A 240,865-nucleotide genomic window follows, 5' to 3' on the forward strand; every position below is an offset into this window, starting at 1 on the left:
GGGGGCGCCGGGTGTGCGGCTACCCCGCATCCCCAACGACCCGTGGGAGCCCAAGTCCCGCTCCTCTCCGCTCTGCGCCGCAGGACGCCCGCCACGCCCCACGCTGCCCTGCAGGCGAACGCAGGAGGCTGCGAGTCCCCGCCGGGCCGCCGTAGAGTTGCGGCTCCGGCCGCTCCTCCCGCGCCGCCCTCCGCCCCTTGCCTCCCGGCGCCGCGGCAGCTCTGGGCTGGCACGGCCGCCGCCGCCGCCGCCGCTTCCTCTCTGCAGCCGTTCGGCCGCTGCGTGACGCGTCGTTTCCTCTCAACATGGCGTCCGGGGCAGGTCGGCGGTGATGGAGGCCAGTCCGCGGCTGCGGCGGGTGCTCGTCCCCACGGTAGCTAGGGCAGCCTCGCGCTCGCCGGCTGTGTGAGGCGCCGCCGCCTAGGCCCTCGGCCCCGGGAAGACGGCCGCCCGGGCCGGGCTCCGCCGCTGCCGCCGCCGCCGGGCCGGAGGGACCCCCGGGCCGACAGGCGCCGAGGCCCGACGGGCGCGGCCCCCGAACGGCGGCCCCTCGAGCGCGGCGATCCTTTCGACGCCCTTGCCGGCCCCGCGGCCGCTCCGTGTCGCCTGCCGCTTCCTGGTGGCACCGCTGCCCTCCACGCCTCCTCACCCCCGCCGCCACCTCCTCGCCTTTCTCTGTCCCCGTCCCCCTCCTCCGCCTCCCCTCCAGCCCTCCGGACCGCCGCCGCCTCCTCCTCCTCCTCCTCCTCCGCGTCCATGTATGAGGGCAAGAAGACGAAGAACATGTTCCTGACCCGGGCCCTGGAGAAGATTTTGGCCGACAAGGAAGTGAAGAAGGCGCATCACTCCCAGCTGCGCAAAGCGTGCGAGGTGGCCCTAGGTGAGCGGGGAGGAGGCCGCGGCGCGGGCAGGCGACCGCTGGAGGGGGGCTGGCGGCCGGCCGGGCGGGCGGCTAGTCCTGGGAGCCCTGGCCGAGCTCCTTGACGCCCGCTTGGAGTTGACAGCAACTCGGCTGGACGCGGGGCACCGGCAGGGTGGAGGAGGAAGGGCGGCCAAGCGGGGCCCCGGGAACTCGAGCTGGTTCAGGATCGCGGGGCACCCGGGTTCGAGCGTTCCACGGGACGGAGTCGGGGGCGATTTTGTTGGTGGACCCTGGCGGTACAGACAGAATGTCATCCTTTGTGATGGAGCAGAGGATGAGCTGTTGTTTATTAGCTTAGAAATTGAGGTGGGGCCGATGTGACAAGATTGGGCGTGGGGGAGGGTTCCGTACCGTAATTACAATAAACTTTATCGTTTGGCGTGGTACTTTGGGAAAGAAAGGCTGAAGTTGTTCCCTTGTTGACAGTCTCGAGAAAGGGGGTTGCAAGAGGTAGCTCGAGTTCTGCCATCTCTCTGCCCCAGCTACAGGGAAAAGAGTAGTACTGTAGCCTACTGGGCTGACCTGGAAGAACAAGACCGGAGGTTAAGGGGTGGGTGAAAATGGGGAAGGAAAGAACCTTTAGATAGACTGGCTTTAGGTAACGCGGAAAGGGGTGTGTGTGGAATGAGAAATAAAAAAAGACAATAACACCCACCGGCCACATGTCTGGACAGTGGCAGCTGCTCTCAAGCTTCAATTGTGATTTATAGTTCAGACAGAAGAGATCTAGGGTAATGAAGCCACAGCAGGGAAAAATCCAAACAATACCTGTAGCCGCGGTAGGCAGATAACGAGTTGTTTGAGGCGGGCCATTGGTAGGTCTAGTCTAGTAGTGCACCCATCAATGAGGAAATTGTTGAGGGAGAAACCGGGCCATTTAACGTACAGATGAATTCCTAACGCTTACGCGTTTGTTTTATAGCCCTGGATGACAGCATCTTAGATTGGCAAGAAATTAAGCTGGTTTAAAGTGGGTTTTGAGAAATATTTTTGAAGGGGGACAAACCATAACTTTATGCTAAAGTAAGGGATCAAGACAGATTACAAACAACTTTGCATTTAAGTCTTGGAATCCGTGCAAAAGTATCATTTACTTGTAATGTTGTACCTTCCTCCTCTTTTCCCTGAATTCTTAAAATTGGTAATTTGAAAAGCAAGTGGATTCCAGTTTAAATGGTGTTTTTTATTGTTTTGTTTTTAATTTTAAGGTAGTAGTTCTTTTGCCCCTTTATCAGTCATAAGTTCCCATTTTGTTGTTCTTATAACAAACAATATGTTTCCAGGTGAGTGAGAATTCTGTTGTGTAGTTGCAAAACTGAATTTATGTTTGGTTTCTGAAAGGAATCATTATTAATTGGGGTGATATGAGTGGGTTTAGGATTTTTAAAAGAATTGTTCTCTATGGGGTTATCAAATGGCAGGGTAAAGAACAGAAATTCAAATTAAAAGCTTTACTATTTAAGAACTGAGACTTTTCATATTGTATTGTGGTGTGTGTGTGTGTGTGCGCGCGCGCGAGCGTGCGCAATTCTTTTCCTTTTAATTTTTTTTTTTTGGAGGGGGCTGTGAATATGCAGACAGGTCCCAAGTAGTTCAGCTGGCCTAACATCTCTTTGTAGCTGAGGACAACTTGAACTTTACTGAGCCACATGTCTCTGCCTCTTGGATTCTGGGATTACAGACAAACACCATCCTGCCATGTTTTAGAGGTGCAATACAGGGGATGGAACTCAGGGTATCACACACTTGATAGATAAGCACTCTACCAATTGAACTATATCCCAGCCCAGAATATATTTTCAGTATGCTAAAGCATAAACATTTAAAGGTTTTAAGTGTGTTGCTTATGTAATTTTCCCCTTTCCAAATATTGATATAAATAAACGTAATTAAAAGTTCATTGGAATGAGAGTCTGGGGTCCTCAGTTTAAATCCTAGTTTTGTTACATTGCAGTATTACTGTGCTCAGACTTCCTCTGTAAAATTACAGTTCTGAATTTAGTGAATGGGCCATGAACATGAATGCACTCTTCTGCTAACATGTGCATCTAGTATTCTTGCCACTCTTATTTGCCATCTTTAGGAGGTCTGTAACTCCCTTAACTGAGTCCCTGGTGTTTCTAGGCATAGGAATTCTTGGTGCTGTGTGCACCAACCGTGCCATGTCCTTTAAATTAGGTTTTTCCAGCCAACTAGCACCAGAGTACTTTCTTTATAAGAGGCATTTTCCATGTTTCATAAAAGTTACATTTAGTCTTCTATAAAGTATGGTTTCCGTGTGTAATCTCATGGTACATAGTCCCTGACTATTTTTTTTCCTTCTAGTCATCCTTGGGATAACTGCTATATATCCCTGGCTGATGTGGAACTCATTATATAGACCAGCTACCCTTGAACTGTAGAATTTGTGGCAATTCCCCTGCCTCTGCCTCCCAGGTACTGGGTTTACTGGTGTGTGCTACCATTGCAGGCGTTTGTGGCTATTGTTAAAACCCTTGCTAGATAGTAGTGGCACACACCATTAATCCCAGCAGAGACAGACAGATCTCTGTGAGTTCAAGGTGAACCTGATTTACAGAGTGAGTTCCAGGACAGCTAGGGCTGTACAGAGAAACCTGGTCTTGAACCTCCCACCCCCCAAAAGAAAACCTTGAAAGGATGCCTGTATATATTCATCCCCTGTCAGATATTATTGAACACTTAACGTAGAGCTGAAAGGAGATAGACAGTGTAAGCAAGAAAATAAGATATACCAAACTGATCCCTTTTTTTGGGTTTTGTTTGAAAATAATTTCATTAGCATTTAGGTAGAATTCAGATCATTGATATTTGCAATAAATTCATCCCCCTTTTATTATAATGACCAATTAAAATAAGTTTTCTGTAAATAATAATCAAAGTTATAACATCATGAATTCTTAAGAACACTGTATTTTGACTGAAAGTAAAACCTTATGTAAGCTATGTAAGCCAGGCCTGGTGACTGATGCATATAACTCCAACAGACAGATTGCCATGAGTGAGTTCCAGGCCTACCTGTTTCGGTTTCAAAGCAAAACCCTTTTCCATTCTCAGATGCTACACAGAGGAACTTTTACTTTTACAAACAGCATAAATCTTTCAAGTGTATACCGTTATTTAAAACTTATTTCAAATTCTCTGACATGTTAGATTTTGTTTTAAAGAATGGCTAAAAAGAACTTTTCCTTGTTAAATTGGTAGAAGCCCACAGGCTTAGGAACAGCTCCAGGTTGCCCTCTCTTGGTACCTGCCTGACTACATTCTGTGCAGTGAACATTGAGGGATTCTAGGCTGCCCTAGCTTAGTGTGATCCATGCCTGCTCTTGAGAATCCTGCATTAAAAATAGTCTGGCCATCTGCTGGCAGATGAGACAACAGCTGAGCTATTTTTAGTTTCAAAGAATTTAGGATTGTTTCAGGATTGAGCTTGAAGGTGGCATTGTTTATCTTTGGAGAGGTGCACTTGGGACATACCTCAGTCAGGCTTCTAGGTTCAGGAGTTTCTTTGATGTTAGACTGTACTAAAGTAGTTTAACTTGTGCTGTTGGATAGCTGTGAAAATAACTACAAATGGCAGAGTGGGGGTTCCTGGTTGGAAACTGGGACTAGTAAAATAAGAGAGAAGGCTTAAGGAAGGAAGACATTTGAGTCAGTGATAGGACAGGGAAACCTACAGGGATGCAAGAGAATGATAGAAGAATCCTTTAGAGTAGTAAGTTTTGCTCAGACACCATATGAATTTATATTGTTCATCGTATTGTGAAGTGATTCTATTGACTTAGCTTTCTTATGAATCTGTTACCCATAAACATAATTTACCCCCAAATATGTATTTTATTAATCTTTTTATTTATTTGTTTTATTTTTTAGACAAGACTTTGCTGGGTAGATCTGATTGGCCTGGTAACCCAAATTGTAGCAGTCATCCCACCTTGGCTCCTTAGGGTTGGAATAAGTGAGCCACCTTGGCTAGCCAGAAATAGGAATTCAATATCATGATGCAAATCTTAGAGACCTCGCTTGCTTCTGCCTCAGTAACCTCTTACTTCAGGTGGTAGCATTATAAAGGGTATGAGTGTTGACTAAATTACTGTGTGCCTTTGGCCCTGGGTTTGTGGTACTTTGATTTATCACCATTTAGAAGCACGTGACGTCTCTGAAACTTCCGAATATTTATTTAGACCAGTTTGTGTGTACATGTTTAGGTGTGGGAGTATTTGCCCATGTGCATGTGTGGATGCTACAGGCCAGTGTCCTCTTCCTCTGTCTCTTTCTACCTTACATTTTGATATGACCTTCCTATTCAACCTGGAAATTATCATCTCTGTAAGTCTAGCAGGGCAGTGAGCCCCTTCAGTTTCCCTGTCTCCACACCTCCTAGCACTGGGATAACAAACACATGTCACTGTGTGTACCTGGCTTTATATGGGTGCCAGGGATCCAAATTGAGGGCTTCGTGTTTGTGCAGTGAGCACATCGGAACCCGAGCCTGAAATTTTGAGTTGGTTGGGAAAGAAGACTAAAGGAAGATTCAATTTATTGGTCTGTCTTTCACATTTCAGGTTGGATTAAAGGACCCTTGATTCAGAATAGCCTCGCATACAATGTCATGCAGCCAAAGCTTAGAGAAACCCTTACCTGCAGATTTGGGTTGCCAGAGTAAGTTCAGGTCACAGTCAGGGTATGACCTTACTCCCATTTAGAAATTTAAAATGGCATATAAGCAGTATTAAGGTTCTGAAAAATTCTCCAAAGAAACTTGCTGAACTTTGATTAGCTTTTCCTAAATTTATTTTACCGTTTCTCAGTCTCTTAATGTAGTTAATGCCTCAAGGGTACTTTTCCTTGGGTATTACTTTGAAACACTACTGAAGAGACAAGACAAAGTAGAGAATACAATGACCAGAACTCCTGCTGAGACAGTTCTGAGCAGTCCTGTGTTTTGGGGAAACAATAGTCTTGTTCAGAATCCAGCAGCTGGAAACCTGGTTTAGAAGTGCATGCCTGTAATTCCAGCACTTCGGAGGTGGAGACAGAATGATCTAGGAGTTTAAGGCTGGCCCTGGTAGCCTCCTGTCTCAACAATAAAAAAAAAAAAACTAACAAAAACAGAAACAAACCAAAACCCAACAAGGATGGGGATTGAAGCTCTAGAATGCTTTCCTAGCATGCTGGACTCCCTGTGTTCAGTCTCCACCAGTGAATAAATCAGATGTCATACTATAGACCGGTAATCTCGGGACTCAGGAAGTGGAGATAGAAAGATCAGAAGTTCAAGGTCAGCCTGGCTACCTGAGACTTTTTGATGCAAAGGTACATGGGATGATCAAGGTTTACTTTAGTATCAACTTGGTTTCCTCCCTCCCTCTCTTCCTCCCTCCCTCCTTCCATTTTTCCCTCCCATCTGGTGGCAGATACTAGATTGACTCTCCTGATAACCTTAATTTTTTTTTTTTTTTGGTTTTTCGAGACAGGGTTTCTCTGTGGCTTTGGAGGCTGTCCTGGAACTAGCTCTTGTAGACCAGGCTGGCCTCGAACTCACAGAGATCTGCCTGCCTCTGCCTCCCGAGTGCTGGGATTAAAGGCGTGCGCCACCAACGCCCGGCTGATAACCTTAATTTTATAGATAAAATTGAAAACAGTTTGAAGAAGTGTTTGTCGTGATATTCTTCACATAATTGAGGAAAAATATCTGACAAGGAAAAATACACAAGTAAATTATCGCAATTTCAAAAAATTTTAGAATTTGTTTATTTTTATTTTATGTGTATGAGTGTTTTGCCTACATGTGTGTATGTGCACCACACAACTGCCTGGTACCCAAGGAAGTCAGATAAAATCATCAAATTGCCTCTAGTTGGAATTATAGTCGGTTATGAGGGGGCATGTGGGTGATGAGAACCAACCATACCCAGATTCTCTGAAAGAGTAACCAGTGCTCTTAACTGCGGAGCCATCCTTCTCTCCAGCCCAAAACATATATATTCCTTTTGACTATATGCTTACAGTCTCACCTCTGGAGGTTGAGGGAGTAGGATGAATTGAGCCCTGGGGTTTGAGACTGTCTGGACAATATATAGCAAGACCCGATCTCAAAAGTGAAAAAAAGCTAGGCGTTCACTTAATTATTTGTGGAATTCTTCCTGTTTCAGGCCATGGACCGGCACTGGGCACACACTGAATCAAGCATGCCTTGGTGGAAGTTAACATTTTAGTAGGGTGAGGATCCTGGGAACTACTAATTAATAAGTATTGTCAGTTATCTGAAGAAACATCTCAGAAGGGTAAAGACACAACAGGAATTAACTGTCAAGAGAGGCTTCTGTGGGAAATGATATTTAAGAGGAAAAGTGACAGAGATTCAGTCTTTCAGAGGGAAAAACAAGAGGTGTGCTTAATGTTTCAGGTTGCAGGTTGGGGGAAAGAGGGAAGTGAGAAGAGCAGGTTTGAGGTTTTATCTGTGGGAAAGCCAGAGAGGAGTTTTTAGTTTTTGAGAAAGGTCTCAGATAAGACAAAGATGACCTTGATCTGCTCTTCCCAAATCAACCTCCCAAGTGCTAGGATTACAGGTGTTCTATGGTGTATGGTCTCTGGAGAGTATGTAGTGGGGGTGGGGTGGGGAGAAAGAATAAGCTAGGGAGACAAGTTGTCCCCCACTCTCATTGTTTTGTGGGTTTTGTCTGCTTTTTTGGAGACAGTCTCTCAGTGTCTGATTTGGTGATCCTCCTACCTTAACCTCCCAAGTGCCAGGATGGCATGTATGTGTCACCAGACTTGGCAGAAAAAGTTGTTGTTGTGTGTGTGTGTGTTAGTTTTTGTTGTTGTAACAAACACCATTGTCTTGCCTTTACACATATTTTATAATTTTTTAAAGCAGTTTTGACATCTCGATTCATAGCCTGTGCTATCCTTGGACTCAGGTCCTACCCTCTGCCCCATATTATGCATCCTCCAGCCAAGTGCTAAGATTACATGACCCTCCCCCCTTTTTTCTAGAGGTTGAGTCCAGGGCCTTGTGTATACTAGGAAAGCTCTCTACCTTTGAGCTACATTGCTGGCCCTGGAATTAAAAATAAAACATTATTATTTCCTTGATGTTAGTGTGTTTTGATCATTTTCACCACCTATCCTATGTACCCCTAGATTCACTCCCCTCCCTAATAACCCATCTTTGTGTACCAAGTCCTATTGTGTTGCCTGTGTTTTCTTAGATGTGTGGCCATCCACTAGAGCATAGTCAGCTTACCAGGTGCTACACACTTAGAGAAAGCTGGTTCTCCTCCCAGCAGCCACCAGTTGTCAGTAGCTCCTCTGCTAGAAATGGGACTTCATGCCCACCTCCAATTTCTGTGCTGGGATTGGTCTGGCATGCAGTCACAATCACTGTGAGCTCGTATCTGTTGTATCCACAAGACACCTATTACTTACTGTCAGTGCCTCTTACAGTCCTTTCACCCCTTCGGGTCAGGAGGCATATGCAGTACACACCTTTTTCTGCCGAGCTCCCTCCACCGACTTTAGAGTTTTTTAATCATAGAATTTCCCAATGAGATAATAGGAAATTTTATACTAAGAAAAAGGACACAATTCAGAATAGAGGGCTGCCATCTCGTGCCCTTCTAATTTTAAACTTAACAGAACAACAGTGATGATCCGTTTTCACTGTTAACTTGACTGACAAAATCTAGAATCACCTGGAAAGAGGGTTTCTCAGAGCAATTGTTTAGATTAGGTTGGCCTGCGGGCATGTCTGTGGGTTATTATACTGTTATATTAATGAAAGAACCAATGTAAAAGTGGGTTGCGCTAGTCCTTGGGTTTGGATCCTAGACTGCATAAAAAGAGAAGTGAGCTGAGACACAACATGGGTTTATTTGTTCTCTTTGTGGAATTTTCTCTGGATTGCTTTTGTCATGATATTTTATTTCAGAACAGACAGAATTAAGACAGTGGTTTATACCTGGAATCGTTATGAGTTTGCTGTGACTTCAGCCTAGACTACATGCTAAGTTCTGACCAGCCTGGACTACATACAGAGTGAGACCCAGTTTCAAGACAAAACAAAAAAATACCACCAAAACAAAACAAAAAACCATTCCTTCCCTTACCTGGAATTTTTTTTCTAATGAGAATGATATAAAATAAATTCAATTATGAATTGTCAGAATTTTTTCAGTGAATTCTTTTTCTAAACAGAAGGAGCTTTTTCCTCTTGTCTGGATCCTTCTGGAATTTTGCATGTGTGATTCATTAAAGATCTCAGTATTAATTTCTGTGGACTTAAAGTGGGCACTGTAACCCAGTAACTGTCCCCCTTACAAGAAGGTAGGATATAGAGGCATACAAGAAGGCATTGTGAAAATAGAGGTGGAGTTTAGAGTTAAGCTGCCACAATCAAGGGACCCCAGAAGCCACCAAAGGAAGGAAACTTTTCCTAGAGCCGTGATTCTGCTGACCCCCAACACTAAGAGAATAAAAATAGACTTTTGTTGCTTTAAGTCACTAAGTTTATGATAATTCTTAGGCAATCCTAGAAACTAGAGAAAGTTTTTCCTAACCTCTCAGGCCAAGTTGATTTTTTAATTTGAATTTTTTATTTTTAAAATACAGCTAATATGTCAAATTATATGTTGTCTCGTTGCCTCAGAATCTAGGAAGCAGTCTGGTTTGGTGTGTATTAAGCAGTAAATTAAATGGAAAAGAGTCTTGAGCACAATTGTTTATATTTATGTTCTTTGTGTAGCAAATCTATATGGATGGATGGGTTGGGGGGTGGGGGTGTAGATGGATGGATGATGCTAAATTGGTCCATATAGCCTACATTATCTTTTCATCCAGAAAAAGTTATAAACATTTTAGAAATGCTTTTGATCATGATATTAACTGTAGGAAACTATGAAGTCATAATTTTTTCTTTCAATTTTGAGTTCAAATGTCACTTAATGAGTTGTTCACAGTCAGTGCCTATCCAGAATTTTTCTAAGAAATGAGATAATAAAAACATAAGTAGCCAAGGTATAAATGCCAAACACTTTTAATTTTTATGCATGAGATTTTTAGACAGAAGAATCTATACGGCATTTGCTGAAGTCTGTTTATATTTATAATTTCAATAAAATTGTCGATTTAGTTTTCACCTTTTCTGAAAGAAGATGGCAGACAAATCTTTCATGCTTTTTTCTTTCTTTTTTGACACAGGGTTTCTCTGTGTAGTTTTGTAGACCAGGCTGACCTTGAACTTACAGAGATCCACCTAGCTCTGCCTCCTGAGTGCTGGAATTAAAGGTTCGTGCCACCACAGCCTGGCTTCAAGCTTTTTAAAAAGGTAAAACTGAAGAGACATCACCAGAATGTTCTTAATGTGGGAATACCCTGTTAATGTTTTCTTTCTCCTGTTTAACTTCCTTCTCTCCTTTCCTTTCTTTGGTTTATGATGCTGGGATCCAAACCAGGGGCCTCATGCTTGCTAGGCAAGAGACTAAGCTGCACTCCAGTCACTGTTAATTTAGTAAATAAATAAAAAAAATTAGGCTGAGAAGATGATTCGCTTGGTAATGTGTTTGCCTTGCAAGCATGAAGACCTGAGTTTAATCCCCACAATTCAGGGAACAGTCCCAGTGTGGCAGTGCACTCTAGAAATGCCAGCACCGGGGAAGAGGAGGAGGCTCACTAGCTTGCCAGCCTAGCTTAATCTGTAAGGATAACTGTTGGTCTTCACACACATGCTTGTATACCTGTGTGTGTAAACACAACTTTATTGACGTATAATTTACATAATTGTGCAGTCACTACCAGAATTCGGTTTCATGATGTTTGCAACAGCTCAGTAAGACCCTAGTGCCCATTTACAGTTAATCTTTGTTTCTTCTCTCAGGTCTATACATCTCTAGTATGTTTTCTGTGTCTAGAAATGCATTTTCTGAACATTGTGTACAAATAGTCTACATTGATGAGGTTTTGTGTTTTCCATTCAGTTTGCTTTTGAAGTTCACTCTTGTAGTGTGTACTGCTGCTTCCTTCCTTCTGCTGAGTGTCGTGGTGCACACCTGTAGTCTGAAATTTCGGAAAGTTGAGGCAGGAGAACACCGAACCCCCACAATCTCAGTTTTGTAGTAATGAATTGGAAAATACAGGTCCTTCATTTGAAATACTTGGGTTCCAAAGTGCTCCAGACTTTCAGAGATTTTCGAATTTTGAAATATTTGCATAGACTTTACTGGCCCAGGTACTCAAACCATGATATTTGAAATGCTCTAAGATCTGAAACCTTTTGAGCACTGACAAAATGCCCCAAAGTTTCCAGTTTTGGAGCATCCCAGATTAGGTATGCTCATCCTGTACCACATTTTGTTATCTATTCATCATCTGATGCACATTTGGGTTAAATGAATAATGCTTCTGTGATTATTTGGCTATACATCTTTGTAGACATTAGATTATATTTTTCTTAAATAGATAATCTAGGAGTAGAATTGATGGACTGTATAGATTATATTTGAAGGGTTATCTCATTGAAGTACTTGAAGTATTTTTTCCAGACCTTATTCTACACATACAGACACTGGAATGTGAGCACGTACACAATGTGTTTTTTTTTTAAATAAATGATTTGTCTTTGTGAGTTCCTGCATATATCTGTGCACCATCTTGTGCCATGGCCTCAGAGACCAGGATAGGGCATCAGATCTCCTGGAACTATAGTTATAGGTGGTTGTAAGCCAAAGTGTAGATGCTAGGAAGTGAACAAGAGCAGCAAATGTTCTTAACCATTGACACATCCCTCCAGCCGCCAGAAATACATTCTTTAAAAAAAAATTACACTGATTTCCAAGGTAATCATAGAAATAACAGCTAATTTTGTTTAGTGTATCCTGGGTTATATACCAATTAAATACTTATTGTCTTTATCTTCTTGGTCTTCAGAACTCTCTTGAGTGCTTAAGAAATTGAACTATTTTTGTTTTGTAGGCAAGAAACCTAGTTTGTATTTAGCTGAGTTGGAATGTGGCCCTGCACTGTCTTGGGGTTGGGTAGTCCTTACTTTCTGACTTACTGCAGTGAATGTGGGTAAGAGACAAGTTGCAAATGGGAAAAGGAAACCGAGAAAGAAAGGAACTGTCAAGAAAAGAAAAAGGTTGGGCATTTTGCATGTCTATACAAATGGCATGTCTGCAGCTTCTGCATTTGATGAATGGAGGCAGGAGGATCTGGTATTCAAGGTCATCCTTAACTGCATAATGAATTTGAGGCCCCAGCCTGGGCTACTTGATAACCTTTCTCAACAAACAAACAAAACTTCACCAACCAAATAAATGAATAAAAAAGCTTGGGGCTTTTGTTCAGAGGTAGAACACATACCTAGTATTTGTGACATCCTGGGTTCAATCTCTAGTACTAGGAAAGGAAATTTTAAAAAGGGAAAAAGGATGCAACATATGTAACAGCTAACAGACAAAGAAGCAAATAGCATCAATAGTTATATACATTTATGTATAACAATACTGCCCTATATATTTTCAGTAAATCTCTGTGGTATTTATGGGCGCTATGAAGTGTTATAAATCCATCAAGAGACAGAATTTTAATTCTGTGTTTTACTTAAGACAGCAGACACAGTCTGCATTTACAAAAAGTTTTGATAATGCATTTGAAAATTTGAAGAGTTGTTTAAGTTCTCAAGGATTCTGCATAGACTGGCTGTTATACCTGTAGTCCTGCTGCCAACGTGTGTGTGTGTGTGTGTGTGTGTGTGTGTGTGTGTGTGTGTGTGTGTGTGTGTTCCCAAATATATAATTTTCTCAGTTCATATAATGTTACTTGTATATATCATTTCAGAGCTGGCTATTTGGTATTGGATAACCAGTTGGTGTGCTCTTTCCTGAGGAAGAATATTTGTCCCATTCTCAGCTTTCCTTAGTGTCTGTAGTTCTTTGTGTAGGGCTGAGGCCTCTTCAGCTGGTAGACATATTAGCATGTCTATTGATATCGTTCTTGTGCAGGTCATGTTTTGGCAGCCATGCTGGTGAGATTTTATAGATTCAGTTCCTCTGACATTTGTAGGAGACATAGTCTCACAGCAAACTCTTTCTGTTCCTCTGGCTCTTCCAATCTTTTAGCCCCTATTCCACAATGCTGTGCTCTATAACTCCACATTTTGTTCAGTTGTGGTTTTCTGTAATGGTCTCCATCTGCTGCAAAGAGACGTTTCTCTGATGAGGAGTGAGGACTATACTTACCTGTGGTTGTATAAGGACAAATATTTAGGATGTATTTAGAGAGTATGCTGATTTACTAAAATGGTGGTTCCAAGTTCTCCTCCAAGATCCATGACTTCCTTGGCCCTGGGTAGTTGGTTGGGTTTCCAGTGTCATGAATGATTTTCTTGTCTAGTAGGTTTTACGTCCAGTTAGAGAGCTGTTGATTACTGCCAAGGTTATGGGAGCCACTACTGCACCCTTAAGGTTACTGATGCTATGCTGGCCATTGTTGTGGTTCATGGGCACCATAGCTGGGTAGGACTATTGGTTGCTTCCCTTCTTTGGAAGCTTGCATAGTCCCCCAAGCTTTCAGGTCAGATACAACTCAGGTCCTCTGGATCTTGTGTCCAGAGTGTAAGGTGTCTTCAACACTACTTACCTTCCACTCCTGGGGGAGAAGGGCAACAGCAATTAGCCTATAATATTTTGGGATCCCCTTGGACATCCTTGACCAACAACTCAAAACAGGGTTTCTCATTCCTAGTGTAGGAATTTTTGTTAGTTTGTGGCTCTTGAGGGGAGCATTGTCAGCCTGATGGTGATTTTTCTTCAGTCATCTTCAATTTTGCAAGGTCTTAATTTTTTAAATAAACTTAAAAAATAACAGTATTTATTCCTGGCATACAGAAGGACTCTGGGAACCCATACCACGTGGAGGGATGCTCTCTCAGCATGGACACATGGGGAAGAACCTGGGCTCTTCCTGGGATGATGTGACAGACTCTGAAAGTCCCTCATGGAGGTCTTTGCCCTCCCTGGGGAGTGGAGGAGGGATGGAGTGGTGGTGAGGGGTTGGAAGGATTAGGAGGTGGGGAAGGAGGGGAGGGAGAGGGAACTGAAATTGACATGCATAAAAAGTTAAATAAAAAATGTAATAAAAAGAAATGAATAAATACATATTTGAGAAAATGAATAAATAAATAATGGAATTTTCTGTCAAAAACAAAACAAAAATAATTTACTTATTTTTACTTTTTTATATACATTTGCATTTTGCCTGCATGCATGCATGTCTGTAGGAGGGTATTGGATCTCCTGGAGCTAGAATTACAGACAGTTGTAAGCTGCCATATGTGTGCTGGGAATTGAACCTAGGTCCTTTGAGAGAACAGCCAGTGCTCTTAATCACTGAGCTGTCTCTCCAGCCCACAAGCTCTTAATTCTTCATTCTTCCACTGAAAATAATGTATAGATCTGAAAATGTAACATTGACCAAATGTTAGTTAGCCCTTGTGATGTGAATTTTGCTGCCATTCAAATTATTCATTTGTACACAATGAGTCATTTTTTTTTTGTACCTTGCTTTTTCACTATTTTTTTCTCTCTTTGCCTCTCTGAAACTTTATTATACTATATTTTGGCATGTATTTCCTTGGATATCTTATTCTTGTTTTCTCAGCTTTAAAATACATAGTTTTGTATATAGTACTACATTTTGTGTTTGTAGTTACAAAGCTTTGTTAGTTATGAAGTAGCTTTGTAGTTAATAGCTAGTGTTGCAGCTTGTAAAAGAATACAACATGAGAACATACTCCTTTAATAAAAGGAGTAGCTAACTTTTTTTTTTTTCATAGGAGGTATGTTCTGAGATCCAAAGTGGAACATTTCTTCCTGTGGTTTTCTGCAAAATAATTTTGAGAACTGTTGATTAAAATCACATTTTATTTTGTTTGAATTTGAGACTAATGATAATAAGCAAACAGGTGGAATTTTTTTCTACCTCCAAATTATCTAGTTTTCATAGCTTGTTTTTCTAACCAATTAAATTGATCACAAACTGATGTTTCTGAACAGTTAAGATCTGAATAAATGAAAGGCAGCTGATAGAAACCCTCAGTGTCAGTGTCCTGATGTCAGATAGAAGGCATGTATCAGAAAAGTGTATTCCTCTTATATAACTAAATTTTAAACTTTTTTCTTTATCAAATTCTGCCTCTCCCTCATTCTGTTACCACTATTCTCCCCTTTTTGCCCTTTTTGGACCTCATGTACAAATGATCACCTGGTATTTGTCTTTTTATGCCTGTCTTATTTCTCTTAGGCATTGCAAATCTTTATTAAGTTGTCTTTAAATATCCAAGTAATATTTTTACCCCAGCCCTCCTTTACTCCTACCACTGGTAAAATGGAAAGGCTTTGGTCCTCAGAGAGCTAGACTGAAATCCTGAATATCAAATATCTGGCACACAGTAGCCAATGAGTAAATCATATATATTTTATGAATCAGTGCTATAGCAAAGTAATTTAAGGAAGTTACTTTATACTTAATATAGTGCTTGGCAATAGGAGGTAGTCAATAAGTAATATTATTAAACTTAAAAGTGTTGCATTAATTTTTCCTGAAGAAAGACTTCAACATCTCTTTACCCTGTGACAGACCAAGGGAATGGTTCCACTGAAGTCCAGTTTGCTGAAGCAATTAGTTTAATTGGAGTTTTAAGCGAATGGATGAGGAGTTACCTACAGAGAGCAGGACAGGCATGCGTGCGTGCGTGCATGAATGTGTGTGTGTGTGTGTGTGTGCGTGCGTGCGTGCGTGCGTGCGTGTGTGTGTGTGTGTGATGAACTAGAAGGAGCACCATGACAATGAGGGAAAGGATCTTAGAGGGGAGAAATAATGGAATACATGAGGCATAAAAACAGAAAGGACACTTTTCTATGGGAGAAAAGGAACCAGCTAGGTGGAGCAGGGGGAGGAAGGGTGGTGAGGGAGGGAGGAAAGAAACTAGTATGCAAATACCATAATACTACTTTGTATGCTAAGTTAAAAGACTAATTTTAAAAATTGGGCATGTATTATCTTAAATAATAGTTCTAACTAGGAAAGTTAGTTACTGTCAACACATGTAAGCATTTTCAAGAAGTTATATTTCTGTTCATAATCTTCCTAAGAGGCACAGAGTGGTCCATGCCACTTCCCACCCCACCCCCGCACAGAGACAGACAGACAGGATGGGGGGGATAGCACACATGTACCTGACATATTGTGGTTACAATATTTTGTTCCTAATACTTCCAGTTATTGTAGTTATTGGTAGGAGGGGGAATGATTTGGTCATTCAAATTCTGTGGTTGTTGATGTACATTCCTCATGATCTGTTGTTTTTATATTTAGGTGAAACAATTTTAGAACCTGATTTTCTTTTAAATTTATATTTTTTGCTCTTTTGTTTTTAATGTTCCAAATGAGCTTCTGAAGAATGTAATAAAACTACTTGGTGAACTTTCTGCTCTCTTTTGCTAATGTTTGCTTTTCTTTCTTTTTACCCTTACCAGAGGAAATAAAAGTTGAAACTGAGAAACAAAGGTTTGTATGATTTCTTTTATAAAATTAATTTGTATACTTGTCAGTCTTGGCCAAAGTAGTAATGTAATCATCTATATTTTTACCAATACAGATTTTCTTTATATAATCTTTGTAATAAAATAAAAAATACTTCTTAAGAAACAACTTCATATAAATTAGACATTTCTGAAATACCATGAGCTATATTTTAACTTCTTTTCTTGAAGAGTTTAATGTATATTTAGAAAAATTACTAGGTTTCCTTGACCATGCTAGCTTTCTTAAGAACAGAATGGAGTGATTTAGAAGTCTATTTCAGCATAAAGGCATGTGGAAAGTCCATGGCTGCTTAACGTTCCATGTGTCGGGTCCTTTGAGATGTTTTTAGTGAACCTTGTGACCTTTGGGAAGATAGAACTCCTGTTTGTGTTTGGAAGCTGTGGTGACTGCTGTACATTCTGTGGCCTAGAGGCCAACAATCTGCCACAGAGGCCTAAGTCCTACATAAAAGTGGTTCCTAAGGTTCCTTCTATAACTGACTTCTTTCTTAATGAATTTGTCAAATTAAGGTAAATGTGGTATTCTAGTTAATCTCTCTTTTTTTATTTAGTCCTCCTCATGGAGAAGCAAAAGCTGGATCAAGTACCCTTCCACCAGTGAAATCAAAGACAAATTTTATTGAAGCAGACAAGTACTTCTTGCCTTTTGAGTTGGCGTGCCAGTCCAAGTGTCCTCGCATAGTTAGTACATCTCTAGACTGCTTGCAGGTGTGTATAAAATGGTATCTAAAGGCTGTCTATTTTCAATGTATTTCTAATAGTACTCATAGATGGTGATTTAGACATGGCCATAAAAGCCTGGAATATTGTTTTTTGAGGTAAGAAACAAAATAGTCATTTATATTTGAGATAGACAGTAGCTTCAAAAAGATGTTTGTGGTTAGTATTAATAAAAACTATTAGCAAACAAAATCTAAGGTTGTTAATAAAAGTGTTGATTTGCTCTTTCCATCAGTGATATAATACTGTTGTATGTTTAGTTCTTGAGATAGGCATTTAATATGTTCCCTGTGTGGTCTTGAACTCTTTGAAGCAGTCATTCTGTCTGAGCCTCCTAAAGTAGCTAGGCCCATGGACATGCACCACTGAACTTAAGTCATCATTTGGAGATGATTTCACTAAAGCCCTGTTTTATAGAATGCAGCATTTTGATGTGACACTGTTTGCCTTCTTACTATTTTCCTTACCTGTGGCATTCATTAATCTCAGGAATATTTATGAGTGCTTCCCCATTTTATTCTCATATTACAAATACACAGTGTTTAGATACTCTGTGAGACAAACTTCAAGATTTAGAGTTAATACTCTAAATCTTGTTTTCAGGTATTGTCACTGTTTAGAGATTGTACTTTCTCAGCTATTAACTTAGTAGCCAAGAAAAGATGACTTGTTCTTAAGATAGGTTCAAGATAAATTCATCTGATTTCTGATCTTGCTTTTGCTGGAAAACTAGCATTATTAACATCTAATTTCTTCCTTCCCAGTTAAAATGGTAATAGTGAATGGATCTAGCCAGTATTTGGAAACTAGATTTCATGAAAATTGATGACACAAGTTAGAAAGAGGTTTGACATCATTTGAAAGTATTAAGTTAGTCATTCTCTCCCCTCTCCCCCAGGAAACTACTAGTAAAACCTTGTTTACATAGAAAGCAGCAAGCAGTTCTAATATATCACAGACATGTTATTAATACACATGACTTTCTGGAACTATTGCATAGTAGTTTTGTTGTTGTCAGTCTGTGTTTGTGATTATTCCAGCCACAAATAGTTTTCTAATTTTAGTTAGTACACTATACAGAAAAAAGGTATAGTCTTTGGCTGTGATTATACCTTGATATTTTTATTTAAGAATTAATGTATATACATTCACATGTATTTTAATTCATAGTCAGTGTATTTATTGACTAGCTTCTTTATTGTGTCTGTTTCAGAAACTTATTGCTTATGGACACCTGACTGGCAATGCCCCAGATAGCACGACACCAGGCAAAAAATTAATTGATAGGATTATTGAAACAATATGTGGCTGCTTCCAGGGTCCTCAAACAGATGAAGGAGTTCAGTTACAGATCATAAAGGTAATTCATTATCTAAAATGAGTGTGTTATTTATTTTGTATACTTTTACAGAAGCTTTTTGCTTTGGAAATGTTAGGAAAGGGTTTTCTTTTTTTCATTCTGGCTGTGATAGAGATCATTGAGATAATATTTAGAATCCATATGAGATTTGCTGTTTTATGCTAAGAGTTCACTAGAAGAAAACTACGTTCTGTATCTCTTCTTTTGGCCATTCCAGTTAGGATTCAATCCCTGGGGTCTTCACGAGTTTTTCTGTGCCTGCCCTGCTTATTGTACATATTCCATCTTTTAAGTTTTAAGATGATTCATATGGTTGTGACCTTAGTAATCGTTTCTGTGTTGTTAGATCCCACATTGTCTTTCTTCTCAGCCTATGTATCACTAAGTGTACTGTTTTTCTGCCAGCTTTCATTTATTCTCTTGTGCCCATTCACCTATTGAATTTGCTCAAAAAAATCCCAAGTTTGTGCTCTAATCACCTAAATGGTTGAATTCTTTTGGAGAAAAACTAGTTATGTTATAGTTGTTAACATTACAACTATGATAGTGGTAGTATGTTTATATATTGATCTGATATTGTATGACGCATATCTGTGCTCAGTTGTGATGAAATGTAAATACTCTGCATTTTAATAAACAAAGAATACTATTTCTAATGAAATTTAGCTAAAGGATGTCCTGGAATTCAGACGCCTATGGGGAAACTGCTTTCAGAGTGGCGAAAGCCTCAGATTTTTTAGTAGTAACATGTTCCAAGTAGGTAGAAATATATACACAGTACTACCTGAAGTGATAATTGTTTTTGAAAGTTTTAATTTTGAAATGAAAATAGATACTTTTATGCTTAAACTCTGGATGCAGAAAATTGCTTTGTGTTTATTTTCTCTCAAAGGCTTTACTTACTGCAGTGACATCACAACACATAGAAATCCACGAAGGAACTGTCTTGCAAGCTGTGAGAACATGTTACAATATCTATCTAGCCAGCAAAAATCTCATCAATCAGACAACAGCCAAAGCTACTCTTACTCAGATGCTAAATGTTATCTTTGCACGCATGGAAAACCAAGCAGTGAGTATTGAAAGAACATCACAGGCGTTTGGAGTAGTTGCAGTGAAATCCAAGTTTCTGTACACAATGTCTTTTGTGTGCAGTAAGGACTGGTGACTCCTGTGTATTTTAGTCTTAGTTTTATTGACTTGTTTGACTTCAGACAGATGTACTGTTAATTTCACAAACAGAATATGTAAAGTTGAGTACCTCATGGAAGTATTTGTATATTGATATTTTTATCAAACTTAAGCTTAATGAAGTATAAAGTAGGTATAAAACTACCTTATTTGACCTTTTCAAGTATAAAATGATTCATTAAGTCTTAAAATGAAAGTGTATTTTATATTGATGAAGTATATTTTATTTCTTTCATACATTAAAAGGCTTATCCCTTTATGATAGTCCTTATCCTTAAAATTACTTCAGGTAGGTTGGAAAGAGATTAAGAATTACAGACTTAACTTGATTTTTATTTGTTTTGTTTTGCATCTTATTGCAAAGTCTTCATAATTAAAGACTACAAAAATAATTGAGAGGTATTTCACCTCTACCCTTGACTTTCTGCTTTTTCTTTTATTTTTAAATTTTGTGTATATGTATGTGTGGTATGTGCTGATTTGCTCCCCAATATGTGACATCATGAGTCTTTTATTTTTTTGAGATAGGGTCAGCCTCAGGATCTGTGTGTCTTTGTCCTCCCAGCACTAGAATTACAGACACATGGCACTGCCACTGACCTGGCTGTTACGCTAGTCCTCATGCTTTCACACCAAACACCGTACCCACTGTGCCACCTCCAGTCTGACTCTGTTTCCCTTACTGGCAGTGTAAGCATAGCATACCCTTTAAAAGCAGAACTAACTAGTGTAGATCCCTACTGGGATTCCATCAGTCCCGCCACCAATATCTGGTTCTGTTTCGGTAGCTGACCTAGGTTTCCTGAATTGTATACATTGTTAGGTTTTGTCTTTTCCATTCTGTTACAGTGCCTCAGTCTTGCCTTCTTTTTCATGATCTTGCTTTGTTTCCTGTTTTCTCATGATTAGAATAAGGTTATGTTTATTTTTTTTCTAGAAATGTGTCCTTTTTCATGCATTATATCAAGAAGCTAATTCCACACTTGTTGAAACTTCATAAATATACAGTATGTCATAATACCACCGACCTCTTCCCCCTTTAACAAATCCTCTCAAGTCCCCTTCCACATCATATCTTCTTCCCAACTTTATGTCCTTTTATAATTATTTAACACACTGAGTTCAATTAGTGCTGTCAGTGGGCATGCTTGTACCCTGGGGTATGGGGACTGACTAGTCCACATTCCTGAAGAAATGGGACTCTTGCTCCCCTAGTAGCCACCAACTGCCAGTAGGTCAACTGAGAGTAATGCCTTAGAAGTCCTTACCCATTCCATTCTGAAATTTGTAACTGACTTGGTCTTGTGTAACTAACCACAGCTGTTGTGAGTTCATTTGTGTAACAGCCATGTCATTCATTTTATAGCACTCCTCACCATTGCAATGGCTCTTTTTGCTCCATTTCTATGATGCTCCCAGTGTCCCAGGATGGACAGATATGGGTGTCCCATCTATGTTGAACACACAGTCACTTGCTCTCATTGTACTCCTTTTTAATTTTGCCTTTTTAAGCTTTGAAGTCAATCATTTCAATAAGGAGCTTGACTCCTTTAGTTGGGAAGGACATTTATTTAGAAACCAAAATCTGGAACTTAACCAAGTTAACTAATGTGTTCATTGTCTTTGAGTTCCTGCTTCTGGCTCTCTGAGAAAATACAGCTAGAAAATATGCCTATATTCTAGTCTCTCCTCCACCCATCTGTACGCCCATATGTGACCTTTTATCTGTGTATATTTAAAGCTATATGTTTATACTGACATTTCTGATTCCAGTTCAGCATCATAGAGTTCATTTTAGCCTTCTCTCTTGATTTACTTATAACTTCTTTCTCTAAACAGCAGGAAATCTGGCTGTTACTTCATTTTGATGTTGCTGTTTGTTCTCTAATTTCATGCATGTATACAGTGAATGCATATATCCACACTCCCATTCCTTCCCCCACTTAACACATTCCCCTCTCATTTCATGATGCCACTGCTTGGTTCTTCTCCTCTACTTCCTCCTTCTTAGAAAAAAGGTACTGACATCCACTGGAGCATGGGCAACCTCTCAGCAGCCACACCCTGAAGAAAATGTATTCTCTCTTTCCTCTCAGCCAATAGTTCCTCAGCTCAGTCCAGAGCTCTGGAGCCCCTCCTTCACCCATGTTAGAATGCTGGCTGGTTTGGTCTTAATTTGTGTTGCAGGAAACTGAAGCTGATGTGAGTTCATGAGGGCAATGGCCACATCATGTCTAAAAGATGCATTTCATAGCACTCTTCTCCATCCTCTGACTCTTGCACTCTTACTTCTTCCATTTCTTTGAGCCCTAGGAGGGAGAGGTTGGCATAGCTGTTCCTTTTGGGGCTGGGCATTCACCAGTCTCTTACTCTCAGCTCCTGGGTGAGTTCTGAGTCTATGTTAACCATTGCCCACTGCAAAAGGAAGCTTTCCGCTTAGAGCTGAGAGCAGCACTGCTTTTTTATGATTATTATTATTATCACACTGGTGGCACAGCTGCACTGAGTTGAAAGTTGATGTTCTCAGATCCCTCTGACACTAGAAAGCTGCATATGCTGAAGTATTGATCTCAGAGTTGTTTTCATTCTAATTGTGTGTCTAGTCATGCCTTTATTTGTGAAATAATAATTTTGAACTATTAATTATAAGGTTCTTTTTATTTTTTAGGCATTAGGATCACTTATTTTTATTTATATAAATTTATAAAATTCTGTATAATTTGAAATATTGCTGAAGATTATGAAATGTTATTATTTGATACTATAAAATATTTATACTTGTGGAAATTAGTCCTGTGATAATCCTTCATATCAGCTCATTAGACTGAAAGAGATGTGTGAGGAACAATAAAGTTCTAAACAATGAAACCCTAGGACCCTGCTTGATAATGTTTTTAGTATCTTGTTAAGTAAGCCAGTTTACGAGGTGGTATTACATACACAACAGTGACAGGTCTGCTAAAGTAAAATGCAAATTGATTGGCACAATTATTTTTATGCTTTCTAGATGACTAGGCAAAGTGATATAAGCCCTCATGACAACTTACAAATACAGTTTTAACACACTGTTTAAATTAAAAGGTTCTTGATATGATGATGTCAGAACATGTTGAGAAAGGGTATGTACTGAAAAGTTCCTACCCTTTGTTTCCCGTTTGATCATTTCCTAATCTCTACCCACTCCATATAGATGCTTCTTGTATATGGTTCTAGACTTTATTTCCAGGTACATAGTCAAAAGGGAAGGAGAGAAGGAGAGAAGAAGCAAGAGAGGGAAAGAGAATGAATGAATGTGAAAAAGTATGTGTCTATTGTACTTTGTTTTTATTTGTGGGATTTTTTTTTTTTTTTTTGGTTTTAAGAGACAGGGTTTCTCTGTATGGCCTCGAACTCACAGAGATCCGCCTGCCTCTGCCTCCCGAGTGCTGGGGTTAAAGGCGTGTGCCACCACCGCCCGGCTATTTGTGGGATTTTTATCTTGTTTTAGGTAAATATATTATTGGCAACAACCTAGTTACTCGGTGGCATTAAAATTGTGTTCATTTTATTTAGATAGTACATTTCTCAGCATCAGACATGAAATACAAGGTTTAGAGAGATGACTCAGTAGCTAAGAGTACTTGCTTCGGTTGCAGAGCACACCACAGTTGGGTTCCCAGCACTCAAATCAGATGGCTCATAGTCCAACACCCTCTTCTGGCCTCCATGAGCACTAGCCTAGCATACATGTGGCATTCTCTCATATGGACACACACACACACACACACACACAGAGTAAAAATTAACATCAAATCAAAGGGCTGTGTCACTGAAAACTTCATCTCTGTTCTTATGCACCAGTCTCCAGACTTCTATTGAGCAACATTGTTTCTTTTAGTATATTTTATGTTGGTTCTGATGAGATGTAATTCCCAAGCACAGAGAAAAAGGATGAAAAAAGATACTTTATATAAAAGATTTATAGTTAGGTGAATTTCAAGTTACTTATCTTACTAATACTGGAAATTATTTTGTTCTTTCCAGTTACAGGAAGCCAAACAAATGGAAAAAGAAAGGCACCGGCAGCATCATCATCTGTTACAGTCTCCAGTAAGCCATCATGAGCCTGAATCACCTCATCTTAGATATTTGCCTCCTCAGACTGTTGATCATCTATCCCAAGAACATGAAGGAGATCTTGATCCCCATACACATGATATGGATAAAAGTCTCCAAGATGACACAGAGCCTGAAAATGGATCTGATATTTCCAGTGCAGAAAATGAGCAGACAGAAGCTGATCAGGCAACTGCAGCTGAAAGTAATCTTGAGATGGGGCTGTGGGGTGCTCGAATGTGAAGGGCAGTAGGTGGGATGCGTTTTTGTGAATGACTTCATGATTATCAGATACTTTGTGATAGTTGTGATCTTTCCTATCAGTGGTAAAGCTAATTATTTCAACTTGCAAATACCTCTAAATGATACTGCACATTCATTAGCATCTCTCAAGCAATATGGTTTATTATAGACTTCTTTGGAAGTTACCTTCCTAAAAAGAATCATAAATATTTGTTTCAAAATTACATAGGTACTTTAATTTTTTTCCACATTAGTTGTATAGCTAAAGATCTACTTAGTAAGAGCTTTTAGATATGGTTGAAAATTTAACGTCGTCATTGGTTTAGGGAGTTCCTCCCTATAATCCCAGGGTTTAGGAGGCTGAGGCAGGAAGATCAAGACTTTGAGACTGACCTGGACTACACAGCAAGAACCTTTCAGAAAAAAAATTTTAAATATAAAAACAATTTTTGATTAACCAAGTGACATACAAAAAGTTCATTTAAAAGTATTTTTGTATCTTGTATAGTAAGTAGTCAGCAAGGTTGAGGTGTCCTTGTTCAGTGTTTTTCTTTGTTTTAGTATGTGTGTGAGTACAAGTGTGCTATAGGGCATGATGGAAGGCAGAAAACAATTCTGCGTGTCAGTCTTTTCCTTTTCAGATTACTTAAGGCGACTAGCCGTACCGCAGAGCTTCAAGGGGTCTGTCTCCACCTCCCTCCCTGACTGTAGGGGAGCTGAGATTACAGACAAGCAACATTGTGTGCAATCTAAGGATTTGAACTCAGGGCCTCATGCTTGTATAGCAAGTACTTGACCCACTGCACCCTAGTCCTAGTCCAACTTCCGTGTGTGAGAAGTTAAATTGTCATTAAGACTAATTTTTAATATAAAAATAAACACATGGAGTCAGCCTGGCAGGGAATTTGAGTTGTTCCCTTTGTTTCTCCCTTAACCTGATTTTAAAAAATGATAAAAATTGGGTTGCTGTGTGTTGTGAATAGATAGGGCTTAGTCAGACTTAATCTGGAATCTGCTTTTACTTTGCTTTGAGGAAAGACTGCAGCTGTTGATTTTTTAACCACACTTTCTGGAGCTCAGTAGTGGCTTGGTGTGTGTGTACATACCTATTGGGAGGCAAGAAGGCAACCCACCTAAAGCACTCTTTGGGTGCTATTTTTCAAATAGGGACTCTGACTGGCTTGGGGACTCACCAGCTAGGCCAGGCTGACTGACCAGCCACCCCAGGGATCTGCCTGTCTTTGCTTCCCCAGAACTGGCATTATAAGTATAAACCACCATACTCAGTTTACATGTATACAAGTAATTCAGATTACTCCAACTGCTCTTCCCTATAGACGTCCCTTTTCCATACCCATGTTTTTGTTTTATTTGTGACCCAGTGTGTTTAACCAGGGCTATCTGGGTGACTGAGTGTGTGACCGACCCTCCACTGGAGTCCAGCAGGCTCACTGGAGAGTACTCAGCTGATGGCAGTGACTCCCAAGTTAGTCCTTTCCCCATCCCGTTGGCTGGTTGTGTGTAGGGAAGTACAGTTGCTTTGAGTCCATGATTGGAATAGCTATATCATGGCTAGAAGAAAGATTCATTCTATAGCTCTTCTTTCTATGTTCTAGCTCTTACAGAAGTTTTGATCCTTACAGGAGGTGATATAAATGTCTTGTTTATGATTCAGCACTTAACCTCCATTTATTCTCAGCACCTAGTATAGTCATGTGTTCCTGCAAAGAGGGTCTTCTCTAGTTAAGGCAGGAGTAGCATTTACCTTTGACACCTGGCTAGTGGTTTATTTTGAGGCAATCTTACTGTGTAGCCCGGACTGACCTGGAATGTTCTGGCTTTGAACACATGGAGATCTTCCTGCCTCTCTGCCTTTGCCTCTGCCTCTGGGGTGCTGATACCCACCTTTTTTATGCATTCTGAATATGAAACTCAGGTCCTCATGCTTCCATGACAAGTGCTTTACTGACAGAGCTATCAACCCAGTCTTCCTTTTGAAACAGTATTTGGAAAGGCTACCTTAGGCACACCAACCATTCACATTAGGTATGCTACCAACCAGTGAAACTACATGCTTTGTCTAAACTGCTTTTGCCAAAATTGCTCCTACTTTTCACTGCATGTTTGAAGGAGTTGATTCAAAGGGCTGATGTCTGACACAGGTGGGCTTTTATTTGTTTATTCACTATCCAATCAGCAAAGATGAATATTCTGTGCTTTATGTTCTGAGTGCTAGAATTTGGGGTTAAGATGATAGTTATAACTATTGCTTGCCAGTGTGCTTGCTGCTTTCAGCCACCTAGCTGGAAGATGAGCATGAGCAGGTAGTGTATAATAGGTTTCCTAAAAGAGGCAGGCCTAGGTGGTTAGGCTGAGGAGAATTAGGAAATACCTTCATAGAGATGGCAACGATGCTTTAGTTGAGTTGTAGTGGCAAAATAGTTAGAAAAAATTTACTATAGGAATAACATAGGCTATGACAAAGGAACACGTGCTGTGTGTAAGGCACCACAGCAGATGTCTTACAGAATGCAGAATTATCAGTAAGGTAGTATTGTTTTAATCATGAAGGCATTGTTCTAGCAACTGTTAATAAATAAACCTTCAGTGTAGAGTACATATTCTAGAGTACAACTTTATTAATAGCTAACTTCTCTAGGCAGTTCTTGTATTATAAATATTAATCTCTTAATATATTTCTGTCTGTTTACATGAAAATTTTAATTTACTCTTTTGTAGATACTTTTAGATAGTGGCTTTGTATATCTACTCACATTGAAATTATAATTTTCTTTCTTTGCTTGTTTTATTTTCAAGACAGGGTTTCTCTGTGTAGCCCTGGGTGTCCTGGAATTCTGTCTGTAGACCAGGTTGGCTCACAGAGATCCACCTACCTCTGCCTCCCAAATGCTGGGATTAAAGGCATGCAAGCTACTTTAGCCAACTACAGCACAGAAATGAAAGCTTAGAAACGGTAGAAAAAATACCTACCACAGAAGAGGAATCTAAAGGCTATTTTTTTTCTGGTTTATGATACAAACATACTGATTGTACTTATTTAATAGGTTTCTCATTGTGACACTTGTTTTGTAGAATATGGCAGATAGGTTTTGAGAAAACAGTATTGTTAAGTCATAATCCTTTGTGTAATAAATAGTCTGCATGGGAACCAGTGGAGCATTACTGTAGCCAACAGATAAGTACCCTGCCATTTGTTGTAGGAAGGTGTTTGCTAGGTGCCTGGAGCATCCTTCAGTGCTAATTGAACCACCTTGAGATACTTTCAGCATTTCAAAGCCCCAGGTGTGATCCTGTTTTTGTCTGTAGTCATCTACACAAGTTTCAGATTCCATCAAGTTTTCTTTAGCTGCTCAGAAGTTCTGCAACCTGTTATCATTTTTATTAAATTGAAAAATAAAATTTTTAATCACATATTCTTTTATGTTGGAAATGTAGATTCTTTTGGGAAGAAACCATGAGCAGAACATAGTGATGTTCCAAATGGCTCAATCTCTGTCTCTTTAGGTATTTTTCTGTAGTAAAATGCAATGTTAATATTTATATCAAAGTAAGCTCCTTACTTTGATGTTGGATAAGGCTTAGTACAGACATATTTGTACCAAGTACACATTAAGGTGCACAAGACATTAAAAGTGCTCCATTCAGCATACTGTTAAAAGTTTGGTTCTTTATAGGAATAATGTACGAACTCTCATTAAGTTGAATAGTAGATTAGTAGTTTATCAAATAGAACCTTGGAAAAATGGATTTGAATTTGAAAAATGCTTGAGTATTGCCTTGATTATGAATTCTGAAAACCTAACATGACATTGTTCCAAATTTTTACATTCATTTGAATTTTTTCCAAAAAATGTTTTTCATTATACATATTTGGTAAAGGTTTCTTAGAAAGTTAAAATAATGTTGTCTTGAATTTTTCTCTTTCAAAGCCTTATCTAAAAACGATATATTGTATGATGGAGACTGTGAGGAAAAGCCACATGATATTGTCCAGAGCATTGTAGAAGAAATGGTGAACATCATTGTTGGAGGTAGTGTATTCACTTGAAATAGTTTATTATTTTTTAAAGGGTTTCATCTGACCATGGAAAACCTTTCATGAGAAACCAAATGGGTGAAATTACCAATTTTGTTTTTTGGTTTTTTTTTTTTTTTTTTTGGTTTTTCGAGACAAGGTTTCTCTGTATTGTTTTGGAGGCTGTCCTGGAACTTGCTATGTAGACCAGGCTGGCCTCCAACTCACAGAGATCTGCAGAGATCTGCCTGCCTCTACCTCCCGAGTGCTGGGATTAAAGGCGTGCACCATCACCAACACCCGGTGAAATTACCAATTTTAAAATTAGTTTTTGTATGTATGTGTATGTCTGCCAAATGCTGTATGTCCCCTCCCCCATCCATACAGAATGCCCTCTAATGTCGATAGTGGATGCCTCCAGTCACCAGATAGCATCAAACCCTGTATCTACCCTTCTTTTCTTTTTTTTTTCTTTTTTTCTTTTTTTTTTTTAGTTTTTCGAGACAGGGTTTCTCTGTGGCTTTGGAGGCTGTCCTGGAACTCGCTTGGTAGTCCAGGCTGGTCTCAAACTCACAGAGATCCGCCTGCCTCTGCCTCCCGAGTGCTGGGATTAAAGGCATGCGTCACCAACGCCCGGCCTACCCTTCTTTTCTGTGCACATCTGCACAGGTGTTTTGCCCTGCCCATGCTCTGTGGTCAGAACATCAGTGTTGTAAGTGTATCAGCAAACTGGCAAAAACATCTTTCTCCACAGTTTAAGAATATTCATGTTGCTATAATAATCTCAGCATAAGATGTTTTCTAGTCTAGACATTTTACATTTTTACTTAAAGTACTCTGCTACTTCTTAGCTTTTCCTTAGCACATTTGGACTTCACTTACTCCTTGGGGTCAATGCTGACTAAAAGAAGGCTTATTTCAGAGCAGTGGATCTGATAACTGGGGCAGCAGTGAATGGCTAAATGGCATATACACTGTGGATACCGAACAAAGACATTTTATCCCATGTGGGTTTGCAAACAATTTCATATTGCTAATTAACACACAGTGTAAAATTTATGGATTGCATATTTCTGCAGTTTTCCAGTTAATATTTTTAGATTTCATTTGTAATTAGGTAATTAGGTGAAAGATGGTTCCACAGATAAAAATAAACTACTACATTTAAACATTTTTGACATAGAAGAGGACTTTATCTCTAGCTTCAGTTGGAATCAGTCATAAAAAAAAAACCCTACCACACTGAAAGTTGATTGGTTCCATTTCTGGGTTTTGTTGTTCTAGGTAGCAAAGGAACAAGGGTGTATTTTCCCATTACGCCAAAAAATGCCAAGCTTTATTAAAATACTTGTTTTGATTTTCATTGATTTGTACCTTTTGTTTTTGTGCTGAGATGGTGTTTTTTTTTTTTTTTAAAGCCAGGCTAGCTTTAAATTCATGATCTTCCTGCTTCAGCCTTTGAAATGTTGGCATTATAGCTGTGCGTCCAGTCTCCTGAATGTTGAGGTGATAGGTATTCACTGCCACATTTGAGTGAAAAGTCGCAGTTTTGCTTTTGTTTTCTTCATAAATAGCTAGAGTTGACATAGGATCAGTGTTTTACCAAGAAATTACACTATAAAATACCCTATATGTCAAGTTTGTTAGGTGTTTCACTCTTATCTTTCGTAACTAGTATTATTATAATACAGGTCAGATATGAGGTAAATCCATTGAAACTTCAATTCATGATGACATGCCCAGAGTAAGCATAGGACCTGTTATAGAATCTGGGAAATAGTATTAGATGCATAGGATAGATTTGCATTTACCCTGATTTATACTGACTTCCCATTATGCACTCTCAGAATATATTAAAGCTCCAGGGAGCAGCCTTCATGTGATCTCCTTCTGTCTTTTGCATTCATCATTTTGTCTAGCATGTTCTTACACTGGGTGCACAGTTGTATGTCTGTAAGGGACTACAGACATTGACTCCATAGATTGTGAAATGTCTATAGATAAGAAAGGATTTCATTCCATTATCAATGAACAGTTAAAATTCAGTGAAAAATTAATAACCTCTACTTAAAATGAGCTAGTAGGACTTCATATATTAGGTAACACAGGGATGACATGTATCATGCAGGTATGGAAGAATGGCACTTAATGCACTGGAAGAGATGATTAAAGAGTGGTGATAATGGTGTAATAGATGTAATGTCATAAAATAGGAAAAAAAATCACAGTTTAACAGGATTTTAAATTCCAGGGTTAGGATTTTGGATTTCATTCTAGGACAAAATGAGTCCAAATTGGAGTTTTTAGAACTGAGAATTTTGATAAGATCTCTACTTTAAGAAACCAAGTCTGGGGGCTGGAGAGATAGCTCAGTGGTTAAAAGCACTGGCTGCTGTTTCAGAAGACCTGGGTTCAATTCCCAGCACCTACATGGCAGCTCACAACTGTCTTGTAACTCCAGTTCCAGGGGATCTGATACCTTCATACCAATGCATATAAAATCAATTATTTTTTTTTAAAGAAAGACAAGAAACCACATCTGAAAAAAGGAAGGCTGTAACAAACTAGTATCACAGGAGTCTGGTCTAATTATAGTAAGAGTGGAAATGAGAGAAAGCAGGAATGGTAAGTAAGGTAACAGACTTTGTAATCAATTAAGTAGTTAAAACAAAATCATATATGTCACAGGTTCTAGGGTTACTTCAGTATACCGGATTCACTTAGAAGATTCAGAAAGACTCAATATAAGAGTTGTCATTGATAAGTTTTATTACACCCTAAAGGTACAGATAATGCCATTAAAGGACAAGATAATGCCAAGCCATGGTGGTGCACGCCTTTAATCCCAACACTGGGGAGGCAGAGGCAGGTGGATCTCTGTGAGTTCGAGGCCAGCCTGGTCTACAGAAAAACACTGTCTCAAAAAAAAAAAAAAAAAAGAAAAGAAATTGTAGATGAGCTATATGATGGAAGTTAAATCTAGAGGAAACCAGGTGTCTATTTTCAGGAGTCCTCATTCAATGAAGCCATCAGGATATTCTTAGTTCTTCCAGTATCAAATTGTGGAACGTTAACAAAGTATTTAACATGTATTTGAGTTTTCAGGACCAGGGTTTTTTTGTTTGTTTGGTTTTGGTTTTTTGAGACAGGGTTTCTCTGTGACTTTGGAGGCTGTCCTAGAACTCACTCTGTAGATCACACTGGACTTGAGCTCACAGAGATCCTCCTGCCTCTGCTTCCCCAGTGCTGGGATTAAAAGCATGTGTCACCACCGCCCAGCCAAGACCAGGTTTTAACATCATACTTTTTATCTAGCATGCACTAAAATTCCAGGCTCCCTAAAGAAAACTTGGTTCACCATAGTGTAAACTGTAAACCCCACTTTGATCAGCTCTGGATGGAAACACTCCTAAAATGTAATATACCAAAAAAGAACAGTTTAAAGTATGCGTTTCTAAGCTTAGTCATAGACCTATTGCTCTTTCTCATCAGTAGCCTCCCAGATTTAAAGCTTGATACGTAGATGTTGAGTGGTATTCTCTTGGCAGAATTAAGTGGTAATAGAGAAATTACTTGGGGAGAAGCACTAATGCTTTCATTTGACATACTGAATTTGACCTTCAGGTTATCTGTATAGTCAAGTGTAGACACAGTAGAAATTAGTACTTTGTCATAAACAGAAAGCTTGTGCTACTGGTGCATTGTGTTAGTAAACTTTGGTAGGTATTTGGGAAAGTAACTTAAAGGGAGAAAAGGTTCCTTTTGGTTCACACTTTGATAGATTTGAGTTCAGGGTCCCTCAGTTCTATTGCTCCTGGACTGCAGTGAGGCAGACACTCCTGGCATATAGGAAACAAACAGGAGGAATGAAGGATGCATCTCCCAGTAACTGCTTCCTCCAACCAGTCCTCAGTGACAAATGCACCTCCAAAAATAGTACCACAAGTTCAGGACCTTGCCTCAACACATGAGCCTGTGAGGGACGTCTCATATTCAGATATAACATTCTGCTCATGCCCCCAAAGGTCCATGGGTATTTATGATGTAGAATACATTTAGTCTAATTCTGTGAGTCCCCAACATAGTAACAGTTTTGTTTGTGTCTTCACCAAAGCAAATCCTTAACCATGAGTCCCTTAAAATTGGAACAGCAAGCTATATAACTTCCCCATCCCAAAGGGAAGATGGAGACCAAGAAAAGCTGCAGCCCATCAGGACAGACAGTAAATCTTGTGGCCACACATTAGGCATCCAGTTCTAGCCACTGCCCTACGTGGCTTTGCCCATACTCATTTTTCTGGCCAAACTGCAAGTTTTCAAACCCGTATGTCTTTTTCTCTCGGTTCTCACTGCAGCCTGACCAAAGGCAGCCAGTTATTCCTATGCTGCAACTTGAGTTTGTTCCACCGTCCTGTAAATTTTACATCCTACAAAGTTGCAGGACACAGACAAAATGTAGGCAAGTGTTTTTGTATCTTTGGTTTTTTGGTGGTTGTTTTTGTTTTGTTTTGTTTTTTTCTACAATGCAGCATGACTGGCTTCTAGGCCAATTCTTGATATTTTCTTCATGCTATACAAATTCAGTCTTCACTTGTTACTCTTTTTTTTTTTTATCAGAATTCTGGTTTTTTAATTCCACCCCCAACCAGAATTAGGGTGTATAGCCTGCTTGCAACACTCTAGACCAGTAGTTCTCAACCTGTGGGTACTGACCCTGTTGAGGGACAAATGACCCTTTTATAGGGGCCACCTAAGACTTAGCAAACACAGATATTATTATTCGTAGCAGTAGCAAAATTACAGTTATGAAGTAGGAACAGAATAATTTTATGGTTGGGGGGTCACAACATGAGGTACTGTATTAAAGGGTTACAGCATTAGGAAGGTTGAGAACCATTGCTCCAGACCTTAGATAGAAAACAGTTTGTGAAAGCAGAACACTCCTAAATAATTGCACCTGTAGCTCTGAATGCAAAACAACAGCTGTCACTTCATTTTTTGTCTTAGACTGTTTGTCACAATAACAAATATCTGAAAGAAGTAATTTAACAGGAAGAAAGAATTATTTTGGCTCACTGTTTGGGGTTTCCAGATATGTTTACTTTTCTCTGTTGCTTCTTTCTGGGCCATGGTGAGACAGAACATGGTGGTGGGACAGAAGAGCTCACCTTGTAAGGGACAGAGAACAAGACATGGGCATGGCAAGACATACCACAAAGTAAAGGAGCATCACAAGCCAGAGGCTAAGCCCTGAACACATAACTTTGGTAGATCTGAGTCACACCACATGTTAGTCTATTTAAACTGGTAGTTGAAGGTTATCCAGTAGGAAAATGTAGGGACTTAAAAAAAAAAACAAAAAGACACTGTAGTGTTAAAAGTTTAAAACCTTATAGAAAAAAGAAAAGTATTCTGTGCCCATATATTCTTTTAAAATAGTGCATTATAGGTAGGGGTTGGCAAATTATAAGCTATGTGCCAATATTAGTGTTTGGAGAGTGCTGGGGATAGAATTAGGTCCTGGAGTGTTGTAGGCCAGTATACATCTCCAGCCCTACCTGTTTTTATAAATAAAGTATTACTGTAACACAGCCATGTTGCTTTTGTATTGCCTCTCGTAGTTACAAGAGATTGACTTACAAACCCTAAGATGTGTACTGTCTGATGTTTTACCAGAAAACATTATCAGTACCTAACAGAGGTGTAGACTAGGAAGTAAAAGTTCTTTCATTGTTCTGTAAAGTTTTACTTAGAAAAATCTGAAACCTAGAGACAATTTCAGAGAACAGGGTTATGCTTTATCTGGTTCACTAACTAATACTTGTGCTGCTGCCTTTGCTTTATGTTTCTACACCTTCTTCATACATACACAGGTCTTTGTTGAACCATTACAAAATTGGAAAATGTGTACATTATGACATTTCACCACTAGAGAATGCCCATGTTTATTTTCTCAAATAAAGGACATTAGTCTATTTAACCTCAATTTTATTTTTACACCTAGGAAAATTGCCACCTTTTTTAGAATAATAGAGTTAAGAATTATACACTTATCCCAAAATTTGCATCTGATATTCTTTTCTTCCTTTTTTTAAGTCCAAGACCTAATTTTAGTACACTCTTCATATACTATACTGACATGTATTTGATCTCTTTAGTTATAGTCCTTTGGCTGTTACTAAAAAGAATTGAGTATTTGTTTGAGAAGAAATAGATAACTGAAGTTCAGCAAAACTTCTCACTGTGTAGCACTCATTAGAGCCCAGTCTAGTGAGTTAGTGTAAATTTAAAAGTAGGCCTCTGCTTATGTACATCTACAGTACGCTTCTGTCATTAAGTATGTTTATGCCAGTGCAACTTATAGACCATGTTGTGAAGCATGCCAAGTAGTGTCTGCACCTTAGTAAATGTGCTACCTTTAATAACAGTGTCAATATGTATTTCACTTTGCTTTTCTGGCCACTGTTTCATTTTAGATACTTTTTGTTTTTAAGTACACTCTGGTTTAGGCAGCTATGCTTGAGTGTCTTTTCTTATCATTTAGATATGGGAGAAGGGACTGCTCTAAGTGCACGTACAGATGGCAACATTGGAACTATAGAGGATGGTAGTGACAGTGAAAACATTCAAGCAAATGGAATCCCCGGAACACCAATTTCTGTTGCATATACACCATCGTTACCTGATGACAGATTGTCTGTCTCTTCCAATGATACTCAGGTATATATGGGGGAGGTGGAGAGAAAAAAAATGGATGGTCTGCTGGTATCTTGAGCAAATCTTCCCAGTGATGCTTTTGGTGGATTTCTGCTTGTGAAAATAAAAGGCTGGGCTTTGAGTGGATTTCTTTCTTTCTCATTGCTCTAACTTAGAGCAGTTTGTTCTTTTAAGATGTATTGATAGCTACATTCCAACTATGTTCACAACCCCTCACCCCTACTGAAGTTACATTTAAGAGGGACATTCTTTTCACATATTCATGGGGAAATTAGAGGATCATTGGACAAGGAAAAACTTAGGAATGTAGGGCCTTTTTTTTTTAATCTGACAAAGAGGTCAGCATGGGTGGGAGTGACAGGTCATCCTCATACTTCTCTGTTTTATGTGTTTCTGGTCTTTGTGTGTGAAAACAAGGGATTCTAGAGGTTTTCTTGGTTGGGGTGACCTTCACCGGTAAATGATTTTGAAGATTACTCCACTGTCTTATGTCTCCTAGAGTCAATTAAAAAGTAAGAGCCAGTTACATTTTAGGAGTATGCTTGATGTCAAAGAAGGAATTTTGGGTTTTTATCTGTTTGCTCTTTGATACAGTGCTTGCCTGTGCAGCCCTGGCTGTCTTGGAACTTTCTCTGTAGACCAGATTGACCTCAAACTCACAGAGATCCGCCTGCTTCTGCCTCCCAAGTGCTGGGATTAAAAGCGTGTACCACTGCCACCCAGCCAAAGAAGAGATATTTTAAAGAAAATATTTTTGAAAGTATTAATTTAGTGTTGAGTATGAGAATAGCGTATTACAGATCAGTATGACAGATTCCATTTCAGGTTCTTCTTGTACCAGGTGGGGAGAGTCCCACAGCAGAGTCAACTGATTAATGTGCTAGAAGGTTAAAATGACTTACACTGAGCTACGTCTTAATTTCATGGTATATTAACTTGTTTAGGAATCTGGAAATTCTTCAGGACCTTCACCTGGTGCTAAGTTTTCCCACATTTTACAAAAGGATGCCTTTCTAGTATTCAGGTCATTGTGCAAGCTGTCAATGAAACCACTGTCAGATGGACCACCAGATCCAAAGTAAGTCATTCACCATTGTGCTTAAGTTGTTAAGCTTAAAATGCACTGTTAATATAGTGCTTGGGTTTTAATTTGTTCTTAATGTCCTGTGGAATCTTAAAATTTTTCTGGAGCGGATATTTTACTGTAAAAAATACATATCAAAAATAATAGGTTCTGAAACTGTTAAAATATATATCTTACATTATTTGAGAAAAGATGGGCAGCAATAAAGAATAGTGAATACATGGTACACAGTAGGTGTCAATATATGTTACTGAGTGAATAAGCCAAAGATTTCTTATTTCCACATTCTGAAGAACTTTAGAACTATTAAGGTCTGATGAATTACCTTAAGATGATTTCTGTCTTCACTTGTGCTAAATACTTTGAGAAAGTTAGCTATCCCCATCAAATATAGTATGTTTTTTGTTGGGTTTGCTTGTTTGTTTGTTTGTTTGTATGACTCAAGCTGGAGCCATCTAGGAAGAGGGAGTCTCAGTTGAGGAATTGCCTCCTTTAGGCTGGCCTGTGGGCAAGACTCTGGGACATTTTCTTAATTGATGGTAGATATGGGAAGGCCCAGACTGCTGTGAGTGGTTCCAACTCTGGGTCCTGGGTTCTGTAATAAAGTAGGCTGAGCAAGCCATGAGGAAGAGACCAGTAACAACACTCCTCCATGGCCTCTGCATCAGCCCTGCATCTAGGTTGCTCCCTGAGTTTGTGCTCTGGATTGATTCCCTTGATGATGGACTGAGACATGGAAATGTAAGCCAAATAAACTCTTTCCTCCCCAAGTTGCTTTTTTGTTTTTGTTTTTTTTCAGGGGGGGGGGTTCGAGACAGGGTTTCTCTGTGGAGGTTGTCCAGGAACTAGCTCTTGTAGACCAGGCTAGTCTCGAACTCACAGAGATCCGCTTGCCTCTGCCTCCTGAGTGCTAGGATTAAAGGCATGCGCCACCACTGCCCAACTCCAAGTTGCTTTTGATTAGTATTTTATCACAGCAATTGAAAGCAAGCATCACTACCTAGAAAAATGACGTATTTTGTGGGTCATAATGTTCACTGTATTTATATGATTTCAGTGAAACGTACTTCTGCTTGGAGTTAACAGGATGGCTATTTTTTTTAATTATAATTGTAACTGAATATATTGCACTTGACAGTTTTAGAAGACTTTCTAGGAAAAAGGATATTTGGAGAAGGAATAACTTGAAGAAAAAGATGCTTCAATTAAAAAAATCTTTGGAGTGTTTTGAGTTTCTAATACAGCTAGATCTAGAGAGTTGCTAAAAACTTGAGAGCTAGGGAAATTGCTGAGTAAAACCCTTGCTGCACGACTCTGTTCGGATCCTAGAACCCATGTAAATACTCAGAAGTTTTCAGGTCGGCTAGCCTGCAGTAAAGAGTCCCTGCCACAGACAAGGTGGAAGAAGAGCACCAGCATCTGAGCTGCCCTCTGGCCTTTCTTCACAGACATAGTTTGTCCACATACATACATGAATGTGTGGGCACACACACTGCTCATATATATACACACTCAGATACGTAGAAAAAGCCTTTAAAACTTTGTGAGGTTCTGCAAAACACATTCTGTTCTATAGTTTTATTTTGTCACATTGTTTTCTTTTAAGGAGAAGCTTCTTTTAGGTTCCGAAATAAAATTTTAAAGTATTTTTAGTCCCAAATCTCAAGAATCAGAAAAACAAGTTCTTGATTCTTAAATATTTTGAAAATGGGAATTTTACAGAAGTAGAACTAAAGTTATTAATTTATACTAAAGAATTTTTTAAAAACATTTCTTTATTATGGAAAGTCAGCTTTCTCATTAAAATTTGACAACTTTGGCGTTTCCTTCTGAATTCATGAGGAACTACTTTAAGAAGAAAACTTGACAATTTGGAGTTGGATTCCCAGCACCCACATCAGGCAACTCACAGCCAACTGTGAGTTGAGGGGATATGATGCTCTCTTCTTGAGGACACCTGCATGCATGTCATGCACATAAAACTACACACACACACACACACACACACACACACACACATACACACACACACACACACACACACACTAAATAAATCCTTAAAAAATATATTTTTTGAAGTATTAGGTCCTGGGAGAAAGCTCAGTTGGTAAAATGCTTACCTTGCCAGCTTGAGGACCTGAGTTTGATCCTTTTCTAAAAAGTCCAGGATGTTGATCGGTGGTGGTACACATCTATCATCCAATCACTTGGGAGTCAGATGCAGATGGACCTCTGTGAATTTGAATTCAGCCTGGTCTACAGAGCAAGTTCCAGGACAGCCAGAGATACACAGAGAAACCCTGTCTTAAAAAACCAAAAAGTCAGCCATATAGTGGCAATGTCGTGTACTCATTGGTGGGGTTGCAGGACTAGACACATCCCTGGGGCTCACTGGCTAATCAGCTTGGACTACTTGGCAAGTTCCAGGCTAGTGAGAGACAGTGTTTCAAATTTTTAAGAGATGTGTAGATCTTGCCAGAGAATGGCATTCATTCCAAGTGGTCCTTTGGTCTCCACATGTGCAAATACTCACAGAAAGGAAATAGGTTTATTGCTGAAGATTATTTTCGCTGTGATTTACCTCTAGATGCTTAGTTTTCACAAGTCAAATGCTAAAATTTCTGAGGTTACATAATTTTGTCTTTCTATTTATTTTCTTGGCTCTGCTATGCAATGACCTGTGGAGCATTATCCAGCTTCAATTATAATTTGAAACTACCTCATAAAAAATTGCAGACATGAAGTTTCTGGTTTGGTATAATTTAGCCTGGTGTAATGGTAGACTCTTGTCATTCCATCTGTGGCAGCTGAGGCAAGAGGATGCCATATGTTCAAGGCCAACCTGGACTATATAGTGAGAAACATGTCTTAGAAAATGTTCATCATTTATCAAATAAGACAATCATTTGGTCCTTCTTTGTCCGTACATAATAGGTACCTAAATGTCTAAAAGGCATTTTTTGATGATAAGAGTAGAAATTAAAGCATATGTATAACAAAACTTATTAGAAAATGGCACCCAGCAGGATGGAGTTAATATAGGCACTGAGCAAAATGACAACCTGAGATGACTTGGAAGTAGTTGTATGTAGGTCTCAGAATACCCTACATGAGGACTCTCCAGTAGTTACTTTCAGTCTTTCCTCTCATTGTTTGCAATTTAAAACAAGCATTTGGGGGTACTAATACTTTTTTATTAGTAATAGTTACTAGAATAGAGTAATAGTTGTCTTAGAAACAAAAATATAAAGCTCTGATACTATTGGCTCCAGCTTTATTTCAAAGAAGATAGTAGTTTTGTGATGAGCTATTGATATAAAATTAAGTATTCCTTGTGTTGATCTGTGAGTTACTGATACATCTATAAACATTTTAAGGAAGAAATTGAGCAAAGGTTTCATATAATGTGTGAATGTAACTGAATACAGTATTAGGAATAGGTTTTTAAAATAATTTCTATAACATTTAATGCTCTGCCTTTGAAATACTGCCTCCAGTGAATATCATTGGTCTTTTGGACCTGAGGGGTAGTTTTCAGTGGGAGAAAAAAAGTATATATGTGAAAATAATTAAAGTGTAATAAACAGAAGCATGACACATAACTTTGATTAGAAAAAATAATAAAAATTCAGCCAATTTTTTTCAAGTTTTCATTACAGACATGTTTAGAACAAGTGTTTACATATTAAGAAATGATTTTAAAAGTTCTAATGGTCTTTTTATTTTAGAACAGTAACAAAAATTACAAATACTTGGAAGGTATGGTTGAAATAGTGCAACAAAAACATTTTTATTGGTGTTTAGGAATTCTGACTAACATAACTAGAAAAACATTACATTAGAGTCACTTCATACTAAACATAGCAAATATTTTCACTACATTCATGATCATCTATAAGAATTATAGTTGTGATCTTAGTACATGCTTTAGAAAAAAATAGTATAGTTTTGAAAAAAAGAATGAGGCATAAATCTGAAAGTTATTATCTTTTCTAGGGGAAGAGTAGGCTTATGTTTAAAACATTTGTAATTTTTACCCATGGATATGTGCATATATGTGCATGTATATTGTCAATAATTAATTACAAAGGAAAAAGAGGCTATGGTTCTTAAAGAGGGCAAGGAGGGACATATGGGAAGGTTTGGAGTGAGGAAAGAGTAATGAGAAATATTATGATTATAATCTCAAAAAATGAAAGTTAATGATAAAACATGAAATTCTGTGGCAGCAGAGAAGCACTTGGTGCTAGTGACTAAGCTTACGGATTTGTGGTGTGCAGCGTGTCTTTGGGTCAGTCTGCTCTTACCAAATGATGACCTTCTTCATACACTGTGCTTTGTGTTTCACCTCTCAGGTCTCATGAGTTACGGTCCAAGATTCTTTCATTGCAGTTACTTCTGTCCATTCTGCAGAATGCAGGACCTGTTTTCAGAACAAATGAGATGTTTATTAATGCTATTAAGCAGTATCTGTGTGTTGCACTCTCAAAAAATGGAGTCTCATCTGTTCCAGAGGTTTTTGAGCTTTCTCTTTCCATATTTCTTACTTTGTTGTCAAACTTCAAGACACATCTAAAGATGCAAATTGAGGTATGTTCTACATTTAGACATTAAAATTTAAGGTTATTGCTATTTTGTTTCATGTTACATTGGCAACACATGAAAGTGTCCCAAACTGTGCAATAATATGTGTGTCATTGTGTGCTTCATTTTATTTGTTCATTTAGCTAACGTGTCTCTGAAGTACTAAGTATTGGTTAAGCATTAAGAGTACAAAATGTGTTCAGAAAATTTGTACTAGTTGAAAAAACAATAGGTTTACTACTTTATATATGCTACGTAATAATTTGGCATGCGCTCTCTCTCTCTCATGTGGTGTGTGTATGCATTTGTGTTTTGAAAGTATGCAAGTGTTGGTGTTCATACCCATGTGAAGGCCATAAGCAGAACGTCAAGTGTCTTTATCTATGACATTCAGCGTATTTCCTTGAGACACCCTATCTCTGAACAAGAAATCTTACATTCTTAGCTAGGCCAACTGGTCAACCTGCTTCTAGGATCCACCTGTCTTCACGCCCAAATGCTGGAGTTATAGATATGCACAATGAAGCCCAAATGTCTATGTGGTGTTAGGATTTGACTTTAGATCTGCAAGCAAGCAGATACTCTTAACCACTGAGCCATCTTTCCTGCCTGAATTTGACTGTCTTAAAAGAAAGGTGCAATACTGAGCCTTCAGAACTTTAAAGGACCTTTAAAAGCGGCCATTGAAAGATGCATTTTTTTTAAGTTATTTGGTAACGTTTGGAAAAGGTATATTATTTTGGAAATTTTTTCCCCAAAACAATTTTGAATGTATCTTATTCCTAAGGCCTTCTCCCAAGATGCTGAAAGAACAACATTTTTGGTTCTCAAATATTTTTAGAGACTTAAAGCTAAATTAAAGAATATTCCAACTATGTCTGCATACATTATGCTGTCAGATCAGTTCCTCAGTTAGATCTTTTGTCTTCATCTTGGGATAATTCAGTGTTTAAAAGGAATGTTTTATGCTTTTACGATTTGGTAGATGCTTTTTCTGACTTCTTAAAATACTGTTTTGATTGAGACATTATATATTTTAGAAATATCTAATTTTGTGTTGGTCTCTTTTTCACCTTCATATTATGTTTGATATGATACACAGTCTTAGATATTCATTTTTGCGTGCATGGAAGATGGAGGTTAATGTTGGTTGTCTTCTTCAGCTGCTCCCTCCCTCCCTTTGTCCCTCTCTCTCTCCCTCTTTCTCCCTCCCTCCCTCCCTCCCTCCCTCCCTCCCTCCCTCCCTCCCTCCCTCCCTCCCTCCCTCCCTCCCTCCCTCCCTCCCTCTCTCTCTCTCTCTCTCTCTCTCTCTCTCTCTCTCTCTCTCCCTTCCTTTCTTTCTTTCATTCTTTCTTCTTTTTTGAGACAAGGTCTCTCACTGAACCTAGAGCTTTCTTGTTCAGCTAGATGAGCTGGCCGGTAAGCCTCAGGAGCCCCGTCTACATGTCTTTAACACCTAAGTCACCAAGCCTGAGTGTACATGGTGCTAGGAACCTGAATGTGGGCTTTACCAACTAAGCCATCTTCCAAAGCTGCTGCATGTTATATTTTATTTTCTTGTTTGTTTTTCAAGACAGGGCTTCTCTCTGTATAACAGCTCTGGCTGTCTTGGAATGCACTTTGAGTTCAGGTTGGCCTTGAACTCACCGAGATTCGTCTCTGCCTCCCAGTTGCTGGGAATAAAAGCATGTGCCTCCATTGGCCAGTTCTCTATATTTTCTATCAACTTCATTTAAATATTGTTATGGGAATGAAACAATAAGGACTTTAAATTTTAAGTCAAAAGTGCAAAAATTTGTACAAATTGTCCAATACTTGTTTGTCATATATCTGTGAAGTAATCTCAGACATTTAGATTACTAGTTAATTTATATAGTTTTCCCCATTATCTTTAGAAACCATAAAATAGAGTTTCAAGCAAAATATTGGGATTTTTAAAATTCAGTATCAACAGAAACCTTCCATTTGATGATGAGTCACTCCTCGAGACTAGATAATTTGGGGCAAGTTTGAATACTGAGAGCTTGTAGGGACTCTAAATGAGCCATGTGACATATAAATTCTTACAGAACTAAGATTGTAAAATTAAGTTTTGGTTATCATTTTTCTATAAGATTAATTTGAAAAGAAACACTTTAGAAATTAACTGTTGCCTCATAAATTATAGGTTTGGGTTATAAAATTGTTACTGTGTTCTAATTATATTTTCATTTTTATTTTTTATTTTTGTTGTTTTGAGATAGAGTCTCACTGTGTTGCTTTGGCTGGCCTGGCTATCTCTATGCAGACCAGGCTAACTTAAAACTCACAGACATCTGCCTTCTTCACCACTTGAGTGCTGAGATTAAAGGTGTGCACCAGCTTCTTCTAATTTTTTAAAGATTTTTTTAAATTTCCTATTATCTCTTAAAAGGAGATAATGAAGATAAATGATATGTATGTTTATAGTTGGAATTTTCTTTGGGCCACCAACCAGCTCCCAAATAAAACCACAGAGACTTACTATTAATTATGAATGCTTGTCCTTATCTTAGACTTGTCCCACTAACTCTTTTAACTAACTTGTTCCTACTCATCCCATTTTGCCTTGGTGCTTTTTACCTTTATTCTGTATGTCCTACTTTCCTGCTTTCTCCATATCTGGCTAGCTGGCCCCTGACATCTCCCTGGCGTCTCCCTTTTTTCCCTTAGAGTCTAACTTCCTCCTCCTACTTACTCTCCCTGCCCAGTAGTTCTGCTTATACCCCCACCTCGCTGTTGGCCATTCAGCTTTTTATTATGCCCTAGGCAGGCAAGGTAAATCAGCAACACATCTTTACATAATTAAACAAACACAGCACATCTTTACATAGTTAAACAGATATTCCACAACATATGTTTTTGAAAATATTAAACATACTCCAATTCAGGATAAGTTGTATTCCACTTTGAAAATACCAAATATATGAAAACTCAAATTTGCAAAACAAAATTGGGATCATTATTATATGACAATTCAATTTATCAGTCTTTTCAAAGTTTCTGTGATGTGATTTCTTTTCTTTGGGCATTATGTATTTTAAGAAGGTTTCTGTGTAACTTTCAGAGAACATCTATATGAAGACAGTTTGCTTATGATAGAGCTGTTATACATATTGTGCCCTAGATGTTCAAAAATTTTTAATTTTTGATTTTCTTAAAACCCCATTTTTAGTCATAGACTATTACAGTAATAGTAATTGTCTATTAGTTCAATTATGTAAAGTATAGGTAGTGAACATTGTTTTTACTACCTCTACAAATCTGTATTTCTTATTTTATAAATCAGAATATTTCAGATTTCTTGATTTGTAGTGCCATGAAAGTTTCTGATTTTCATGGCACACCTAGAAAGGAGTTTTGTCCATTAAGCAATGTGAGCAGACAATTTATATGTAAATGTTTATCATATGTTCATTCAAAAAATAGTACTCAGAAACTGAAGGAAGAATGTTTGCTTTTCATTCATAGCTTACTATAACTCTACTTTGGTACCTGTGCCTTCTGAATCCTGCAGAACTTCTTAGATCCCTTAAGTCATATTTCTTGATTTGTATATCTCCTGGAAAGATACGATACAGTGTTTGGGAACTCTGGCCATAGTGATAGATATTTATTGAAGGTTTGCATATAAGTCATATATTTTGTACACAATGCTTATTGAGAAAGTGCTGGTCCATATCTTTGTAGTGCTTACTGTCCATAGAAAATGCATGATTAAGCAATAAGTTGAGTTCTTTTTAAGAAGAATACATTATAGGGCTTGCTGACTAACCCTTGGGAGAAAGATGTCACTTTTAAAAATGTGATAATTCATAGATTCATAAAACATGTTTGTAACACAAATACTATAAACTCAGACAGATACTGGGGTTCAAGCTGAAGACCAGTAAAGCAAAGCAGCCAAGTTACAGAGAATTCTTCCCTCTACCAGGGCTGGGGCAATCATGTCCTCAACTTGGCTGAAGACTAATAGCCAGAATACATTGTGAGACACTGAACTCCTGTCTTACATACCTTCCTAGTGCTGAGATTAAAGACTTGAGCTCTGTCTGTCTTTTAGGCTGATTCACTTTCATGTAGCCTTGGGTGGCCTTGAGCTCACAGAGTTCTATCTGCTTCTGTCTCCTGAGTCCTGGAATTAAAGGTGTGTGGCACCACTGCCTGGCCTCTATGGCTATGCCTGTCTTTGCATCTGATCCTTCAGGCAAGCTTTATTAAATCATAAATAATATATCACCACACACATTATACATGCTGATGTGTTTTGATTTTAGCTGGCCTTTCTTAGGTCAGTCATGTCCCCAAATGATTTTAATTTAAACATTGTTAGCTTTCAGTTTGAAATTTTCATTAGATAACTGTGCTTGACAATATTCATTATAAAGAGTTGTGAGAAATGGTGTTTTGAGTTAAGATTTTCACTTTCAGGAATAATTAAAAAACTGTAACAGCATATAAAAACTAGATCTTTTTTAGAGTAACACTTACATTGAAATCTAGGTACACTTAGGATTGCTCTGAACATAAGTGTCCAAAATGAAACAGTTACATTAGTGTACAACAAGACCACCCGGAAGAGCTCCCATCTCCTTGCACATTTCCTTTGTCAAGGTTCTGCAATGGCAAACAAAGCTCTGTCAAGCTTCTCACTGGTCCTCTGTAGTGCTAAGTGTTCAGAAACAAAACTCAAAGTTGAATTCCTGTTCTAGACCTTTGGGATATTTGAAAGACAACCATGTATCTGAATGTTAAATAGTACTTTAAACTGATGATTCCTTCTGGTCACAGGTATTCTTTAAAGAAATTTTCCTATACATTTTGGAAACTTCTACAAGTTCTTTTGATCATAAATGGATGGTTATTCAGACACTGACAAGGATCTGTGCAGGTATTCAGAATTAATCTTCATTATTTCCTGTAATGAAATGTGCTCATATTCTAGATGTTCATATTCTAAGGTTATTGTATCATCACAGATGCTCAGAGTGTGGTGGATATATATGTAAATTATGACTGTGACTTAAATGCAGCAAATATATTTGAAAGACTAGTAAATGACCTGTCAAAAATTGCCCAAGGAAGGGGCAGTCAAGAACTTGGTATGAGTAATGTTCAGGTAAGAGCTTGGGTTTTTTTTTTTAATTAAAGTTTTCTGAAATGAGATGTGCATTTTCTTAAAAGGTCATTATGTCTTTATCCTGTGTCTGAATTATTACAGGAATTGAGCCTTCGGAAGAAAGGGCTAGAATGTTTAGTTTCAATTTTGAAGTGTATGGTTGAATGGAGTAAGGATCAGTATGTAAACCCCAACTCTCAGACTACCCTTGGTAAGAGAACATTTTGAGTTTAATTCTCCACTATTTTAAGTCAGTGAAACATTGAAAAATATTTAAAGATACTATTAAAGTAATCTTGTATTTATTTACGTACATACACTGACAATTCTTTTTTAAGCATTAAAACTATTTTTAACTTACACTTAAATTTTCTAGGTTAGTTACCCTAGCAATATAAAGAGGGACCTACTATAATCTTCTCTATTGACATTTCTTCTTACAGGTCAGGAAAAACCCTCAGAGCAAGAGATAAGTGAAATCAAACACCCTGAGACTATAAACAGATATGGAAGTTTAAATTCCTTAGAATCCACATCATCATCAGGAATTGGCAGCTACAGTACACAGATGTCTGGCACTGATAATCCAGAACAATTTGAGGTCCTAAAGCAGCAAAAAGAAATAATAGAACAAGGGATTGATTTGTAAGTGTCGGATTCACAAAAGAAATGTTACAGAATGTCTTTCAGCCACAGATGTGCCACCCTGCCCCCAGTTTCCCTGCGTCTCTCTTTGTTTTTTATTTATTCCTTATTGTTCTCTTGGATCTAAAATTGAACAGTCCCATGTTTAGTTGTTCATCATTGAAGTCTAGCCCAAGGAGATTGGGAAGGTGCCCAGCCTGTGATTTCCTCTGAATTAACCTAGTACCGTATGTCTATCACAGGCTGTTGATGAGCAGAGGATGTGCAGGTTTTCACTGTTTCAGTTCATGTAACTCATAATCACTCGATGAAAATGTAAAATTTGAAAATGCCAGTGATAGCATTGTTCCCTTTAGGTTTCTGTTTCCTCAAGTTTAGTTACATGTTTCATTCTTGCTAGGAATTTTATTTTTATTTGTGAATATTAAGCAATCATTTCCTGTGCCAACCTGGCTACTCTCCCAGACTCTGAACTTGTAAAATCAATTTTCCTGCTAAATTTTGTGAAGCAGCCTACAAAAGATCTACAAGAACATTCCCTTTAAGTTTTTCTTGTTTAACCTACAAAATAATGAGTTTCTTCCTTCTTTAGATTAAAATCTAAGTATATCACTTCCCACCATCCCTTACTCCCCCAGCCTCTTTCATGTACCCATCCCCATGCACCTTCTCAAATTCATGACCACTTTCTCTTTAATTATTTCTGATATATGCATATCATATATACATATACGTACATACATAATACATATGTATACCTAAATGTAAGCTGCTCAGTTCATTTAGTGTTGGTTGTATATATATGATTTCAAGGCTGACCACTTAGGTTCATCCTTGGGGAAGAATATTTCTCCCACTTTTAGCATTTTTAGTTGTATGTTGTTCTTTGTCTATGGGTGGGGCCCATGATATTCCCCCCTTACATGTTGGTATTGCTATTTAGGGTTTCATTAGGTCATTTCACATACACATGTACACACACTCATCCACACACACAATCGTAATTTGCTCATATTTGTGGCCTTACTTCCTACCTTGTTCCCCTTTCATTGATCCCTTTCCATCTTGCAAATAACCCTGCTCTTCCTCTCTCTGTTTCTCTCTGTCCTACACACACACACACACACACACACACACACACACACACACACACACACACACACACTCACTCACTCACATATGAGAGAAATGTGATTTTTGTTTTTCTTCCTCCTATGTTTTCTAGTTCCCTGTTGTAGTGTTGTTTTCTTAGACCTCTTATGTAACTGTACTGGGATCGTTTGTTGCCTGGGTGTGTTTAATCTTCTTTTCAAACTAAACTATTCCTTTCAGTATCCTCTGTAGAGCTGCCTTAATGAACATACATTCTTTAAATCTGTTTTTATCATGATTTTCCTCCTGTTGATTGTGTCTCAAGTACAGTTAGATAGCTCTTGGTTACTGTCAAAATATGAGTGTCACTATTATACCCATAGGGTTATTGCACCATGCTGGTTGTTGTAGTTCATTGGAGCTACAGCTGGGTAGGACTGTTGTTAATTCACTATCTTAGAAGGCATAGTGCCTTCTGATACCTTGACAGCTAGTCCTCAGAGAGGAGGCTTTCAGGTCAGGTCCAGCTTAGCTCCTCTAATTTCTGTTCCACAAAGCATGATGTCTTCAGCAATGATTTACCTTCAACCTCTAGGAGGCAACAAAGGGCAACTATAATAACCTGTCATATTTAGAGTCTATTGGACTCCTGACCAACAATTTGAAAGGGGGCATCTCATACTTGGCACTAGGGTTTGGTTAGTCTATAGTTCTTAAGGGAGCAAGTGGGAAAAAATTTTAATTATATATGTATACATACAAGACATATATATTATATGTAATTTTAGGTAAATAAATAATAATGTGATTCCTTGAGGCTTTTTCAGACATTGTTAGATATTTTACTTTCCCCCATTCATCTCCACATTGCTTTCTTTGACTCTTTTGTTGATAGTCTGCTTGACTGCCATAAATAGTGCTTAAGCAAATATGGATATTCTTTCTGTGGTGTGCTTATTTCAATGCCTTCAGAATGCTATTATAGGATCATGTGCTACTTCTGTTTTTAATTCATTTCCTCCATACTGATTTTTGTAGTGGTTTGACTAACTTGCACTCCTTCAACTGTGTGTAAGTACTCTTTCCCATTTGCTTCCTCTTGAATATTTGTTGTTCTTTCATGTCTTGGTGATCACCATTCTTCTAAGTTGGAAGTAGAAGTAGCCATTCTTATAAGTAGTTTTACTTTGTTTCCATGATGGCTAACTATGTTGAACATGTATTTATTAGTCATTTGTATTTTTAATTTTATTTATTTTTCTGTGTGTATGATATATGTCTATGTGTGTGGGCATGTAACTTCTCCATAGAGATCAAGGGATCAAACTTGGGTGGTTAGGTTTATGCAACAAGCATTTTTGCCTGCTAAGCCATCTCACTGGTCCTGTATTTCTTCTTTTGAGAACTAACCGTTCAATTTCTTTGTGTTTGTTGATTGGGAGGAGAAAGAGAGAGAGAGTTTAATTTTTTGAGTTTTTAAAATATATATTCTAGATATCACATGTGTAGTTGACAAAGATTTGTTCCCATTATGTAGGTTATTTGTTCCCTTGGCTTATTGTTTCTTTCAACATCCATGCAGAAGCCTTTTAAATTTATGCAGTATAATTTGTCATTTCTTAGAATTCATTCCTGTATTATTGTAGTTCTTTTCAGAAAGTCCATGCCTGTGTCTTGAAGTATTTTCCTCTAACAGTTTCAGACTTCAAAGTGCTACTTTAGCTCTTTGATGTAGAGCTAGAAGTTGGTAAAGTGCTTGCTCTGAGAATACACTAGAAAATAGGATTGATTAATTGGTAAGCTCCAGGCCCATGAGAGACCCTGTCTCAAAAACAAGGTGGACAGAGCCTAGGAAACAACTGAGATTGACTTCTGGCCTCATACTCAGTATACACAGAAGCCTTGATTGAGTTAATTTTTGTATAGGGTGAAGAGGGATCTAATTTGTTTGTTTGTTTTTTATTCCACAAGTGGATATCTAGTTTTATCAGAATCACTTGTTGAAGAAGCTGTCTTTTCCCCAATTTTTCTTGTTGTTTGTTTGTATTTTGGTATTTTTTAGTCAAAAACCAGGTGGCTGAGCTGGGATGGAGTGTTGCATGCTTGTATTCCAGCTCTTGGAAGCTAGAATCAGAAATACCAGGAGTTACAGACCATGTAATCTGTGTGATACCTCTTGCTGTGTGGACTTCTTTAAGGGGGGATAGAAATAAAGATCTACTGATGTGGCACAGTGCACCAACCGGAGACCAAAGAAACTGTTCCTTCTAAGTCTAACTTGGGGAACCAATGAGTTTAATGTGGGTTTCTTAGAGGAAGAAGGGCAATTTATAGTGGCTATTCAACAACAAGAACAACAAATATCTCTTCCAGGCTATCTTTTTTAAATGTAATTAGTCAATTAATTGAAGATGGCTTTTTATTAGGGGTGAGGAAGCACTCACATGCAGCAAACACACAGAGAGAAAGACTGCCTGAAGAGCAGAGAGGGGACTCTGGAAACAAAAGCTCAATTCTCCTTGAGGGTTGAAAGGTTTTAAAGTCTTTCAAGGGACTTCCTCCCCTAATTTAGAGTCCGTCATTTTTGGACAAAGACAAGATGGCCGATTGGCTCATTGTGTAAATATGTCATAATCGGGTTTGAACTTCTGTTGAGTCCATCCATCGGCAGGGACCCCTACTTTTAGGAGAAAAAAAACCCACAAAGTTTTGGTTTTAAGATAGAAGCCAGTCAGCCATGTTGGAAATTTACCATCTTTATTTTCTAGTCATGGTATCTCTCCTCATCTGTCTGCCTACCAAGGAATCTGTGTAATTTCTAGTCCCTCATTTCCTCCTCTCAGAGGTCACCCTAACTGCTGTCAGGGTTTGGGTGCACAGACTACCTAGAGCTAACAAAAGGAGCAATAAGGAATGGCCAGCAGTCCAAGTGCCTTAGAGGAGGGTTGATCTCTCTAAAAAACTATAGTAAAACTTAATAGATGACAAAGACCTACAATGTAACATAGTCCTATAATGACAGCATGCATCCTTGGAGCATGCAGTACTTGTTAGCTAGCATCTGTAACATGGAAAAGGTGACTGTTAATACTATACAATTCCTACTGAGAGCATAGTTATGAAAACAGTTGGGGCAGTGTTGCCCTTCTTAAAGGAAGAGGACAGATAGGCAACTACCCAAAGAATCTTCAACAGGCTTTGTCATAGGCATTAGCAAGACTGACAGTTTTCCTGTCACCATTGTCTACTACAAGATGGTACATTCTGGAAAAGTTTGTTGGTTTGATTTTTTTATTGGCCAGTGTAAGTTCAGAAGTTGATCACTGGGTCTTGTCCATTACAACCTCATGGGGGACATTAACAAAGTCAATGTGCAAAATTCTTCAATATTATGATTAATGTTAAATCCTGTTTAGTAAGGTGAAGCATAATTATTTAGCTGGCTAGACTGTTTATCAGAACCTTCATACCAGAAGAACCTGATAGAATAATAAAGAGAAATGGTCTTCACTATATTTAGATTGACGTTAAGTTATTTTTGGCAAATGAAAGTGTAACTGCAATCAGTTGTTCATTTTATAAGGACTGAACACCTAGAAGCTTTGTAAGAGAAGTAAATTGTTAAAGTGACTGTCTTATTGACAGTGCCTTAGCAGCAACAAATGCCTCTGCCCATGAACCAGCTGCAATACCCAGTGGAGGTGGACAGTATGGGCCAAACCTGCATGAAATCCAGGTTCCATTTGTTGAAGTCACAACCAGACATCAGCACCTAATTGGTAACTTAAGAAAGATATAAAATACCAATGGATTTTTTTTTAATAGAATTGGCCAAATTGACCAGCAATAACCCAGAGATACCACTTGGTTATCCCGAATAATTTACAAAACCTGTGAGTTTGACAGCAGGTTTTTTTGGAAGCCTCCTTCAATCATGTAACATGGGTTGTTAAGGTACAGAAGGATACGTTACTGCTGTGAGAAGTATGTTTCCAGAAAAAGTTAGTGTTTCATAGTTGGTAAATCGAGTTTTATTTTACTGTATTTAGGATTTGGTTTCAGTATTTAAGAAGTTTTAGATAGACACTGAAGTGCTGAAATAAAACAGGGTCTTGTCCTATACCTAATTATTTACATACCTTTAATAACTTAGTAAGACCCTCAAAATTATAGAAACCATTAAAGCCTTTTTTTCCCATTTTGGAAAATACTCTAGCTATTTTAATCTTTATGTACAAGTCTTTTATTACTATTATTTTTATACCTTAGCATCTTACTATTTTTTGATACCTTGTAACATAGTAATTCCAACAAGTAAACATACCATTTTTGTTAGAATGTGGGCTTGGAGGTGGTTAAGCAGTGTCTATCCCTTCTTCTTAAAGTTCCAACAACAAACCAAAGTTCTGGTTTTACTAAAGCTCAATCTGGGGGACCAGCAAGTTATTCTTATACCCAATTCACTGGCACCCCCCCACACACACACATCCTTGTCCCTTCACTCCCCTCATCCCTCTCCCCCTCACTCCCTCACCCTATATAGGGAGCCCACAATAGATCAAACAAAGTTCGAATACCACCAAAGTCCAATTTGGGAAACCATGCATTTTATTGGGGTTACTTTCAGGAGCAGAAATGACTGAAAGACAGCTACATCACCAAAGCCCGCCCCAGCATGTATAACAGCCCACAAAAGCTAAGGAACCTAGATCTCACTATGCATCCTGTAGGCAGCTCAACAGATTGGAAAGTGCGCCTTCTGCGTGACTGTGATCTAAACCTCTTTCAGGCAGCTAGTCTGGTCTCACAGTCTTCTTTGCAGCTTGTCTCGATTGAGAGTCCTCTCTGCAGTTGACTCATGCACTCCTGCAGGGCAGGGCCTAGTGAATCTGGTCAGTTTCAGGACTTCCTGAGTTGTTTGCCTTTCTGTTTATGGTGTTTCCCTGCAGGATTAAATTGTTTCAGTCTCAAAGGAAACTTGCACAAAGGGGTGGGGGGGGGGCATGTCTTTTGACTTTTCTAATTTTTGTTACATTTATTTATTCCTAAGTGTTTGTGTGTGCTTTTGCTGTTTTAATATTTCATGTGGTTGTTGGGAACTGAACCTGGGCCCTCTATAAGAGTAGCAAAGTATTTACAAATTGTAAGTCAATCACTTTTTGTAAATAACAGCTCTGTTGTTTGTTTATGCAGTTTAACAAAAAAAATAATTTTCATTTGAACGGTTTGTTAAAATGTTGGCTTGAAGATTTGCTTTCCTATAACTTTTTATAGTTGATATTTTAATGTGTTTCCTTAATATAAAGAAGTGTACATTAATTCAATAAAACACAGAGGCAGGGGGCCGGTGAGTGGGGAAGCAAGTGCTTTTAACCACTGAGCCATCTCTTCAACTCCTGAGTTTCTGTGTTTTCATTGTTGTTTTGTTTAAGTTTCTCCTCTTCAGTCAGTAAAGAATGTCATTGTAGCTTTGGTGGGGATTGTGTTGCCATTCCATGAGGAAGATTTTCTTAACTTCTGATATCATCTTCAGGTTTTTTCCTCACTGTTTGAGGTTTCATTGTAGAGGTCTTTCACCTTGGTTAGGCTTATTCACAATTATCTTTTTTAAGCCATTGTGAATAGGGTGTTTGCCCTTGTATGTGGGTACATATACATATGAGTGAAAGTCAAATGACTAGGGGGCAGTCAGTTCTCCTTCCACCATAGGGGTTGTAGGAATCAAATTTAGATCATCAGGCTTGGTGCCTTTACCCACTGAATCATTTCTCCAGCTCTGTTTATATCCCTTTAATTTAAATTGCTAAGTCCATAGGTGCTAAGAATTTGTCTATGTCTTCTAGCTTCCTCATTATTTTAAAATTTAAATTTCTTGAGTCTTCACTAATGATCTTTTGGACCTCGTTTGGTACTGGCAACATTGCCTATTCTCTCTCATATCCTCTTTTATTAATTTAAATGTTCTCTTTTGTTTTGGCTAATTGTACAGCTTGTTCATCTTTTCAGTGAACCAACTGTTTGGTTTCTTTTCTCCATTTTTTTAAACAGGGTCTTACTATATAATCCTAGCTGGCCTAGAACGCGTTATACACACTTGGCTGCCTGGCTGGGCTCACTTACACAGTACATGTGCCTCCTAAGTGCTGGGATTAAAAGTCGAGCACCCTTAGGTCTATGGCTTGTCCAATATGGGTTTTTGACAAGGTTTATAGTACCAGGTGTGGATTTCTTCCGGGTCCTCCTGGCAGGTAGAGCGGGGAAAGGGTAGTCTAGCTGGTCTCTTCCCAGGACTGAACAGGATGGTGAGTGTTGACGACTCAGACCCTCCCCACTACTAGTTCCTGGGAAAAATACACACTGAGTCTGGAGTATGTTGAAGCAGGATCTCAATTTATTCTAGCAGGCAGGAACATATATAGGGCTGAGGGTAGGGGATGGGAATCATATGATAGGGTAAGGTGACTTGAGGAGTAAGGGCCAATAATATTCCACCAAGCAGTCAGGTAGCTAGGCAGGGGGCAATCTTACATCAGGTCTGGCTGAGTCACCCCTACATGGAGGTTACAGGTCAGAAACAAGTCACCAAACTCTAGCCAGGCTCAGGAGCTTTACACTGGGCATCACATCCAAGCCTTAAACTCAAGTCAGGCTCAGGAGCTTACACTGGGCCTTTCTTAGGCCCAACAGATTTTCTCTTGTGAAACAGGTTTTAAATCCAGTCTCTCTAATTTAATTGTTTGGGTTTTTTATTTGTTTCTTTTGTATATGTGTGCGGGGTCATGTATGCCAAAATGTGTGTGGAAGTCAGGACATTTTGCAGATGTCTGTTCTTTCCCTGGACCATGTGGGCCCCAGATATCAAGTCAGTTCAACAGGCTTGGCTGCAAATACTTTTACCTGCTAAGCATCTTGCAGGCCCAGGTATTGACCATATACTCTCAGTTCATTGGCTGTGGTGTTTTTTGTTCTGTGCTTTGTTTGTTTGCATTTGTTTTGTTTTTCCTGATACTAGGAATTGTACCAAGAACCTCAAGTTGGTCAAGTACTCTACCACTAAGCTATGTCCCCCAGTATTCATATTTTTAAGTATAAGAATTCATACCTTAAATTGCCTTTCAGAATTGCTTTTGTTTTACCTTAAAAATCATGGTTAGTCATGCTTTCAATTTCATTTAATTCTAGGAATATATTCATTTCCTCTCTGATTTCTTCATGACTATATTGATCAGTCATTGAAAATGTTTAGTTTTAGTTAACGCTTGTGGCTATAATTGAATTATAGTTTAACAGGAATCATTAGGGCATAACAGAGAAGAACATTACAGATAAAAAGAATGGTATGGCAGTATATTAGATGAGAATACAGAGTTGGGTCTACAAAAAGCTGCTTGCTCCATGCAAGTATTTGTCTTGTTTCATGGCACTCTCATGCCATGGGGTGTTTTAAGCAGAGATTCAGCTTTGTCATATATCTAGAAAGATTGCTTTGCTAGCATCCTGAAAGATGGGTTAGAATATGGGCAAAATGAGATATGGAGACCATTTAAGAACTGTCTCAATAGTCCAGGTCACTGGTGATGTCACCAAAATAAAAGGGGGAAGTAGATGGTTTTTAAAGCTAACATTTGTGTTGTTGCTTAAAGAATGAGGGAGAGGTCCCCTATGAGAAGAGGCTGCAAAAGGCATTCAGAATAGTCTCTGAACACATTTGGTTTGGGGAGTTTGGTAAGATTTATATGAATAGATACATTAGTAAATTTGGAGCTCTACTGAGAAAAGCTTTGTGTGCTAGTCTAATTTGTTGCGGTAACTGTGCCAAAAGTACTATTTAGTGCTCACATCCTTTCTTAAACTATCCACTCTGCAGCATTGTCACTAATCCTCATTGGCCACTGTTAATAGGGATCAGAAATAACAGCATATGCAGCAAAATTCCCATGAAGTGATCCATATCTGTGTTAATGATACACTTCATTTAAAACTCTTTCCTAAGAAGAAAAAAAGTAAACCTTGTGCGTGTAATGATTCTGTATATGTGTGTGTTAGTTCCTGTTTTCTATATGCAATTAAGAAAATAATTTACTGTATTTCAAAATCTTCTCAGGGAGTATAAGTAGTTTTCTCTTTAATCTTTCTATTAACTTCATCTAGATTTAATAAGAAACCAAAGAGAGGAATACAGTACCTTCAAGAACAAGGGATGCTTGGCACCACACCTGAAGACATAGCTCAGTTCTTACATCAAGAAGAAAGACTAGACTCTGTAAGAATACCATTTCATTTCATTCCAACCCTGTCTATGATTTAAATGCATATTAATACAGTTAACTTGTGGCTTCAGTCTAGAACTTGTATAACCAGCTAGTCAAAACTTTTAGTTCTTAGGATTTTCTGCTTTGGAAATGGTTATGTGGAAAATGGAAATGCCATTGAATATATTTCTATCCTTTGTTTTTACATTAGACTCAGGTGGGTGAATTCCTGGGAGATAATGATAAATTCAATAAAGAAGTTATGTATGCATATGTGGACCAACATGACTTTTCAGGAAAGGACTTCGTTTCAGCCCTTCGTCTTTTTCTGGAAGGATTCCGTCTTCCAGGGGAAGCTCAAAAAATTGATCGATTAATGGAAAAATTTGCTGCAAGATACCTAGAATGCAACCAAGGGTAAATAAGATTTGTGTACTTTTTGATAGTCAATTACATCCATGTAGCCAAACCCCTTCCTTAAAGCAGTTTATATTGTCTGCTGTTTGTCAGTGTTAAGACAAATTCATCTATAATTGTAATGCATGATAGAGCGTTAGCCCTGAGGGAGAACATTAAAACTAGTGTTTGAAATGACTTGTTTATATGAAACGAAGCTGATAATGTGATACATTTATTTTTTCTAGACAAACCCTTTTTGCAAGTGCAGATACTGCTTATGTTTTGGCCTACTCAATTATCATGTTGACCACAGACCTTCACAGTCCACAGGTATGTTTTCTTCTACATCAGTTTTTACAGTAAACATATTTTAACCTAAAGGATGTTTTAGGTCTTTTGAATATTCATTACATAGAAACTATTATATGTAGTCTGTCATTTTAAAAAGATATTTAAAGTTTTAACAGCAATGGAATTAGTATTAAGAGATTATGTAGTATAGCATAGAATATATAGTACTAGTAGAATTGCATCGTTTCCCACAGTTACCAAGTTACCAGTGGTCAGTCTTGGTATATAAACACACACACACACACACACACACACACACACACACACACACACACACACACACACGAGATGATACTGTCACATCTCAGTTATATATAATTTCCTTTGGCTTTCAGTATGTGTCTCTGAGAGAGGCACACTTTAAGCATAATCACAACCATCTCACCTAAAGCGTTCAACAAACATCTTAACAATAGGTGTGCAGGATCATGCTGAAAGTCATAGTTTCTTAGGGTTGTTAAAGGACTGTCTCTAGATTTCTGACACCTACTTTAAAATGTTGCTTTTGAAGTCTGCAGTACTTTTTAAAGCTTGACTTCTAAAAACCACATTTAGTATTACTTAGTAAAAATGCTTCTATACGTTGTTTCTAAGAATCTCTTAGTTATTAGCTGGGTGTATACATCTTCAGTCCCAGCACTCAGGAGGCAGAGGCAGATGGATCTCATGAGTTCAAAGCCAGCCTCGTCTATGGAACCCAGACAAAGCTACAAAGTGAGACCTTAATTTAAGCATAGGGGAATAAAATTCAAGAGTAATGTGTTTCATACAGGATTTAAGAGAAGAAAAGTAGAATTGGTTTTATATTGCTTCCAGAATCCCACCATGGTAGCAGTGTGCAGTTTTGAATGACTAAAAGCAATGTTTTCTCTGATTCCAAGGGAACCCTTACCTAAATGACACTTAAACAGTTACTTCATATTTTCCACAAGCCATCATCTTACTTCTGATTGGCACAACACCAAAATATTTTCCATATTAACTATTATGTGATTTTAATCTTTCTTTACTTCAAATTGGAATCATTCTGACTTTTTTTTCTGTTTCTTTTTCTTTTTTTGGAGGGGTACAGTGAACTTTATTGATGGTATTCAAGAGAGTAGGGTTCCCTGGGATGGACACTGTGAGGGAGATGCTCAGCAGCTGAGGCCTCTCTCTTGCTCTAATTTTAGATAGTCCAGGGTAGGCTTCTTACTCCGTGGAGGCCATATAGGCCATGAGATTCACCACCCTGTTGTTGTAGCCAAATTCATTGCCATACCAGGAAATGAGCTTTACGAAGTTGTCATTGAGAGCAGTGCCAGCCCCAGCATCAAAAGTGGAAGAGTGGGGGTTACCATTGAAGTCGCAGGAGACAGCCTGGTCCTCGGTGTAGCCCAGGATGCCCTTTAGTGGGCTCTCGGATGCCTGTTTCACCACCTTCCTATGTCTTCATACTTAGCAGCTTTCTCCAGGCAGCATGTCAGATCCATGATAGACACATTGGGGGTAGGAATATGGAAGGGATGCCCATGAGCTTCCCATTCAACTCTGGGATGACCTTGCCCACAGCCTTGGCAGCACCAGTGGATGCAGGGATGATGTTCTGGGCAAGCCCCATGGCCATCACGCCACAGCTTCCTGGAGGAGCCATCCATAGTCTTCTAGGTGGCAGTGATGACATGGACTGTGGTCATGAATCCTTGTACAATGCCAAAGTTGTCATGTATGACCTTGGCCAGGGGCGATAAGCAGTTGGTAGTACAGGGAACATTGCTGACAGTCTTGAGTGAGTTGTCATACTTCTCATGGTTCACACCCATCACAGACATGGGGGCTTCAGAAAGGGTGGACATGATGACCCTCTTGGCCCCACCCTTCAAATGGGCCCCAGCCTTCTCCATGGTGGTGAAGATACCAATAGACTCCAGGACATACTCGACATCACTATCACCCCATTTGATGTTGGCAGGATCTCGCTCCTGGAAGATGGGGATGGCCTTCCCGTTGATGACAAGCTTCCCATTCTCAGCCTTAACTGTGCCTTTGAACTTGCCATGGGTAGAGTCATACTGGAACATGTAGACCATGTAGTTGAGGTCAGTGAAGGGGTCATTGATGCAACAGTGTCCACTTTGCCAGAATGGAGGGCAGCCCTGGCAACCAGGTGTCCAATACAACTAAATCCATTCACTCTGACTTTCATCATCACATTTCAGAAACAAGGCTGGCACTGCCCAAAAAGATGTGGCTGTCTTTGCAACAGGGAAGAGCAGAGAGACTTTTTTTTTCCTAAGTAGGCATCTATCTGTCAGAACTTTAGGTAAAGTGACTTGCTTTTTGTTTTTTAAAACCATGACCTGAGATAAAACTTTAGAGTCATGATATTGTTCAGTATTACTGTCTTAAATTAAACTTAGAAATTCATATTTTTGCAATTTTACAGGAACACCATTCCTGTTCAGCTTTCAGCATATTAGATTCTACTTGCAGAGTAATGTAAACTTAAGTCAATATATTTGCCCTGATTCGATCCTTTATTATGTTATAATATTTTATATTATACTACATAAGATCTGTAAGTCTGTGAAGAACTGCTGCATTATTGTTCTATGTGCTTTAATGTGTGCCTGTAAGAGCCTCCTTACCTTTAGAATTCTTATAATTTTTGATGGCAGGTGGTAGAAATGTGTTTAATTAAATATTTCTTAAGAAATACCTTAAGACAACTGAGTTTTATCTGTCTGATTTACTAGGGATAGAGTGTAACATATTTTGCTATGTTAATTCCATGTTTGACAATATTGTTACTGTCTTTCAAATTATCAACTTGTATTCCATTGCTTTATTAAGTTAAACATCCCCATTGAGGACGTTTAAACAAGACAAAACATTCTAAAAATGCTTCTTCTAATCACCTAATATAATGTGGTTGTTGTGATAACTCAAAAAATGTTAGGTAGTTTTAAATAATACTCAACTATTGTTATTTGTGCATCCACTTTTTTTTTAGATAATGAAATTCTATTTACAAATTGTTCTTGTCATTCTGAACTACAGTTTGAATTCTTTGGTGTTTCTAATAGTTCTATTGGGCCATTCTAAGACCAACTAGAAGTTGGGCGGAATCAAGTCACTCGTTTATTCTCCCTCCTCCTCCTCCTTCCCTTCTTTGGATTTTTCCTTTCCACAGTATTGTCAGAGTGCATATGTCAGAGTGCGCCTTTTCTACATGCCCTTGTTTTCCACGGCTTTCATTTTTATATACATTTTGTTGAATTTTTTTCATTTCTAGACTTCAGATTACTTGAAAAGTCTCTTAAACAACTATTCTAATTCTTAAAAATGAGTAAAATTTTTATGTTAATTTTTAGAAGTGACAATGGTTTTTCATATCTAGGTTAAAAACAAAATGACAAAGGAACAGTACATTAAAATGAATCGAGGTATCAATGATAGTAAAGACCTCCCTGAAGAGTATCTATCAGCCATTTATAATGAAATAGCTGGGAAGAAAATATCAATGAAAGAAACAAAAGAGCTAACAATTCCTACAAAATCAACTAAGCAGAGTAAGTACAGAGTAATCAAATCTGACTATTCACAGGGAGGTGTGTTGTGTGGTTGGGTTTGTTCTGTTTCTAGGATGGTTGTTTTAAGACTGGCTCCCCTATGTTTCTAAGCTGACCTGGAACTTTCCTGAAAGGGAACATGGGGGAGGTATGTACTTAAGAGTATTTTGTTTTGTTTGCTTTTTTTTCTATTTAAGAACACATGTGTAAGTGTGATTTGGGTATTTTGCTGAGAACTGTTTTTTTTTAACATCTTGAAGAAAACACTGACTAGTGATTAATTTTTAAAAAACTAAGTAATTTACATGTGTTAGGAGTGTTTAAATATTAACTTGTCCTTTTAGCAGTTCATCTCAGCAGGGATTTGGTAATTAAAGAAATTGGTTAGAGGATACTGGAGAGATGTCTCAGAAGTTAAAAGCATTTTGCTGCTCTTCAATAATACCTGGGCTTGGTTCCTAGCACCCATATAAGTGCTCACAACCTTTTTTTTGTGTTTTGTTTTGTTTTGGTTTTTCGAGACAGGGTTTCTTTGTGTAACAGCCCTAGCTGTCCTGAAACTAGCTCTTGTAGACAAGGCTGGCCTCAAACTCACAGAGATCCACCTGCCTCTGCCTCTCAAGTGCTGGGATTAAAGTCGGGCAGCACCACTACCTAGAAACTCACAGCCGCCAGGCGGTGGTGGTGCACGCCTTTAATCCCAGCACTCGGGAGGCAGAGGTAGGTGGATCTCTGTGAGTTCGAGGCTGGGCTGGACCGATAGCCTCCAAAACAATACAGAGAAACCCTATCTCGTAAAAACCAAAAAAAAAAAAAAAAAAAAAAAAAGAAACTCATAGCCATCTGTAACTCCAGTTCCAGGGGATCTGACTGTCTCTTCTGGTTCCCTCTGGTACTAGGCATGCATGTGGTACACAGACATAAAAAGACTCTGCTTTCTCATCATCTATAAGCAACATTATTCTGTCTGTCTTTTTTTAACCGTTACACATAAATGGAAGCTGGGTGTAGATGTGAGTAGAAGAGGTGGGGAAAGTGTTAATGTTGAGGATGAGTATGTCAGACTACATATTATGTGCTATTGACTCTGCTCTACTAGGAGCCAACCATGGACCCAGCACTATTCTAGATATTATATATACATTTAGGGCCGGGCGTAATCCCAGCACTCGGGAGGCAGAGGCAGGCGGATCTCTGTGAGCTTGAGGCCAGCCTGGTCTACAGAGTGAGTTCCAGGACAGCCTCCAAAACAATACAGAGAAACCCTGACTCAAAAAAACCAAAACAAATGTATATATGGACATTCCTGAGCCTACGAGTATAATGGCTCTAGAATAGAACTCATTTGGAAAAAATATTCTTGCCTTTCTAAGCACTTATACTTAGAGTGAAATCTGAATTTGAACATACTATTGGTAGTAAACCCTTTTTTCTTTTTTTGGCTTTGAGACAGGGTTTCTCTGTGTAATAGTCCTGGCTGTCCTGGAACTCACTTTGTGGACTAGGCTGTTCTTGAACTCACTGAGATCTACCTGCCTCTGCCTCCCAGGCTCCCAAGTGCTGGGATTAAAGGTGTGTGCCAACACTGCCTGACAGTAGCAAAATATGTTTAACGAGAGGCAAGTAATAAGGTTTATAAGATAAATCTGTTCGGAAAGTTTAGAATTATAGGAGCCTAGGGCATTAGGCAGATAATGTCAGTGGAGTATAACTGGCCTTATCCTTTATCCCTTTTAATATTCAGAAAGAATTTTACTAAGATCTTGCTACTTTATAGACAAGGAAACTCAAGCCCAGACAGATTAAGAAAAATAATTAGAATTAGTCTTTCTTTAGTAGTCATATCTAATTTAAGTAATCTCAACCACCTCTACCTTCTCTCATCATGTCTACTTTTAACATTTATGTGTGAAAATAGAAAAGAATTATGTTGTTTGTGGACAGAAAAAATTTGAAGTCTGACTATATAATGCAAAAACTTTTTTCAAGTACAACTACCTGTAAAACCTAAGAGATCAAATGGAAAAGACAGATACTGAGCTAGATATGGTTGGGTCTTAGTCTACTCCAGTATCAAATAAAAGTTAGCGATGTATCCATCCCGTGGTGCTACTTCAGCTTTCCTCCTGGCATTGCCTCCAACTTCACACTTAAGCAAATAAATGCCTGTTTTCTGTATGGTTTCATTTTGCCCAAATCGTAACACCCCCACACAGTATATTTTACTTTTCTCATTTGATAAACGATGGTTGACATCAGTGGGAACCCTGGTGTGGGAATGCTGAAATTACATAGGAGGGGCAGGGCAGTGCTTTTTTGTATTACTGACAGGGGACAATGCCAACGAGTTTACCTCTGTCTGCTTCCTGACCACATTTGGTTCCTTTCCTTGATACTTGAATTTTGAGTGTTGTATTCTGAGATTTTCACAGGTTTTACTTACTCCTATTCATCCAGTATTCCACCATCCCCAAGGTGAATTTTACCCTTTAAAGTGAAAATACAAAGGGAGATGTATCTCAGTGTGATAACACTTGGCTAGCATGCACAGGACCCTTAGCATGGCTGTCAATCAATAAGTAGGTAAATTGAGTAGTTCTGTTGGCATTTAGTATGTTTACAGTGTTATGCAGCCATCACCTCTGGCTAAGACTAACATTTAGTTACTCCAAAATAAAACCCTGCACCCATCAATTGTTACTAGAGTTCCCTCTGCTTTTGCCCTGGCAAATGCCAGTTTTCTCTGTCTTTCTGAATTTACCTGTTTCACATGTTTCATGTACTTAGAACCAAACAATATGTGATCATTTCTGTCTGACTTCTTAGGAATATTATTAATTAGTGTTGATTACTGGTATTTACCTTAAAAGTGTCATCTTAAGTGCTTTCTATTTTTTAAATGGTAATATTTCTTATTTCAGATGTAGCCAGTGAAAAACAAAGACGACTTCTGTATAACTTAGAAATGGAACAGATGGCCAAGACAGCTAAAGCACTCATGGAAGCTGTGAGCCATGTTCAGGCACCTTTTACAAGTGCAACACATTTGGAGCATGTGAGGCCTATGTTTAAGGTTAGAATTACTAATAATTTTGCTATGATATATATCTATATATAATTTGCTTAGCATATTTTTTAAATATAGTAATAGAGCCTATTTGACCTAGAAGATATCCCCTGGCTGTTTAGAATGTAATGAATACAAATTATCTCTTTATTAAAGAAAGTGAAAGATGGTGTGCAGTATAAGTAATTGGTGGGAATATAATTTCAGAAATTAGAAATAGAAAGCTTTGGAGAATGGTCATTAATCCTTGGTTTTTTTTTTCAGTTATAAATGATTTATTCCTAAATCTTTGGTATTCATTCCAATTCCTGAGGCTCAGATTCTCGTCAGCACTTCTATATTAACCAGGAGTTAATATAAGGGTTCTGAGTAGAACTAGAACCATAGTGTGTACATTAAGAAACAAATGGGAATGTCTTCCTTGTCACTTTATTGAAGAAAAGTAACTTTTCCCTCTCCCAGAAGCTATCAATTGTAAATAGCTTCATGAGGGGTAGGACTTCATGGTCATTATTCTTCCACTGTGCTGTGATTTTGTCTGGCTTGAGTTTGTGCAGGTTTTGCACATGTGGTCACAGTCTGTAAATTCATACGTGCATCTGCGCTGTTGTGTCTAGAAAACACTGTTTCCTTGAGGTCATCTACCACTTCTGACCTTTGTGCCCCCTCTTCCACATAGATCCCTGATGTTGTCAAGAGGGAACTGTCATACCGACATTCCATTTAGAACTGAGTATTTCAAAGTCTCTTACACTCTGAATGTTGTCCAGTTGTGGATAATTATACTGCAAAGAGAAGCTTCTCTGTTGAAGGTTGAGTGATGAACTTATGTGTGGATATAGCAATATGTCATCAGGAGTCACTTTGTTGCTATGTTCATTTAGCAGAGTAAATGGTAGGAGTAAATGATCTATGTATGCTCTCAGATTCTTTGCTTTATTAATAGTGTCAGTTATGTATTCTATCTCATGGGGTTGGCCTAAAATCAATCTTCAAAAAGTGGTTTATTACTCCTGTAACATCTATGCCACTAATACACTAGTGAGCATATCTTGCTAGGCAGGTCTCTGTTGAAGGTGAGTAAAAGGATTACTTTTCTGGGAGCAAATCTAGCACATTCCAACACTAAACACTAACCATTAAGAGCTGAAGCTTCCAACAAGGTGCAGCAGAAGTAAGTAGAAGGAAAACTTACCTCAGAAGATGTAGGCCTGCAGACAGCTGCTCAGAACAAGTAGGAGACATCAAAACTGGATTAGAACTTTATCTGTAGCCTCACACTATCATTTTAAGTAAGTGAGAACATTAGGAAAATACAAAATCAATCAGAGCTTCAGTTGTTCCATATAGAAAGCATAGGAATTTAAATACATGCTTCCATGATTCCGTGAGTTAAGGCATCCAGAGCAGGGTGGATGGGGCACAAAACACAGGCCCAACAAAATTTCCAGCTTTCCACTTACTGCCCTATTCTGATATTATGCTAATACACATTAACAACCATGCTGGTTACACAATGCATATACAGCTAACATTCCTTTAAATGATTTCACTGTCAATAAGTTTATAAAAAAACAAAAACTTTCAGTCAACTTTTTCATCTTTTCTGGGACATTTGCATTTTTACTATCATATGGCCTTTGGGCCCAAGACACCCATTTGCAGTGTCAGTATCCAAATAGTACTTCTCCCTTTCCATAAAAGTATGTATAGAGTAGTCAAGGGTCTTTGGGTACATTTAGCATATGCAGATAACTTGCATGTCCTTAGTTTTTCAGGATGATCACTGAACTGTTGGCAGAATTTACTTTTCTTTGTCATACGTTCAGGAAGAAAAAAAAAGAGTTGAAGCTTCCAGTTAAGCAGCAGCTAGATTTCTCCTTTCGGTGACATACGCATATGGTGTCTTCAGTGATAGGGTTTTATTAACATCAAGTTGTGGAGAGTAAGCAATAGTATTGTCAATAGTCTGTAATATTTGGGCTGGGAGGGATAGGGGAGTCACATGGCCAACAACTGAAATAGATTAAACCTGTTCCTGGTACTGGGTGTTTTATTTCATGTAGTATATGATGTCTAATTGAGGTATTATCCCCATTATATAGAAGCTCCATTTAAACTCCTTTTATATCTGTATATATTTAGGAAAGCACTTCAGTAGTAGGTTTCCAAATAGCTTTCAAAGGGCCTTCAGTACTTGTTATCCCCCTCCATGTTTCCCCGTCTACCCCCACTTAATCCTCCTATTCCGATTTTCTCTTGATAGCACTGTACTCTATTGCCCATTCCTTGGAAAAGTAGCCTCCTCCCCATTGGTTCTCACTAGCTACCTGACCTCTGTGAGTTAGCTTTTCTAAGTGAAACACACATATCTAAAGTATAAAGCTAACATCCTGTATCAGATGAAACATGTAACATTTGTCTTTCTGGGTCTCGGTTACCTCACTCAGAATGATTGTTTTTAATCCTAGCTATTTTTCTGTAAAGTTCATGATTTTATTTTTCTTAACAGCTGAATAATATTCCGTTGTGTAAATGTACTACATTTTTTTTTAGCCAATCATCTGTGGCAGACATATGTTTCCAATTTTTCTTTTTTCTTTTCTTACTTTTTATTCTTCTTTTTTGTTTGTTTGTTTGGTTGGTTGGTTTGGTTTGGTTTTCAAGACAGGGTTTCTCTGTGTAGCTCTGGCTGTCCTGGAATCACTCTGTAGACCAGGCTGGCTTCTGACACAGAGATCCACCTGCCTCTGCCTCTCAGGTGCTGTGATTAATGGCATGTTCCACCACCACGTGGCTCACATTCTTTAATGTAAGCATTAGTGTTTTAGGAGGGAAGAAACTAATGTTCATTCCTAATATCTAGTACAGTTCTTGGCTTATAATTCTCAGTAGATATAAGTATTGGTTAGAGAAAAGGATTAGATAATAAATTTCTAATCTTCTAGAATATGGTTTATGATATTAAGGGGTATAAACATAAATAAGAACATTTTTATATCTTGCCAAATATACAATTATTGCACACAATAGTTTCACTATCGACTGAGTATTATTTAGGTGTAATATGATACATAAATCGTTGCCTTGGATTAAACATACTCCTAATAAAGGTAAATGTTTCTCCCCAATGACTTAAGAACTATATGTATTTCTTTTTAAGATATAACACAAATTTTTAATGTGAAGTACGCTTTTTCTGTAGCAGAATATGTAACTTATTACTTCCATGGGTTACTTTGTAATCCATAAATACTTTTCTTGTTGCTTGCATATCATCTTTGAAGCAGTCTTCAGGTGTTATAGATGTAGAATAAGGCCTAGGAAGACCTAGGTGCTGTACAGATGTGTACAGAATTTAAACTTTTGCTTTCAACTTTGTGAACTTAGAAGAAAAGCTCCAAATAATTCTGTTTTCCTTAGAAATGCTACGAGTTTCATGAACCTATAAAAATTAATCTCATCATTTCTATAATACACTGGTAAAATAACATTTTTTAATTAGCTTGTTTTACATGTCAATCCCAGTTCCCTCTCCCTCCCCTCCTCCCACACCCCCAACATCCCCCCCATCCTCCCACCCTATTGCCAATTCCTTCCACATAGGGGATATCTAGAGTCTATCATTTCATTCAGGGTAGGGTCCAGGCACTTCCCTAAGAGTCCAGGCAGAGAGAGCAACCCTCTTTGTGTTATGGACACACGATGTCTGTTAGTATTCGAGGGATAAACACTGATCCACTGCTCAGGACCCCATAGGTAGCCCAGGCCTCCTCATTGACTCTCACATTCAGGGAGTCTGGATCGGTCCCATGCTGGCCTCCCAGCTGTCGGTCTGGGGTCCAAGAGCTCTCCCCTGTTCGGATCAACTGTCTCTGCTGGTTTTGCCAGCCCATTCTTTGCCAATTTGCTCTTCGCTCCTCTCTCTCTGTCGCTGGGTTCCTTGGGTTCTGTTCGGTATTTAACTGTGGGTGTTTGCCTCTGCTTCCATCAGTCACTGGATGAAGGTTCCAGGATGGATATAGACATCAAGTTTATTATCAGGAATAGGCATTCGAGGTGGTCTCTACACTATTGCTTAGCTTGTGTCAATTGGTGTCATCCGTTTAGATCACTAGAGGTCACAATGGTGCCTGATCTGTCTTCTAACCTATGATTCCCTCTTCCCCCTATCCTACCCCCCCCAGTCGACCTTCCTGTTCCTCCACGTCCGACTCTGTCTTCCACTTCTCCCCCTCTCTATTTCACAGGTCCCCCTCCCTCTCACCCCTCGCCGTGTTCCCCATCTGTTCAGAGGATCTTGCCTCATTTCTCTTCTCTTGGGTACCATGTATGTCTTTTAGGTTCTTTCCTGTTTCCGAGACTCTCTATCAGTGGAAGTGCAGACTGGCACTCTCCTGATCCATGCTTAAAATCCACATATGAGTGAGTACATACCATGTTTGTCTTTTTGTGACTGGGTTACCTCACTCAGGATGGTTTCTTCCAGTGCTATCCATTTACCTGCGAATTTCAAGATTCCATTGTTTTTTTCTGCTGAGTAATACTCCATTGTGTAAATGTACCACATTTTCTCTATCCACTCTTCGGTTGAGGGGCATCTAGGTTGCTTCCAGGTTCTGGCTATTACAAATAATGCTGCTATGAACATAGTGGAGCAGATGCCCTTGTTGTATGAATTTGCCTCATTTGGATATATGCCTAAGAGTGGAATTGCTGGGTCTTGTGGTAGATTGATTCCCATTTTCCTGAGGAATCTTCATACTGCTTTCCAAAGTGGCTGTACGAGTTGGCACTCCCACCAGCAGTGGAGGAGTGTTCCCCTCTCTCCACATCCTCTCCAGCATAAATTGTCTTCGGTGCTTTTGATTTTAGCCATTCTGACAGGAGTAAGATGGTATCTCAGAGTTGTTTTGATTTGCATTTCCCTCATGGCTAAGGATGTTGAGCACTTTCTTAAGTGTCTCTTGGCCATTTTAGCCTCCTCTATTGAGAATTCTCTATTTAGTTCTGTACCCCACCTTTTGATTGGATCCTTTGGTGTTTTGGAGACTTGCTTCTTGAGTTCTTTGTAAATTTTGGAGATTAGCCCTCTGTCAGATGTGGGATCAGTGAATATCTTTTCCCATTCTGTGGACTGCCTTTCTGTCTTGTTGACTGTGTCCTTTGCCTTACAATGAAATTCATCACTAGATCTAGTGGCTTCTACAATCTATTCTTTTTTTTTGGTTTTTACGAGACAGGATTTCTCTGTATTGTTTTCGAGGCTGTCCGTCCAGCCCAGCCTCAAACTCACAGCGATCCGCCTGCCTCTGCCTCCCGAGTGCTGGGAAACATTTTTCATCGTTATAACTTATGTCCTTATAGCTCTGCTGCTCATTGAACTACTAAAAGCAATATAATTCATATCAGAAATTTCAGTTATGTGGATTTCTGTTGTTTGCTATCTGTGCTAAGTAAGTGCTCTACCAATGAGCTACCTTTCCAGGTCCTTTACTTTTTGAGATCTTGTCTCACCAATTATCTCAGATCAGCCTGAACTCACAGTCCTGACCCCACCTCTGAAGTGCTCAGTTTATAGATGTGGACCGTGGCCTGCTGAGTATAAATTCAAACAACATTCCCTTCCAAAATGTAATGAATAGTTTATTAAATATTTTAAAATATTGTCCAAATCAAATATTGTTTCTTAATGTAAATACTTAATAGTAAAAGTAAGGCTGAATGGTGTTTGCAGAACAGGCTTTGAGAAAAGTAGGGTCACTTATTACAAGTAGTAAAACCATTCAAAGGATTGTATTGGAACTAACAAATCTGGCTTATTGTAAAAGTCAGTGCTTGCAAAGAGAAATGAATTTAAGTCAGTGCTAAGACTATATGAATGTTGACTGTTCCTGTGTTTTCATCGTTGTGAATAATTTATAGATACTGTTCTTAATAGAAGCCTAAGGTTATTGCTGAGTTTATGATCTTTTCCATTTATTTAAGCCCAAGAAACAAGATTTTCTCCTTTCTTTAAGAAAGCTTTCTCACTATGCCAAGAGCCTCAATTATCACTTGATATGCATTGTATATTTTAAATCTTTAATTTTTCTAGTTGGCTTGGACACCTTTTCTGGCTGCGTTCAGTGTGGGTCTACAAGACTGTGATGATACTGAGGTGGCCTCTCTTTGCCTAGAAGGGATAAGATGTGCAATCAGGATTGCATGCATTTTCAGCATCCAGGTAACAGAATTTCACCTTTATACCCAGCCTGGAAAACACATGCTATCAGTATAGTCAAAGCGTAGTGTATTTTCTAACTTCCTTGAAAACCACCTCCAAAGTTGTGATATAATTTAAATGAATGATTTGCGCAATTTTGTTTGGTGTTTCTAAGTATCATAGGTATTTATTTTAGATACCTTTTAACTTAAGCCTCAGAACTAGTTATCTTTAAAAGAACCAAGTGCCTAACATACTTTCCATGAAGACATCTTTTCTAGGAGTTTATGGGCTTTATGGGTTACTTTTAGCTAGATTCTTTTTTCTCTTAACCCATTTAGTATTTCATTGTGAATGATATGACTTGGTATATTACAAAATACAGCCTAGATGTAGAGGGAAAAATGAACAAATTTATAAATCAGGTTTTTGCTAATATAGTTGAAAAAATTTTAGAAAATTTATTTTAACTGTATGAATACATTTGTTGACTACTAAATGTCTGATATTAAATTGGTACTTCATTCAGATTGTGTCTATGTTTAAGAACTCTATAAACTTCCTGCCTTTTTTTAAGATTGTAATTTTTTAGATTTGTATGTAATCCATGACATATCTGTTAGAATTTACTAAACACACAGACAGTTTGTTCAACATGAATTAGAGGCTAGTTAGTATGCTGTATTTTCAACCACTGTCTCTTTTTTTGTAGCTGGAAAGAGATGCCTATGTGCAAGCACTAGCCAGATTTACCTTACTTACAGTGAGCTCTGGTATCACTGAGATGAAACAGAAGAATATTGACACGATAAAAACACTCATCACAGTGGCTCACACGGATGGAAATTATTTAGGAAACTCATGGCATGAGGTAGAAATACTTTTAACTTTACAATTCGATTTATAAAATGAGTTGATACTAAATATTCTACCATTAACATGCTTAATTATGGAAAATAATTTAGTATATTTTAAATGAGCAGCTTTTAATGATAATTTATAATGCAATCTGTTTTTAAACCCTAACTTCATGCATTTTAAGATATATATATATATATATACTTTTTTTTCCTTTTGTACTGAAGATCCTGAAGTGCATCAGTCAGTTGGAGCTGGCACAACTTATAGGAACTGGAGTGAAGCCTCGGTACATTTCTGGGACAGTGAGAGGCAGAGAAGGCTCTCTCACTGGGACAAAAGACCAGGCTCCTGATGAATTTGTCGGTCTGGGGCTAGGTGAGAGGTTTTTAAAGTACTTTTAGAAAATATCACAATTTTTTTAACATCCAGATCATGTAATTTTTATTGTGACAGTGAAATATAATTAGAGAAATGAGGTAAGTTGCCCATTACCTAATGTAATAGAAAAAAGGAAGATGACTATGTAGGAAATTAGTCTTTTTTTACTTGTTCTGGTTTACAATATTAAATGTCACTTAGTTTCTTTCTAGTGACTGTGAGAACGACACACTCAACTCACTTTTTATTTTACATTCCAATTCCCATTCCCTCCTCTCTTCCCGCTCCCCCCCCTACCCGGCCCCCCTCCACCTCCTATCTGTTCCTCAGAGAGGGTAAGGCCTCCCCTAGGAAGTCTACTAAGTCTGTCCTATCATCTCATTGAGGCAGGACCAAGGCACCTCTCCACTCCCCACACCCCTGTGTCTAGGCTGGGCAAGTATCTCTCCATATAGAATGGGCTCCACAGTTTGTGCATTAGAGTTATATCTAAAATGGTTTCATGTTTTAAAATGTGTCCACAGGGAAAGACAAAAGACTAGGACTATTGTTTGATTTCAGGTTGGATTGAGAAAAATTAGTCCCTGGTGATAGTTCAACAGTGCAGTCTGGCAGTCAGTCTCACGGGGATACCATAGCAGAGTGTCAAGTATGAATAAAGTCTTGCTGCCTCAAATTTGTGGTTCTCTTGCCTCTACCTCCCAAGATTACAGGGGTGTGCCATCATATCTGCTTTTATGTGAACTTTGTCTGTGTCATAGTTTTTTTTTTTTTTTTGGATTTCCTCTATTCTTCACTCATTTTTAGTTTGTCATACTTTCATTTCTGACTGTGCTTGTGAGAAAACTGTTATTGACTTGGCTGTTTTAGCAGAGGCCTCCCTTTGAGCTCGTTGGTTTCCATCCAGCCTCTGTAACAGGTGCTCACCTCGGTCCTCAGTGCTCACATACACAGCAGGTGCTTCATTGAGCAGGATGCTCTACTTAAAATTTAAGTTGGAAAGGGCTGTATCCATAAGCAGCCACACCACTTTAGCTAGTATTTTTCTATATTACCAAACATTCTGTGACACCTTAATCATGTGTCACCACTGTAGAGGCGGTAGGACCTAGGAGAATGGAACCTCTTGTTTTACCTTTAGCACAGTGACTGCACCTTAATCTGCTGCCTTTTCAGCCAGAGATTGCAACTCCACAGTTACAGGTCTGCTTCTCTAGCAGTGGCCTGGCTGCTCAGTTCGAAGCCTGGTAGGAATTCTGTCCCCACAGGCTCTGTCACCGCCTCTAAAGGTAGCTTTAACTAAATCTCTATCATTCTATTTGTAAATAAGACTAAAGATTCAAAGGCTAGATGAAAATCTGCTAACTCAGAGAGGCTGGATTGTAATTAGCTAATCTTCCTCCTTGCTAGTGTCTCTGAAGTCAGCTTTGCCAAACCAGAAAAAGCTGCACCATTCCAAACCCCTCCCTATTACTTCCTGCGTCTCTCTATCTCTCCCAGATGCCCTCTGAGGCTGTATGATTACTTTCTGTCACCTAATTGCTAATGCAGCCTCTTGATCCAAGTTTAATTTTATTTAATTAACTCAAATGCAAACTCGGAGTTCACAGTGTGTGTGAATATTCCCCAACAGGAGCCGGTAAGTGAGGTGGACTTAAGTTTCCTGCAATTTCCAACTTTATTTAGAGTCCCAGACTATATATACCAGAATGTTAACAAAGGTCACCTGAGTAAAGTTCAAATAAGTTCAAGCTGTATACAATTACAAGGACACACCTCATGTAATTCATACATTTAATTGAATAACAGCAGCAAGCAATACTGATTAATCTGAAGTAAACTCAGTCCAATCAGCAACACGTGGGAGGAGCACCAAAACACATTCCCAGAACAGTTCCATGTTTTGAAGAAACTGAGGTCACAAGAGTCTTGTGTTCTTGGAGCTTTCTCACAAGCACTCAGAATCCTCCCACACACATGACTCCATTCCTGGACCGTGTTCTAACAGTCCTGCATACTCAAGTTACTCACATAAAGAGTGCATTACGTCCATATATCTAACATATATCCTACTGCATCCTTTAAATCATCTCTACACTGATTATACCAAACAGCAACTTGTATGCAAATAGTTGTACAACATGGGTAGAAATTTAAAATATATTTGTGTAAGTATAGAATAGGTAAATTTTTTTTGCCCAAATATTTTTCTCAGTTTTTTATTTACTTATTTTATATTTGTTTTTTTTTCTTTTCTTTTGTTTTGTTTTTTCTTTTCTTTTCTTTTTTTTTTTTTTTTTGGTTTGTTTGGTTTTTTTCTAACACAGGATTTCTCTGTTGTAGCCCTGGTTGTCCTGGAACTCACTCTGTAGATCAGGCTAACCTTGAACTCAGAGATCTACTTGCTTCTGCCTCCCAGGTACTGGGATTATAAGCGTGAACTACCACTGCCTGACTTCAGTCTATTTTTTAAATTAAAATATAATTACATCATTTTGCCCTTTCCCTTTTCTCCAATTCCCTCCACAGAAAGTCCCCTTAATATTTTTGATAGATGTAAAGTTCACATGTGGAGGACAGATTGTACATGAAAGAAGTCTGTAGCTTTATGCTTTAGAAATAGAAACTATAGCAAGGAGGTGGTGGTACACCCTTCCTTTAATCCCTGCACTCAGGAGGCAGAGACAGGTGGATCTCTGTGAGTTCTAGGCCCGCCTGTCTACCAAGCGAGTTTCAGGACAGCCAGGGCTACACAGAGAAACCCTGTCTCAAAGAACCAAAACAAACAAACAAACAAATAAATATATAGAAACTTTAAAATCATCCAGATCAGGCCACAGGCAGGGCTTGCTGCCAAGTCTCAGGATCTGAGAATTGAACCCTTTTTCTCCAGCACTGCAAAAACAACAAACAAAAAAACCTTCCCAAATACAAACATGTTTAGCTGGCCGTTCAAATGCACAGCATAACCCCAGCATTTGGAAGATTGAAGCAGCAAGATGATAGGTTTGCGATCATAAAAAATCAAAAGGTTCAGAGTATATAAATTTGAATTTGGGGCCTTCTGGCTTATATTAGTATTTGAAAATTCAGTGGCTTTGGCAACATACATCTTTAAGAATAAATGCAACACATAGCTTTCTTATCCTAAATATGAGTAATTTGGTAAAATGAGAATTGTTTGTCTGTTAGTATTATACTATCCTACACTCTGAAAACTGTTACATGTTTGTGAAATAGGTTCTTTGAGTTCCTAGACATTTCACTTTCTTTGATTCCTTTGTTTTTATGATTGTAAATCACATTAAACATAAACGTTTAAAACACTCTTGAGGACATATATTCTAATTGATACACAAAACACAATGTTTCCTTCATTCAGTCCAGCTTGCTGTACCTGTTACATGTTCCTTGGCACTGCTTCCCACCACCTCAGTCACTCTTGGCATGTACTTCACATTTTCATCCTTGGCTTCTTAAAGACATAGACTCAGTTTGTCTTCCATGTCTTTCCTATTTCAATGTTACCTAAGTATTTGTGGGGACGTGTGGAACATGTCCTTCTTCTAAAAGAACAAGTGATTCTGTTTGCTAAATTACTGCATTGCTCAGTGTGGTGGTACATCCCTATAGTCCTAGCACTTGGGAAGTCATTGTGTGCTACTTAGTGAGACTCTGTCTCAAGAGAAAGAAAAAAAAGTAGCACATTAAATGAAACAGCCATTCTAGAGATGTAACTCACTTGGTGGAGTGCTTGCCTGGCATTTATCAGGCATGGGTTTGATCCCCAGCACCAAAACAAAACTGTGTGACAACCTTAACACCTAAAACTCCATTTCTAGTTTCTTTAGAGCTCTTGTTTGGAGGTTTTGTTGGGGAATGCAGCTATTCACATATCCTTAACAAAAACAAAGAAAACACCAGTCTTTCTCAATATGGGAAGTTGTCCTCTTGATCTGAGCACAGGACTTTTGGGAGGGATATGCTTTGAACTATGAGGAGAGAAGGAAACACCCAACTAAGCAGCCATATCAACGTAATAATCAACCCTAGTGATCAGTGGGGTAACAGGTGTCACTGCTGGATCATCCTCATAGTCTCTGTGTCATGACAGCGCAATCTGCTGCTTTTCTCTCCCTTCTCTGCCTCCTGCTCAGTTTTTCATTATGACCATATAGAAATGGGATAAAACATGACATGGACTCACATGCTTCTGTTACTTTAAATAACTAGCCTGTCTTTCCGGTCACTTTCCCTTCAGCTTCCTTATTCATACAGTTAGCCTCCTGAGTGTGTAATGTCAATTAATATTTCATCATACAGATACAGTCACTATGAGCCAGCACCACTGTTCTCCTCTTTATCAACATTAGTCTTAGTTAACACACTAGATGTAATGAGTCTACTTCAGCCATGGAGTAACCATTACATTGTATTAAAATTTTGTGTGTGTGTATGCGCGCGCGTGTGTGTGTGCACGCGCGCATCTTTTTCTGAGTGCAGTTGTGTCTTTTTTATGTTGTTCAGTTCCTAGCATAGTATTTGAAATCATTGGCTTAAGTGACATCTGCTGTGTTTGCATTCAAAGGAGAATTTATTATTTGGTCAGTAGGATCAACAGATCCTTGTTAAGTACCTACTTTGGGTTTAGTATTGAGTGGGGTAGAAATGTGGGGTAATGTATATAACCTGATTCTTAACTTTCAGGAAATTTTTAGCCTGGGTGAGAAGGCACTATTAACATATCTAAAGTAATTGGTTGTGGACTGTGGATAATTCTAATCTGATGAGTAAAATGGGTAAGATAAATGAGAGTAATTGAGTGAAATCCTTCATTGGACACTTACATTGTAACTGTATGATGCCTGACACATATTGGTTAAAATGTTAAAAAAAAAAAGAGTACTTAAATAGCAGACTGAAGAATAAGATAGTGAGGAGTATTGGTCTTGTGAGAAAAATGAAGAGATTGTTTAGAGCTAAGTAAGTCTGGGAACTTTCAGCAATCTAGGCCTAAGAGTGTGAGAGCCCAAACTATGTAGGAAGAGAAATACATAGATGTGAAAAACAGGGATTTACTCAGGGTCTTCTGAGTTCCAAAGGGCTTGGACAGTCTCTATAATTCCCAGCACCTGCATCTTGCTGTAGGCACAGGCTGGCTTCACTCCACAGCTGCTGCTGTCCTTGGTGGCCAGGTCTCTGCTGCAGTGGTTCTGCATATACCACTCCTGGGCTCTTTTCAGTGGCTCTAATCCTGCCACATAACACCATTGTCTCTCCATGACACCTTCAGTCTTAGAGCTCCATTACCATTTTGTCTCCCTGACTGCTCAGTGCCAGGCCTCAGCTGCTCTCCATGTCCCTTCATGCCTTTAAAACTGATAACCACCTGAGAGACTCTTACACCAAGGTCAGTTGCCAGCGTGAGATGCAACTTTAACTCCCTCTGGAAGACATCTGTATGCTGACCCTAAGGACACACTCCCAGAAGATTGTACCGCAGTGATGCTGGTTTATTCCTAATGGTCACTGCTTTTCTCAGCTTGGCTGACTGATATGGTTTGTGGCCATCTCCAGCTCCAGATAACACAGATTCTTAATACAAAGTATCACACATAGCCCAGGAGGAAAGGAACTTTCAAACTTCCCTCTGAAACTTCACAAGCCAGGCCTCCATCATCTGTACTGCTTGCTTTCATTGTTATTCTTAGTTACCACTGCAACGCGCTAAAGCTTTGAAAACTCAGGGCTTTTCCTCCCCTGAAACAACATGGTCAGGTCTGTTAACTGAGTTTTCCAATTCTAGTAGCAATTTCTGTCTTGGTTAGAGTTTCTCTTGCTATTATAAAATACCATGACCAAAAACAACTTGGGGAGTAAAGGGTTTATTTCATATTACCAGTTTCAGGAAAGTCAGGGCAGGAACTCATCGAGCCTGAAAGCCCAAACATCACAATATAGAAACTTGCTGCTTGCTACTGACTTGATCCCCATAGATTGTTCAGCCTGCTTTCTTACAGCACCGAGGCCTACCAACCTGGAGGTGGCACCACCCACAGGGAGTTGGGCCCACATTGATCACCAATTGAGAAGATGCACCACAGGCAAATCTGGTCTGGGCGTTTTCTCAGTTGAGGTTCCTCTTCGCAATGATGAGTTTGTGTCAAGCTAGCCAGCACATATACGAAAGATAATCCCAAAGTACAATTTAAAACTATGACTGTTGTCTTACTGTCTAATATGGAATAGTTTTGGAAGGAAAGGGAAATGATTCCTGTAAGTAAAAGAATGTTAAAATAAACACAAAAAGTTTTGAATAAACCCTTGTAAAAAGGAGGTTGGAGATTAATTGACAGCATTGTAATGTGGTTCACTGGAATCATCTACCAAAGACAGAACCAATGCATTTCTTAAAGATTGAGGAAAAAGTTTTCCCAGTACCACCAGTTGTGATCTAAATTCATAGTGTGACCCTTGCAAATATGCCTTACATATTATGTAGTATATCTCGCTGAGCACCTGTGTCCCTGCTTTGTAACTGTCGCTGGCTTCTTTATTAGGAGAATAACTGACTTTAGGGCACTGAGGACTCTAAGTGCATTCTTTGCTTGAATTGTTTTCTAACTCAATGGTGTGAACTCTCTTATGTGTGGCAGTTGGAGGGAATGTGGACTGGAAGCAGATAGCAAGCATTCAGGAGTCTATTGGAGAAACCAGCTCTCAAAGTGTTGTGGTTGCTGTAGATAGGTAAGATGTTCGTTTTCTCTCTTCTCTCTCGAATACTATTTCAGCTCTATTTTGCTCCTTGTTTAAAAAGAGCAAAAATATTGTCAAAATTACTTTTAGAAAGTAATATAAGACTATTTTGTGTTATAATGTGATTTAAATGATGAAGTATCTTTGATTTTGGTTTTACAAGTGTAAATAAAACACAGGAAGGGTTTTAATAGCATAAAACTGTTACATTTGGTACTGGAAATATTAAAGAAATATTATTCTTGGTAAAAAAATCTCTCTATAGAAAAGTATTCTTTTTTTCAACCCTTGGAAATGAAGCTTAATTTATCTTTCTAGGTAAGTGGTGTAAAACAGCATTCTGGGTAAAGTGAATGGGTTTTGCTGGAAATTTTCGTTATATGCTTCTTTGGAAAGATCCTTAAAATTTTTTCATTCTACACATTTCTAAGTATTCCCTTTTTAGCTTGTTCTCTAAAAGAAACTACATACTATGTCACTATAAAATATTACTTTAAAATGCACAGCAAACAGAACCATATTTTTTAGCATTCTTTTGATGGTTGCTGTTTTCCAGGTAAATGTTCTCAAAATTGGAACCACATTTTACAACACTGGCATTCAGATTTTAAAAATCTCCATATGTTTGAAACTTTCAGAAATGTATCAGTCTTTACTTGATGGTCTTGAGACTCAGACTTATTCTTTATTTCACTTCAGATAAAACTGCTGTGGCGAGGGGGTGGGGGGCATACCTCCACATACTTACTATTTAAAACCGAGTCTCTCATTGGTTGACCTGGTGCTCACCACTTTGGCTACTCTAGCTAACAGAGAGTGTTCTTTTTAACACCTCCACTGCTGACATAAATAGGTTGCAACTACACCTGGTTTTTGTTTACGTGGGTGCTGGGGGTCTAAACTCAAATCCTCAAGACCTCACAGTGAACACTCCATCTATAGTGGCATTTCCCCATTCTCCCAGACAAAATATTTGCACCACGTACAAACAACTAGAGTTAGCAGTGGCTCCTAAGAACTTCTTTCTTAAAAAGAATTCTAGTGTTTGGTATTTTGTTTGTTTCGTTGATTTTTTTTTTAAAAGATTTATTTATTTATCGCATCTATACAGTAATCTGCCTACATATATGCCTGCAGGCCAGAAGAGGGCACCAGATCACATTATAGACAGTTATGAGCACCATGTGGGTGCTGGAGATTGAACTCAGAACATCTAGAAGAGCAGCCAGTGCTTTTAACCACTCAGCCATCTCTCCAACCCCCCCCCATGGAGATTCTGAAAATCCTGCCTATCAGCTTGTATCTACCATGTATTTATCATAAAGGCTATGACATACATACAGGATCTGTGACGTGTATGATTTTATGTCATCCTTTTGTCAGCAAGAGCTGAGTGTTATTAGTGTCCTCAGTTTACAAATGAGAAAACAAAACAGAGGGGTTTAAATAAGTTACTCGTCCTCAAAACCGGTTCCAGTGTCTGTTTTATTCTTTCATTCATACAGAAATGTGGGAAGTAGAACAAGCCTGTGGGTCTGTCCAGAGTCCTTCTTCCTCTGTACAGCCCCAGAGCCTGGTAGTAGCTGCCGTTTTCTTGCTCCTGGGCTGTTTGCCATGGAATGATGTTCCTGTCTTGTAGAAAGTCTTTATTGACTATGAGGATCTGTTTGGGTATTATAACAATTTTGAAGGTGTTAATGCATGACTGTAAATACCTCTACAGGCTGCTGTGCTCCACAGCATGGCTTAGCTTTAGTGGAACATGGCTGGAAATAAAATGGCCCCTCAGAGCCTGCCAAATTGCGTAGGAATTTGAACACCCTTTCCCAGGTCTCACGTCCCCGTCTTCTCCCATCACCCTGGTGGCAGGGTCTCCAGACCTCTGGTTGCTACGGTAGCTCCCTGTCCTCACCTTAGTTCTCCGCTCTGCCATTATCACAGCCTTTCCCTGTGGTTGCCATCTCCATTTTACTGCCATACACTTTGCCATTTGCTTTTGTTTTCCTCTAGTTAAATCCGTTCTTATTTATTTGGATAAATAAATAACTGTTTTCTGTTGTTCTCTTATATTGTTTAATTTTTTTACTCTTGTATGTTTTGCCTTTCGTGAGAATACCTCTCTAGTTTGAAAGAATCAGCTGATCACATTGCAGAGTCTAGCAATTTTTACTTTGGTTGATATGAGAACTTTGTAGTTTTTATGTTCTGATTTCAGTCTAATCATTGGGCAAAATGGTGTGTAGTTCTCTTGATGTTCCCCCATGATGTTTTTTTTTTTTTTTTGCCAAGTTTTTAATCACTTATTTCGTTTTACGCAAAAGCACAATACAGGAAATCTTAAGCCATTCCTTAGCAGGAACTGAAAATTTATATTTCCCAGCCTGTTTTGTTTCTTATTGTTACATTGAAGATTAAAATTAGTTGTGAGATGTTGAGATTGTGTAAACAGAGAAAAACGGGAATACATCGGAAATGGTTTCTTGAGCTTAGTTCATGTGAATATGATGCTGTGTAGTGAGTATGTAAGGAGGCTTTGGAGTCGGCCTGCTGCAGTTTGATCCTGGCTTTGCCACTTAACTGGTTCTGTGACTGTCTTTGCATGAGTGTCTCTGTTCACAAAGTTCTGTTACCCATAGTTAAGATACAAGGATAGTACCATCTGGTGATTGATTGATAGCTACTACTCTTAGTACAGTATTTGTAAGCTTAATATTTGAGCTATCCCTGCCTTTGAGGTTTCCCCTTTATCATGTACATCTACTTGTGAAGTTTTAAGTTGAGGAATACCATAAAACCTGAGAAGATTTAGTCTCCTCATACTCATGCATAAAATTCGCTTCTGGTAAAGAGAACAAGTTGTACCTGAGTGTACTGAAGTCTCTCATGACAGAAAGGGAGGCTGCATTTGTTCAGCCAAGTCTTGGTTAAAGTAAGGGCGTTTGTAAATTTGTTTGTCATTCTTAAGTTCTAAATGAATTTTCTAATCCAATGAATGCTGCTTACAAAAATAAAATATAACTGTATCTAAATGTGCTTAGTGTTTGAGATGTATATATAACTCAGTGGTAGAGTACTTGCTTAAGGCCAGTAGAATATCAGTAAAACTTGAAAATCCCATAATTTCCTGGTAAAGCACTTCATTGTTTTCAGATTAATATCTTCATAACCATAGAATCCCATAAAATGCTTGCCTCATATTTGCAAATATGTAACTAAAGTTAATACTGTACACTCTGATTACAGAATGTGCGTGGGAAGGAGAAACAGTTCAAACAATTCTTGTCAGTAAGCTGTATGGTGAATATATGTTCACTGGGCCATTTGGCCCTCTTAAAACACATAAGAACTGTTAATACTCCAGGCCATTTCTTATGTGTTGGTGTAACAGAAGTAAGATTTTAAACTTTTAAATTTATGATTAGTAAATTGTGTTGTTTTTCCCCAGGATATTCACAGGATCTACAAGGCTAGATGGAAATGCTATTGGTGAGTATGAATATTTATTCTACTCCTAAGCTGCCCTTTTGGCTAAAAGCTTTAAAGTTGAGATTAAAATGTAAATGTATTTATGTTTTTAGTTGATTTTGTTCGTTGGCTCTGTGCCGTGTCTATGGATGAATTGCTTTCCACTACACACCCAAGGATGTTTAGTCTACAAAAAATCGTAGAAATATCATACTATAACATGGGAAGAATACGACTGCAGTGGTCTCGGATTTGGGAAGTTATTGGAGATCATTTTAATAAGGTATTTGAATAATTATAGTATTTGTTTACATTTGCAATATTTTTCTTAGTTTACATTTTGCTAATCATAACTTGATAGAGTTTTTTCCTTCTAAGCAATTGTTTGTTACAGTTTTTTTGTTGTTTTTGTTTTGTTTGGTTTGGGTGTTATTTGGGGGGGAGGTTGGGAGGTTGTTTATTTTGTTTTGTTTTGTTTTGTTTTTTTGAGACAGGGTTTGTCTGTAGTTTTGGAGCCTGTACTGGAACTTGCTCTGTAGACCAGTCTGGCCAGTAACTCACAGACATCCACCTGTCTCTGCCTCCTGAGTGCTGGGATTAAATGCGTGCACCACCACCGCTCGGCTTGTTATAGTTTTGTAATTAAATTTAGAAGATCTTCCAGGGATCATGCTAAACTTTTATTATCAACACTTTTGGGTAGGTTGAGGCAGAATGTTCATGAGTTCAAGGCCAGCTTGACCTACATGTATAGCAAGAGCCTGTCTCCAAAGGAAAAAGAAGGGCTGGAGAAATGGCTCTTACAGAGAACCAAGTCCAGTTCCCAGTATCACCATCTGGCAGCTCACGCTAGAGGTACAACTAGAGTTAACTACAGTTGAAACTCAAGTTTCAAAGGACCTAATGCCCTCTTCTCCCCTACCTCCTTGGACATGCACACATATACACAAGTATATACACACACAGACAAACTAACATTCACATATAATTTGTTTGTTTGTTTTAGGAAAAGCGAAAACTTTTTGAGTTGAATATTTTTTTGAAATGATTGCTGAAACTTTTGCAAGTTTCATTAAAATGTTTGTTTGTGGTTATATGATCTAACAAATAAAGCTTGCCTGAAGATCAGAGTGCAAAGCAGCTACACTAGTTAGCCGTAGAGGCCAGGCAGTGGTGGCACACACCTTTAATCCCAGAATTTAGGAGGCAGAGGTAGATGGATCTCTGTTACTTCAAGGCTACCCTGTCCTACATGAAGTTGATGTAGTCTAAAAAGGAAACAGAACTCATACAAAGGTGATCGCAGCACTTGGAGTGACTGACATGCCATTAATCTCAGCACTAGGGAGGTGGAGACGGGAAGGCATATGGCTGGGCAGAGAGAGGAATATAAGGCGGGAGGAAACAGGAGTTCAGGCAGTCTAAGCAATCTGAGTACAGGATGGCCCCTTTGGTCTGAGAATTAGTAGAGGTGAGAACTTTCTAGTAGCTGCCCGTTTTACTTCTCTGATCTTTCAACCCCCACCCCAATATCTGATTCTGAATTCTTATTATTGAGAAAAATTAGAATTCATGCTATATCTGTTTTCCATTTTTTCACATACTGGTGCTTTTGTGAAGAACATTGGATTCATCTTCTTATGGTGATTATTTTGTAGTTTTTCAAAAGCAAAAATGAGCACTTCTGTTTTATCTCTAACATTAGCAACTTGGTCTTGTTGCTGCCTTTACAGGTTGGTTGCAATCCTAATGAAGACGTAGCCATATTTGCAGTAGACTCCCTGAGACAGTTGTCAATGAAGTTTTTAGAGAAAGGAGAACTTGCAAATTTTAGATTCCAAAAGGATTTCTTACGGCCGTTTGAACATATAATGAAACGAAACAGGTAAAAAAAAAATTAGTTGAATAATATCAGTAATATCTTCTTATGTTCTATGCCAGGGAGAAAAATAGATAAAAGAAAAAGCAATGGGTTGAATTTCACTGGATGAATATTTAAGCAGTTACATTACTATTTTAGGTCTCCAACAATTCGAGATATGGTTGTACGATGTATAGCACAGATGGTTAATTCTCAGGCTGCAAACATTCGCTCAGGTTGGAAGAACATCTTCTCAGTATTCCATCTGGCTGCATCAGACCAAGATGAAAGCATAGTAGAACTTGCATTTCAGACAACAGGGCATATTGTCAGTAAGTATCCCCTAACTGTGACAGTGCAGATAGAAAAACTGACTGTGTTCATTTAGTTTGTGGTGCTGAGGGTTGAAATCAAGGCCTGGGGCTTGCTAGGCCAATGAACTATACTTCCAGAAGCTAGGGTCTTGGGGAAAGTATTTTGTTTGATTTTTTTGTTTTGTTTTCTCTGTATTGTTTTGGAGGCTGTCCTGGGACTCAGTCTGTAGACCAGGCTGGTCTCAAACTCACAGAGATCCGCCTGCCTCTGCCTCCTGAGTGTGGGATTAAAGGCGTGCGCCACCAATGCCCAGCTTGTTTGATTCTCTTAGTGTTAATTCTGTGTAAAAGATAATGATTAAATGCTGTGCAAGCATGATGACCTCAGTTTGGGTCACCAACCAAAACAATCTGGGCATGGCCAGGCACATCTGTCAACCCAGTTTGTGTTTATGTGAGGTGACTATCTTGCTTATCATTAGTGAGCATTTGCATAAGTATTAAACATTTTATTTAAATATTTCAAATAATAAAATGTCCCTGTAGGCATTGTTAAATACGGGTATCCAGAGGGTAGTTAATTCTGCATATCTAGTCAACAAAAATTAAAGTGCACCCATCACTTTATTGTGTGGTGTTGCCTCACTGCTCAGGACAGACTCAGACCCATTTTTGTTAGATGTCAAAGCCCTTGGCAACCTGTAAGAAGAATGTACTACATTAGAGGATAATATATTTTGGATACAATTAAAATAATTTAAAATGTGTAGTTATTTCTATTTATTTTTCTCTGTTTTAGCTCTTGTATTTGAAAAACACTTTCCAGCCACTATTGATTCTTTCCAGGATGCAGTGAAGTGTTTATCTGAATTCGCATGTAATGCAGCTTTCCCAGATACAAGTATGGAAGCAATTCGACTTATTCGCCACTGTGCAAAATATGTGTCTGATAGACCTCAGGTACAACATCATTTAATAAACAGAATCTTGCTGAGTAATGAGTACAATCAGAAATCTATATTTGTTTGGAAACTTAGGGTATAGGAAGTAGTCTGAACTTGATTCTGAGCTAAGAAGGCCAGTGACTGTACTAGCCATTACTGTATCTACCAGGTATTCCAAGTAAAATATACTCATTTGTTTAATTTTTGTAACACAAAATAGGGCAGGTAGTGTTATAGCTTTATATAGATAAGGTTACAGGTACAAGGAGTTTAAGTTCTGTCCATAGTTGTAAAGCAAATATAGGCGAGTCTTTGAAGCCAGCCAGTTCCTAAGCATCATGCCCTATCACCTGTCTGCCTGTGCTTTGCAGCACTGAAGTCAATTGGCCATGGATGAGAGTATACTTAAGTACCTGACAGTCTTGCTAATTTGACCTTGCATAGCTGAACCTATAGTTTGTATGTGTGGGGAAGGACATATGTGAACATGTGTACAGGCAGGTTTCTGTGGAGGCCGGAAACATCTAATATCCTCAGAACTGGAGTTAACAGGCTGTGTGGACCACCTTACAGGGGTGCTGGGAACCAAACCCAGTTTCCTTACCAGAGTAGGATGTGCTCTTAATTGATAAGCCATCTCTAGCCCTATAAAGCCAACTTAAAAAAAGTATAGTTGAAGGTTCTTTACAGACAGTTCTAAGTATCCAGCTTTTTGTAAGTTATTATGTATTGAGTTTCTTACTTTTGATTGGTAAAGCACTGAGTATTTTTCCTGAGAAATATTAAACTGAGCGTATTTATCTTTGTCTTACTGATTCCACCTTTCCTCTTCAGGCTTTCAAGGAATACACAAGTGACGACATGAATGTGGCACCTGAAGACAGGGTGTGGGTGAGAGGATGGTTCCCGATTCTCTTTGAGTTATCATGCATCATCAATAGATGCAAATTAGATGTAAGAACCAGGTAACAATCCGTATTTGAAACTTAAGTTTTGAAGGATATATTTTTATTGTTATTAACTTACTATGGATACACACAGTTTACAATTAGAGGCCACAAAGTTGGTTTTTATCAATCATACTAAGAATTAGACATCAATGAATGGATGGATGGATCCGTCTTTTACGATGTTTAATACTATAAACATTTTTTTTACACTTTTTTTTACTCAGACACTACAATTAGTGACAAAATTTCTTCCTGGTAAATGGTAGAAGCATTTTTTAATTATGTGTGTTTTGGGGTTTTTTTTGAGCCAGTGTCATGAAGCTCAGGCTGGCCCTGAGCTCCTGACCCATCTGCCCCTCCCTCCCAAGTACTTATGCTTATAGAAACAATACTGGCTAAAAGAATAGTCTTGAATTTTAACAAATTGCTAAGAGGTCCTCTTCCAAACAGTTTGTCATGTGAAAGTATAAAGTCAGATGTTTGATAATGTTACAAATATTGCTAAGTTTTAGGAGAAACCTCTGTGGTCTGAGCCCTACTTTGGATTACAGCCTATTTCCTCAGAATTTGTTATAACAAATACAGCTATAAAAGTGAAAAGTTTCTCAGACAGTTTTGAATTTCAGTTTTAGGTCTTAAAAGCTTATCAGTATGATCTGTGGTTTATTTGTTCATCACACATTGACTGCTTACCGAGTTATTAGCACTGCCTAGGACACAGCAAGAACCAAGAGACATACAGACTACTTTCCTCGTGGAGACTAGGCAATGGTGGATTGGTTAGTAGGTCCTTTGTATGGGGACGTGAGCAGAGTTCATAGTGGTAGCTGAAAGTCCCCATGACCCTTTGAAAAGAGTTTTTTTCAGACATCATTTTTCTTTGTTCTTAGACTGCTGTAAAGCTTGCTCCCATTGTTGTGAAAAATTGATATTGACTCAAATGATGACTTCAGTCTACATTTCTGTCTTAGTCAGTGTCCTAAACTCTAGTAAAAGAAAACATTTAAATTGGTGCTGGCTTACAATTCAGAAGTTTGATCCCTTATGGTCATGGTGGGAAGCATGACAGCATGCAGGCACACTTGGTGCTGGAGAGGTAGCTGAGAGTTCTACATTTGTGGCAGACTGCAGGAAGAAAGAGACACTGGGACTTGCTTGAGCATTTGAAACCCCAAAGCCCACCCCCTAGTGACACACTTCTTCCAACAAAGCTACATCTAATCCCTATCAAGTAGCTCCACTCCCTACTGACCAAGCATTCAATTTTATGAGCCTATGAAGCCATTCCTATTCAAACCACTACAAATTCCATTCACAGTTTTTAACCGCTGAGTGGTATGAGTGGGGCACAGAAAAACAAGCAAACTTATGGTCAGCACCTTTGGAGTTTTTATTTTCTGAATGATGTATCCTAAAGGAACCTCTTCTTTTACAACTTACTTTGCTTTATGTTAAGTATGCGTCAACAACCAGCATGAACTTTCCTTGTTTAGTAGCTTGGTAAACTTTTAAAGCTTTCTTAGAACATTTCACTTCCATGCATTCCAGCTTTCCTAAGTGTGCTCTGTTATTTAGGGGCCTAACTGTCATGTTTGAAATAATGAAGACCTATGGCCACACTTATGAGAAGCACTGGTGGCAGGACTTGTTTAGAATTGTTTTCAGAATCTTTGACAATATGAAATTGCCAGAGCAGCAAACAGAGGTAAGAGAATACATTTTCTTTAGCATAAAGTTATCACTCGGTATACTTTAGTGTTTGCAATTAAACACATTAGACATAGAAGAATTCCTAGAATGTGTTTCTTCAGGACATGAGAAATAATATTTTCTTTCATTAGCAAGGACACTATTTGAATATAGGACTGAATTAATGATTTAATGTGTATTTTCATTGCTTTTGTTAAACTCTCAGTTTCTTTGTTTTAGTCATAACTAAGAAACACCAGTAACTTTCATTAGTATTAGATGCTGGATTCTTATTTAGTAAAGAACACAAGGTAAAATTTGTTTTATTTATTTTGATTTATTTTACTATAAATTTCAGACTCTGTGGCTAGAGAGCCTCATTTCCCCTCTCTGTCCTGTATCTCAATAGTAAATGGAGCTTTGTAATTATTTTTAATGTCATTAGGAAAAGAGATTTGAGACAGGGTCTAGTGGTTGATGGACAGTGTGACTTTCATTTCATGATCCCCTTTCCTCCCCCTCCCCCAGAAAGCCGAATGGATGACAACAACTTGCAACCATGCCCTTTATGCAATATGTGATGTATTCACCCAGTATTTAGAAGTTCTTAGTGATGTACTTTTGGATGATATTTTTGCCCAGCTATACTGGTGTGTGCAACAAGGTAGGTCTGTACCAACTATATTAATACCAATGTGACGTGGGACACTGGAAACATGTAAATGAATTGCTCTTTTCTTTTCTTTTCTTTAGACAATGAGCAGTTAGCGCGATCTGGTACGAACTGCTTAGAAAATGTGGTTATTCTGAATGGTGAAAAGTTTACTCTGGAAATCTGGGATAAAACGTGTAACTGCACCCTGGATATCTTCAAAACCACAATTCCACATGCGTAAGATTTTATACAGGTCTACTTTATATTTGTATATTGACAGGTTTTAAAAGTGAGCAATGAGTAAACTGTGAAAACTACATGAAGTAAGTTATTTCTAAATCAAAATCTTCAGTGTGGTTTTCCGATGTTTGGGTCATAATGTGATAACTAATGGTTTTATAAGGTTTTATTTGGATATATCACATCAAGTGATAGTTGTGTCCGAGAAAGAGAGCCTCCCTTACGATGACAATAGATTCATTCAGTGACAATAGATTTATTAATCTAGAGAAAATCTGTTTGTATACTACACTGTACACTAAATTGTTGTCATTCTGCACCTGGACTGTTCATAGGCTAGACTGGAATGCATGCCCAGAACAGCCTTGGGGCTCCCTTAATTGTATAGCTTGACTTGCTGTCTGAAGTGTGTAAGTCTGCAGATAGACTCTTCCTAGAAACATTAAGCCATATGAAAATTGCCAGCTTTTCACATTTTAATTTTATATTCTGAATTAAATCTGGTTTATGTTCTTATAAGTCTTATAAATAGTAAAATTATAATTAGGAAATAAAACACACATACACTAGAAAAGTGATTCATAGTGAAAGATGCACAGTGATTTCTTTGACCCACTTCCAGTTACTCAATACATTTTCAAACTTTCCTGGAGCAGGGTGAGCAGCTGCCAGCTGAGACATGTCTGTTGGTGTATCTGTGACTGTGTCAAAGATAGTATGAATTCTTACCTTGCAGCTCTCATGATCTCCCCACACCCCCATGAGCTCTTTATATAAATCTACGAGCTACATGTTATTTTTAATTGGACCTGCATGTGTTTTAAGTTACAAGCTCATGGCAAAATATATAACCTTAGATGTCATTTAATACGCATTTCTTAATAGAAAGAATCTATTTCCAACTTCTCTTTATTGAAGTGAAACTGTTGGCATCTTTCTGCCTAGATTCCAGAGCTTGCGCTTTTCAGAAAAGAGAATTTGATCTTAGTCATATTTCTTCTACAAGCTTCTAATTCAGAGGTGGCAAGTTAATTTCTGTTTGGGACCTTGTTCACCTAATTTTATGAATCTTGATTTTGTTTGGTTTTGTTTTTCGAGACAGGGTTTCTCTGTGGCTTTGGATCCTGTGCTGGAACTAGCTCTTGTAGAACAGGCTTGGCCTCAAACTCACAGAGATCCACCTGCCTCTGCCTCCCGAGTGCTGGGATTAAAGGCATGCGCCACTAACACCTGGTTCTTGATTTTTTTTTTTTAATGAGGTTTTTTGAAAAGTGTCAAACTTTTAGCCGAGCGGTGTGAGTTCGAGACCAGGCTGGATCGACAGCCTCCAAAACAATCAGAGAAACCCTGTCTCGTAAAAAAAAAAAAAAAAAAAAGAAAAAGAAAAAGAAAAAGAAAAAGAAAAAAGAAAAAAAAAAAGGAAAAGTGTCAAACTTTTAAAATGAGCTTGTTTTGGGGTGATTTTTAATACATTAATGTTTAGAAGAAGTGAGTTTTAAATCCATGAGACTTCAGAAAGTATGTTTTACCATAAAACTATTATCCTTGTAACCATATTAAGTGCTGCTAAACTATTTTCTGGAAGTACCTCTTTTAAAATTTTTACTGAATGGATCTCAGAAATTGCTTTTCATCAGTAGTCAAACTGTAATTTTTTCCACTTTTTTAAATGCCCATTTAAAATATGTTGCATGTGGCATGACTCTTTGCTGTGACCCCCAATGACTAGTTTTTGTTTTGGTGTCTTAAAGGCTCCTGACATGGCGTCCTACTTCAGGAGAGACTGCTCCCCCATCTCCATCACCTGTGAGTGAAAAGCAATTGGTAAGTAAAGCCTATTTGAAGTTACCTATGGCAAGTGAGTTAACTGTGGGCCATGCTCCGTGTGTCAGTGTCCTAATGTGTTCCTGTTGCTGTTACAAACTACCTGGTCCTAGGTAGTCTAGAAATAACCAAGGGTGTCTTCTCAGCGTGGATGGCAGCTGCAGAGTGAGTGTTAGGATTTAAGGGAGGCTGCCCTCGGCTTCCACACTGACACCTTACTGTCACATCCTTGCATAGCAGAAGGCAGAGGACAGGCAGAGCCTCGTAATGCTCTCCATCCCTTTCATGATAAGGTACCATCCTGTCCATAGGACTGCTCGTGTATCAAGTGGCCTCTCACTACTGTTCACAGAAGGTTAAGTTTGAGCATGAATTTTGTTTCTGAGTTTCACACATACACTAAAGGTTGACACATAAGAATGTTTGGATACAAACATTTGAACTCTAGCACTGCAACCAACTTTTTTTTTAAACATTGTGTTTCTTGTGTGAAATTCTCAGATTGAAATTCCTGATGATAAATTTTACATATAACAGTTTTATACTCTGTAAGTAACATGAAGAAGATACTTAAAATTACTGTTTTATATAGTACACAGAGCAAAATGATTTCAAGGATAATGAATGCAGATACCAGATTATAGAGGTTTTCTATATAATTTCTGATTTAAAGATGTCATTAAATCTTGTTTTCTTTTAGCTTTTTACTTTATATAATCTCACTATGTAGAAAATAGTTAAGGGATTCCAGTATGCCCTTCAGCTCATATATTGGCTTCTGATACACATTGTAAGGAAACACTTGCCCAGTATATAGGACATGGGAACTGTGTCTTCACCAAGCTCTGATATAAGCTCCCCTTGTACTGTGTGACTGCTCTACTGCTTCTGCTCTGCCACCCTCCCCCGCAACATTTACTCACCTTCTGGCAAACTCTCCCTGCATGGTTTTCAGAACTCAGAAATGAAAGAAATTTGCAAATATGATGCCTTTACCACTACAAAATTCACATTTTATTTCCTTGAAGATACCAAAAGGATAATTCAAATCACCACAAGCAAAAAATTCTTGTTGGAACTATTTTTATGTAGGCTTCGTTCTGATTCTGCTTTTTCCATTTTACCATACATAGCAAGAAAAAAAAAACTAGGTCACACTGTTCACGTTGGTTCTTTAGCCCTTGAAAACTTTAAAAAGATTTGTTCATGTGTATGTGTTTTATGCATTTGCCTACCTGAGTTTTTGTGCTCCACAAGTATGCAGGAGCCTGTGGAAGCCAGAAGAGTTGCCAGGTCCCCTAGAACTTGAGTTACACATGGTTGGTTGTGAGCCACTGTGTAGATATTGGGAATGAAACCCAGTTCCTCTGAAAGAACAGTCAACAGCCCTGCCCTTGAATTTTAAACCTAGGAGACCATAGCAGCAAGATAATGCCTACTGACCAGTTTGCGTCTCACAGCTTTTAAATTTCTCAACTAATTGTTAATAGTATTCTATTTCTTGAGAACTATTATATCTGCCACAGAGACTCATTACTTGCTCCATAATTGATCTATTGGTTTAATCCATTAGACACCCAATTATTTGTAGGACATTCTGTGCATGCCAGGAATGAGCTTACTCTCCTCTGGGGGTAATCCTCTACTGCACAGGGTAACATATACAATGTGGGGATTGTTTTCTGTCCCAAGGAAATCCTGGGTCTGTGCTATGTAGTTCTGTCCTGTTCTGCATGTCACTTTCTCTTCTGTATAGAGTGACACTTGTGTTGAGGATTAAGTCACATGCATCTCACCATATGCCTCAGGCTTCTGGGTACCAAAGATGAGTCCTGTCATGTCTGGGCACTACACCCCTGGTGCACGCTCTGATTCCGCTGCTGCCATTTCTGCTCCCCATCAGCTCTGTTCTCGTCTGTCTTCTCCTCTAACTACTTAAACCTTGCCAGTGTTGTGGGAATTTCTGTCATTTCTGGCTGAAGTGTTTCTTGCAATGCACTTAAGATATATACTTTAAAAGTAACCTGTCACTATAAAAATAGATGTAATAAAAGTATTTATATGTACAAGAAAGAATTCAGACCTTTAAATAAATTAGTTTTATCCTACTTCCCTACTTCAACCCTACCTAACTGGTAGGCATCCTTCCATTTGTTTCCTACACATTTATACATTTACAAATAGTTACTATTATATATAATTAAAATATTTTTAAATGTAAATACTATATAACATATCCAGGTAGTATTTTCACAGTTACGAAGAATTTCTCTTTACCTAGCATTCAAAAACTTCTAAAATATAAATCATTTTTCAACCCTCACTGTTGTAACCTTAGTATAAGTATTGCTGTAAGTATTCCTATGTGTTAATTTTTATTTTAAAAAATTTTAAGTCATCATGGTCAAATAAATAATCTGCTAAACTAAAACAGGTTTTTTACTTAAAGCTACTTATGTATTTAAAATTTTACTTAAATCATTAAAACCCATAACAATAATAATATGTGTAGCTGGAAGTTCTTGTCTTACCAGGTCCTGCTGCTTTAGCCCCAAATGAACACACAGAGACAATTATAACCTCTTTGCCGGTGGCTTGGGCTTCTTAGCTCTGTCTTAATTACTAACCCATAACTACTAATCTGTGTATTTCTACATGGCCTTATCTTATCAGAGAATGCCTGGCATGTCCTATCCTCCCAGTCTCCAGACTTTTTCCAGGGCTTCTCTGCCTACCTTTCCCAGAATTCTCCTCGTCTCCTAGCCCATCTATCTTCCTGCCTCTATCGACCAAACAGTGTTTTATTCATCAACCAATAAGAGAAACATATATACAGCAGGCCATCCCCCATCAAATATGACTCTATAATGTAGAGGGCTTTATTGTTTAAAAATGTTTTCATGGGAGTAGAGAGAGGCTTGGTGTTTGAGAACAGGAACTGCTGCTGCACGGGCCCTGAGTTTGTTCCCCAGCATCCACATGTAACTCACATCCATCTGTAGCTCCAGCTCCAGGGGATCCAACACCCCTTTCTGGCCTCTGGACATTGCACTCATGAACACATAGTTACACACATACACATAATTAAAAATAAATCTTTAAAAATTGTTTTCATACTTAATCTCCCTGTCCTAATTGTATGCATTGTTCTCCTGTTTTATCCAGAACTGGAAATAACAGACCATAAACTATGTTTTCATTTGACATGAAGCCAGTTAAAATCTAATTGCTTAGCACTGTTTCTAGGAACACAAGCCTTCCACAGCCCAGGGGAGGCCATACTCTAGAGAAACAGCACAGCCCTCATCCTAACTGTACACTGTTGTCACCAAGTAAAGCAAAGGAGAGAGAAGTCTCAGCTACCCTTTAGCTGTGTGACCCCACGCTAGAGTTTCATACCTCCCCCCTCTAATTCTTCACCTTCGAGGAAACTATGTCCACAGAAGAAGAGCTCTGCTCAGGGTCATTAAGTTTTCCCTCCATCCTGCTATCACAGCTCAAGTCAGACCATGTAGGTCTGTTGAACTTGTGCCCAGCTTCTCTTGATGACCCTGCACTCCTATTTAGTCACTCTCATACAGACCTTCGTAGTCCTTGGTTCCTTGGGCAGCAGAAGATGGTTGCCTAGCTACTCCCACAAAGGGAATTTACCTCCATTTTAACTCAAGTGAGCTGGGTTAGATCCGGAGAATACATGTGGATGGTGTTGACTAGTTTTGTATGAAAAGTAGAATTCTTATCATAGCACATGGGTAGGGCCCTTTCAGTTCTTTTGTTTTGTTTGGGGGCGGGTATTTTGTTTTTGAGGCAGGGTTTCTTTATGTAGCCTCTGCTGTCCTGGAACTAGTTCTATAAACCAGGCTGGCCTCTCTTCCTGAGTACTGGGATCAAAGGCATGCACCACCACCACCTGACCAGGGTTTAGGTTTTTTTGAGATGTCTCGCCTTCTGCAGTCCATGCTGGCTTCAGATTTGCAGTATTCGTCCTGTATAATCCCCCAGCCATTGTCCTATACATATAGCATTTGATGTCTTTTTCATAGATAAAATCTAAATTTTGCGATTTTTAAAAACTATTATGTGTGTTCCTCCTTGTAATATGCTTAACAATGAATTTGTCTTACTAGGATACAATATCACAAAAATCTGTAGATATACATGATTCTGTTCAACCAAGATCTTCAGATAACAGACAGCAGGCACCACTGGTTTCTGTTTCTACTATGAATGAAGAAGTTAGCAAAGTGAAATCTACAGCAAGTGAGTAATTGTCTAAATAAAAATAAACTGTATGTAAGTAAGAGATTTTTTGATACACTTTTGGGGGGGGAAGTGCGATTAAGGCAGGGTTTCTCTGTGAAGTAGTTCTGGCTACCCTGTAACTCGCTCTGTAAACCAGGATCTTGAACTCACAGATATCCATCTGCCTCTGCCTCCCGAGTGCTGGAATTAAAGGTGTGCAGCACTGCCTGTTTGTTACTCTTAGTAATAATAAGCATATGCCATAATTGGTTTGGGGATAACTTTTACTCTGTACCCCAGTGAGAGCATCTCTGGCAGACGTTCTCTTTCAAAGCTTCACTAACATCTAGAGAGTTAGTTGATCACAGAGCCTTTGCTTTGGGTGCATGTGTCTTCCTTCTCTGGCCCTCTATATTCAAGCCCCACTTTCTGTCTGCTGTAACAGGTGGGAAGCTGCATGTCTTCCTCTACCTATTTCCTGGGAATTTAGTAAAGGCCCCAGTGCAGGAGCTCCCAGCTTAGAGGGTCAGTCTTTCTGCCCACCTAGTGTCTCCATAGACCACCTTCAGATTCTCCATCACCTTTGCCCAAGAATGGGCAAATAACACATAGGAAAGACTACATCTCTTTAGAAAAAGGTGGCTATAACACTTTATAAAACTTGAGTCTGTGACCAACAAGAAGGCTCAGCAGGTGAAAGGCACTTGCTACCATGCCTGATGTCTTTGAGTTGAATCCATGGGAACTCTATGGTAGGAGGAGAGAATTATGTCTTAAAAGTTGCCCTCTGAAAATTGGGGGTGAGGTAATAAAAGAGAAAAACAAAATAGGACCAAAGTTTATGTGCCTTCTTCTGTAGTCTTAATTGACCTTTTCTTCCTATTTGAGCCTAAGGTACATTGGTATTTTGATTTTCAGGAAATATGTACTATACGGTTTAAAAAAACTGTTTTCCCACAAACTAGTCATACAAGCAAATAGTTATAACTGAATAAACAAAATCTCAGTTACACTTGCCTTCAGTACTGGTGGAAGAGCAGAGTGGCCCTCGGTCTTTACAGCAGTCACCTTAGCTCTAGCAGGCTGAGGCACATGCTCCAGAGAACAGGGACCTTGGTGACGATGACAGTCATGCCTGAAAACTGCTGATGGCAAACTTCACTTAACACTGTCACCAGAGTTTTGTTATGTTTGTTATATTTGTAGTAGCTGTAAGAACAGGCATTTTAAGTAGTTGTTTTGGTGTCATTAAGAATATCATACTTCAGTCTTTTTTTTTTTTCTTACCACTTATGGTTACCCAGACTTTAAAAACTACATCCCATATCCAGGAAGTACTAATTACAAAGATTGCTGACCACACCAAGTTATGCATTGAAATGTCACCTCGTTGCTCTGACCAAAGACTGCCTGTTCTGGTTTTAACTCATCTGTGAAGCCTTTTCCCTGAGCTCTTTTTTGTTCCTAACTTGTCTTCAACCATAAGAACCACACACTACATAGAACAACATTTCTAAAAAAAAAAAAAAAAAAAAAAACTATATCCAGACAGGAAACTTTCAAACGTCTAGTAAGTAAAGTTAACTTGCAAAAGTTGGTACCAGGGAAAGAATTTTATAGTAAATGCTTTTTATTTTTGAAAGAAACTAAGGGATTGTAAATTGGCAACTACTGAAATCATTACCCCAAGATTGATTAATAAGCAATTCCTCTTGGGCATGTATTGCCCATTAGAACGGGACCCAGATGTGTCCCTGCTGGCTGACCATTCGCTTCCCTGCATGGCCCTCATCTGTGCTGCCCAGTGCTTACAGCAGCTGGCAGCTGAGTCCTCTCTCTCAGCTTCTGCGTCTGCACCCGTCTGACTGCATGGTCATTGAAAAGGAGTGTTCTCCTGTGATGCTGTCCTAGCAGGCTGGCACACTGAGCAGTGAAGTTTATCTTAGCTGTGCAGTGGAAGGCTGCATGGGAACACTTCTGAAACTGGTGTTTAGTGACAGTGTTCTTGACCTACATGTTTATAACTTACTTACTGGTAGATCAATTAGAAATAAGCATTAATTTAATCTACAAACACACACATGAACCAAGATAAATCTGTCATATAGGTAAACACAATATCACATGGTTTGATTTGAATCCCGGCTCTCCCACTTTCTGTTTGGTGTTGATGAGGTTCCTGTTGTTTCCTTGTACAGGTTTTCATACTATTTCATACAGGTTCTTGACCTACATGTTTATAACTTACTTACTGGTAGATCAATTAGAAATAAGCATTAATTTAATCTACAAACACACACATGAACCAAGATAAATCTGTCATATAGGTAAACACAATATCACATGGTTTGATTTGAATCCCGGCTCTCCCACTTTCTGTTTGGTGTTGATGAGGTTCCTGTTGTTTCCTTGTACAGGTTTTCATACTATTTCAAAGTAAAAGCTACTTATTTCAATCGAAAGTAGCCAATCTAAACATGTACACTGTTCAAATCATGTAAGATATTTCCATTTATTTAAACAATTACTTTCCTAAACATTTCATGGGTACAAAGTTAACTTTAGCAAGTGGCATTTATGAACAAAGGCGGGATGTCTTCTTGAGTGTGAGATGTGTAGATAACCTTCAGACACAGTAATGTTTCCTTAGTATTATAATGTCATAGAAATTATAAAGAATTCAAAATAATGTTTTGTTTGCATGTGCATTGGGGGTTTCCTCACAGAATTCCCAGAACAAAAACTGTTTGCTGCCCTGTTGATTAAATGTGTTGTGCAGCTGGAACTCATCCAGACCATCGACAACATTGTGTTCTTCCCAGCCACAAGTAAGAAGGAGGATGCAGAGAACTTAGCTGCAGCCCAGGTAAGGAGCTGTGAGGGCAGCAGCTTCCCTGTGAGAGAAGAGGGAGGCAGCTGCAGGCTCTAGCCTCAGACGATAGTCAGGTTAGAGATGTCACCTTCTTCATGTAGCTGCCATTCCGAACCTTGAGCCTAGATGATGCCGTGAGATATAAGAATGGCCATGGCAGAGAGGGGGGGTCGGAGTGAGCTGTGGGGCACCACAGTTCCTGGTAACAAAGGCAGTTGGTAGGGACTCCATAGAACTCAGTGAGACCCGAAGAGAAGCAAGGTCAGGTCCAAGTGGAAGTCAAATGGAATGTTTTTTAAGAACTGACCAAGTACTCTAGGTGGGTCACAAAGCATTGATAGTTCACAGGACTTCATAAGGTTGACACTGACTTCAGTCTACCACTTAAGGACAAAGGCTACTTATAGTGGGTGTAAGAGGAGTTGGAGACTGTATATAGTTAACTCTTAAGTTTTTCTGTCAAGAGGTCTAAGAAATGAGTAATAGCTGCAGGAGGAGCATGAGGGGTCATGAAAGGGTTTGCTCTGTTCTGTTTCCCAGGTTGGCGATATGTCAACATTCTTATTGACAAGAGCTTCCCAGCAGAGAGAAAAACCAGAGTGGAAGGGGGAATAGGTACATACAGTACTTGTGAGGCTGGGTGTCCACAGACTGAAGCCGACGGGTTACATTAAATAGTCCACTTGTGATAGAAGGGTGGGCGAAGGAGGCACACAGTTCAGAAAGGTTTGTGCATTTGGGGAAGAGACTTTGCTGGGAAGAATGCTTTTAAACACAGGGTATGTGAGCACTTTAGCTGGCACTGAGAAGCATGGAGAAATGCTGGAGACTCCAAGCCCATTGCCCTCAATCCAGCCCTACCACCTTCATGGGTACAAGCATACAGGAGGTAGTTTGCCATTATATTACTAGAAAAAGGACAGATCCTGAAAGAGAGTAGTTAAAACCATCATTCAGAGGAGCAAAACTACTTGAGAAGAGAAGGCTTGTGAGCCACACAGGTGGCAATGGCCACAGACCCTTGAGAGCCAAAGCCTGGTGTCGGTGGTGGGGGTCTCCAGGAAGGCTCTGAGATAGTAGGTGCTGGTACCAGATGCTTAAAAGGAGGCAGATGTTTTCTGCCTTGTTAAGATAGTGATTTGCTCATGTCTTGAATAGGAGGTGGAAGCTGAAAAGATGGCTCACAGGCAAAGAGCACTTGCTGCTCTTGCCAGAAGACTCGGTTTGATTATCAGCATTCCCCTGACAGTTCACAGCTTCCTATATCTCTGGTTTCAGGGGATCCCATACGCTCCTATGGCCTATGTGGGCACCTGCATACACATATATACATAAATATTCAAAAGAACAGGGTTGGGGGGAGTGTTGAGTTTTAAGTTTACTAAAACTGGTCTGTGTATTGTGTTTTGCTTTCCAAAGAGAGACGCAATAGACTTTGATGTTCGAGTTGATACTCAAGACCAAGGAATGTACCGCTTTTTAACATCACAACAGCTTTTTAAGCTACTGGACTGCTTATTAGAGTCACATAGATTTGCAAAAGCATTTAATTCCAACAATGAACAGAGGACTGCTCTGTGGAAAGCAGGTAAGCTATCCCAAGTCTCATAGTGCCACTGAGAACACTCTGACATTATGCTTGTCAGAACTTCCTGAGTTAGCGCCTAAAAGCCAGTTGTAATGAGAATATATAATTTAGCACCCAGGCCTCCTGTCAGCTGAAGCCAAATAACCACCTGAGTGCTTCATCCCCACTCAGTCCCCCTCTGGTAACTGGCTGATTTGTGCTTTCCTCGGATCGGGCTGACTGCCTTTGTGTTGCTAGTTGGCATACTACAAACCCCTTGTTTGAGAGAAACCGTCAGTGCAGGCTCCACATGGGTCTGCTGAGGAGTAGCCATACCTCGGAACCAAAAGGAGCGATTGTGGGTGAGGACATTAGATTTGAATAAAAAATAAACTTTGTATAAATTACACTGACATTTCTATATTTAAGAAATGGCTGTCAGTACCTATTCATAGGTGAGGGTCCTCAGAATATAGCCAGAAAAAGAAGGGGGCTGTTGGCTAGTTTGCATCAACCTCTACATCCAATAGAATGCTGGCTGCTATAACATAGCTTTGTTTATCCTCCTCCCTTTATAGCCCAGAGAGAACAGAAGTGTCCTGCCACTGTCCCACCCCAAAGGCACTGGCTTCTCTGCCCTTTCATGTCTGGCTCACAAACAGCCCCTCCCTGCCTTCCCCTGTGATTATGGAGCCCTGCCCAGCAGAGCTCTGCACCTGCTGTTTTGCCTGCAGGGCTCCAGGTGTGATTCTTTAGTAGTGTTTGCTTTCCCAAGCTGTTTTTCTATCTGTAGGCTCGAGAGCAGTGCTTCCCAACCTTCCTAATGCTGTGACCCTTTAATACAGTTTATATTGTGGTTACCCCAACCATAAAACTACTGTCATTGCTCCTTCTTAACTGCTATGAATTGTGAGGTAAATATGTGACCCCCAGATGACCTATGGGTTGAGAACTGCTGATCTATAGGGTCTGCCTTGTAAGCAACCAGTGCTAACCACAGGCAGAATCTGCTTCCCCACAAGCTGTTTGACCTTTATAAGATGCCTTCCCAGTCTAACTCTAGAAACTTCCCCTTCTACAGGCTTCAAAGGCAAGTCCAAGCCCAACCTTCTAAAACAGGAGACAAGCAGCCTGGCCTGCGGGCTGCGCATTCTCTTCAGGATGTACATGGACGAGAGCAGAGTCAGTGCCTGGGAAGAAGTCCAGCAGAGACTTCTGAAGTAAGGGCATTGTGTGGACTGTGGAAGGGACAGTAGCAGCAGCACGTGGGGTACCTGCAGAACCTTCACAGAGTAGTGTGAAAACTAAGTCACCTTCCAGGCCACTCAGTGCCTCTTCCCCTGCATACGTGGCATTCCCCGTTACACAGGCTGCCCGTGAACTCCTGTTTGCTTCCGGAGCCCGCTGAGGAAATGCTGTTCTGTGCCCACCTGGCAGCCTCTGAGCAGGTCACGTGTGACATACAGGACAAGGGGCATCTTTGTGATTCAGAAACATGATGATAGGTCTTGAGTCCTTCCAGGGCCATAAGATAGGTCTTTCTTAGAAAGCAGTTGTGAAAATGACAGGCTGCCTTATCTGCCTGAACTGTTTTTATCAAAAAAGTATTTGGAGATTTTTTATTATTACTTCTAGGTTTGAGACAGTGTTTCTTTGTTTAGCTCTAACTGTCCTGGAACTCACTCTAGACCATGCTGACCTGGAACTCACAGAGATCCAACTGCTTCCGCTTCCTGAGTGCTAGGATTATTAGTGTCACCATCACCACCCTGCTGGAGTCTTGATTAGTTTCTTTCTGTTTCACTTTGTGATGAGTAAATTTAGCTTCTGCTCAAACTCAAAGTTATTTAGTTCTGGCGCATTGCTCATTCCTGTCCCAAGAGCAGTGACTCAGCACATCTCAGACGTCACTGTCCCAGTCTCCTGTTCTGTGGGCAGAACTAGTCAGATGCAGGAAAAGCGAGCTTCATAGCCAGTGAGGGGAGAGTCAGCCGCACACCTGCTGTCCATCCCACGGGGACTCCAAGTGAGAGAGAAAATGCAAAAGGGGAGGTTTCCTAAACATTTCTCAGGGGAACTGAGAAATGCTTTCTTTTCTTTCTAATCTGAAAGACATGTCTTGGTGCTCCAGTTAATAAAAACGAATAGAATCTGGCCAGCTCAGCAACAGTTAACATTCACTGCCCTCTCTTGTCTTCAGAGTTGTCTGTGAATGCACACAGTAGGTCTCAGTCTGTAAAAGCTAGCCTTCTCTTTTGCAGCGTCTGCAGTGAAGCGCTGAGTTACTTCCTCACTCTCACATCTGAAAGTCACCGTGAAGCCTGGACTAACTTACTTTTATTGTTCCTAACTAAAGTTCTGAAGATCAGTGATAACAGGGTAAGTCTGAGCTTCCTGTCCATCCCTGTCCCTGCAGTTGAGTCACTCAGGGCCTAGGCGACAGGTGCAGACCCTCACTCAGCTTTGTTTTCTAATGAGTTCACTTAGAGGAGGAAATAGAATCCCATCAGACACTTAACTGGTAAGCTCCTCAACATTGAAATGCTCAGTATGACCATTGGAGGTACAAAAACTCCCCCAACTGAAAACAGGTTTCCAGCCTACAGTGTAGCCCTGCCCTGAGCCTGGGCTCCAGGCTGCATCCAGCCTTTTGTGTATTTAGTAGCTCCAGGTGACCAGAGTTAACAATTTAGGCCAGTAAAAATAAAGATAAAAATTATCAAATGTAAATGTATAGATGCATATATTTACATATAAATCATACAAACAAATGTTTTGTTGCAATGTCTTCAAAATTGTACATTTCAGTTTCTTTAAAGCAACTTACAGATTAGGAAATTCGCTTCTATGAGCCATAAATTTCAAATGCTGTTAATTCACCTGATACTTGAAACTTTAAACTAGCATATGAGAGCCTCTGTGTTGTCAGGTGTCTATCTATCCCGAGTCGTGGTCCCTGGGTCCAGACACATCTGCATCTGACCCTGAGCCCGATGAGGCCTGGAGTGGGTGTCCTTCCTCATGGTCTGCTCTCTGGCCACAGTGTCTGGTAGTACTGATTCCCTGTGCCTGGTGCAGTGTGGAAGAGCATGGAGAAGCTATAAGCAAACCTGAATTCAGAGATGAAGAAACTAAAGCAAAAATTAGTCCAAATGTATGACTGGAACTGTAAAAGTGGAATGCCTTGTTGCAGTTGGTATTCTAGAGAAGCGGGGGGGGTGTTAGAATGGGTTATAGGCTGTGGTCGGATGGTCTGATAGTGGCGCTCTATCCACAGAAAGGCATGTGGGCTGTTACCAGAAGGTGTGGCCCAGATTTAGGATGGGTCATCCACCTCAAATGATCCGGCCATTTTGGAATGCCTCATGGGCATGCACAGTTGATTGAGTTTTAGTTGATTCCAGGCGTGGTAAGGCTGGCAGCCAAGATTCACAGTGCTAGGCAGAATCTTCCCTTAAAAACTTGTATTTAAAGATGCAGCTTAATAACTTATATATTATAAAAACTTAGTTTTCCTCCCTATCCTGCTTCTTACTGTTCTATATGCAGGAAAAGCATGTTAATTTATAACTTCTGTCAGATATATAATAGAAAATGTTTTTAAAAACAGTGAAGAATCAAGTTGCCTGGGTTTGTGCCGGTTTTTTGTTTGAATTCCTTTTGGGCTTTCAGTTCTATCATCCATGTTCTTACCACTTGGGCAGACTCACTTCTCTGTGATCACGTTTATATCCAGCTGCTCCAGCTTTTAAAGGCAGTTTAGTTTCTGTGGTTTGTAATATATGAAGTACTAACACATTTATCTCCTCCCTGCAGTTTAAAGCTCATGCATCATTCTACTACCCTCTCTTATGTGAAATTATGCAATTTGACTTGATTCCTGAACTTCGAGCTGTTCTTAGAAGATTTTTCCTACGAATTGGAATCGTTTTTCAGATATCACAACCACCCGAACAGGAACTTGGAATAAACAAGCAGTGATGAGAACTGAATATTTTTCTGTTGGTGTTTACATTCCTCTGCTCTATAACAGGACCCAAGAGCAGAGGTTTCCTACCTGGAAAGTTGTTTCTCTGAATTGCAGTATCTGAGAATTACTGGTAACCATGCTTAAAGCTCTAACTCAGTCCAACACTCCATGTGGTCCCTATAGTAAATAGTCTGGTGGCTTCTCTGTCATGTTGGGCTCATGTTGAGCAGAAAGCCTGTTCAAACAGTGTCAGCTTACCCTCATGGGTCCTTCCTGTCCTCTGAGCAGGGTGAGCCCCACACACTTTTGGCAGGTACGGAAATGAAACTTACCCAAAGAAGTAGAGTTATAAAGATGGAACTTCTGCAAGAAGTACAACTCAGGAGAGCTGTATTTTGAAGGATAAAATGTTTATAATTGGGGGGAAGGGAGAAAATTATTGCTCATGATAAAAGATATTTAGCAACTATGGTATTCTTACTCTGAAGATTTTGCACACTCAGGCTGTCTGAGATACTGGGAATCATCATCTTTCTGTGAAAATGTACAGATGGAGGGCTGTAATATAAAACCTTAAACATACTGTTCCTCCTGCACTGTCTTATTTCTTTATTTTCTTATCTACTTGCTAAATATCCATAATATTTTGTCAAATGCACTAAAACATTTGGGGTGAACTTTTGTCTTTTGGGGGGATGGTCATTGTTGAGGGCTTAATATGAATCTGTTGTGACCAGTGCTTGTCAAGATCACAGCAGGGGGGAACCACCACGGTAGAACACATCCACGCTGACAAGAACTACCTGTGACATACTCCTAGGGCTTTAAAGATGGGCCATAAAGTAGATGATCTTCACAGAGTGAAACTTGAATCACTGCAGAATGAATCTAGGTTGCTGTCACTTTTTCTTTTGGGTGGCGGGGCTTGATGTAGATTTTATTCTATGTACAGAATTTAATGTTGAATATATTAAAATAACAAATCTGGCATGGTTTGAGAGGTTAGATTTACTGGAAATGTATTCATACTGTGAATTGTGCTCTGATGGTTAAAATGCAAAGCTTGTCAAGCATTCCATATTAACAGTGGATGTAGAAAATTTTTTCAGATGGATAAAATGTATATGGTACAGATGTAAAGTTTTCTATGTAAAAATTCTGTACAACTTTCTGTACAATATTGATTCTCATCTGGCATATCTAATCAGGTTATAGGTCAATAAAGTTTTTGAATTATTTCATCAGTGCAGTTAAAACTGTATAACCTACAGCCCTGTTTTCATTTATTTTTTAATTACTTTTTTTAGCTACACACACTTCTTTGAAGTCTATTCATTGGGTCCTTCAGCTTCTTTTCTTAATCCTAGGATATCCAAAAGTATATTTCCTATTCAGCAATAAAGCTACATATTATGAGACTGGAAAAATGCTCCCCTGCCTTTTAGGGTAGTTTGTAATGTAGCATTTTGTAAATGAGTCAGTTCCAGTTATATGATATATTTCAAGAGAGGAAATGTGTTAGTCTTTGCTTCCATATCTCTTTAGACCAGCTAAAATCAAACCAAGCTGAACGTTGTAACTAAAAGTCACTTTGATGTCTCCTGACCTAAGCCATTTCCTACCATTATTGGCACTTGGTTGTTCAATGCTGTAGTATCCACTCCCCAAAGAGGACACAGTCCCCCTTACTGTCACATACTGACAAAAGAAAATTAGTAGAGCAAAATTGAACATAAAAATTACATGTAGCCCAAAACAAGAAAACCAGAAATTTCTTATTTTGGGTAAACTCTTCTGTCTTTATGTGTCATTGATTGATTTTGTCCCTGGAAATTCAAAGCTGGGTTGTCTTCATTGTCATCATGGTGTCACGGTATGAACTGAAGACCCTAAGTTGAATGAGTCTTTTTCTGAAGGATCATTTACTGATCAGCCAAGAGTCTGAGGCAGTGCAGTCGGACAGACCACCACTGCCTCTGTCCTTACTGGGTGGGAACTCTTAGCCTCTAGGAACCTCAATCCTACTTCAAGTAAAGACATTGGCATTGGTAGCTAATAAAAATAAAACTTTATTTGTATCAAGAAATAGTGAAATCAGATAAATTAGTAACTGCGTGAGTCTGTGCTTTTATCAACACAAAATTAAATGGAGGCAGAAAGATGTAACATTTAGTCATGGCTCATAGAGGTAAGATGGTCACAACTCCCTTCACTCCTATGGAATCTATAGATACAACGTCATGAAAATGAGTAGCTTGTTTGAGTCGCTTATTTACATAGCAGCTGGAATAGTCATAGCCACAGCAGGTGTATTCACTATGAACTGTTTCAACACAAAGCTAACAGTGGCAAGGGTGCTAGTAAAAATGTATTCTGTTTCACAGTATTGTCAACACTTTCATTTACCATCTCTTAATGGCAAGCAGAATTTAATGCACATGTGGCATTTGAATCTAGAGTTCATCACCACCCATAGCAAAGTTGCAAAAACAATTCTATACACAATTATGTTATAAATCAATAATCAGGGATTTTTATGTACATTATATATATATAACATCTATCATCATAGGAAAAATATGCTTTATATAGAGATAGAACATAAATAACTAATATTTAGGGGCCATAAGCAAGGCATTCAAGATACCAATTGAACATTCCTTCCACTGTAAAAGGCACTGCTGGGTCCAGAGGGTTTATTTTAAGTTAAGCATGTGCAGCAGACAGGCCCTGCCAAGTGAAAGCACCTGGTTTTCCAGTAACCTGCTGCTGCTCATTCAGCTGCTCTGCCATGAACTGTTTCAGAGTTTCAGAGGTGCCTGGGCGGAGCCAGGGCTCAGTTGCCACAGAGTTGGATCCATCCTCACCCAAGTGTTTCATGATGTCATCAGGGTCAACCAGAGAACTCTCGTCATCTATAGGAGGCAAAAGAGACAAGTTGGGTGGCAGGTGACATACACAGGGTACCTACAGTCCGGATTACAGCTCTGTATCTCTTTACAGAATCATAACCCTTCCTCCATCTTTGGGAGTAGGACCATGCCAAGAAAGGGGATATGTTGGGTATGGGAGAGAAATAAATTGACTCCATGGTACTGGTACCTACAAGAACTCTAAATATGCCAAAGAAGAGTCTACCAGACATTAGAGATTGACTGCAGAAATATAGACTATTAAGAAAAACAGTGGCCATGACACGAGACTTTAATTTAGAGAGTTTGGGGATACTTGTCTAGCCTATGGCACCTACAGGCATGTCGAAAGTCATTCTGAGGAAATTAGTTACATCTGCACTAATCTAAGATGGCCCATAAAGAGGGGACTTGTTCATTAACCACTGTTGATGTTACTAAAATTCTATATATTTGCCTTAATAAATATAAAATAGGAAAAATCTGTCTTCCTACCCTGTGATGTCAATTTCTTTTTCTAAAGAAAAAATGACATCTCCTGGTCTGGGTTAGCTCAGCAAAGGGGTGTGCAATCAGTTAATGAGCAATCAGTCCACATCGTACCAAAAAGCTCCTGTTTGAAAGGACAGTGTTAAAACAAAGTTTAGACATTGAAAAGGTATTAATTCCAAGTCTACTAGTTCTAAAACAAAAGGCAATTCTAGGTACACATTAATGGGAAATGCCTGTGAAGACATCTTCACTACTCCATATTTTACAGGTATGACATGAGAAGTACTAGTCCCTTAATTTACCATGTTTGCTTATTTGGTGGAAAGGTATTTACTATTGGAACACATCACTCCTGAGACTAGAGTGGTTTAAGAATAAGAAAGTTTCAACAACAAAAATACTGCAATGTAACTTAACAGACCAAAGAATTATGTAAACAGGGCACTATACTAAAACAACGCTGGCCTAAACAGCCTGATTTTTTTTTTTAAAGGATGCATTGTGGCACAGGCTACTCTGTTTGAAGCTGCCCTGTGCTTCAGGAAAAGTTTCACCCAACACCACTCATCATAAGAAAATGGGTTTGTTGGCTTAGAATATTAACTGAGAGCTACTTTCTTTCTTCATGGTGCAGGAAGCCAAGTAAAGGTAAAATGTTCTTTGTAATACTACAAACCTAAATCTCCTGGAACTGCTTAAGATCTGCTCTTAAATGGCTCCTTCTAGTGTGAAATCTGCTTTAGAGCTAGCCCCAGGCCCTGAGTTTGCAAGCTACCTATGTTCTTGACCATAAAACTCAAAGAACTTCAGAATTCTCATTCCTTCCAGATGTGCACCAGCCAATAAACATCTGCATGGTACCTGTGTTGGGGGGTTTCTTGTGATGCTCATTCAGTCTCCTCAGTCTGTCTTCATTTCTTGTTCTAAGCTGATGTACATTTACACTGGAGACAGATTTTAAAGAGAGACCATCTGGTGGCATGTGGAGCCGACTATTATCCTATAGTTGAGAGAGAATTTAGAAACACTAACAGTCAGTCAACATAGCTTTACCCTGGACCAATACACAACTGTGAAGAACAAAACTGGAGCCTGTGGATTCTGTCTCCTGTTTTTCAAGTACCAGTGACTGAAGACAAATGCTGGCAGGCGGGATGAGGTTCAGGAAGAAAACTGAACGGAGGCTTAGTGCTCATGTCACTGGCAGGACAGATACACAAAGCAATGGGAGAAATTAATCCTGAAAAGTAAGCCTGCTGGGTTTTTTTTTGTTGTTTTTTTTTTTTTTTATGAAGACCAAAGTGCAGTAGGGAGAGAAAACAGTCTTTTCAATGACTGGTGCTAGACAAATAATGTCCACATGCTAAAGAAGGAATTCAGATTGTATATATATGCAAAACTAGTATATCACATGTAAATCTTTTTTTTTTTTTTTTGGTTTTTTCGAGACAGGGTTTCTCTGTATTGTTTTGGAGGCTATCGGTCCAGCCCAGCCTCGAACTCACAGAGATCCGCCTGCCTCTGCCTCCCGAGTGCTGGGATTAAAGGCGTGCACCACCAACGCCCGACTCACATGTAAATCTTAATGGTTTTATGTTAAACTGGTTTCTTATGTAGTTAAGAACCTCAAAACCCCAAACGATAAAAGGAAACTAGTAATTCTGATCTTATTAAAAGTTAAAGCATCCGTGCTTCAACACCTATCAAGAAGATAAAAAGGGACAATCTTTTTAATAGAAAACATTTGCAAATCTAACATCTGATACTGTATAAAGAAGTCTTATGTTTCACTAATGAAAAAAGTACACACAATTGAAAAATAGACAAAGGGTTTGAATTGATGTACCCACAACTAGCTAGGAAGCACAGGAGATATTCTATGACATGATGAACATTTTAGCTATAAGCAAAATGATGGGTGATAACCACTACTGGGCATGGAGAAGTGGGAAATTCATATGCTGCTATAAATGAAAAATGTTTGGAAATGGTATAAAATGGTGAACTTGTTTCTGGAAAACAGCCAAAAATCCTTCAGAATGTTAAATTCATGCAATGACCAAATAATCCAGTAATTCAGTTAGTTACACACTCAAGAGAAACAGGTAAAACAAAACAAAAATCCACATGAAACCTGTACATGGGTGCTAACATTAATCTTAAGTCATGACAGCAAAAATGTGACACTAACAAGCAAACTGTAGTATCTACATATAATAAAAAGGAATCCAGTATTGTCATCTATAGGATAGATGGCCATTGACAAAGAACAAGAAAGCAGTCACATATGAAATATGCAGAAAGACAACAGACCAAAGCAGATGAGTAGTTACGTGGGGCAGTAGAATTTTGCAGCCCGATAAGGCTAGCCATGTGATTTGTACTAGTTAGCAGACTATTTAGCTCCTGAATATTTGTACATGTCACATAAATGGGAATAATGGGCTTAAGAAGCTGTCCTACCCAAAAGAGGAAGAGCACCATCAAAAAACGGTGTGCTGAAGGCTCCAAAGCCTTTTTATTGACTACACTGTAAAGCTATGGAAAAGAACATGGGTTTGAATCTCAGTCCTCTTACCTATTGACCTTGGGAAACTCACTTGACCTAAATGGAGTTGCAACTATATTATGTTATTTCGAAGCCAACAGGCTTTTGATAAATACTATCATTTGCTTTGTATGGCTTCACTGAAGCCCATAAGTTATATAGGGAATAAGAAAGATAAGGCAGTAAGTTTAACATTTATAGGAACGGATATCTATGACATTTCCAGAGCTACGCATTGCCATCATAAGAGCTACAAGGTCACCATAATAATTGGCAGGACACAGATTCAGACCACATCCGCTTGATTTTCAAAGCAAGTCTCCCCTCCCTGTTTTGTTTTGTAAACTGGACCACATAAGTTGAGACCACATTTAAACTACCTAAGCTGAGAAGATGTGGGAGAGAGCTCATACATACAAAATCGAGTTCTTTCAATTTGTTCCTCCTGCGCTCCCTTGCAGAGGGCAGCTGTGACGGTGGAGGAAAGGCATCCTCTTCAACGGCAGGGTATGTCTCGCCATAAGCGCCTAAACAAAGAAATCGTGAGTTTACTCAGAGTCTGATATCCTTTTCTTTAGTTGCTTTATGGAGATATCTTATGGAGATCACTATACAAATTCAGTGAATTCTTTAGTGAATTTACAGTTGTACAATCATTACTATCTAGAATTTTCATCAAATAGTTCCTTTATGCTGTTCACTGGCAACCACTCCCCAAGCCCTAATGTTCCACATGAATGGAATTCTACAACACAGTCTGTTGTGTCTGTCACTTGGCATGTGTCTGAGGTTTCGTGTATCATTTCATTGCTGAGTCACATGTCATATGGATCCACCACACTTAGCCCGTGTGCTTGTCAGCTGGTGAACACTGCTACCTCGTGGCACTTGAATGACACCACTTGATGAATATCCATGAACATCTCTGTGTGGACATGACTCCTTTGGAACAGAAACTAGGAATTACTGCCAGCTGCTACAGTGACTGCTCAGCATTTTGTGTGGCTGCCAAACTACTTTCAAAAATGGTTGTAACAGCCTGTCACTGCAGGGCAAGCCTATGACCTCAATATTCAAGAGGCAGGAGGATCAAAGTCTGAGGTCTAGTTCAGCTTGGGCTACAAAGTTAAATCCTGTCTTAAAGATCTAAAATAGACATATATTGGACTATATAACACTGATAAATACACTCACCAATAAAAGCACTATCAGATTCCAGTAATGAATTTTTCAAAAAGTCATCATTGTCATCTCTGGGCTAAATTAAAAAAAAATCATGTTAATACCTATATTTTTAGTCTGGAGCAGGAAACTAAGTCACACCAAAAGACAGCGTAGGTTTCCACTCTAATTCCCAACAAAACCACAGAAGACATGACAGGGAGGGTGGCTTCCCTCCTAGCCACCTCATTCCAGTATGCAGACAGCCCCACCAAGAGAAGTCCTGACTCCATCCTACTTGAGACTGACAGTTACTAACTCCTTACTGCCTTCTTGTGCTTGTTGATGAGAACAAGCAAGCCAAGAGTCCAACACTAAGCATGACAAGACTTTAAAGCTTTCCTCCTGTCTTTTGAGTAAATCTGAGAAGTCTGCTTCCTAATTCTTCTGTGCTAGGAACTGGGGCTAAGTTAGTAAGTCTGGAAAGGAGGTAGATGATAGTCCCATGGGAAGCAGGGAAGAGAGGCTACCATATATACAATACCCTCAGCACAGCAACCTCCACAGTAACTCTAACAGACACATGACACACTGTAGGGAATACCACAACTATAGTGGGCTCCCAAATGGGAAGTAATTTAAACTGACATCTCTACAACAACCACTTTGTGTGTTAGGAGCCTACGACTTGCACGTGATTTCTGCACTTTGCTCCAACACTCCAGCAATGAATTCTCTTGTTGCTGATTGACAGTTTTTGTATATTCAACTCTTCATATACTGAACGTGTATCTCCTCTTTGACTGCCACACACTGTTCTATACAATTTAGTTTTGAGGCAGGACAGTCATGAAAACTAAAGCTTCTCATCCAAACCTGCTGTAAGTAATCCAGATTTTTAACCAGAGCCCCAGATAGTAACCCTCATCATCTTTTGCATGGAGTAATGGAGCCATCACACGTGGTAAGATCTACCAATCTGCAGTTTTCCCAAAGAGGCCAAGTGCCTCAGGCCATTCTGTAGGACAGGTAGGTCTGGAGCCCACCTGGGCTCAGAGCTGGGCCTTGCTGGTTGGATGTATGGCCATAGGCAAGATAATGAGCTAAAAAGTGTAATTTAGTGTAAACTTTAGCAACACACAGGAGATGAGTGACGCTCATCAGGTGAAACCAGAGCAGCAGCACTAGACAGAACCTTGGGTGCGCACAGGCCCAGCCAAGCATCATCGTCTGAACTGGGGAAAGGCTAGCAGTATCCTAAGAATCTCTAGCCCAGCGTGTCCCCTGGACCCTTAACCATGTGCTCACCAGCTCAGCTAATATGCCATTCATACTTGCTGTGTCAAACAGCCCGCAATTTTTTCCTTCTTCACCACCTACCAACCCCAAACCTGTCAGCTTACCAAAGAACAGCTATTTTCAGAGCACTTCTCCTGCCACGCCTCAGCCTCCCACAACACATCTGCCTGGACTCTGAAAGGAATCCCTCCTGTCGTGTCCGCTGCTCTCAACACAGTAGTGACAGATGCAAACTATGGAGCCAGGACGGCACTCCAGGCTGCACGCGTCTCCTCACCGGATGTGCGACGGCCCACTCACGCTTGCTCAAGCACCCTTCCTGCAGTTCTGTCCAGTGTGCACGTTCGCTCCCCCAAAGCTGCTGTGTCATACTCAAAGTCCTCCTGTCAACCCTCCCCGGCCTCCTCTGCCTGCTCTCCTTCCCTGCTGCAGCATAGTAATGTGTCCCTCCTCTCAGACAGGATGTGAGCCTTCCAGAGAAAGGGTTTCTGGTATTACTATGCCCTGAGTACAGTTTCTGGTCCACAGAGCACAAACATTTGTTAAAGCTGCCTCATACAATGTCATTTCAGGATAAAGATAAGGGACCAGTCTTGTTTGTCATCTACACCATTAAGTACATGTCTACTACTCTAATTTTAGTGACAGCTAACAACTCAGCAATCAGTATGGGCCAGGCCCCACTGGAAAGAATTTTCACTTCATGTGTCCTCTCACTTAACCCTCACAGTGACATTTATACACACTTTTCCTAGTAGAATGCATACAGAATATGGATGCCCAAAGTATCTCTGTCTTGCAAATATTCTTTATAGTGATCCTCATCAGTAAGTACTGGAAAACTGAGACATAAAAATTAATAATCTGCCCACCTCCCCTAACTTACACAGCTGAAGACACCAGCAAAGCCACAAGGATGTTATTCCTACCCATTACAGTCCATTTTCTCTATATCTTAGCTATATATTTCTAGACATTGCATTTACAATACAAACTGTGTTTTAAAAACAAGTATTACTATTATGGACATGTTCAAAATCTAAATTTGCATTTAACATAGGCCCCAAAATATAACTTAAAAATCTGCATTGGTTTCTTACCATTCGGTGCCTTTTTCCTTTACCATTGGAGATGGTGTCTAAGTCAACTGTAGTCAACAGAAGAACAAGGTAAATGTTTAGAGAAGGTTACAAATAAAAATAAATTTCAGATCTTCTACTACTAGCTCTTACTGACAAATACTTTTCACCTATCACACACCAGAACCATCTTAGAAATGATGCTATTTGTTCATTAAATCTTGTACCCATTCTGGGTAAATGACTCATTAATAAAATCTTTATGAACTTTGATATCTAAGAAAAAATTAACACAGGATCCCCCCCTTTTTTTTTCTTTTTAAACCATCTGTCTTGCTCCCATAGTCTCTGCACAAAGCCACTGAGCTTACTAGGGGGTTGGAGTAAGTTAAACTGGTAGCCAGCGCCAGGTCAGGTAGCACAGGTCATCCGCGGTAAGGCAACCTTCCCATGTTTCTCCAAGCACGGTACACTTGGACCCTCGAGATGCTGTCTTTGGGAGTAAAGGAGTTGCAGTGGTGGCCCACATCCTTTTATCTTTGTGACTTTCCATGGTTAGGCCATATCTTATGGTCATTTCATCAGTGTTTGCTGAGGCAGATGGATATTCACAGTAAGAAGTATCTGTGCCCATCTGGGGCCTATGTTAGTCTTACTGTGCCTAAACTGGTAAGATCCCACAAGAACAGATCATTTGATACTTAAAATTCTGTACCATGAGGAGGGATAATCACTCCCATACAAGTGTTTGTCCAAGTCTTGATCTATGAGCTCACCCTAAAGTGTTAAATCGCATACTCCGGTCACGCCTCCTGAGGTTAGGGGCCTTCCTCAGATTCTGTAAGCCATTATCAGCCTGCCAAGAGGGTCTCAGGTTTCAAAAAACTAACAAGTAAGATCATCTTTCCTGGCCTTGCTTTTGTAAGTCCTTTGCTTTGGCTACTCTCAATAGTGTACAGGCTGGCAAAGCAAATGGGACAATGCTCACTTGGTGTTCAGTAAGGCCCATGGATGCTGTAAGACAACTCGACCCTACCTTTAGGCCCACTTACCGTGTCATTGCTAGTTATACATTCCAGTAGGCTCAGACCCCTTTGCAGTGCTCACACTGTGTTCCAGTAGGCTCAGACCCCTTTGCAGTGCTCACACTGTGTTCCAGTAGGCTCAGGCCCCTTTGCAGTGCTCACCCCATATTCCAGTAGGCTCAGGCCCCTTTGCAGTGCTCACACTGTATTCCAGTAGGCTCAGGCCCCTTTGCAGTGCTCACACTGTATCCCTGTAGGCTCAGACCCCTTTGCAGTGCTCACACTGTATTCCAGTAGGCTCAGGCCCCTTTGCAGTGCTCACACTGTATCCCTGTAGGCTCAGACCCCTTTGCAGTGCTCACATTGTATTCCTATAGTCTCAGACCCCTTTGCAGTGCTCACACTGTATTCCTGTAGGCTCAGACCCCTTTGCAGTGCTCACACTGTATTCCAGTAGGCTCAGACCCCTTTGCAGTGCTCACACTGTATTCCAGTAGGCTCAGGCCCCTTTGCAGTGCTCACACTGTATTTAACTGGCCTCTATTTCTACAGTGTCCTTAGCCACTTGAGAGCAGCAGCCTATCTTGCTGCCCACCACATCATGTTAGTGTAGGTCAGTCTCTGCTCTTCATGGGCATCTTAATACCATTAGACTAGATGTAGATAATATTTAGATAACTGGATAATTACACAAAAACATACAGCCAAATCTGATACTCCCCAGATTTTTGTCTGTTTTGGTTTTCAAGACAGGGTTTCTCTGTGTAGCTTTGGCTTTCCTAGCTAGAACTCACTCTGTAGACCAGGCTGGCCTCAAAATCACAGAGATCCACCTGTCTCTGGCTCCAGAGTGCTGGGACTAAAGGTGTGCGCCACACTGTGAACAAAAGAGCTCCCAACCAGGGGCACATGACCCTTATGAACTAATCAATATATCAAAAGGCTCCCATGGAGCTGCCAGTGCAAGGCCCTGCCGGGGATTAAAATCAATTCGGTAAAAAGCTGAAAAGGCTGGACAGAGTAGCACATGCCCATACTACAGGAAGCAGAGGCAGGATGACTGCTCCAAGTTCAAAGCCAGTCTAGTCTACACAGTGAATTCCAGGCCAGTCAAGAAGGTAGAAACAAGACTGTCTTTTAAAAAAGGCTGATGAGAAGGCTCACCAATTTTACAGGACAAGAGTTGGTTCCTGGCACCTACCTAGAGGCTCCCAACTACCTGTAACTTCAGTTTAAGGGATTGCACACTCCCTTCTGATCTCCGAGGGTACCTTTGCTCATGCGCACATGCCCCCCAAATTACATACATACATACATACATACATACATTCACACATACACACACATGCATATATACACATACATATACATACATACACACACATACATATATACACATACATATACATACATACACACATACATATATACACATACATATACATACATACACACACATACACACATACATACACACACACACACACACACACACACACACACACACACACACACACCCCAGCACCTTGAACGCTACAGAAAGAAGGGCCGTAGCCACCATGAGAAGCGGCAGGGTTTGCACTGTACCTCCCGCACTCTCCTGCATTTTCATTCTATTCAGCCTCTTCTGCTGTTCTCGTAGCAGGGCCTGCTGCTGAATCTCTAAGGTGTGATGATCTCGCGGAGGATCTGGGTACATTAACTTCAGGTCCACTCGTGTTTCTGAATCTGGTGCGAAAATTACATAACTAAGTTAAACCTTGTTTTCAACTGAGATCTAGACACAAAAATCTGTACACAAATTAACTATAAAATACAGAAGTAAGCAAGATGTTCTTAAGAAAATGAACAGATTAACTGTGGTTTTTAATTAAACAAGGAATGCAATTAAGTCAAACTTCTGCCTGTAGTCACAGCAGGAAGACTGCTACCAGTTCAAGGTCACTTGGGCTACACAGAGAGTTCTAGGCCAGCGTGGAAAAAAAAAGGGGGGGGGGGGGCTAAAATAAACTATCAAGTCATGAAAAGGTACTGAGGAGATCTGAGTGTGTTACTGAGTGACAGGCACCAATCTGAGAAAGTAGACTCCAACTGTATTGATTATGACACTCTGCGTAAAATAAACTGGAAACTTAAAGGAACACAGGGAAGGGTTTAGCCAAGGACTCTTAGGGCTGTGAAAGTACTCCACATGATCCTACAATGTGAGTATAGCTTATCATACAGCTACCCAAGGTGAGGGCATACACATCAAACATAAGCCCTAGTGCAAAACAAACCATGAACTTTGAGAGATAATGGTATGTCCATCCAGGCTGAGCAGTCCTAACACTGTGCGCCTCGGGGGCGCAGGCGCTTGTAATGCGGAAGGCTGTACATGGGCAGAGGCGGGGCATATGGAAACTCTGGACCTTGCTGGGGTAAAGCTCACTGGCACAGCACTTTACGGTCATCAGCATTAAAAAAACAATTAGTAACAACCTTCACTGTAAATCAGAACCTCAGTCAAAGGATATTACAACAGACATAAAATTAAAGAATACAAAATTGATGTTCTTTAATGAAAAGCTTTACATAAACTTGAAAGTATCACAAGGGGGCCAGAAGAACAAGCTTGTGTGATGGGATTCTACCAGCCGTACCCCAAGATGTCACCTAGAGCCTAGCAAATATGACACCCCACTCTCACCTCTCTCTTTGAGTTCATTGAAGTCATGAATATTCTGAAAAGTAGTAGCATCCAAGCCTTTTGGTGACGGTCTTCGGACAGGAGCTTGTACCCGATGTCTAGCCATGTCAAATATGTCCATGGGATTCCTTTCTCTCTTCCTGTACATGACAAATTGTGATCAATGATTTTATGGGTAGGAAACAAACACACATTCAATTCACTGTAAAAGCAACTTGGCTTCTTTTACACGGTTACCACATAAATTGTAACAGCTCTGCTCTATTGATCACCTATGCTAAAACCTGAAGACTTGATAAGAGCACGGTGTCACCTGCCTGCAATCCTAGCATTCTGGAGTTCAAGGCCAACCACATAATTTCAAATCACCTTGAGCTACATGAGACCCTGTCTCAAAAAAAAAACAAAAATCAGACATGTACTTTTTAGCAATTTGATTTTAATGCCATTATTTATAAAAAATCTGTCCGTTTTAATAATGTTGTGAGGAAGAAAAGAAAAAGAAATGTGAAGTAACACACACAGCAAGTCTGTGACATGACTTGGGTGTCAGTAAAGCTTACCTCCCTCTCAGTCTAAAGTAGAAACTGCACACAGAGCAGGAAGGCTCTGCTCCATCCCTAGGAACTGTCCCGGGACTCTACAGACACCTCCCGACACCCTGATAGTTACAGTAGTTAAGTAGTTCTGCTAAGGCTTGACTGTTGTCATTCACCCAAAGGAAATGGTAGAGAATGGAAACTCTAATTCTGAAAATAAAACCAGACACCAGCCAGTGCTTCCTTCAACACCGTGTACGCACTTCCTTCTCCTGTATCTCCCTCTCCCTCCACCTTTGTGATCCAGGGCCCTCTCGTGTATCCCTGGCTGGCCCAAAACCCACCATCCATAAAAGACCTGCCTGCCCTCCCTCCCAGCGCTGGGATTAAAGGTGTGTGCCACCAAAGTCAGCATCCATCCTCTTTATAAAAAGAACCTAAGATGCAGTCATAAGCAATTTAACAGGACAACCTTGAGTTCTCTCGTGGGTTTCCTTTCCTCTCAGGGAACTTTTAGAAGGGTCACAGCATGGCCCTGTCAAAGCTGGCTCTGATCTCTACCACACAGCTAGGATAGTAGGATAAAGGAGTCCTGTCTGCAGAGACTGACCGCTGACTGGCATTTCAAGACTGTGCAAGAAGGCTGGGAATGTTGCAGGTCCAGAGGCTAACCACTTTCTCTTGGGCTAAGTCTGGCCCCATGGAACAGTCACTGCTTGCCTCCCTCCATGCTGGAACATCTTGCAACAATAGATAAAAACTTTTTGCAACCTATTAACTTAGCAGAACACTAGCTTCTGTCAACCCAAGAATCCCATCAGATAGCATCTTAGGTCTGTAAAACAGCTCCCCCATCCTGCTGTGCTCACCTCCCTGATGTAGTCATGAATGCTTTGTAAATTTACTTTGATGCATGACGTTCTTTGTTCTGTAAAAGTATAAATATGTCATGAAGCTGCTTCCGCATAGGAACAAGGAGTTTAGGATAACTAAATCTGTGCTCCAAGGTCATAACTGCTCCAGAATAAACAATCTCTTAGTCCCTTTAAGATGAGAGCTGGGGTTTTTCATGGATGACATCAAATCCATAAACACTTATTAAAACAATTAAAAGAAACTGCTAGGAGGCTTTTACATTGGGTCCCTATCAGTTTCCTAATACTAGTAAGTAAATAAGATGATTTATTTACAATTAGGTTATTAGATTTCATTTGCATGTGATCTGTATCATATCTGTTCTATGCCTGCCACATGGGGAGCTTGATAATGCAGTAAAATAAGAAATTCTTTTTATGAAACTGTTCTATGAAATTAAAATGAAGAACCAAACATTACATGTCTCTATGATACATATTAAAAATTCTATCAGTAAGTTTTAACAAATTCTTGTTGAATTTCTCATAATTCCAATTTCTAAGTTAGAATTCAGAGTTCACAAAGACTTAACCCATATCTGCCTGTCTTTGCTATGCAAGGAAGTATACTAGATTTAGTGAATTACGAGTAAACCACAGCCACTTTCTGGTGGAGCTACCGTACAATGCTGGAATCATGTGGTGAAGGTTAGTATCACCAACAATATCAGGTGCTTTGTACAGTCTTGATGGTATGTCCCGGGAGAACAGCACCCCACCCAGCTCTTCACAAATGTTCTTCACCCAGTCTAGTCACAGGGAACTCATGCACACTCAAACTGAGGAGCACAAACAGTCATGAAAACAGGCTGAAAAAAGTCCCAGACAGAGAAGACTGAGAGTCATGACAACTAAACACAGTGCTGAAACTTGTATGAGACACCCAAACAGAAGCAGGACATTAAGAAAGAAATCCAGAAAGTGTGGATTTAAATAACAGTAACATTTCAATGTCGTTGTGTAATAATTTCCTCCAAAAAGGGAGGCTCCTTAAGTAGGAAGGTAAACAACTCAAAATATCTCCAGGAAGTTCCTGAGACTGACCAGATTCACTAGGGCCCTCCCTGCCAGAGTAAACAATGAAAACCAAGAGTCTTCAGATGAGGGAATCCAGGTACAAAGAAGACACTCCACATAAACTGAGGGACAAAAAAAGACTGCCTAGAAGGAGCCGAGCTGCCTGGAAGAGGTTTAGATTAACTGAGGCACCTGGAAAGGACACACTCCAACATGCTGAGCTGCCTGCAGGCAGCTGCAATGTGCTCCAGGTTCCCAGCTTTCTGATGCCGGTTCCCATGCTGGGCTAAGCTTTGGTGATGCAGCTGTCTTTGAGGCAGTTCTGCTCCTATAAGTAATCCCAATAAAAATCACTGGTTCACCAAGTTTGATTTTCGTGGCATCTGTACTTTGGTCTGTCGTGGGCTCCCTATCTGGGGTGAATAGACATGCGTGTTGTGTCTCCTCAGGAAACATTTTGTCACACAACAAATGTCAGCCTCAAACATATGCTTGTAGTGTTAAGGTATTAATGATGCAGAAAGCAAGGTGGGTGAATACCTAGCTGCATGTTTGATGTTCCCAGATTTCCTATCAGATTAGCCCCAAAAAGAAAGCTTATCTCTAAAGGAAAGTGTGTGCTGTACAATAGCCCAGAAATAATCTTCAAGCTTCCAGAAGACTAACCTACAATGCAGGAGCTTCCTTCAGGGAAGCCGAGTCCTCTACCAGTAACAACAGCTATGTTTTGCTAGGAAATAAGTATCCAACAAAAAAAGAAAAGTTGAAGGAAAATATAAAAATAATCACAAACTACTATCATATGCATAATCATCCTGACCTTAGAATTTTCCATTCCCATGCCATTATTTCCCCCAGGAAACTAGCTCTAGCTTTCAGAAGGGGGGGTAGGGCGCCACTCTAAGATTCACCCTTCACATTCCAGAAAGATGCAGATAGCAGCACCTGAGCGGGATCTCCTCATCACTGTCCAGGTGCAGCAGCCGTCCCTGCAAACGCCTCTCTTCACTGCGCAGCTGCTTCCTCATTTCTGATAACTCCATAATTACATTTTTTTTCTCCTCTGCAAATTCCCATTGAGACGTTAAAAGAAATTGAAGAACAAAAGATTAATTACGAAAACACAATGTCACTTATCATAAAGGTAAAATGCTCAGAGAAATTTTATGAAAGATATTTGTGTGTTTTAAATATATAGACATATATACATCATAATGAACATCATTAAGACCCACCATCAAAATATTGATAAAAACAGAAAGATACAAAGGCCATAACAAGTTTGCACTCTGGCCGGGCGGTGGTGGCGCATGCCTTTAATCCCAGCACTCGGGAGGCAGAGGCAGGCGGATCTCTGTGAGTTCGAGGCCAGGCTGGACCGTTAGCCTCCAAAACAATACAGAGAAACCCTGTCTCATAAAAAAAAGTTTGCACTCTGAGGGCTGACTGTTGGGGTGGACTGTACAAATTACACATGATAAAAACAACTAAAGCCACAAACATAAAACCCAAAAATGCCGGTGAAAAGCTACTGAAAGTCTCGTGTGTGCAGTGTACAGTGTGTACATGCAATTTGTGCAGGATGCCATGGGAACGGGTACACATAGCACTTTTCCCCACCATTTTTGCAGTTGTCCACAGCTCTGTAATTATTCTGAGATGACTGAAAAGCACACAGCCTCGAGATTCTAGGCGTACTATCTACCTTCTGCACGAAGTTGGTTCTTCCTTGCAGGTACTGGGGGAGACTGTGCCCTGGACACGGAGCTTTCCTATGAACAACAATGACAGACATGGTCAGCGTTCCTTCTTTGTGTGTAACCCTCCCTGCTGTTCAAACACTGAATTTCCTCAAATTTGTGTCCTCAACCCTTTTGACTTCCCCCCTATATACTTACCCTGCACAATCACATTAATTTAGTAATCACCAATATGTTAATTGCTTCCCAAACTACAAATTTAGTCCAAAATGCCTTCCTCAGCCATAACTCAACTTTCAATCTCCAACTTGTATTATCATCACCAGGGCCCAGAAAATTAGCCTCGCCCCTCCCACACCAAAATATTTCCTGAAGTTGTTAACCCTGCTCAGTTCCCTGTGTCACTTTTGTGTCACCGCCCTTGTTTTAAGTCCTCAGTCTCACATCAGGACTTGCATAAAAGCATCCTGTCTGTCTTCACTGCCCATGAGAACATTACACAAGGACAAGTACCCACGCCATTCTACTTAGACGTTACAAGGATCCCAATGCAATTCCTATCACAGAACGTATGAATCACTCTCAGAAGTAGAATCCAAGAATATGTTTTTCTCACACGTGTATGCTTGCTCTAGTAGTTCACACTGCTGCAACCCACTTGCCCATGGAGAAGTCAAAGCCTGTAACTCCTCCATCCCTTCCCCAACACCCTGCACAGGGTCTCCACTCCCTGCTGCCTTTGCACAAAGGCCACATCAGACCAGGCCAAGGCAAACTACAGAACATTCTCCACATGGTTTGCCCTACCTTCTACAGCTTGCAGACACACTGTGTTTTATAGCTAATTCCTGCTGGTTGCTCAAGCATCAACTTAAAGGCCAACTTTCCCGACTTGCTTTTGACTGTAGATCAGTCTAAAACATAAGGGACTCCACAAATATAACCACAGTTAGTTAGAAACTCCGCAAGTATAACCACAGCTAGTTAGAAACTCCACAAGTATAACCACAGCTAGTTAGAGACTCCACAAGTATAACCACAGCTAGTTAGAGACTCCACAAGTATAACCACAGCTAGTTAGAAACTCCACAAGTATAACCACAGTTAGTTAGAAACTCCGCAAGTATAACCACAGCTAGTTAGAAACTCCACAAGTATAACCACAGCTAGTTAGAGACTCCACAAGTATAACCACAGCTAGTTAGATAGACTCCACAAGTATAACCACAGCTAGTTAGAAACTCCACAAGTATAACCACAGTTAGTTAGAAACTCCGCAAGTATAACCACAGCTAGTTAGAAACTCCACAAGTATAACCACAGCTAGTTAGAGACTCCACAAGTATAACCACAGCTAGTTAGACTCCACAAGTATAACCACAGCTAGTTACAGACTCCACAAGTATAACCACAGCTAGTTACAGACTCCACAAGTATAACCACAGCTAGTTAGATAGACTCCACAAGTATAACCACAGCTAGTTACAGACTCCACAAGTATAACCACAGCTAGTTACAGACTCCACAAGTATAACCACAGCTAGTTAGAGACTCCACAAGTATAACCACAGCTAGTTAGAGACTCCACAAGTATAACCACAGCTAGTTAGAGACTCCACAAGTATAACCACAGCTAGTTAGAAACTCCGCAAGTATAACCACAGCTAGTTAGAAACTCCACAAGTATAACCACAGCTAGTTAGAGACTCCCCAAATATAACCACAGCTAGAGACTCCACAAGTATAACCACAGCTAGTTAGAGACTCCCCAAGTATAACCACAGCTAGTTAGAGACTCCGCAAGTATAACCACAGCTAGTTAGAGACTCCACAAGTATAACCACAGCTAGTTAGAAACTCCACAAGTATAACCACAGCTAGTTAGAGACTCTACAAGTATAACCACAGCTAGAGACTCCACAGTATAACCACAGCTAGTTAGATAGACTCCACAAGTATAACCACAGCTAGTTAGATAGACTCCACAAGTATAACCACAGCTAGTTAGAGACTCCACAAGTATAACCACAGCTAGTTAGAGACTCCACAAGTATAACCACAGCTAGTTAGAAACTCCGCAAGTATAACCACAGCTAGTTAGAAACTCCACAAGTATAACCACAGCTAGTTAGAGACTCCACAAATATAACCACAGCTAGAGACTCCACAAGTATAACCACAGCTAGTTAGAGACTCTACAAGTATAACCACAGCTAGTTAGAGACTCCACAAGTATAACCACAGCTAGTTAGAGACTCTCCAAGTATAACCACAGCTAGTTAGAGACTCCACAAGTATAACCACAGCTAGTTAGATAGACTCCACAAGTACAACCACAGCCAGTTAGAGACTCCACCAGTATCGCTACAGCCGGTTAGAGACTCCACCAGTATTGCTACAGCTGGTTAGAGACTCCACCAGTACAGCTACAGCTAGCTAGAACATATTTTTTTCCACGACTTTCTTAGTGGGGTACAGTAGCAAACAACTTTAATCCCAGCACTCAGGAGCAGAGGCAAGCCTCTGTGAGTTGGGGGCCAGCTTAGTCTATATAGCAAATTCCAGGACAGCCAGGGCTATAGAATGCAACCCTGTGTCAAAACAAACAAATGAAAACAACAACAAAATAAGCAAAAGGACTTTCTTAAGGAGCTGAGACAATACCATTTGCTTTAACTGACTATGGCTCATTAATTATGACTTAATTCTGACTATAAGACTAAAGCTCCAGGGCACCAAGTGCTATCAACTACAACTCTAGCAACAGGTAAACTAATGCACACAGTAGGAAATTTGATAAAGTGCTCCATCCCTAAGAAAAAGTATATACATGAATGAAGGAACTTATGATGGTGTCGACTGAAGGAGGTCTTTGGAGTTTGCTTGCAATTTTGTTCTGAAGAGCAGGGACTACAGGAGAAGGCTGTCTTAAATGCTGCAAAAAAAAAAAACTTTCTGTACATACATATGCACATACAAACTACATATTCAATAGTGGAGACCACTTAAGAAGTTCAGAACATTATTGCTTTTAATAAAACATTCTTTATAAAAGTCAGGTTATTTTAGTTGTGTAGGCTCCAATTAGGTGTCTGGAGAGAGCCTTGTCTAATAATTGTGACTCATGATTCCTGTTCCCACTCTTAATATCAGCCCTGTGCATCACAAATAGGGACTCCAAAAGCAGGCTCTGGTGAATTACATTTAATTTCCAATATAATCCATAAAACAAAGAATGCAAGCCCAATGTTTTTGTTAGGATATTTATTGGCCAGTCACCTGTCGAGGTGCTGAGTAACCAGAGCCCACGGCCCATGTGGTTCTGGTCTACAGACTGCATTTTAAGCAGCACAGTTAAACACAGGGCCACAACAAGACTGAAAATGGCTAAAATTAGGCCCAGAATTCCAGCTGTGACAGCACCTCACAAACGAAGGTCAATACAGTGTCGGCACTGGGTGGAAAGGCCAGGGAAGGCAGCAGCCCTCCTCTCTCTCCCTTCCCAGCACGAGCTCTGGGCCTGGCACGTCTCCCTCTGACACATACCTTCGTTTCATCTCCAATCATATTTTCTCTCTCATAATAGTGCTGAAGTTGCAAGTTATGTTTTTCTTCCTCTTCTTTCTTCTTCCTTTCTGCTTCTTTTCGCCTCTCTTCAGCTAACCGAATGAGTTCTTCATTCTTTAGCCTTTGCTTTAAAAATTTGAAAAGACATACTTCTTGCATAAATTTGAAGTACAGTTAAAAATGTATTACTTTATTTGTCTAAAAGTAAAAATTGAATATATAAAAGATAACGGTGTCCTACAAAATGAAGATACCATCTACTTAATAAAGTAGCAGACATCTTTTACTAGTTGAATGTTAAACAATTTGTCTCTTTCTTAAATTAGTAATCAATCCCAATAAAATAACGCACAATGATTTTAACAATGGGGCACTTTAAAGATGGATTTCAGGGTAGCAGCCCTCTCATGCAATAATGAAAACTTCTCAAGTCAACGTAATGTAAACGCTTCCCTTGCACGCACCTCCTCCTCCTTCTCCCTCCTCCTCTCCTGCTCCTCCTCGTACTCCTGCTGAATCCTTGCCCTCTGCTCCGCAAGCCGCTTTTCTTCCTTCTCTTCTGCAACTCTCAGTCTCTCACGCTCTGCCTCTTCTCTTTGCTTCTTCTCCTCGATCTGAAGAATGAGGATGAGTCAGTATTCTGCCAAACTACTGACAAGCTAGAGTTTCACTTTTTCTGGATTCTTACAGACTCAAAAATGTGGGTGTCCTGTATTTTACTAGGAAGGACACGATACTTCTAAAATCTGCTAGTCAATTGGCATGTCTGCTTAATATGGACTGTGTGAGCCTAAGGAGTGGACTTCTCCTTAACTTTCTCATCCAACATTTAAGTTCACTTCTCACCAAGAAATAAAATGAAGCAATGTGAAGAGCAGATTGGCTCTTTCTGTATGAAAGGTGCTGAGCAAACCTCTATGGCTACATTATTCTATGGTCACCACTGTATTTCAGTGAGCTTGAACTTGGAGACAATTCCCACACAAGAGCTGAGTGTCATAGACTTTTTTATGAAAGAACATTCCCTCACAATGCTCTCTTCTCTCCTGTAAGGTTAAGAACCGAAATCTCAGTGTTGGGAGCAGCTCAGGAGTAAAGCCTGTGCCCAGCACGCACAGGGCCTGGCTCTGCCCAGGTATTTGCAGAGGATGTAGACAGACACAGGAGCCAGCATGACATTTACCCTGGCCACTCCCCCGAGAACACAGGGAGAACAGGCTACAGAAGAACATCAGACCTGGATGGAAGGAAGCCCTAGGAAACGGTCCATATCCTCTATGGATGAGGCAGCAAGGATGGTAGAATGAGTTTAAAACAAACAAACAACAAAACAGCTAAATTTTCTGGAGTTGAAAGAAAAGGTCTCATTCTGAGGTTGGCCTTGAGGTCCCTAAGTAAGCCCAGGATGGCCTCAAACTTAGGATGATCCTCCTGCCTTAGCCTTTCAAGAGCTAAGATTACAATATGTACACCAAGACCAGCTGGTGCTGAACATTCACGATTACCAGAAGGCTATCAACAAATATATAATCTTACAGACTATTAACATTGTCTATAGACCTTTGATTAAATACTTTTTAATTTTTTGAAAGCAAAATACAATTACACCATTTTCCCTTTCTCCATCCCCCCTTGTTCTCCCTGGAGAAGACTATTTCTCCTGCTCTCAACACTCCTTAGTTTGCTGTACCATTCTTTGTCTGGGGCTGAGGCCCCTTGAGACTCCGCCCTTCTGTTAGCAGATCATGCTCAGGCAACCATATTGACTCAGGGGTAATCTCAGAAAGATTGTAAGACCAAGAGGAACACAAAGTTTACTGTGGGACTGTGTCTCCTAAAGGTGTCACTCTGGATTTTACATTTTTAAAACACAAAGTATTTTTATGCAATCTGAATCTCCCATAGCTTTAAGGTTGCACATTGTCTGTATTTTACATAATGGGAACTTGAATCTTTCTGTATGAACTATGAGTGACCAACTATAGCCTTTCTTGATACTTACTATGACACATGGAAAATATGCAGCCTAACACTCAGTACCAAGCAATATGCAGACACTCACAAGGACAACAAATCCAGAGAAAGCACTGACAATGCAACAGGACCTTACTTCTCCATCTTCCATGAAAAAAAAATTATGGAGGACAACTGCTACATTAAAATCAAATACTTCCAACATGTAAGGCATTAACAGACCTACACCTAATGCCAACAGACAGGCTAAGTATTGTTGCCAAGGAGAAAACTTATCTTCTAGGTCAGTTTTCAAAGTATGTAACACAAAAGCACTGATAAAATGTTAATTTTAAATTAATTTTTGATAGAATTATTAAAACTTAAATTTTTTTAAAGCTGTACTTAAAAATCACTCACAAATGTTATTTACTCAGTTTTAACAGCACCAAGGCGTCTAGAGCATTAACTATTTCTTGTTTGTGCAAATCCCTGGCTAAAGCTCCTTTTCTCCCCTCTGTGAACAAATTTGTATACTTTAAAACAAACACTTCAATCCTTAAGTTTTACATTTTTTGTCTTGTAAGATATTGTTGATAGTAAAAATAAACACCATTTAGCTATTTTGCATTTTCTTAGAATTCTGTGTTAATCTTGACTGAAGACACAATAGATTTTGTGACCACTAAGAATAACAATTGAAAAATCACCATTCAAGAGTAATCTATTCATAAGCGAACTGAGGATTTACAAGGAGGGGCGCTGAGGATCACACTAACAGACAACGCCTCCTCTCTTATTGGTGGCTTTCCAGAGGGAAAGACTTCCTAGAGGTCCCATGCATGTTAGTGTGCCACCAGACTGGCTTTGCAGGTCCCCTCTGCTACTGGGGACAAACCACCTCTGATTAGTTGCATTTATTCCTAAAATAGAGACTTTCTCTAGACAGTCTGAAATTTAAAAAGATACTACATCTAAAAGTAATTTATGAATAAAATGTTTAAGCATCTGTAACATTTGATAATTATGTCTTACTCCATGCTAGATGTACTAAATAAAATAAACTTACATTCTGACTTTGTTGTTGTCATGGTAACAGAAGCACAAGCTCCTTCAAGTTCAGCAGCTGTTAGGGTACCACCCTCAACCTGCTGCCCTGAGTGCCTGGTATCTGTAGGGCTTCTGATATCTGTCATATTCTCTGCCAATCACTTCCACACATTCACTGTCACTGTGCTAAGAAAATAGCCATGCTTCTGGTCTACCCCATCCTCCACTGATACATTCTTCTTTTCCTTATGCCACTGCCCCATGTAGAGTCCATAACACCTAAGAGCAGAAAGTGTCCAAGTGTGATTCTACGAGGATCTGACTGGCAGACTGGGATCAGGGTAGAAACCTTAAATGTCAAGCTAAGGGGTAAGCAAAGAGAGGCAACTGTACCAGATTTTTGAGTAAAAAAAAAATCATCATGTAAAAAGACGTATACCAAAGGAAATTTTATCAGGTTCCCTGAGATATAACTGTGTAGGTGTGGAGGAAAGGGAGGGAGAGAAAGAAACCCTGTGTCCCTTACAAGCAAAGATCTCAGTCACTGGGACTCTATTCTCCCACTCAGCTCTAAACCAATGCTGTGGATTCCCTGAGCTCATTGGTCAATAAACACTAGATGCTTCAGTACCTTCTTTGGGAATAGTCTGAACATTTCACTACTTTAAAGGCTACCTGCGTATGTTCAAGAAGAGGAATATAATTGCAAAATGTCATTATATTACGTGTAAATCTGTTTTGTTTTGTTTCCTGAGACAGAATCTTTTCATATAACCCTGGCAGGTTTCTCAATCCTCCTGCTTATTAGTCTCAGTACTGAAATTAATGCAGGTCCCACACACTCAGCTGAAATGTAGCTATTTACAGTCCAGACTGAGCCAGGGATAGCACATCCCTTGGGGTGGGGGTGGAGAGGAAGGGTGGGGAGGTAACAGGGCCTCATTTCCTACTTGAATAACCATATAGAAAAATTCACTCTATATTGGTAAGTGAATTTTACAAATCTCAACTTTCACTGATTCAAAAACTACTGATCTTCTAATGAAGTTTAGAAAGGATTCCGATGAGTGGAACAATGTGATTTTAGCAATAGCTGTACCTGATATAAACTAGACATTTGGGATAACTGCATGGCATTTTAGAATTTAGTGTATAGTAGATAAAATACCTGCAAGTTTAGTTTAGTGTTATATTTAGTATTAAGAGTTGGAGCTATATAATCAAACATGCCTTTCACCTGAAAACGAAGAAAATCCTTGTATAATTCTTGCTGTTTAATCTGAAGCTCAGTGGGTGGCTCACCGAATGCGTTTCCCCGGGCAAAAGGAGAGCACTGTGTTTGTACAGGACCTTCAAAAGACAGTTGACAAAAACATACTGTTAGGAAGGAACAGTGTACTAATAAGCCCACGTTATAAAAACAGTGTGACACACACAAGTCCTGGGGTCAAGGTCAGGGAGGGAGGCAGAGAAGAATGAGAGGAGTGCATGAAGGCAGCAAGGAAAAGTGAGCATGAGATGAGAGTGAGCAGCTGGACTCCGTCTACGGCAGGGAAGACACCGAGGGCATGTGCACGCTAACAGCCAGCGGAAATGGAGCACAGTGAGGCCTGCAAGGTAAACTTCATGATGGAAAATGTACGTGCCTAGCCTTACTTAAAAACAGTTCTTAGGAGCTGGAGAAATAGCTCAGGGGCAAGGCATTCGCTTAGCATGTGTAAGGCCCTGGATTCAATCCCCCGGGTTTGGGGGGGAAAAAAGAGGGGATAGATATTACTCTATATGCATATCAAAAATTTCCAGAAATTATTTTTGAAAACTGCTAAGTCCAAAATTCTTACAGGCTATAAAGTCAGCTATGAAATAATTAACAACTTTCCATAACTGTGTACTACTGAGTACAATGCTTTACTGGCATGCACAGGTCTTATTATCTGTAGCATAAGCAGAACACTTTTTAAAGGGATATAAATGTAACAATAGTTTATTGTCATATATATTCCTTATAAATAGCATTATATATTTTCAAAGGGAACTTATTTCAGAAAAGTTATTTGAAAAATAATCATTCCCTAGGAATCTCTTTGAATACAAAAGGAAAAAATATTACATTTAAATTGAAGTCTCACAACTTTTTATATTATTCTTAAATTACTGATTTATTTTTTGTTTCATTGGTTTGTTTATTGAAACAGGGACTTACTATGCATCCATGACTGATCTGAAATTCACTATATAGACAAGGCTAGCCTCAAATCTGCAGCAATCCTCCTGCCTCTGCCTCCTAAGGGCTGGGATTACAGATGTGTGTCACCATGCTCAATTATTGATTCATTTTTACTACTATAAATTCCATGTATACCTCCCTTATTTGTGTTACTTTATGGAAAGTATTTGGCAGCTAGCATTTCAGTTCTCCTTATCCTTTGAGTTTAAATTCACTGTTTATTAGATGACTGGATTAACAGAAAGTCAAATCAAGCCCTGAACATCATGAGAACTTTTCACACACACACAAAAAAAGAACCTGTTCTACTGAAAACAAACTGAGACTACGAATGTTCTTTTAAATCTTGGGCACTACAGAAAGCTGATAGTAAAATAAATGTGTGCTATCTTCTATCTTAATTTCCCTCAAAATTTAAATTTTGTGACAATTAAAAATACATATGTTAGATGAAATCTGTTGCAAAAAAAAACTTTTTCAAAGAATAGGGAGCTAGTACTATGAGAAAACAGACGTGTAACTGGCTACCATAGCAACCAAAAAAACAACTGAGACTACATTAGTACTGGAGTTCACGGCAGCTCACTTAAGAATGATAAAGTAAATGAATATTAACAGCATGAGCCAGGTAGGGTAGTCCACACCTGTAATCCCAGCATGGGAGAGGCTATGGCCTCATAGTGAGATCCGTCTCAACTTTTCACCGAAAAAGATCACTAGGAAGGACTTGAAAGCAGGCCTTGTGAGGCTGGGAGCAGTGGCACACCTTTGATCCTAGCACTAGGAAGGCAGAGGCTGGCAGATGTCTGAGTTTAAGTCTAGCCTGGTGGCACAGGGTGCTCCAGGCCAAGCAGGACTACATACTGAGGCACTGTCTAAAAATAACAAAAGAACAACAAAAAAAGCCCAATTAAGACAAAACATCAGAGGACAATGAAGCCTAAAAGCATAAATTAGGGAAATTTTCAGATATAACCAATTTTCCCAAAGCCTTTTAAAAATATTAAACAGCACATATATATGTAAGCTATGTGCGTGTGTGTATACATGCATACAAAACACATAAGTACTCATGTTCATATATATGGCATAGCACAAATTAGGTAGCAGGGGATACTTTCTTATATTTACAAAGTTTTGTTCAGGTTAGTTCTTAGGGAAAGAAAGTCTAGGAAATTTCAATTCAAATAAAATGAGAAAACTACACATTTTATGATAGTTTGAAAGTCTTGACGATAAAGTATCACTAGCACCCCTAGAGGAAAACTTGAGATATTACAGAAAGATTACACAGGAGAGCATGTTCGATCAGGCTTATTAACTCTTGGGAAGAAGGTCACGGAGATTGATTATTTCCCAGTGTCTGTCCTAGAAAGCTCATGCCTAAAAAGGTGTGAGTCCTGAGCTTCAGCAGAGCGCAAGCACTATTGTGCATGAGAAGACCCAGAGCAAAAGATTCCCAGAAGTGGCAGCCAAAAAGAGCAGCAATACACAGAGGAGCCACAACTCTCTCCTAGCAACAAGATGACAAAGTATTTGCTGCTCCTACTCTACACTGAACTACTGCAGAATAAGAAAAGAAAAAAACGCTTTTATCAAAATCAAAGGTTCCAATTCTAGAGGTCTAAAAATTGAAGCTAGATGGAAACAGTAAAAATCTACTGTGAGTCAGGTGGTGCGGCAACACACGCCATCAATCCCAGCACTCAGGAGGCAGAGGCAGGCGGATCTCTGTGAGTTAGAGGCCAGCCTGCTACAAAGCAAGTTCCGAAACAGCCAGGGCTACACAGAGAAACCCTATCTGGGAAAAAACAAAACAAAACAAAAACCACACCCCAAAAAAAATGTTCTTCCACATAATGGCAGTGCAAACAATGAATGCAGCTGTCTACAAAAGTTGCAATCAACCCTTAACCCTCTTCAAATTGCTGGCCACAGACAGGCCCAGTAACATGACCACCATCACAGCCCCCACGGTCCTGCATGGGTTGCCAGTAAGTAGTATGAGTGCTAAAACTTGACTGCTTGATTAGTCAGGAATATTTCAGAAGAACTTCCTACTGTAAAATTTTTTCCTATAATGAAAACTTCTAGTAAAGTGTAAAAGCAGAATCAAAACCCCAATAAAAAACTATAAAAGGGCAAAAGCACAATGTTATCAGCATCAGTACATGGTGTGAGATGTATACTCTTTACATATTTTGATTTTTAAATGTATGGTATATACCCATACATATATGGCAAAGAAGGATGGTGCCAACTTTTCCCAGCAAGCCATTAAAAAAGACACTGACCAGTTTCAGCTTACAGAAACTTGGGTAAGATGCTGCTTAACGGGACATCAGCTTTACCCATCAACAGAGATGCATCTGACACTAAACTTCCAGTAGCTTCACTTCTTGTACAATGTGGAAGTTAAGTGATCACTTAAAACAAAACACTAATTTCTTGTATAATTTACCATAACACACCAAATACTTTCTCACTGGTGTAGTCATGGGAAGAGAAGCTGTGTACATGTGCAAAGAAAGACCCCTCAGGTTCAGAAAGGAAAATGTTAGCAACAGCTACATACACACAGCAAGTTACAGAGCTGGGAAGACACACCCTCTGATAAGCACAACCTTTCCTTACTCACTTTTTGAAAGAATCTACACTAAAGAAAGGAAATACACTAGGCATCCTAATTCATAGTACCAAATTCTCAAAATTACAGTAAGAATTTTACCAAAGAACACAAGTGACATGTTACTGAACAGCATTAGAAATGTTTTTTAATATAGAATGTGATTAAAAACCTGAGTTTTTATTTGCAGAATCTTCTAGGTTTTCAGCATTTGAAGTGGCTAAATTTGGGGCTATAGATACAACAGCCCTTTTATCTTCATATGTTCTTGCATCTGGGTTATGGTAGGCATCTATATTCTGTCTGTGCATCCTATTCAAATCAGCTGAGAGGGAAAAATAATCCATTTATTTCAATAATCACATTTCTATAATTACTCTTAAACTTAATACACTTAAAAATAAGAAATCAGAGGTTAAAACAGGACAACACTGGGAGCGGCCACATGGTGGCTACAGCTCTGAAACACTTCACTAAAAACTCTAAAGAGCCTGTGAAATCCACTCAAAACTAGTACTGAAATTAAGGATATATCATAAATCTTTGACATGCTATTAAAGCCATATTAACATACCCACTGTCAGTTCAGAAATCAGAATTCCTTTAGTATAAAACAAACATAGCAAAACTCAAAATAAGTCAGAGTGCAATTTCCCCCAAACCACCAGCTCTCCTAAAAACAAACAACAAAACAGCATGTTCGAGTGGAGTGTTAAAATGCATCCACAAATTCTTTAGCAACTCCTCTTCCAAATGTGGACTCCAAGTCTCTTCCTTCCTGTGGTCTGTGGATTATCTCATGGGAGACTAGGACACTTCCAGGACACGACACGTGACTTTAGGGCTGCTTCACAAAAGACATGAGTTCCATCTTCTTTGATCATTGACTGTCTCGCTGCAGGGAAGAACAACTCCCATATCACAATGGCCCTGACGGGGACTATGGAGAGACCTAGAGACAAGAAACTGCAGCTCCCTGAGCTGAGCTGCACATGGAAGCCATGGTGGATACATATTACACTACAACCTCAGGCTAAACCATCCAACAGAAACAACCAGGAAAAAAAAAACACTATCTGAAGAAGCACAAAGTAGTACACACTTCTTATTATAAAACGTTACCTTTGAATATAATGTTCTTCCTAGTAGATAATTCTTAAATCTGTGTTTCGGTTCACTTTTACTGTTATTATCCCAGTGTTTGGGGAGGAGTGGGTGGACAGGTTTCTATGAATGTACTTTTAAAACTTGAATTCTATAAACATGCAAGTCTGTTTCTGAGACAGGAGGTTTGGCCCAGTTTGCACATGTCAGACCCTCTGCCAATTGAACCAGGTATTAGCATCCTAAAAGTCAATGCTATTAAGATGATGCCTATGCCAAAATTACCTATATTTGGATAAAAATAACCAACTAATAGTAAAATTGTCAAAGCAATCTTGAAAAGAGCACACCGTTGGAGGGTTCAAAGAGGAGTCGTGACATACACCCATAATCCCAGCACTTGGGAGTCTGGCACAGAGGGCTGCAGTTCAAGAACATACAGACTATACAGGGAGACCCTGTCTCAAAACACAAAAGAAAATAAGACTCCAACATCTAAATTTCAAAACTTACTACAGAATTAGACAAGTGTATGATGTAAGCATAAAGTCAGACATGCAGAGTTTACCACAGTACCAACACAATTCAGTGTGGAAAATGTTCTAAAACTGATTGCCTTTTGGTATAACTGAATAATAAAAACCATTAAGTGATGCAGTCTATTGGATGGATGAACTGAGAGGTACAACAGGGCCTACACAGACACGGTGGTCTACACAGACACAGTGGTCTACACAGACACGGTGGTCTACACAGACACAGTGGCCTACACAGACACAGTGGTCTACACAGACACGGTGGTCTACACAGACACGGTGACCTACACAGACACAGTGGTCTACACAGAGACAGTGGCCTACACAGACACGGTGGTCTACACAGACACAGTGGCCTACACAGACACGGTGGTCTATACAGAGACAGTGGTCTACACAGACACGGTGGCCTACACAGACACAGTGACCTACACAGAGACAGTGGCCTACACAGACACAGTAGTCTACACAGACACAGTGGTCTACACAGACACAGTAGTCTACACAGACATGGTGGTCTACATAGACACAGTAGGTCTACACAGACACAGTGGCCTACACAGAGACAGTGACCTTCACAGAGACAGTGGCCTACACAGACACAGTAGTCTACACAGACACAGTAGGTCTACACAGACACAGTGACCTATACAGAGACAGTGACCTTCACAGAGACAGTGGCCTACACAGACACAGTAGTCTACACAGACACGGTGGTCTACACAGACAAAGTAGTCTACACAGACATGGTGGTCTACACAGACACAGTAGGTCTACACAGACACAGTGACCTATACAGAGACAGTGGCCTACACAGACACAGTGGTCTACACAGAGACAGTGGTCTACACAGAGACAGTGGTCTACAGAGACAGTGACCTATACAGAGACAGTGGTCTACACAGACACCGTGCCCTACAAAGACACAGTGGCACCGCACAAACCTCCACCTGAGCTCGACTCCCTATCACATACAGGAAGGAAGGACAGGACTGACTCCCAAAGTTGGCCTCTAATCTCCACACACCATGCAACATGCCAGGGGCAGCACTTACACATCAAGCACACATGTACAGCAACAATCAATCAATCAACCAATAAATCCAGTAACCAAGACAAACAACTAAATGTATTACAGCATTTGGAATAGGAGACAGTGGGGAAGAGGAGGAGGAGGAACTGGGAAAATTTAGACACTATAATTTCATTGGCAGTACAGTACTCAAGTTATTTCTAGCTTCTGTAATTGTGCCATGACTACATCAATGCCAACTACAAATGAAATACACTGAAAGGTATTCTCACTGTGCCTTCGCTACTCTATTTTTAAAGAATATCTATACATTCCAGAGAATGGCTAAACTGTCAGCCACAAACTCAAGTGCTGACAAGAATTCAGAGCACTGGAATGTTTGTGCTTTTCTGGGGTTAATGAAAAAGACACACTTTGGAAAACAGTCCAGCAAGTTTCTAATGAAGATAAAAAACAAACAAACAAAACACTATGCAACCAACTAAGCCTATTCCTAACTATTTACCCAAGAGAAATGAAAGCGCGCATCCCTACAGTGCTTTTTCAACTTTCCTAATGCTGCAAGCCTTAATACCATCCCTCATATTGTGGTGACCCTTAACCATAAGGTTATTCTGCTCTATATCATAACTGTACTTTTTCTGTTATGGATCGCAATGTAGTACCTGTGTGTTCCAAAGGGTCTTTTGATCCCCAAAAGGGCTGCAACCAATAGGTTAACCAGTGGCTTACAACAATTCTATTTATAATGACCTTAAACTGGAGGCAACTCAAGTCTGTCTCAACATAAGCAGATATGCAATGATGGTACTTCAAAAATAATGCAACGCCATTCAATAACAGAAAGAAAGAAATCTCACAAAATTACCAAAATTAAAGGTACCCCAGGAAGCAGACCACAGGATTTACAGGGGCAAAGGGCTGTAAGAGGACTGCCTATAAAAGGACAGAGGAGACTGTCCTTTTAGCAGTTCTACATCTTCAATGTGGCAGAAATGGTTTTAAGACAGCTGTCAAACCTCACTAAATTTTAAAAGAATAATTTTATTATACACAAACTTTACCTCAATAGGCATAAGGTAAAGACAGACATTCCTTGGTCAAACGTATGACAGAATGGTCATCAATCCTCTCCCAGGACTGAGAGATACCAGCATCTTTCAACAGCTCAAACTTTTCAGTTTGGGGTTTAATTTTCCTGCTATCCATGCATTTCTTTTGATATATAGTACCAGTTCTCAGCCTTTGGATCTCAACCCCTTTGGGAGTCACACATCAGGTATCCTGTGTATTGCATATTTACATTATAATTCATAACAGTAGCAAAACTACAGTTATGAAGTAGCAAAGGAGTAATTTCCGGCTGGGGTCACCATGTGAGTAACTATACGAAAGGGTCGCAGCGTTAGGAAGGTTGAGAAGCATTGCTGTAGAGTTGTTAAAAACTGTAACACATGTAGTTTCAAGTCACATCACTATAACCAACTAACTCTTCAAAACTCCGCCACCAAAACATACCCATCTTACTATCTGTGATTATTTGTATGCCCAGCCTACAGCCACTGGGCAGGTTCCTTGTGACTTGTTATTTTGAGTGTCATGTAATGGAAACATACAAAAGTCACTTTCAGAATGGATCTTTTCCTTATCCAAACTTGAGTCTCATGAACTATGTGCACCAACCAGTCATTCCTTTGTATTGCTGAGTAGCGCCCCCAACACACACACACTGGATAAATAAGCTTATCATCCACCTACTCAAACATTTTATAATCTTAGCTTTTATAGGACTTTTGTTTTGTTTTGTTTTGTTTTGAGACAGAGTTTCTCTGTATTGTTTTGGAGGCTGTCCTGGAACTCGTTCTGTAGACCAGGCTGACCTCGAACTCACAGAGATCTGCCTGCCTCTGCCTCGGAGTGCTGGGACTAAAGGCATGTGCCACAAATGCCCAGCTTTTTATAGGACCTTAAATAAACAGTTCTACTGAATAAAGATCACTGAATTATGGCACAAATAATTAAAACGTGTTTATTTAAAAACAATTGGTTCTTGGGACTGGAGAGATGACTCAGAGGTTAAGAGCACTGACTGCTCTTCCAGAGATCCTGAATTCAATCCCCAGCAACCACATGGTGTCTCACAACCATCTACAATTCAATCTGGTGCCCGCTTCTGGCACGTAAGCAGAACACTGTATATGTGATAAATAAATCTTTTTAAAAAATGGTTCTTATTTATTTCATTAATAAGTATTTTCCCTTAAAAAGATCTAGGTGTGAGAAGTGAAGATTTGCCTGCTTCAGCTTCTCTCCATCAGGAGACCAAAAGTAAACAAAAGGAATTAAGTCCTCGAGTGCAGCAGAACTTGAGTCAGCTGTAAGTACATAGGGCTCACCCTGGTCATCACAGTGAGTGAACATCTCGATAGAATACCAAAGTCATGTTTCCCCATCTCTAAAATGTAACACCCACATACAAACTTGATACCTTTTAGGTAATGACTCATTACCCTGAATATAGTATTTAAAAGGAGTTTCACCGTCCTTGATAAAGCATTTCCTCCAGGGTAAGCGATTCTAAAGCAGTGTTTACAATTCAAAAATCAACACTTCACTACAAATGTATCCCATAATTGTATTGCTTTAGGCCTCCTTGAAGTTCTATAATCACTCTGTCCCAGTGTCTGATATGGCCTCCTCCATGGTAGCTAGACTATTATGACTCCAATTTCCTTAAGCTACAACTAGCCCCACATTCATAAATCCAGGCCTCTCCTGGGCACTAAGGAAAAAAGTAAACTTGGCAGCCTGCTGAGCTCTTTGGAGTAGCTGGGACAGTAAAATGAAGGCAGAGATGAGGATCCTTCAATTCTAGCCCACGACAAACAGAATCCTGCACTCACCCTCACTCCTGGACCCACACAGTGCAGCCAAGAAGGAAGGGATTCTAAAATGGAGCAGGGGCTCAGCGGAAGAAGTCTCCTCTCTTAGAGAAGAAGCAACCAAAATCAGAATTCGACAGACATGGGAAGGAAACTCGCAATGCCAAATCCTCTGAGACATGCTTGGCACTTTTTAAATTTACTGCCTCATAATAAGGGACTATTATAGTATCATGAGTAAGTAAATGAAAATTATTTTTCTAACATATTCAAATACATGCTTCAAACAAGAAATGTCCAACTGTAGAACTTTTAAAATAACCTCATCTATTTAGGAAAAGGTAGCAAGAACTCTAGTCTTCTATTCTGACACCACTTTTGCATTTTAATGGATCCTCTCTTTAGTCCTATTGTCAATTACTAAGCTCTACACTATCTTTAGTGTACTTTTATTCTACTTAGCCACAGTTAGTCAAAAACTATCTTATTTTAATTAGGTAACAAAGCTAATAAAGCTGCTTTTGGGGGGGGAGATACAGAGTCACACTATGTAGCTCTGGCTGGTCTGGCACTTGTTATGTAGACCAGGCTATCTATAACCCAGAGATCCACCTGTGCTGGTTGGTATTAAAGGCTTGCACCACCATGCCAATCAAACACAAAAGAATAAGTAAATAAATACACATAACTGAAGGATTACAACTCTGCAACCTGTCAGAGTTTCTGAAATGAAGACGCCCCCAGTGCAAAAACCATATATTAAACAAGTATACTCCATATGTAAATTAAAAGCAGATCCCTTCCCACAATTACTCCAGCTATTTATTTGTAAATTTTATTAGTCTAAAATAAACCTGCAATATGAATTTAATACTTTAATTAAAAAATACACTGCAATATATTATACTATACTGTAAATAGATGTATGTATCATATACTATACTAGACTGGATAAGCACCAACTAACATGAATTATCCTTTGCAGTTTGGTGACTATCACCAGAAAATGGAAAGTGTATTATTCTGCAGAAGAAAAGGATTTGTAACAGCTATTATAGTAATAATCCGGAGAGCATCTTTGCATTAAATCATAAAATAAAACCTTATTATATAGTCTGATCCCCACATCTTTATCCTCTCTCCTCTTAAAACACGGGAAATAATTCACTCAAGTTTATAGACACATCATACTTATCAGATTCCCTTTGGCGTCTCTGAGAGGAGCTCCGCCTCCGCCCTTCCCCCAGGGGTTGTAAATTCTCATTTCCGCTTCCAGTTTAGCTTCATATTCTTCTTTCTCTAAACGTTCTTTCTTCCTTCTCGCTTCTCTTTCCCGAATCTTGACAACATAAGATATGCTTAAAGTAAATATTGACTTATAGGAGGCTCAGACAAGAGACTAGCAATATTACTTATTTAATTATTCTGTTGAAAAAAGTCCAGATATTTTTTAAGAACACTTTTTCACTCCAAAGTTAAGAATCACAAATAAGAATGCTAATCTAGGAATGCAGGAGTCTGACTGGAACTTCAGGGAAGAGCCCTCCCCCAACTCCCATACCAGTCCACCTGACCCCTCAGACATCACACCCACTATGCTGCTCGAGGACCAAGTAGAAACCGACCCAGATCCCTAGTAGGACCCAAACTCCAGGAAGACACACCAGGCTGTTAGCCACTCTCTCTCCTATCAGCCAGCCACTCTGGTCAGCCTGCAGTACTGTGACCTGGGCTCTAGGGAGGGAATTCAGACCCAGTTCCCAGGCCGACCAGTCAACCCACCCCACAGCTCAGCATGAAAACCCTACAGAGCACTGCCCACACTCACTGTGACTCCCAACCTGCCACCTAAAGGCCACCAGTAGAATCCAGAGAGCTGTCCTTCTACTTCCTACCTCAGCAACAAGAATCTAAGCTAGAGAAAGCTCACACCTGGGCCCAGAAGTTGCCCCCATCCTCCCTAGGGAAGCACACTCTGATGACTCAATTTGTATATATATCAGCAGAGTGGCCAAAGCTGAAAACAAGTCATCATGCAGTTGTTTGTTTTCAGCTCATGCTCATAATCTGACAAGCTGGGGCAACAGCAAAGACCAAACACATACCCAATAAAGGCAAGATCAGATATCCATCTGACTATCTAACTTCAGTCTAGATCCCAACAAACATGAACAACCAAGACAGCAAGTCTCCTCCAGGGAATAGCATTCCATCCTATTCCCCAAGAAAAGCAACTTAGCTGATGAACAAGCCAAAACAGCACTTGTAAGTATGCTCAAGGAACTCAAAGGGTTAACGAGAAAATGCCTGAATGCAGGCTACAAAAGCACAAATGAACAGCTGAATGAAATAGTGAAAATAAAACTTAACATAGAGATGGAATCTCTGAAGAAAATAAGAACTCAGGAAGTCCAACAAAAAGATCAGCACAAAACCCCACCAACAGGCTGGATCAAGGAGGAGAGACTATCAGACCTTAAACACAAGTTAGAGGAAATTAACCATCTTGTCAAACAAAATGTTTAATCTAAAAACTAAACAAAGACAAACCCCAGGAACAGAACACACGGGAACTCTGAAACACTATAAAAAGACCAAACATACAAATCTTAGGTACAGAAGGAAAAGAACCCAGATCAAAGACACAAGAACTATTTTCTACAAAATTATAGAAGCAAATTTCTCAAATTTGAGGGAAAAGGAAATAATCAAGGGATGAAAGACACAAAGAACGCCAAACAAAGGATGGGGAAAGAAATTCCCCAGGAGCAAAGAAAGGATATTGAGGATATTAGAAGCTGCAAGAGAGAAAGTCCAAAATACATATAAAGATAGGTTCATCAGAATAACATCTGAAATTTCAATAGAGAGTTTGAAACTCAGAAGGTCCTGGAGAAAAAGTTCTAAAATACTACAGATGCAAACCAAGATTAATACACCCAGCAAAACTGTCTGGAAGGGGAAACATTTCATACTCATTAAAGGAAAAATCCAGTGAGAGGACATTACAATTCTGAACACTTGCACACTAAGCCCTATTAGATCTAAAATCATAGATTGAACACAACATAGTCATCTAGACAAAACAAAGTAGAGATGCTCTGGAGCTAAATGACACCACAAATCAAATGGATCCCACAGACATTCACAGTAGAATAGTCCACCAAACACTAAAGAATACATGTTCTTCACAGCAGCCCATGCAACTTTCCTCCACAATGACCACACATTAGAACACAAAGTAAGTCTAAACAAATTTAGGTAAATTAAATAACATACTGTGTTTTATCTGATCACAAAAGAATAAGGCTGAGTATCAACAACAGAAATGGAAAAAGGACACAAACTCATGTAAATTAAACAATAAACTACTGAATGAAAATTGGGTCAAAGGGGAAATTTTGTAAATTTCTAAAATTAATAAAAATAAAAACATAATATACCAAAATTTAAGGACATAATGAAGGAGGAAGAAAGTATACGGCATTAGTTGGCTACAACAAATAAGTGAAAAAAATCTCATCAATGTTTTAATCCAGGCAAACCTGGCCCTGGCCTGTGGGAACCTGGCACAGCGTGTTACCCCTCTGCACATGGCAAGCAGTACCCTGGCTCCGTATGCAGATGCAAAGGTCCCTGTAAGAGGCAAGCTCTGTCCACTCCCGCTGTCCATTTCCTCCATTTCTGTCTGTTCCCCTCCCTCTCATGCACTTCCCCTTCCTTCTTCCCTTCCCCAATAAAACTTCCTTCCCATGTAAGTTCTGCCTGATGGCTTATTTATCCCTCACCCACCATGGGACCCTTCCAAGGTCTCCTTGACACCACATTCATAACAATCAATAATTTAATGATGCACTTGAGGATCTTGGGAAAACAAGAACAAAAACACCCAGAGGAATAGACAAGAAATTTAAGTGGGGGGGGAGAGGAGGAGGAGGACAAGAACAAGAAGAACAAGAAAAAGAGGAGGAGTTGGTTCTTAGACAAGATTAACAAGATTAGCAAAACCTTAGCCAAACTGATTGGGGGACCCCAAATTTTAAAAATCAGAGATGAAAGTGGGAACATTACCAAAGCTGCTGTATAAATTCATATAAGCTTAAGGACATGATGTACAAATCTGTATCCTAGCACTCAGGAAGCAAGGCAGAAGAATTTCTACAAGTTTGAGGACAGCCTGGTCTATGTACTGAGTTCCAGGCCAGCTATAGACAAGCAGTGAGATCCTATCTCAAAAAAAAAAAAGAAAGAGGAAGGAAGAAAGGAGGGAGGGAGGGAGGGAGGGAGGGAGGGAAGAAGAGAGGAATGGAGGGAGGGAGGGAGGGAGGGAGGGAGGGAGGGAGGAAGGAAGGAAGGAAGGAAGGAAGGAAGGAAGGAAGGAAGGAAACTGGGCAACGGTGGTAGGTATTCCCAGCACTTTGTAGGTGAAGACGACAGGCAGATCTCTGTGAGTTCATGGTCAGGCTGGTCTAGAGAGTGAGTTCCAGGACTATTACACAGAGAAACCCTGTCTTGAAAAACCAAAACAAAAAAATGAATAAAACTATTTTATAAGGGGCTGGGTCAGTTAAGAGTGAACACTGCTCTTGCAAAGGACTTAAGCTTGATTCCCACACAGGGCAGTTCACAACTGCCTATAACTCCAGCTTCTGGGGGATCTGACACAACTGTGGCCATCAGCACTCATGTACACAGACGTACAAACACATATTAAAAATAACAAATATACTCATGAACAATTGACAAGGGTCTAGGAATGTGGAGCCCCTGCCTAGGAAGTCCTAAAATCAACCTTTGCAACACATAAACAGGACAGCACCAAGGAGGGAGAAGGAAACAGGAGGACTGGGATTACAAGGCCATCCTTTCTTCACCACAGAATGAGTTCAAGGCCAGCCTACTACACGTGAACCCTATCTCAAGAAAACAAAACAACAAAAACCATACTTAAACTCTTCCAAACTCCTAAGTAAGTTTTCTTTAGCCAATATAAACTACAAAAGAAGCCAGGTGTGCCTCATGTAAGTATTCCACTAATGTATCCCCGATTGGTTCATGCCTTATGAAGGAAAGATGAGAGAAGGGTCTCTTGGACATCCTCGCTTTCTCCCCACGGTTCTGTCTTAGCACCGCCAAGCTGAACCAAACTGGTAAAAGTTCACTAAAGGTTTCTCTAGAGCCAGCATGATGGCTCCCAAGGTCAAATAAACTGCTACCAATCCTGACTATCTAGGTCTGATCCCAAAAAAACACATGGTAGAAGTCGAGAACCACAAACATATAAATAAGCAACTCCCTAGGAGCAAGCACAGAAAAATACAAAAATAAAGTGAATAAAGCTCCCGGACATATACCAAGAATGTCTATGAACTAACAAGCAGCTCAAACATCCACTATATATGAAGCCCTAACTGTCCTAGAAAAGACCACCACTCCTTACAGCATTCCAGTGTATGCACCTCAAAGCTTACCATGTTGTCTGTTACTGTTTTCCCCTAAGGTCTAAGTCAGTCAGTCACCACCAAATGAATAAAGGAATGAATGAATGAATGAATACCTGCTCTTGCAAAACTTCTTGGTAAGACTGAAGTGACTGTTTGGAAGGCTTTGGTTTGTCTTCAAAGATCAGTCCTGAATTCATCAGCCGATCACATAAAATTTTCTGGTCATTCTGTCCAACAGTATCCCTAACATCAAATAAATAATTTGAATCAGTTTATTATTATTATAAGAACAAGCAAATTTTAGAAGAAAAGAAAAGCAATTCTTTGCAACTGCCTGGCATATAAAACTATCTTTAAGAAGAAAGCCAGCAAGATGGGCAGTAGGTACGGCACCTACTCTTCCACGCCTGGACCACATGGCACAAAGAAGTGCCTCCTGCAAACTGTCCTCCAGCCTCCACACGCATGCCATGGCACGCATGCTGTGGCATGTTTGTGCACATGCACACACACATTCACAAAAGTAAAAAAAAGATAAAGTTTTAAAGAGGAAAAAAAATCCTTAAATAAATGACTCCATAAAAATCTCCCATCTCTGCTTTTAAAATATGGAACTTACATATTCATCCAATCTGTATATTTAACTAAGAAGTAATGACAGGTTTGATTCCCAGCACTCACAACCACCTACACTATCTAAAACCACTTCCCTTGTGGACACCTCTGTGGGTGTGTATACTCCTCCACACACATATACACAAAATAAATAAAAACTAAAACAACAGCATCAACAAAATAAAAAGGCAACCCACAAATGTTTTAATATCCATCATATAAAAATACTACAATTCAACCACAAATGATTAATAAACATTTCTCTAAAGAAGACACAAACAGACAATAGCATATGAAAATATGCTCAACACCAAGTCAATAAGGAAACACACATCACAGCTACACCGAGGACTGGAAGTCTGGCTCAAGAATGGAAGGCTTGCCCAGCATCTGTAAGGACTTTGCCCAGCACTGAGAAGGGGGAAGGAAAAACAACACTATAGTGACGGATGGGGACATAGTTCCTTCAGTAATGTGCTCGCCAAGTATGATAAGATCTGGAGTCGTCTAGACCAGTCTCTGGGCAGGCCTACGGGCTTGACTAGGTAAACTGAGGTCAGAAACCCTTCCCCCACCACAGGAGGCAGCAACCTCTGGACTAAGCACAAGCTCTGAACTGAGCACATTAGTCTCTCTCTGATTCCTAGATGTAGACACAATGTGAACAGCCAGCCTCCTGACTCCACCATGCTTTCCTTGCCTGGCACCATGTCTTCCCTCCCCACCATGATGAACTATAAGCCAAAATAAACCCTTCATCCCTTAAGGGTATTTTATACAGCAATAAGAACGGTAACTAAGACACTGTATGTTCACAAGGACCTGCGTCTAATCTTCAACACCCACATAAAAAGCTAGGTGTGTTACAGTACAACTATAACACCAGCAGGGGTGAGGCAGAGAAGAAAGACATCTAAAGCACTTCAGCCAATCAGCCCAGCCTAGTAGGTGCTAGTGAGAAATCATGCCTCAAAAGACAAGCTAGGGAGATCCTGAGGAACAAAATCTGCGGTTGACCTCCATCAACATGCACCCACATGCATGGACACACAATGAAATAATAGCACCTCACACCAAAGGGACTAGTCAGAAAATAGCAACTGTGTGGAATTATCGAGAAACTAGAACCTCTATGCACGGGTAGTGGGAAAGCAAAGAGTATACCTATGGCATCACCTCCAAAATATTTTTAAAATAATTACCATGTGACCTAATAAGTACATTTCTGGGTATATACACAAAAGAACTTGGAAAGACACTTATACAGTGATTCTAGTAGCGGCATATTTACGACAACTAAAATGATAAAGCAACTCCAATGTCTGCCAGTGAATAAACAAGTAAGTAAAATTAATGGTGTAGGTACACAATGTACTATTATTCAGCCTTGAAAATTCTAATATATAACACAGATGAAAACTAAAGACCTGTGCTAAGTGAAATAAGCTAGCCATGGTAAAATACTGTCTGACCCCTCTGGATGTCCTGTGAGTCAGAACAAGAAACAAGAGAATAGTGCTGCCAGGGCATGTCACAAGGGGAAATGAAGTTGTACCATTACTGATTCCACAGTACAGGGTTAAGTTTGTAAGATGAGCATTCCAGACATATCTATGTAATGTTAGAAAGGCACTAAAAACTACGACGAGTGTTCTTTAGAGCAGTTAGGCAACAAGATCTTACATTATGCATATCTTAGCACTTAAGTACAGGAAACGACAAAATTATTTTAAGTAAAGACTTACGCAACAGGTTGTGCTATTTGGTGAGTGAGAGGGACAGAGATATGAGGGGCAGGCTGTCCTCCAATCACTCCTGAACCATCTTAAAGGGGAAAGGAGAAAAAGAACATTTATTTCCAAAGACTTAATATTAACAACATTGTATTGCTAAGGAAAATGTACAGAGTGCTTTTCCCAAGGACCAGAGTGTCCTTCCTGGGTAAGAGTAAGCAAAAGAACACAGAAAAACATAAAACAATTACTTCTTAACTCTGAGTAAGAAGAAAATAACTACAAACACAATTAGTTTTATTTTGACTTTAAGACTGGTAGTGTAGGATATTTGTACATGTGTGAAGATGTATTTGCTTTGATTGATATAATAAAGAGCTAAATGGACAACAGCTAGGCAGGAGGTATAGGTGGGACTTCCAAGGAGAGAGAAGAAGAGGAGGAATCTAGGGGTTGGAAGGATGTTAGGAGACATGGAGAGGAAAAAAGAAATGCAAGATGGAAGAGAGGTAATGGCCAAGTGATAGAACACAGATTAATATAAATGGATTGATTTAAGTTATAAGAGCTAGTTAGAAACAAGCTCTCACAATTAATAAAAAGTCTCTGTATCATTATTTGGGAGTTGGTGGGACAGAGAAAGACTGTTCACAGACTGACTCTCATTGTATGACACAAGCTAACTGGGACCTTCCGCGGTAGCCCAGGTTGGCCTTGAACTCATGATCTCACCTCCTTCCATGCCTGGATTTTAAAATGGGTATTGCTATGGTTTGTCTTCGAAAGTACATGCAGGAGTTTAACTCATAAAATTTTATGCTAATAAATTTAACAGAGTAGAAGCTGCAGGCCCATGGCTAAGTCATAGTGAACTTACAAGAAGAGTGAAAAAGACCAAAGATTGGCACATGTACACATCCTTTCCATATATTGTGTCAAAGTAATAAAACTTGACTTGATATTAGGTATAAACTTATTGTCAGTAAATATATAATGCGTGGATTAAATAAAGCTGTACCTTTTTCATTTACAAATGATTGCTTCCATAAAAGCACTTATACTTACTAAATAACCAGAAAACTACTGTTTGCCACACAGAAAACTCACAATAAGCAATACTGGGATCCAGTGTGTTTCTGGCACCATAGAAATAGTATGCATCATCGTAAGGCGTTCGATAGTTAGCAGCCAGAGGGGGGAGAAGGGGAGGTGGAGGTAGAGGCACGATCCTATAGCAAAAGAAAAATGAAAATTATTTTCACATTTTATTACTTTTAATCAAGGTATTTTAATCTTTTATAAAAAGTATTATTGAAACTAAAATTCCATCTTTCACTAATTGCTCAAGAAAAAATATTAATCAAAAACCAAACAGCAATACATTTTAAAACTCCAGGAACATTTTGATAAGAAGAAAACAAGTTAAAGTAATTGAGTATTCCAATAGTCATTATGTGCCATATCAAGCAAAGGTCTGTTCCCTGCCTCTCAATAATACAGAAATAAACAACTACACCAGGACAGCACCCGGTGAAATAGGACAAGGAAACGAGAATGATAAAGGAACAATAGCAGAGTGTCCAGTCTCTAAAGAGACTGGAGGAAAGCTTCAAAAGTCCCAGAAAAGCATGCCTGAGGTATGTGGTAAGGGCGAGAGACTCAGACAGGACAAAGAGCTCCACAACTTCTGGGCTACAAATGATTCTGTGTGGGAAAGACGGTGTATTCAGGGAGTGTTTGTGTGTGGCTACACATGTGCATATGTCCACATGAGTGCTCATGTGTCCATTATGCATATAGGAACACATACATGTGGGAGACAATGTGTTCCTGTGCATGCGCAAATAGAGAAGCGATTAGTCACCCTTGTGTGTCAATTCTTGGGAGCTGTCCACTTTGTTTTTTTGAGACAGAGTTACTCATTAGCCAAGAACTCACTAATTAAACTGGCTGGTCAGCAAGTCTCAAGTATCCACCTCCCAGCACTGGGACCATAAACTCACCCCAGAACACCCAGCTTTTTGTACATTACTGACTGAACTATCTCCCCAGCCCAAAATGTATGTTTTATGTATATATAAAACTTACTGGTTTTACACAGAAAGTCAACCATAATGTGGTCAGTTGAAAATCAATACACTCTTGATATAATCTTAAACAGTTTATAAACTTAAAATATATGGAAACTTGTACTTCCACATTTCTTTACTGAGTAGGAGACATATGTTTCTTCCAGAATAGTATTGTTCAATAATAAAAATGACAAGGATAAAATTAGAGGAACAGAAAGAAAAGGGGAGCGTTCTAGACTTTTACAGTATTAACACAGTCCCCCTGAAGAATCAGGAGGGCTAAGATGGCACCACATCTCTCCAATAGTGAGCAATTTCCACACTTATTAGTCACTCAGTGTGTCTAACATCACTATCATTAACCCAGATACATCAGCAAAGACAAACCCGAGTAACCGTTAGGAACGGAATCTATGATTATCAGCAACTCCTAAATTGCACATATACACAGAACAGTCGAACTTTACAACGACCTTCCACCTGGAGACAAGTACTACCACCATCTTTAACAAATGAGAAAACATTTTTGCATAAAGTCCAGTGAAGCCGCCGTTCCAACTGTTAGTCCAAAACAGATGCTGCTTCACGTTCTGCAGTTCCAGTCTCTGTCTTTGGAGCAGGGAAGTCATTGATGGAAACAAAGGAAGCAACTGATAAGTACTATAAGAAAAGCCCTACAATTTGTTAGTAACAAATAAAAGACCAAGTCCTGCTGAAAGGAAGGACAGCTCAGAAGCATGTGTTACAAGGGTAAGAAAAGCATCTACAAATTTAAACATATTCCTACAATTAGATATTTAACCATAGGCAAAAAAAATAGGCAAAAATCAGAAAACATCTGTGTCACAGGGTTTCTTAATGTACAGATTAGTATAACATGTGTTTTACCTATAGAAATGACATGTTCAATATGTATTATAGGTTGATAATTCAACAGCCCTACAATAAGCCCAGAGAAAAATGAAGCAAAGCTAAAATAAAACTATACAGATATGTGCCATATTAGAAAATTTTTCTGAATAAGTTGAAGAAACAATTCAGTGATTGCCAAGTAGAAATAACGGAACAATGCATAACTTTCCTATGTTAAAAGATATTAAAAATATAACCTAAAAATACTAACATGTACTTATCATTTTAAAAAACATTAATCCTCTTTAGTAGAAGCATTAAGGATTTCTCCTTTTTCTAACAGCAGAAAAGAATATCAATAGCAATGAATATGAAGAGTTTATGTGGCAAAGTTACTATTCATCAAACCCCTGAAGGCCAGCGTCTCTGCTGCAGCACACCCTCTAAAGAGAAGACACAACAATGCCTTACCGAATTCCCAAACACAAAACATTGTAAACAAGCACCTGGGATGCAGCACTTCACCAAGGGTGCTGTTGAGTCCATTGTGCAAGTCTTCATTGTGAGAAGGGGCGCAATGAACTGACGGGATGGGTGGGACAGACGGGGCAGAGAGAGGAGGGAGAGGTGTCTGGAAAGCTACTCTGGGTCTCTCAGGTGGTATCATCTCTTCAAAGGGTCTTGGTGTCAAACTAAACTGCTTTACTCTATCAGGCTAAAATAAAGAAAAAGAAAACAAAAACAAAAACAAACCTGTTTGTTATATAGAATCAAAAGTTTAAAAGTGACAAGGACCTCCAAGGACCCTCTATCCCAGCAGGCAGTTAAGACAGTTACAGAACAGCAGAGTTTTATAGCTACAAAGACTTTAAAGACCTGATTCTTATTTACAAGTGAGGAACTGAGGCTCCCCAAGAAGCCCATAAATCACCTAATGTCTCACATTTAATAACAGCAACTGCAGCCAGGCGTGAACTTGAAGTACAGAACTCTCTCTGTACAGAACAGCACTATGCCACACCTCTACTCAGCTGCCACTGTGAGAGCAAAGTGTCCTGTGGAGCAGCATGCACAAGCGCTCTGTGTGTAGCATCAGAGAGAAAGATGCACTGGCTTGGCAGGCCACCATCAGCTTACGACCATCTGACTCAGCCATAGTGGCAAATCAGTCACAGGCAACTCATCCACAGAGAACAAAGCTGTGCTGCAATAAAAATTCATTGACAAAAATTTGTCAACTGCATGGGCCAGGGGCCATTTACTAATATTTATAAGGAAACCTTTTTTGTTCTTTTTAAATATTTGAACACCAAGACAATGTTTAACTATTATTTCATATGAATTTATTCAAGTTGACTCTCTTTAGGTGATTCAATTCCCAAATAGGTAAGATACTATAAAACTTAACACATCAACATATTACATTAAAAAGCCAAGTTTCCAGAAGCTAAATTTTTATTGCAATAGCTACTTTAAAGGTATTTAATGGAAAACAAAAAGATTACCTTTGGACCATATTATGTTTTTTCTACAAGACAATATAATCAGGAAGGGTTTTTTCTCTGCAGTACCAGGAATCAGGAATTGAACCTAAGACCTCACACATGCTAGGCAGCAGCTCTCCTACTGAGCTATAATACTTGTCCTTTTAATTTTCTTTTAGTTTTTTACTTTACTTTGTGAGTCTTAGTAAGGTGCCCAGAGTAGCTATGAAATTACTCCATAGCCCAAAGAGATCTTGAACTTGCCTCAACCTCTCAAATAACTTTATAAAAAGAATATGATCAGGCCTGGCTCAGGAATGATTTCTAATATTAAAATTTTTTATTATATGAAGTCAGAAATGCAAAGCTAGGTGGTGGCAGCACATGCTTTTAATCCCAGCACGTGGGAGGCAGAGGCCAGCCTGGTCTAGTTCCAGGACAGCCAAGGACAGCTAAAGCTATACAAAGAAACTTTCTCTTAACTTCCTCCCAAAAGAAAGAAAGAAAGAAAGAAAGAAAGAAAGAAAGAAAGAAAGAAAGAAAGAAAGAAAGAAAGAAAGAAAGAAAGAAAGGAAGGAAGGAAGGAAGGAAGGAAGGAAGGAAGGAAGGAAGGAACTTTCTCTTAACTTCCTCCCAAAAGAAAGGAAGGAAGGAAGGGAGGGAGGGAGGGAGGAAGGAAGGGAGGGAGGGAGGGAGGGAGGGAGGGAGGGAGGAAGGAAGGAAAGGAGGGAGGGAGGGAGGGAGGGAGGGAGGGAGGAAGGAAGGAAAGGAGGGAGGGAGGGAGGGAGGAAGGGAAGGAGGGAGGGAGGGGAGGAGGGAGGGAGGGAGGGAGGGAGGGAGGGAGGGAGGGAGGGAGGGAGGGAGGGAGGGAGGGAGGGAGGGAGGGAGGGAGGGAGGGAAACACAGGAGATACTGGAGCAGTACAAAGCACAAGGCCCAGGAGCTTCCATATCCTAAGAACACTCAGCCACAGAGCTCCACCACCAGCCCAGCACTAAACGTTTTAAAGCAGACAACTCAAGGAACACATACTTAGGTCAATCCAAAGTTGTCACAGCTGAATAATAATTAAGATTACTGTAATCTTAAGGATTTGCTAGATCCTTTTTAAAGACTTAAGTTTTTATTAAAACTAGAGGTCTTGGTCTTAACTATCATTCCATAAGAAACAAAAGCTTGCAGCAAACAAACACTACACAACCAACAACAAAAACGTGCATTGTGGGAAAGCAATAAATCGTTACCTCCTCCTTACTTAACTGCAATGATGTGTGTGACTCATTCCACTTAATGATGTTGAGAATTGCAAAATTGAAGTAAAGAGAGTATGATTATCCTTCTAGTTTCACAGTAACAAAATGAAAAGACATTTTCAAGTTACAGGTTTTTTGGAAATTACTCTTATAAAGAAAAATAAATTGTCAGGATCTATTTAAACATAGTATTTGTTAGTATTCAGGCATGTGTACTGTCCTGTCCTTGGGGATCTGACAGGATATGACCTCAGCTGTAGCCACTAAGACCTCAACCTGTACCTATTGACTATGTTCTCTTTTAAAAGGGCCCTGCCCACCTCCAATCCTCCTCTTGCTCTCACTGTCAGTGTGTGTCCACCCCCCCTTTCCTGCTGCTCCTGTCTCCTGAGGCTGGTCTCCCCCGCCCCCTTTTCCCTTTTTACGATCCCTTTCCGTAATAAAAATCCCTCTTTCTCTTACACACTGCTTTTCTTAAATTACAACATCAACTTTAAGTACACTGAAATAATTTTCTTAGGATATGCACATGTGAACAAAAGGCAAAACTAACTAAAAAAAAAAAACGATAAAATTGAAAAGGGAAATCATCTTAAAAAACTAACAGTGAGTAACATTTAAGGATAAGACTATGTTTTCAGTTACCATTTCTATAGTTCATACTAAATATGACTGACATTTATGAAAATGCATTGGTTCACAATTGTTTCAACTGAACTGTGTTCTATAGTATCCCATCATGCTGAACCTCACTTGCTACCACCACATTTGAGGCAATAATTATTTGAGTAAAAGATTAAACATTGAAAGATGCCAAGAAATCTTACCGATTTTTCAGGGTCTTGTACACAAGGCGGCACAATTGAAAGTCGTAAATCTTTTTCTCTAAACAAAATTAAGATTTCAAAAATTGAAAAACTGCAGTAAACACAGTCATCAATGAAATAAATTTGCATACAAAGTTTATATACTACATCTCCAAATACAAATAATTCCTTTATTGATAATAGTTTTAAAATCCTAAAGTCAAATTTAATCATAGTCCACAATACATATCAAATGCCTTAAAATACCTATCTCAAAATGAATACTGGAGGCACTTCAAGACAAAGTAGTTTACACAGAATGAAAAACAAAAAGAAAATATTTAATGAAGAAAATTAAAATCTCTTTTAGAGCACATGTATATTTTCATGCCAATAAGACTGGAGATTTGGTTCAGCCGTTCAGAGCCCTTCCTGTTGCTGCAAAGGACCTGGGTTCAGCATCCACATGGCAATTCACAACGACCTGTAACTCCAGTCCTAAAGACTCAAACATCCTCTTCTGACCTCCAAGTGAACCAGGAACATATACAGTGTACATACACACTTACATACAGACAAAATACTCTTACACATAAGATAAAAATAAATCTGTAAAGAAAAAATCTTAATAGTAGGCATGCTTAACTAACAAGCATAAGGTTCTGGGTTCAAAGGCCAACACTACAAAAAAATGAAATATTTTTTAAGATAGCTAACAGTAGATACTAAGATGTTATCTTCTTGGAGGTGAGAGAAGGATAAAAAGATAACTCTCCAATTCTGTAGAGCCAAGATTTTTATTCATAACCTTAATTAACACTACACAGATAATTTAAGAAAATTGAGAAGGTAACAGATACGAGGATTAAAAGTCACTAGTTACATCTCTGAAACTCTCAGAAAAAAAAAAGACTAAACAGAGTTGAATAGAACATAAACACTGTGATTTGCCACATTTTGTACTGCATGAGTGTATGCTTACCGTTTCTTGTTTTCAAAGATAAGCGATCTGTTAGTATATGAGCAGAGGTACAGTTATGTGATCTGCAATCAAGTTACATTAGGAAAAACTGCCATTCATTCTTGACATCACACCACTGTGCACAGTGTGCTCTGCTAACTGCAAACCTTTCATTACCGTTTCTTTTTCCTCTGCTGCTCAGCCATCTGTTCCAGTAGCTCTTGTCTATACTTCTCTTTCCTTTGCCGGATAAGTTCTCGATCTTCGCCTCCTAGGTAAGAAAAAGAGTCAAGACACTTAACTCTTATGGTCACACACAACTAAAACGCAAGCTTAGGAAATTCAGTATTTAATTATGCCTGGCCATTATTCTAAGAAAGAGAGAAGAAAGAACTAAGAAATCACATCAATACATCAATTACTTTCATAATTTATGAGTTCTTATCACAGGATCAAACATAACATGCATTAATAATTCCTGAGACTTGGAGTAACAGAAGACTTTATTCGCAGCCCCTTACATGGTGGTTTCGATGAGAAACGTCCCTCCATAGTCCTGGGCATTTGAGCACTTGGTCTGATGTTGGTGGCACTGTTTGGAGAGGCTTAGGAGGTATGGCCTCATCAGAAGAAGTATGTCATCAGGGTAGGCTTTGAAAGCTTATCTGCCTTACTTCCAGTTTGTTCTCTCTACTTCATGCTTGTAGTTCAAGTTGTAAACTCTCAACTTACTACTCCTGCTTTGTTTCCTGTTGCCTGCTTCCATACTCTCCCCACCAATGTGGATTCTAACTGTCTGGCATTATAAGCCCAAATAAACTCCTCTATATGTTCCCTTGATCACAGGGTTTCATCACAGCAACAGAAAAGTAACTAACACCTTAAGAGCTTCCATAAATGTCTTAAGTTTGACAAATGTCTATCTAAAAGTTGAGACAGGCCCCACTGGTTTCTTCTAATCATTCCAATAATGGAGTCCCAACAACTGCCTAGTATGAGGAAGGCCCTTCAGATCTCACATACACAACAAAAAGTAGAAGAAACAAGGGGGTTAAAATAGCTAGTATTCCTATAAACATAATGAAGAGGAAAATGAAAAAGACTACTACAAAAAAAAAAAAAAAAAAACCACACAAGGAGTCCTACATAGAAGGTAAAAAGCCTCCAAGACAACCACTCTTGACTCTACACTGAGGAAAAAGCTCCATCATCTACAAAAGTATGACTTTTTAGAAGCTCATTAGAAAGCTAAGGTTGTCAATAACTAGAACTGAACATCAAGGAATAAAGCAATAATCCATGCAGAGGTGGGAACCCAAGCATCATTAACACTAGCAGACTATGGGAAAGAGGCAACCACCAAACAGCAGATAAAAGAAATCAGCTATGCCTTCAACAGAGTTTTAAAGGCCAGATGTGCATTAGAGTAAAGTACGATTCTCACCATAAGAGTAGCAAAACCAGAAAAATAAAATCATTAAGGTCAACCAGCCTGATTTAACTAAGAACTATAAACCATTATGATCCACAACCACCCCATATACAATCTTAAGTACACACTGTATTTTCTAGCCATGAAAAGATTACTTATGTAGACATGGCGGCTCATGCCTGTGATCTCAGGCTGATGTCCAACCTGGACTATGGTGGGTTTTTTGTTGTTGTTGCTGCTGTTTTTGGTTTGGTTTGGTTTGGTTTGGTTTGGTTTTTCAAGACAGGGTTTCTCTGTGTAGCTTTGGAGCCTGTCTTTAACTCACTCTGTAGACCATGCTGGTCTTGAACTCACAGAGATCCAACTGCTTCTGCCTCCCGAGTGCTGGATTAAAGGCATGTACCACCACTGCCTGACCTAAGGTGGTTTTTTGACAGTGTCTCAGAAGGAAAAAAAAAAAAAACAGCCCATATGTACTAGCACACACTTAAAATTTCAGCACTTAGAAATTAGACAAGGCTATGAATTAGCTGTTAACCTGAACTACAAAGCAAGTTCTAATCCAACCTAGGGTATTCCATGAGGTACTATCTCAAATACTTTAAACAAAAGAGTATGTTTAAAAATCTCTTAGGAAATCCAACAAACTTGAAATAGTAAAGATTATATGAATTATGCGACCAGACCATACAGGCATCAACGAGCATTATGAGGGTGCACACAGCTCTTGGTGTAACTCATAGTTGGTGGACACAAGAGCTCTTCAGTCAATCCCTAGCTCTGAGATACAGACAGGCAGTAACAAGAATACAAAACAGAAGGAAACCCTCCAGTTACCTAATTTAAATATACACTTCTAAATAATTCATAGTTCTGTTTTAAATGTCACAGTATACTGTCATTCACTTCCCTCCAAGCAGCTAACTTTTTTTTTTTTTTTTTGAGAAAAGGTCAATGTCCAGGGGTTCTCAACCTTCCTAATGCTAACCCTTTAATACAGTTCCTCATGTTGTCGTGACCCCAACCATGAGATGATTTCACTGCTACTTCATAACTGTAACTTTGCTACTATCAAAAAGTGTAACATAAATATCTGATATGTGAACCTTGTGGGGGTCATGACCCACAGGTTGAGAACCTTCGGTCTATGCAGTCTGGCTGTCCTGGAGCTTGCTATGTATAGCAGGCTGGCCCCAAATGCACAGACATCTGCTTATCTCTTCACCCAAGTACTGAGATTAAAGGTGTGCACCATGACATCCAGCTTTTGTTTTAGTTTTGGTTTGTTTTTTAATAAAGTAAAAAGTCCTAAATGAAATATTTGGAGGAAAGTAAGTTTTAGTACAACTAAAGTCAAAGTATTTTAATGACTGGCATAGTCTAAAATGAAATATGCTGCCTTTAGAGAGAGTTAAGCTCCCTGTATATACAAACATCCACAAGGAAACACACAAATACTCAAATGTAAGATGGACCACTGGTTTAAATGACTTCAATGAGTTATTCCAAACACTGGTTTACTAGTCATTCAGTTGCTGACTGCATACTGGTGAACTTATTAATCTTCTTATTGACAAAATTATTATTTTCAGTCATCTCTCAGCTTATTCATTTCTATTTTTACCATTTGTTACAAAATACTTCATAATTGCAAGCCTTTACTCAGATTTAACAGATAAAACTGGTCAAACCTTATAGGCAACAAGAACTAAGTTTCCATGAATATACCATCTTTCTTGCAATAGTCATTTCCAGGAAATAAAAGACTGGAAATAACATGTTTATGTCTTAAAACCAAAATTTAAATTACTGACTACTTTTAAGTTGGATAAACCTAAAACACTATTCAATTTGCTCATGTACCTTACTACAACCAAATTTTAGCTAAGTTTTCTAAGTATCCATTCAAAGAACTTCTTTATATCACAAAACAATAAGCAAAAAAAAAAAAAAAACAAGGCTTACCACACCATTTTTAAAATAAAACAAACATAATATAGCAAACCAAAAGGATTACATTCAGTAGTGACCTTGGCCTCTGATTTTAAAAAAATAGAAAATTTGGATCATCATGATTTGGAAAAAACAAAGCAAAACTTTTCCAGATACTACACAGAAAGAATAGTGGCAGTTTTAATATGAATGGCTCCTTCAGGCTCATATATTTGAATGCTTAGTCACCTAGGAGTGGACTTCTTTGATAAGATTAGAAGAATTATGAATCGTAGCAATGTTGGAGGAAGTATGTCACTGGAGGTGGGCTTTCAGGTTTCAAAACCCCATGCCAAGCCCAGTTTTTCTGTCTCTGTCTCTCTGTGTCTCTGTCTCTGCCTGTCTCCCTCTGTGTGTGTGTCTGTGTCTGTACCTCTCTTTTGTCTTTCTCTGTCTCTGTCTCTCTGTCTCTGTCTCTGTCTCTCTCTCTCTCTCTCTCACACACACACACACACACACACACACACAAACACAAACACAATAGAACAGTGACTCAGGCAACAAGGGTGGGGGGAATATTCAAAGAAAGTGAACTAAATTACAAGACAATTTCACCTTACCTAAGAAACAATCAAAGAATCAAGGGTCACATATAATACAGAATTTAAAAAAAAATCAATAGTACCACAAAGTCCTAGTAAAAAAAAAAAAAAGAAAGAAAAAGAAATTAGAACCTATTACTCAAACTGATTTCATCTATCATCTGTAAACCATGTAATATAGCTTTTAAATTATCGGCAGTTCTATACAATGCATGCTACATACTTAGCATGGTACCCAGCATAAGCCTCAAGAAACTACTGTCATTCGTAAGAACATTTAATTCAACACTCTTCAAAGGTCTAATCACTGGAAGTGCTGTACATACCAAAAAGCATCCCCGCAAAGGGACTACAGACACCACGATCAGCAGATCTGGGTGGTTGGTTATCTTGAGCACTAAAGCAATATCAGAGAACAAATATTAAAATTCAGCTGGTTTTAGGAAATCAAAATACAACAGAAAGGCCTGGAATGGTGGTGCACACCATTAATGTCATCACTTGGGAGGCTGAGGCTAAGGGACTGTGGGTTTGCACCAGCCTGGGATACATAGTATACAAAAACCCTTGTCTCAAAGAATAAAAAAACGATTAGGAGTTGAGATGGCTCAGTGAGTAAAGTATGGGTGTAACCCTCAGCACACACAGACTGGAGCCAATACAGAAGTGCAAGTCTATAACCCACAGCTGGGGAGGTGACAACGGGACCCCCAGGGCTTGCTGGAGCCATGCTAGCAGCTCCAGCTTCAGCAAAAGTCCTGTCTCAGAGAACACAGTGGAATATGATCGAAGAATACAGACTTTCACGTCCAGCCCTACAAACACATGCTCATGCATGCACCCTTGAATAAAAAATAAAGTGTGATATGAGTTATCCTTTCTTTCAAAGTGTCAGTTAAAACTATGGTACTTTATTACACCAAGGGACCCTAATATATATAACTTTTCTTCAGTCTGTTTCCCTGGGTCCACAAATTTGAAATCCTTTTTATATGGAATTACCCAGTAAGACTAGGGGTGTGGGTGTGTGTGGGTATGTATCTTATCTTCCCAATTAGAAAAGATTATGCCTTTGGAAAAAAATCTTAAAGAATTTTTTAAAAATTACATTTCTTGAAAAAAGGGAACAAAGAAAAAAGGCAGACCCTCAAAGAAAATTTAATTGGAACAAACAGCAAGTTCTCTTACTGCCAAAGGTAATTTATACTTTGTATTTCTACTAAGAAAAGACACTGTTACCTTCATTATATTATATATTAGAAACATTGGTTCTGTTTTCCTTATTAGCATATGCCAAGCATACAAATTTCACTGGTATTTTCATACGTGCATATAATACAGTTTGATCATATTCAGTTTTCCATCACCCGCTTAGGCTTCTGTCCCACACTTCACTGATCCTTCCTGTCTCTCTTTCATGCACCCAGGATGGCCTTGAACTCCTTAAAGAAAGAGCTTGAACTTCTGATCCTCCACCTTCTTCTTGCTAATTAGTGCTTGGATGACAGGTGTGACCCACCTGTAATAACTGCAGTGTGCAAATCTCCACACTGTTGATACTGGAATGGGATTAAATCTTGGGCTTTGTTCATGATGGCTACGCACTCTCCCAACTGAGCCACATCTTCAGACCCAATGTGGCCTTGTTTTACACTTTCACATTTTTACATTTTCTGTTTGTGTTTAGCATACATGTGGCATGGTTCAAGTGTGGAGGTCAGGACAAGCTTGGGGTTCTCTCCTACATAATGTGGATTCCAAGGATGGACTCAGGTCATCAGGCCTGGTGGCAAGCACCTTCACCTACTGAGGCAGCTTGCTGGTCCATGAGGTTTCTTTTAGGTTTTGTTTTTTAAGAACAGAAACATTCATTCTTATGTAAGAAACAGAATAAGAAACAGAAAAGCATGCACATGCACACACAAATATATCAAGTTATTAACTTTCTTATCAATATAAACTTGAATGCTAACTTTATAAAGTAAGCATTAAAGCAACTCCACCAATAAGCAAAAAATAATAATAATAAACAAAGTTAAAACTCACACTGCAGGGGTATTTCCAATTCAATTGTAGTACCAAGACTTCAAGATATTTCTTAAAGATTTGCTTTTAATTATGTGTGTGTGCCTGCTGCAGGACGAGAGCCCTCTAGCACTGGAAGCACAAGCACTTGAGAGCCACCAAATGTGGTGCTGGAATTCAAACTTGAGTCAACCTCTTAACCACTGAGCCATCTCTCCAGCCACAATTCCGAGACATTTCAAATTCATTACAACGCCATTAGGTTACATTCATTTCTCCTTCATTATTTCAAACTAATTTATATACTTATCATTCCAACTTTAGTATATGTGCTGCCAAAGGGAGCACTACACACTTTATAATGAGAGAGGCTTACTCTGAAAGCCCTGCCAAGCTTTACTAAAATAAATAAATAAATAAACAAATTAAATTCTTGAAAAGAATGTTGTAGGGTCTAAGGATGTAGGGATGTAGCTCAGTAATGAAGTGCTTGCCTCGCTGAATGAATTATGTTCAATCCCCAGAACAGACAGAGAAACAGGAAAGGGAGGAGAGAAGGGAACAGATAGAATGCTAAAAGAAAAGTATCATAAATATTCACCCCAAATACCTCCTCACCATTTTTTCCCAATCAATTCCTGTCACTAGCAAAGGGTGGCTGTTAATATGCTATGCATTTTCTACGTTTTCCTTAAACCAGTTTTAAGCAGGTGCTGTTTCAGGGAGTGTAGACTCAAGGACAGAATTGCTGTCACCTACCTTGTATTTCCAGCAGATGAAGTCTGGGTGTTTGACTGCTCTGTGACAGCACACTCATTCTCCACAGGAGGCGCATTCCCTTGTCTGTTTCCAAGTTGCCTTAAAAACACATTAGCTTATAGAGCACATCCCACACACGGTGGGTCTTCTTATCTCTCTAGAGCTTTTAACATCTGACATGTTAGCATTACAGTGAAAAAAGACTGTGCTGACAGCTACTGTAAACACATCCTAAAGTTAATCAAATCAGGTCTGTCTCAAGCATGATTTGCTTGTCTACAAGAGGTAGTGAGAGTTCACATTCAAGTTTGTGTTGTTTTCATGTAAAATACACTGGGAAAGTAATGCTAAAACCCAGTACCTAATACTTTTTTTTAACTGGGATTATTGCAAATGATTTCTATATAACTTCTTGGATATTTTATTTCAATTACATTTAAATATTTAATCTTTATTGTGTGTGTGTGTGTGTGTGTGTGTGTGTGTGTGTGTGTGTGTGTGTGTGTGTACATCCTCATGTGTGCACACAAGTCATGTCTTTGCTAAGGCTGAGGGGGATCAGAGGGAGTGTCAGATCGACCAGAACTAGTATAAGTCATTCAACTCAGGTGATAGGAATTGGAACTCAAGCCCTCTGGAAAAGCAACAAGTGCTCTTAGCTTCTGAGTCATCTCTCCAGCTATGTATGTATGTATGTATGTATGTATGTATATATGTATGTATGTATGTGTCATTAGGTTAACATAGAAGGCACCTTCTGTAGGTCAAACCTGTTCTGGGCATTGAGTAGACACAGTCCTTGTACACATTGAAGTTTACAGGCAGAACTAAAAGTATTTTTTAATTAAGACATATACATTCTGGTAATTATTTCCCTATACATAAAACTGAGGTTCTTAACTTAAAAACTGATACAATAAACTATATGAAAGAATGTTACCAAAAGCTAAACAGAAACATTATTTCAAAGACAGCCTGATACTGAATAGATCTGAGGAATCTTCATTTTACTTATAAGGTCATAATGAACAAAATGAAAGTTTAGAACTTATTTTTTTTAATTAAAATTTTTTTCAACTATCTTTTTTTTCCATTTGGCAAACACTGATTTGTTTTTATGAAATATAATTCCTTATGCAAGAGAAACCAGCAAAACGTTTTACATGAACATTTGTTAGCATCCATGAAAAACCAGCATTTTTCAAGTCATATTTCTTTATGTTAACACATTATATTTTCCTTCTGAAGAAGACAAAAAGAAGTATGGTTGAGGACTATGACACAATATTTAACATAGAGTTGATGATGAGTTTAACAGGACTGGCCATGTTCAGCTATAAAAGAAAACAATTCTCCAAAGATGCAGCCTATCACAGACTTCCCTTATTTCCAACACGATTGGAGTTATCTGGGGGACAAAATCCAAACAGTAATCTTTTTTTTGTTGTTGTTGGTTTTTTTTGTTTGTTTGTTTTTTCGAGACAAGGTTTCTCTGTATTGTTTTGGAAGCTGTCCTGGAACTCACTCTGTAGACCAGGCTGGCCTCGAACTCACAGAGATCCGCCTGCCTCTGCCTCCCGAGTGCTGGGATTATTAAAGGCGTGTGCCATCAACGCCCGGCCCAAACAGTAATCTTAATAACACTGTAACTTTGCCACCAAAGGAATTGTTTCCATTTTTTTACCCATATCTAACACAGTACCCTACATGGCATTTTAGCATTTACTTCTATTTAACTTTTTAAAACATCTAGCTTTTGCTGGGCTTTGGTGGCGCAAGCCATTAATCCCAGCACTCAGGAGGCAGAGGCGGGTGCATCTCTGTGAATTCGAGGCCAGGCTGGTCTACAGAGCAGTTCCAGGACAGGCTCCAAGGCTACAGAGAAACCTTGTATCAGAAAAAAGGAAAAAGAAAAAAAAAACAGCTAGCTTTATTTAAACTGAATCACAGATGCTCAGATCTGTTTTAAACTAACACAATCTAGTGTCATCCCGTATTTATACCACTTAAGGCAAATTCCAGTTTTTAATGAACAATGCTCTTGATATTTAGTTAGACTGCGTCTTATAATAGACATGTGAAGAAAGTCTAACAGCAGGCTTGAGACTACCTACACCAAGAAGGGGCTGCTTATGTAGGTAGCCCTTGGTTGTCACCTGACATATAGCTTTTGAGAAGCTCCCACCAGGCTAAGAATTAACAAGTGCTTCACTGTTCCTAAACTATTTGCACAAACAAAATAGGCTATAAAGAAGTGTGTGCTTTCCTATAGGAAGTCTAGAATGTTAGCTTATGCTAGGAAGGGGCTTCTAGACAATCGTCTCAAGAACCATAGGCACTGAATCTCAGTTCAGGGCTGGAGGAATGAATCTCCTCGCCTGCTTCAAAAGGAAGCTTCTGTCCATGCACTTTTCCCTTCTGGTGCATTTCCTGTCTGTCCTACAGCTACACTAACTCACAGTTGTCATTGGTATGCCATGTGCCTGCAATCCCAGCACTCGGGAGGCTGAGGAAAGAAAAAAGCTACCACATGTTTGAGGCCTGCCAGGGTCTAGGAAAATGTCATCTCAATAAAATTAAAATGGAGTCACAGCTATGAGTACAATCTACACAAAGACATGTGAGTCGTCCTAAAGAATCACCAGGACCTATCATGACAAACAAAAGTAAATTCATTGGTGGTGCAAGGAGGTAGCTACATCAGTAAAAAATAAAGAAATGAATAAATAAATGAATGAATGAATAAATGAATACAAAAGTACACAGAGAAATTTAAACTTGCCATTTTTAAAGCATAACTTCGGGTCCTAGAATTAAAAGCTGCTAAGAAACAGATTTGTTCTAAAATTTACCAAAGAACTACAGCATCCTGAATATTCAACTAACTTGTTTAAAAATAATATTTCTATCTTAAGTGTATTAAGACTGTAATAGCTGAAGCCATGTACCTACACAAAAATATAGCTCATGGGCTCTTCAGCACATATACAAATCATAAAAGCAAGGACCATATTATTTTCAAGCCATACTAAATTAACAAAATTTTACAAATTATCTTATTAATGTTTAAGATAAAGGTTGTTGCTAATACGTAAAACTACAAAGCTTTCCCAGTGAACAGCTGATACAAAATATGTTCTGAAGTATACCTTCTATTAAGAAAACCAAAACTCATTCACAAGATTTTAAAAGTCACCTGTCGCTTATAATTACAATGAAATAAATATTACAGAAATATTTGAGAGCTATGGATAAGGGAAATACACACTTCACTAAAAAGAATTACAAAATCATAAGGCATCCTGTTCAATTTTGTGACTGATATTATTGTGCTTACCATCTTCAATTCAGGAAAAATTGCTATTCCCAAATAGAAAGACCAAAACGTTTTAGTTACTAAGAAAAAAAAGCCATGAAACCAAATTGTAGTTTAGAATCTTAGTCAACCTTTTATTCTTCCTGAATCTGGAACTGAAAATTCAATAGCCATATTGAATCGTACACATCACCTTTCTATAGGACTGGATATCAAACCCAGGGCCTTGAAAATACTGGGTAGGACAGGCAGTGGTGGCTCACACCTTAAATCCCAGCACTGGGAAGGCAGAGGCAGACAGATCTCCATTGAGTTTGAGGCCAGCCTGATACACAAAGCGAGTTCCAGAACATCCAGAGCCATTTAGCTCAATTAAGAACACTATTTACAAAAAAAAATTTTTAAGTCAGGCGGTGGTGGCGCACACCATTAATCCCAGCACTCGGGAAGCAGAGGCAGGTGGATCTTTGTGAGTTCGAGACCAGCCTGGTATACAAGAGCTCATTCCAGGACAGACTCCAAAGCCACAGAGAAACCCTGTCTTGAAAAACCAAACTGAAAAATGAAACTCTATTTACACAGACCCTTATCAGATGGCTAGCAGTGGCTTGAAACTCTAGCTCCAGGGATCTAAAATCTGGCCTCCACAGCAACTACATGCACATGGTGCACATAAACTTAGATAGGAACACACACACATATACTTAAAATTTTTTTAGTAAGTGAATTTTTTTTTTCGAGACAGGGTTTCTCTGTGTAGTCTCTGCTATCCTGGAACTCAATCTGCGGATCGGGCTGGAACTCACAGAGATGCACCTGCCTCTGCCTCCCAGGTGTTGGCATTAAAGGTGTGCACCACCACCACCTAGCAAGTGAGTCTTTTTTTAAAGAAATGCTAAAATGATTTTTCTAAAGAAAAAGTACAGGTACTAAGGGAGAAGCAAACACCAATGGACAACTTGTAATTAGGCACTTTTCATTTATGTCTTACACATTAAATCTAGAAGAACATACTACACTAAGTAGGCACTTGTGGTTTATACAGATTCCAGCTTCAGAAAAAGGATTATTTCAGAATTTTATTAAATGTCTATTACTTATAAGTATGCAACTAGCAAGATTTAAACAGAATGGAAATGCTAACCCCACTAGTCACACAGAAACTGCACATAGCATTCCAATACTGAAACCTTGCTTAACTTGTTAATATTAAAGTAAAACACTAAGAGATACTGTACTAACTTCCACAGCTCAATTAATAAATAATAAAGATTAGCACAGGCCACAGTTTAAGAATCTATAATTCCAGGAGCAGAGGCAGGTGGATCTCAGTGAGTGAAAGACCAGCCTGGTCTACAACATCTAGTTCCAAGACAGCCTCCAAAGCCACAGAGAAACCCTGTCTCAAAAAACAAAAAAAAGAATCTATAAATCAAAGTATCATTAAAAAAACTATTTACACTCAACTTTAGAGAGTTCCTAAACATCAGCTTTCCTCATTAGTATATGCACTTAACACACAAACACATGGTACAAACTGTTAGTCCAGGAAGAATGACTGTGTCAATTATTTAAGAACACTGACGAATAATTCATGGTATTACTATAGGAAACAACCCTTCCTGGAGAGCTTTCACTGCCCCACCTTTAAGATAAGAAAAAATGTATCAGGTATGTTAAGAAGCTATATGATAATTAGAAACAAACTCAGCAAAATTCTAAAAATAAGACATCACTAAATGTAGAATCTATCAAAAATTTAAGAAGTGAGGAACAAGGAAATCGTATAAGTTAACAAATAGGATTATTTCTTTTACTAACAACTATAGCCATAAATATGAACTATATTTTTATTATACTATACCAGTTATATATAAACTATAACATTGAATGATTAATATGAATTCTTTTTTTCAAATAGAAAGAAAGGGTGAATATAACCCTAGTTTCCTCAAGAAACATGAAAAACGGCATAACATATGGAGATATGATAGCTGATACATTAACAAAATGTAAGTAACACATGACTTAAATAGTGCTCAGAATTGAGATCATGAGTAATCTTATGTATAATCTCAAAATACTATATAAGGAGGTTGACAGAAAAAGGTCATTTCATTTATGGGATACATAAAAATGCATTCCTCAAGTGATTGGAATGGAATTAATTGATTTGTTAGCTCATATGTGAAAAATAAAGCATCAACTGTCATAAGTTTCTTAAAATTCCAAACTTTTAAGGTTATGTTTTCATTACATTCAGGAGATAAATATCATAAATAGAAAATAAAGGTTCTAGAAAGTTTTCAGGCACAGTGATGACACCATCAGATTCAAGGAGTACCTGGAGTTCCAAAATTGAAAGGTATTTTAATTAACTTTAAATATAAGAATTTTCAATATAAGATACTATAGGATATGGAACATTTTCGGAACTACAATTAGATTAAGTTCATATAGAAAACTATAGTAAGCAATTCATATTTCTCATTCTTCCAGATATTAAATTTTGAATTCAAATTACCTAAATTAAGATACAGACTAAAGACAGAGAATTAATTGAAGCTTTTTGTTGTTATCAGTAATTAAAATACTGACTATGCAGCATTATCCCTGAGAATATTTTCTAAAATACTAAAACATTAAATGTTTAGACTATTAAACAAAACAGGTCCCAAAATTTACACGTAATCCTTCAAGTTAGCAGGTCAATGACAAATGTAGGCACTGTGACAGTTCTAGTAGGAAAACATACGTCAGGTTAAATATTAAGGTAAATGTCAATGAAGACCTATTAGGAAATTCCAAACAATATCACAAAATCAATCGTTCAAAGGAAGTAAAAAACATTTGAAAATCTGATTGAGAAAAATTTATGCCATTTGTATTACATAGTCCAATAACAGTCTTTAATATACATTGATAAAGATACTTAAGGTGTACAGACATTAAAGGTACAAACTGTCTTTCATTCATGCTAAAATGTCCCTTTTCCCTACATTTTAACATTTGAAATTAGGATGACTATCAACCTGACTTTAAGTGGGTTTTATTCCTAATAGTCATCTGGGAAACTATGAACCAAGACAACCAGAGTCCTCAACCTTGGGCTTTCTCTGGATGGTACTGGCAACCAGATTCCAGGCTTCAACTCTCAATGTCTGCTTAGGCTTCCCACTCACATACAAGATTTGGGGGCTTTTGCTTGGTTGCTTTTGTTTGGGTTTTTGTTGTTGTTTACTCACCTACTTGGTCATGGTAGAGACAAGAAATTCCCTTAATGAGAATGTTCCCACTCACTTTTAAATTAAGGACATACACTTTCCACCTTCTAGCTTTACCTTGGGGTCCTCATTTTGAGTGTTTTCAGTACACATAAAATTACGGTGCTTCACAAAACAAACAGTACGGCTGAATTAATCAAATATGGTAAATCAATTAAAACTACTTTAATAAACACAATTGTAATATTAAGTAAATAAAAAGTAAAAATGACGACGTAAATACCTGTCATGTGGATATACTCTCAGAAGTCTTCTATCAAAGTCACTTTCAAACCTAAACCTCTCGTCCATCTCTTCATTTGTGTCAGGATCCCGGTCAGATCTACAGTGTTGTCTCTCGAGTACACGTTCCTCATTAACCCTGCGTGCTCTTCGCTCCTGAGCACCAGTCTCACTGGCAAAGCTTCGTTTAGTACCAGAAACGCCTACTTCTTCACTTGTCTGTCTAAGTCTTCTATTCACTAATTCAATTTCATCATCTAGTTGTTGGTATCTGCTCTCCTCTCGCTGTCTTCGGTTGAGAAGCTCTTCATAAGCTGGTGCCTCAGAATGTGTATATGAAGTCTGTATTTTTGGAGGTAGATCAGATTTACTTTGACTAACAGGATTTTTATTTCTTTGACTCTTTGGCTGTTGAATTAAAAAAGAAAAAAAGCTTAATGAGATATTATATAAAAGTCATACTAAACCTTTATTACACAAAAGTCCAATAACTCTATCCTTTAAATGCACTGACATATACCTCAACTTTGATATTTCATCAAAAAAGTCATTAAAGTATCTTTTTAATTTTGGAAAAAAACTTCAAAGAATTATTTTGCAGTAATTATATATGGAGACGAGCAATAGTAAGATGGGCAAATGGCATGAAAACGTGACAACTAAATGCAAATTCTTAGCCTTAGACATAACAGACATATTTTAATATTTGCATAGTACTTCAAATTAAATTCTTCCTCAACATAAAGAATTCTTCCTTCAAACTAAATTCTTGCTCAACATGCTAAGCTTTGCTGGGTGGTGGTGGTGGCACACACCTTTAAACCCAGCACTTGGGAGGCAGAAGCAGAAGCAGGTAGATCTCTTGAGTTTGAGGCCAGCCTGGTCTATAGAGCAAGTTCCAGGACAGCCAGAGCTACATAGTGAGTCCCTGTCTCGGAGCAGCCGGGGCAGGACCAGATGACATGACCACATACAATCTAACAAAAACTTTGGTACCTTCTTTGGGGCTGTTGTTTAGGGGAGTCCAAGAGACTTCCAAAACATTATAGGCTATGGCTGTTGCCCTTGGTTGTCTCCCAGAGGTTGAAGGTAAAAACCTATTGTTAAGGACACCATGCACTTGGGACATCGGGAGATTAGACTTGGATCTGACCTGAAAGCCTCCTCCCTGAGGAACAGCTTTCATGGTACCAAACAGTGCCGTGCAGACAGCCAGGGGAGGGAAGCAACCAATAGTCCTACTGTGCTGAAGAGTTTTATGTCAGCCTGACAGAAGCGAAAGTCATCTCAGAGGAGGAAACCTCAATTAAGGAAATACCTACATAAGATTCAGCTGCAGGCAAGCCTGTAAGTCATTTTCTTAGTGATTGATGAGGGAGGACCAGTTCATTGCGGGTGGTGCCAGACCTGGGCTGGTGGTCCTGTGCTCTATAAGAAAGCAAGCTGAGAGCCTTGGAGAGCAAGCCAGTAAGCAGCAACCCATGGTCTCTGCATGAGCTCCTGCCTCCAGGATCCTGCACTGCTTGAATTCCTGTCCTCACTGCATTTAATGATAAACTATGATGTGGAAGTGTAAACCAAATAAACCCTTTCCTTCCCAACTTGCTTTTAGTCAGGTTGTCTCATCAGAGCAATAGTAACTCTAACTAAGACACCTACCCAGCTGTGATGCCTATGAACCACAACAATGACCAACATGGCCATATATCCTTCAAGGTAGAATTGGGGTGCTTACACCTTGGGACTAACCAACAGCTGTCTAACTGGTCTTAAGGCCCACTCACCTGGAAGGAAACTATGGCTGGTACTAGAAAGGCAACTACCCAGGGTTGCTGGGGTCAGAGGATCTCAGGGAAGAGCCTACTATCACCACTGAACCAGCATAATTCCTTCAGATTCTAAATACTTATCCGTACACTCACAGCTAAGTGTGACTCTTCACCCTCACCTAAGAAGCTTCTCTTTGAAGCAGATGGAAACGTTATAGGAAACCACACTGGTCAAAATGCAGAGAACAACTGGCATCTGCTCCGATGACTCAGGCCCAGAACCTACATCTTATACACAATTCCTACACCCATGGAAAGAAAGATTATAAGAACCAAAGAAACACGAAATCTGAGGTGAGATTTTGGCTCCTAGAAATGACAGGGGAACTATACCCATGATGCCTCATCAATACGGCTGCCCAAACATGACCTGCACAATGACAATACCAAGAGACATACTAATGTAGACAGGAGAAACGGCAAAGGGCCCTACCCCTAGACAAAGAACTACAGACAACTAATGAGCTGAGGGAGAGAGAATTACTCTTTCCCTAGAATGAACCCCTAACTGGTTATCCAACACCAAGTGGTCAGCCCTGAAATCATATACACACAAGCAACATTAAATGAACTCAGCAAATTATATTTACATATTTATGCATTGTACATATATGTAACAATAACACTTAAAGAAAATGAGGTCATGAATTTGAGGAGTAAGAAAACCATATGCAAGGAATTGAAGGAAGGAGAGGGGAGATGGGAAATTATATAATTATATTTTAACGATATTTAAAAAATAAAAATTATAAAAAGAACTTCATCATTTAATTACTCTAGTCCTGATAAGTCTTGGTATGAATTATACACACACACACACACACACACACACGCACACAGGCACACTCACATGCACACACACCCCACCCAAAAAATAAGGATGGCGGCACTAACATGAAATCCCAGCAGCCCACTCACGCATGTGATATTAAAGATCACTTTATAAATATAAAACGTACCTCAATATTCTTTTCCACTTGTCTGACCTTTTCTATGGATTCTTCCTTACCCCTGAGAAATTGATTATATTCTTTGTTGCGCTCAAGTTTCAACCTTTCCTTAAAAAGGAAATTGAGAGACAAGGATAACTTCAACTTCAGGAAAAGAAGGCTGTTAATATCAAACCAGAATCACACAAATCGGAGCTCTTAGCCTAGACAGGCTTTACTACTGACTTTAAAGGACAAGAAGTCACAGAAAGGAACAGAAGAGGACTGATCAGCACGGCAGCTCCCCAAGTCTCCTTGCTTTATGCTACTACACATGAATATATACTTTTCAATTCATTAACACGTGATGTCACTAACAGGATGGAATTACTTCAGCTATAAAATATTTTGATTCCTTTTCCCCCAGTGATTCTCAGTAACATATCCATCTTGTAATTCCCCAGACCACTATCAAAATGCTTAATACTATTTTATTCCCTAAGTTAAAGAACTCCTGAACAAACAAAATTACACATACATTAAAATAATACAACAGAACTGTTGTTGAAATGCAAATGTATTGCATCAGTATATTTTCTTAAATACTAATAAAGTCAATGTCACTGAAACAACACAATGTAAAAGAGTACTTAAAAATTAGGTCTGCTTTTTGAAACTTAGTAACTGTCCAGTTTGTCTTATGTACTATTTAATGTTGCTACTATGTATTAAAAAATAAAAAATTGTATTAGCAGAGAGATAGAAACACACAGATAGCTCCACAACACTATCCTCTCACATGTACTTGTGTCACTGATAACTGTATCACACAGCACAAACTTTGTGGCTCAGAAAGCAATGTTGAAAAAATAAAAATAAAATGGCTCAAATAGAAATTCCACACTTTTTTTTTAAAGAAAGATTATAGTCAATTAGGGAGAAATGGTATAAATAGAAGGATACTCTCTCATGACTTTGAAGCCCCTGGAAACTCTACTCCTACCAACATACCTTGGCAGATAATCGCTCGTCAATAGGAAGAGAAACTCCCAGAGTAGATGGGTCTGTTTCACCCGTAGATAGAAAATTTTTCTGTGTGTATACACATTAAAAATATGTTAGGTAATTGCTTTCGTACATTTCAAAGTGTCTCTACGGTCCATATGCTAAACTGTTACATAAGGCACAGCAGAGGATGCAATGGGGATGAAGTCAGAGACCGTCTGAAAGCACACCGAAAGCAACTGAGAAGAATCCCTTCACATCAACTTCCGGAGGCGAGGCTCAAGCTTTAACTCAGATGGCAGCACATATACATCTTTTGAATTGGGGTGATTATAATCATGAAATGGTCAATTTTTTTCCACTTTATATTCCTCTAGTATAGACGGAGGTTCTTCATTATTTTAACTTCCTCACCAGTATCTTTATGAAGAGCTGCAATGGCTGTTTTTTTACTGTTTGCTGTAGTTACCTAGGTCAATAGATGCACAAAGTCCCGAATAGTAAACTGAGTGCTGCTGCTGTGAGTCCCTCCATTCATGTCACTAAGCACTGATGCAGCATCAGTGAGCACTGCTGAGTATAAACTGGGCGGCCAAGGACCTAGAGCGCAAGCTTCTACAACTACCAGCCACTCTTACAAGGCACACGGCACTGACCACGCCAGTTAATCTGATTATAACGTGAGAATGGTACCTGCCCTGCACAACTACCAAAGTTACCACAAGGATCACAGAGGATACAAAACATAAAGTCTCTTTGAACACTTTAAAAGAATCTTTTGATATTACTACTTCATCACAAAAGCTAAATAAGTCCCTTAGCTTCTCTACCTCAGTTCCTTCACCTGTAAAATAGGCAATATCATCTACAACACTACATCATAAAAACTAAATCAGTATGTGTTGGTCTATCCAGTTTCTTGGATTCATGAACACATTAAACAATTATTGGCCATTTAATGTTTAGCAACTAGTATTTTAAATGTCAAGGAAACAATAAGTTTATTTTTCCTCTAATCATTTAGTTAATAAAAAAACAATTAACTGCAATACAATGCACTATCTGCTTCAACAGCATTATATTAAAAACATGGAATGAGGGACTAGAGAGAAGGCTGGGAGGTTAAGAGCACTGGCTGCTATTCCAGAGGTCCTGAGTTCAATTCCAGCACCTACATGGTGGCTGACAACCATCTATAAGAGATCCAGCAATTCCATCCACTCTTGGGCATATACCTAAAGGATGCACATTCATACAACAAAGACATCTATTCAACTATGTTCATAGCAGCGTTGTTTGTAATAGCCAGAACCTGATGTCCCTCAGCTGAAGAATGGATGGAGAAAACGTGGTACACTTACACAATGGAGTATTACTCAGCAGAAGAAAAAAAAAAACAATGACATCTTGAATTTCGCAGGAAAATGGACAAAATTAGAAGAAATCATCCTGAGTGAGGTAACCCAGTCACAGAAAGACAAACATAGTATGTACTCACTCATATATGGATATTACACATAGAGCAAAGCACTACCAGTCTACAATACATACCACCAGAGAAACTAGGAAACAAAGAAGACCCTAAGAAAAAAACACATGGTTCCCCAAAGAAGGGGACAAGGCCAAGAACTCCTGAGCAAATTGGGGAGGGGGGCAAAAGAGGGATAAGGAAGACTAAGACAGGGGAGGAATAGAGGAGAGCAAGAAATAGAGGAAGCCAATATGGGTTTAAAGAGAAATCTGGCACTAGGGAAATGTCCAGAAATATACTAGAAGGACCCCAACTAAGAATCTAGGCAGTAGTGCAGAGGCCACCTTTGATGTCCTTCCCTGGTAATGAGACTGATGACTACCTTAACTGCCACCCTAGAGCCTTCATCCGGTAGCTGATAGAAGCCGAAGCAGGCACCTACAGCTAAGCACTAAGCCATACTCCTGGAATCTAGTTGTAGAGAGGGAGGAGGGATGAGCAAAGGAGTGAAGACCGTTCTGGAGAAACCCACAGAAACAGCTAATCTGACCTAGTTAGAGCACACAGACCCCAGTCTTAAAACTGGGGAACCAGCATTAAACTAACCCAAACCTTCTGAATGTGGGAGCCAGTTAGGAGGCCTGGGCAGTCTATGGGACCTCTAACAGTGGAACAGTATTTATCCCTAGTGCACAAAGGGACTTCAGGAAGCCCATTCCCTATGGAGGAATACTGTTTCCCTCCTCCCCCAAATGATGTGACAAACTTTGACAATCCCCCATGGAAGGCCTCACCATCCTTGGGGAGTAGGTGGAGGGTGGGTTGGGGAGGTTGTAAGGGGAATGGGAGGATGGAAGGGAGAGGGAAGAGGGGGAATGATATATAAAATGATTGTTTCTAAAAAAAAAAAGGTTTCTTTTAAAAATAGAGTTGTGAACTAACTAAATTAATTTACTGACTTGATTTCAAAGCTGTTCTGTCTGCCCTATAAGAACATAAATGATCCAATATTCTAAAAACTAGACAAAAAATGGTATTTGTTTAGTGGCTCTCCTGGGCAATGGTTAAATTGGTCTTTTGCTTTTTTTGTTTGTTCTGTTTTGTTTTTCAAAACAGGCTTTCTCTGTGTAGCCCTAGTTGTCCTGGAACGAACTTTGCAGACCTGGCTGGCCTCAAACTCTCAGAGCTTCGCCTGCCTCTGCCTTCTGAGTGCTGAGGATTAGAGGCAAACGTCACCACTGCACCCACCTATGTAATTTCCTTGCTATCAACTCACACCTCCACGTATCATCCAAAGGCTTTAAGAAAATGCCACAACTTCACCACTGTATTTTTAATAACCCATTACAAAAACAACTCCTTCATGGTAATGGAAAGACCTGTGCTCCCTTCATCACATCCACTTCCCTTATCAAGGCACTTCCTTTTCATGCCACTCACGACTGTCCAGCTTGACATGACCACAGCCATCACTGCTGTGACTGCCAATTTGGTGCTCATCTCAAGTCGGGTGGAAAGACATTAAAGTGATACCCAGACTGTTCTTCCTTGTTGTAAGACGAGTGCTGTACCACAGAGCTACGTCTCTAGCCTCCAGACTGTTTTATAACTGATATTGGCCATGTCAACAGTTTTTGAGGAAGGCTGGTTAGCCATGGTCCACCTTTGGCAAGCCCAGACATAATCCCTTTCCTTCTGCCTTGCTGTTACCTAAGACATGACACAGTGTCTAAGAACTCATACTTTGTGTAATCCAAGATCTGTCTTTCATTCTTTGACTTTTCTGTAGCCTCTACCTTTGGTAGCCAGCTCTCACAAGCTGAAACCACATTTTTACGAGACATGCCCAGCACCCCCATCAATCCATTTCTAATCTTACACCCATGAAGTCAGAAAAAAAGGAAGATATGACATATGGGACAGGCCTAGGGAGTCAAGCTAGAACAGGAAAGGTGTGACAGGCTAAGGAATTCGACTTTTTATTCCAAAATTAGTGAGGAAGACACTGAAAACTAAATAAGCTGTAGGATCATTCTGGAAAGTGATAATCAGTATAAGTTCAGATGAGACATAACAGAATTTGTAAGTTAATGAGAGTCTCTAACAAGTTGAAGTAACTGTTCTAAAGCAGTTGCGCTCTTCATAGACATTCCAGGAACTCAACACTTCCCCACAGCCCATCACACAGACTGCCTTTCAACAACACAATCCTAGCCTTCTACATCATTTCTCATTACTCTATAGAAAGGCTAGCATCCATCATCAAGCTGGTAAATGTCTCAAATGCCAAAAGTCTACAGTCCACATCTTTCTTCAGTCTATATTCTCCATTTGAAAAGCTTTCTCTACTCTATTGTCTTTCCTAATATCTAAATTCTTCCTACCCTGTAAATACCTTATAAAAATTATACCTCCCACTGATCAGGATATTTTGATATCCTGATCTTGATGAACTATTATATTCACAGCTAAATCCTAAAGCCCTTGAAGACAGGATCTACAGTGTAACAAACTATTGTGTTTTTTAAACATTAGTAGAGTGATAAAAAAATGTATGAGAATGTTTTTAAATAGTTTGTACAACTACTAACTGGTGCTCTGTTTTCCAACAAAAATTAACAAATGTGATCAGCTTGATTGGTACAAAAATATCAAGTAATCTAAATCATGAAAAAACATAGTTCAAAACATTTTTAAGTAAATTGACTATTACTTGTGATCAGTATAAATTGTGGAACAAAAATCAACAAGCTAAAAGCAAGCATACAACAGTTCCAGGATATTTATAGACAGCAATGAAAGCAAATGCAAAGCAAGAATAAAGGCAATGACTGCATTAATAGAAAATTATAAGGTGTAGACTATAATCTCGACAAAAGCAAAGATACAAAAAAGTACCACTCAAAAGTCTCAGAAACACAAATGAAGCTGTTTTTCTACTTGACTTGAATCGCTGAAGTGCAAATGATTACAAGCTATTACAGATTTTTAAAAACAAATTAAAAGAGAACATTATGCAGGCAACCCTACCTTTCTTTTTGCTTGTGTAATGCCCTAAAGTCAAGAGAAACAAACCATTGATAAGGTGTATTCAGTAAAGATCTGTTCTTTCCAATTACAACTTGAAACAAGTGTTTATAAAGCAATGGAAAAGCCAGGAGTATTGTGAATACTGGAAACATAATTGCTTAAATATTTTTAGAACCTACAAAGAAAACTGTATTGTAAAACTTATAATAAGATAATCTGATAATTGCAAAATGGTCCTGCTACATAAACGATTAATCGTAAAGCAAAGCCGCTGGTGGCCCTTGAGATCCAAACATGAAATGTTCCAAAGGCTCTTGCTAAAGCCTGATCTCCATTTGGTGGCACTCCTTTGGAAGGTCCTGGAAACTCTGATTAGTCCAGTCTTGCTGGAGAAAACAGGTCACTTGGGACATGCCACAGGGAGGCTCCGTCTCATCCCCACACCCTTGCTGCTTGTTATGTATACAAACTTTGTTCTGCTGCACATTCCTACCACAGGCCCACAGCCTTGGAGTCAGCTGACCACAGACTGGACCTCAGAACTCTTTTTCTCTCTTACGCTGCTTCTCTCAGATACTTTTCACAGTAAAGAAAAAATCCTGACTGAACATAGTAGTTCATAAAACTGTTAACTGAAAATTTATAAGCATATCAAATAAAAAAAATAATTAGTCACTATTACACTGTGGGGAATAGTGGATAGGCCCCCTTAAACAAAGATAGCTTTACAGAAAACAAGCAAGCACTGTTTACAGTGGGTAATCTTGCTTAATATTAAAATCCATTTCCCTAGTAAAACACTCTCCTGTGCTGGAAACTAAATCCAGGGCCTTGCTGAACAACAAAGCTCCAAGAAGAGTCTATTATTTCACAGCACAAATTCTCACATTTTTTTCTACCAAGAATTAATTTTGACTATACTAATTGGCCAGGTATCACATATGATCAACACTTTCCAAAAGTAAATTTAGTGATAAATCCAAACAGACAAAATACTAGTCATTAATATAACATCTTACCTGAGTAAGATAGCGTCTATAATCTTGCCTCAATTCTTCTTTTAATTTATGCTTCTTACGTTCATAGTCTTCTCCAAGTGGTAAACTTAATCCATAGTCAATTCCTAAAACAGAAAGCAACTTAAGTAGCACATTCCTTTTCAAAGCAATTTCAATGATGTTTCCCCTCCTGTAACAAAGCACGTAAGGACTGTAATCAGTTAGCTTTCGTGTTCTGAATGCGGTGGTAGGTGATACACAGATGCAGTGGCAATTATTTCCACTTGTGCACCCTAGCCATCCTGTTCCCCTGCCCAGGACACTGTTTCTTCTGTCTCCTTCAGAGCTTTCTATGTAGCTACATTACAACAATTTTAGGTTATTGTATATGCAAGGATGTATGTGAGTACCTTTCTCCCTGTTTAGATAAATCATCATTAAGCATCTTGTTTTTCTTCTCTTTTAGTTTTTATTGTTGCTGTTGCTTTGAGACTGATTTCCTCCAGCAAGGCTGGACTAACCAGAGTTCCCAGCACCTCTCAAATATGATTTTTAAATTTTCAGAAAATAAAAATAATCACTTCTAAGGCTGGAGATGTGGCTCAGCTAGTTGAGTATTTGCCTAGCATACAGGAAACCCTGGGTTGGATCCTTAACACTGCGTAAAATACAGTAATACACATCTGTAATCCCAGAACTCGAGAGGGCGAGGCAGGGAGACCAGAAGTTTCAGATCATCCTTAGCTGCAAAGACTTTGAGGTCAGCCTAAGGTACATTAGACCCTATCTCAAATTAATTAATTTTAATTACTTACATAATTTATATAATATATAGCTAATTATAAAATAAAAATTATTACTTCTAAAAGAAAAAGCTTATAACTAATCTAGGTACTACAGAAGAAATAGTAGATGAATTTATAAACTGTCATAAAACATCCAATTTTGTATTCCTTACAATTTAAGGAATTATGGATATGTTCAATGAATGTGTCCTCTGCTTTTGTTTGAACTCAAGAAAGGCCAAGACTACATATGTATAAATACATGTCTACTGTTTTATAAAACACTAAATTTCACTTTACACTATAAACACTGTGAAATTCTTTTGATAAGCATACCTTGCCTATTTAATGCCTTGGTGATAAAGATATAACAGGCAGGGATATCTCAAGCATTCCCTGTATCTTGACTTTACATCATCCTGAAAGAAATCTCCTTGCTCCCAGAGAAATAGTGTGTTTTTAAATACAGAATTTAAGCCAAACGAGAGAAACAGTAGGAGGGTTCTTATCTGGTCTTTTTTTTTGAGTTGTATGTGTGCATGCACACAAATGCACATACACATGCAAGTATACACATGCCACACATACCACATGTGTGGCAGCAGAGGGCAACTCTCACGACTCAGTGTCTCTCCTGCTACACTGGACATTCTAGGGATCACACTCAGGTCATCAGGCCTAAGTGCAAGAAATTCCTCTACCTGCCAAGCCACTTTGCTGGCCTTACTTTAATATTTTTAATTAGCATACAAATTAATGGGCTTCATTCACATATGCATTCTATTTATCTCTCATTCAGCAAGAGTATGCGTGTGGAACTAAAGGATTAGATCAGCAAAAACAAAGCCCATGCTGCACTCAACTTTGTAACACCTAACATACAACTTATACCCATGAAATGTTTACCAAATCAATACACAAATGGACTGGGCATGGTGGGACACACATGTAATGATAGCACTCAGGAGGTGGAGGCAGGAAGACCAAAAATTCAAGGTCATCCTCACTGCATAGGGAGTTTGAGGCCCATCTAGGAAACATGAGACCCTGTCTCAAAAAATAAAATAATTTTGAAAATGGCCATCTAAAGGAATGGCTAAGAAAAGGAAGACATGAGAAGGAAGGGGCAAGAATATCATCCTCTCTGGGTTTCATCTCTGCTTCTTAGCAGTTTGAGGGCATTGAGAGGAAGGACTAACAGTACCTAATAACCAGAGTTACATGTCTAGTGACACGAAGTCACAATAGACATTCTATGGTGTCAAGGAGAAAATGACAATGCTGAAAGGGTGATACCTTCCTGTAGGCCCAACTTTCGGCTGAAAACAAATTGTAGCTTCTTGGACATCATATTCTTACAATGCCTTTACTACAATCTTGAATTCTATTTGCAGGTCTCTCTAGAAGAACTGGAAAATGTGAAATCATGTTCGTTTATAAATTGTTGACCCTATTAAGTTCAACTTTATTAAGAGTATTTGATCTACATAAACCCAGGTACTCCAAACCTGAAACACACTGAAGACCGTAAGTTTAAGGCTTTCCTGAACTAGATTGAGCCTGGCTGAGGCCAGATGGGTGGGCACTTAATGAGACCCTGTCTAGAAAGAGAAGAGGTATAACTCAGTGCTAGAGAGTGCTGGCTCAACAGGCACAAAGCCCTGGGTCCGATCCCCAGTACTGCAAATGGAAACGACATCTGGTTTCTATTACTGATTAAAATACTACTTGTAACACTGGCTTAATAAGCAGCCATTGAGAATGCTTAATGTATTATTAGTAAATCTATTATAAGCTTAGAATAGTGGTATACCCCTTTAATTTCAGCATTCCAGAGGCACAGGCAGTGATCTCTAAGTTAGAGGCCAGCCTGGTCTATATAGCAAGTTCTAAGCTACGAAAAGCTACAGAGTGCATCCTTGTCTCAAAAAAAAGAAAGAAAAGAAAAAAAAACTTTTGGTTTAGTCAACATAAAATACCATCTAACTAATTCGTATTTTTGTCACCTAGTACATAAATATTCATAAAGACAAAAGGGTCAGTGGATAAAAGCACATGCCTGGAAAGCCTAACCTGAGTTCTATCTCTGGAACCCACAGAAGGTAAGAACTGACTCCAACAAGTTGTCTGCTCTCCACAGTCTCTATCGTACCTACACACACACACACACACACACACACACACACACACACACTGATGATAAAGTAAAATGTAAGTAAATAAAATTAACTGACTAGAATAATTTAGATATTCTACTAATTTCCATAAAGTACTAACAGTGGCACTTAAACTTGAGCTAAGAAACATAGTGAGACTTACTTAGCTGTTGCCCCTGATGGTACTAGTGGCAAGAAAAGTATTAGTGTCATTCAAAGTGATGTCACTACAAATAAGCATCAGTGACACTGGTAGTTAACATTATGCTTCATGACTAACAATCATGAAGCATTAGGCTCCTGTAACTAGTTGTGAGATTTTTTTTAAAAAAGTAATATTTAAACCTAAAGCTTATAATCATTTTTAAATGAATTTACCTCCTAAGAAAGTACTCACAATAAATACTGTTCGAAACAAATTCTCACAGAGCATGTATTCCCTCCATGTTATGTAACAACCAACCAAGATAAATCACAGGGAGTAATTACAAGTCTCTATATAAGGTGGCTTAGGAAGACATGACCTGCACTGTCCAAAGCCTCAGCTACAGAGGTGTCCCTGCAAAGACCCCTGGACTCACAACACAGGGCCGGGGGTGTCAGCATATCATCTGCAGTAAGGAAAGCCAACACCAAGTGTGCCACAAGAAACAACTAAAGGCTGCTGGCATCGGTAACCTTCCTTCTTCCTTAATCTAAATATTTACATCCCCTCCGTTTTACAATAATCGAACTTTTAGAACAATACAAAATTCTTCTGCCACTTCTTTTCTGGTATTTTTTTAAAGTGATAAATCATGTACTTTGTTCTTTTTGGATTAATATTTCTTTTTCAAATTTCCATAAAATTATTTTGAAATGTGTTTTTTAATAGCGGTCAGCCATGTTGAAATCAGCCAAGCACAGTGAAGCTCATCAATGGTTCCAGGACTCGGATGCTGAAGCAAGACAATCCCAAGTTCAAGGACATGAGCAACACATAAGAGCCTCAGAAACAAAGCAAAAAGCCAAGCTATGTAGGTTCTACAAACAAGCATGGAATCACTTCATCTAGTTCGGCAAACCAAACTGGTAACTTCAGAGCACATTAATAATAATGATGATAAATCATTTATATTGAACCTGAAGTGCTGAGTGGTGGCATTTTTATTTAAGAATCTAGAATTGTCAGCTAAAATCACCATGGACTTCAGACACAGAATGCATTCCTGCTCAGGGATTAGGAACTGAAGAGGAACCAAAAAAGAACAAAGACAAGATGACGCTGAGGGTCTCCTAAGATCACCTCAAGCTTGAGGATTAAGTAGAATTTACAGCATGAAGGAATCACTGTATTCACAACTAAACTTTGTTATAGTAAAAAGATGAAAACCAAAATTAGCAATAGGAAGACGTGTATGCAGAAAAATCCAGCAGAAACTAGGCATCAGCTACCACCCTGATGGGGTCACCCAGAACACAGTAGTCCCTTCAACCACAGGTTGAGACAACACACTTGGAGTGCCATCTATCTCCCAGGAACTATTAGAGAATCAATACCAAAGATTTTATAAAAATGACGACAGTTCTAGGTTTCTCAAGAGAAAGTAAATAGTGTCTGTGTTTTACACAGACTGGGGCACAATGAGCTGCCATTCTTATTATTTAACGGTAGTTTTCATCAGTGTGGGAATCACACTGATGGGTAAGTTCCAAGCACAGGTCAATCTTACAACAAAACTTTCTAAGGACAAGCAGTTCAAGGTCAACTATGTCAACAGTTTTCTGCACAAGGAGGGACTAAGAACAGAAGAGGAAAACCAAAAGTGACCCTGCCAAGCCAAGTAAAAGCAACATATCATGAAAGAAGTGAGAAAATACTTCATAAAGATGACATTTTTTGGGGGGGGGGGTTTTCGAGACAGGGTTTCTCTGTATTGTTTTGGAGGCTGTCCTGGAACTTGCTCTGTAGACCAGGCTGGCCTCGAACTCACAGAGTTCCACCTGCCTCTGCCTCCCAAGTGCTGGGGTTAAAGGCGTGCGCCACCAACGCCCGGCTGACAAATTTTTTATAAAATAAAATTTCAGAAGCAACCATTAAATACAGCTGTGTTTGGATTATTAGTGACCATTAACTCCGTGGGTACGCAATAAAAGAGAAAGCCTGATTAAACTTGGAGACAGAAAAAAACAATTCTGCCTGGGTCAGCAGGGCACAATGGAGCTGGAGCCCAGAGAAACCTGGAATGAGGGGACAGGAGACACGAGAAACAAAGCAAGACAGGCTTTCTGATCAAGCTGCAAAGTTTTATTTTTCTCAGGAACCTTATATAGTGGTTAGGGTAGGAGGCTAGGTAAGCGGGGGTGGGGTGGGGGTGGGGGGCCGTGGGTGTGTCAAAGAGAGGGGTATTGCCTAGTAACCAGGCCACAGCATGTTCTTAGTCATGGGGAAGGTGAGCAGGATAGCAGGTGAAGATAAGCAGGATGGTGGGGGGGAAGGGTAAAAGGTCACAGAAGGAGGGTTTGTTAAGTGACCTAACTGTGGAATGTTCTTTCTTTTAGCTATCTCCTATTGATTCATTAGTGGGTGAGTGAAGGTTGAATGGGCTGTTTGTGTGGGCTTTTGGAAGCCTTTAAAGTTTAGTTATAACAATTGCTCCTGGCACAATTCTTTAAAAGTTTTGCTGTAACAGCATCAACTCCATATGGACTAAGGATCTCAACATAAGACCTGGTACCCTGATCCTGTCAGAAAAGAAAACAGGAAATGTGTGCAGTTGGATTTTTTTCTTTGGGCTACCAACCAGCTCCCAAATAAAGAAATGGAGACTTATTGTTAATTATGAATGCAGATCTATAATAGACATTCCCAACAAAGAAGAGTCCACGACGAAATAATTTTACTACTAAACTCTTCATAGATTACTCTAGTTTACGGCAAATTTAGCTACATATGGCCACATACAAAAGATCGGATTTCACTATTAGAGGCTTTGCCAAAGATATAACAGAAGCAATATGAAATGAACCAACCATGCAAGGGAGTTCTGTGAACTGGATCATAGAAGTATGTTGTTTTGGTCAAAATACTTTATCACCATGACCAGAAGCAACTTGGGAGAGGAAAGGATTTCAGTTCACACCTCCAGGTAACAATCTCTAAGTGAAGGAAGTCAGTGCAGAAACTCCAGCAGGAACTGAAGCAGCAAGTATGGAGGAATGCTGCTCACTGACTTGTGTTCAGTACGCTTTCTTATACAGCCCAGGCCACCTGCCTAGGGATGGCACAACCCACAGTGGCCTGGGACTTCCACTTCACTCAGCAATACAGCTAATTCCTCAGACACTGGCCACAGACAAATCTGATCAAGGTGATTCCTCAACTGAAGATCCCTCTTCCCAGCTAACTCTAGGTTGTGTAAAGTGATCGGCAAAAACTAACCAGCACGATATGCTCTCCTTGTTTTTTGACTGGGTCTCATACAGCCAAGGTTAGCCTGAAACTCTCTATATAGCCAAGGACAGCCGAGCTCTTAATCCTGTTTCTACCCTCTTAGTGCTGTGGCAAAGCACTGCTACCTCTACTTACCTCGCAGTAGAACTTTAGGTTATTGAGAAAGATCATGAAGTTTTACGGAGATCGTAGTCCTTCCAGTTAATTCATGCCCACACAGATAGACAGACATGTACACAAATAATTATTTTTCAAATAAAAAGAGATCTCAAATGATCAATTGGTATACCTCAAGGTCTTAGAAAACTGAGGACAAGCTAAACTGAAAACCAGTAGACAACAAGAAACAATAAAGACCCAGGTGTAAATAAAGGCTAAAAAAATTAATACATAGACTCAAGGAAGAAAACACTTGATTTATTAAAAGAAAATAAAACTGGCAAATCCCTAGCCAAATTAATCAAAAGAAAGTGAGAAAATAATCAAATTAGTAAAATTAAAGATGATAAAGTAGAGATTACTATGAATTTCAATGAAATAGAGAATCACTGGGGTATATTTTGAAATTAAAAAATAAATTGCAAAAAGCTGAAAAATCTGTAAAAAGTGTATAAATTCCAACACACAGATGACCTGCCAAACCAAAAGATACAAATAACATAATCAGATCTATAATAGACATTCCCAACAAAGAAGAGTCCACGACGAAATAATTTTACTACTAAACTCTACCAAGTTGATACCAATATCCCTCAAACTGTCCATAAAATAGAAAGAGAAGGAACAGTATGAAACTCATTCTTTGAATGCAGCATTACCCTGACACCAAAACCAGTTAAGAACACCAAAGGAAACTACGTCAATTTCCCTGAACATGCACATTGTAAATTAAACTCAATAACACATTAAGATCATACACACCAGGACTGGACTGACTAGTTTTTATGAAATTGGCGTAAACTAGAGTAATCTATGAAGAAGTACCTAAATTGAGAAAATGTATCTAACAGACTGACCGTAGCTCTATGTGGCATTTACTTGATTAATTATTAATGTGGGAAGGGTCCCGCCTACTGTAGGAGGTGCAATCCCTGGAAAGTGGCCTTGTATTGTAGGATAATCTTTTTGTTCATTGTGAAGATGTGTCTCTGCCAAGGCACCTTTTGATTGGTTTAAGAAAGAGCTCAACAGCCAATAGCTGGACAGAGATGGGAACTCTGGGTGAGAATCTGAAGCAGGGAATTTGCCCACCAGACACTGGAGAAAGGGGATACATGGTACTGAGCAGAGGTAACAAGCCACGTGGCAGAATGTAAACAGGTTAATTTAAGTTCTGAAAGCCAGTTGGGAACAAGTCTTCATAATTAAGGCCAAGCTTTCATAATTAATAAGTCTCCATGTTATTATTTGGGAGCTGGTAGGTCAAAGAAAGTCCTGTTACAGTCCTGGGTTAAGAAACCAAGCTGAAGAAGCCATAGAGAGAGGATGGCGCCAGATGTATTACTCCTTCAGGGCTCCCCTTCCAGTTCCTGACCTGACTTCTCTTCAGGGTGACTATAAGCTATAGACTGAAAAATCCCTTTCCGCCCCAGGTTGCTTTACCATGCACAGCAAGAGAAAGCAATCTAAGATGATGGCCAATCTGATTTCATGTCAAGGATGCAAAATCTGTTCAACATGCACAAATCCATAAGTATAATTTATTATATTAATTGACTTGAGAACAGAAATTCAGGCTGGAGGGATAGCTCAGCCGCTAAACGCTAGGCTCACAACCAAAAATATGAGAACAGAAATTATATAATCACCTCAATCAATGTAGAATTTTTACAAAGTTCAACATCTCACTGGGTGGTAATAGTGCACACCCTTAATCCCAACACTCAGGAGGCAGAGGCAGGCAGATCTCTGTGAGCTCAAGACCAGCCTGGTATACAGAGGGAGTTCTAGGACAGGCTTCAAAGCTACATAGAGAAACCCTGTCTCAGGGAAAAGAAAAAGGGTTTAATATCGCTTGATCATAAAAAGCCCTGAAGAAATTAGTAATAGAAGGGGCTGAAGTGATCTATGGCTCAGAGGTTAAAAGCACTGGCTGCTCTTCCAGAAATCCTGAGTTCAATTCCCAGCAACCACATGGCGGCTCACAACCATCTGTAATGAAATCTGGTGCCCTCTTCTGGCCTGAAGGAGTACATGCAGACAGAACACTGTATACATAATAAAGAAATCCTTAAAAAAAAAGAAATTAGAACTAGAAAGAACATGTCTCAACATAATAAAATTTTAAGACACTAACTAAAGAAAATGAAAAGATAGTCCATATGCTATTATAGAAAATGGCTGTATTACCAAAACCATCTACAGATTCAATGCAATCCATACCAGTCCCAATGACATTTTCACACACACACACATACACACACAAACAAAGGTTAAAATTCATATTGAAAGGAAAAGGACTCAAATAGCTAAAAGCTAAAACAAACAATCCTTAGTACAAAGAGTCATGCTGGAAGAGCATAAAACCTGATCCCAAATTATATTGCTGAGCCTGGAGGTGGCAGCACACACCTTTAATCCCAGAAAAGGGGGAAAGGGAAGGGTAGAGCAGTGCACCAACTTCTCACAACGGAGCTCTTCCTCCCTACACGAATGCATTACGCTTCTTCAAGTCTCTGTTTCCCCACAGTCCATCCTACTGCACCAAGCAGAGCAGGGCCTGGCAGCTGTCCACCATGCTCACAGTTTAGTGCCCCATCAGATTCAGTCACCAAATTACGTCCACTTTACCTCACAATGGCTTTGTCATGTTCTGCTTTCTTTTCTTTTTTTTCTTTTTTTTTTTTTTTTTTTTTTTTTTGAGATAGGGTTTTTCCGGGTAACTCTGACTGTCCTAGAACTCACTCTATAGACCAGGCTGGCCTCAAACTCACATGGATACGTAGCACAAACAAAACCCCAGAGATGACATTGGGATTAAACCTGAAGATCAGAGAAGCAAAGTGGTCAGTCACTGGAGAGTTCTCACCTCTACCAATGTTCAGACCAAAGGGGGATCCTGTCACCAGACTGCATCTCCAGACTGCACTGCTCCTCAGACTGCCTAGATTGCAATGTGTTCTTATCTCCTCCCACCTTATACTCCTCTCTCTGCCCAGCCACATCACTCCCGTTTCCACCTCCCTAGTGCTGGGACTAAAGGCATGAGCTCTGTTTCTCTTTTAGACTGATTCACTCTCATACAAGGCCCAGGGTGGCCTTGAACTCACAGAGATCCATCTGCCTCTATCTCCTGAGTCCTAGGATTATAAGGAGTGTGCCACCACTGTCTGGCCTCTATGGCAGTGACTAGCTTTACATTCTGATCTTCAGGCAAGCTTTATTATATCATAAACAAAATATCACCACAATTAACGCACAAGAGGATGTGTTTAGGGCCCAGTGAGATGGCTCAGTGGGTTAAAGCATCTGCTGCCAGGCCTGACAGACTCCATTAATTCCATTCAATGAAGGGAGAGAAATGATATCCACAAGGTGTTCTTCAACTACCTAAGACTGCAACCCCTAAATAATAAAAAATATAATGTATTTTTCAAAAGATGAGTTCAGCTTAAGGTTAAGGGAGCACAGGGAAGAGCAATGGGGATGGGGAGCAAGTGGAAAAAAGTATAATGACACACATACATATATAAAGATTCCATAGTAAAAAGTATTACTGTGTCTGCTAATGTGAAACTGTACTCACTTCAGCACCACACACAGTGAAATAGGAATGATAGAGAGAAGATTAGTACGGCCCCTGTGCAAGGATGACATGCAAATTCGTGAAGTGTTCCATATTTCAATGGACCAAGCTCCTGGAGTACAATCCAAGTGAAGGAGGAGCGACAATATAAACAAAGGAGTTAAGACCACGATGGTGAACCCACAGAATCAGCTGACCTGAGCTAGTGAGAGATCACTGACCCAGGTCTGACAAATGGAAACCTGCATAAGACCAAACTAGACTCCCTTAATATAGGTGACAATGGTGTGACTGGGACAATATATGAGGCCACTGGCAGTGGGTCCAAGTTCTAACACTAATGCACAAACTGACTTAGGAGAGCCCATTCTATATGGAGAGATACCTGCTCAGCCTAAACACAGGGGTGTGGGGGGGTGGAGAGATGCCTTGGTCCTACCTCAACAAGATAACGGGGCAGACTTAGTAGACTTCCTAGAAGAGGCCTTACCCTCTCTGTGGAGCAGATGGGAGGGGGAGGGGGAGGTGGAAGGCACAGGAGGAGAAGACAGAGGGAGAACTGGGTAAAAACTAAATTAATAAAAAAAATTTTTTAATCTACGTGAAAACTACTGATGTGCTGACCCTCACAAAGTTTATCAAAGTATTAGTAACTTCTATTGTCAGTTACAAATGCATAGGGTTAACTTAAAACCAGCAAAACTAGGGACTAAAGAGGTAGCTCAGCTGGTAGAGTATTTGTCTTACATACATGAAGCCCTGACACCAACCCACAGACACCACATACAGACACGCTGTTACACACTGTCTCAGGGTTTCTACTTCTGTGAAGAGACACCGTGGCCATGGCAACTCTTATAAAGGGAAGCATTTAAATGGGAGGCTTACATTTTCAGAGGATTAGTCCACTATCAACATGGTGGGACATGGCAGGGTGCACAGTCATGACACTGAAGAAGGAGCTGAGTAAAGGTTTTATATCTTGCAGGCAACAGGAAGTGAGACTGGGTGTGGCTCGAGCATATATGACACCTCAAACTCTGCCTCCACAGTGACACACTTCCTCCAACAAAGGCCACACCTCCTAATAGTGCCACTCCCTTTGGGGGCCATTTTCTTTCAAGATCGGGCAGTAGGCAAGCCTGTAAAGCATTTTCTTAATTAATGGGGAGGGCACAGCCCATTGTGGGTGGGGCCACCCCTGGGCTGGTGGTCCAGGCTCTATAAGAAAGCAGGCTGAGCAAGTCAAGTGGAGCAAGCCAGTAAGCAGCACCCTCCATGGCTCTGCATCAGCTCCTGCCTCCCGGTTCCTGATCTGTGTAAGTTCCTGACTTAGCGGCCCTCAGTGGACTGTGATTCAGGATATGTAAGCCAAATAAACCCTTTCCTCCCCAAGTGCTTTTGGTCCTTGTGTTTTAAAACAGCAATAGTAACCATAAACAAGACAAAATTGTATAACATTCTTTAGTAATATTCAATGTAAATAAATAGTTATTTTAGATGACAATTTTTAAAAGATCTCATGCAAATTAAACTCTATATTCCCAAGACAACTGACTTTATTAAAAAAAAAAAAACACTCATTCATTCAAAATACCTTTTCCAAGTAAATAAGTGTCAAGCACTGTGGCAGCTAGCAAAAATATAGCACCACAGCAGAAATGTCCACCCCAATCCAGCAGTGAAAGCTAAAATTAGACAAGGAGATGAGAAGCCACGGAAGAGTTTGGAACAGATTAATACATGAGATTCATGTCTGGATGAGAGACTAAATAGCATGCAGACACATAAGAGGGCTCACAAAGAAAAGGTTACCGCTCAAGAGAATGGAGCTACACACAACAGTCAGGGGGACTGGAGAAGCGTGAACTGACTGGACATTAGGAATGCCATCCTATTAAAATGCACTGCATCTCCCTAATTATCTGATCTGCCAAGCAGAGAAAGGGAGCCAAGAATGAGGAAGCAGCTTGCTAACACGGCAAGAACCAGAAAGCTCAGAGGCCATGATACCCACGTAGAAGCAACATCCAGTAGGAAGTAAGAAGTTGATAAAAGAAAGTAGGTTGCAAATAAAATTGAGAAGAAACTGAGACTTGAGTACAGGTTTTCAAATTACATTTACACTGTTTGAAAAAAAAAATTGTCCTGTGAGTGGATACAGTCACTTGGGGAGTCATGAAGCAAAAGGAACAGCCTAATTCAGAACTCAAATCACTCCAATTTAAAAATAGACAAAGACTACTGCACATTATATTTTAAAATAATTCTCATATGTAAGGGGTATAGAATAAAATAACTCCCTTGCAGAAGATGTAAAGCTCAAGGAAACATTAACATTTATTATACATGTCAATTGTCTTTTCATAAATATTCAATTTCTGTTCATAACAATCCTGGGAGAAAATGTCCACACTATAAGGAAAGAAACTTAAAACAAACATGCCACATCACAAAGGCATGGCGATCCAATCAAGCCAAAACTACAACCCCAAAATTTCAGTGATTTTGCCTGAACTTAATGAATAGGTATCTAAAATAATCTATAATTAAGTTTTTAATTATCTCTTAGAATTTTAATTCACACAAATTTCAGATGAGAAAATAATCCAACTGACTTTTACGAGACAGGGTTTCTCTGTATTGTTTTGGAGGCTGTCCTGGAACTCGCTCTGTAGACCAGGCTGGCCTCGAACTCACAGAGATCTGCCTGCCTCTGCCTCCCGAGTGCTGAGATTAAAGGCGTGCACCATCAACGCCTGGCTGACTTTGTATTTTTAATCTTATTGTATGAATGCTTTGCCTACATGTATGTCTGTTCACTACACGAGTGCCTGGTCCCAGTAGATGTCAGAAGAGGGCATCGGATCCCTGAATCAGGGGTTAGAGGCAGACAGCTATAAACCACTAGATGGGAGCTGGGAACTAGGAACTGAACCTGGCCAGTCTGCAAGAGCAGCCAGTGCCCTTAGGCACTGAGCCGTCTCTCCAGACCCCAGTATTACCCAACTTACTTTAAAAAAACTAATGAGTTTAGATATTAAGGAAATTTACTAAAATATAATAGCTCATTTCCTTACAGCTGCATATTAACGAATAATTTTCAACAATTAAATGTGAATTACCTATATATCTGATACTGATACTAGGGCAATCACTTTGAGTTGTTGTTCTAATAAAGAAAAAAAGCCCTTTAACTACTGCCTCTTAGCTATCCTCTCTACCACTAAAAGCAAAGTAGCAACAGAAAATACACCTGTGATCATGAACTAGTCCAGTGAAAACAAGGAATCAAATGAATTCACTATATTTGACTTACTTTTTGTGAACATTTCAATCACCATCAATGAGTCACACAAGATACATATTATTGATAATATTCATGTTTCAACATTAAAAATGTCAACAAACTACTATTTTTGTTTTTTAAAAAGTTTCCAAATACTTCATACTAAGACATAATGTTGGACCCTTCCCCCATAGGGACTGCTGACCAGCTTGTGACTAGAAGTGAGCATATCCTATTCCCCTCCTTCCAATTAGACCTGTGTGCAAGTTCCTGTTTTCTGCCCACCCTTATTGTCTAAATTCAAGTTCCTGTTATCCACCCATCCTTTGTCGGAGTGGCCTGGGAACGTGAGCTTCTGACCTTAGCAGTTTTCCACCGTACCTGCTCACTGGTATTTAATGCTCTGCTCTTGTTACAATAAACGCCATTCTCCTTGCAAGAATGACCCGCTATCTTTTGTCTTCATTTAAATCCTCAGGCCCTCCCCTGGATCACTGAGAAGTACTGTAGCCCGAAATCACTACAACATAATTTTAAAATCAGTATGGTTGTACTATTAACTTTCTCGTTCCAATCTGGATGACCTTCGGCTGGGCAGCTTAATAGGTAAAGAGCTTGCCATGTAACAATGAGGGACCAAGTTCAATCCCTAGCAGCTATGTAGGAAACTGGATGTGACACATGCTTAGAATCCAAGGAGAAGCAAGAGGAACCCAACCTCTAGAGCAGCTCAGCTCCCAGTGAGCGAGCATGTCTCAGAGGGGCCCTCTCCTGGGAACTACACTCAAGGTGGCCTCTGAACCCCACATGTATATGTACATATGCAAACACAGCCACACAGAAAATGGTCCTCAATAACTTTTCATATACTTTATACTCCCTTCATTCTTTCCTACTGAAATTATTTATTTGCAAATGTCTGTGGGGCCTGGAGATGAAACACAGGTCCTCAGACTTGGTGGCAAGCATCTGTACCAGCTGAGCCATCTTGCCAGGCCTATGAATTTTAAGCAAAGCAAGTCTACCATTTTTAATCAATAAAAACAGGCTCTCTCGTGTACACACATACAAAAACACACTCAACACTTTACAATTTTGTTACTAATTTTTAGTATGTCACACGATTTCTTATATTATTTCCATCAATCACAACCAGACAATATCAATGAAACGGGTACAAGGTCTCCAAATTACATTTCATATGCAGTCTGTATTGTCATATGTAAGATTCCAAAATAAAGTTGCAAAGAAATCTTTTTTTCCCGGAGAAACAAACCTCTTTCACAATGCCCTGTTATGCATGCTACAATCAGCTGCACACTCATAGTACCGTACCTAAGGATCCCGTGGGCTGCTGGCTGTTCGGTGGTATGTTCTCCTTAGCCATAGAGATTAATATTTTACTGTTTTCAGACAGTTTCTCTGGTGCCTTTCCCTGGAAAAGACATGATATTTACAAATCAAAGGGGAACAACAAAAAATGTACAATTCATCTCAAAACTTATTCAATATACTAAATACCTCAGAAAAAAATTACATAACACATGATTGAAGCAAATTTTGAGAAATGAACTGAAATTACTTACATACTGTTAACACCTGTTGTGACACCTAATTCATTCTCTTACAAATAAGTCTCTATGAAATGCCAGGTACTGTGCCCGACACTAGAAACGTAAGAGTAAAAACAAAATTGAAAGCTTCTGTTAGTGTTTGTACACTGCCGGCAGACACAAGGAACCCTAACAGACCATGGATTGTGTAAAGAGACCACGGAGTGTGTGAAGAGTGAGGATGAGGAGGCGGCTCAGTCAGTAAAGTACACTCCCTCCAAGTTTGAGGACCAGACTTTGCATTCCCAACACTGCATAAAAGCCAGGCCTAGGAGCATGTGTATGGAACCCAAGATCTGGGGGATCAGAGACACATAGATCTTCATGTTCATCAGCCAGGCGGCACAGCAAACTCTATAAAGTTCAGGTTGAGTGAGAGGTTCCCATCTCATATAAGGTGGCAGCAATCAAGGAAGACACCTAATGTGGACATCAGGCTCCATTCCATAACGGGCACACCCACATGAACATTGTGTGTGTGTGTGTGTGTGTGTGTGTGTGTGTGTGTGTGTGTCTCTCTGTGTGTGTGTGTGTGTGTGTGTGTGTGTGTGTGTGTGTGTGTGTGTGTGTGTTTCTCACAGGGAGGGTCTATGGGTCTATGAAGACAAAAGACAGAGCATGATTAAAAGACCCAGAAATGCTGAGGGAGGACCTGCAAGGCCTCAACAAGCAGTTACTCTTGAACTGGTACATAAAGATCATTTAGTAAAGCTGTAAAGTAACATGCTCAAACATGCAAACTCACCCTCAGTATCAAATAACTGCAAGCACGCCCTGCCACTGGGTGAGGGTACCAGCCTGAATCCATCCCTGTGTCTACCTGAACAAACTATTTAACTCCTTAGTCTCATTTCCTATCTCTAAAACAAAACAAAACGCCCCTGCTTGATAAAGATGTGACTAGATGAAATGTTACACACACAGCTCCTGACATAACCCCTTGTATACAGCAGACTGTCTGGAAGAAAGACAGTCACAGACGGTGCATAAAAGAACAAGCATTTAGTGTCTACCAACAACAGTATCTCAGTCATTAACTTACCAATGCCTCAGTTTACTACCTGAAAAATTATAATTAAGACATACTTATTTCAAATAGAACATTGAAATATAATCTCTTAAGGCTATGCCATATCCACATTTACCACTCATATGCTAACTTATGTGAATAAAATGTATGGTGAGAATATCATGACTATCACCTCAATTTGATTATCTCTGTGTGGGACAGATGCTAAGCCAAATCAGACACTGGGAAACAGGTAATCCAGAAATGACTTGGGCAAACCATTCTATACAGACATACAGTACCGACAATGTCTTTTTACCACACACTGAGTCTGTGAGGGATGGCACCTGTCTGCATCAGTGCAGTTCCCAGAGCCCAGGGTGGGCCTAGCATAATCTCAGTATTTGCTAAATGAACAAATCACTCATGTCAAAATAAAAACTAACTTCAGAAAACTTTCCAGACATTGCTTTAACTGTTAACATACTTGTTCTAAAAAGCAAATAGTACTGTTGTGGGATATTTGTACTCTGTGTGAAGATATATTGCTGTAAATGGAATAATAAAAAGCTGAATGGTCAATAACCAGGCAGGATATATAGAAGAATTTTCAGGGAGAAAAAAGAAAGAAGAGGAGAATCTAGGTGCACAGAAGACATCAGGAGACGCAGAGAAGAAAGAGCAGGTGCAAGATGGAAGAGAGGCAATGCCATGTGATAGGACATAGATTAACATAAATGAGTTAATTCACGTTATAACAGAGTTAGGAACAAGCCTAAGCTACAGCTGAGCTTTCATAATTAATAAGTCATCTCCATGTCATTATTTGGGAGCTGGCTGGTGGGACAGAAAAACACTCATTACATAGTACAAAATAAATTACCACAATAAATTTACTAATACATATTAAAAACTTTTCTTAATCATTAAATATTCTTTTCACATAAAAATCTGAGAACTTGCTTTTATATCTGTTCTGCTTAACCTCTGGTCTTTAAGACAAATATTTATCTTGGTAAAATACATAATCAAGTTTTAAAAGTCCAACAAAAGAGAATATTGTGAGATACAAAAATCCCACCAAAAACACACTCAAAAGCTCTCAATTCACATCTATAGTCAGGCTCTCTGAATCAGAACAAGGGCATACTAATCAAACTAAAAAGTATGAAACAGGAGAGTCTCACTGGCGGAACCCAGAGTCGCTCTCAGTGAAACATACCTGATTGTTTTGTTTCATTGTTGGTTGGTTGGGGAGGGTGTGTTTGTGTGCTTGTTTTTTTTTTTTTTTTGTTTGTGAGATAGGGTCTTATGGGGGAAGTCCTTCTGTGTATATGTTTGTCTAATTGGTTGATAAATAAAGCACTGTTGGCCAATAGGGAAGCAAGACAGGTGAGACTAGGAATTGAGGGGGATTCTGGGAAATGTAGTCAAGAGTAGAGAGGCACCATGTAATCCTGGGAGAAGACGTGTCAGGGTGGTGTCCTCAGAAAAATAAGTCCTTATAAAAATATATATTAGTAATTATGGGTTAATAATTAAGTCAGAGCTAGCCATTAAGAAATCATAGCAAACGGCCAATAGCTTCATAATTAATATAGCATTCTGTGTATTCTTTTGGGACTGATGCAGCTCTGGGACCAGGCTGGCGGGAAGAATGCACTTTATAGGGTCTCACTATGCAGTTCTGACTGGTCTAGAATTCTTGCTGTATAAATCAGGCTGGTCTTGAACTCACAGCAATCCACCTGCCTCTGCCTCCCAAAAGCTGGGATTAAAGGCATGCACCACCACATCCAATTTAATGAAACATGTTGGGAGACAATTCCTAGGCTTGCCTTCATCTCCATGTAAGGTGGGTCACTTTCCAATTCTGCTTTATCTCTTGCCAATTTTGCCTTCTGCTCTTCAATAAATTCATCCAAGCTATCTGCCATTGTAGATTCTGAAAAAAAATAAGTCTTCAGTGAACACAACTATAGTGTAGTGATTTAAACTAAAGTGTTAAGACAATAACATAATTCACATTTAGTTCTTAGTCTCACTTAATCACATTGAGAATGACAAACTCAAGCATGAACATAAATACCGTCTGTCTCTTCCTCTCCAATTTCCCAGAAAAGCCAACAGCCAAAGGACTTTACAACTATGTGTGAAAACTTCACAATGAAAACCATTCTAGATAATTACATAACTAAAAAAATTAACAGACAAAATCAATAGCCATTACCATAATCCATATTCACACAATCAAAAATCAAAAAGGAAAACACTCTTTTCTGGCCAGGTGATGATGCACACCTTTAATCACAGCACTCAGGAGGCAGAGACAAGCAGATTTCAATGCCAGCCTGGTCTACAGAGTGAGTTCCAAGACAGCCTCCAAAGCTACAGAGAGAAACCCTGTCTTGAAAAAAAAAAAAAAACACTTTTCTCTGATACCCTGTTTTCTAACTATATGAAATTAATTTTTAGCTGGGTGGTGGAGGGGCATTGTAAAATGCAATTGTAGTAATAACTGAGCAACCATGATTTCATTACAACTCACTAGTACTGGTAACTAAACTGGGTGAGTTTTATGGTATATGAGTTATTTCTCAGTTAAAACTATAGCCCGTGAATTTAAAATAAGGACCTTATTAATAAAGGAGTTTGAGATTCTGCCTGATGACAAGCTAATGAGTAAATGGGGGTGAATGTAGGACTTTTGCTACAATAGAATAATTAAGTGTTGACTGGTAAATAAATGTGTAGTCAGTGGTAGGATTAGAGGCATTTTGTAGCCTCTAACTTGGAGATTTGATCAATTAAATCTTACTTATATTTTTTTAATTGATCAAATCTCCAAGTTAGTCAACCTCAATAGTCTGAATTTTGAGTACTAAAGAGAGAAATCAAAGGCCACAAAGGCTACTAGTGGTTTACCTGAAGAACTTGGATAGAACCGTGGTAGAGTTCTTTGCCTAGCATGCAGTGAAGCCAGATTTAATCCCAGTACTGGGGGAAAAAATGAGTGTATGTTCAGTTGATAATAATTTGATACTCTGTTAAAGTCATTGAAGAAAGTAACCTCCCCTTTTCCTCACTTAGTGTTAGGGATTGAATACAGAGCTTTCTGTATGCTAGGCAAGCATTGAGATGCTTTCATCTTTGGCCTCAAGCTAATTCTCAAGAAATACATCTTGGAGAATTGTGTGACAAAGGGCAATGTTATATGTAATTCACTCTGTATAACTTTAGGAAAAGTTTTATTTGCATAAGTATCCAGAGAATAGCATTATGTACACAAGCAGAGGTTTAAGCAAGAAGGGCAAATTCTTAACAGTAGGGGTTGGTGAAGAATGTATAAGTGCTTCTTGTATTAACTCAGTAACTTTGAGTTCAAAATTAATTTCTCTCTTGTTTGTCAGAGATAGGGTTTCCTGTGTAGCCCTGATTGTCCTGTGACTTACTCTGTAGACCAGGCTGACCTGGAGCACTGAGATCTATCTGCTTCTCCCTCCTGAGGGCTGGGATTACAGGTCAACAAATGCCAGATGATGGAGCAGGTACGGAAATCACATCAATCTTCAAGACTATGAGATTAACAAACATACAGGGAAATAGAATATAGTAAACCAAAATCTGAGAAAAAATCATTAGATATTAATCAAACACAAGAAACATTAGAATAAATTAAATTTAATAAAAATCCCATTGCTGGGAGTGGGCTACCTCCCTATAAGTTGCTGGTCAGCAAAGGCCCTCAACCTCCAAAACAATACAGGCTATTGCCACTGCTATTGGTTGCCTACAAGAATGAATGAAATAAGACCTTATTACTGAAGACACAGCATGTTTTGACCACAGGACAGAGAGAAATCAATATAGAACTAAGCTAGAAGCTTCCTCCTTGTTGGCTGCTTTCACTGTATCAGAGAGAAAACAACAGTGCTTTACGCAGCACTGAGTCCTCCCAGCTGTAGGGCAGAAGGTGCTCACTGGTGCAATAGTGGCATGGCTGTTAGGGGATAAGCAATTGCTTCCTATGTGGCTCTCAGGTCCACCACACAAGAGAATTCAAGATGGTGGTGTGAATCCGGTCAAAAGCCAGTGGCTACGAAGGTCACCAGTGGGAAGGCTATGGTTGTTCCTTTGTTAAACACAGTGTGCCCATCAAATTGCCTTCTAAATCTGTGTCTGTATCGATAGGTTGGTGCTGATGTTGGCTTTAGCAGAGAAGGTTTTCACAGTGAGCAAAGGTAATTGTAAAAACTCCTGACGACTGGTCAAGGTATTGAGAAAATGAAACTTCTGAATGCTTAGCCATAATAAATGAGACATCTCGATCACACCTCGGATCTCAGGGAACATCACCAAGAAGGAAGCAGCAAGAATGTAAAGGCCAAAAAGTGGGATAGAATGTTATAGAACACAGGATTCTGGCCATCACACTCAAGAACTTGAAAAAACTTGCACAAGACCTGTCCAAGATTTGTCCTAACGTATTCTGTCATGGGAGAGGAAAGGCACAATAGGCCCCCCTCCTCACTAATCTACTAATCTACAGGCAGCTAATGGCTGCAGGCGGGGAGAGAAGCCACTGGTAAGTGGCCCATGCTCCTGTAAGAAAATGTAACTAGATTCATTGGGTCATCTAAAAGAAGACATGAAGGTGGAAAGAGCACTAGTTGGAAAAAGGAATAGGGTTGGTGGGAGGGGGGAAAAAGAGGATAATGGGGGAATGAATGTACCCAAAATACATGGCTGGGCATGATGACACATGCCTTCAATCCCAGTACTAGGAGGCAGAGGCATACATAGCAAGTTCCAGGATTGCCAGGGCTGCATGCTGAACCCTTGTCTCAAAATAGAAACCGTAAAAGTATATACATCTACAAAAATGTCCTATCTAAAATAGTATTGTGTATAATTAACATATTAAGAACAATATTATGACCTTTATTTGGTACCCTAAAACTGACTAGCTTAGCTTGCTCTAAAACAATGATTTCTCAGATAGTAAGGGCACACACAAGCATAAAACAGACATAGAATAAATAACATTAGCCTTATTCAAACAGTAAAAACCACATCCCCAGGCATAGAATTAGCATGGTCACAAGACACTGTTGGAAAAAGCAATCATGGGAAAGGAGGGGAGTGGTCATACACACTAGCATATGAATCCTAGCACTTGGGAGGTAGAGGCAAGTGTACCTCTGTTAGTTTAACCAGACAGCCTCTTCTACACAGTCAGTTCCAGGCCAGCCAAGGCTACGTGGTGAGGCTTGCCTCACCCCCCAAAACAAGTAACAAAAAAAAAAAAAAAAAGAACCTTGAAGCAGGAAAGCCTGTGGGTAACCTACCTCAAGCTCAGTGTGACAAGATCAAGAAGGGCAGGTCCCTGCAGATGCTCTATAGCTCCATATCTTATTTCAGTTTAAGAGTTTCTCCAAGCCTTGTTCTGAGACACTATGTCTCTGTCCAATTTTCCTGATAGAATAAGACACCCACAGGATCAAAAACACCAAGAAATTTTTCCATGCCTCTCTCCTCCCCAAACCCAGAGAACTAATCAACTCATATCTACCCACATAATTCTGTCTAACTTGGGAGTTTCACATAAATGGATCATACAAAAGCCAGACAGCAGAGAGTACATTTCCCAGTCAGTTCAAGATTTGTTTCTCTGTGTCCTGCAACCCAAGCATATGGTGTCTTCAGCAATGGAGTGTTACCATCTAGTTGTGACTAGCAACACCTCCAGAACCTCTCTAACCACTAACTCATGGGACTACCCATTGCTAGTACTGAGATTTTCATTTAATAATTTATGTCTTCTAGGAGCAACACAGTCCACCCATTCAAGGTACCCCCCATCCAAACTCCTTTTAAAATAATTTCATTTTGTAATTAGCTTAGAAGATGTTGCGTTAGGGGTACCATTGATGGTCCTACCCAGCTGGACCCTGATAGGCAAGATGTGTCCACTACAACGATTAGTAGCATGACTGTCTGCTTTGATCTAAGGCCTGTTCCACAGGAGTAAATCCATGCTAGTATTGTAAAGCATGGTTAAGGGAAGTCAAAGGCCCTAGGAGGGAATATACTATGGTTATTTTGCTAAATGAACATGTTGTCAAACTGCCTGCTAAATATTTGTGTCCACATGCATAGATAATGTGCAACCACACACATCCCCTTTCTTCAGGGACTGTTAAGACAGACTCACAACTCATCAGCACTAAGAATAAGTAAGTGGTGCCGGAAACGAACGTCTACTTTCCACACATTCAAGACATGGGAGCATCATTGGAAAGGGGTGAGGGAACCTAAGAGGTGGAGAATAGGAAGAGGTGCTGTTAAAATGCTGAGTTCTGGATATGACATGGCTGTTGCTCTCATAAACTCACAACAGCTGTGGTTACCTGCATAAGTCCTGTATGTCTCTGTGTACATTACTTACAACTTTTTGAAAAGATTTTCACTGACGCTAATTTTGTTGTTCCTGTTTTTAAGAAAGGGTCTCACTATGTAGCCCTGACTGGCCAGAAATTCACTATGTAGTCAGGATGACCGTGAACTCACAGAGATCCCCCTACCTCCAAGCCAGAGTGCTGAGATTAAAGGTGTGTAACACTACACTGAACAGAAACTAGAATGTTTCAAAAACTTTTCAAAAAAAATTTTTTCTAAAGCCTCACCAAATTTAGTAAGTAACAGAATATGTGGTAAGAAAGCTACTAATCACTAAAGATGTAAGGCCTGGGGAGCACACACAACCCTGAAACAAATCAGAGCAGACTGTCTGGTTGGGAATTGACATATATTAAGTTAAACCTAGTAAGACATGCTAACAGAGATTTCCAAAGATGCCTAGAAATTCAAGACTCGAATGTAAAGACATGAGCCACATCAAAGACGTTTACCTAAGAATTAAATATCTCACCCTGATATACCAGTGCACACCTGTAACCTCGCTTCTCCCTACTCAAGAATGAGCCAGAAAGTTGGCATGTTTAAGGTGAGTTTAAGGACTTAGTAAGACTTTCACTCAAAATTTTGGTTTGGGGTTTATTTTGGCTTGGGAAGGGTGTTTTTGTTTTTCAGACAGGGTCTCACTATGTAGCCCTAATTGGCGTGAAACTTGCTTTGTAGACCAGGCTGTCCTTGAACTCACAGAGGATCATCTGCCTCTGCAAAATTTTTTAAAAATAGGGCTAGGCATGGTGACACACAGCTTTAATCGCAACCCTCAGAAGACAGAAGCAGGGGAATCTCTGAGTCCAATTGCAGCCTGGTTTATATAGCAAGTTCAGTACAGCCAGAGCTATAGAATGAGGCCTTGTCCCAAAAACTACATAAAAATTAAAAAGTAACAGGGTTGGGGATGTAAGACTTGGTAAGGCAGTTGCCTAGCATATACAAAACTCTACACTCAATCCCCAATATAAGCCATCAAAAAAAGAATTAAGTTTTTTAAGATTCTAGGACAAATCTATAGTGGATAACCCACAGGCAAATGCTGGGCAATGCTCACTTGAAAGAATGGGAAAGAACTGACGCTGGACAAACACGTGAAGGATTAAGTCTGTACAGTAATTTGGTACCAGTTACTACAAGTTCTGAAATTCACTTTAAGTACCAGTAACCACAATAAAATATACATTAACCAATGACCTCTTGCCAAAGACGACTGAAAATACTACTGTGGTTAACGAGTTAGATGAGTGTTACTATAGCACTGATGTATGGATGCATCAGGAACACACCAGCCGGGTGGCTGTGGCGCACATCTTTAATCTCAGCATTTGGGGGACAGAGACAGCGGGTCTCTATGAGTTAGAGGTCAGCTTGGTCTACAGAACAAGTTCCAGGACAGGCTCCAAAGCTATACAGAGAACACACACCAATGGCAATCCCTGAGTTTCTTATTAAGAAGATGTTTAAAAAGAATTCTATAACTGAAGCTTGAGCTGGGTGACTTGAGAGGGTGTTAGGAAACAAAACGCTGTCATCAGGAAGTGGAAAAGATTCTATGATGGGACATCTTGAGAAATCTTAACTATAGCATGAGATTAAAGTATAACAACTGGTAAAGAAGCAGCAGTCTCTCCAGTCTTGGGGATCTGTTTCCACACAGAGTGATTTTGTGAGCTTATGCCCATAAACAGGGCGGTGGTGTCATTTGATGCTGATATTCTGCTCAATTGTTTATTGTCAACAGGACACCACAGGGACTCCCCAAAGCAGTTCCTGGCAACACCAAGGCCTAAACCATAAAACACCTGTAGCTGTCATGGCTGCTTTTCTCTTTATTCCTAAAAGTATGCATCGATTTACATAAGACCATTTCAGCGACAAAATTATGCACAAATTATTGAGTGGATAAAGGGGGATGGATTGGTGAGCAAGGCCTAGATACAAAACACAGTAAGAATGTTTATACTTTAACAATTAAATTTCTCCCCCCAAATCAGCTAAAAGAAGGCTAATGGGATTCTGCACTGTCCAGCCACTCTATAAAATGTACAGTTACATTTTCCATGGCATTATTATCAGGTACTTTCCACTAGTAGCTACAATCATAGTATGTAGATCCGAAATAGTTTTCAGGAAAATAGTTTCTACAAAAGACCTGGACTAGCAACCCATAGTTCATCATTTACTGACTCTGGTTAATGAAAGATACATTCTTTAACTATGTCTAGGATTCCTTATTTATAAATTGGAAATACTACTTACTACAGTGTTATGAAAAATGCATCATTAATGTAATAGAGTCTGATACTTGTCACTATACCAGTTACTTTACTGTCACTGTATTTTCATAGTCTCTGTATAGTTAAACATTCACTTTTTAAAAAGCTGGAGGTACAGCTCAGAAACAGAACATGTACTTAGCATGCATAACAGTTTCCAAAGGTTTAACCTCTTCCACCTACTTTACCTATTTTAAGCCCACAAAAAAAGAAAGAAAGAAAAAGCAAAAGAAACATGGGAAAGGGGTGGTAAGAGGAAGGGAGGGAAAGGCTCTAGATGTAAAGTCTATTCTCTCCAATATGGAAGCCTGAAAATGGAACATGACTCCCCTTGTAAACCAGGTTATTATTCTAGACTGCAAGGGATGATAGATTTGTGGAGAAGGTGGGTAAAATATATGATCCTTGACCTACAATTGAGATCATATCCCCTGCCACAATGACAGTTTAGTCAATCTGGGATTTGGGAAGCAAATATGAGATAGTTTTAAAGGATTCAGTAAAGATACCAGCAATTGAAATACGCCTGGAACTTTCATCAACTATATAGGAGTTCCAACACGGCCTGATCTTATCATGTGGCAAGACATTGTCCAAAAAAATAGCATTATTATTGCTGTTGACATTGGGTTTTTGTATGAACTAACCCAGTTTTGTCCTCTGACCTACACATGCACGTCGTGACCTGAGCTCCATTCCCACCCCTACCCCACCCCACCCCGCGCGCACCCGAACGCACACCCACACACGCACCAAAAAACAACAAAAACGTATATTTTTAACCAGATTCAAATTCCAAATAAAAATACTAAAATCAAGAGAGAAATAGATGGTTCTAGTTCATCGATCAATCACATTGCGAAGAAAAAAATCACAGCAGGTTTCAAAAGAGATACGGAGATCTAAGTCTGACGTGCAGAGTGCAAAAACATTAACCAGCCCCGGAGGTGCAAGCACTCAGGCTTAGCGCAGCCAAGGCGCGCCTGCTGGAGAGAAGGCGCGGGAGAGCCAGCGCTGTCTCGGGGCATCGCGGGTAGCTGATGGCTCGGAAAGCGTCAACGCGTTGTCAGGCAACCGGCTCTCAACCACCCCGGCGGCAGAAGGTCGGGAGGCTACCCGGGAGTCCGCGGTGCGTGTGCAGCAGGGCACCGCCCCCGGACTGGCAGCCGGGAGACCCGCACCTGGGACGGAGCCCCGGCCGCCGCCTCGCGACCCGCGCCTCCCGACCCCTCCGCAGCACCCCCACGTCGCCGCGAAGCTCCCCGGCTCCGCCCGGCAGGCTCGAGCCCCCGCCCAGCCGCGGAGACCCAGACCCGGGCGCGGACCCACCCCGGAGGCTCCCACGCTCGCCGCCCACGGACTTACTCCCACCTACGCGTGGGGAGCCGAGAACCAGACTCCACGGCCGACGTCCGCGACCCCCCGGGGCGGTAAAAGCAACCGCTCGCCCGCACTGGCTCCGCCTCCCGGGCCCAGCCCCCCCGCCCGCCCTCCACCAACCGCCAAGCGCGGCCCCGCCCCTGCGGGCTGCGGGTCGAGGCCACGCGGCCGAGGGCGCCCCCTGTAGTCCCGGAGGCCACGCGGTGCACAGGCTACAGCGCAGGGGACGGGGGAAGGGTCGTGTAACGTGGCGGCAGATGCAAGGATAAATCTATCCCGGACGCCCAGCACGGGAGGGTCTGCACAGTTGTCACGGGTTGTGTGGCAAGGAGAGGAGGACTCTCAGCATTCTTCTCACAGGCGTTACTCCCAGCCCAGCAGGTCCGGTGAACTCTGGCCCTGGGCTTTCATTACCATTTATTTCTACATGTTACTCTGTGTGCGTTCTCAGTGGCTGTGCTATCACTGGATGTCTAGCGTCCCAGGGAACGGGAACTAATGATACTATAATATATTCTAACGTCCCTAGCGTGTCCTAAGTTATACTGTAAGGAGGTTCCATTTAATCTGTGTTTTGTTATTTTGGCCCGGGTGAAGGACTTAAACTCTTGATTCTTCAGCCTCCTCCTCCCAAGTACAGGGATTACAAGAGTGGGACAGCGCCCTAGCTGGATCTTTGGTCCTTGCTTTGTTTTCTTTGCCCCTCCTCCGTGACTTCTTGAGACGGGTCTCCTGTAGACAAGGCTAGCCTCAAATTGCTATGTTTGTAAAGCTTTCCTTGAACTCATCCTCCTGCCTCCAATTCCCAACGACTGGGTTACAGGCAGGTTCAACCACGCTCGACTTTACAAGGTAGTTAAAGAAGCCAATTCCCTCCATCTTCTGAAGCCAGTGTCAAAACCAACAGCTGTGGTGAAATTATCAATTCTGTTTTTTGTTTTTTTGTTTTGTTTTGTTTTGTTTTTTGTTTTTTTACGAGACAGGGTTTCTCTGTATTGATTTGGAGGCTGTCGGTCCAGCCTGGCCTAGAACTCACAGAGATCCGCCTGCCTCTGCCTCCTGAGTGCTGGGATTAAAGGCGTGCGCCTTAGCTAACTTGTGGGCTAAGAACCTGCAATAAAAGAAGATACAACACAAAGCTTGCTGGGCAAAACAAAACGTCCATGTGAAGCGGCTACAGAGCCTTCGAGATTCTGTGGAAGGAGCAGTTTTCAAAGAGTTAATGGAAGGCATCTCTGAGCTGTGATTTTTAAAGAGTAGTGTGTGCCTTAAAGTAGAAATGTCAGGAAGTGCATTTCAAGCAACACTTAACAACGAGCTATATGACTAAGCCAAGGAAAAAGTACGAATAGAATGAAAAGCTGCGGGAGGGGATCTAAAAGGAGATGGTGACGCTGGAGAAGTCTGTAGGACTGTTACAAAGAGCTATGTTGTTGGTTTTTTTCTAAGCAAGAAATAATTAAATATATTAGTATTAAACTCAAATTTCACGCATAACCTAGTGAGCATTTGGGGATGGGAATGAGAGGAAAGAAAACCTAAAAACACTAACGACTGGAACAAGTTTCACTTTAACCGCGGGAAGAAACAGCCGAGATTAAATCTGTACTGAGACAAACGACGTTCACAGAGCTGAAGACAAACTTTAAAAATAAGAATACTAAGGCAGCCACAGCTCCTAACACTTGTGTACATGTTACCTTATAAACAGGTCAAAAAGTTAACCTTAGCAACCGGGGAGTTTTGCTGCCCTCCTCGCAACAGTAACGAAAACACAAAAGCGAAATACCAACCACAAACCCGGGAGGTTTTCCACGACGCCAAGAATTATCTTAAAAGAGGTTGTCACGGCTAACTAACTCCCCCTCCAAAACCAACATCCAGACCCACTTACAACTCACACCTCGGTTTTTCTAGAAACATTTAGTAGTCAAAACTATTTTTTCAGTGAAGTACCTACACTATTAAAAAAAATAGTAAGTCCGAGTCCTAGTCTCCGCCCACTCGCAATATGGCGGAAGCTGAGTCTGCGCAGTCCGGGCAGGGACGGCCGATGCCTTCCTGGCATGTCAACAAGCCCTTCTTCCGGCGCGCAAGGCTGAACCATTCCCATCCCGACACTTTGTCTCCCTCGCAGCTCACACACACAGTTTTAAGAGGCAGCATGTACTCGTTTCGTCCGCCAAACTGTTCTTAGCTCACCGGCCTCTCGGCGGTTCCTGCACCAGCGCGCCGCCGCCGCGCCCCGACCCTCCTAATGGTCTGGACCAACGTCACCTCCGGTCCCAAGTGTCATGGCTGCCTTGAGAAGCTGGTGAGTGTGCACCCTCGGTGGGGAAGGTGCAAAGCCCGCACGCGGAGGCCCAGCGAAGGAAAGTTGCATCTCGGCGGTGGAGGCGACAACTTCTCCGGTCCCTCGGCCATGGCGGCTTCCGGGAGTGGTATGGCCCAGAAAACCTGGGAACTGGCCAACAACATGCAGGAAGCGCAGAGTATCGATGAAATCTACAAATACGACAAGAAACAACAGCAAGAAATCCTGGCGGCGAAACCCTGGACTAAGGAGTGAGGAGGTCCCTGGCGAGACGCAGGGGAGGGAAGGGATGGCGGGAGTTTAAGAGACCCTAGCGGGGTGGCTTTCCGGGGGACGACAACAGAATACCCGCCACGGTGTTTTCAGTCTGCCTTCTCCGGGTGGGTAGAGCCCAACCCCTCCCCTGGGGCCTGCTCCGAGTCCCCTTTCAGAAAGTTTCTTTAACAGACTTGCGTTCAGGGGGTGTAAAGGACTGACTTGGGGTGTCACTTTCTCAACAGGATTGTTTTTATAAATCTCCCACACACTGTCTTGAACCCAGTGGCTACAGGCACCTTGTCGCAGCCTTCAGTGAATCCTAAACTGAAGAGCGCATCTGTTTTCAGAATTCAAATGAGCAGGCCACTGACCTCAAAAAAAAAAAAAAAAGCCGTCAGCTCTTTTAGCACTTTTTTTTTCCTGTGATCATTTTAGGGACATACAAGTCCCTTACCAGTTCTCTAAAATACTACTACAGCGATTCATGTAAGCCAGGGATTATGAAATAGGGTTTAAAAACTATTTGCCTCCTAGCCAAATCCATCTGTCTCTGGGACTCATGACAAGTCGAAAGATTCTTTAGAACAGATTGTGTTAAGGAGAGTGGGGGGAAAATGACAGAGGTGTGGTCTAAACAAATCACTGTTTCCAGGTTTTTCGTCTTCTTAGCAAAGCTAGCTTTCACTGTGTGTTCTGTTTGCACGGTGTTTATTGAGTAGTTAATGTGGGCCTGGCACTGGCCTGAAGATTCTCATGTCATTTAGTAATCATGATAATCCAGTATTACTTCTCAGTAAATAGGAAAACAAGCAAATACATTCAGAAATCCACCCCATGATCATACTATAACAAAGAACTCAGTAACAACAGACTGAAAATCAGGTCTCACAGCTGTCAATTAAAACATTGACTGGCCTTAGGAAACTCAAATATCTAGACTTATCTGTAAGATAAAAATAAGCCTAGCTATTGGTGATGTTGTGAAGTAATTTACTAAGAACTAGATGAACCATATGTAATGAGAGCACAGTCGTGGTTGTCTTTGTCTTTTATGCCTTGGTTTCCAAGACCAGGTCTCAGTATCTTTCAGCTTGTGGTTGAAATTGAGCAAGAGCTGGAAAAGCCTTGGAGACCTGAGTGACCTGCATAGATTACCTGCAGATTGTTCCTAAACTGCATGTTTTAGATTGATAGAAACTGTAGACTTTCTGCTAATTATGCTCATATGAACACATAGGCTACATCAGTGGTTTTAAAATGTGTATGGTGTTCAAGAGTTTAATCCCATACAATGATGACACACTCAAAAGTGTCATCACAGGAAAAATGGGGATATTTACATCTACTTTTTAACCTTCACAATGATATCACAAGGAAGCCACAGCTTCAGCACACTGAAGGTATGTTAAGAGAGGTTAATAAGACTGGTAACCACCTTAGATTTTAGTGTTTCAGGGACTAAGCTAAGTACTTCAGGGACTAAGCTAAGCACTTCATGTACTTCTCATACTAACTATTAAATACGTACTTATGCAGCTATTAAGTAGCCAAGATTTAAACCTAAGCAAGTCAGTTTCAGAGGCCACATTTGTAAATTTTAGATCCTCCAGATCAGTGGGTAAGAGTGTTATTAAGCATGCAGACCTGAGTTCAAATCCTCAGCAACTATGTAAAAACCCATGTGTGGATGGTATATTGGTATCCTTAGCATTGTGTGGAAGGAGACAGAGACAGGAAGATCTATAAGCTGGTCTGCCAACCTAGCCAAAACAATCAGCTTCCAGTTAGTGTCTGTCCCAAGGGAATAAAGTGGAATAAAATAAATGACAACGAGTGGTCGCTGTGATACACACCTTTAATTCTAGCACTGAAAGTCTGGAGGCCAGATTGGTCTACAGAGTGAGTTCCAGGATAGCCAGGGCTATACAGTGAAACCCTGTCTCAAAAAGCAGAAGGAAAAAAAAAAAAAGAAATAGATGAAGACACCCAACAGCCCCCTGTCATCTTCATGTGCTTTCCGGTGGCACAGCAGTGAACATGTACCACATACAGTAATTAAATAAGTAAATTTAGGTCAAAGATTTAGGCCTGAGAAAGTAACCAGAGATTGATAATTCCATGTTAATGGAGAGAAAAGCAAGTATGGAGTTGATGGTATTCCCTCCGGTAGTATATTTAAATTTTACCTTAGACTCTTTCTTTCCTTTGGGGGCAGGGGGTAACAGCCTCTGAGGTGCTGTTTCCAGGCACCTTGTACTCGCTGTTTTCTTTTCCTCCCGCATTCCGCACTCCACTTCATCACTGTAAATCCCTTCGGTACTCTTTATTTTCACAGAAGCCGTCTTTTGAGATTGTACTTCATTAAAAACCTTAATCACACTGTGATTTTTGTTTTGTAGTCACCATTACTTTAAATACTGCAAAATCTCAGCACTGGCCCTACTGAAAATGGTGATGCATGCCCGATCAGGAGGCAACTTGGAAGTGATGGGTTTGATGCTTGGGAAAGTGGATGGAGAGACCATGATCATCATGGACAGTTTCGCTTTGCCTGTAGAGGGCACTGAGACCCGAGTAAATGCTCAGGCTGCTGCATATGAGTACATGGCTGCATACATAGAAAATGCCAAACAGGTAAAAATGTTGTTGCTTAAACTTTAATAACTCTAAGAATCTCAAGATGACTTAAAACTGTCCTTTTCACATTCAGTTTCATATTTTAAATTTAAGTTTTTATGTAAAATATTAAAAGTCTGGTGAGATTTATAATATAAATGGGGGAGGGGTCTTTCACAAATAAATTTTCACAGTCACTATCAGTTGTGTTTAAACAAAAGTGTAGACTAGAGTGCTCGCTTCGGCAGCACATATACTAAAAGTGTAGACTGGAGTTGTAACTGGTGGCAGGGCTCATGTTTGCCTCCTAAGCCCTGAGTTCAGTGTCTCCAGTACCCCTCAAGTAAACCAATGAGTGAACGAACGAATGAACGAACAAATAAATAAATAAGAAGTTTAGGAATTAATTATTCCTCAGTAGAAACCCAGCCAAATAAATGGCAGTGCATCTATTCATGGACAATGTAGGCAGGCTTTAAAAGGAAAAAAGTGCCAGGCGTTGGTGGCGCACGCCTTTAATCCCAGCACTCGGGAGGCAGAGGCAGGCAGATCTCTGTAAGTTGGAGACCAAGCCTGGTCTACAGAGCGAGTTCCAGGACAGCCTCCAAAACAATACAGAGAAACCCTGTCTCAAAAAACAAAAAAAAAGAAAAAGAAAAAGAAAAAGAAAGAAAGCTCGTCAGGCAGTGGTGGCGCATGTCTTTAATCCCAGCACTTGGAGGAGGGAAAGGATATGGGAAGGAGACTAAATACCCTTGTTCTTACACCTTGATAATTTTACACTGTACACATATATCATCTATTCAGAAAGTCTTGGCACGTTGTTATCTGACCACAGTGCTACTACATAAAGCCTGTAAATGACACTATCTGTGAAATTAAACCATACCTCAAACAAGGTTTTCCTTTCATATTTTAGGTTGGCCGCCTTGAAAACGCAATTGGCTGGTATCATAGCCACCCTGGTTATGGCTGCTGGCTCTCTGGAATTGATGTTAGTACACAGATGCTTAACCAGCAGTTCCAGGAACCATTTGTGGCTGTGGTGGTAAGTACTTTTTTTTCCCAAAGAAATAGAGTCTCTGCTTTTACACCCCCACGGAGGAGGCTTACAACCATCTGTAACTCCAGTTCCAGGATATTTGATGCCTCTCCCCTATATGCACCACATATTGCCTGGTGCCTGTGGAGACCACAAGAGGGCGCTGGGTTCCCTAGAACTCCTGGATTAGAGATGGTTGGAGGCCAGCATGTGGGTGCTGGGAAACAAACAGCTCTCTCTGCTAGAGTAGCAAGTACCCCTGGCTGCTGAGTCTCCAGCCCTTCAAAGTTTGCTTTTGGATTTGATTTCATTTGATTTTTGTTGTTGTTCTGGGCACAGGTCTCTCTGTTATGTAGCACTGACTGTCCTGGAACTGGATGTATAGACCAGCTGGCCTGGAACTCCTGGAAATCCACTTGCCTCTGCCTCCTGAGTGCTGAGATTAAAGGCCCCACCACACCCAGGTTGCATTGGGTTTTGGTTTGTTCTTAGGGTTTTGGGGGGGGGTTGTTGTTGTTGTTGTTGTTGTCAAAAACAGATTTTATTAAGTTCTTCAAGAATATTTGCTAAAGAATGACTATTGGAAAACTTAAACAGTGTGATAAGGACGCTCTGGCGTCATTCTACCGAGGATGTTCTTAACCTCCCTGCATCTCACACTTCTGTAGATGCGGGTAGAACCTTTTCAGCTTCTCAGCGCTTCATAAGCATTTAATCAGGGTTGACTGGAGAAGCGGAAATGGCTAGAGCCTGTCCACTTTTATGTCCAGAATGTTTTAGATGCAATCTAGGATCTTTAAAAGGAAACTAACAATTATTCGTGTATTAAAGGGGGCAGCTAGGGGTAGCTAGTTTCTCAGTTAATTCATTACTTTTCTTGACTGACTGACTTACTTACTGACTGATTGATTGATTGGATAGGTTTATGTTTTGGTTTGGTTTGGTTGCTTTGGATTTTCAAGACAGGGCTTTTCTGTGCAGCCCTAGCTGTCCTGGAACTCACTCTTTAGACCAGGAGGCTGGCCTTGAACTCAAAGATCTACCTGCCTTGCTTCCTGAGTGCTGCTGAGCTTAAAGGCCTGTGTAGTCACCACCTGACGCATTCATTTGTTTTAAAGACATTGACTTGCCAAGTAGCATGAATAGCTTAAGTCATACTAAACAAATATTCTTTGGTCATATGATAACTTAATTGTAATCTATAAATTAACTGAAGTACTCGTATTTCATTGAACCTTTCTAATTTTGGTTAGTATATATAGTGCTATATTTACTTGGTTGTAGTTTTCTGGAGCATATGGTTTATTTGACCAATATTAAATATCTATCTTTTGTAGATTGACCCAACCAGAACAATATCTGCGGGAAAAGTGAATCTTGGCGCCTTTAGGACATATCCAAAGGTAATTTGGATAGAGGAACTGTGAGGAGTAGTCTCATGTAGTCTAGGCCAGCCTTGAATTTACTGTGTAGCTCTAGCTCTGAAGTACTGGGATTACAGATGTGTGCCACCACAGAGGTAGGGTATAGACACCGTATGCCAGTCATAAGACAACTTCCCCTGTCTGAGACAGGGCCTTTTGCTTTTCCTGTGTACAGCTAGCTAGCCAGCCAGGTTCTTTGGAGATTATCACCACCTCCCACCTGGCCACAGGTAACTAGAGATGCAGATGTGCACTAACAGACCCAGCTTTGTGTGGGGCCTGGGGTTTAAATTTACTTTCTCACATTTAATCAGTGAACTTTTCTTTTTCATTGTTAGGGGTACTAGGCAAGCACTTTACACCTGAGCTATATATAAACCTGTGTAGTACCTTTTTGTGTAGAATTTTCAAATGCAAAATTGCAAACTGTTACGGTCCATATCAAAAGATAACACATTTATGTTACATATTACTCTTGCCAGACAAAGGGTTTTAATTATTAAGAAACATTCGTGTGCCCATAGCATTTTGACAAGGACTACAGAAGCAAGCTAAATCCATTTCCTGAAGGGAGCCTGTGATGAGCAGTAGATAAGAGTACAGGCACACAGCACATAAGAACAAGAGAAACAAAGCTGTAAGCCAAGCTACACCAAGGCACACCCAGAGCAGATAACGGGGTTGGGGTCAAGTAGGAGTAATTCTTTCTAAGATGTGTTGTTTGGTTTGGCTTTGCTTTTAAGATAGGATCATACTCCATAACCCTGGCTCACTTGGAACTGGCTACATAGACTCTGCTGGCGTCCTTTTGTCTCTGCCTCCCAAGTACTGAAATCAGCATGTGTGAGCCACCAGGCCCAGCTGTTATTAAAATATCGGTGCTTATTATTTGGCTGTCCAGAATTTGGTCCTGTTGTGGAATATTTTGTTTTACATTGTAAAGGTCTAAGGTGCCTTCTGATTGGTTTAATAAAGAGCTAAATGGCCAATAGCTAGGCAGGAGCGAATAGGTGGAGCTTCTGAATAGAGAGGGAGAAACTGGGAGGAGAAATCTAGGAATGCATATTTGCCAGCAAGACATGGAAAGGACACAGGAGGTACAAGATGGAAGAGAGGTAACGCTACGTGGCAGAACGTAAATTAATATAAATGAGTTAAGTTAATTAAGACCTAGTTGAGACAAGCTTTCATAATTAAATAAGTCTCCGTGTCGTTATTTGTGAGCTACAAGGTCCCATATATAAGAACCTGCAGAGAAACAGTAAAGGGCTTTGCCTTATGCTATTTTCCATTTTCTGTTTTCGTTCAGGGCTACAAGCCTCCTGATGAAGGACCTTCTGAATACCAGACTATCCCACTTAATAAAATAGAAGATTTTGGCGTGCACTGCAAACAGTGAGTAATTGAACAGTTGTTGGGGCTACAGATGTGACACAACAAAAGAGAGCTTGTCTGTCATTCCCAAGGCCCTGGGTTCAACCCCAGCACCACAACTCAGAAATCATTCAGTCAAAGCCTTTTATTTCACACATGAGAAAGACTCAAACAAAATGCATTTCCTAATATATAACACTTTTAAAATACTAGTGAAAAGGTATGAATTTAAGATAATACTCAAAGTGTTTAATAATTCTCTTTTCACTTGTTTTTCAATAATTATTTTAATCTAGCTCATTGTCTTACAAATAATCATAAACTTTTTTTCATTGCACAAAATACTCAGTCCATAAAAAAAAAATAACAGTTGACATGTACCCAAGTATAGCTTGACAGTAATGTGTTTGCTGCCCTTAAAATACACCATTTTGAGACGGCAAGATGGCCCAGTGAATAAAGTACTTGATGCCAAGGCTGACAACCTAAATTCAATCCCCAGGACCTATACAATGGAAAAAGAGAATTTATCCCTGCCAATTGTCCTCTGACTTTTTTTTAAGATTTATTTATTTATTATGTATACAATATTCTGCCTGCATGTATCCCTGCAGGCCAGGAGAGGGCACCAGATCTCATTACAGATGGTTGTGAGCCACCATGTGGTTGCTGGGAATTGAACTCAGAACCTCTGGAAGAGCAGCCAGTGCTCTTAACCTCTGAGCCATCTTTCCAGCCTTGTCCTCTGACTTTTACATGGTACACTCATCCACACTTATGCGTACACACACAATAAATAAATATAATTTTTAAGTGCCCATTTTTCATTTAGCAAAGACTCTTTTCTCCGAGTTAAGAAAGCCAAGGAGAGCATCTTTACATATTTTATAAATATATCTCAACACCTTGCCTACTGCCACCTTCACCTGAGCTATGCCATCTGAAGTCCAAGCATGGCCCTGAATCTCTAACTCATCTTCCGGGTCTGCGCTTCACCTGGGTCTTAAAGATGAGTCAGTCAGACTGGTTCTGCTAAAATGTTCATCAGAGCATGGCTTCCCTCAAAGTGGTATTGCATCTTACCAAGAATGAGATCCACAAGCCATACAGATTATACAACCCTCTGTGATCTGGCCCCCAATCTTCTCTCACCATTGAAGTTAGCCAACTGTGCAGATAAGCTGCTGACATTCGTCCTCATTTTCATGTAGCTCACTAACTGCTGTACATGAGGGTCTGTTTCCAGATCACTTTGTCCCCAATAGCACCTTCCTGTCACTTGTACCTGTTTCCTTCTTAGCAGTCACCATGGAATTTTTTGGTTCCTTGCTGTTGAACAGAATTTCTCACTGCTATGTTCTTGCATTTAAAATCGGGCATAGCACATAGAAAGGTGGGCACTTTTAAAATGTTGCTTAAATAAGTGAGTGATTATCTAATGTCCCTTTTCTCTGTATCTCCTACCCCGCCTTGAAGGAGTATCTTGACTACCATGTGCTACTACTGATCATAACGTACAACCAAATGTGAGCGGCGGTTCTCTGACAGGATCAGCTTCATAGTCTCGTGTGTGCTGCTCAGGTTCTCTACCCCTGAGCTCCACCCTAGCCTCCCCAAATCTGCTTGGAATGTAGAATCTGATATGCTAAATGTTTAAGCACGTAGTAGATAAGTGTTTACAATATGCCTTTATAAACTCAGTAAAGATAAGATGTCTAAGGTATGCTTATATAAACTCAACAAAGTAAAAAGAAAGAAGATATATTCCTTATAGCTTGCATAGATGTTGGTTTATTTTACTACAGTGCACAAATCATAATAACTAAGTTTCATTGTGAAATTTGTATGTGCATATGATACATTTGACCATATTCATTCCCATTACCCTTTCTCACGCTCTCTCTCTGCTGATCCCGTCTCTCTTCCCATCCCGTCCCATTGGTGCTTTTGTGGGCTTTTGTCATTTGTTTATATTTTTGGATGACCCATTGAGTTGCAGGAGTGTTGCCTTGTTTACAGAAGCATTACCAGTGAGCACATCACTAGAGAAAGAGCCTCGTCCTCTCCAGCATCCATTCACTGTATAAATCCTCAGGGAAGGTGGGGCTTGGGAGTCCTGCCCCCACCATGACCCAGTCTAGTGTAGGTAATCACAGCTGCTCTGAAGTAAGAGTGGCCATGACAGTAGCCATGCACGCCTTTAATGCCAACACTTGGGAGGCAGGGGCAGGTGGATCTCTGAGTTCGAGGCCAGCCTGGTCTACAGAGTAAGTTCTATGACAGCCAGGGCTGTTACACTGAGAAATCCTGTCTCAGAAAAAGCCGCCACCACCACCACCAAAAAAAAAGAATGCTGACATTCCTGGCAGCCAACCTTCCACAGAATTCACCCTCCATTCCCCTGTCTCTTACATTTTTTCTGCCCTTCTTCCATGATGGTTCCTGAGCCTTGGGAAGAGGGGTGATGCTGATGTCCACTTTACAGTTGAGCATTCCACTATCACTCATTCTAACCAGCAATCCGTTTCGAGTCTGCAATAACTGCTGCCCACTGCAAACAGAAGCTGCTCTGACCATAGCTGCCAGCAGCAATAATCTTCGAATATAAACAAAATTTAGAAGGCAATTTGATTGGTACATTATGTCCATCTAGTAAAATAATAGTAGTAACTTCCCACAATGTCAGCCATGGGCTTTTGACTACATTGGCAGGATGAGGCAAGGATCCCACTTCCTGTGAAGTAGCCCTCAAATCCAGTCAGTAACATAGCAGACTTGCCCCTGTTGAACTAGAGGCCCGTGTTTAGCAGATTGGTATGGTATCATAGCACACAGGAGCCACAGGAAGGTAAACCTGTTGATGGCAGTCCTCCCCCAGCCTGTATAACATCCTCAAGCATTATGGGGGCTAGCCAGCAGGAAGGACCTGCACCCAGTTTCTGCTTGATTTGTCTGTGTCCTCTGTCTTAGCTACTTTTCTGCTGCCGTGACAAAACACCATAAAATCCAGTCAACTTATAAAATAAAGCATTTAATTTGTGGCTCTTGGTTCCAGAGAATTGGTCCATGATGATTATAGTGTGAACCGTGGTAGCAGGCGGGCATGGGGCTGGAGCAGTAACTGAGAGCTTGCACCTGATCCATGAGGGGGAGAGAGAGAGTTAACTGTGAAACCTCAGAGCCCATTTCCAGTGGCACACCTCCTCCAACAAGGCCATACCTTCTAATCCTTTCCAAACAGATCCAGCCACTAGAGACCAAGCATTCAAATGGATGAGCCAAGGGGGCCATTCTCATCCAGCCACTGCATCCTGAGACCAGCCATGTGATGTCTGTAGGAGCTTTGTGTGTTAAGTAGTTTGACTTACAAAGCCTTAATAGAAGTAGAATGTAGATGTCTCGTTTGGTTTGGCCTTGAAGTGCTGTAGCACTGTCCCTAAGTTACTTCCCAGCCCTTGGAGTTCTGCTTGGTTGGTTAGTTTAGTTTTAGTTTTTTGAGACAACGTCTCTATACATAGCCCTGACTGTCCTGAAACTCAATATGTAGACCAGGTTGGACTCAAACTCACAAAGATCTTAGTTGCTTCTGCCTAAGATTCAAGAGGGTGTGTGTGTGTGTGTGTGTGTGTATATATCAAGAAAGGTTAGTAGCCAGGCATTGGTGGCGCACGCCTTTAATCCCAGCACTCAGGAGGCAGAGGCAGGCGGATCTCTGTGAGTTCGAGACCAGCCTGGTCTACAGAGCAGGTTCCAGGACAGCCTCCAAAACAACACAGAGAAACCCTAGGTTAGTAGATATAGAGTCACACCACCAGGAGACAAGGTACCTGTTGTTCAGCTATAAGATTATCTGAATATAAAATATAATTTGCTTAAGTAAAGCCAAGACTTCTATGCAATGTAACAGTGCATTTTTTTCCCTTGCCAAATGTGTACTTTTGTTTTGTAGATATTATGCCTTAGAAGTCTCATATTTCAAATCCTCTTTGGATCGTAAACTACTTGAGCTCTTGTGGAATAAATACTGGGTGAACACCCTGAGTTCCTCTAGCTTGCTTACTGTAAGTACTGTACTTGTTTCACTTGAATTTTGTTGTTTTTTGAGATAGTCTTACTCTGAAGCCTAAGCTGGGCTCAAACACTTGAAGGTCAAAGAACAAACCAGCAGTGCTAGTTCTAACCAAGCTATAAGAGCTGTTTAACATTCGAAACTCATTTCACAGAGAGACACATGCGCATCAAGGCTGGAACAGGGTTCTACACCAAGCTTGCTGTCATGCTAGGCATGAGAGACTGTCTTAAGGTTTCTATTGCAATGAGGAGATACCATGACCACAGCAGCTCTTACAATGAAAACATTTCATTGGGATGGCTCATTTAGAGGTTCAGTCCATTATCATTATGGTGGGGAACATGGGGTGTGCTTGACCAGAAGTCAGCCAGAAGTCAGCTGAGACAGTGGGTAGTATCCTGAGCATAGGAAACCTCAAAGCCCACACCCGCAGTGACATTTCCTCCAGCAAAGCCATATCCACTCCAACAAAGTCACACCTTGTAATAGTGCCAGTCCCAATGAGATTCTGGGGCCAGTTACATTCAAACTACCACAGAGACCAAATCTAAATGTCAAATAGAACACCAATTGATGTGAAATCTGCTTGTGCCTTAAAAAGATTAATAGAGAAAAAAACAAAAAGACTGTTTTCATTGCCTCAGATAACAGATAGGTCTCTGACACATAACGCTCTAGTTTGGTGGTTCTCAACCTGTGGGTCAAAACCCCACAGGGTTCACATCAGATACTTACATTATGATTCATAACAGTAGAAAATTACAGTTATGAAGTAGCAATGAAATAATTTTATGGTTGGGGTCACCACAACATAAGGAACTATATTACATACAGCGTTGCAGCAGTAGGAGATCGAGAACCACTTATATAGTTAGAAATAACAGAGAGACACTGTGTAAGTTAGTAGACCTAGGAGCAGAGCATTCCTGGGCACACTTATATTCTCAGTCAAGCACTGGTAAAGCCACAGCTTTCTTTCAGCTTTGCAAGGTTCATACTCAGGCCTCATTTTGAAAGCAGAGGACAGGCAGCTTTACCTTCTGACCGTTCAGAAGACAAACACCAGCATACATGTCCCTGCATGTGCTCAGTTTTGCTTAGCTCACATGCCCATCCTTAAGACGTGTCGTGGGGCAGAGCAATGAATTTGATGAGTGGCTGGGCTGCTGGTGTGAAAACAATTCTTTGAGGAGCATGGGGATTAAGGTGGAGAACGAGTTCCTGGAAGTCAATCTAGTGATCATTATAAATGCCAAGCAAAGAAAGGCATTAACTCAATGTGTCCTGACTGGCCTTGCAGTTGCTATGTAGCCAAGGATGACCCTGAACTTCTTTCTGTCCCCACCCTCTCTGAGCGCTGGGATTCTAGGCATGTGCATCACTTCCAATTTTAGTGGCTGAGCCTTGGTGTAAAATAGTGGCAGTGACACTGTAAGTATTACTAAGTACATAAGGTACTTTACATAAAGCATCCCATAAACTTAGCAAGTGCCTAGCTTACAGTAAAGTCTCAAAAAATGATTACTAGTGCTTTGTTTAGTGCATTATATTCTTGGAAAGACTCCCTTGTCCTTTTTTGCTTTAAACGTAATTTGACAAGGTCTGTAGTCTTACTACAAGTAGCAAATTAAAAAGAGAGCAGACTGGACATAGTGGTATGTGTCTGTAATACTGGTCTTTGGGACTTGAGAGGTTGAGTCAAAAGGATCAGGAGTGCCAGGTCTTCCTCACCACACTGTAAGCTGGAGGCCAGCCTGGGTCACATGGGACCATCTTGTTTTAAACAAAAGTAAAGGAGGAAGGAGAGCAATCATACTAGAAAATATGAATCCCGTGTGCCACACCATGACCCAGTATGTTGTTCCCTTAGAGACAGGTATATTTACAGTCAGAAGTGACACCTGGTGGTGGCAGGGAGAGAAACCACTAAGACAACATCAGTAAAGGCAGTTGGATATACCTGCTTAGTCCTGTGACTGCCTGTCCCTGTTTTCCAGCATTGCAATATGAGGACATGAATAGTTGGGACAAGTGGGAATTACTAAGTACCTTCACCACTTAGCTAACTCACCAGCCTGATGCAAGGTCTTGCCTTATACATAGCCTTGACTATCCTGCAACTCACACTATAGTCAAGACTGTCTTGATTACATTTATAGTTACCAGTTTTAGATTAAAACTAAAAAGACATCTCATAGAAACCTTTTTTAAAATATAACAGTTAGCAAGACATGGTGGTATATGCCCGTAATTGAGCCTGATTCATTTGACACCCTGTCCCAAAACAAATCAAATGAGAATATTACAATTAGGCCTGGGTGTGTAGTTTGGTTATGCTTGCCTAGCTTGTATACGACTCTAGTCTCAATCCCCAGCATTAGACACGACACAGATACATAGACAGAGTGTATGTGTGTATTTATACATCTGTTAAATGTATAAATGTAACTTAATAGTTTTTAATTTGTAAAATACATAATATATTTGAAAATAGTATGTAATAATTCTCAAATGTAGGTATGAATGAGGGCATACAGCAGTACTCTAATAAGAACAGTCACAAAACTAGCTAATAATTAGTAAGCCTTTCTTAGGTGCCCTGGACAGTCCTAGAGCTTTAAGGTAGAAATCATTGCTACCCACTTCTGTTCTGAAGAGGTCCAGGAGACGTGTTCCAGGCATCCCAACCAACCTGCTACAAGGTCAGATTCCATTTTCAAGATGTCCAGGAGGCGTGGTCCAGGCATTCCAACCAAACTGCTACAGGGTCAAAATTTGACATGCAAAGGCATTCCTCAAAGCCTTCATAATGACAAAACTTGATTTAAGCAAAGGAGAAAATGACACATTCAGTCTTGAAATTAGTTTTTAAAAATCTAAAATCAAATTGATAGATTTTAGGAGCAATTTTTACAGCTATGACATAACTTCTTCACTGTCTATCCGTTCCATCTTTACATTTTTTATATATAGAATGTTAAATTAATTTACATAAAAATCAGTGGATTTTGTCAGGCATGGTGGTACAACGCCTTTGATCCCAGCACCGGGAGACAGAGGCAGGGGGGAATCTCTGAATTTGAGGCCAGCCTGGTCTACAGAGCAAGTTCCAGAACAGCCAGGGCTACACAGAGAAACCCTGTTTTGGGAAAAAACAATCATTGGGTTTTTAGCCAGGTATGGTGGTACACACCTTTATTCCCAATGCTAGGAATCAGAGGCAGGCAGATCTCTTTGAGTTCAAGGCCAGTCTGGTTTACCTAGTAAGTTCCAGGACAAAAATAAAAACAAGTGTGTGTGGGTTGGTAGATGTTTGGGCAGTGGGAGTGAGGGTCTGGACAGAATGAATGGTATATCTGTAGTTCCAGCTACTCAACAGAGTAAGACCAACATGGGCACCTAACAGGACCCTGTCTCAAAACAAAAATGAAGGCTGAGAGTATAACTCTGTAGTGGAGTACTTGCTTTATATGTACATGGTCTCTGAAGGCAGTCTTAGCCATGGAAAAAAAGACAGAATTTTTTCACGATGAGCCTGTGTTGACAATGACATGACGCCATTTTCTCCACAGAATGCAGACTATACCACTGGCCAAGTGTTTGATTTGTCTGAAAAATTAGAGCAGTCGGAAGCCCAGCTGGGACGAGGGAGTTTCATGTTGGGTTTAGAAACACATGACCGGAAGTCAGAAGACAAACTTGCCAAAGCTACTAGAGACAGGTAAGCATTCATGTGTAGGTCCTGCCCGACTTTTCTCTCAGAGTTTACAGGGAGTAAATCCTGATTCCTGTGGTTCACTCAGCTACAACTTAGGAAATGCCTGAATATTATGAGCTTGACCTTTAAAAAGTCATGTAATTTTAAATTCACTTTCCAATTTTAGGGGACATTAGGCAAAATAAAAAGCTCAACTCAAAGATCTAGGAATATCATAGCCACATGGAGTACAAGGAAAGCTGGCCCTGACTAGATCTTTTTTCAGAGGAAGGGCTTCCAAAAGCATGCTTACCCTTTCGTCAACTAAACATTTTCTGAAGAATTAACATATCTTAAATTTGCCAAATTTCAGATTCCAGAATATTGTGGAAAAGATTCTCTCTTAAGTCTTTCTTTCTGCACTATTTTATTATCCCATATTTTACTTACTAATTATTTCCTTGGCATGTGGTCTCTGATAACTTAGATGAGAATGTGGCCATTGATGACAGACTGTGTGGGGTTGAAAACAGTAGCATTTACTGCCACAAAACCTTTTAAGCTGGCTTGTTGGGAAGGGGGGCATCTTCCGTCAACACATTTCCACTCTTGGGGTGATTTTTTTTTTCTTTTTTCACAAGCTGTTTCCTTCTTGCTAAAATTGAAAGGCAGGGCTTTTCTCCATCTCCTGGTGCCTGCCAGGATTTCCACCTGTACTGTGTTTTCTCTTTAACGCTAATAAAATTGTCTTTGAGCATAAAGCAAACAAACAAAACACTGTTCTATAGAAGGAAGGGAGAGGGAAGGTGACGTTTAACTTGCACTGGCGTCATCATATGTTAGAAGTACCTCATCTGCTCATCTTGGTGGAGACAGTGGCTTAACACCTAGCTGCCGTGCACAGCGCTCTGGTCCATCCCTGGCACCACAAACCAAACCAAGAAACATGTCTTTCTCCTCCATGGGCTTTCAGATGGTGCAGCGGCCACACCGGCTTTGGCTGTCTTCGTGTGTGAACTCATGATTGTGTCTACATTTGTTTCCAGTGCTGGGCTCCACCATTGTCATTTCCCCAGCCAATTCATTCTGAAGTAAAAGTTTCCTTTGTTTGTCCTGGGGGATTTTTTTACTTTGTTACTTTGAAGGTTTTCATTTTGGATTTTGTTTGTCTTGTTTTCTCACAGGAATTCTTCACTTTGTAGCAACAAAGTAGGGAGGTCAAGAGTAATAGTAGAAAGTAAAGTAAATTACTTTAATGAAAAGTTAACTCTTCTGAATATTGATGGAGCTTTTGGTTTTTCTATTTCTTTATCATTTCTGAAATCTTAAGTCCTTCATGCACTGGCCTGACTTTCAGCTCTCCAGACAGTGTTTATAGTTGTTTAAAATTACTTTCTAAATTTTCTGGAGGAATAACCGATTTTAAAAAGTTTTTTTACATTGACTGGTGTGTGTGTGTGTGTGTGCGCGCGCCTGTGTTCGCGAGTGCATGGCGCACACGCCTTCCCAGGCATGCATGTGAAATTCAGAGGACAGTTTGTGGGATCTGTTCTATCCTTCCACCACTTGGGATTCTGAGGATTTAACTCAAGTGGTCAAGCTAGGTAGCTTGACCTGACTGAGCCACCTTGCAACCCCAGAAATAATATATTTTGACATAATACTGCAATCCATGTGTAATTATTGGATATTGCTGTGTAGATACATATGAATGTATAGTTTTAGTTGCCTTCAAAAACAGAATTTTCCCCAAAGCCACTGAGTAGCAAAACTAACTGTTACAAATTGTATCAAAATTTAGTTATTCCTCTATGAAGGTTCTAGTCGGTAACAAAACACTTAACAAGCAAAGTAGAAAATTTTTTTAAAAGTCACAAGGAAAATATTGGCATGATTTGAAAAACATGAATAAAACTAGATCATTCCTGGGCATCCAAGGATGAACATGGAGGAAAGGGTGATGTTTGAATCCGTGTTCCGCTTGTGACATTGTGTTTCTTCTTTCCAGCTGTAAAACAACCATAGAAGCCATCCACGGATTGATGTCTCAGGTTATTAAGGATAAACTGTTTAATCAAATTAACGTCGCTTAGGTACCACTGAGTACTCTTCCTGAAAGTGGAAATGTGGAAGAAAACAAAGCTCTAATAACACTTTTAAACCAGTTAGCAAGACTCAGACTAGAAGACTACGGTGCTGTGTGGAGACCTGAATGTTAGCACTATAATAAAACTATCACGTGAAACCGGCCTTCTGTGCTTTGTGGGCAGGGTTGCTTCTGGTGCTCTTGCTTATGGGAGGAAACCTTACTAGATCTTTTCTGTGTTTCAAGTCATGCCTATCAAAGTAACAAAAAAAAAATCTCATTTCATCATGAGAGTCAGAAACTTCAGGGTTTTTTGTTGTTGTTGTTTTGTTGGTTTTTTTTTTTTTTTTTTTTTTTTGGTTTGTTGTATACATTCTTGTTCCGTCTGCTGCGCGGCCTGTGTCCGAGAATGTGCGGAGGGTGTCGGGTAGAGACTCGTTCAATGATATAAAGAGAACTTTAAACAGGCTCCAAAAAGGTTCAAGAAAACCTCCTAAGAAAAGCTCCCACCAGAGAAGCTTCTGCTCTCTCCTCTACCCTCGCTGGTTCTGCTCTGACCCAGAGGTGGATGTGTGTGGGTTTTTGAAGGTGCAGTTAGTCTTTGGACAAGGTCGAGGTCAGGGCGGTTTTTGTGGGAAGGCCTTTCCCAGGAACTTATTGTATCATTTTTAGTAAACATGTTTTTACTAAACATTGTCTTACAGCTGCCTATTCCCAGGCAGAAGGGGAAGTGGCCAGGAACTTATTGTATCGTTTTTAGTAAACATGTTTTTACTAAACATTGTCTTACAGCTGCCTACTCCCAGGCAGAAGGGGAAGTGGGTCTCTGCTCAAGGTCTGGTGTTCCCACAATTCACCCCTTTTTATTTTCAAATGAGGCAGTCCTGGCTTAGGTCAAGTAGGGTCACCCTCCCTTTCCCGTCTTTGGGGGACCTTGAACCCCTGTTTTAGGTGGGAAGGGTCTTCCCCACAGGTTGCCCGTCATCGGAGATACCCCAACCTTAAATCATCTGTAACCAACCTTCATGGCTATCGGGATTGCCATGGGCTAAGCTAAGCAATACTTGGTTACGGATCTCTTGTCTCTGGAACAAGGCACGTTTGAGCTCGGCATAAAGCCAGAATGCCTACCGCCACTGCCACCATTTCCAGGACCCCCATTGACATAGCGCCTCTCCATTACCATACCCATCACCAGATCTGGGCCATAACATTCTACCAGCCTTCGTCTCTTACAAGGGTAACCCGCATGTGATTTACATTTACAATTTGATAAAGTTTCCAATCGTTTCAAGATCTGCTCAGGAAAGCATTTAGAAAGTGCACTTGCACAGATACATTAGGTACAATCATTGATGTTACACATGTAGCATTATGAAAAATATGAACAATAGTTGTCACATTAGGACAAGTTGCATTTCTCCAGAAAAATACACTGGCCTAGTCGTGATTCCAGAAACAGGAACCATCAAGTGACCATGTCCTGTTCAAATACTGAAAAGAGGCTTTTGCCACTCATCATAGTCCATACCAATGTCCAAATGCTTTAAATGGGTCCTTTTTTCTCTGTTGGCTTTACGATGAAAACTCATGCGTCCGGAAGGTTGATGCAGCAGGTCTGTTGAGAAACTGGAAATCTTGAACCGACTGTTTTCTTTCTTTCTTGGGCTGTAGATTCGATGACATCAATGGTCAGGAACATTGATTTAGGAGATCTCACTCAAACTGGCTTAGGTAGGCTCCCATGGTCTCAGGTCCAGTTTTTCTCTGCTCCATGCATCTCACTAAATGGTCTGACAGTTGCCGAAGCTTTATTCTTTTCCTGCAAGAAAACACAAACATGCCCTCGACCCCAAATTAGGGTCTTCTCCACTGTCTAGTGCATGGATGTCTCCATTTGACCTGAGCAATGGTTGCTCAAGTTCCATCATGCCAGAATCTGTCTGAAGCTCACTGGCGTTCACATTATAAAATTTTTAAATGAGGAGTGTATTATTTGATGAGTCATGTGGGGACTGGGGACATTATTCCCCCTTTTTTATTTTCTAAAAAAAATTTTTTTTTAACTGTTGAAGCTGGACCATAACAGTAGAAGGATTTGTCTACCCTCCTTGGTTGACTATCTAGAATTGGGATTACTACTTAGATTATTTGAGCAGTCTTTCCCAATCTAACCTGTAGAGCTCTCACTAGCTGACAAGGCCTCATTTGCATCTTAAATTTTTCTGTTAAAACATTAACAGACTGGCTGGATGTTCCTTTTGGCTATATATAAAGCAATCTAGGTAGCTTCTGAACTATTTTTGAAGGGATTTAAGTATCCTTTTAATCATATAAGCAGTTCACACTCACGCATTAACAATCACATTTCATACATACCGGTGTGGCCACACCATACATTCAGAACATACATGCATCTTTCAGTCATCCTTTTTCCCTAGGTCATGATTAGTCTGTTGCAATGAAGCTCCCTTAATTGAAATCTACGTAAAAGAACAACTCCAGCCAATCCTTGAACTAAAAAGGTTAAAAAGTCCTATATGTTTTTATCATTCCTCCATTTGAGCTACAGTCATGGGATACAGCCGTACCTACTCCTTGTAACTCTGTAGATGCAAGGTGGAGAGGCCAGGCTTTTGGCCAAAAGTTTTTAGAGATGACTCACAAAATAGAACTTAAATATAAACAAAATTTTCCATTCCATATACCTTTGTCTTTTTCTTTTTCTTTTACTTAATACCAGTACCTCCTTTATTAACCGTTACCAATTTTCAATTTACTCACTTTTAATCCATCCTCCAACTGAGGGTGATCTCTCAGGTTCCCCTTTCTTTCCTGACCTTGGTGTCAGGTGAAGGCCTGGAGATTTAATCCAATCCACCCCCCATCTGAGGGCAATCTCTCAGGGTCCCCTTACTTTCCTGACCTTGGTGTCAGGCGAAGGCCTGGAGATTTAATCAGGTACCCCTAGCTTGGTACCCCTTTTTAACACATCCGCATAGCCTTACTGGCCAGCCTTTTAGATCTCTCAGGTTCCCTCAAAAATGACCAAAACCCTTCCTATCCCCTGGGGCCCTGGTCTCCAAAGGGAGGGATGCCACAGGGCAAACCTCTCCCTGTTCTAGTTTACCTAGTTCCCTCCCCGGGCTCCAGCCCCTCCCTTGCGTCATCTGGGGGCCCCTGCTTTTGGACTTGGGTGCCTGGGTGGTGAGGACCACTCCCATTTCTTGCATGAGGTCCCGTCCCCAGAGGTTAATAGGGAGGCCAGGCAAAACATATGGCTGGAAAAGCCCTGTGTGGCCTTCAGAGTCTTGCCACTTTAAGATTCTGAGGCTTTTTTGGGGCACAGCCTGTCCTATTCCCTGGAGGGTCACTGTTCCTTCCTCTTTCGGCCAGGCGGGGGGCCAGAATTTATCTGAGAGGACAGAGAAATCTGCCCCAGAATCTAAGACGCCCCTAAAGGACTTGCCTTCTATCTTTAATGTAAGCTGGGGGCGGTTCTCCATAGTGGCTACCCAAAATGCTGCCGGGCCGGTACTTCCAAAACCTTGGTTGCCCCTTTTCTCTTTAATTTTTCTAGCCTCACAAGGAGCTGTAGGGAGAAGGAGTAACTGAGCAATCCGTTCTCCTGCAGGGATGGCAACAACCCCACTGCCCACTGATGTCATTATTTTAATCTCCCCCTCACTATCCTGGTCTATAACACCGGGGTGTACCTGGATGCCTCGAAGAATAGTACTGGACCGTCCCAAGAGTAGTCCAACCGTGCCTGGGGGCAATGGCCCATGCACCCCAGTAGGGAGGGCCTGGATCCCCATTTCCGGTGTTAGGATTGCCCGGGCAGAGGGAGCGAGGTCCAATCCTGCACTCCCGAGGTGGCTCTAAGGAGGTCTGAGATATGAAGGGGTTGCTCTGGGGGAGAAAATGAGTCCTGCCACTGCCCAGAGCAGGGGTCATTGCCCCGTACACATTGGTTTTGGGGCCCTGGGGCGGGGCCCTCCTCCCTTTTCCCTGATTATTATTAGCAGAAAGGAAATTTCCCTCCCTGTCAGTTTTAGAGTAGCAGTTATTGGCCCAATGATATCCCCTTCGACAACGGGGCATAAACCAGGTCTCTTGAGACCCGTAGTACTATTTTGAGGGCACTCTCTACGGAAGTGTCCCTCCCTACCGCAGCTGAAACATGTTTTTCTCCCTCCCAGAGTAGGTCTTTCTTTCCCCACTTGGGGCCGAATGGCAGCAGCTAACACTTGGCCCTGGATGAAGTTCCCATCAATGTCCCTACAGATCCGGATATAGTCATTTAGACTTTTATTGCGATAGGGGCGAAGGGCTTCCTTACAATATTTATTTGCATTTTCAAATGCCATCTGCTTTATGACTGGCATCGCAGGCCCAATGCCCCCAAATATTCTTTCTGCTACCTGACTGAGACGGTCTATGAAGTCTTGAAAAGGTTCGGAAGGTCCTTGAAGGACTTTGGACAGATGATCTCCTCCTTCCTTGGAAGGCAATGCTTTCCAAGCCCCTTGGGCCGCTGCTGCCACTTGGGCATAGACTGCGATGTCATATTGCATTTGCTGCTGAATGGTGGCGTATTGACCACTTCCCGTAAGCATCTCCACATTTCTCTGGGGCTGTCCGGCCTGTGCATTCCTTTGGGCTGTCTGGCTGCATCTTTCCTGAAACTCACCTCTCCAAATCAAATAATCTCCCCCCGACAGAGCTGCTCTGCAAAGCTGCTGCCAATCGCCAGGTGTCAAATTAAGAGACGCAAAAGATTCCATTAAGGAAAGTGTAAAGGGAGCCTGTGCTCCATAATTTAAAGTTGCCTCTTTCAGTTGTTTTATATCTTTGAAACTTAAAGGGTCATGGCGCCGAATGACCTGTCGAGAGTTGTTCGGGTCTGGAACTTCCATTACCGGGGCCACCACCGGGCAGCATTGGACCCCTCCTCTGGGTCTTCCCTCCAGGTCTGAGAAGGACTGGGTTATCTCATAGGAGGAGTCCCTTTTTTCAGAGTATGGGGAAGGGTTTCTCTCCCTGTCCTGTCTTTCCTTAATTAGAATCTTTTTTAGTTCTTTTTTAAGGGCCGTGATCTCAGCAAGTAACCGTTCCTTTTCAGACTGTGACGAGTCTGAGTCTGAGCTACTTCCATTTTCTAGGTCTGATAGAGAAGGATATAACCGATTCTGACCGGAGTCCTTCTTTTGGGTCGCGCCCGGAGATGTCTACCCGTTTTTTTGTTGTTACTAAGAGACTCCTCCTCATCCTCACTAACAATGGAGCCTCTAGTTTCAATCACGGTCTCTTCATCATCACTCTCTGCCCCTGAACTCAAGGAGGCTTGAGTCTCAGTCTCTTGTAACTCTAAAAAAGCCTCTTTTGTGTCCTGAACTACCTGGCGGTGACGAACCTTTTCTGTCAAAAGTGCTCCCCTCACTAATCTCCATAAGGAGAATGTCGTAGGGGGCAAGGACTCAGATCCCTCTTTTCGTAAAAGTCTATGAAGATCACGGCGAACCTCCTCCCAATCTGGAATATTTAAGCTTCCCCCAGTAATGAACCATGGACTGGCTCGTTCGATCGATTTTAGAAAGCCTTCTAGGGTTTTAGACTTGACTGCAGTCCCATGTTCTTTAAGTAACTTTTTTAGTTGATACTGTAATGATTCTAGCTTCCCGGAACTATTCCCCATAGTTTCTTAACCCCGTCCACTTACCTCGCTTTCACGATCTCGGTGGGACCTCCAATTGTTCCGTCTGCTGCGCGGCCTGTGTCCGAGAACGTGCGGAGGGTGTCGGGTATTGAAAACACCGAGACTCGTTCAATGATATAAAGAGAACTTTAAACAGGCTCCAAAAAGGTTCAAGAAAACCTCCTAAGAAAAGCTCCCACCAGAGAAGCTTCTGCTCTCTCCTCTACCCTCGCTGGTTCTGCTCTGACCCAGAGGTGGATGTGTGTGGGTTTTTGAAGGTGCAGTTAGTCTTTGGACAAGGTCGAGGTCAGGGCGGTTTTTGTGGGAAGGCCTTTCCCAGGAACTTATTGTATCATTTTTAGTAAACATGTTTTTACTAAACATTGTCTTACAGCTGCCTACTCCCAGGCAGAAGGGGAAGTGGCCAGGAACTTATTGTATCGTTTTTAGTAAACATGTTTTTACTAAACATTGTCTTACAGCTGCCTACTCCCAGGCAGAAGGGGAAGTGGGTCTCTGCTCAAGGTCTGGTGTTCCCACACATTCTGTATTAGTAAAAATGTAATTTAAGAAAAAAACAAAAACAGGGTCCCACGTTTCCTGAAGACCACTTAACTTACTAGAGATAGCCAAGCACATGGTATCTGGTAATTCAAATATTTTCTGAGTGCCTTTCATGTATCAAGGACAGGAGTACTTTCCAGAGATTGATTAACAAGCTGGCTATGGTACTGACCTTTCAGAGCTTAGTGAAGGTTAAAACTAAGCTGCTCTGCAGAGACATGGTGTGATACGAAACTCAGGAGAAATGCTTACTCCAGCAGCATTAGTAAGGTAGGCTTGTGGAAGGTCCACTTAAGAAAGAAGGTCTAGCCAGAAAAGGGACTGGGAAGGGGTCACTATTTCATCAGCAGTGTGTGAAAGGTAGAACAGAAAGCAAGGTGTGATTCTCTTAGATTCTGGCTGTCCAGTTGTACTTGGAAGGTAACAAGGGTGACAGACACACGAGGTAGGACAGGGGTAGCTCCTCCAGTGCTCTGTGGCACGCAGCACTGAAAGGTCTAAACATTGGAAATGGACTGCACTGGGTTTTCTAAGAGCACTGTAGAACGTGGGTAAAAGCTACATGAGATCCATGGAGAATAAAGTGAGTAGAACCACAGGCAAGAGGATGAGATTGCAGGCACAGAAGATTTTTTAAAGTTACTCAGAGGCCACGAAGGTGGGTAATAGGCCCCTGCCACTGAGGTCCGGCAGGCTGAGTTAGGTCACCGGAACCCACATAAAGGTAATGAGGAAGAACCAGCTTCACAAAGTTGTCCTTTGACTTTGTCTTTTTTAAATTATTTATTTGTATTTTATTTACATTGATGCTTTGCCTGCATGTATGTCTGTGTGAGGGTTTCAAATGCCCTGGAACAGGAGTTACCGACAGCTGTGAGCTGCCATGTGGTGCTGGGAATTGAACCTGTGTCTTCTGGAAGAGAAACCAGTGCTCTTAACCACTGAGCCATTTTCCAGTCTTACTTTTCTATTACTGGATCAAAACACCATGACCAAGGCAACTTATAAAGCAGTTTAATTCGGCTTCTGGTTTAAGAGAGTCCGTCCATGATGGCAGCAGAAACTACTGAGAGTTTGCATGGGAAGTGGTGACAAACCCCTTTAGTCCCAGCACTCAGGAGGCAGAACCTCAGGAGGTGATCTCTGTGTGTTTGAGGTCAGGCTGGTCCACAGTGAGTTCCAGGACAGCCAGGGTTACACAGTGAAACACTGTCTCAAAAATACATTCTTTTCTGACATACCCTGATTACAGTTTCCCTTCCCTCTACTCCCAGTTCTCCCTACCTCCGCTTCCATCCAGATTCACTCCCTTTCTGTCTCATTAGAAAAGAACAGGCTTCTGAGTAGTAACAACAGAACATAGCAAAATATAAGATAAAACAAAAACTGGAGTGATATCTTGCTTGAACAAACAAAGCTTGTCTGAAGATTAGAGGGTGGAGCTTGCCACTAACTAATCATAGAGGTCTGGACAGACAGACAGGAAGTGGGTGGAGAGAGGATATAGACAGGAAGAAACAGGAACTTGCTCTCTTCTCTTGCACTGGGAAGCTAATGAGGTAAAGGTGGCTTTGGAGTTGGAGTGTGGCTCTCTCCTCTAAACGCAAGCATTGCTTGTTAAAGTAAAAACCAAATCACATCAAAGTTGGACAAGACAAATCTATAGGAGCACAAGAGAAGGCACAGGAATCAGAGATCCACTTGTCTGCCCATAAAAACACTAAACTGGAAGCCATAATACATACACAGAGGACCTGGTGTAGAGCTGTGTCACCCTGTGCTCGCTGCTTCAGGCTCTGGATAGGAGCATCGCTCAATTGAATTAGAAGGCCTTGTTCTCTTGTCCTCAACCCCTACTGGCCCCCATACTCCTTCTACCTATTCTTCCTTGGAGTTCCCTGAGCTCTGAGGGGATGGATTTGATGCAAACATATATATTAGGAGTCATTTTATCACAACTTTTTTTTTTTTAAGATCAGTAGTATCTGAAGGACTCTAGTAGACTCAAGCATTGCAAACATGGCTCTGGCAGGCCTTGCCTTTCCCCCATTCCCTCTGCCTTGCTAAACAGTTAGGTTACATTCCTAAAGCTAGCCACCAAAGTGTATTGCCAAATAAGGTGTGCCACCACCACCCAGCCTGGTCTTTGTCTCTTATCCCCTGCTTTCTCCTTCTGGGGCAAATAAATCCCATTTGTCCTGAGAACTTGATCTGGGTGTGTCCTGTGGGGATACCAGTCCTTTCAGTATTTTTTACCTTAGGTCCCTGGACTGTCTGTCTAGTCTTTGGTTCTTGGTAACCCCAGCAGTAGTGGGTCCAGGTTCCATCTTGTGAATGGGTCCTAAGTCACATCAGAAATTGGTTGGTTACTCCTACAAGTTTTGTGCTGCCATTGCCCTAGCACCTCTTACAGGCAGGACACCATTGTATATCAAAGGGCTTGTGGCTGGCTTAATGTTCCGTTCCTCTTGGTAGGATGCAGAGTATCTTTGTGTACCAAAGACCTGCTAGGACAGAAGAGTGAAAGCTCTATGTAGCACCAGCTTGACTTCTCCAGGTTCAGTGAGTTGTGTAGGCGTTGTCTTCAGCAGTGGAGCCTGCTATCAGTTTGTGGATAGCAACCTATTGTCTTTAAAACAGCCTGGGATGTTTGTGAATTCCCATGGGACCCCTTTGGCCAGCAACTCAATTAGACATAACTCAATCCTGGTGCTAAAAGCTTCATTTGGTAACAAGAGGTGACTAGTTGGGTACCCCATTATTTGCCATTTCATTTAGATTGCCTTTATGTGTATATATTTTAGGAAGTTTCTACTATATGAAATTTCCAAACTACCCCTCAAATGTCCATTAAATCATTCTCTCCCCATATTCCCTCCCTCAACCTCATTCCCCCACCCACTTGATCCTCCTGTTTCCCCTCTCCAAATCCATAATTACCTATTCTATTTCCTGATGAGATTATCAGAACCCTCTACTCCCTCACTAGTGCCTAATCGCTGTGATTCTACAGATTATACAGAGCTCTGGTCTTGATCTGCGAGGGAGAAAGAGACGCTGGGAATGGTGTCAGTCTTTTGAAACCTCAAAGCTTCCCACCCACCCCACCCCATCCCCAGTGCCACACCTCCTCCAACAAAGCCACAACTCCTAATCCTTCCCAAAAGGGACCAGGAATTCAGCCATAAGAGCTTTCGGAGGTCACTCCCATTCAGACCACAGACTTCACATACACTGCGGCTCTTGTGGACTTCCACACCCACCTATGCGAGATCATAAAAATATAAAACTTAAAACTGGCTTCATATGCTGTTGGATATCAGGAGAAACAAAGCATATTTGTTTTCTGGTGCTCTTAGCAGTGAAGCAGTGTTTGATTAACTAAACCAATCAGTGTCCAAAACGATTATACCCACACACTTCCTTGTTGGTTCATTTACTCTTAACGGTACCTTTAAGTAGACAGAACTTCTTGGTTCAGACCATGAAATTCTTAATTAATTTTTATTTATCTATTTATTTATTTACTAGGTTTTTTGAGACAGAGTTTTTCTCTGTTTAGGCCTGGTTGTCCTGGAACTCACTCTGTAGGCTAGGCTAGCCTCAAAGAGATCCATCTACCTCTGCAAGGACAGTCAGGGCTACAAAGAAAAAACCCTGTCTTAAAATTTGTTTAAATGTTTTATACAATAAAAGTTTGTATTTAGTAGCACAGTTTCAGCCCCATGGCACCGCATTGAGTCATCCTGCTAAGAGCACTGACAAGCTGGTGAGGTTTCTCAGACATGATTAAATAAGTAAGATTTTGACATCAGAGCCGGTGAGATGACTCAGCAAATAAAGGAGTTTGTTGTCAAGCTTTATGACCTGGGTTTGAGCCCCAGGACTACACTTGGTAGAAAGAGAGAACCCTGAGCAGTGCCTTCTTACCTGTAGGGAAAAGGGACCAGCCAAAGAAACACCCTGAGCAGAGCCAAAGAAACACACTTTGGCCCTGCAACCAGAACCAAAAAAATGTACCCTGACCCTGAAACCAGTGCCAAAGAAACACACTTTGTCCCTGGAATCAGAGTCAGTGAAAGAAATATACTCTGGCCCTAAAATTGGAGCCAAGTGAAAGAAACACACAATCCTCGAGCAGGACTCTAGCCATTGTGCACTCAACATTAAAATCTGATCAATCCCCACCCTGGAAGCCCTATATAAACCCTTAAGCTTCTGGCTGTTCATGCTACCCGGCTGTCCTCTGCCACTCTGGCAGAGGGCAGCCACTCTCCTGGATTCTTCCCTCCCAATAAACCTCTTTCGATGAGCTTTGGGTGAAGACCTTCTTTTGCAGTGGAGCAGAGACGACCCTGGGCAGAGTAGAGCGAGCAGGGCTGTAACACTTTTGCCGGGGAAACCTTCCCCTGGCAGAATGGAGTTGTTACACTTGGCTTGCCACTCTCCTGGGAGCAGAGCTGAACTGTAGCAACTTCGCCCAGGAAACCTCCTGCGGGAGCAAAACTGCTACACTGGGCAAACGGAAGACCCTCTCCTGCTGGAGCAGAGCTGACACATTGGGGAAGCCTTTCCCTGAGGCGGGGCTGTAAGCTGCAATGCTTACTGTGGTAGTCCAGGATACCCTTCCATCTGAGCTGTGTAACACTCAGTATTCTGTGACTCCCGAGTGCCAGAATACCTGTCCCACCGGATCCGACCAAAATGCCTACATTACCTACACACACACACACACACACACACACACACACACACACACGTAATGTATCAATTTTTCTTTAACATTTTGATACAGGAGAGCAAAGAGTTGAAGTTACCATGACTCAATGATAACTATCACAAGGTTCCGCACATGTGCATGTAGTTACATGTATGAATATCTAGATATATAGACATCAGTTAGGCATGAAAATTAAGAGCGACTATTTGGAAGGTAGAAGGAGCTAGAAGAGGGTAAGGAGTGAGCATGATCAAAGTGTTATATACTCCATGAAATCCTTCACTGTACAATACATGTTTACTAAAGATTCCTTTTTTAAATGTTATATGCATTGGTTTTGCCTGCATGTACATCTGTATGAGGGTGTAGGGTCCCCTGGAACTAGAGTTACAGACAGTTGTGAGCTGCCATATGGATGCTAGGAATTGAACCCTGGTCCTCTGGAAGAACAGTCGATGCTCTTAACCACTGAGCCATTTTTCCAACCCCCTAACAAGATACTTTTTTAAACTACTTACATACCAAGACTTAAATACAGTTTTGACATTTAGCTTTATATTGCTAACCTAGTCAATGAAGTTAGCTATAAAATAGAAAAAGTCACTGGGCAGTAATGGCACATGCCTTTAATCCCAGCACTCATGAGGCAGAGGCAAATGGGTCTCTTGACCCATTGGTTCACAGAGCAAGTTCCAGGATAATCAGAAACTGTCTCAAAAACACCAAAAGAGAGAAGAGAGAGAGAGAGAGAGAGAGAGAGAGAGAGAGAGAGAGAGAGAGAGGTAAAGGAAAAGAAAATGCTTAGACAGTATTACCAAGAAAAGAAAACTCTCCTGTCATAACATCACTGGATTTTTTTCTTTTGATACATCTCAGTGTAGCAATACCTTCCATAATAACAACAAAAAAACTTTGTCTTTGTTTTTTGAGACAGGCTCTTGTTATGTAGCCCAGGCTATTCTCAAACTCACTCTTGCCTCAGTCATGGAAGTGATGGAATTACCAACATGTGCCAACCATATCCATATGTGTGAGGTCTTGTTTTTTTTTTTCTATCTGGAAGTTTTAATATGTTTTCATTACTTTCTACATAAGTGTTCCAGTTTATAATGGTTTTTAGAAATCTGGGCTCACTTTGTAAGCATTGTTCATAAACTAAGCCATAAGATGGGACTTTTTGCTGTTTCCTGCAAAGTGTTGTCTTACAGCCATGAACTGTTAAGGAGCTGAACAAGCTGTTTTTCCTAAATGTAGTCTGGTTCTTGTACTGTGTCACAATTTTCAGAGACAATTTCTCTAACTCTATAGTGATAATACACAGGAAATGGCAGTCTTCACACAAACATTTAATCCCAATGGCCAAGTAATAATATGAGCCCGGCAGAACAGGAGCAGGGCTGGGGAGAGAAGTCAAGGGAACTGGAGCGGGGCCTGGAGCCAGTTAGGAGCCCAGGGAGAGCTCAAAATCAGCAGCATTCCAAGTTTCCAGCTTGCTTTCAAGGTTCATGCTGCAACCTTCCAAACCAGAGCATGAACATGCATACGTGGCCTGTGTAGGTGCGTGTGCAAGTGACTTGTGTGTGTGTGTGTGTGTGTGTAAGAGTTTAGGCACCTAGAACAATCTTCATGGACACTAGACTTGGATGTTGACAGTTTCTTCGGTAACAATCACCAGCATGGCATACAGGCTGGTGAAAGAAACGGTACCCACAGGGACGGACCAGCCAGTAAGAGAGAAGCTGTGTGTGCTCCATGGTTTCTGAATTTAAAAAAGCATCCCTGGGACCAAATGTCCCTCTCTGCTTCTGAGAGATCTGCTCTAAACACTGTTAACTCAGATTAATGTGACTAGCTGGTACGCAGGACGTGGAGAAAATCACCTCGTGTTACAATAGAATAACAAACTGCCCTTGGAACGGCTGCTTAAAAATAAACAGAGCATAAGTAACTACATGAACCAGAGAAACTGTTTAGAGGTTGAAGTGCTGCGTGTTCCCGAGGCTCAGAGTTTCCAGAATAGCTCTGAGTGACAAGGTACAGAGGCAAACTGCAGGAATGCAGAGAAGAGTTCATTTGTATTCCCAAGTCTGCACTGTATCCACGTGTAGCTGAAAAACTTAACTGAACACGGCCTGGAGAGTTCGAGTTTGCAAGGTCTCTTCTGTATTTCTGGAAGGTTTTCATTATAACCTAAGATATGTATTGGTGAGAAATATGGTTGTTCATTTTGATTTTGATGACAAGAAAATATACTACCCAGAATGATAGCTCTTGTTTTTATTTAGTCTTAGGCCATAAGTAACAGATAATCACTATAGTTATGATGATGTAATTCTAATCCACTGTTTAATAATTGGTATGTCTGTCATTAATTTACAAAATAATAGGAAATTGGAAATACACTTAGGTATTCTCTCATTTTGGCCTATTTTCAGTGTAAGTTCTAACAGCAACTAGATGTAGCCTTTTCTGGACCACAGTACTGGCTTAAGGACTTCAGATAACTGCTAAGCAAATCACTTGGGAGGTCCTAAAGATTACTAACCTTTATCCAAATGTTAATGGAAGATATACCATTCATCTTTGTAAACAGAGTTAGAGTCTTATTTTAGAAAACAAATATGAAATCAGGTCAACTTTTACCAGACTGGCATGTTTAAACTTTTGATCTCAGAAATCAGATTATTAAAAAAATAAGATCAGGAACTCTGTCATTCAGGTCAAGTTTGGGAGGAAACAGTTAAAAATTATAGCCCGATAACTAACACCAGTGATTAATTGCTTTTTCAACATGTGGATTATACTGGTGCCAAAAACTGTGGAACAATTGTCTAAAAAATTGGAGAGTCCCTGATGTCAGTACTCATATTTTCTTTGGATCTCATGGAGCAATTATGCTATACTGTCTAATGGCTGAGTAAAATGGTATTGTGCCTTGGGGCACATTTTGATGAACTACAGTTGTACTTTTAAAATCTAAGCAGCATGTGCACAGAGAAGCATATTGTATAGAATAGAGTTGTATTTGACCTTTATGTTAGATTTCAGAGGACTGCAAATATCTGTCATGAAACTCTGAATATGTTTGCCATTGATAATGCATCTATTTATTAACTAGTTGACATAAAATCATCTCAAAGTAAATGTTTAATTTCTGCTTCACTTTTGCCTTTGCAACTTGCTACTTTATAACTCCTGCTCATATTCACTTTAATTTTTTATTTGTACTAAGGTGCCAAATGTGTCCTTTAAACCGATAGATGTTATCTTTATTTTTTAATTTCACCCTTTATGAAATTTATCTATCATTTCTTGCATGACTTTTTAGCACAGTTGAGGTAATTAGGTTTCTGGACTTACAGCAACATAAATTTGACTAGAAAATTAATTACTGTGTGAGTTTATATATGAAAACAAACAATCCAATGTAACTACAACCATCTAAAATGTTCTGTAGCTTCAGGGAAGATAACTTTTTTTAAGGAAAATTTATAAAATAGGAGATCATCACCAAAAGCAAAACAAGTCAGACTGTGAAAAACGAAACAAACAAACAAAAAACCACAAGTTTTCTTGGCTATGCCAATCCTAGGTTGTATCGAGAAGTGTTAAGTTACTATAAAACTGTACACATCTATATACATTCACAAAAGTATATAGATACCACACACACATATGGATTTTTTTAGCCATGAAACAAAATAAAACCGTTATATATACAGAAGAATTAATGGAAACAAAGGACACAATTTTAAGTAAAAAAAAAAAACATATGTAAGTAAAAAATAAGCATATGAAGACTGATACTACATGATAAGTATCATATGTAGAATCTATGATCCAGTGTGTGTATATATGTATGTATGTATGTATGTATTGACAGTATGTGTGTAATAGTGTGTGTGTGCATGTGTGTAAGAGTGATAGTGTATGTGTGCACACGCACATATGTGTGTGTGTGATGAAAGTAGATAGGTAACAACATTAAGAGTGGGAGATCTTGCCGGGCGGTGGCGCACGCCTTTAATCCCAGCACTCGGGAGGCAGAGGCAGGCGGGTCTCTGTGAGTTTGAGGCCAGGCTGGACTGACAGCCTCCAAAACAATACAGAGAAACCCTGTCTCGTAAAAACCAAAAAAAAAAAAAAAAGAGTGGGAGATCTTGAATAAAATGAAATGTGGTAAAGAGAAGGCAATGCCATTCTAAAGACCTGAAGGCAGAAGACAAAGTTATTTAGGCAGAAGTGGAAGACCCATGAGAGGAATTGGATGGATGAGGGAGGACGGAGGAGAGATGAGTAAGAACTAAGTATGATACAAATACATCAACATGGTACAATGATCTCAGTAACTCTGTATGCTAATGTAAGAAATAGTAAATTACATACTTCAGTTACATAGGAAATGAGCAGTTGTCTTCAATTTAGACAAACAGGGAAGATAACTTGATAGGCAAATGATGTTGGAACTACAGTGAACACTACTTGTTTAAAAATATGTACTTTTAGTTTGTGTGTATGAGTGGTTATCTACACATGTGTATTGTATCGTGTGTGTCGGGTGCCTACAGAGGCCAGGAGATGGCATTAGATCCCTTGGACCTGGGTTTACAAACCGTTTTGAGCCATCATGTAAGTGCCGGGAACAGAACCTATGCTCTCTGCAGCAGCAGCGAATGTGTTTAATTTCTGAGCCATCTCTTCTGATCCACTAAGCACCTCTTTTTTTCTTCTTCTTCTTCTTCTTCTTCTTCTTCTTCTTCTTCTTCTTCTTCTTCTTCTTCTTCTTCTTCTTCTTCTTCTTCTTCTTCTTCTTCTTCTTCCTCTTCCTCTTCTTCTTCTTCCTCTTCCTCTTCTTCTTCTTCTTCTTTTAGTTTTTTGAGACAGGACCACTTCTTAAGGGAGAAATTATTTTAGTTAAATAATCTTAGTTTTCAAGGTAAGTCGAGTATGCCTACAATCCCACTTACGAGACAGAGGCAGGAAGATTAGGAGTTCAGAACCAGCATGACTATATAGTGAATGAGACACAAACACCCCAAAGGTATACATGGAAATTCATGTGAACATCAACACCTCCAGTTGTCTCAAAATCTAAAACTAGTATCTGCCTAGCCTATTTCACTATAGAGAAAAGATGTATTGAATATAAGAATTTAGAATAAAAGTTAAACTGATATACATATATATGTACATATATACATATATATATTTAATTCTCGACCTTCTCAGATTGCTGAGGATATCATCAGTAACTTCACTACATAAATACTACACTCTAAAAGACATGATAATCTATCAATACTCTGAATTTCAATTTACAATAAATTGCCAATCTCAATATCTCCTCAATTCTCTCTCTGTCTCTCTCTGTATCTCTGTTTGCCTCTCTCTTTCTCTCTCTCCTCTAAATACAATTTTGGTTTACTTCTTAACAGAAAGGAAACTTATACTCTTCTTTATGAGGTAAAAGCTGCTAAGTAGCGGGGCGGTGGTGGTGCACGCCTTTAATCCCAGCACTCCGGAGGCTGAGGCAGGCGGATCTCTGTGAGTTCGAGGCCAGGCTGGACCGACAGTCTCCAAGACAATACAGAGAAACCCTGACTCGTAAAACCAAAAAAAAAAAAAAAAAAAAAAAAAAAAAGCTGCTATGTGCCAAAACTGACTTTCTATCTGGGCATGGACCAGCTAAAATCAGCTCAGAAGACTGAGGCCAGAGGACCACAGGTTTGAGGCTAGCCTCAAATTACCAAGGCCCGCTCAAGATTTCCTTAAAATTTTAGAGTTCAGACTATCACTCAGTGGTAGAACACTTGTCTAACGTGTGCAAGGGCCTAGGTTTATCTTAATGTCAAATAATTTTTTTAATTAGATGTTCATTGTGACACAAGGGTCCGCACAGTCTGGTTCCTGTTTTCTCTTCATGCTGTTCCCACAATCCTGTTTTCGGTGTCTTTCTGTTTACCCAGATCTTTCCCCCTTCCCTCATGCTGGCTGCTTCTGAGGCCCAGAACATTCCTTGCGAGCTCCACAAGCTTAACTCCCTGTTTCTTCCAGTCTTTGCTCAGACATCTGTCTCCTTATTGTTTTATCATTATTAATTTTAGTTGCCATTGGAAGAAGTGTTTCAAAATGATACTTTCATACATACGTATCATTATACTGCATTCTTATTCCCACCTTACTTCCCCTGTCTCCCTGCCCCCTTCCTGGCCTCCTTCCTCCCAGACCCCTCATGTTAACGAGACACATTCTCTTCTCTCCTTCCTCCCCACGACTACTCTGCGGTAGCACATTCATTGCACCCTACAGGTTCCCACACACTCATTGCACCCTACTGGTTCACACACACACACACACACACACTGGTTTGTTTACTAGTTCGCTGCCTCCTGTAATAGAATATAAACTCCATGAAGGAAAGGACTTGATGTAACTCACTCTTGTATCCTCTGCCCTCAAATAGTACTCACACAGCAGGCACTTGATGAATATTTGTTCAGTGAGAAAACAAATTCACTAGACAAATTTTCAATTTGCTTTAAAGAAATATCAAAAGTATAAAGTGCTTTAGGTTGAAATGAAGAATACTTATTCCTTTTGTGGAAATATGACTTTTGTCACACTGTAAGATCACTGTAAAATGATGTCTTCTCCTAAAGCTCTATAAGTTTGAAGATATCTCTTAAAGAAAGATCATTAAATATGCTTTCATATTAATTATAATATTACTATTAGAAAAGGCTTCACACTAATAAAAGGCACCAATGATTTTCAAAATCAAGCTTGACAGAATGTAACTGTTCTCAAGGAAACAGACCAAAAAGAGACAGAAATACGGCAATAAAATAGCAGTGTACAGATACATATTTTCACTTCAATGAATTCTTTTTGAAAGAGGTGAGGATAAGGCACATTACATTACTGAGTTTCAGGCTTAGCTTCCATCCATCACCAACTAATTAAACTTGTGTTGAACTTATTATTGGCAAAAGACTTTCTGTTTTTAGTTCTTAAAATGCAAGCACAAGTCTGTTCTGGAAACTCGTCGGGCTCGACATCAGTTAGTTTTATTTTAAAAACCTAAACCTCTTCTACAATTATAAGTCCCTTTTCTTTTGTTAAGTCTTTCCTGTAAAATGTACAAATGTGTCTTTTATTGATGACACTGATTGAGGTGAGATCCTTTTTTATAGCCACATCTCACGCTATGAAGTAAATGTTTGCTACAGCTTGACCTCTAGTACAGAGAGGGAAGGAACCAGCCTAGAAAAGCATCTAGTGTAGTAAGCATAAAGGACCTTCAGAAAAAAACTATAAACTCAAATTAACAGAATTAAAAAAAAACTGAACATGGTGGTGGTGGTGCACACCTTTAATCCCAGCACTCAAGAGACAGAGGCAGATGGATCTCTGTGAGTTCAAGACCACCCTGGACTACATGAGAGTGAATCAGTCTAAAAGACAAACAAAATTCATGCCTTTAATCCCAGCTCTAGGGAGGTAGAGACAGGAGTGACATGGCTGGGCAGAGAGAGGAGTATAAGGTGGGAGGAGACAAGAACTCTTGTGGTTGACTGCTTTGCTTCTCTGATCTTCAGCTTTAACCCCAATATCTATCTCTGGGTTTTTATTATTCGTGCTACATATCTCTGTGAATTTGAAGTCAGCCTGGTCTACAGAGTGAGTTCTAGGACAGTCAGAGCTACACAGAGAAATTCTGTCTTGAAGAAAAAAAAAGAAAAGAAAGCAGAACATGACAAAGCCATTGTGAGGTAAAGTGGACGTAATTTGGTGACTGAATCTGATGGGGCACTAAACTGTGAGCATGGTGGACAGCTGCCAGGCCCTGCTCTGCTTGGTGCAGTAGGATGGACTGTGGGGAAACAGAGACTTGAAGAAGCGTAATGCATTCGTGTAGGGAGGAAGAGCTCCGTTTTTGAGAAGCTGGAGTGTCAACACCTCTATGACATGCATAACAGGTGGGTTGACAGTTTAGGAGTCAATAGGATACACAGGCCTGAAACCCAGTAGAGATACCATGGAGATAGATCATTGTTTATAGATTCTATCATGTAATATTATATAATAATGACATCAGTGGTAAACCAGTTACAAAGTGAAGTTCTTCATAAATCAGTTATTACTAGGGCCCACACCTTCTACATGATGCCAGTAGAAGGTCCCTGGTCATCTGCAGAGGCTTTCAAGTTCATGATCATCTCTGAGGGTACAGGAATCAAAAATAGAAACTGTACCCTCCTTAACCAGAAGGCACTCTGTAGCTTCCGCCTTTCTATAAATAGTTCATTTCGGAAATCTTTTGTTCCTAGTAAGTGACCCCTCCTGTACTCAGTTGCATTTCTCATCTCTAAGCGTGCATTCACAATGCCATGTGAAATGGGAATCAAGATGCAGCTCTGATTAAGCTTTCTCTCCCTAAGAGGATTCTCCATGATTTCCAAATCACTGCAAAACCCAGTGGATTAAATCAACACACTTTTTGTTGTAAGGATTTCATGAACTAGAAATCTCAGTCCTTGACTTCAGGGTCTCTCAGAAGACTGCCATCAAGTGTTTGTCAGAGGTGAAGTTCAACTAGAAAGCATTAAGTTTATAGCTCAAACGGGTTACTGGCTGTTTCTCCTTGGACCAAAAGTCTCAAGTTATCACAAGCTGTAGTTAGAGTCTTTCTTTATCATGTGGGTTTCCCTTAACTATAGCTTGCTTTGTCAAAGAGTGAAACTCACAGATGCTATGAAGAGGCAAAGCATTAGCCACTGTCTTTTGTAACCTAATCATGGGAATGGCACGCACAAGTCTTCCTTTATGCTGCTGGCTAGACCAAGTCAGTAGCCCCACCCCATACTCCAGTGCGATCACTCAAGGGCACGGATGCCAACGGTGAGAGCACTGAGGCTGTTGTTAGATGCCTGCCTGCAGAGCACTAATATTTATCCATCTTTACAAAATGAAAACAGAAGGAGGGGGTAAGACTAACAAATGTGCATTTCTCCATGTGGGGTTATGTGACAATGATGGGCCTTTTGGACCTTTTGATTTCTTGGTGAAGGTAACTTAATCATCAGCATTTACTTAGTGCTTCCCACAGTTCTGTGTGGCATGAACTCAGGAAACACTGCTTGACAAAGGTAGAACAGGATGTGGGAGATAAAGCCTATTTCTGTCTACAGTTACTTGGAAACTCCAGTTGAGGTTTTTTTTTTTTCAATGTTTTATTTTAAATAGCTTGTTTTACATGTCAATCCCAGTTCCCTCTCCCTCCCCTCTTCCCGCACTCCCCTTCCCCCCCCCCCCTCCCACCCTATTGCCAAATCCTTCCACATAGGTGATATCAGAGTCTGTCATTTTACTCTGGGTAGGGTCCAGGCACTCCCCTAAGAGTCCAGGCTGAGAGAGCATCCCTCTTTGTGCTATAGGCACACGAAGACTGTTTGTATATCAGGAATAGACACTGATCCACAGCTCAGGGCCCCATAGGTTGCCCAGGCCTTCTCGCTGACACTCACATTTGGGGGTCCAGATCAGTCCCATGCTGGCCTCCCCACTGTCAGTCTGGGGTCCAAGAGCTCTCCCCTGTTCAGATCAGCTGTCTCTGCTGGTTTTGCCAGCCCATTCTTTGCCAATTTGCTCATCACTCCTCTCTCTCTGTCACTGGGTTCCTTGGGTTCAGTTCAGTGATTAGTTGTGTGTTTGCCTCTGCTTCCATCAGTCACAGGATGAAGGCTCCCGGATGGTTATAGACATCAAGTTCATTATCAGGAATGGGCATTCGAGGTGGTCTCTCCACTATTGCTTAGCTTGCCAATTGGTGTTATCCCTTTAGATCACTCGAGGTCCCTCTGGTGCCTGATCTGTATTCGATCCTATGATTCCCTCTTCCCCTAGCCTCATGCTTCCAAAATGATTCTCAAGATTACTTCATTTAGCAAATACAAATTTCCCCAACATCTGTCAAGTACAAATCTTACAGTATATGTGCTTGACTTACACTAGTTATACAGATTACAAGAGTTTCTTGTAACCTGCCAAATTTCTACCTCACTAGAAAATACCCAGATGACTGTTTCACACTGTGCCACTGGGCAGGATTTATAATTCACAACTTAACAAGAGAATATGTTCTCTTAAGCTAACTAATTGCATTTTAAAAAATAATTAGTGGGTCTGGAGTGATGACCTGATTGGCAAAGTGCGTTCATGCAAACATGAGGACCTGGGATCAGATCCCCGACACCCATGTAAAAAGCTGAGTGTTGCAGTGCACGTGTTTCTAACCCTGGACACAAGTGGATCCTTGTTTGTTCACTAGCCAGCCTAGCCCAGTGGACAAGCTCCAGGTTCAGTGGAGAACCTGTCTCAGAAAGTAAGATGTAACCAGGCAGCGGTGGCACATACCTTCAATCCCAGAAGTCGGGAGGCAGAGGCAGGTGGATCTCTGTGAGTTTGATGCCAGACTGGTCTACAGAGCTAGTTCTAAGACAGCCAAAATTACACAAAGGAACTCTGTCTAAGAAAAAAAATAATAATATGCAGAGATGGCTCACCAGTTAAGAACA

General features: G+C 40.0%; 3 protein-coding genes, 1 long non-coding RNA gene, 1 other non-coding gene and 1 pseudogene across 22 annotated transcripts; 4 read left to right on the forward strand and 2 right to left on the reverse strand.

Annotated features, from left to right (window-relative positions):
• Positions 1-555: 555 nt before the first annotated feature.
• On the forward strand, positions 556-103,103 carry Arfgef1 (ADP ribosylation factor guanine nucleotide exchange factor 1). Of its 2 annotated transcripts, XM_005066752.4 has the most exons (39): positions 556-880; positions 16,477-16,507; positions 17,097-17,253; positions 18,479-18,625; positions 19,518-19,697; positions 23,840-24,116; positions 28,105-28,206; positions 34,735-34,910; positions 35,852-35,985; positions 40,347-40,581; positions 45,385-45,484; positions 45,573-45,712; positions 45,815-45,923; positions 46,156-46,357; positions 55,601-55,712; positions 55,913-56,118; positions 56,346-56,430; positions 59,831-60,002; positions 62,924-63,075; positions 69,167-69,295; positions 69,987-70,145; positions 70,360-70,510; positions 77,170-77,260; positions 80,715-80,755; positions 80,848-81,017; positions 82,468-82,619; positions 82,755-82,927; positions 83,709-83,869; positions 84,688-84,818; positions 86,379-86,508; positions 87,021-87,156; positions 87,246-87,384; positions 89,139-89,211; positions 93,339-93,471; positions 96,180-96,319; positions 97,745-97,913; positions 98,974-99,112; positions 100,154-100,271; positions 101,709-103,103. In XM_005066752.4, exons 1-39 carry the CDS (start codon positions 757-759, stop codon positions 101,871-101,873), a joined length of 5,541 nt encoding a protein of 1,846 aa, XP_005066809.1. In that variant the 5' UTR covers positions 556-756; the 3' UTR covers positions 101,874-103,103. The 2 variants fall into 2 exon arrangements, with proteins under 2 accessions (XP_005066809.1, XP_012966412.1); XM_013110958.3 differs by lacking the exon at positions 28,105-28,206.
• Positions 57,643-58,639, reverse strand: LOC106020845 (annotated as a pseudogene).
• An 808-nt stretch (positions 103,104-103,911) lies between the features above and the next one.
• Cspp1 (centrosome and spindle pole associated protein 1) lies at positions 103,912-200,504 on the reverse strand. Of its 15 annotated transcripts, none has more exons than XM_021225236.2 (34): positions 200,409-200,496; positions 195,648-195,774; positions 193,770-193,874; positions 192,138-192,244; positions 189,013-189,112; positions 174,291-174,394; positions 173,272-173,295; positions 168,777-168,857; positions 167,796-167,894; positions 165,009-165,415; positions 158,186-158,284; positions 155,728-155,798; positions 151,613-151,706; positions 150,496-150,553; positions 149,660-149,701; positions 147,438-147,646; positions 145,115-145,236; positions 144,020-144,098; positions 141,773-141,902; positions 137,407-137,554; positions 130,833-130,985; positions 127,045-127,157; positions 123,269-123,418; positions 122,784-122,930; positions 122,068-122,172; positions 119,243-119,309; positions 118,483-118,600; positions 115,068-115,207; positions 113,966-114,106; positions 111,375-111,421; positions 109,009-109,072; positions 108,232-108,341; positions 106,128-106,266; positions 103,912-104,777 (listed from the first exon to the last, which is right to left on the reverse strand). In XM_021225236.2, the coding sequence occupies exons 4-34, from the start codon at positions 192,234-192,236 to the stop codon at positions 104,569-104,571; spliced, it is 3,669 nt and encodes a 1,222-aa protein (XP_021080895.1). In that variant the 5' UTR covers positions 192,237-192,244; positions 193,770-193,874; positions 195,648-195,774; positions 200,409-200,496; the 3' UTR covers positions 103,912-104,568. The 15 variants fall into 15 exon arrangements, 14 of the variants coding, with proteins under 14 accessions (XP_021080895.1, XP_021080894.1, XP_040597377.1 ...); XM_021225235.2 differs by having other exon boundaries at positions 193,752-193,874; XM_040741443.1 differs by lacking the exon at positions 195,648-195,774 and having other exon boundaries at positions 193,752-193,874; positions 200,409-200,504.
• LOC121138776 lies at positions 176,357-179,111 on the forward strand. Of its 3 annotated transcripts, none has more exons than XR_005875641.1 (4): positions 176,357-176,581; positions 177,065-177,156; positions 177,715-177,883; positions 178,085-179,111. It is a non-coding gene; the product is annotated as an uncharacterized LOC121138776 (long non-coding RNA). The 3 variants fall into 3 exon arrangements; XR_005875640.1 differs by having other exon boundaries at positions 176,357-176,551; XR_005875642.1 differs by lacking the exon at positions 177,715-177,883 and having other exon boundaries at positions 176,357-176,551.
• LOC121139101 lies at positions 184,381-184,487 on the forward strand. The gene has a single exon (XR_005875937.1). It is a non-coding gene; the product is annotated as a U6 spliceosomal RNA (small nuclear RNA).
• Positions 200,505-202,505: 2,001 nt separating the features above from the next.
• Positions 202,506-219,465, forward strand: Cops5 (COP9 signalosome subunit 5). Its single transcript, XM_021225246.2, has 8 exons — positions 202,506-202,988; positions 205,395-205,629; positions 206,531-206,659; positions 207,991-208,056; positions 209,387-209,472; positions 213,401-213,512; positions 217,096-217,244; positions 219,229-219,465. The coding sequence occupies exons 1-8, from the start codon at positions 202,681-202,683 to the stop codon at positions 219,311-219,313; spliced, it is 1,170 nt and encodes a 389-aa protein (XP_021080905.1). The 5' UTR covers positions 202,506-202,680; the 3' UTR covers positions 219,314-219,465.
• The last annotated feature ends 21,400 nt before the right edge of the window (positions 219,466-240,865 follow it).

The sequence above is a fragment of the Mesocricetus auratus genome, unplaced genomic scaffold (genome assembly GCF_017639785.1).
Source record: "Mesocricetus auratus isolate SY011 unplaced genomic scaffold, BCM_Maur_2.0 Super-Scaffold_6730, whole genome shotgun sequence".
Taxonomy (NCBI): Eukaryota; Metazoa; Chordata; class Mammalia; order Rodentia; family Cricetidae; genus Mesocricetus; species Mesocricetus auratus.

Excerpts from the sequence above, each read along its gene's own strand:
- Arfgef1 (XM_005066752.4), top strand. The coding sequence starts at position 757 with ATGTATGAGGGCAAGAAGACGAAGAACATGTTCCTGACCCGGGCCCTG. Across the intron at positions 80,756-80,847 it reads GCTAGATGGAAATGCTATTG|TTGATTTTGTTCGTTGGCTC; the intron begins GTGAGTATGAAT and ends TTATGTTTTTAG. Across the intron at positions 87,157-87,245 it reads ATACTGGTGTGTGCAACAAG|ACAATGAGCAGTTAGCGCGA; the intron begins GTAGGTCTGTAC and ends TCTTTTCTTTAG.
- Cspp1 (XM_040741443.1), bottom strand. The coding sequence starts at position 192,236 with ATGGCAGATAGCTTGGATGAATTTATTGAAGAGCAGAAGGCAAAATTG. Across the intron at positions 168,858-173,271 it reads TTACACAAGCAAAAAGAAAG|AAAAATTTTCTATCTACGGG; the intron begins GTAGGGTTGCCT and ends GTATACACACAG. Across the intron at positions 145,237-147,437 it reads GGTGAAGTGCTGCATCCCAG|GATCGTGCCTCTACCTCCAC; the intron begins GTGCTTGTTTAC and ends CTTTTGCTATAG.
- Cops5 (XM_021225246.2), top strand. The coding sequence starts at position 202,681 with ATGGTCTGGACCAACGTCACCTCCGGTCCCAAGTGTCATGGCTGCCTT. Across the intron at positions 205,630-206,530 it reads ACATAGAAAATGCCAAACAG|GTTGGCCGCCTTGAAAACGC; the intron begins GTAAAAATGTTG and ends TTCATATTTTAG. Across the intron at positions 206,660-207,990 it reads AACCATTTGTGGCTGTGGTG|ATTGACCCAACCAGAACAAT; the intron begins GTAAGTACTTTT and ends TATCTTTTGTAG.